The 207,082-nt window shown below is 34.7% G+C and overlaps 8 protein-coding genes and 1 pseudogene across 17 annotated transcripts; 4 read left to right on the top strand and 5 right to left on the bottom strand.

Annotated features, from left to right (window-relative positions):
* Window positions 1-4,674: 4,674 nt before the first annotated feature.
* Window positions 4,675-7,270, bottom strand: LOC147382325 (uncharacterized). The gene is made up of 2 exons (XM_086429416.1): window positions 4,939-7,270; window positions 4,675-4,851 (listed from the first exon to the last, which is right to left on the bottom strand). The coding sequence occupies exon 1, from the start codon at window positions 7,144-7,146 to the stop codon at window positions 4,951-4,953; it is 2,196 nt and encodes a 731-aa protein (XP_086285542.1). The 5' UTR covers window positions 7,147-7,270; the 3' UTR covers window positions 4,675-4,851; window positions 4,939-4,950.
* A 30,383-nt stretch (window positions 7,271-37,653) lies between these two features.
* On the bottom strand, window positions 37,654-40,202 carry LOC147382324 (uncharacterized). Its single transcript, XM_086428635.1, has 2 exons — window positions 37,874-40,202; window positions 37,654-37,785 (listed from the first exon to the last, which is right to left on the bottom strand). Exon 1 carries the CDS (start codon window positions 40,073-40,075, stop codon window positions 37,886-37,888), a length of 2,190 nt encoding a protein of 729 aa, XP_086284761.1. The 5' UTR covers window positions 40,076-40,202; the 3' UTR covers window positions 37,654-37,785; window positions 37,874-37,885.
* Window positions 40,203-44,042: 3,840 nt separating this feature from the next.
* LOC147382323 (uncharacterized) lies at window positions 44,043-47,012 on the bottom strand. Of its 2 annotated transcripts, XM_086429418.1 has the most exons (3): window positions 46,483-47,012; window positions 44,366-44,838; window positions 44,043-44,282 (listed from the first exon to the last, which is right to left on the bottom strand). In XM_086429418.1, exons 1-2 carry the CDS (start codon window positions 46,568-46,570, stop codon window positions 44,414-44,416), a joined length of 513 nt encoding a protein of 170 aa, XP_086285544.1. In that variant the 5' UTR covers window positions 46,571-47,012; the 3' UTR covers window positions 44,043-44,282; window positions 44,366-44,413. The 2 variants fall into 2 exon arrangements, with proteins under 2 accessions (XP_086285544.1, XP_086285543.1); XM_086429417.1 differs by lacking the exon at window positions 46,483-47,012 and having other exon boundaries at window positions 44,366-46,473.
* A 4,031-nt stretch (window positions 47,013-51,043) lies between these two features.
* On the bottom strand, window positions 51,044-51,639 carry LOC147382322 (L10-interacting MYB domain-containing protein-like). Its single transcript, XM_086428502.1, has 2 exons — window positions 51,289-51,639; window positions 51,044-51,211 (listed from the first exon to the last, which is right to left on the bottom strand). Exons 1-2 carry the CDS (start codon window positions 51,637-51,639, stop codon window positions 51,044-51,046), a joined length of 519 nt encoding a protein of 172 aa, XP_086284628.1.
* Window positions 51,640-58,008: 6,369 nt separating this feature from the next.
* On the bottom strand, window positions 58,009-60,543 carry LOC147382321 (uncharacterized). The gene is made up of 2 exons (XM_086428744.1): window positions 58,223-60,543; window positions 58,009-58,136 (listed from the first exon to the last, which is right to left on the bottom strand). Exon 1 carries the CDS (start codon window positions 60,430-60,432, stop codon window positions 59,086-59,088), a length of 1,347 nt encoding a protein of 448 aa, XP_086284870.1. The 5' UTR covers window positions 60,433-60,543; the 3' UTR covers window positions 58,009-58,136; window positions 58,223-59,085.
* Window positions 60,544-64,340: 3,797 nt separating this feature from the next.
* LOC147382320 (V-type proton ATPase subunit c''2 pseudogene) lies at window positions 64,341-65,553 on the top strand (annotated as a pseudogene).
* A 15,806-nt stretch (window positions 65,554-81,359) lies between these two features.
* Window positions 81,360-154,673, top strand: GCN2 (protein kinase family protein). Of its 6 annotated transcripts, none has more exons than XM_086429312.1 (31): window positions 81,361-81,743; window positions 81,875-82,032; window positions 83,045-83,113; window positions 83,206-83,265; window positions 83,360-83,465; window positions 86,336-86,440; window positions 88,218-88,652; window positions 105,465-105,590; window positions 105,673-105,759; window positions 105,854-105,940; window positions 106,053-106,164; window positions 107,354-107,471; window positions 117,894-117,948; window positions 121,041-121,210; window positions 122,592-122,779; window positions 126,476-126,624; window positions 128,483-128,732; window positions 132,096-132,372; window positions 132,481-132,574; window positions 139,593-139,673; window positions 139,791-139,847; window positions 141,079-141,210; window positions 141,300-141,383; window positions 147,941-148,049; window positions 148,138-148,274; window positions 148,951-149,028; window positions 149,570-149,655; window positions 150,138-150,240; window positions 150,967-151,086; window positions 152,579-152,722; window positions 154,332-154,673. In XM_086429312.1, exons 2-30 carry the CDS (start codon window positions 81,893-81,895, stop codon window positions 152,687-152,689), a joined length of 3,726 nt encoding a protein of 1,241 aa, XP_086285438.1. In that variant the 5' UTR covers window positions 81,361-81,743; window positions 81,875-81,892; the 3' UTR covers window positions 152,690-152,722; window positions 154,332-154,673. The 6 variants fall into 6 exon arrangements, with proteins under 6 accessions (XP_086285441.1, XP_086285438.1, XP_086285436.1 ...); XM_086429310.1 differs by having other exon boundaries at window positions 81,833-82,032; XM_086429314.1 differs by having other exon boundaries at window positions 81,361-82,032; window positions 88,221-88,652.
* A 5,301-nt stretch (window positions 154,674-159,974) lies between these two features.
* On the top strand, window positions 159,975-168,272 carry LOC147382318 (protein FAR1-RELATED SEQUENCE 12-like). The gene is made up of 3 exons (XM_086428043.1): window positions 159,975-160,125; window positions 162,206-162,642; window positions 167,881-168,272. Exons 1-3 carry the CDS (start codon window positions 160,110-160,112, stop codon window positions 168,055-168,057), a joined length of 630 nt encoding a protein of 209 aa, XP_086284169.1. The 5' UTR covers window positions 159,975-160,109; the 3' UTR covers window positions 168,058-168,272.
* Window positions 168,273-182,950: 14,678 nt separating this feature from the next.
* Window positions 182,951-193,540, top strand: LOC147382317 (uncharacterized). Of its 4 annotated transcripts, none has more exons than XM_086428182.1 (9): window positions 182,951-183,154; window positions 184,438-184,632; window positions 189,398-189,524; window positions 189,633-189,697; window positions 189,851-190,828; window positions 191,412-191,449; window positions 191,543-191,696; window positions 192,809-192,907; window positions 193,007-193,540. In XM_086428182.1, the coding sequence occupies exons 2-9, from the start codon at window positions 184,501-184,503 to the stop codon at window positions 193,007-193,009; spliced, it is 1,596 nt and encodes a 531-aa protein (XP_086284308.1). In that variant the 5' UTR covers window positions 182,951-183,154; window positions 184,438-184,500; the 3' UTR covers window positions 193,010-193,540. The 4 variants fall into 4 exon arrangements, 3 of the variants coding, with proteins under 3 accessions (XP_086284308.1, XP_086284307.1, XP_086284310.1); XM_086428181.1 differs by having other exon boundaries at window positions 189,395-189,524; XR_015173543.1 differs by lacking the exons at window positions 192,809-192,907; window positions 193,007-193,540 and adding an exon at window positions 191,117-191,195 and having other exon boundaries at window positions 189,395-189,524; window positions 191,543-191,643.
* Window positions 193,541-207,082: the final 13,542 nt, after the last annotated feature.

Here is a 207,082-nt window from a genome sequence, read left to right as displayed (position 1 = left end):
TATTCCTTCTTGTGTACGATCAACTTCTAAACCAAGAAAGTGCTTGAGTTGTCCAAGTTCTTTCATCTGGAAACGAACAAATAGATTCTCCTTTGTTCGAAGGATTTCTGCCTCATCATCACCTGTTATGATTAAATCATCCACGTACACAAGCACGATAGCTAACTTTCCTCCATTAGCTTTAACAAACAAACTCGAATCTGCAGGTGTTACTGAATAGCCACCTTGAGTAAGAAATTCAGAAATCTTACCATACCACGCCCTTGGTGCTTGTTTTAATCCGTAGAGTGCCTTTCACAGCTTACACACATATTCAGGATGATCTTGGTTCTGAAAACCTGTTGGCTGGATCATATAGATCTCTCGATCTAACTCCCCGTGTAGAAAGGCATTCTTCACATCCATCTGCCACAGGTTCCAATCTTTGGTGGCTGCAAGTGCTAGTAGGACTCGTACAGTTGTAAGTTTCGCCACCGGACTAAACGTTTCATCATAGTCTAGCCCATATTGTTGAGAAAACCCTCGAGCCACCAGTCTAGCCTTATACCTCTCAATTGATCCATTTGGACGGCGCTTTATCTTGTAAACCCATTTGCAGGATATGGGTTTCACATCTTTTGGCTTTGGCACCAGATCCCAGGTCTGATTTTGATTTAACGCTGTGACTTCTTCTTCCATAGCTTTGATCCACTCAGAGTTTTGTGATGCTTCTTCAAATGTCTCGGGTTCTTTAGCAGTTGCTTCTTCAGCTATGGCTGCATTGGCATATTTGGGATTTGGTTTGCGAATTCTGTTTGACCTTCTCAGTTGTGATTGTGGAGTTGATACTTCCGTTTCTTCAGGATGATCTTCTTGTTGATATATACCAGTTTCCCAAGGATTCTGGGCCATCTCTTGATCACCATCACTGTCATGTAGATCTCCAGCCTCATCTGAACTTGGTTGAATGTTGACAGTGTGCTCCTCCATCTTTTATTGTAGTTTGTCTTCGAATTCTCTTGAGTCTGGCAACACCTCTTTTCCTGAGGACCACCAAGAAGATGCTTCGTCGAATACCACATCTTGCGATGTATAACACCTTCCAGTTGTAGGATCACAACATCTCCACCCCTTTCTCTGATTATCGTATCCAACAAAGATACATCTGACTGCTTTCTTATCGAACTTGCTACGTAAATGATCAGGAACAAATACATAGCATACACATCCGAATACTCGAAAGTAGCTAACTGTAGGCTTTATGTCCCACAGTTTCTCAAAGGGTGAAACAAACTCTAACCTTGGTTGAGGAAGTTTGTTGATCACATGGGCTGCTGTTCTCATAGCTTCGGCCCAAAATCTTCCTGGTACATTCTTTGCATGTAGCATACTCCGACAAGTTTCTGCAAGATGCCGATTCTTTCTTTCTGCTACACCATTCTGTTGTGGTGTATTGGCACATGTATATTGACGACGTATTTTGCATTCTCGTAGGTATAGAGAGAACTCGTCCGAGCTATATTCTCCTCCGTTATCTGTGCGCAAGCAACAGATCTTCTTTCCTACTTCTCCTTCAACTATCTCTTTGAACTCTTTAAACTTTGAAAAAGTTTCAGATTTTTCTTTCATAAAGAAAACCCACACATACCTAGAGAAGTCATCAATGAAGGTCACCATGTACCGCATTCCGCCGACTGATGGTTGCTTGACTGGCCCGAACACATCAGAGTGAACTAACTCTAATGGTTCTTTTGCTTTAAACTTCGATTTCTCGTATGGCAATTGATGTGCTTTACCATACTGACATCCCGCACAGACCGTGTCTGTTCTCACGACAAGATGAGGAAGTCCCTTAAGCATCGACTTCTTTACCATTACACTTAGCTTGGAATAGCTAACATGACTCAACCGCATGTGCCACAAATCTGCTGTCTCGTTCCTTCTTGTCTTGTCTACATATGCAGACTCTGCTGACATTACGTAAACTGACTCCAATCGTCGTCCCTCCATCGTTGGCTTTTCTGAGATTTTGATGTCACGATATACCTTCACATCTTGGGGACCGAACAAGACATAGTAGCCTGATGATGTTAATTGAGCTACGGATAACAAATTTTTCTTCATTCCTGGAACATGGTAGACATCTTGAAGTGGCACCTGGTTAGAATTATAACGAGGTGTGACTATCGTCTTACCGATGTGAGCTATCGGTAACCTTGAGTTGTCAGCCGTCACCACCACACGACTTCCCTTGTACTCAGACAAGTTTTGCAACTTCTGTCTATCACCTGTCATGTGATTTGAGCACCCCGAGTCTACGATCCAGTCATTCTCGTAGTCAATCCATTCAGATGTAGTTGTAAGAGCTACTTCTTCTTCTTCCTTTACAAACGATGCTTCAGCATCCCATTCATCTTCAATTTTCTCTTTAGAACTGGAAGTAGCAGCATTACTTTCAGCATACTTTTTCTTAGACCAGCAGTCTTTCGCCATGTGGCCCTTCTTCCCGCAATTGTAGCAATCGCCTTCGAACCTTCTACTATTACCGTGATTCTTTGAAGCTTCCCCTGGACGAGAGCCTCCCTCTCTTTGATGACCTCTTATCTTGTCACCATTCATTTTAGATCCACCTCTGACGTACTGCTTGAAGTTACCTTTACTTTTGCTTGTGTAAAGTGCTTCTTCCTTATCCTTCAACGAGACTCCTCTCATTTGCGCTGCCAAAGCTTCTTGACCAATAAGCAAATTTTCGAACTCAACAAGTGATGGTTGTGTCGGCCATCCTTGTACTGCAGCAATAAAGCCTCGGTATTCAGGTCGCAAACCATGGATAATTATTCTTTTTATCCTGATTTCTTCAATAGCAGCATTCGGATCTAACTCTGAAATTTCACGGCATATTGACTTTCACCTTATGAAAGTATTGGGCGATCGTCATATCACGTTGCGCCATTGATAGCAGCTCATTCTCGAGAAGTTGTAACTTTATATCGTTCTTCTTTGAAAAGAGTGTAGCGAAGGTATCCCATGCTTATTTCGGTGTTTTGGCATCTCGAATGTGCTCTAATATTTCTTCTTCAATTGTAGTCTTTAAAGCAAACATCACTTTGTCTGCTTTAATCTTCCATTTTCTCAAGATGCCATTGGCATCTTCTGTTGTCGGTTGTGTAACTTCACTACCACCGACAATCTCCCAAAGGTCTTGACCTTGTAGGTAAGACTCCATGCATGTTGCCCACGTGTTGTAGTTTTGGTTGTTGAGCTTCTTGATTCCTCCAACTACTTGAAGGTCACCCATCGTGCTGACAAAGCTTCGACTAAACGGAACAAACTTGACTAACGATCTTGTAGAGTAGTAAACTCCTCACGACTCAAGATAGCTCCACCAAAATCGATCCTTGGCAACCTCGTTCTGATACCAATTGTTGAGGAAAAATCTAGAGTACTCGACTCTAAATACTCAAATGTTGGATATAAACAAGTAAACGATTTACTTGTACTATACCCTCAATAAAGATATCACTCACAACTTGAAGAAGAAAATAACACTCTATTAAGAAAAACATACTTTTACAAACACTCACACTTTTTACAACCTCTCAAGACTTCTTACTCACAACTTATTTCTCACAACTTGTTTCTTACTACTTGATTACAAAATGAGAGGACTCACCCCTATTTATACTAGTGGCACCTCCTTAACTAATGGTTAGGATTGTGCCAACACATTCTTAATCTAGTGGTTACAATTTTGTCATCTAGAACTTTCTAAAAATATCTATTAGTCTAGAGTTTTCTACCAAAATATCTATAATTCTAGAATTTTCTATTTTTCTCTTATCTAAAGACATCTAGAGATTTCTCTAGGAAGATTCTAGAAATTGGGCTATAAATAACTATTGGGCTTGGACAATAAATGTGGGCTTTTCCCAATTTGGGCTGGTGTTGAATTTTAACAGGCCAGATATAAGCAAATGACATCTTTTCGGGTTTTCCCGTTTCCTTTCAAGCCTTTGTTGAATCCTGTACTTACCAAGAAAAAATCTCGAAAATCGAATAGAAAGATAAACATGGTGTAAGTAAGGAATCTGCACTTACGTTATCAGTTTTGATTGGCGCAAGTAATCAAAATAGTTGAGAATGTCTTGTTTTTCTAATATAATTCTTTTCTTCCCTTTCTTGGCTTAATTCATTAGTTTTTTGGTAAGGCACAATAGGAGAAGATGATTTAGATGTATGAAAGGTGATAATTTAAACAATAGGATTTATAAGTTGTTCACTTGATATTATAAATTGGATGATCCTTCTGAAATTCTCTGGTTATTCTGCAAATTAAAGGAGATTTATATGTTCTTAACTGCAAATAATGCATATTTAAGATGAGTTGAACTATGATTTAATGTAATACCTTCATAAGAAATCTCTCGATTTATGAGGTTTGCATATTTTTTCAGTGACTGTTTGTTCTAGGCTCTTTACTAACATCAAAAGCAACAAGAAGATACAACATTAGAAAGATCCTCTGAACATCCAATCAAAAGAGAGGGATCTCCATACCACCACCAACCCTTTTTATACATTTGAGTGTTTTATATAAAAAACAAATTATCATCTGAGCTAAGATTAATTTAGTAAACTTAGGATCGGTGCTGTTCATCCATAGGAAGAGGTAATACTTAAAAATTCACAAAACGTATTTCAAGAGAGAATAATTTTACACAAGATTAGAAGAAACAAAAAGATTAACTTTTTAAATTCTTTAAACTTCGAAGGCGATGAGGTATTCGGTAATATTTTCTTGAAACTGCCCTTGACTTCATGCTTATTGGACGGTCCAGATCAGACCAAGACCTTCCCCTTCTTCTTATTCTCCTGATTAGAAAAGAATTTGTTCAAAACACTAATGGTAAAAAATCATCTAAAAAAATACGTAAATAAAATAAAATAAAAAGTACTTACATTCCATGCTATTCAAACAAGCTCTTGAATTTCGTCATCATTAATCACTCGACGAGTTACACCTGCATCTGCATAGTCTTCCACTGGTTCGATATGCTGAGTAGGCATAGTTGGAACTTGTGTGGTTATAAAGCTAGTGACACTAGTTCCATCAGCTATTGAATGATGGGCTTGAGTCTGTGTAGAAGGAACTTGAGGTGTGATCAAGGCAGTGATACCAGTTCCATCAGGAAATGACCAATCAACTTTATACTCCAATGGTTCAAGTTTGCAAAGGAGTTTGAGCACAAATCTTGCTCTTTCTTCATGTTCAACAATGGGACTCTCAACAAGATGCTTGAATATAGCAAGTGGGAATTGAGAGAGGAAAAAATGCAACATGTCCACAAATAGTTGCTCCATCCAGACATATAGTTCATCGATTGATGACTTGTCTTGCCGTGATCCTTGTCTGAAGATAATTTTTCCGACGTCTTCTATTTCATCATTTATATAATATCCCTGGCGTCTTTGTTTAAATTCTTCACAAACCCCAAATGAACAATATGAGTCCAATTGAGGTAGACATTGAGGCTGGAAGCCCCATTTATCTAAATAGTCTAAAAGATATTTCCTAGTAACCGATGACTCCATTAATACAGTATGGAACCAATGGCTGGTGTTGTACCTATTCATCCACAATTCTTTTGCCATTGCACGTTTATTTTTATCTCCGTCTGAGGTATTCATTTTCTTGTCAATGAAATAAATGATTCCAAAGGCTTCATCTAATGTACGAACTAGAGAAGCACTATTTGCATATGGTAATGCAAATATGGCTATTCTTATAAAGATTACCACTGAAAGACAAGATAATGTATACTGAATTTGATTGGTAAACGGATTTTCAGATTTAGGAGTTTTGGAAAGAAGTTGGATGAGATGATCGGTTGGGGAATTACTTCTATATTTCTCCATCCATTTATTCATGTCCTCTTCACAGTTTCTCTGTATCCAGTGGTCCATATTCATGAAGTCCCTGTTTTCCCCATTTCTTTGTTCACCAAAACAGATTTTTCTGATTTTCTTGGCGCACATAAAAGGTATCTTGAGCATTATTAGATATAAGAGAACAGACATAAACCACATACTCACTTGCACCCCAAAAAATACCATAAGCACATTCCTCGAAATGGTATGAAAGGTGATTATGAAAATCCTTCTTGAGATTTGGAAGAATGAAATGATCCGGAGCTTTGACAAAGTTGATAAAACCTGGGTAGGAAAAATGTGGAGCTTTGACAAAGTTGATAAAACTTTGTAAACATTCATTTCGCTATTATGTTCACTGCCTATTAACAACAATCTAAATATGGTTGTTATACTCCCTACTAGGATAGTTACAATCTGAGTCACAACCACTATCCACATTGACCATTTATAATCAGAAACTCCACATCGAAACTCTACATTCTTAAGAACAAGGGATCGAAGTGCAGCCTGTGATAGAACTAGTGCAGAAAGTGTTGAAATCATGCACACAGTTACACACAGAGGGGAATTAAAGAGGTCCAATTCTGGGTTTTGTAGACAGCTTGATATGAAAAATGACTTCAATTTTTGTATCATACTCTTAGTCTCTGAATTTTGAGGGTCCCTTTCTATGAGTTCACCAACAAGGTTAGAAGAATGGATTGGTCTGCTGAACGGCAGAACAGCATCAAAAGTAGACCACAATGCTGTGAGCAATAATAGCATGCATGCCATGATTATGATATGTTCTACTATGAACAAGTAGATAACACCAGTGACCAACTGCATACAAATATTTACAACAACAGTTATTACGAAGATTGTCAAGGAGAGCATGTTTGAAAGGCGTTCAGAGTCACGCTGAGTTCCTAGTGAAAGAAAGAAGAAACTCATAGAGATGCATATTAAGGTAGTGCCACAAAGCTTGGACAGTTGGTCATGGACAGAAGGCATGGTAGTGGTGAGATCTACTGGGAGTTTCGAAACAATTGCAAGAAAAGTGAGTGTAAGGGAGTTGAGAGAGAAAAATCTACATGGTATCCATGGTTTCCTATTATAGAATCCATGAAATAAATCACAAATCATAAATAGTAGGCATGCTGAAGTACCTGCTGCTATGTATAGGCCAATTGTTGGCATTGGGGAAGAATAGTTGTCATCATTCCATGTTCCATTCAGACAGATTTGTTTCTCCATTTTTCCTTCTTGGGATTCACCAAATTTAGTTGTGCTATTCTTGATTCAGGGTTGGAAGTGAAGAGTATGGATTAGGGTAAAGAATCGATACTTACCTTGTTTGGGAAGTAAAGTAGCTTGCTTTCCTTCTTTCTTCCTTTTCTTTTCAAGACCAAGGACCAAAGTGGATTCTAGAGAAATATTTTTAAGTGTTCCTACGGTGTAATACGAATGGTCTTGAGTGATTTTTTACTCCCGCATATCCTCTGCCCATGAATTTTAATTTTAAGATTTCAAATTTTGGAAAGGATTGTCGGGCTTACATTGAAATCGAACACCATAGCCTTTTAGATTTCATTAAAAAAAATTCATGGCCAAAAACATAAATTTTTTTGAGCTTGTCCGTGTTGAAAATGGACGGCTACCGAGCACCCAAATTTAAAATTAAAATTTAATAGTGAAAAATAATTATTTTTGTAAAACAAATTTTATGTATTGTGTCCTCTACAACATTGTGGTATCGGATAATGTTTTTGAATGCCACAAGCTAATCTAATCAAGAAATTTCAATTTTTTCACCTTGGGTAGGAGAGAAACTTTCTCTCTATTTGCTTTCATCCTCTGTACCATATGTAAAATGGATGTTGTGCCATGAGCCAATTTACTCACACTAGTGTGAGCAAAAAATCACTCCATGGTCTTAAAGCTCGTCCAAGTCCGACTTAATTTTTCCAGTCATATTAGTCTCGGAGGCTATGTTTAAATTGCCTATCACATTGACTTGTCAGAGATCCAAGATGACTCTGCTTGAATTTATGAAAATTTAACCGAGTCAACTGGTTTGATGTTTTCATATATAAATCCATCTCCAAATAGAAAAATATAATTACTTAACTACAAATATAAAAATTCAAATCTGAAAGATCCAAGATAAGGATGTGTCAACTCAATCTCGACAAGGGCCATCTGAGTCATATAGTATCGGACGACTCAAGCCGTTAAGCTGGTTTAATTTTATATAAAATTAATTTAATTATCTAGCCCATTTTCCGAGACTGTGGCAATATATTAGGTTGGTGTCCTCATCAAAGAATTTGCATCATGTATATTGGAATATCTTTATTTGTTGTGCATGAGATGTCTTGTATTTTGTTGCGCTATGCAGAGTTGCAAGGGTGAAGCCCGCCGCCCCAAAATTTTTAGTGTTACGAAAAGATCAATTGTGTAGTATTTTCTTTAGGGTTTTCCATTTTGGGAGATTTTTTATCTTCAATAACTCCCAGTTTTATAAATAGAGATCTCTAGGGCTATAAAAGACATAAGAAAATAATAATTGCTCTTGTTTTGATCCGTAGACGTAGGTACATTGCCGAACCACATAAATCCTTGTGTGCAATTTTTGTCTTTTTGCTATTTCTTTTTTTCACATTATCTTGGTATAGATACTCCAAGGATCTGCTTACCAAGGGAGTTGGTATACAAATTCCTAGTGATCCATTTTTCTTGAGATACTCTATGAGTATCCTCTTATCTCAGCCATCTATTTGATAGGAAGGCTAGTATTTGATAGTACTCACGTTATCAAGTATCTTGTGTTTGAAACAGAAAAGTGGTACAAGATTTAGATGGATATTTCGATTTTCAACTACATAAATATGGGAACACCAATCTAAGATTGTGTTCGGTTGTAGAGAAATGGGTATCCTTATTGAGGGTAAGGTGAAGGACATGAAAATAAAGTGTTTATCTCGTAGAGGAACAAAGGGTCGGGATGTGCAAATCACGTGCAATTATCCTTTCAGCCAAAGTTGAAGTGGACATCAAACTTACATCTGCTCCTTAGACGAGGATAACAATTTCCTATATATGCATAACACATCTTTTACGGAGCCAAAGTGCTCGTTCCGTAAATCCTTGTAACATTTCTTTTATAGAGACTCTGTAATCTATTGAAGAGAAACAGGGAAACAACATGAAAGTGAAAATTATAGGCCTTTAAAGCTCAGTTGATAGCTAGATATGCAGAACAAGCACACAATAAGTCTTGCCTCTCTGATTGATTGACATATATATATATAGGTCAAGATTTGTGTCCAAAAATGAGACAAGCTCATAGGGCCCAAAATGGAGATTGAGTCAAGGACTGATTTTTAGTGAGAATGAAATGGTTCCGTTCCAATTTTTCTATGCTTAACAAAAGTGGATTATTAGGTGAACGTTTATGGACCGTCCATTTCACTGTTAATTTGATGATCATGTTTGGTAGGGTTAGAAGTTTCAAAAGGGCCTTCTTTAGAGTGGGGATCACATGGTGAGGGGATCATCCTCACCAAAGATTCTCCATTGATTCATCTTCATGTGGGACATATGAGCATTTGTCATTATACAAATAATTAAAGGTGCAAAGAACTTAGACATTACCTTTGGAATACGTAAGGGTTTTTTTGAAGCATATTCACAGAGCTTGCCAAAACCCGAAGGCAAGCAAAGAAAACAAAAACCCTCTATGAGATTTTGAATAAAAGCATACTACTAGGAAACCACCTTAGGCCCTCAATGATGTTAGTGTCAAGGAATGGAAGTTCTTAAAAACCATGTTACAATCTCTTTTAGAGTTATAGTGTTTTCGCATTCCTAAACCTTAGAAACAAAAACAAATCTTTCTCCCTCTCCACGGTCTAAAATAAATTGGTAAATAAAAGAATCAGTTCAACATCCTATGTTTTATAATCCAATGTTTTTAAAAGGCACAGGAGACTTATGCTTCAAGGGTAGACTCCTTGGGTTAGGCTTATTAAAACCACCTTGAGGCACAATGAAGAAAAACAAAAAATGGCCAAGGCTATGTCGCTGACCAAGAGACACCCAAAAGTTCGCCTTGGTGTGAGGGGTGACTGAAGCATACACTTTTTGGCCGGGGCATATGCCTTACATGGATTTTTCAATTTTTAAATTAAATATTAATCATATTTTCCATAGTCCACCTCTTCTTCTACATTTTATTTTTGCAGGCATGCAACATAATTGGAGTATTTACAAAGAAATTTGAATAGAAGATAAAAAAATACATGTAAAAAAGTTGTTGAATTGATTTAATTCATAAATTAATTTTTGTCGTATTTAGTGGTATGCAAAGAAATTGAAAAATTGTTTAATTATCCAAGTATAAAATATTTCTTTCTTGTTGAAATATTAAATAATAATATTTTATATTACTATTAATCTAGTTGATTAAATATTGGAATTTTTATATGTGGAAAATATGAGGTGATTACCTTAATTATATATATAGGGTGAAGTTCGGAAGCCAACGTTAGGGAGCTAATATTGGGAGTCAAAATTTGTCCTATATGGGTTAAAATTTTTGAATTGAGCTAATTTTTGTGAGGAGATCACAAAAAATCAACTCAATCTAAAACTTCTAACCCTATCAAAAGTGATTTGCAAATTAACGGAAAAAAATGGGCAGTCCACAATTCTAAATCACTCTTAATTGGCTTAGAAGTTTTAGATTGAGCTAATTTTTTTGTGACGATGATCTCCTCATCATATAAATCATCCTTGCAAAAAATCAGCCCAATCCGAAACTTCCAACTCATATAGGACAAACGTTGGCTAACGAACGGGATCCATATATATATATATATATATATATATATAAATTTAAAATTTTCATGCATGTAAGACTTAAGCTTCAAGGCATTAGTCTACCGAGCACCTCGCCTGACCCCTCAACATAAAAAAGGGGCTTATATTATTATATAAAACTAATGCAAAAAAGGACACTTCAATTTTAGAGGAAAAAAAAAAAAACGACATTTTTTCTTAATGCTCTCAAGGATTTTGTTTTCAGCAGTTTTTTAATCTAAATATATTCATACATTAAAATTACCATAGATGGGCACTACCTGCCCCGACATCACCCCCGTTTCGACACAAATTCGAACTCCTCAACTAAGACAAAGCTCAAATCAAAATTTAAAATGGAATCACAAGAAAAAGGAGATTTTTTGGTGTTTATAGAAACACCAAAAGAGCCATAATTCTCTCTATTAATAGGTAAAAAATAGACAAAAACATGACTAATTTTGCAAGATTGGACCTAAATTCTCAGATCAAAGAACGGCCCAACAACCCAAAATAGAGTAAATTTTTTTTTGGATCAAACCCAAGTCTTAATTTCTCTATCTGGAACAGCTTGCAGACCAAAAAGGACATAGGGTGAGAAACAGAGGGAGACAAAGCGGCTCGAGAAATAACGCAAGATGCGAATCTTAAGAGAACAAAAAAGTTAACTTCAATGATGGGCTTTACAGATACTGTAAATCTGTATCGAAATCTCGATCATTAACGTGAACTTTTTCAATTGAACTTGAAATTTTTGAAGAAATTTGCCTCAATTTGTAGAGCCAGAGAGGGAGAAGAGGCTAGAAATCTCCCCCCAGGCGTTTCTTTTTCTTTCCTTATTTTTGTGGTCTTTCTCTAACAGTCATTAATACAAGAAAAAAAAAAAAAAGGAGTAAATTTAAAATTTTTAAAGTATTTAAAAAATAAATAAAATATTAATAAATGAAAATAAATTCCCCTAGGCTTGTGGGAAGTGGGAAGGGGGAAACTCAATTAATGCTAAAGATGCTCTCATCCCCGGGATTTAAGCGAGTTGTTTTTAAGATTTAGCAAAATTTACTTTATGGACCCTAAGCGACTTTTTTCTAAAGATAAAATTACTTAAAAGACCCTAGCAAAAGGATTTATTTCTAAATAGTAAGTTTTGTTCAATAGCTTTGTAAGACATTAATAAGTAAACTTTTTATTTTTTAATGGTCCCTCTTTATTGGCGAACTCACCCCTTTTATATTTACTGTCGAGTTCACCACTGTCAATATGGAACCTCATATCGCACTTCTTGACATTTAGTAAACTTTTTATTTCTTAATGATGCCTCGTTATTGGTGAACTCACCCCTTTTATATTTACTGTCGAGTTCACCACTGTCGATACGGAACCTCATATCGCACTTCAAGAAGTAAGATATGAGGTTCCAACCTGAGATCACTTCAACATTATTATTTTATGGGTCGTGCTTGGGTGATACAAATGGAGACGCAAAGGTGACAAAATGATGTGGTGTCACGCACATTACCATAGATGTTTTTCTGTATCTATGATTACGTGCGTGCACCCACATCATTTTTGTCACCTTTGTGTCTTCGTTTGTGTCATTCCAACATTTTCCTTATTTTATTTATTGTTGAACTCGATGTTTTTTTATTTAATGTCGAGTTCACAATTTTTGCTATTGAATTCACCACTATTTATTGTCAAGTTCAACACTTTTTATTTATTGTCGAACTAGACACTTGTAAAACCGACTCATTTTCAATTTTTCGACTAAAATACATGGAAAGATCAACTAAAAATTCGAGATAATGACTTGTTTAGATGATTTCAACCCAAATGAACCATTCTTGATCGATTTTCATCCAAAATTAAGAAAAAAAATAAAAACCCTAGGGAGTGTTTGAAAACTGAAGGTTCGTATGAGAGTCTGCAACTAACGCTAGTTGTTGAAATTTCGATGTTTGAAAAACATAACTCACGCGAGTTTGGAACTCTCCAACTTGTATTTTTTAAAGGATTTCAACATTCATCGAAAAGCATAAAAAATGGCAACTCTTGAGCACTCAGCCCAGGTACTCCCTCCATTTCTCTCCTTGAGCCCATGCTCCGTCCACCTCCACCTCCACCTCCTCTTCATCCTCTCTCTCTCTCTCTCTCTCTCTCTGTCTGCCACCCCCTCTTCTTCTTCTCTTTATCTTTTATTTATTTATCTTAGTAACCTTAAACAGGGCTGCTTCCCTCTTATCTCTTCTTGAAAATAAGAGTTTTTTTGGTTTTTGAAATCATAGCCTTGATCGTCTGCCTAATCTAGCAAATAAACAAATTAAAGTCTTTTAATTCCTAAAACTAGGTTTTAGATGCTTGAACTGAATCAAGCAATTGGTCAAGAACCCTAACCCTATATCTTTTTTTTTTCTCTCATTGATGAGTTGACGCTCTTTGCAACTCCAATTTTCTTATGAAAAAAATCCAGTTTGAATCATTGGAAACCAAACATTGAAGTTAAAATCAACATTCACATTCAACTATTAGGTGTTGAACTTTCGAGAGTTGCATAGCTGAAAGTTCAACTCTCATACCCAACTATATGTTTTCAAATGCACCCCTAGTTTTTTACATACATCTTTAAAATGTTTGAAAACTCCCTTAAAAATAGCTTATTCTTCCTTTTTAAATCATTTCCGACAGAATGGAGTCTCCGAAACTCAATTAAAATGCTAAAAATCCAATCTTTTTGAATGAAAAAGATGAGTTTAAATGATTAGGATATTCAATTGTGAGAAATGTTGGATATGATGTCTATGAATTGTTCATAAAAGAAAAGTTTACTAAATGGACTATTAAGAGACCGTCCAAAGCTTAGGGACTATTTAGAAAATAGTACCTTTGCCAGGATCCTTTAAGTAATTTTCCCTTTTCTAAATCACTCTTAATTTTTGGAGGTTGTAAGTTAGTGAACTTTTTCATTCTTAATGACACTAATCCGTTCAACTGGTGAGATTCGTGGTTCAGATAGTAGAGATCAACAATTCAAGTCATTGATATTTGAATCGTTGACATAAATCATCAAGAATAACTATTCAAATTGATTCGGTATTGAATCAATATCAAATTGTTACCAATCCAAAATCTTTGCCATATAATCCAATTGATCCAATTGAATCAATAAATTTTTTAACTGACTTTGATCCTATTAATATTTCACTCAATCTAAATTCAATCCCATCTTATCTAATTCCTACAACTTTTTTTTGTGTGAAGAAATTAGGTAAGAAATACATAGGTTTTGGGAGGGAAGGTATGAGAGAGGGAGGCATAAATAACCCTAGGAAGAGTGTTGCCAAGTTCTTTAGGTGAATGGTATAATTTATTCCTACAACCACGATCATAATTCCCATGTTCATAAGTTTCTTATATGTTTTTCTTTTGGGTAACCGGGTATCCTAGTAGACAATGGATCGGGCCTGTATTTCAACTTTGCCTAGATAATAGACCATGGTTTTGTCCAAGGACTAGTCCCGGGGCACGTGCAACGTTCACACATCACAAGCACCAGGTAAGTGAGGGTGCGCCCTCGGGGTTAGCTTCTAATATGTTGAAGATGTAAGAGTGAGTAGGCATCAAAATTTAAATGGGCACCTACAGCTTTCTAAATTAATCAAAAAGCCCACCAAATCAACATTGGGCCTACAAATCTAAATCGGGTGTCTGTTAATCAGGACAGGCCTCATATGGTTTGGATTTGAGTTTAGTAGATAAAACCCATGATCTAGCAAATCCAAGTGATCCATATTAAATATTGGGCCGTATAACTAAATAAATGAGTTTAGCCCAATAATAATCCATAAAATCTTTAAATGGGATTTGGACAAATTTAGCCTCTTAAACAAATCAATTAAACTTCTTTAAGTTGGGATTTAATTGGAAAGTTAAATTATTTTAAGTCTATAAATACAAGAGCCTCTTTCATTAAGAAGGGATTTGAATCACTTTCTCTCAGAAGACAGAAGCTCTCCCTCTAGAGAAGAAGAAGCTCTCAAGCCATCCTCTGGAGACAAAGTAAGGTTTTTCAGAAATCCGGACTCCGACTAAAGAGAAAATTAAGCATAAAACCCTTCTCTAGAAGTCAAGAAAACATTCTCAATCGATAAAGCGCGAAGCTTGGAGAGAAGAAAATCTACAGAAGATCAAGCACAAAACAAAGCCAACGTCAAAACATCATTCTCAGCCGATAAAGCGCAAAGTCCGAAGAGAAGAAAAGCTACATACATCGTCACTATTTTTGTACTTGATTGTCAATTAGAGGAAACACTGAGATCTGTATCTCATTTTCATCAAAAATCAATAAAATCATTTACGATCATATTTCACAAATCTCGAGGTAGATTTGTTGAAATTTATTGTCGACAAATTTCGCTTTTACAAATGCTTATTAGTTCGAATACAACAATATCTGAATTTGATCTGAAATTTTTATTTGATATCCGAATTCGAATTCAAATCCTACGGATGTTCTAAAACTCTATCCAAATTCAAATTCGATTATCTTATCGGATATCGAATAATATCCAATTAGAATTCAAATAATTTGTATATTAAAAACAAAGCATAATTTTTCCTTATCGAACTAATTTTTCATTATTAAAAAAAACTTATTATATATTATATTATTTATATAATAAATAAATAAAATAAAATAAAATGAAATATATTATATTATTTATATAAAAATTCAATAAAATAATAATAATAATAATAATAATATTATATATTATTTCGAATCGGATATTATCGGATTCGAAATGTTAATATCCGAATTAGTATCCGATAAGGATTCGAATACATAAAACTATCCAAATTTGAATATGATATTTGAAATTTTCGGATAATATATGATTTTTCAAATTTGAATTCGAATTGGATTCGAATTTTCGACTATCCATTGACATCTCTAAGAGTGAGCACCTGGAGAGAGAGGTGGAGCTGTAGAGGAGGTTGAAGACGATGATTTTGGGGGATAAACACCTAGGATTTGGAAAGAGATTCTTAGGTTGAGGATGATAGGTTTAGGTTTTTGTTTTTTTAACAAAGAGAGAGACGATTAGATTTTCTTCTTATCAGGTTGAGTTAATTCGAAATCGATCAAGAACGTTATTATATTTTTTAAATTTCAATATGAATTTAATCTAAAAATCTAAATTTCATATCCAAATGCTATTTTTTCAGATCAAATGGGATACCAAATAGAATCTAACCCATTGTCAACCCCTAATATGGTCAATCTACAATTTAAATGGTTTGATTCAAAGATTTGAATGTAAATCTCAACAATTTGAATGCACCGTCTCATCCGGTGAGGCAGGGGCATCAACAATGAAAGATTTTACTACGTAGCCCCAAATTCAGGGTGCATTTAGAAAGACCTCTCTTCCATAGGGGTCATTGGGTAATTTTTCCAAATATATAATACGACAAAAGTACTCTGTTTTTTTCTTTTGACTAATTAGCGATGCATTTTGAAAGAATAAAAAGTCCTTACACGGTAAATTTCTGCTGACGTGGCATAAACATATAATCATAGATTCTTTTCCTCGGGATACATTACGTATACTTTATTTCCCGAGGAAAGAATCTATAACTCCGTATCCGTATCATGTCAGTCGAGTATTGATGAATTTACCTTTGTACCCTTTCAGATAAAAGTATTTTTGCATGAAAGATAGATTAATAAGGGTCTGTTCTTTATAGAAGCCAGCTTCAGCTCCAGAAGCTGGCTTCTGGAAGAAGTAGAAGCCCAGAGCCTGAAAAGCCATATTCGACAGAAGCTTGTTCGTTACAAAAGCACAGAAGCCAGAAAAGCTTGTTCGTTTTATAGCTTTTTATTGCTGGATTCTGATAAAATGACCAGAAAACCCTTAATATTGATAATGCACAAAAAATAATCAGAATACAATAAATATATAATTATACTAATATATATAATCAATTTATATTAAAAAATGATTAAAATAATTATTTTTAATTTAAATAAATGTATAAATTTTATGATTTTATCGAAATTTCGACAGCACCTTCTCTTAAAAATGGACATATGAAATTTTCCTGATAAAGAAAATACCTGCATAATACACAATTTAATATCCACATAACATCCCATATATAATCTGACATTCACATAATATTCCATACACAATCCGACATCCACATACACATTAACATTCAAACAAATACATATTATACGAAAATCAAAAGTTTTGCAATGTCATACAAAAAGAGAATTATAATTTTCATTAATAACAAATCTAAAATAGATCAAAGTTCTTAAGCTCTATCATAAGCAGCATATAATGTATTAGTTATTCCACTCCTTGTCCTTTCCATGGTAACACGAGATCGACGATCTACAGGCTCATTATTATTATCATGTTTAGATGCACCACCTTCATCTTCCACAATTTGTTCTTCCTCGAAACGTAAAAATTCTTCATTTGCAATTGCATGCTTCCTTATGAAGTTATGGAGTGCCATACAAGTCAATGTAATATCTCGTTGTGTTTTAAATTTGTAACGTGACATTTGCTTCAAAATTGTCCATTTGACTTTTAAAACTTCAAAACATCGCTCAATGACATTCCTAAGTGAAGAATGCATATAGTTAAATAATTCTTTATCTGTTCTTGGTCTTGACTCTCTTATAAAATCTTGTAAATGATAAGTTGTACCCCGGTAAGGTGCGAGGTAGCCTTCCATCAACGGATATCCAGAGTCGACTAAATAATATTTACCTTGAAAAAAAAAAGACAACCTATTAATAATGACATTTTCAATATTGTATTTTATCTTTATTTAAAAAAAAAACTAACTTGGAGGAGGATGTGAAAATTGTAATGATGGCTTCGTAATAGTATCGAAGAACTCGTGAGAATCATTAGCTGATCCTTCCCATCCAGTTACGACATGTGTAAATGTCATATCAAAAGTACAAGTGATCATAACATTTTGTGTTATGCTTTTGTGTCCTCGAAATCTATTTTGATGCATGAACGGGATATGTGCACTGATGTGAGTCCCATCGATCGCCCCAACACAGTCCTTATATTTACATAATTCAAATATAAATAATTATATTTGACGTTATTATAAATAATGATAAATGAAAGAAATCATTGAGAAAATACCTTGAAATATGGCCAATATCTTTCATTAGTTCGTATATGCATAGGGACTTCGTTGAGATTAGGAGGAACGATAAAAAATTTTAAAATTTCAATTAAGGCTCTAAGAACTACATGAAAATATTTGTTAATAGTATCCAATGAATGCTTAAAAGTAGCCCTTAGTACTTTATGCCTTTCATTGTGACCCACGGTATTGACAAACATTACAACTTGTTCTTGGATCGAGATCATCTTTTGTCTTTTATCAGACCCCTCCCTTCTAATATGTCACACAAATTTAGGAAAACATGCCATTCCATCATAAATAAATCATTGCATGTGTTACCAAGTCCATCAATGGTGTCACGCACATAATTTACTCCAGTATAACAAGAATTCCTATGTGGTTCTCTATAAATAAAGGTGTCAACATATTGATGTATCGCAACAATGGCACCTGTTACCAAAATATCTAACGACAAATCATCATCTACGACATTCACGTCATTAACTTCATCATTATTGGACATATCATCATCGGTTGATGTACCATCATGGGTGAAAATATCATCATTGGAATCCATAAGTCTGTATAGTACATAAGCACAAATTATTCATTTAAAACTATAACATTCAAATAATATAGATAATAAAATAAACATATTTAACATTTACTACATAATAGACATTGTCAATAGCATTCACCACCTAATGAACATATTACACAATCCAAGAAAAACATTAAAAAAATAGACAAGCATTGTCATACCACCATAGGGGTGGCATATAGTCATAACCATCAATGAAAGATGGCAATACAAAAAACATATTAAAACCACACAAAAACACATTAAAATCACACACTATCTAGAATGATGAACTCGAGCATCCTCTATTTCGCCATCCAACCACCCAACACGGAGTTCATTTGTTTTCAGCGTGCATCAAATTTGCCTGTACTCCTTCATACTGAATAATTTTAGTGCAAACCGATAACGATCACTATTAGGGATGATTTCTGTTGTTGCATCCAACAAATCAATGCACTCCTTAATGCTACCCGATTGTGTAGGTGGTGGGGGTGTTGCACTACTCGCACTTGTCCTCGATGAAACTGCTTCAACCAAACGCTCAATTTGTCGTCCTAACATAACTGCATTCGTTATTTTCTATTGTTTGGAATGTTGAAAATCTATGTTACTTTTAGATTTCATACGCGATGGTGCAATAAATGGAGGGATACCATCACTATCAACATCAAGACTAATATCGACAGGTGGTTATGACTCTAGTGGTTGCGTTTCTTGAACAAACGCATCATCATCATCATCATCATCCTGAAGCTCGTGCTCAACTGCTCTAGATGACTCAGTAGATGGACATACACCAGGATTACAAGAGCTCGCAACATACTCTCCTGTAGCATAAGTCCCTCCAAATAGTATATCCAACTCTTCAACATGTTCTAGTCCGTCATAACGCCATTGTGCATCAGTTTTATTTTTCTACAAAATAAATAAACTTGTTTTATAAATTTGAATTGGTAAATGTGATATTCCTATTTGGTAATCTAATCGAAAATTACCTCCAACCAAGAGTTCCACCATTCATCGCTCGTCAATACCTTATTGTTAACAGTATCGTAACCCACTCCAGTATATGCTTTTAATTTAATCCATCTAGCCCAAGTACCTTTTGTTTTATCCCAATGATTCTTATGTTGCTTCTTAGTGTAACTAAGCCCCGTCGTTGTTTGAAATTATTTCATTAGAGATGAATACCCTGATACATTCAATGAAGTACTGGGTCTTTTTTCCTTCTTAACTAATTCCACACAGATATCAACCCAAATCTTATGAAGATAGGGTGTCCATCTTGCGGAATCAATTTTTGACTCTGTTTCTTTTTGTTCTGTTACTTTTTGTCTCGGCATCTGACAATTTGATTATTCATTTAAAAAAAATGAAAAATAATGGATAAGAATAAAGAATGAAAAACGTAATAAAATATGAGTAACAACAATAAGAATCATAAGTAAATAAATAATTATCGTAAACAAATATCACTGTAAGTAAATGTTAAAAATATCAAAATAACATACTAAGCACATCGTTCCCCAAAATATATAAAACACTTTCTTGTAATTAAGGGAAGACTATTATATCTGAAATTTTTCCAGAAACTCTACTAAGTACTTGATACTTTATAATCCAATCCTTCTAAGACTGTGATGAGCATTCCGTGGATGCGCCTAAGCCTAAACCATCTCAATCAACTTTATCCTAATTGATCATCTATTAGAATTACAGTACTGTATTATTTTGAATACATTCATTTTCAAATCTTTTCACTTATTCATCTCGATATCTTTAATCTCTGCTTACGCCCAATTTATTAACATGCTACTTCTTGACAATTTCCTAGTGAGAAACCTAAAATCTTGTTTTGGCACCACAGAAGATAGATTGGACTGTACCAGATGCGAGTTTTAGGATTATGATCTGCGACAAATGGTCCGAGTTGATGCATAGCTGCCCAACATGGTGCTAATCAGACTGTCTGTTAGGGGAGATAATGCCATGTTCCCAATATTGAGCTATCAATGCATATGGAAAATCCCGTTAAGATTTAAGCAGACCTTCGGTTTTGGCTGCAGTAGATGTAAATGAAACTGGGTTTGTTGGGTGATCCCTCACAGTAGGCTCAGCACATCAGGTCTTGAATAGTTATTGAATTAAAATTAGTATTCCAGTTTATAAATTTATCATGAAATTTTCTTTAAACAAGCCATGAGATGTATTGACATTGAATTTGTTGTTTGTTTTTCATTGTTAATTAAATAGAGAAAATATCCTTTTTGGTAAGTTTAAATAAAGATTCATTCTTGATTGATGTAGGGAGTGTAGAATATAAAATAACAAAGAACAAAATGGTTCAATGAACACAAGACAATGATAATGGATTTCGAGCACTGATATTTGCAAAAGAGATGCTAATCACATTATAAGACTTACTTAAGCATTGAATTATTTCGGAATTGGTAACAATCCGAAATAAAAAGAACTCATCAAGTCGATTTACAGAAAAATCAGTAATAAAATAAAAAAATTAAACAAATTATCAAAAAAATAAAATAAACAAATTAAAAATCAATACCTTTCTTGGTCGTTAATGGCGGAAAGAAAATGATGAGATCTGCCATTACAGAAGAGGTCGTCTGTAATAAGACGAGATTTGCCGTCAACCGTTAGGGCTTTTGTTCGGTTAGTTGTGAGGAAAAGATGAGAGAGAGAAGGAAGGGATCTCTACGACAAGTAAGGATGAGTGAGTCGATCGTCGACAGTCGAACATTCGATCGAACTTGCTGGAGAAGATGAGAAACGTAAAATGTTTCTCGATTCTTGTAACGTGAGGGACAGATGAGATAAGGGTGAAGAGTTGACAGTCGATCGGGTTGAAAGAGACAACTGAGAGAAGCGAGAAGGGTAACAGTTGATCGATCGGGTTGAAGGAGACGAGCTGAGAGAGAAAATCGAAAGAATTTAGGTTATAACTTGGTTTGTAAATTTAATTAAAGGTGAGGGGTATTTCAGTAATTTCACTTCAACCATTTTTCGGTAATAAGCTTCGCGCAAGAGCCAAATGAAGAAGCCAGCATGGAGAGACTCTTCAAAAGAGCCATTTTTTGACTTTTTAAAAAATTTATTGAAGTTAAAAAAGCTGAATCGAACATGCATCAATTGGCTTTTTAGGCTTAAAAGCCAAAAAAATTCAAAAAGCCGGCTTCGAAAGCCCAAACAAACAGGCCCTAAGTATCCAAGGGTGATGACACGATATACGATTATTTCGATAGACTACTATTGGCACCCAATTTTCACTTGTTATACCTCAATAAAGAATGAAAAAAAATAAATGAATGCTTGAGAATAAGTAAAACTAGGGTGGCAATAGAAATTATTATTATTTTTTATTTCTTTTTTTTTTGTGTTGAATTTTTATTTTTTAGGTTTGAGATTTTATACGAGCCTAATCATAATTGTAAACAACCATTGAAATTGTTTGAAATTATAATATGAGCCAAACTTTGTAACGTTGGATGGGTTGGTTTTATTATGATTTCTTTAACTGATGTGTGAGTTTAATTTTAAAAGAATTATAAAAGAGAAAACATTTTCCTAATTAACTTAGTAAAGATTTGAGGAGGGATTGTTTGCTCACAATGCTATGACCAAATTAAATCACAAACCATCACCATTTTGGCATGTGGCGCTGATGACGTAAGTAATAAGTTTTTCTCTCTCTCTCTACCCACACATCTACTGTCCAGAAATTTTTATTTTTAGATTTCAAATCTTAAATAGTATTGTGGGATCCACATGAATTATCATATTGATAATCGAACACCACAACCTTTTAGATTATATGAAAAACTTCATGATTAAAAAAAAAGAAAATAAAATTTCGAGCTTGATCTATGGTGTTGAAAATAAACGGCTACCGAGCACTCAAATTTAAAAATAAAATATAACGGTGAAAAATAACATTTTTGTATTGGATCATAGTTTTGAATGTGACCATATGATCTTATTAGGAAATTTCTCAATTTTTTACCATGGGCAAAAGAGAAAAAGTCTCTTATAATGCTGATGTCATCAGTGCTATATGCCAAAACGGGGGGTTGGTTTGTGAGCAAACAATCACTCAAGATTTGAGCCTTGCCTCTAAGTTGCTTCCAAAAACTTAGATTAAAAGAAAAAGAAAAAAAAAAAAAAAACAACAACAACAACCGAAAAATAATGTTTTTTTAACTTAAATCCAAGGTTTTGAAAACGGACAGCTACTGAACCTCCACATAACTCCCAAACTAAAAATTGAAATTCAACGATAAAAAATAATTATTTTTTGAATTTTTTTTCAAAGTTCGTAAAATTTTATCCTTTACAACCACCCTTAAGCATTGGATCATGTTTTTGAATACCACAAGTTGAGTCCAAGGACCCTTAGTGAGAGTGAAATCCTTACTAATTAAGTATAGCTAGTCGACTCATTATAATATGGATGTATAATCATTTTTGTAAATATAAAAACTATGGCTGATTCAGTGTTTTTTTAGCAAAATACTTGATCGACATCATAAAACACATTTAAGAAAATAAAAAATAAAAAATATTTTTTTGTTGGCTGATATAATTGATTGATAAATTCACAACTTTTATAATTTAATTTTAATTTTCTAAATCAAAAACAGTTTTTTTTAATTATGATACATCAGTCGAGCAATTGAGAGCGAATTGGAAGATCATTTAATTAAAAAATATATAACTTTAGATAGAATTAAAGGGAGGAATTCAGTTCATTCAACTAATTCATATATTTTAGCTTTTGATGATGTTAAGAGGATATAAAAAAAAAAAAAAAAGCAGACTATCAATTGCAGGATATTTTGTTAGGGCCAAAAAGATGTATCTAATGAATCGATGCTTAAAACCATCCATCCAATTTTTTATTTTTTTTGGTTGTGTCCGATACAATTTTCTTGTGTAAGTATTAGAACATATTCTCTTTTCCAAGTCGAAAAATTGTAAGCTTTTGGTTTGATCTTGATTCACTCTGTGCTATATACTTTGAACGAGAATCAACATATTTATTTTTAGTCGTGATAATCTGACGCCCCCCCCCCCCCCCCCCCCCCCCCCCCCCGACATACGCCCCATCACAGAAGATGCATAAGAAAAAGATATATGATTTTGCATATCCCAAGGCAAATGATATATGATACTGTGATGGGTTGTATGTCAGAGAGCTGCCATTACCACACCAACTTTGCTTATAACATGCGACTCCACAGGTAAACAATTACTTAATTTCAAGAATAATTTACCAAAACGGTAGAGTTTTCGAAATTAATTCTGAAAACGGTACACTGTAGCAATTAATTCTGAAAATGGTAAATATACCATTTTCGGAATTAATATTTTTTACCAAAACGGTAAAAACAGTAAAATATTTTTTTTATACCGAAAATACCCTTTTTTTGTTTTACATATATATTTACAATTTTTACCTTAAAAAAATAAAAATCCAACTAAAAAGATTCACTCTCTTTCGGTAATCAAACAATCATATGCATTTATAATTTTTTTTTACCGAAATCAATTTTATTTTTGTAATTTCAGTCAAAAAATAAAAAAGGGCATTTTCGGTATAAAAAAATAAATTTTACTGTTTTTACCGTTTTGGTAAAAAAAATTAATTCCGAAAACGGTAAATTTACCGTTTTCAGAATTAATTGCTACAGTGTACCATTTTGGTAAATAAACGAAAAGTTGTGCATGTTTTGGTAAATCTGCCTAATTTCAAAGGGGTTGGTGTGTGGTACGTAAAAGTTGGAGTGGCAATAGAATTTCTCTTTTTTTATTAAAAAATAATCATAAAATGACTCTTTAACTTGGAATTTATAGAATCTTTAATAGAGAGCATGGATGGGAAAATTACTTAAATAGGTATGTATTTTGTCGAAATTACTGAGTCAGCCAGGATATAGTTATTGAACTAACAAATTTGGCATTTTGATAAATATTTTAAAGAATAATTTACCAAAACGGTAGAGTTTTCGCAATTAATTCCGAAAACGGTAAATTTACCATTTTTGGAATTAATTTTTTTTACCAAAACGGTAAAAACAGTAAAATATTTTTTTTTTATACCGAAAATACCCTTTTTTTGTTTTACATATATATTTACAATTTTAACCTTAAAAAAATAAAAATCCAACTAAAAAGATTCACTCTCTTTCGGTAATCCAACAATCATATGTATTTATAATTTTTTTTACCGAAATCAATTTTATTTTTGTAATTTCAGTAAAAAATAAAAAAGGGCATTTTCGGTATAAAAAAATAAGTTTTATTGTTTTTACCGTTTTGGTAAAAAAAATTAATTCCGAAAACGGTAAATTTACCGTTTTCGGAATTAATTGCTACAGTGTACCGTTTTGGTAAATAAACGAAAAGTTGTGCATGTTTTGGTAAATCTGCCTATTTTAAAAGTATGACTGACTGTTTTGGTAAATCAACCAAATCGATTTTAGCCCATCCCAAGCTCTTAATTGGATACCTTTCTGGACATGTATCTCAAATAAAGAAAGATTATTAACATTTAAAGCAACATTTGAGTGTGTTATAATAAGAAAAAACTAATTCTCATGTGAGCTAAGATTAGTTTAGTAAACTTAGGATAAGGGCTGTTCAGCCATAGGAAGTCGTAACACTTAAAAGTTTACGAAACAAATAAAGAAAAAGTTCCCTAATTATTTATTATGGACCAAACCTCCTTGACCTGCTCCTGGTTGAACACACTTTATGATATCAAGTGGGCCAATGTGTTTTTTTATGAAGTAATGAGTCATGGCCCATTGTAGACACCCTATTATTGCATCTGCCTAATTCGACAATTCGTCACCCGATTTTGGGTGGATTCCTAATGATGAATATAAAAGAATTCGAAGGCTTGTGAGTACTGCTTGATTCCTTCTGTTTCTAGTTTCTTTGCATTCTCCCTACTCGTCACGACTTGACCTAGAAATTTACGCACGCTTAGGATCGCTACATCTTACACCCGACTTAGCAAGCACGTACGCATAGGTTCGCTACACAGTTCGATAATTTAGAGACCTCGCTACGCTAGGAAAATATGGATTTGATATTTAGAAATAAACACACAGGGATTAAAAGAAATCTCACGCTGAAATTCCTAAAAATCTGTAAAAATCACAAAAATGACGAAAATACCCTTCATAAATCTCTGATGTCTGAAAAATCTCAAAAGTACCCCCGTTGCATTCAGAACGTGATTTCGAGTCTGACGGGACCTAAATCGATGAAAACAGAGAAATTGGTAGAAATTTGTAAAAAATTATCAAAATGACGAAAATACCCCTCATAAATTTTGGATGTCCGAAAAGTCTCGAAAGTACCTCCATTGCACTCAGAACGTGACTTCGAGTCTAACGGGACCCAAATCGATGAAAATAGAGAAATTCAAGAAAAATCGTAAAAATGACCAAAACGCCCCTTAACATCTAACTCTAACATAGAGACCTTGATCCCTAGGAAAATAAAATTCAAATAAAAAAATTAAACCAAAATAAAATTCAAATTGAAAATTAAACTAAAATCCAAAATTTAAAATTAATTTAAAATCGTAAAATCAAATTAAATTTCAATACAAAATAAAAATTACATTTTCAAGAAATCGATTAAAATACAAAATCAAAATCAAAATCAAAATCAAATTGAAAATCAAGTTAAAAATCACTCAACCAATTAAAATGCAAAATTGAATTAAAATTTTAAATCAATCAACCAAATCGACCAACCAAAAATGTAATTAACAAATTAAAATCCATTCGATCACATTTAAATCGAAATCCAATCAACCGACCAATTAAAAATTGAAATCAATTTAAATTTCAAATTAAAACGCAAATTAATCAACCCGTTCAAAATGTAAGTTAAAAATTAAATTCAAATTAAACAATTAAAACTCAAATTAAAAACGAATCACCCAACCAATTAAAATGTAAAAATAAAATCGAACGATCAATCAATCAAAAATCGAAATCAAATCAACCAACAACCAAATTTAATATCAAAATTCAAATTAAATTCTAATCGAAATTCAAAATTTCAAATCAATACAAATTCAAATGTAATATAAAATATCAAATTAAATTTCAAATCAAAACATCGATTAAAATAAAAAAAAATTCGAAATCAACTAATTGGAAACAAAATCAATTCATTAACTTAACCAATCACGACTCATTGGCGGAGAGTTACTGTAGTATGAGTAGCGTAGGATCCCTCTCTCTCATTCTTTTAAAAAATAAAAAAAATAAAAAATTTCAAAAGTCCCCACGTATTCCACTCCTTCTTCTCCAACTTCTCTCTTCACCCACACAACACTCACGTCCTCACCCCTCTCTCCCTCTCTCCCTCTCCCACCTTTTGATGAGGAATATCATTATAAAAGAGAGGGGAGCAACGAATTAATGAGGGACATTTTTTGAGCTTGGCTGCCATTGAAGAAAAAGAAAAACCTGCAACTTTTTTTTTCTCTCCATTTTAAAAATCTGTTGTGGTCTCCCTCATCTCCACGTTTTCTTCTCTAACATTCCTTCCTCTCTCTACCTTGCACCTTTACCCTTCCCTATCTTCTTCCTCTCCATAAATTTTAAAAAAAAAAAAAAACGTTTTTTGGGCTGCCTCCATTAAAAAACAGCACCCATTCACGTCCAAGAAAAAAAAACAGCAAATTTTCTCCTCCATTAGCAGCCCCATTTTCAGCATCATCAACATCACCATTAGCAGCTCCATTTACCATCACTAACACCTCCATTAGCAGCCCTATTTTCAGCATCATCAACATCACTATTAGCAGCCCCATCTACCATCACCAACATTACCATTAGCAGCCCCATTTTCAGCATCATCAACATCACCATTTCCAACCACATTTTTCAGCTTTCTTACCCTTCACAACATCACGATACATCTATGTGCTGCCTAGCCACCATCCTCGTCATTTCATCACATTAACACCCTCATCACATCAGCCACATCTTCCTCATTTCATTGGAGTAGTCATCATCTCCATCACCTCATCACATTAAAAATCTTATCGTAGCAACTATATCATCTTCTCTATCACGTGTTCCCACAAATTACCATCGAATTCACTGTGAAGAATCTATACTACGACATTCAATCCATTATATCCATCAGCCGTAGTAGTTGACACAACAAGTACTCACATTATTTCGAATTCTTTGTTGAAGGAATCCACGCATCAAAAATCATCTGGCAAAGGTAATTATTTTTTATGTTCATTTTATTTTATTTATTCATTTATTTATTTTTATTATTTTTCTTCATTTTATTTTTTATTATTTCTTGATTTCGTATGCATCCGAATAGATACACCGATTTTTGGGGTAGGCGTGGCGCCATGGCAATTTTTACGATTTCGAATTATTAGTGGATCGATTCGCAAATTTTGTTGATAAATTGATTGGTTAACTTGTTAACATCAAGATAGTGAACCGGCTCATTGTTGATATTTATCCGGTCGATTTGTCGATTTATGATGTTATTGGGCCAACCCGCTAACATTGATATTAATCAACTCACTAATATGTGGATTAATTCATGAATTTTGGTACACGTGGAGGGTAAAGAAATTGATTTTTTTTATCAAGATTGGTGAGTTGACTCGCTGATTTTGGGGCCATTGAGAATGCGAAACGAATTTTTTAAAAATTAGACACGTGGGTTAAATCACCGATTTAATACACGTGACGCTTCCAAAAAAAATTAGGATTCTTATGATAAAAATTGCGAGTCGACTCGCTGATTTTGGGGCCATTGAGAATGCGAATCGAATTTTTTTAAAAATTAGGCACGTGGATTAAATCACCAATTTAATACACGTGACAATTCCAAAAAAAATTAGGATTCTTATGATATAAAAATTGCGAGTCGACTAGCTGATTTTGGGGCCATTGAGAATGCGAATCGAATTTTTTTAAAAATTAGGCACGTGGATTAAATCACCAATTTAATACACATGACGATTCCAAAAAAAATTAGGATTCTTATGATATAAAAATTGCGAGTCGACTCGCTGATTTTGGGGCCATTGAGAATGCGAATCGAATTTTTAAAAAAATTAGGCACGTGGATTAAATCACCAATTTAATACACGTGCCGATTCAAAAAAAATTAGGATTCTTTTGATTAACAAATTGCGAGTCGACTCGCTGATTTTGGGGACATTGAAAATTTGAATCGATTTTATTTTAAAATTAGGCACGTGGTTAACTCACCGATTTAATACACGTGGCAAATCAAAATTTGTGAGTTAACCAACTGAATTTAATGCACGTAATGGTTCAAAAATCGAATTTCTTTGATAAAATATTGTCAATGAGCCAATTCACTAATCTTATATACGCGGCATTGAAAATCGATTTCGTATTGTTCAAAATATGATCGAATTGATCCATTAATTTTTGGTGTCATGTATGCCTCATTAAATCATGTAATTATTTTAATCGTAGGATTTGTTTAGTAAATCCGATGCAATTTGATGATGATTGGACCCTAGTTTGACTTTTAGTCTTTGAATGTTGACCGTAGGATATTTTTGGATCGCAGTAGAGACTGATCATCTTGATCAGGCGGGTTCAGTGCCTAACACCTTCCGAAATCCGTAACCTGACCCCTTACCCATCTCTCTGATCCACGGACCGACCCATATCCATTTGGAGTTAATTTTGGTTCCTAGACCTAAACTAGGTGGCGACTCCCTATTCTCTTAAAAATCCTCAAGATGCGTAGATCAGACCCCTAATCCGCTATTCTGCGGACGGCCGCGGGGGTCGAGGCGATTTCACCCATGATCATTATGTTTAAAAGATTTGTATTAATTGTAATAAGAGGAAAAAAAATTTGGGCGTTTCTTATCATAAGTATTCTTTTTAGCAGAAATATTTATTGATTCTCTAAGGAAATATATTGGTCTAAAAGTAATAATTAAGGGGTTTCACCTAATAATTTTTAAAGAATATGACAATCTTCTGGAGTAGCAATTTGAAGAAATGAGCTTAAATCTTTGAGTATTTACTCCTAATCGAATTGTTTATTTTCTTATAATGGTCAAATTGATGTATTAGAATTATAAAAAGAGACCTCACACACAAACATGCAATTTTGGTCGTAAAAACGTGATATCCAACTATCGATCGAAATTGTAGACACTTCAAAAGTGTGCAACTCATTTTCAAGACACTTGACGTGACGTCAATCTAGAAAGATTGGAAGCATGGTAGCCCATGTTAAGACCAAAACCCTAAACTTCATCCGAAACCCAAACCTTATAATGATCGTAGCCCCAAACCCATAACTCATAACCCAAATCAAGTCCACATCCCGTCTAAATCTGGACCTGTAACTCTACCCAAAAACTTAGGAAACTTAAGTTTGAATCCAAAGACACAAAACTTAGTAGAAGTCCTAAACCTGAACATAATCAATAAAACTCGTCTTACTTACATGCACTTCAATCTTGAACATAATCAATACTAGGACTTAAAATGAGATGGATTTTATCTGAAATTCAAGTGATGCAATCCAAATTTAACGGGTTGGTTTCTTCAAGTTGAAGCGCCCTCGATCCACGTGTACGGATCCACTTTTAATTTTTAGTAGTTGCCACCTAGTTTTACGGTTTAGGAATCGAAACTTAACTCTAAAAGATAAGCGATAATGAATCACGAATCCCGCCGGACGAACGCCAATCTCTACTTTTACTAAAAAATTTACATTGCAAAAAAATGGCCTAAAAAATAAAATAAAAAATTACCTTCTTTTACCTAAGTGATTGTGACGGTTGATTCCATCAAAATTTGATGAAGAGCGTTCCTCTGGTGAATCTTCTCGCTTTTGTCTCTATCGTTAGATCTTCTTTCGATCTCCGAGATGAGGTTTTTTTCTCCTATATCTGAATATTTTTTTTGACTTTTTCTAGGTGTTTAAAGTGTTCTAGGTGTTTTTAGGTCGAAAATTGAGGTTTAGAGGTTAGGTATGAACTTGGGATTTCAAATTTAGGATTTTGGGATGTCTTGGGAGAGTTTTTAGCTTATTTTTTCTAGACCTGCAAATTTAGGTAGTGGAGGGTCCTTTTTAAAGAGCTTTGTGATAATATAGGGATTTTGATTAGGTTTTTTAGAGATAAGATCTATCTCTAACTAATCTGTTAAGTTGTTTTGATTAGGATAATATTTTAGATAAGTTTTGTTTGAATTTTGAATTTTAATTTTTTTTGACTTACGTAGAATAAGAATTTTTTAATTTTTGGAGAACCACCCAATGAAAGGTTCTTTATTAAATTATATTTTTAATTCTATAAGACCCTTGGTGAAGAGTTCTTTATTAAATATCATGTGAGCCCCACTTAAGTAAATGGGCCACCATTAAAAATTTGGCCCGTGGGCTTAATTAATTGATTTTATTTGTTCAAAAATTTTAATTTGATTTATTATGATTTCACTTTATGTTAATTAATATTTTAATTATTAGTTTTCAATTTTTTATTTTTAGAATTTGAAAAATTATCGTTTTTCCCTCAAAAAGGGTTTTTGCGTTGAAATGTTGATTTTTGACATTTTAGAATATTTTGAAATCAATTTTTTATAAGGAATTTAATGAGAGTATTGGTTTGTGTCACTTATGGGATTTTTGCGTAAAATGGCCATGGACACTATGAGGGGCATTTTGGTAATTTTTCAAATTTTGTGGAAATTGATGAAATAATTTATTTGGTTTTAGTTTGTTATTTTATGTGTTCGAAAAGATTTTTTTAAGGGTAATGTAGGGTCTAGGGATGTTTTGATGTTAGGGACATTTTGGTAATTCAATCAATTTTTAGTGATTTTTCTCGTAAAGCTTCTTTTGTCTGAAAATGATGATTTCTATGTTTTTGGGTCATATTTTCCTAGCGTAGCGTAATTTCTAAAATAGAAATTTCTAAAATTTCTATGTTTTTGGGTTATAATATTCATCTATCATTGGGAATTGTCGCAATTGGATTGACGAGTTGATTAATCTGGCAAGTGCAAAAATGAGCTATCTACACAAGTATATATAAATTAAAATATGGATTGGATATGAGTTGATATCCCTTGACCCAAACCAGATCCGGGTCAGATACAGATCCATCATTGTATCTGCCAAGATTCGAATGATATATTACTTTGCAAATTGTATTTTTTAATTTTTCAAGCTATACTACATCAATCAACAATGCTTGGGTATATTGGTCAAGACCTCCCTTAAAAAAGGCGAGGTCTTGAGTTCAAAGTCACCATTTTGTTATACGATTTGATATTATCCGACCCGAATTAATTAATTCGATTAGATCAGATCTGGGTATGGATTTAATGAAAGCAAAATAGTTTGGATAGGAAACTAACTTGTTTTAAACCCTAATCAATAAAAGGTAGCAAGTATGGGATCAGTTTACATTTAGTGTACATGTCAAGGTTTAGATAATCATACACATCCTTGCATGCATAACTTTATCGTACATAGCTCTTCAATTTCATTTCTATTGGTACGTTGTTTTATCATAGATGAGTATATTTCTTTTAAGAGTCATGATAATTTGACTCCCCCGCGTGGCAAACTCAAAATACTCTCTTGATGTGGCATGTGCTAGAATCATAGATTTTGTGTCGCGGGACATACATATGCACATCCCCATAAATATATGTAGTTTGGTATCCCGAGGAGTAAAGATCTATGGTTCTAACACATGCCATGGTGTCATTTTTCATTAGTCTATTAAAAAACTTATAGACTAATCCTATTTTTGGATAAATGTTAGACAAACAGAATGGAAGTTAAATTTGGCTAAGGGTTTCCACCATAAGATCAAGGAAAATCTAATTCAAGATATGTAAAACAATTTTTATTGCAGTCAAACAGGTCCTCTGGATTTGTTTGGTCGCAACAAAAATTATTTTACATATCTTGAATAGGATTGTCCTTGATCCTATGATGGAAACCCTTAGTAAGATTAGCTTGTATGGCATTTGTGTAACATTGATCTTGATTTGAGTTTAGTCTGCATATTGTTTGTTTAACTAAGATGCAAGTCTATCCTGATGTAAATATTTCAAATTCAATTTTAATAATAAATTGTAATCCAAAAATAATCATCACAAAATAAAATCGTAAAATAAGAACTTACATTCTAATTAAAAATAAGAAATATTTCATCGTCATAATTTTTGAAAATGACTCTACTTTTTTCAATTTTTTTTTTAAATAAGTAACTAATAATATAAAAAAAAAATGAATCACTTGCAATTACATAGCAACAAATATTTCCAATAACAAAGGATCTATAAATGAAGAAACACATGATCAATTAAAGTAATAATATAATCAAATCCTAAAAGAAAAAGTAGTAAAAAAAAAAAAACTTCTAATCAAAGCTAGAGGTTGGAATTGAATAGAGTATGACTAACTTTACTAGTTTAGTAAGTTTTTAAATCTCACTAAGGGTCATTGAACTCACCTTTTGGCATCCAAAACAAGATCTGGTGATGCCACATGAATTTAATTAGAGGATAAAATTCTATCAAATTTATAAATAAAAAAAATACTTTACATTTTTTTTTCCAGGTATTTTAATTATAAATTTGGTAGCCATCCATTTTAAAACCTAGGATGAAACCCAAAAAGAAAATGTTTTTTGATTTTTTTTTTCTTTTATTGAGTTATTCTATCAAATGTTGAGGACTGTGGTGTTGGTTTGCCAATGTTGGTAATCCATTTGAGTTCAACAACCCTTAGTAAGATTTGGGTCTTTCTAGGTTTGTAAAGTAAGTGTTTTTTTTTTTTTCTAAATAGGACGTCAATTAATTAAAATGGAATACAAATCTTACTAAGGATTGTTGGGCCACATGAATCACCACATTATCAATCCAACACTATAATTTTCTAGATTTCATAGAAACACTCAAGTTCAAAAAAACAAAATCAAAAGAAATATCGCCTTTCAACATTATTCAAGGTGTTGAAAATGGACAGCTAATGAACTCACAAATTTAAAAGTAAATACCATGATGAAAAAGAACTATTCTTGAAAAAAACAGTTTCAAAGTTCTTAAAATTGTCTCCTCTACGTCTGTGACCAGATCATCTTTTTTGATATACCACAATATGTGCTCACGACTCATAGTAGGACTTAAAATCTTACTAAGTTAGAGAGGTTAGTTTGATTCATGTTTAGTCTGACTGATGATCTGTACTCATATTCTGTAAATCATACGTGTTATATAGAAATGTACGGAGGTTGGAAAAATATGTTGGCTGAATGTTTAAGAAAATTAAATTTCTCAATAAATAAAAATCATTGATAATGTGAGCCTTTGAATGATTATTTCAAAATTGAGAATTCCATAAAATCAATTATGCCTCGGAAGAAAGGGGAGAGAGGGAGATGAGTTCGGTTAAGAGAGTTTGAATAAATATGAAAAATTAAAACTAAAATATATTTTTGTTAAAAAAAAAAAAAAAGTTTGCTAAATTTGGGAAAGAGGAATCCCCGTGTTTTAGTCCGCCAATCTACCAATGGATTACGCTAATCACTTTCTATTTTCTATATGTGTGAAAGTTGTTTACTCACGCTCGCTCTCGCTCACACACACACGCTGAGACACAGAGGTCTCTCTCTCTCTCTCGCTCACACACATGCTGAGGCACACATGTTTAAGAGATTAATGATTTTGGAGTTTTGTATACTTGTATTGGTGTAGGTAGATATAATTGCAATAGATTTCTCCGAAAAGTTACCTTTTCGATTGAAACTTACGATGGTCAAAGCTACGATTTGAGGTTTCTTCTTGAATTCGCCTGATTATGATAGTTTATTGGATAATGTCTTATAGATATGAAATTAGGATCAATTATTTGAAGTGATGTTCTTGCTCTGGTGTCTATATGCAGTGCGGAGTATATTTTGAGATCATTTATTCTCATCTTATTCCTGATGTTCAAGCAAGGAGGCAAATGGTTACAAATGCCAATATGAGAATTTATTTGCTGTAAAATTGAAAAAATTGATAACTTAATCTCAAAATACAGAGAAAATTGGGGGAATCTTTAAAGAATTGATGGCCTCGATGATTTATTTAGAGGGTGGTGCTCTCCATGTTGAATTGAAAACCATCAGTCATAGTTTACAAACAATGAATCTCTTTGTGTCTCCTTTGTGCTACTGAATTTTCTTGAAAGCCAAATTGTCCACTTTAGCATTGATGTGGTGCTTTTGAACCTTTTGAATCTCAATATCAGGAGCCAAGCGAGATTGCTTTGGCTTGATTTTCTAATTGAAGCTCATTATTTCATCTTTAGTCACCCATGATGAACTATTCTGAACCATTGATCCTTTTCTCATCGTATTTCATGTTCTTTTAACGATTAGGAAAAGCAATAACCATGTTTTTCATTCTCTTACGTAACAAATTTGATTCAGTAATTCTTCATTATCGAATTCTTATTTTCTCCTATAATCATCTATTCGGATGTGGCGATTTTATTTTATTTTTTCATGTCTTAGTTATCATCAATCAGACATCTATAACAATAATTTTCATCAAGATCATCCCTAATTGCCTTGGTTAACCTTTTTCTTCTAAAATATGCTCTTTGAGCCTTACAAGTGAAGTGGGTGAAGCTATTTCCATCATCTATGCCAGAATATTGCCATTATGCTACAAAACTATGAGTAGTTGATCAAGATCTGACTAGAATCTAGAGCAATATAAAGTAGTGGAATGCTCTATGAAAATTAAATACTTTTGGGAATTAAAGTACTCCAAGAGCTCACTTGTTTGATAATTGAACAAAACAAATTTTGGATTTTTTCTTAATTTTTAAAGAATTGTGGCTGAAGATCATAACTGAATGTGGATGGTTCTAGTTTTTTTTAGGTTACTATTATCAGAGGTTTTCCCAAGCCAAGTGGAATTGAGTTAAAATTTAGTTATTCATTTTTTATGTTCCTGAAACACAGTAGAAGTAGTAATATTTGTGCATATTAAGTATTTATAGCCATTTCAACCAAGCATCAAGTTTGTAATCTAAGCGTATTGCTTGAATTTGTAGTTGCTAGTGGATAGGACACAAGGGAAAAATCTCATTTTCTCAAGTGCTGCCGCTTCGGTAAATGAAGTAAGAGGGCCATATGACGTTGCCAATTTGTCATCTTTGCTTGGACTCTCTATGGAACGCGTTAAAGTTGTTATTTCCAAGAACTGTAGGTCAGTCAACCTTTATATTTATGAGAGCTGGGAATGGCTCTCCCAACTTTTACTTATTTCACCCCAATTAAAAATAAAATAATAAGTGAATGATTGAGAATAAATAAAAATTGGGGTGCCAATAGAAGTTCTCATTTTTTTTTTCTCGATTTCTATTTTTGGGTTTAGAATTTTATGAGCCTAACCATAATTGTAAACAACTACTGAAATTGTTTAAATTTGAGTGTCGTAATGTTGATATTATAATTTGAGCCAAAGCTTCATAATGTTTAAAACGTGTGTTTTAATCTTTAATTGGGGCATAAGAAGTAAAAGTTGGGGTGCCAATAGCAACTCTCTATAGTACTGGCTACTTCTATTTTAAGATATTGAGGTTGACGGTGTATTCGGTAATATGTGATTCTTACCAGTCCATTTTGATGTGTTGAACGTCTCTAATGACTAGCGAAGGTCTATAATACTGGTTACTTCTATTTTAAGATATTGAGATAGTGTGTTTTAATCTTGGTGGGATAAAATTTCCTGTGGTGAATGAGATTTGGTGTTCGATGATATTGCGAAGTTTTTCTCAGCCTCCAATAAATTACCAAAAACTTCAAAAGCAATTGATTTTGCATCAGTTGTAGAAGAGTCAAATAGTTTGCGATTGAAGGATTGGTTGCGACCAACAGATGATATGTCATCTTTTTTTATCTATGACCAAGATTGTGTATCCACTTGTGTATGGAATCTTGTTTTACCGAATGATAAGGTGTCACTTCTCACCCCTGTGAAGGACATCAAAATTTTCTTTGCATGCATTGCAGACAGGTCAGGTGAGCTCCATGTACATTTGTTTCCAAAGAATAATGTGCCACCCAATGAAGCTTTAATTGAATCAGACAAGAAAAAAAAGCAAGAAGGTTTAATTGAAACCAATAGTCCAAGACTGGACGAATGTATATCAGGTATGCTACCAAATTGACATGTAGAGTTTGATCCTATGTACCGATGGCAATTACTAATCCTTCTAGCCATCACATTTATAAAATTGGTCCTGTTTGATCATTAATCCTCCTGGTTCTATTTTTTCAGGGAAGGCTAGATATAAGCAAATGACATCTTTTCGGGCTTTCCTGTTTCCTGTCAAGCCTTTGTTGAAGCTTGTACTTACCATGAAAAAATTTCGATAATCAAATAGAAAGATAAACATGGTGTAAGTAAGGACTCTGCACTTACGTTATCAGTTTTGATTGGCGCAAGTAATGAAAATAGTTGAGAATGTCTTGTTTTTCTAATATAATTCTTGTCTTTCCTTTCTTGACTTAATTCATTAGATTTTTGGTAAGGCACAATAGGAGAAGATGATTTAGATGTATGAAGGGTGATAATTTAAACAATAAGATTTATAAGTTGTTCACTTGATATTATAAATTGGTTGATTTTTCCGAAGTCCTCTGTTTATTCTGCAAATTAAAGGAGATTTATATGTTCTGAACTGCAAATAATGCATATTTAAGATGAGTTGAACTTTGATTTAATAATGTAATACCCTCAGTAAGAAATCTCTCGATTTATGAGGTTTGCATATTTTTTCAGTGACTGTTTGTTCTAGGCTCTTTACTAACATCAAAAGCAACAAGAAGATACAACATTAGAAAGATCCTCTGAACATCCAATCAAAAGAGGGGGATCTCCATACCACCACCAACCCTTTTTGTACATTTGAGTGTTTTATATAAAAAACAAATTATCATGTGAGCTAAGATTAATTCAGTAAACTTAGGATCGGTGCTGTTCATCCATAGGAAGAGGTAATACTTAAAAATTCACAAAACGTATTTCAAGCGAGAATAATTTTACACAAGATTAGAAGAAACAAAAAGATTAACTTTTTAAATTCTTTAAACTTCAAGGCGATGAGGTATTCCGTAATGTTTTCTTGAAACTGCCCTTGACTTCATGCTTATTGGAGGGTCCAGATCAGACCAAGACCTTCCCCTTCTTATTCTCCTGATTAGAAAAGAATTTGTTCAAAACACTAATGGTAAAAAATCATCTAAAAAAAATACGTAAATAAAATAAAATAAAAAGTACTTACATTCCATGCTATTCAAACAAGCTCTTGAATTTCGTCATCATTAATCACTCGACGAGTTACACCTGCATCTGCATTGCCTTCCACTGGTTTGATATGCTGAGTAGGCATAGTTGGAACTTGTGTGGTTATAAAGCTAGTGACACTAGTTCCATCAGCTAATGAATGATGGGCTTGAGTCTGTGTAGAAGGAACTTGAGGTGTGATCAAGGCAGTGATACCAGTTCCATCAGGAAATGACCAATCAACTTTATACTCCAACGGTTCAAGTTTGCAAAGGAGTTTGAGCACAAATCTTGCTCTTTCTTCATGTTCAACAATGGGACTCTCAACAAGATGCTTGAATATAGCAAGTGGGAATTGAGAGAGGAAAAAATGCAACATGTCCACAAATAGTTGCTCCATCCAGACATATAGTTCATCAATTGATGACTCGTCTTGCCATGATCCTTGTCTGAAGATAATTTTACCGACGTCTTCTACTTCATCATTTATATAATATCCCTGGCGTCTTTGTTTAAATTCTTCACAAACCCCAAATGAACAATATGAGTCCCATTGAGGTAGACATTGAGTCTGGAAGCTCGATTTATCTAAATAGTCTGAAAGATATTTCGTAACCGATGACTCAATTAATACAGTATGGAACCAATGACAGGTGTTGTACCTATTCATCCACAATTCTTTTGCCATTGCACGTTTATTTTTATCTCCGTCTGAGGTATTCATTTTCTTGTCAATGAAATAAATGATTCCAAAGGCTTCGTCTAATGTATGAACTAGAGAAGCACTATGGGCATTTGATATTGCAAATGTGGCTATTCTTATAAAGATTACCACTGAAAGACAAGATAATGTATACTGAATTTGATTGGTAAAAGGATTTTCAGATTTAGGAGTTCTGGAAAGAAGTTGGATGAGATGATCGGTTGGGGAATTACTTCTATATTTCTCCATCCATTTATTCATGTCCTCTTCACAGTTTCTCTGTATCCACTGGTCCATATCCATGAAGTCCCTGTTTTCCCCATTTCTTTGTTCACCAAAACAGATTTTTTTTATTTTCTTGGCGCACATAAAAGGTATCTTGAGCATTAATAAATATAAGAGACCAGACGCTAACATCATACTCAGTTGCATCCAAAAAAATACCATAAGCACATTCCTTGAAATAGTATGAAAGGTGATTATGAAAATCCTTCTTGAGATTTGGAAGAACGAAATGATCTGGAACTTTGACAAGGTTGATAAAACCCGGGTAGGAAAAATGTGGAGCTTTGACAAAGTTGATAAAACTTCGTAAACATTCATTTCTTTATCAACTTCATTGAATGTTAACAACCATCTAAATATGGTTGCTATACTCCCTACTAGGATAGTTACAATCTGAGTCACAACCACTATCCACATCGACCATTTATAATCAGAAACTCCGCATCGAAACTCCACCTTCTTAAGAACAAGGGATCGAAGTGCAGCCTGTGATAGAACTAGTGCAGAAAGTGTCGAAATCGTACACACAGTTAAACACACAATGGAATTAAAGAGGTCCAATTCAGGGTTTTGTAGACAGCTAGATACGAAAAATGACTTCAATTTTTGTATCATACTCTTAGTCTCTGAATTTTGAGGGTACCTTTTTACAAGTTCACCAACAAGGTCAGAAGGGTAGTTTATTTTAAAAGGGAGAACAGCATCAAAAGTAGACCACAATGCTGTGAGCAATAATAGCATGCATGCCATGATTATGATATGTTCTACTATGAACAAGTAGATAACACCAGTGACCAACTGCATACAAATATTTACAACAACAGTTATTATGAAGATTGTCAAGGAGAGCATGTTTGAAAGGCGTTCAGAGTCACTCTGAGTTCCTAGTGAAAGAAAGAAGAAACTCATAGAGATGCATATTAAGGTAGTGCCACAAAGCTTGGACAGTTGGTCATGGACAGAAGGCATGGTAGTGGTGAGATCTACTGGGAGTTTCGAAACAATTGCAAGAAGAGTGAGTGTAAGGGAGTTGAGTGAGAAAAATCTACATGGTATCCATGGTTTCCTATCATATAATCCATGAAATAAATCACAAATCATAAATAGTAGGCATGCCGAAGTACCTGCTGCTATGTATAGGCCAATTGTTGGCATTGGGGAAGAATAGTTGTCATCATTCCATATTCCATTCAAACAGATTTGTTTCTCCATTTTTCCTTCTTTGGATTCACCAAATTTAGTTGTGCTATTCTTGATTCAGGGTTGGAAGTGAAGAGTATGGATTAGGGTAAAGAATCGATACTTACCTTGTTTGGGAAGTAAAGTAGATTGGTTTCCTTCTTTCTTCCTTTTCTTTTCAAGACCAAGGACCAAAGTGGATTCTAGAGAAATATTTTTAATTGTTCCTACGGTGTAAACGAATGGTCTTGAGTGATTATTTGCTCCCGCATATCCTCTGCCCATGAATTTTAATTTTAAGATTTCAAATTTTGGAAATGATTGTCGGGCTCACATTGAAATTGAACATCATAACCTTTTAGATTTCATTAAAAAAAACTCATGGCCAAAAACATAAATTTTTTTGAGCTTGTCTGTGTTGAAAATGGACGGCTACCGAGCACCCAAATTTAATAGTGAAAAATAATTATTTTTGTAAAACAAATTTTATGTATTGTGTCCTCTACAACATTGTGGTATCGGATAATGTTTTTGATTGCCACATGTTGATCTAATCAAGAAATTTCAATTTTTTCACCTTGGGTAGGAGAGAAACTTTCTCTCTATTTGCTTTCATCATCTGTGCCATATGTAAAATGGGTGTTGTGCCGTGAGCAATTTACTCACACTAGTGTGAGCAAAAAATCACTCCATGGTCTTAAAGCTTGTCCAAGTCTGACTTAATTTTGCCAGTCATATTAGTCTCGGAGGCTATGTTTAAATTGCCTATCACATTGACTTGTCAGAGATCCAAGATGACTCTGCTTGAATTTATGAAAATTCAACCAAGTCAACTGGTTTGATGTTTTCATATATAAATCCATCTCCAAATAGAAAAATATAATTACTTAACTACAAATATAAAAATTCAAATCTGAAAGATCCAAGATAAGAATGTGTCAACCTAATCTCGACAAGTGCCATCTGAGTCATATAGTATCAGACGACTCAATCCGTTAAGCTGGTTTAATTTTATATAAAATTAATTTAATTATCCAGCCCATTTTCCGAGACTGGCAATATATTAGGTTGGTGTCCTCATCAAAGAATCTGCATCATGTATATTGGAATATCTTTATTTGTTGTGCATGAGATGTCTTGTATTTTGTTGCGCTATGCAGAGTTGCAAGGGCGAAGCCCGCCGCCCCAAAATTTTTAGTGTTACGAAAAGAGCAATTGTGTAGTATTTTCTTTAGGGTTTTCCATTTTGGGAGATTTCTTATCTTCAATAACTCCTGGTTTTATAAATAGAGATCTCTAGGGCTATAAAAGACATGAGAATATAATAATTGCTCTTGTTTTGATCCGTAGACATTGGCACATTGCCGAACCACATAAATCCTTGTGTGCAATTTTTGTCTTTTTGCTATTTCTTTTTTTCACATTATCTTGGTACAGATACTCCAAGGATCTGCTTACCAAGGGAGTTGGTATACAAATTCCTAGTGATCCATTTTTCTTGAGATACTCTACGAGTATCCTCTTATCTCAGCCATCTATTTGATAGGAAGGCTAGTATTTGATAGTACTCACTTTATTAAGTATCTTGTGTTTGAAACAGAAAAGTGAAACAAGATTTAGATGGATATTTCGATTTTCAACTACATAAATATGGGAACATCAATATAAGATTGTGTTTGGTTGTAGAGAAATGGGTATCCTTATTGAGGGTAAGGTGAAGGACATGAAAATAAAGTGTTTATCTCGTAGAGGAACAAAGGGTCGGGATGTGCAAATCACGGGCAATTATCCTTGCTGCCAAAGTTAAAGTGGACATCAAACTTACATTTGCTCCTTAGACGAGGATAGCAATTTCCTATATATGCATAACACAACTTTTACGGAGCCAAAGTGCTCGTTCCGTAAATCCTTGTAACATTTCTGTTATAGAGACTCTGTAATCTGTAGAAGAGAAACAGGGAAACAACATGAAAGTGAAAATTATAGGCATTTAAAGCTCAGTTGATAGCTAGATATGCAGAACAAGCATACGATAAGTCTTGCCTCTCTGATTGATTGACATATATATATAGGTCAAGATTTGTGTCCAAAAATGAGACAAGCTCATAGGGCCCAAAATGGAGATTGAGTTAAGGACTGATTTTTAGTGAGAATGAAATGGTTCCGTTCCAATTTTTCTATCCTTAACAAAAGTGGATTATTAGGTGAACGATTATGGACCGTCCGTTTCACTGTTAATTTGATGATCATGTTCGATAGTGTCAGAAGTTTCAAAAGGGCCTAAAGATTCTCCATGCTACTAACTCATGTACCAAACACAAACCAACGACATTTTTTCTTATGCTCTCAAAGATTTTGTTTTCAGCAGTTTCTTATATATTTGTTTGTATGATTTAATACATATTAGCTTATCTAAATACATCCATACATTAAATTCTTAAAATGGGCTAATGTGTATATATGATAAGTTTCCAAGTGGTCGACCTTAGCACCATGATGGCCTCTGCCTAGCAATATGGTGTTATAGGAATCTGGTGAATTATTCCATCAATATGGGGTATATATGCAGTTTGAGAGCATTATATATAGCTTGAAAATCCATTTAATATATTATTTAGATCATTGTGTCCTCCTATAATTTCTAAAGGAGAAGGGAGTTCTTTTTGCTATTTAAGAGTGTGAGAGCTGCCATTGTTCTTGATTTGTAGCCAAAATCTGGTTGTAATTCCTTTATTACAAGGTTTCTATTTCACAGTCCAAGCTCAACCTTAAAGGAAGTCAAATGCTGGCTTTTTGTTGTCTAGTGGACTCATGTACTTGCACTTTATACAGGTTTAGAGTGTTTATGTTCTCTTAGAAATTTGCCTGATTTTGATTGTATGTTTGGATCGATCAACTTTATTGACAATTTAGAGATAAACTATCTAGTAAGAAACTTTATTACATAAGTTGTCCATAGAATGAACAATCACTGGTGCAACATCTACCATAATCAACAAAATTATTCTAGAAAGCAAACTAATTCTTTTATGTTGTGATGATTTGTTGCTATTGTCTTTATTACAATCTTTTCCCCTTCATTATTCAAAAAGGGGAGCCAAGCTTGTATAAAGGAGTTTAATGAATTGGCTCGAAGGGGCTTGGAGATATAGTCCTTAAAATTGATTTAAAAAAAAAAAAACAAAACAAAACAAACAAACAATTAAAATTCATTGTCAAATTTTGTTTTTCGATGGGTTGAAACTGTCAAATTAATGAAGGATGGGAGAAATTCGACAGTTCTAAGCTGTCAAATTTGGGAATATCTAGAATTTCGAAGGTCCTAAACCATCAAAATTCAGTATTTAAACTTCATGGGTTTTAGCCTGTCAATTTTTTCTGTCAAATTTTCTATTTTTCATGTAATGATAGATGGAGAAAATGTGAATGAAATCTTGGATGTGATTTTTTTCTTTGACTTGTTCTTTCTTTTTTGTCTTCTTCTCTTGGTAAATTGAGAATTGTTTGTACCGGAATTTATTGCATGCATAATTATATTATTCATAGAACTTCAATTTCATTTTCTTGATGGTTTTTCATTTTGTACACCATATTATTTTTCAATTTCATTTTCTTGTCTATCTCACTTGTTCGGGACAGACCTATTTGAACTTGTGAATCCTTTTAATTTTTATGGATCACCAAGTCCTTAGATATGTTGGTCTCTCTTTGGTTTTGGAGTAAGAGAGGAATCAGATGCTTTATGTTTTTGAGTCTCCACCTGTTTCTTAATTGGAATGCTAGGTAGGCAAGTGTTTGGAGAGACAATCGCTTTATTTGATTCCTACAAAATTCCCTACTCAGTGATATATAGCTAATCAAGTTTGTACACATTTGAGGCCCTCAAGTGGATTTTTCTTATACATTCTATAACCATGTGTTCTAATTTTTTTTGTTTTTTTTTTTTAAATAAGATTCTTAAGAGTGAATTTTTCTTTTATTAGATTTTTGTGGTTTCGGCTCCTTTTCTTTTATGAAGTGCTCCATAATTTATTTATTTTACAACTATTGACCAAAAAGTTGCTCAACAAGACCTACCTAAGTACATATGAAGAGATCCGTAACAGATTACAGAAGAGTAATTTTACACAAGACTACAATAAACAAACAGAATAACTTTTTAAATTCTTCAAACTTCAAGGCCTTCATGCTTATTGGAGGGTCCAGATCAGACCAAGACCTTCCCCTTATTCTTATTCTCCTGATTAGAAAAGAAATTGTTCAAAATACTAATGGTAAAAACTCATCTAAAAAATTACGTAAAAAAAAAAAAAAAGTACTTACATTACATGCTATTCAAACAAGCTCTTGAATTTCATCATCATTAATCACTCAACGAGCAACATCTGCATCTGCATAGCCTTCCACTGGTTCGATATGGTGAGTCGGACTAATGGTAAAGCTAGTGACACTGGTTCCATCGGTTAATGAATGAGGGACTTGAGTGTGTGTAGAAGGAACTTGAGGTGTGATCAACGTAGTGATACCAGTTCCATCAGGAAATGACCAATTAACTTTATTCTCCAATGGTCCAAGTTTGTAAAGGAATTTCAGCACAAGTCTTGCTCTTACTTCACGTTCAGGAATGGGGCTCTCAACAAGATGCTTGAATATGGCAAGTGGGAGTTGAGAGAGGAAAAAGTGCAACATGTCCACAAATAGTTGCTCCATGTGACCATATAGTTCGTCGATTGATGAGTAGGTTTGTCTTGGCTGTTGTCCAATGATCAATTCACAGACGTTTTGAATTTCAATTCCTGCATCAGTAAAACGATTGTACCATCCATCGGAACTTCTTAATTCTTCAGTAAGCCAAAGTGCGAAATATAAGTCCAGTGGAGGTTGAAATGGAGACTGAGAATACAATTTCATTACCAATGGTTTAATGAATGTATTATGGAACCAATGATAGGGGTTGTTCCTATTCAACCACAATTCTTTTGCCGTTACAAGTTTTTTTTTATCATCATCTGTGGCATTCATTTTCTTGTCAATGAAATAAATGATTCCAAAGGTTTCATCCAATGTGTGAATTAGAGAAGCACTAAGGGCATTTGGTAATGCAACTGTGGCTATTCTTATAAAGATTACCACTGAAAGACAAGATACTTTAAATGGAGAGGGAATTTGATTGGTAAATGGGTTTTCGGATTTAGGAGTTGTGGAAAGAAGTTGGATGAGATGATTGATTGGGGAATGACTTCTATGTTTCTCCATCCATTTATTCATGTCCTCTTCACAGTTTCTCTGTATCCACTGGTCCATATCCATGAAGTCCCTGTTTTCCCCATTTCTTTGTTCACCAAAACAGATTTTTCTGATTTTCTTGGCGCACATAAAAGGTATCTTGAGCATTATTACATATAAGAGAACAGACATAAACCATATACTCACTTGCACCCCAAAAAATACCATAAGCACATTCCTCGAAATGGTATGAAAGGTGATTATGAAAATCCTTCTTGAGATTTGGAAGAATGAAATGATCCGGAGCTTTGACAAAGTTGATAAAACCTGGGTAGGAAAAATGTGGAGCTTTGACAAAGTTGATAAAACTTTGTAAACATTCATTTCTCTATCAACTTCACTGAATATTAACAACAATCTAAATATGGTTGTTATAGTCCCTACTAGGATAGTTACAATCTGAGTCACAACCACTATCCACATTGACCATTTATAATCAGAAACTCCGCATCGAAACTCCACCTTCTTAAGAACAAGGGATCGAACTGCAGCCTGTGATAGAACTAGTGCAGAAAGTGTAGAAATCGTGCACACAGCTAAATACACAAGGGAATTAAAGAGGTCCAATTCTGGGTTTTGTAGATGGCTAGATATGAAAAATGACTTCAATTTTTGTATCACACTCTTAGTCTCTGAATTTTGAGGGTCCCTTTTTACAAGTTCATCAACAGGGGAAAGAGGGATATATCTTAAAGGGAGAACAGGTATAGAAGAAGGGATTAAACTCAAGGTATCAAAAGTAGACCACAATGATGTGAGCAATAATAGCATGCATGCCATGATTACGATATGTTCTACTATGAACAAGTAGATAACACCAGTGACCAACTGCATACAAATATTTACAACAACAGTTATTACAAAGATTGTCAAGGAGAGTATGTTTGTAAGGCGTTCAGAGTGACTCTGATTTCTTAGTGAAAGAAAGAAGAAACTTATAGAGATGCATATTAAGGTAGTGCCACTAAGCTTGGACAGTTGGTCCTGGACAGAAGGCATTGTAGTGGTGAGATCTACTGGGAGTTTCGAAGCAATTGCAAGAAGAGTGAGTGTAAGGGAATTGAGTGAGAAAAGTCTACATGGTATCCATGGCTTTTTATTATATAATCCATGAAAGATATCACATATCATAAATAGAAGGCATGCCGAAGTACCTGCTGCTATGTATATGCCAATTGTTGGCATTGGGGAAGAATACTCGTCTACATTCCATGTTCCATTCAAACAGATTTGTTTCTCCATTTTTCCTTCTTTGGATTCACCAAATTTAGTTGTGCTATTCTTGATCTTCTTTGCCTCAAATATAATTCAAGGTTGGAAGTGATGAGTATGGATTAGGGTAAAGAATCCATACTTACCTTGTTTGGGAAGGAAAGTAGTTTGCTTTCCTTCTTTCTTCCTTTTCTTTTCAAGACCAAGGACCAAAGTGGATTATAGAGAAATATTTTTTAAGTGTTCCTACGTTGTAATACGCATGGTCTCACAGCCCAACAGCCGATTAACATATGGTGCAAATGATGTAAGCAATAGAGAGAAAATGAAAATTTTCTGAAAACAAAAGTAGAATAATTCAAGAACTAACACATTCAAATGCAATGCAATGCAACAAAATTTTAAAATCACTCAAATAAATAGTGAAACATTATATCAATTGAAAATTCCAAATAAAATAGTGCAGATATCAGCGAGAAGCTTTTTATACCGTTTCATGGGCTGTCTCGACCTCGCCCGCATAAGAGGACGTAAGAAACAGAGGTTACCGCAGACGGGCACTACCCGCCTCAACATTACCCCTGTTTCGACACAAATTCGAACCCCTCAAATAAAACAAAACTCAAATCGAAATTTAAAATGGAATCACAAGAAAAAGGAGATTTTTTTATGTTTATAGAAACACCAAAAGAGCCATAATTCTCTCTATTAATAGCTAAAAAATAGACAAAAACATGACTAATTTTGCAAAATTGGACCTAAATTCTCAGAATCAAAGAACGACCCAATAACCCAAAATAAAGTAAATTTTTTTTGGATCAAACCCAAGTCTTAATTTCTCTATCTGGAACAGCTTGCAAACCAAAAAGGACAAAGAGTGAGAAACAGAAGGAGACAAAGCGGCTCGAGAAATAACGCAAGATACCAATCTTAAAATAAACAAAAAAGTTAAATTCAATGATGGGCTTTGCAAATATTGTAAATCTGTATCGAAATCTCGATCATTAACATGAATTTTTTCAATAAAACTTGAAATTTTTTAAGAAATTTGCCTCAATTTATAGAGCCAAAGAGGAGTAGAATCTAGAAATCTCCACCCAGGTGTTTTTTTTTTTTTTTTTGTGGTCTTTCTCTTACGGTCATTAATAAAAGAAAGAAAGGAGTAAATTTAAATTTTCTTTTAAGTATTTAAAAAATAAATAAAATATTAATAAATGAAAATAAAATCCCCTTGGGGTGGGGAAGGGGAAACTCCTGTGTGGATACCATAAGCAGAAGTACTCTTCCAAAGAGCAGGAGCTGGAGTACTTTGTGAAGGAGCTGGAAAAGTACTTTTGTGTTGAAAGGGTCTTTGGGAATCAATTCTGTGAAATACTGGCAGAAGTACTTTTGTGCTGGAAGTGTGTTTGGGAACCATACTGACTTCTCATGATTTCTGAAAAAAGACCAGAATACCCTTATATTCTAACTATTACTGTTTTTTGTCCTTTAGTGTCATAATATATCTTTAAACTGCACTGTTTTTTATATTTTAACTATAAATATTAATATAATGTATAATTAAACTAAATTATACTCAAAATTTAAAAAAAAATTGACAACACCTCTCTTAAAAGTGGGATGTGTTCACTTATCACCTGTTGAATATCATATATATAAAATAGTGTTATCTCAAATATACCAAGTTTTGAAATATATTTATACTTAAACAAATCTCATACATGCAATCTAAATATATTTATCTAAGAAATGACATCATAACTAAAATAACTATTAAAATTAAAATTGTTATGAACTGTAATATATTACATCCTATTGATGCATAAAAAAACAAATCATTGGTGTTCTTTTGTTTTCCGTGTTTTTTTCAATGCTTATTAATCACATCAACTTCGTTAATAGCTTTAACTTCATTAACCCATAAAAATCCCCCAATATGATTCTGGAATTTAAAAAAAAAATGAACTTTATCAGACTATAATATAAATAGATATATTGTAAAGGAAATATGAGAAATTTATGTTTGTCTTAAAATCAATCATTACCTTCCAAGACGGACACCTATAAAATTTTCTACATTTATTTTCTTTGGTTTTAGCAGTGATAACAACTAATTCCCGATCATACGAACAATAAAGTGCTATCAAAACTACATTCAATGATTTACAATCAAACATATGTTCTTAAATTCAAATGTATGAAAAATCAAAATAGATAAATCTAAAACATCTTAAAAGAATAGCAAGTCAAATTTTTACAATATTCAAATTAAAGTATTGAATTTAATTCAAGTCACCCTCATACATTAATATCATGCCGATCATAAGCCTCTTTTATAGCTTGTGCTATGACTTCTTTCTTCTGTTCCATAACCCTATTTGCTTGACGATGTGAATGCACAGATGGATTGTTATGATCTAAAGATGTGGAATCTTCTTCTACAAAATCATCTTGATCATATCGAGCAAATTCCACATCTACTAAGCCCTCTTTCCGAATAAAGTTGTGTAATCCCATGCAAGTAATCATAATATCCCGTTGTGTATCAAATGAATATGAATGTATGTCACGTAAGATCGCCCATCGTGCCTTTAAAACACCGAAACACCTTTCAATCACATTACGTAGGGAAGAATGAAGATGATTGAATACTTCTTTCTTCCCCTTTTGCCAAGTACCCCTTCGAAAATCTTGTAGGTGGTAACAAACACCTCTATATGGTGTCAAATAGCCATCCATCAATGGGTACCCAGAATCAACTAGGTAGTACTTACCTATTAATAAAAATAAACAATTACGATCATTATAAAATATTCAAGTAAATAAAGTATTACCTTAATTAATACTTTAAATACCAACCTTCTGGTGGGTGTGGAAATCCTGAATTAGGATTAGTGATGGTGTTCAACAATACATTAGAGTCATTTGCTTGTCCCTCCCAACCAGCCATAACATATGTAAAAAACATGTCAAAAGAGCATACAGCCAACACATTCTGTGTTATGCCCTTCCGACCTAAGAAGCGAAGTTGATCTGCTGCAGGAACACGTGCTCCTATATGCGTACCATCTATAACTCCCACACAATCCTTCATATTGAAATAATAATAAGACAATGCATGCATTATAAAATAAATATTTATGTTAATAATCATTTTTTTTAATAATATACCTTAAAGAAAGGCCAGTATCTTCGATTGGTTCGAATTTCAGGAGGGGTCTCATTCATGTATCGAGGTACGATAAGAGACTTACATAAACGTAGAACCGCATTCAAAACTCTATGAAAATGTCTGCTTACAGTCTCTTCAGAGTGTTGAAATCGATTGGCAATCAATCTCATACTCCCATTTTGTCCTAATATCATTAGGAACATAGCCAAAGAAACTTCTAAAGAAACGTGTCTCGTACATTTCAGGTTTGCTTCATCTCGAAGAGATGACAATAGTCGATGGAAAACATGTTTTTCCATCCTTACTTGTTCATGACATATAGAATTGTTTCCTGACAAAACATATTTCATATAATCTTCTCCAGTAAATTCACAGTTTGTCTTGGGTTGTTTATTTAAATTAAATCTGCGTTGAGATAATATTTGATTTGCTGGAATACCAATTGCTAACATTTCAAGACCATCATCTGACGATGAATCTGTCAAGTCTTCATCCGACGACGAAGACATCAAGTATGCAGCCGACGATGAATCCATCAAATCTGTTTATTTTCAAATATGTAATAAAATATCAAAATTCAAATTTATGACTAACCATAATACTATGATCTAAGGACAATAAATAATATTTAGTCAAGTTTAAACATAAAATAAACATCAACATTGAAAGATTAAGCATCCAACATGGATAATCACAAAAACATCTAACAAAGATGCAACACTAACAAAAGCATCCACCAAAAAATTTCAACAAAGATTTAGACAAAAAGTTCCCTAACATAAAAAAGAATCACAACATACCCTATATATTACTAAGACCACTAGAATTACCACCACTTGACAGTTGCCTCCTATTCATCAGACAAAAAGTTTTCTAACATCAAAAAGGAATCACCACATAACTTACACATCACTATGACCACTAGAACTACCATTTCCTGACAGTTGCTTCCTATTCATCAACCACTGTAGGCGCATTTCCTTTGTCTCAAAACAGCAGAACATATCTCTGAATCCTAACTTTGTTTCAAAGTTATAACATGCCCAAACATATAATTCACTCATGAATGGGATATCATCCGATAGTTCATTCAATAACGCAACACACTCTGCGATATTAGTCCTCTTGACACCCATTTGCTTAATAGCTTCAACAAGATTTCCAAATTGGTCTTGAGATATATTATTTTTGGTCCCCTTCTTACGTTGTGACTGATGTTCCTCTCCAGATGACATCCTTCTTAAAGGTACACGAACTGGGATCTCACCATTAAGATCATCTACAGTTTGAGACATATTTGGTTGATGTTGATTCTCGGACTGTATTTCTGGCTAATTCTCATGGACCAAATTATCATCTGGATATTCTTCAACAGACTCGTAATTCATTGCAGGAGATCGAGCATGAGAACCATTGGATGTGGTCCCACCAAATATAAGGTCTAACTCACGAACAAATTCATGTCCTTTATTCCGAAATTTATTTTCAGTCGGATGAGTCTATAAAAAAAATATATATATATTAATATAAAATACTTGATTAAACAAATGCAATTAGATAAGCTAGGTTAGACTACCTTCAACCTATCAGCCCACCAAGCATCATCCATAACAATTACATTCCTCACTCTGTCATATCCAATCCCACTCATATTCATTAAACCATTCCAACTCTTCCAATCACCCTTGACTTTATCCCAGTGGTTCTTAAGTTGTCTATGTTCTACGTGTACCTTTGTTCTCTTTATAAGTTCTAATCGAAGGTCTTTCCAGCTTGGCTTATCCAATGTAAGGCCATTTCTACGACCTTGTTGGACCAATTCAAGACATATATCTAGAAATGCTTTGTGAATTTCTCTTGTCCATACAAATTTTGATTTTTCTGATTGAGAAGTCATCTCTTTTCCCTTAGATTGGGTTTCAGACATATTCTGCTACCAATAAAAAAACAAGCTACTTGTTAAGCAATGAATTGAAATTTATTGTACAAAACATACATAACAAAACATGAATGTATTAAGTTGTGAAATAATTTCTAAGATAGTTGTATTATCTTAAATAACCCTGTGCTACCAAGTAAATCAAAATTGATCATCTTCTTAGACGAAAAAAAAATAACAAATCTTGTAACAAAAAGTGGTTACTAGTGAAGGACTAATTAAATCAAAATCAATTATCCTCCACAAAATCACAATGGTCTACAAATCTTCAACAAAGGATATTGAGGTTATTATATAATCAATTTCAGACAGAAGATTCCCCTATGTAGATAGATAGAAGATTCTCCTATTTGTGTTTTGTTGTTGATTTTGATTTAAATAGGATTTCAGATTTCTTGATTTTAAGTCTAAAATCCGGTTTAAGAATAATTTTTTAGGTCTTTTAGAGTTGCTATTAGCACCCAAACAATTACTTATACACCCCTATTAAAATAAAGAAAACGATTTTTTTCCCAAAACGTGTGCAATTTATGTCTAAATTTCGGTTTTGGTGTTCATTTCAATTCTCAAAACATTCATTTCATGTGAATTCGTCACTTTTATATTCAATGAATTCACAAGTTACAATAATGATTAGGCTCATATGAAATCTTTATATATATATATATATGGGGGCGGTTCAAGGGACATATGTAAAAACAATGAGTTTTCAAAATATGGGTTAGAAGTTTCGGATTGGGTTGATTTTTTGTGAGGATGATCTCTATGATGGGAAGATCATCTGAAAAAAAAAATCAGTCCAATTTAAAACTTCTAACCTCATTAAAAGTGATTTAGAATGTGGACCGCCGATTTTTTACCAATTTTTTTCAATAATTTGTAAATCACTTTTGATGGATTTAAAAGTTTCAGATCGAGCTGATTTTTGGTGAGGATGATCTTCTCATCATAGTGACCATCCTCGCAAAAAATCAGCTCAATTCAAAACCTCTAACCCATATTTTGAAAACTCATTGTTTTTACATATGTCCCTTGAACCGCCCCCATATATATATATAGATTTCTATTTTTTTTTTTTTTTGTTTAAGATTTCATATGAGCCTAATCATAATTGTAACCTACTACTGAAATTGTTTGAAAGAGTGTTATAATTGATAATATTTTGTAATTTTGAGATAATAATTTGAACCAAACCTTTTTAATGTTTGAATGGTGCGTTTTAATCTTTAACTAGGATGTGATAAGTAATTTAAGAAATTGGGATGTAATAATAAATGTTTGGGTGCTAATAACAACTCCCTTAAAGAATCATATTTTAGTTTCTCTTTTACTAAATAATATCAGAATGAGATTTTTGCACTTTTAATATCATATTTAAGTATAATTAGGCACTGTTAGTGTTAGGTTGATAATTTGACTTAAAGAATCAGTTTTTAGTGTAATTACTTGTAAATTATATTCATAAATCATGATTAGAGTAATGAAGTTTCATTTTTATTTCAATTTTTTTTTTGAGAATGGATTATTGTACCTTACATACATGTTAAATATTCAAATATAATAATTAATCATTTTGAAAATAGTACAGTAGAATAAAGGTTATTTTTGCAATCCTCATTCTTTAAAAGAAAAACCTTTTCCTTTTTAAATTAATAAAAAAAACATTTTCCACTACAAAATGTCAAGAAAGAAGAGGTTCAATGACAGCCACTGTTTTAAGTTCATCTCTACTAAAACAGTCAACTTTTTACTTGAGAGAAAGAGAGAGAATCAATCAAACTCCACAAACCCCAAAATTCAATAAATTAGTTCATCATCAAAGATCTAGATGATGAGTTCATCGTCATAAACCCTGTTCTAGCAAATATCAACATTAACTCTGTTGAACCTCTTCACATCTCTGAGATCATTGAAGTTCTCAATCTCAGTTCCAACTATTGATCTATATGGGAAATGTAAAGCTAAGGTAAGAACCTAGATCATAGCTTCTCTTATATGGGGAATCTTCAATCCAAAATTTTGGAACAACTCAAACAGGGCTAGAGATATGGAGTGAGGGTTTTGATGGAGAGAAGATTGATTTGCAGAGTGACAGAGAAGAGTTGAGTTAAAAGAGAACCAGAAAAGAGAGACTCACCGTGAGATTGATGGCAGATTTTGAGGACTCGATCACAAGAGGACAGCAGCAACGACTCCTCTTTGTTAACCAAGTATGAGAAGATAAAGGGTTAGAGCACTGTTTTGAGGACAAATGGCGTGGGATTTGTTTAATTCTTGTGGGTTAAAATTGTCTTTTCACTATATTTTTTCCGTTAAAAATTGCTCCCCGCTGGAGAGAATTGGCGGAGCACTTTTTTTTAGCTTTTCATGAAGGAGCAATTTTTGCTCTTGCGTGAAGCAGAAGTCGAGAATTGAAATCAATCCAAACGACCGCCTTGCTCACTTTTGTCTCCGCGGAAGAGCAAAAGCTGAGAAAAGCCGTATCCAAACACATACTCGATTAACGTTAAAAATGCTCTTCATGTTTTTAAGATTTAAGAAAAATTACTTAATGGACCTAGAGCAACTTTTTTCTAAAGAGAAAATTACTTAAAGGACCCTAACAAAGGGATTTATTTCTAAATAGTAAACTTTTTATTTCTTAATGATCCCTCGTTATTGGCGAACTCACCCCTTTTTTATTTATTGTCGAATTCACCATTTTTTATGTAGAGTCGTGCTAGAGTGACCTAAAATCACTTCAGCATTATTATTATTTTTATTGTTGAAATCAACACTTTTTTATTTAATGTCGAGTTCACAATTTTTACTTTTGAATTCACCACTTGTTGTCAAGTGCACCTCTTTTTATTTATTGTCAAACTAGACACTTGTAAAACCGACCCATTTTCGACTAAAATACATGGAAAGATCGACTAAAAACTTGAAATAACAATTTGTTTAGATGATTTCAACCCAAATAAATCATTCTTGATCAAATTTTATCCAAAAACTACGAAAAAAGTAAAAAATCCTAGGGAGTGTTTGAAAATCGAAGGTCCGTGTGAGAGTTTGCAACTCACACTAGTTGCTGAAATTTCGATGTTGGAAAAACATAACTCCCGAGTTTGGAACTCTCCAATTTGTATTTTTTTAAAGGATTTCAACATTCATAGAAAAGCATGAAAGTTGACAACTCTTGAGCTCCCAAGTGCTCCCTCTCTCTCTTCTCTACCCCCCCCCCCCCCTTCCCTCCCTCCCTCCCTCCCTCTTTTCTTCTTCTCTTTGTCTTTTATTTATTTATTTTGTAAACCTAAAATAGTATTGCTCCCCTCTTATCTCTTCTTCTCGAAAATAAGAGTTTTTTTTGGAAATCCTAGCCTTGATCGTCTGCCTAATTTAGCAAATAATCAAATACAAGTCTTTTAATTCCTAACATAAGGTTTTAGATGCTTGAACTTAATCAAGCAATTGGTCAAGAACCCTAATCTTATACCTTTTCTTTTCTCTTTTTTTCTCTCACTGATGAGTTGATGCTCTTTGCAACTACAATTTTCTTATGGAAAAAAAATCCAATTTGAATCATCGGAAACCCAACATTGAAGTTAAAATCAACATTCACATTCAACTATTAGGTGTTGAACTTTCGAGAGTTGATTAGCTGAAAGTTCAACTCTCATACTCAATTATATGTTTTCAAACGCACCCCTAATTTTTTACATACATCTTCAAAATGTTTGAAAACTCTATTGAAAATAGCTTCTTCTTCCTTCTTAAATCATTTCCAACGGAATGGAGTCTTCGAAACTTGATTGAGATGTCAAAAATCCAATATTTTTTAATGAAAACGATGAGTTTAAACGGTTAGGACATTCAATCATGAGAAATGTGGGATATGAGGTGTGGGAATTGTTCATAAAAGAAAAGTTTACTAAATGGACTATTAAGAGACCATAAAAAACTTAGAAAAAAGTCCATTTGTCAGGATTCTTTAAGTAATTTTTTCTTCTCTATATCACTTTTATTTTGGACGTCATAAGTTAGTGAACTTTTTCATTCTTAATGACACTGACCCATTCAACTGGTGAGATCCATGGTTCAGATTGTAGAGATCAACAATTCAAGTCGTTGAGATTTGAATTACTGACATGAATCATCAAGATTAACTATTCAAAATTGATTTGGTATTGAATCAATATCAAATTGTTACCATTCCAAAATCTTTGCCATATAATCCAAATCCGATCCAATTGAATCAATAAATTTTTTAACTGAGTTTGATCCTATTAATATTTCACTCAATCTAAAATTGATCCGATCTTATCGAATTCCAAGAATTTTTTTATTACTATTATTATTTTTGTTAAAGAAATTGGGTAAGAAATACATAGGTTTTGGGAGGGAAGGTGGGAGAGAGGAGGCATAAATAATCTTAGGAACAGTGTTGCCAAGTTCTTTAGGTGAATGGCATAATTTCTCCACACAACCACGATCATAGTTCCTATGCTCACAAGCTTCTTATATGTTTTTTTTAAAAATGATTTTATCAATCAAAAATAAGATTTTGTCACTATCGCTGAAATTATCGTGGCAAAAAGCAACATTTTTAGCGGCAGAAAAGATATTCATTACACCTTAAGGTTTTTTTAAACATGAAAGGAAAGAGAGATTGAGAGGGTAGAATGATAGGGGGATGCAAATGCTTGAAATAAACTATCCTAGAACCCACCTTGTCCTTAATCTTCTCCCTTGTAAGTCTTCAATGGGGATTAAATGGGCAAGGGGAGGAAGAAAAAGAAGAGAAGGAGAGAGTTGAGGATGAACTTGGGAAAATGTAAGTTTGGGGATAGCTTTGAGGCACAGAGCAGGTGTCCCAACCTAAGGGAGAGGCCCGCTTTTATAAAGGGTAGGGAGCACTTTTTGGGTAGAATGGTCTAACCCATGAAACAAAGAAAAAAAATTTGAAATTTGCATAAAATTATTTTGGGTTTTCTAGATTTTGAAGAGTAAAGAGTGAAATTTGAGGAGAGACAGGTGTAAAGATGGCCATTGATTTTTATATATGTAAATACATTAAAAGGCATGAGCAAATGAGGAGATGTAAATATTTGGTGAAGATTGATTTTGGTGGCATGAATGAGAGAGAACATGTGGTGGAGTGTATGTGAAAAATGATTTTAAAGGATAAATGAGGGAAAGATATGTGCAAAGGTTGAGTAGTTTATACACAATGCGAAAAAAAGCTCGAATTTTACAGCCTAGGGCCATCAAATTTCATAAATTTCGATAGACAATGTGGTTGAATTGGCATCGAATTTTTCAATCAAATTTTATTTTTCAACAGGTCGAAACTGTCAAATTAATGAAAGGTAGGAGAAATTCGACAGCTCTAAGCGGTTAAATTTAGGAATATCTAGAATTTCGATGGTCCTAGACCATTAAAATACAGTTTCTAAAATTCATGGGTTTTAGCCCGTCAATTTTTTCTGTCAAATTTTCTAGTTTTCACGTAGTGATAGATGGAGAAAATGTGAATGACATCTTGGATGGGATTTTTTTTCTTTGGCTTGTTCTTTCTTTTTTGTCTTTTATCTTGGTAAATTGAGAATAGTTTGTGCCGGGAATTTATTGCATGCATAATTATATTATTCATAGAACTTCAATTTCATTTTCTTGATGGATTTTCATTTTGTACACCATATTATTTTTCAATTTCATTTTCTTGTCTATCTCACTTGTTTAGGACAGATCTATTTGAACTTGTGAATCCTTTTAATTTTTATGGATCACCAAATCCTTAGATATGTTGGTCTCTCTTTGGTTTTGGAGTAAGAGAGGACATGAAATTAGGAAGCTTCCTCTATCCTACAAAGTAGTTGTGGGTTGGAGCCAGAAGAATCAGATCCTTTATGTTTTTGAGTCTCCACCTGTTTCTTAATTGGAGAGACCATCTCTTTATTTGATTCCTACAAAATTCCCTACTCGGTGGTATATAGCTAAGCAAGTTTGTACACATTTGAGGCCCTCAAGTGGATTTTTCTTACACATTCTATAACCATTGTGTTCTAATTTTTTTTTATTGTTGTTTTTAAATAAGACTCTTAAGTGTGGATTTTTCTTTTATTAGATTTTTGTGGTTTCAGCTCCTTTGACTTTTATGAAGTGCTCCATAATTTATTTATTTTACAACTATTGACCAAAAAGTAGTTCAAAAAGACCTACCCAAGTACAATGAAGACTTCCCTAATTAGATAGTTCAGATTAAGGATATCTTCAAGGACTTGGTCTCAATGAAGTACTGATTTGTTGTTGATTGAGTGTGCAGACTTTTTCTTACTTTACCCATAACAGATATAATTTATAATACAAAATTGTAAAGCTATATATAAGCGGCATACCCATAAGAGATTACAGGAGACAATAATTTTAGACAAGACCAGAAGAAACAAACAGAATAACTTTTTAAATTCTTCAAACTCCAAGACCTTCCCCTTCTTCTTATTCTCCTGATTAGAAAAGAAATTGTTCAAAACACTAATGGTAAAAAATCGTCTAAAAAAAATACGTAAAAAATAAAATAAAAAGTACTTACATTCCATGCTATTCAAACAAGCTCTTGAGTTTCATCATCATTAATCACTCGAAGAGGAACATCTGCATCTGCATAGCCTTCCACTGGTTCGATATGCTGAGTAGGCATAGTTGGAACTTGAGTGGTTATAAAGCTAGTGACACTAGTTCCATCAGCTAATGAATGATGGACTTGAGTCTCTGTAGAAGGAACTTGAGGTGTGATCAAGGTAGTGATACCAGTTCCATCAGGAAATGACCAATCAACTTTATACTCCAACGCTTGAAGTTTGCAAAGGAATTTCAGCACAAATCTTGCTCTTTCTTCATGTTCAACAAAGGGACTTTCAACAAGATGCTTGAATATAGCAAGTGGGAATTGAGAGAGGAAAAAATGCAACATGTCCACAAATAGTTGCTCCATCCAGGCATGTAATTCATCAATTGATGACTCTTCTCGCCATGACCCTTGTCTGAAGATAATTTCACTGATGCTTAGTTGTTCACTAACTGTATAATATCCCTGGTGTCCCTTTTTAAATTCTTCACAAATCCGAAATGAACAATATGAGTCCAATTGAGGTAGACATTGAGGCTGGAAGCTCGATTTACCTAAATAGTCTGAAAGGTATTCCATTACCGACGACTCAATTAATACAGTATGGAACCAATGACAGGTGTTGTTCCTATTCATCCACAATTCTTTTGCCATTGCACGTCTTTTTTTATCTTTGTCTGTGGTATTCATTTTCTTGTCAATGAAATAAATGATTCCAAAGGCTTCGTCTAATGTACGAACTAGAAAAGCACCATGGGCATTTGGTAAGGCAAATGTGGCTATTCTTATAAAGATTACCACCAATAGACAAGATAATTTATACTCATTTAATGTAGAGGGAATTTGATTGGTAAATGGGTTTCAGATTTAGGAGTTCTGGAAAGAAGTTGGATGAGATGATCGGTTGGGGAATTACTTCTATATTTCTCCATCCATTTATTCATGTCCTCTTCACAGTTTCTTTGTATCCACTGGTGCATATTCATGTAGTCCCTGTTTTCCCCATTTCTTTGTTCACCAAAACAGATTTTTCTGATTTTCTTGGCGCACATAAAAGGTATCTTGAGCATTAGTACATATAAGAGAGTAGACACTAAGAACATACTCACTTGCACACAAAAAAATACCATAAGCACATTCCTCGAAATAGTATGAAAGGTGATTATGAAAATCCTTCTTGAGATTTGGAAGAACGAAATGATCCGGAGCTTTGATAAAACCCGGGTAGGAAAAATGTGGAGCTTTGACAAAGTTGATAAAACTTTGTAAACATTCATTTCTCTATCAACTTCATTGAACATTAACAACCATCTAAATATGGTTGCTATACTCCCTACTAGGATAGTTACAATCTGAGTCACAACCACAATCCACATTGACCATTTATAATCAGAAACTCCGCATCGAAACTCCACCTTCTTAAGAACAAGGGATCGAAGTGCAGCCTGTGATAGAACTAGTGCAGAAAGTGTAGAAATCGTGCACACAGTTACACACAGAGGGGAATAAAAGAGGTCCAATTCAGGGTTTTGTAAACAGCTAGATATGAAAAATGACTTCAATTTTTGTATCATACTCTTAGTCTCTGAATTTTGAGGTTCCCTTTTTATGAGTTCACCAACAAGGTTAGAAGAATGGATTGGTCTGCTGAACGGCAGAACAGCATCAAAAGTAGACCACAATGCTGTGAGCAATAATAGCATGCATGCCATGATTATGATATGTTCTACTATGAACAAGTAGATAACACCAGTGACCAACTGCATACAAATATTTACAACAACAATTATTACGAAGATTGTCAAGGAGAGCATGTTTGAAAGGCGTTCAGAGTCACTTTGAATTCCTAGTGAAAGAAAGAAGAAACTCATAGAGATGCATATTAAGGTAGTGCCACTAAGCTTGGACAGTTGGTCGTGGACAGAAGGCATTGTAGTGGTGAGATCTACTGGGAGTTTCGAAGCAATTCCAAGAAGAGTGAGTGTAAGGGAGTTGAGTGAGAAAAATCTACATGGTATCCATGGCTTCCTATTATATAATCCATGAAATAAATCACAAATCATAAATAGTAGGCATGCAGAAGTACCTGCTGCTATGTATAGGCCAATTGTTGGCATTGGGGAAGAATACTTGTCATCATTCCATGTTCCATTCAAACAGATTTGTTTCTCCATTTTTCCTTCTTTGGATTCACCAAATTTAGTTGTGCTATTCTTGATCTTCTTTGCCTCAAATATAATTCAGGGTTGGAATTGAAGAGTATGGATTAGGGTAAAGAATCGATACTTACCTTGTTTGGGAAGGAAAGTAATTTGCTTTCCTTCTTTCTTCTTTTTCTTTTAAAGGCCAAGGACCAAAGTGGATTCTAGAGAAATATTTTTAAGTGTTCCTATGGTGTAATAGAAAATTTCTTGAGTGATCTTTGCTCATGGAATTGTGTACTCTACAACACTGTGGTATCGGATAATGTTTTTCATTGTCATAAGGTGATCTAATCAAGAAATTTCATTTTTTTTTCACCATGCGCAGGAGAGAAACTTTCTCTCTAATCACTCCATGGTCTTGAAGCTCGTCCAAGTCCGCCTCAATTTAGCCAGTCATATCAGTCTCGGAGGCTACGTGTAAATCGCCTTTCACATTGACTTGTCAGAGATCCAAGTACATAAGTTAGTCATGCTAGCCTGATTTACAAAGTAAGGTTTTCTCTCAAAAAATATGGACTCTTTAGTATTCACTTTATCAAATATTTCATGTTTGAAACAGAAAAGCGAAACAAGATTTAGATGGATATTTTGATTTTGAACCACATAAATATGGGAACATCAATCTAAGATTGTGTTTGGTTGTAGAGAAATGGGTATCCTTATTGAGGGTAAGGTGAAGGATATGAAAATAAAGTGTTTATCTCGTAGAGGAACAAAGGATCGGGATGTGCAACTCACGTGCGATTATCCTTGCAGCCAAACATGTCTTAATAGAATGGACAAACAACTTATTAAAATAAAATTAAACCTATCATAGAAATTCAAGTCAAAGTAAAAGTGGACATCAAACGTACATCTGCTCCTTAGACGAGGATAACAATTTCCTATATATATATATATATATATATATAGGGAAATGTTCAGCACCCTAAGTTTTGCCACACACTTTAACAAACGTTTTTTGTCCTACATGGGTTAGAAGTTTTGGAATGGGCTGATTTTTGGTGAGGATGATCTCTATGCTTAGAAGATCATCCTCCCCAAAAATCAGCCCATTCCGAAATGTTTAGCCCCATGTTTACACGTTGAAAAATCGTGGACCGTCCATTTTTTGTAAACCATTTTTGATGGGCTGATTTTTGGGGAGGATGATCTTCTAATCATAGAGATCATCCTCACCAAAAATCAGCCCATTCCAAAACTTCTAACCCATGTAGGACAAAAAACGTTTGTTAAAGTGTGTGGTAAAACTTAGGGTGCTGAACATTTCCCTATATATATGCATAACACAGCTTTTACGGAGCCAAAGTGCTCGTTCCATATATATATATATGCATAACACAGCTTTTACGGAGCCAAAGTGCTCGTTCCATAAATCCTTGTAACATTTCTGCTCTAGAGACTCGGTAATCTGTAGAAGAGAAACAGGGGAAAACAACATGAAAGTGAAAATTATAGGCATTTTAAGCTCAGTTGATGGCTAGATACGCAGAACAAGCACACGATAAGTCTGGGCTCTCTGATTGACTGACATATGTATATATATATATATATATAGGTCAAGATTTGAGTCCCAAAATGAGACAAACTCATAGGGCCCAAAATGGAGATTGAGTCGAGGACTGATTTTTAGTGAGAATGAAATGGTTCCGTTCCAATTTTTCTATGCTTAACAAAAGTGGATTATTAGGTGAACGTTTATGGACCGTCCATTTCACTGTTAATTTGATGATCATGTTTGATAGGGTTAGAAGTTTCAAAAGGGCCTTCTTTAGAGTGGGGATCACATGGTGAGGGGATCATCCTCACCAAACATTCTCCATTGATTCATCTTCATGTGGGACATAGGAGCATTTGTCATTACACAAATAATTAAAGGTGCATAAGTAATACGGTGCAAAGAACTTAGACATTACCTTTGGAATACCTAAGGGGTTTTTTGAAGCATATTCACAGAGCTTGCCAAAACCCGAAGGCAAGCAAAGAAAACAAAAACCCTCTATGAGATTTTGAATAAAAGCATACTACTAGAAAACCACCCTAGGCCCTCAATGATGTTAGTGTCAAGGAATGGAAGTTCTGAAAAACCATATTACAATCTCTTTTAAGAGTTATAGTATTTTCGCGTTCCTAAAACTTAGAAACAAAAACAAATCATTCTCCCTCTCCACGGTCTAAAATAAATTGGTAAATAAAAGAATCAGTTCAACATCCTATGTTTTATAATCCAATGCTTTTAAAAGGAATGTGAGACTTATGCTTCGAGGGTCGCCTCCCTGGGTGAGGCTTATTAAAACCTCCTTGAGGCACAATGAAGAAGAGCAAAAAACAGCCAAGGCTATGTCGCTGACCAAGAGACACCCAAAAGTCCGCCTTAGTGTGAGGCGTGACTGACACATACACGTTTTGGCCAGGGCATATGCCTTACATGGATTTTTCAATTTTTAAATTAAATATTAACCATATTTTCCATAGTCCTCTTCTTCTACATTTTATTGTTGCAGGCATGCAACATAATTGGAGTATTTAGAAAGAAATTTGAATAGAAGATAAAAAATACATGTAAAAAAGTTGTTGAATTGATTTAATTGATAAATTAATTTTTTTCGTATTTAGTGGTATGGAAAGAAAGTGAAAAAACGTTTAATTATCCAAGTATAAAATATTTCTTTCTTGTTGAAATATTAAATAATAATATTTTATATTATTATTAATCTAGTTGATCAAATATTGGAATTCTATTATGTGGATATGAAAATATGTGGTGATTACCTTAGTTATATATATAGGGTAGCGTTCGGAATTCAATGTTAGGGGGCCATCATTGGGAGCCAAAATTTGTCCTATATGAGTTAAAATTTTTGAATTGGGCTAATTTTTGTGAGGAGATCATCCTCACAAAAAATCAGCCTAATCTGAAAGTTCTAACCCCATCAAAAGTGATTTGCAAATTAATGGTAAAAAATCGGCAGTCCACAATTCTAAATCACTTTTGATGGGCTTAGAAATTTCAAATTGAGTTGATTTTTTCGTGAAGATGATCTCCTCACCATATAGATCATACTCACAAAATATCAGCCCAATCCAAAACTTCCAACCCATATATGACAAACGTGTTGGCTCCCTAACATTAGCTGTCGAACAGGACCCATATATATATAATTTAAAATTTTCATGCATGTAAGGCTTACGCTTCAAGGCATTAGTCAACCGAGCACCTCGCCTGACCCCTCAAGATGAAAAAGGGGCTTATATTATAATCTAAAACCAATGCAAACCAATGACATTTTTTCTTGATGGTCTCAAGGATTTTATTTTCAGCAGTTTCTTATATATTTGTTTGTATGATTTAATACATATTAGCTAATCTAAATACATCCATACATTAAATTCTTAAAATGAGCTAATGTGTATATATGATAAGTTTCCAAGTGGTCGACCTTAGCGCCATGATGGCCTCTGCCTAGCAATATGGTGTAATAGGAATCTAGTGAATTATTCCATCAATATGGGATAGACATGCAGTTTGAGTGCATTATATATTACTTGAAAATCCATTTAATATATAATTTAAATCATGGGGTCCTCCTGTAATTTCTAAAGGAGAAGGGAGTTCCTTTTTGTAACTATGAAATGGACACTTGCAGGACACCGTGTTTCACACTGTTCTGATATGGAGGTGCACACAGAGTTGTAGATGCTTTCCCTCATATCTCGAGGAAAAGCATCTACCATTCTATGCACACCTTCACATCAGCACAGTGTCCTTCACAGTCACTCTAGCATTTTCCAAAGTTTACAGATTGAGGCACCTACTAGGTACCTAAGAGATGCACAATACATAGGTAGTTATGAACATGTCTGCATGAAAATCAACAATGCAGACATTTATCTGCAAGTATGCAATGGGGAAACATGCTTTCGCACATAGCGACTGCCTACCGAAAAAAGAGAGAGAATCAGACATGTATATAAGGTTGTAGAAGTCATTCACAAGGCCCTCTCAAAATCATTGTTTGACTTATTAAAGTTTTCTTCTTATTGTCTTCAGTGTAATTTTCTGTGTAGCTGTTGCTATATATGGTGTTATTGTTGCAATTATCCTACAAACAAAGCTAGAAAGTGTGCCATCAACCAATATATGTGCACCTGAGTCTCTTAGAGCCGGATATGCAATCCTTGCCTCAGGCATCATCGTGAGCTTCGGAAACCTTGTCTGTGGGTATGTTACTTGTCTTACCTCCATAGTATTAGCAACAAACCACAACTCAGTCAATGGAGCAATAAGGAAACACAACTCAATCAACCACAACTCAGTCAATGGAGCAATAAGGAAGCACAAGATTCTTGGAGGAAAAAGGGGGAAGACTCTCACAATATTACCGAAAAGGAAGCACAAGATTCGTGGAGAAAAAAGAGGGAAGACTCTCACAATATTGCCAAAATCGATGGAGAGATGTTGAGGGGTATTGGAGCTCTAATGGCAATAAGTTTAAACCAAAATGATGATCCAGCAAGTCCTAAAAATCAGGAAAAATCATATCAATATGAAGATTTATCAGTTTCAGCTAATATGGAAAATCCTATCCAAAGACCAAATCAAAATAGCAGAATTTTTGGTGAATAATGCCAATTACAAATCTGAGGATCTTTTGTAGCAGATTTTATGGGATTACTTCATTGTATTACTTGTTTAAATACTCCTCCTGTAATGCCTAATGTGATATGGCAAATTAATTGAATAAGAGACTTATCAATTTAAGCTTTCTTCTTCCTCCTCTGGTTTTTATCTTTTTTTCTCTCATAGGGCTCTCTAACACGAGTTTTGTAATTTACATATGATTTGGGTTGGCATTAGCAAAAGTTGATGTCGCAATAGAATTTCTCTTTATTTATTAATTATTCATTTTGAAAACATTTTGTCGGGGAATAATTGGAAGCAGTTGTGCTTTGTCTGATGCCCAGAACTTTTATACACTTTTTGTGGAGATTTTAGTGATAGAGATATTTGGTAGTGCACTTGGGCTGTTTGGAGTAATAGTGGGAATAATCATGTCGGCCCAAGCTTCATGGCCTTCAAAAGATGTGTGAGTGCCATTTTTTTTGTAATTCTTAACAGGAATGCTATTTTTTTTTTTTATCTCTATTGAACTCGCCTCACTCGATCACTGCTGCAGTAATAAGCTTGTGTAAAGATCTGGAAGGTTTGTTTATTATTTGTATCACATTTCAGCTCCACCACCCTGTACTGTGTAGGCATTTGTATTTCGCAGTTAAGCTATATTAGTTAGAAAAAGAGTTACCTGTTCAAGACATTGTTGTTTCAATTTTGGCTTTCTTGTTTTTTTATAAATAGTTTTCAAAGGATTTCTTTGAAGATTTCCTTGTAAGATGGGATAAAGTTTGTAATTTGGTTGATTTGTGGTTGGTCTTGGTCAGATATATTTTGTGCCTCTTTTTTTTTTTTTTTGGATTTGAGTTTTGGATTCGACTTTAATTGTCTTGCCAGTTTTGGATTCGACTTTCATTGTGTTGTCATGTATGATCGCATTCTAATCAGAAATATAATATTTTGAAGAATCATGATAATTTGATGCTCATTTTTGTACGCTACCATCACAAAACCATAGATCCATTGCTTCGGGAGACACAAGGACAAATATTTATGATTTTGTACAGTTTTGTGAAGGGAATGTACAAAAAAAAGAGCTTCAGATTATCACAACTCTATTTTGAAGAAATGTGCAGAGGTAGAGTGGTAGGTAAAAAATGATTTTTGCTTCTCGTGTAAATATCTCCAAAAGCATGGGCAATAGGATATTTTAAAAATGAACTCTCTTAAAGATCGACATGTTTCAAAAAGGACCAAGTACATTAACTTCGGTGCCTCTGTCCTTTTGTGAGTAAAATAGTCCATTTCCATGATTTTTGTCATATTTACAAGAGTCCCAGCCATTTGACTTGTTGACTTTATTTGCAATAGAGGTTATTGTAAGGACTTCTTACCAAAGAGGTGATCTACCAATGGACTTCAAGCAGTGGCCTCCCACTGATGTTTTTCCTTGGATGATAAGACCCATGTGACATTAACAAGTGGCAAGCCGGCCCATGGGAAAGTGAATGAAAGGATGCTGTGTCTCTTTGAGAAATGAAAATTGGCCCAAGGGCGAAATGATTTAATTGGGTTAAGTTATAATGATTTTGTAAATAATGACTTTTTCGCCTATTTTTCAAATTTTTGTTAGAATCTGGACTTGGGTTGTTGGTAGATATTTGTTTTCTCTCATGGGTTTTGCTAGAAACTTGTTTATTTTATGTTTTAGTTACCACATACTTGAATAAGGAACATTGTTTAGTTTATTTATTATTATTTTTTGCCAATTTGGCATTTGGTTGGTAGGTTTACTATTTTACTTGAATAAGGAACATTGGATCATTTATTTTTGTACAATTTTACTTTTAATTGGTAGGATTTACATTTGGTTGGTAGGTTTCATTTTATTGACATGGTCTACCAAATGTTTTTTTTGTGTCTTCCTTGAGTAAGAATTATGTGATTAGATCCATAGCCTAAGTTGATTCACATCCTATAATGCACCTTTGAAGTCATGGGCTCAAATCTAGATTATTTATTCAAAAAAAAAATCTATCAACTCGAATTACAAATTGGTTGTCCAAATGCCGACGTTGGAATTGTGTACAATTCCTTAACTGGATTCCCATGGACAACCAAACGTGGAAATTTATTTTAGGAATTGCCACAAAATCAAAATCCAACTCCAACTTCCAAACACACCCTAAGTGAAACAAGAAAAGCACCAGTGAGGATGAGGAAGATGGAAATCCTCTGAAGATTACCTATCAAATCTCTATTTGACAGCAACAGGTATGTATGCCCTTCCTAGCGTAATTTAATTAAACTATCTTGTTTTGCTTACACGTACTTCGCTCAAGCTTCTCAAAACCAAATCCCTGGTTTGATCATTCATAGCAGAGTAATCTCCAGACAAAAAATATACATTAGACTAGACTTCGAGCTCGAGGCTTGTGATTTTGTACCCATTTAACTCAGTAATTTACCATCTCTTGAACATCTTAACCCCCCTGAAGTGGATTTAATAGGATCTTGTAATGGGTTACTGTGCTTAGTACATGATTTTCATAATTGTTATGGAAGCTTAATTATTTGTAATCCTCTTAACATTATATAATGGAGAATACTTGAAATTACCCAAAAACAAAACCCTTTTTCTAAGGATCACATCTTCATATTTTCTCCGGGTTTGGTTTTGGCTTCGATCCCAAATATAATCAATACAAGGTGGTATGAATGGTATTAGTTAATGGTGGAAAGTTGGAGGTTCAGATACATACCCTTGGCACTGACTCTTCTTGGAGAAGAATTGATAATCATTGTCTATCAAAGATGTCCAGTCCCTTTTCGTCGATGGAAACTTTTAGTCACGAGGTATTAATCCTTCATTCAAACTTAAGTTCATAATTTCTCTCAATGTGAGAAATGAAAAACTTCGGTTGATTCGGCATCCTCTGTCTATTGTAGGCAAATATCATAATTGTATTCGTTTGGTATCGTTGGGTGGGTGCCTTTCTTTGTTTTATGATAGTGTTCCACCACATTTTGAGGTATGGGTGATGAAGGGCAGGGGCGGAGCCAGGACTTTACCCATGTGGGGGCAATGTAAAAGTAGAAAAAAATTTTGGAGGGCAACAAAAATTGTAATTGTTTTGTGTGGGGGCAACATAACAATGGAAATTTGTTTGTAAGGGCAACTAAGAGTTTAAAACAAATTATGAGGGCACACTCTATAGAAGGTTTGAAAATTCTTATGGGGGCAAGTGCCCCCATTGCCCCCACACTAAATCCGCCCCTGATGAAGGGTTACAGCGGCAAGGGAACTTGGATTAAAGTGTTCGACATTAAAGGGCTTGTCCTGAAAAGGCATTTTTTGAGATCATTACAAATCATGGGTGCACAAAAGGATGGCAAAACTATTGTGCAGTTTAATGGTAGTAGAATGTTCTCTTATGACCCTCAACACTAGGCTTAATGATCTCAAAATTCATGGGTTTCCACACATTTTCTCATATAGCATGCGTTGTTTCGGTTAAAGATGCTTTTATATCCAAGAAGCAGTTATAGAAGATAAAATTGGAAAGGTAAATAACCAGTTACTTGCAAAAATAGATTCGTCATATTTTTTTTTTTCATATATCTTTTAAATACATTGGAGTGTTAAATCTTTATTTAATAATTCTATTTATACATCAAGGACCTTCAACATGGCTGTTTGCATGCATAATTCATCTGCATTATATCTTTACGATTCAAACTAGTCTATTGTACATAGACCAAACGAGTTTTAAACAGTGGTCAAGTTTATAGATGGAGAAAAATGTGAATGAAATCTTGGATGGGATTTTTTGTTCTTTGACTTGTTCTTTCTTTTTTGTCTTCTTCTTCCCTTGGTAAATTGAGAATTGTTTGTACCGGAATTTATTGCATGCATAATTATATTATTCATAAAACTTCAATTTCATTTGCTCGATGGTTTTTCATTTTGTACGCCATATTATTATATATAAGCTTGATTCTTGTCAATTTCACTTGTTCGGGACAGACCTATTTGAATTTGTGAATCCTTTTAATTTTTATGGATCACCAAGTCCTTAGATATGTTGGTCTCTCTTTGGTTTTGGAGTAAGAGAGGAATCAGATGCTTTATGTTTTTGAGGCCTCCACCTGTTTTTCTTAATTGCAATGCTAGGCAAGTGTTTGGAGAGACCATCGCTTTATTTGATTCCTGCAAAATTCCCTACTCAGTAATATATAGCTAATTAAGTTTGTACACATTTGAGGCCCTCAAGTGGACTTTTCTTAAATTGAGACTCTTAAGTGTGGGTTTTTCTTTAATTAGATTATTGTGGGTTCAGCTCCTTTGACTTTTATGAAGTGCTCCATAGTATTTATTTTACAACTATTGACCAAAAAGTTGTTCAAGAAGACCTACCTAAGTACATATGAGCATCCTTTTTCTTACTTTATTTTTTAAAATTTTGTTGTTAAGCAAGCAAATAGATATAATTTATAATACAAAATTGTAAAGCTATATATATATATATATATATATAAGGGGCATACCCATAACAGATTACAGGAGAATAATTTTACACAAGACTAGAAGAAACAAATTCTTCAAACTTCAAGGCGATTAGGTATTCTGTAATATTTTCTTGAAACTGCCCTGGACTTCATGCTTATTGGAGGGTCCAGATCAGACCAAGACCTTCCCTTTCTTCTTATTCTCCTAATTAGAAAAGAAGTTGTTCAAAACACTAACGGTAAAAAAATCATCTAAAAAAATATGTAAAAAATAAATAAAAAGTACATACATTCCATGCTATTCAAACACGCTCTTGAATTTCATCTGGATCTGCATAGCCTTCCACTGGTTCGATATGCTGAGTAGACATAGTTGGAACTTGAGTGGTTATAAAGCTAGTGACACTACTTCCATCAGCTAATGAATGATGGACTTGAGTCTGTGTAGAAGGAACTTGAGGTGTGATCAACGTAGTGATACCAGTTCCATCAGGAAATGACCAATTAACTTTATTCTCCAATGATCCAAGTTTGTAAAGGAATTTCAGCACAAGTCTTGCTCTTTCTTCACGTTCTTGAATGGGGCTCTTAACAAGATGTTCGAATATGGCAAGTGGGAGTTGAGAGAGGAAAAAGTGCAACATGTCCACAAATAGTTGCTCCATGTGAACATATAGTTCGTTGATTGATGAGTAGGTTTGTCCGATGATCAATTCACAGACGTAATGAATTTCAATTGCGGCAAACTCAGCTCTGCTGGTGGTTTGGTAACCACTAATTGCAAAATGCCTTGCATAACGCTTATTGCGTGTTTTTAATTTTTCAGTATGCCAAAGTGCGAAATATAAGTCCAATGGAGGTTGAAATGGAGACTGAGAATACACTTCCATTACCAACGGTTTAATGAATGCATTATGGAACCAATGATGGGGGTTGTTCCTATGCAACCACAATTCTTTTGCCATTACAAGTTTATTTTTATCATCGCCTGTGGTATTCATTTTCTTGTCAATGAAATAAATGATTTCAAAGGTTTCATCCAATGTGTGAATTAGAGAAGCACTAAGGGCATTTGGTAATGCAAATGTGGCTATTCTTATAAAGATTACCACTGAAAGACAAGATACTCTAAATGGAGAGGGAATTTGATTTGTAAATGGGTTTTCAGATTTAGGAGTTCTGGAAAGAAGTTGGATGAGATGATCGATTGGGGAATTACTTCTATATTGCACCACCCATTTATTCTTGTCCTCTTCACAGTTTCTCTGTATCCACTGGTCCGTACTCATGTGGTCCCTGTATTCCCCATTTCTTTGTTCACCAAAACAAATTTTTCTGATTTTCTCAGCGCACATAAAAGGTATCGTGAGCATTAACATATATAAGAGACCAGACACTAACATCATACTCAGTTTCACCAAAAAAAATACCATAAGCACATTCTTCGAAATAGTATGAAAGGTGATTATGAAAATCCTTCTTGAGATTTGGAATAAGGAAATGATCCGGAGCTTTGACAAAGTTGATAAAACCCGGGTAGGAAAAATGTGGAGCTTTGACAAAGTTGATAAAACTTTGTAAAGATTCATTTCTTCACCTCCTTCATTGAATATTAACAACCATCTAAATATGGTTGCTATACTCCCTACTAGGATAGTTACAATCTGAGTCACAACCACTATCCACATTGACCATTTATAATCAGAAACTCCACATCGAAACTCTACATTCTTAAGAACAAGGGATCGAAGTGCAGCCTGTGATAGAACTAGTGCAGAAAGTGTTGAAATCATGCACACAGTTAAACACGCAAAGGACAGAAAGAAGTCCACTTCAGGGTTATGTATACAGCTAGATTTGAAAAATGATTCCAATTTTTGTTTCATAGTCTTAGTCTCTGAACTTTGAGGGTCCCTTCTTATGAGTTCACCAATAGGGTTAGAAGAACCGGATATTACTAAAGGACCAACATCATCAAAAGTAGACCACAATGCTGTGAGCAATAATAGCATGCATGCCATGATTATGATATGTTCTACTATGAACAAGTAGATAACACCAGTGACCAACTGCATACAAATATTTACTACAACAGTTATTATGAAGATTGTCAAGGAGAGCATGTTTGAAAGGCGTTCAGAGTCACTCTGAGTTCCTAGTGAAAGAAAGAAGAAACTCATAGAGATGCATATTAAGGTAGTGCCACTAAGCTTGGACAGTTGGTCCTGGACAGAAGGCATGGTCGTGGTGAGATCTACTGGGAGTTTCGAAGCAATTGCAAGAAGAGTGAGCGTAAGGGAGTTGAGTTTTAAAAATCTACATGGTATCCATGGTTTCCTATTATATAATCCATGAAATAAATCACAAATCATAAATAGTAGGCATGCCGAAGTACCTGCTGCTATGTATAGGCCAATTGTTGGCATTGGGGAAGAATAGTTGTCATCATTCCATGTTCCATTCAAACAGATTTGTTTCTCCATTTTTCCTTATTTGGATTCACCAAATTTAGTTGTGCTATTCTTGATTTTCTTTGCCTCAAATATAATTCAGGGTTGGAAGTGAAGAGTATGGATTAGGTAAAGAATCGATACTTACCTTGTTTGGGAAGGAAAGTAGTTTGCTTTCCTTCTTTCTTCTTTTTTTCTTTTCAAGACCAAGGACCAAAGTGGATTCTAGAGAAATATTTTTTAGTGTTCCTATGGTGTAATACGCATGGTCTTGAGTGATGTTTTTGCTCACAACCCAACAGCCGATTCACATATGGTGCAGATGATGTAAGCAATAGAAATACTCCGCCCATGAATTTTAATTTTAAGATTTCAAATTTTGAAAAAAAGTCATGGGGCCCACATGGATTATCATATTAGAAATGGAGCACCACAGCCCGTTTAGATTTTATTAAAAGAACTCATGGTCAAAAACACAAATTTTTTCGAGCTTGTCTGTATTGAATATGGACGACTATCGAGCACCCAAATTTAAAATTAAATTCAATAGTGAAAAATAACTATTTTTATAAAACAAATTCATGGAATTGTGTACTCTACAACACTGGTATTGGATAATGTTTTTGACTGCCGCAAGGTGATTAATCAAGAAATTTCATTTTTTTCACCTTGGGTAGGAGAGAAACTCTCTCTAATTGCTTTCATCATCTGTGCTATTTGTAAAACAGGTGTTGGGCAGTGAGCAAAAAATGACTCCATGGTCTTAAAGCTTGTCCAAGTTCGCCTCAATTTTTCCAGTCATATCAGTCTCGGAGGCTACGCATAAATCACCTATCACATTGACTTGTCAGAGATCCAAGATGACTCTAATCGAATTTATGAAAATTCAACCAAGTCAACTGGTTTGATGTTTTCATATATAAATCCATCTCCAAAAAGAAAAATATTATTACTTAACTTCAAATATAAAAATCAATCTTAAATTTGAAAGGTCTGAGATAAGGATGTGTTAACTAATCTCAACAAGGGCCAAAACATGTTGGCTCGTCTAAGTCATATAGTATTGGAGGACTCAAGCTGTGAAGTTGGTTTAATTTTATATAAAATAAATTTAATTATCCAGCCCATTTTTCGAGATTGTGGCAGTATATTAAGTTGGTGGCCTTATCAAAGAATCCTCATCATGTATATTGGAATATCTTTATCTATTGTGCATGAGATGTCTTGTATTTTGTCCCACTATGCAGAGTTGCAAAGGCGAAGCCCCTGCCAAAAATTCTAGGGTCAGGAAAAGCAATTGTGTAATATATTTTCTTTTGAGGTTTTCCATTTTGGGAGGTTTCTTATTTGGGGAGATGTACATGTTTCAATAACTCCTAGTTTTATAAATAGAGACCTCTAAGGTTATAAAACACATGAGAAAACAATGATTGTTCTTGTTTTGATTCGTAGACGTAGGCACATTGCCGAACCATGTAAATCCTTGTGTGCAATTTTTGTCTTTTTTTGGTATTTCGTTTTTTCACATTATCTTGGCACAGATACTCCAAGGATTTGCTTACGAAGGGGGTTGGTATACAAATTCCTAGTGATCCATTTTTCTTGAGATACACTATAAGTATCCTCTTATCCCAACCATCTATTTGATAGGAAGGCTAGTATTTTTTTCGATCACAAAATGTTGTGTTATATGTAATATTTTTCAATCAACACTCCTCAAGTCTTTACCAACTTTTCTAATTGGTACCTATAAATTAGGATGATTAGTCATTTATATTTCTTTGAATTCAACAAAGATGTTTTTTTTCTTCTTCTCTTCTATTTTCCCTGTATTAGGGGTGTCTAATAGTTGGTCTCGGTTCGATTCCTAAAGGAACTAGAGCCAAATCAAACATTAAATTTTATTGATTTCAATTACAATTTCTTGTTTTCAAAATAATTGAACCACAATGGGGCCCTTCTCATCAATTTTTTTTTTTTTAATTTTTAAACCATCCCGATTCATGGTTATAGTGGTGTCAATGGGTCGGTTCCGGTTCGGTTCCTAAGGAACTTAGAACCATAACTATTATATTAATTCGGTTCCGGATCCGGTTCCAAAGTGCCATGGATGATAGACGATCTACTTTTGGTTACTTTACTTTTGTATGTAGTAATCTTGTAACATGGAGAAGTAAGAAACAAAATGTGGTTGCTCGCTTAAGTGTAAAAGTTGAATTTAGAAGTATGGAACTAGGACTCTGTGAGGCATTATGACTAAGTCTCCTCTTACAGGATTTGGGTCATCTATCTAGGCAACCAATCCGATTGTTTTGTGACAATAAAGCAGCATGTGACATTGCTCATAATCCAATATAACATGATCGTACAAAGCACGTTGAGGTGAATAGATTTTTCATCAAGGAGAAGTTAGATGAAAAGATTGTATAGTTGCCAAAGATAAAATCAGAAGATCAATTGACTGACATCCTTACCAAAGCAGTTTTCTATCAAGTATTCTAAAAATATTTAGGCAAGTTGGACATATGTGATATCTATGCACCAACTTGAGGGGGAGTGTTAAGATTTTAGGAGATTTGTGGTATAGAATCAACTGTGATTCTTTCCTTTCTTAGTTTGATTGAGATTAGCTGTGAGCTCATTCTTAATTGGGTATGAAATTCTCTTTTATATATTGATTGTACAGTAGTAACAAGTGAATAAATCAATAAAAAAATACGATTCATCTTCTTGAAGACTACCCCCTCTATTACCCGCCCACCTTCTCATTCCCCTTCACCCAAAACAACTAGCAACTATCCTCATAAAGATAGCCTTCCTATTCACCATATGGTCACTCGGTCCAAGCTTGAGATCTTTAAAAAGAAAGAGTTGGTGGCCACTAAACACCCTCATTTACTAAAGAATGATGAGGAACCTACGTGCTTCTCTCAAGCCAATACAGATCATCGTTGGCGAGAAGCTATTGGTAGTGAGATTAACGTCCTTATATCCAATGGCACTTGAGTTAGTCCCACCCCATGTTCACATGAACATTGTAGGTTGCAAGTGGGCCTTCAAAATAAAATGGAAGGCTGATGGATCCATTAACCGATACAAAGCCCACTTAGTGGCTAAAGGTTTCAATTAACAAAAAGGAATTGACTTTGATGAAACCTTTAGTCCGGTCATCAAACCATGTACGATTTGGACACAGACAATTTTGAGCATTGCCATGTCTTATGGTTGACCATTCCATCAACTTAATGTTCAAAATGCTTTTTTACATAGGATCCTTAATGAGGAGGTCTACATGCAACAACCCCCTGATTTCATTGATTCGCAGTTTCCTAACCATGTGTGCCGCATTCACAAGTCTGTTTATGGACTCAAACAAGCCCTTAGAGCTTGGTATCACCGGCTTAGTTCTTATTTGTACTGCATTGGTTTTATTGGTTCAAAAACTGATATGATATAATCATCACAGGATCTCATATGACTTGCATCTATGACATCATCACTCAACTACAAAAAGCTTTTGTAATCAAGGACCTCGGGCCACTAAATTATTTTCTTTGGATTGAAGCTCATCGACACTCCAATGGTCTTTTCCTCTCCCAACGAAAATATACTATAGATCTCCTCCGAAAGACTCAAATGTTAGATTCCAAACCAACAAACACTCCTACGTATAGCTCCTCATGCTTGTCCAAACTCAATGGATCCTCTTTAAAAGATCATTCTCCCTATAGGAGTGTTGTTGGGGTCCAAATTTGATACTCACACGCCTGATATTGCTTTTGCTGTAAATAAGGTGTGTCAGTTCAGGCAAAATCCTACAGATGATCATTGGATTGCTGCCAAGAGGATATTACAGTATCTTAAGCATACCATTAACTATGTTCTTCACCATCACCATTCATCGTCTCTTACCCTCAGTGCTTTTTCTGATGATGATAGGGTTGGGTGTCCCGATAATCATCAATCAACCACAATGTGAAAAAAGCTCAAATTTGACGGACCAAGAGGTCGAATTGGCGTTGAATTTTTTATTGTCAAATTTTTTTTTTTCGACGGGCCGAAACTGTCAAATTAATAAAGGATGAGAGAAATTTGACAGCTCTAACCCGTGAAATTTGGGAACATTAAGAATTTCGACGGTCCTAGACCGTCAAAATTCAGTTTCTAAAATTCGTGGATCTTGGCCCATCAATTTTTTCTGTCAAATTTTCCAGTTTTCACGTAGTGAACCAGTGGATACAGTATTTTTATGGTCCTAACCTTGTCTCATGGAGTGCTCGCAAACAACGCACCGTCTTTTGATCCATCACTAAGGCCGAATATCGTGGATTAGCTATTGCCTCAGCCAAAATTCGTTGGATTCAATCTCTTCTCTCTGAGCTTGACATTATTTCTTCTTCACCACCCCTACTATGGTGTGACAACCTTGGTACAACATATCTTACAGCTAATCCCGTATTTCACTCGGACCAAACACATTGAGATTGATTATTACTTCGTTCGTGAAAGGGTTTCCAACAAATCTCTTCATGTTCAATTCATTTCCTCCAAGGATCAACTCACTGACATCTTCACCAAGGCACTCAGTTCATCACGGTTTCATGTACTTCGAGACAAGCTGACCGTCCAAGACAGATAGAAGCACAGGATCAGTACTCCAAAATAGATTCTCCAACAAATCAGCAAAATCTCATGACCAAGGATCCCATTTCAAAGAATCCATAACAGAAACTCTATCTATAAGATGACATTAACGAATTGGTTGGATTCTATCCAATTGTATCCCTAGGAAGACAGAATTGTAAATATTATATATATTCAATGAATGAGAAAACAGATTATCCGATTGAGGAAAAAAGTCTCTGCTTCTACAATATAATCATAGATAAGTATTTTTCGGGACAAGTCCGTGAAGTGAAATTCAGATTAAAAACTAAAGTTTTGTTAGCCATGTTGAAAAACCTTATTATGGATCATATGTTTTTCTCCTCTTTTCCCAAATGTGTTGCCTTATATAAAACCCTTTCCTCTCCCATCATCTTATCTAAATGAAATTTTTTTTCTCGATTGTTTCCCTCTCCATCCACCATTTCCAAGGTATGGTTGGAGTTTTTCGTGTTTGTGTAATATTCAGTGTTTCAAGTGGTATACACATTATAATTTGGAAGATGTCGAAGTAGGATGAAAAAATTATCAAAGATGTGATATTATGATGTTAAGTGGTTACTGACCAGGTTAAAATACACCGGTGTCCATTGCACTACTATTATAAAAAATAAAAATAAAAAAAGGGCATTTTTGGTATTTTGAGAAGATCTATCCAACGTCAAGTTAGAAAATTTGAAATAAAATAAAATTAAAATCATCAAGTTTGAAATTATCCAAATTAAAGTTTGAAAAATAAAAAGATCAAAATCATCGAGATCTACGTTTGAATAATCGGCATGGAAGATTTTGATTTTTCATTTTTTCAAGCTCAAAAGTAGATAGATCTTTCCTAGGTATCAAAATGTATATATAATAATAGTGAAATGGACACTCGATTTTGATTTTACATTGATTAAGATTATCCAACTCTAACCTTAAGCTAGTTGTAATGTTTGATCCAAGTGTCAATTTCACCGCCGAAACACATGCATTTTGAGTATTTCGTGAAGATCTATACAGTATTGTTTTTAAAAAACCAATTTTTTTTTTTTTTTTTAATTGTGGGCCTTAACAATTTGAAAAAAAAAATTGAGCTTGACGTTGGATAGATCTTTTCAAAAATAATAAAAACAAACATTACATTTTAATTGAGATTATCCAATTCCAATCTTAATTATATGTAACATTTGATCTGAGTGCTTGTTTTACCACTATTAATTATATGTAACATTATTTCGAAATAGTTAATATCTACAATTCAATCATTGAGGTTGATGATTACAAATTTTCATCTTTTTGAGATAGACACTGGATAAATCTTCCAAAAATACTCAAAATACATAAATAATAGTTGTGAAATGAGTACTTGGGACTCATGTAATGACAAATTTTCAATACTATTTGTTCTCTGTTCATTATTCACTCTCACAAGTTGTTAAAAATATTAATAATTACATCTAAATCTTTGGAATTATGGGTATATCTAGGGGTGACAATCTCAACACAACTTGAAAATGACACGAAGTTAGTGGGTTTGGGTTATAATAATGTTAATCCGTCTAACACAATTATTAAATGGGTTGGGTTTGGGTTCTAGGCGTCAACCCGCCTTACTCGTTTAGATACATTTAGTTATTTTGTCATTAACGTGTAATTTTAAATATATCAACAATTATTTAAGAATTTTTTAAATTACTCATTTTTTCTAAAATTTTCAAGAACTTTCTCATAGTACATTTTTTTATTATCAAATTTTATAAAATATAAAGGGTGTTTTAAGATATTTTTAAATCAATAAATGGTGAAACTTTAGTTTAGGAAAGAAAAAAAAACACTTTTTTTAATAAGTTATTTATTTATATTTATATTTTTTACTCCCTTTTTTCATTAAAATCTAGCGCTATGTAGTGTTTGATTTCTAAAATGGGCAAAACAACCCTTAATAAGATTTAAGATCCTACCAAGTAAGGTTATTATATCTCATGTGATAATGAAAAACACTTTCCTTACTAAGTTAGTGAAGAAAGTTTTCTGACCACATCACCTTATGACATTCAAAAACATGATCTGATGTAAATGGTTTTAAAGGAAAAAATTTAACGAACTTTGAATTTTTTTTCAAAAGAAAGTTACTTTCACCATTGAACTTAGTTTGCAATTGTGTGACTTTATTTTTAGTAATGATATTTTATTTTTGATGATAAAAATAAAACTTATATTTTCCAAAAAAGATTAGAATTTTATTAATAGGTTATATATGGGTTGCATAGGTATACCTATTTATTTATAAATGGGTTGGGTTTGGGTTTAACTTTTTAGTATGATTATTAAATGTGTTGGATTTGGGTTTGGTAAATTTTCATAATACTCTTACCTCAACCGACATGAACATGATCCAACCTGACCCATTGCCACCCCTATGTATATCATTCTTCATTCATAGAAAGAGGTGAGAAAGATGTATTTTTGTTACTTAGAAACTTTTGTTAAGCTGAATGGCCTTCGGAAGGAAAAAAAAGTTGACTATCAAATTAGTCCCCAAACTTTATGGATATTTAAAAGAAGTCCCTCTTGTAGGGTTCACTAATTATTTTTACATAAGTTTAGAGAGCTTCATACACCAAATTTTACTCATGACATACCAATCCTTAAAAACATTCATACTGTGTTATACATAAAATTTGGTGTGTCAATAGAACCTCTTTAATTTTGTGGAGGTTTTAATTCAAGGAGAAGGTATGACTCAAATGGGTCATCTCGATCTACAAATCGGATTTTGAAAATCACATGTGCATGATCTTAGTGATCAAAGTCAATGCAGGAGAACCAAGTTCAAAAATATCTTAGGGTACAAAGTGCCTCTAGAGTGTTATATAAAAAATATACTCAAATATAAATATTATTTTTTGTATGCTTGAGTTGCTTAGTTATTCCATCACCACATACTCTATGTTGCAAAAAATACTTATTTTACAATTTAGAATTGATAAATTTTAAGACAATAAACATATTTTTTTCAATAAATTTTGTATTGAAAATACAATAATGTGTTCGCTATTATCCTTGACTGTTACATTTTCACTAGTCCTATATCCATGGATAAAATATATTATTTTGTACTATTTAAATAACTTGACTAGTATCACGGTGTTGCCATGTTATACCCAACCTAGTTAGTTACAACAAGTACCAACACAAAATTAATTAATAACATTATTTAATGGGTCCTGTTCAGCACCCTACGCTTTACCATTCTACATGGGTTAGAAGTTTTGGAATGAGCTGATTTTTGGTGAGGATGATCACTATGGTGAGGAGATCATTCTTACTAAAAATCAGCCAATTCCAAAATTTCTAACCTCATAAAAAATGGTTTAAAAAAAATGGACGGTCCACGATTTTTCAATTTGTAAACATGTGGCTAGAAATTTCGGAATGGGCTGATTTTTGGTGAGGAGGATCTTTTAACCGTAGAGATCATCCTCACCAAAAATCAGCCTATTCTAAAACTTCTAACCCATGTAGGATAAAACACGTAGGGTAAAGTGTAGGTGTCGAACATTTCCCTTATTTAATCGGAGTTTCATAATCAATATAAGTTTTAATTATTTAAATTTCTTCTACTTCAAAGGTTTTAGATTAGTTCTATATTTTAATGTTTGTTTTTGACATCATATATGATCAATAATTACGTAAATAGAATGGATAGAATATAAATATTCATGAAAAATGAGATTCAAACGTTTTGGGATTGAGTATTGGAGGAGTCTTACTCCCAAAGCACCAGAGCGGGCATTGAGAACAAGAGCAAGTGCATTGTGCATTGTGATGATTTCAAATCTTGGTTTGATGTTGTGTCTATTTTTGGATGAGATTGAGTTGATTTATACAATTCAATTCATTTAAAATTAGGTAAAGTATTTGACTTGTTTTACAATTATTTATTTCAGGTATATTTATGTATAACTAATTATAATTTTTTTAAACAAGAATTTTAGTAATAAACTCATACTTAATTTAGATAATTAGTATTAATTTTATTTTAAAAATTAATTATTTTAAATAAAATATAAAACATTTCGATTGACTCAACTGACTTGATTGAGATTTTCAAAATATCGTCCAAGTACTATTGTTTATATCGTGAGATGTGTGAATTATAAGATACCAACTCATTGGTGAAAGATACTGAGTTGAATTGAATGAATTTTAAAATCATTCATGCCTTTGCATGGTTTTAAATCTCGTTCGAGATCGAGATGACTTGTCCAAATCATCTCAACATTGTCCATGAATAACATAGATCACCACTTATGCAAAATCTTGCGAGACAAACTAGATGACTCCGATGATATTTTGAAAATCTCACTTGAGTTAGAAAAACTTGTGTAAGTCATCTGAGATTTTGCAAAATATGAATTAAAATAATTATTTATGTTAAATTTAAATATTTAAATTATCTAAATAAAATATGATTTTATGATTATATCTTCTAATCTACTTTATTTAATAAAAAAAATATAATTATTTTTTAATAAATAAATAATTGTAAACCGAGTTAAATGAATTATCTCGTCTTAGACGAGTTGACTCATCCGAGACAACACGGTGACGAGACGTCAATCCGAGTTTTGAAACCTCGCGCCTCCGGTGTCCGGTGTTGCGTTTCTTAATTTAGCTTCATTGGTTCAGCAGAAGAGCACACTGTTTTCTTTTTGGTTCTTTGAATTTCTTTTTTAACAACTCGAAGGCTCTCTTCTCTCTGCCATCTTCTTCTCCTCTCAAGAGATCAAGGATCAAAGATCGAACTGTACTTTTGATCTCTTCAATTCATTTCCTCTTTGATAATTTTGATTTGGTTTTCTCAAGATTCATTTTTCGTTTATCGATTTTATTTTTTGATCCCAAAGTATTGATCGTCACACGTTTTAATCGTTCTAGGGTTTCTTAAACTCTATTGATTGAAGTGGTTTTGTTGATTGTGAGTGGGGCTTCAGATGAATTTAAAGAACGAAAACTATGGTTTCTTCTTGGGGTGATTATGGTTTCGGAAGCGATTTCAGGTCAGTTGAGTTGAGATTAATGCCAATGCATTGTTAAAATTTGAGGGAAAAAAATGATAATTTAAAATGACTTTAATGGTATTGAGTAGATAGTCTGCATTGCTAGTTGTGAATTTGAAAGTGTTGAGTAGGCGAGATTAGTTAGTTCAATGGGAAGTAATTCTAAGAAGAAAAAACGAGGAGGCCGTGGTGTGAGTGGACGGAAGAGTAAGGGCAGGACACCTTCGAAGGACTCTGTGTCGCATGATGGCGGTGATGGCGATATTCTCTCCGAAGAGCTTACTGCATTGTAAGTGTTTCTCACCTAGTCTAGATTTTATGACCCCAAGAAGTAAGGAATTAAGGATATTATCTTTCTGCATCATTATCGCCTAGGTGCTTTTGGTGTGTATTAGAGCGAAAGCTGCCACAGAGTGGGCCACCACCGATGTTGTCTAGGAGTGTGGTCGTGTGTTATGACCCCTAGAGTAAGGGTTTACTTTCCACACTATTATTGCCTAGGTTCTTGGTGTATTGATTAGGTTCACAATGTTGTGCAGAAGCACCCAAATAACTTACAATCCAAACGATTGACACAACAAAAATATCTAAAAGAGAAATAAAGAAGAACAGATCACACAAGAGGCAAGATTTACGTGGTTCGGCAAAATTGCCTATGTACATGGGCGGCGATGAAAATTTCTTATTGATGAAGTCATGAAAAATACAATACAATTCCAGAGAATATATATATATATATTCTAGGACTTCCAATGTATATTCTAATACCAATAATACCCCCTGAAGTTGTATAGATGCCAAAAATGGCGCAAGGTGACGGGGGCCTGCTGGCCTTTGGACCCCCGACACTCTGCGATGAACCCAAATCCTGCATACCTCCACAAAATTAACCTGAGATTAGGACCAAAAGCTGCACACATCAGTAGATTTGTCTTTATAGGTCATTATTAAACCTAATGTACCCATTGAGTAAATCATAAAGTGTGCTAGTTCATGCAATATTGTTTTGAGGACATCTAATGAGGTGCATCGGTGAAAGAGGTATGAGGATCGACTTTAGTTGCTGCAATAGAAACCATGCTAGCTATGAAAACTATGAGTTGGAGTATTTGTATTTTTTGGGTTGTCATATGTGTGCTGTTGAAGGCACTTTCACCCAGTTTGCTAATGCATTGATATTGTTCGACATCTGTACAATGATGCTTAAATGAATCATCTTTGAATACTGTAGTTTTCAATTGAAAGAATTCAATTTCTGTTCTATAAGTAATTGTTAGTTTTTTTGATTGGTTGATCTTTAGGCGTGCTATATTTCAAGAAGACTTCAAAAATATTTCGGAGTCACCGCCTCATTGCATTATAAATCTCAGGTATTTATATATATTTTAATTCAAGTTCACTTAATGTCCATTGTATTTTTTGTTTTTGAGTTTTGCTTTGGTTACACATGAAATGTGAATAGGCCTTACTCAAAGGATATGGGTTCTGAGGATCTAGATGTTTCGGCTACTCTTTCAGTAAGGTGTGTTATGGTTGTAGCTAGGCTTGTTTAATTTCATGCCAACTTATATTCCTCATTTTACCTTCTTTTTTCCTACCCTTGCTGCAATTTTCAGATGCTTACCAGGGTACCCTTACAAGTGCCCGAAGTTACAAATAACATCAGAGACAGGTTTATCAAAAGAAGATGTAGAGAAACTTTTGTCACTGCTTCATGATCAGGTCAGGGGTGACTCTTGTTTCATTTAATTCTTGTTTCTTCATTTGGTTGCAATACAAGTAGAAAATAACTAATTCATTATGCTGCAAATGTTGGAATAAGTTGTTACTAACTCTCTAGACTGGTCACCATTTAATATGAAGGTTAAGCACACAAAAAATGGTTCAAAAAATAATTCTTTGACAGTTATAGGTCAATGAAATGATTTTAAGTTTTAAGGTAATGGTATATCATAGGCAAGAAAATTACAATTCGTCTCATTATGGCACCAGTGAGAGTCAAATCTACCTTCTACATAACAGATGTGCATTGTTTTCAAATTTTCCTTTAGTGAGATGGGATGTGGTTGTAGAATAGAAAATAAAGGTATGGTGCGGCTATTAGAGTTCGTGCCCTTTTTCCTTTTTCCTTTGTTTTACTTTGAAAGGTGTACAAGAAAGACTTGGTAAACTCGGTCATGCTATTTTGTGGACTACTGAAAATATGAGGAGTGGGGTTGCAAAGAGAGGTTGTTTGTAATATGATGATCGTTGGTCACGTATAGGGAGGAGTGTATGTTTTGGGTGGATGCATTGCGATGCTAATCTATTCGATAAAATAAAAGACAATGGCTCTCTTGCCAATGTTTATCACCCACACAAGTAGGGCTTGGGGTTTAATCTCCCCCCTAATCTCAATGTTAACTTTTGTCTTTTCTCTTCTCCCTTTCCAGGGACACCCTCTGACTTTATTACTTTTCTTCTTCCACCCCTTTCCGAAAAACACCTTCCAACTTTATTATCTTTCCTCTTCTCCCATTTTCCTATAATACCCTCCAACTTTATTGTCTTTACCCGTCTACCCCCTTTTCAATAATACCCCTACAACTTTATTGCCTTTCCTCCTTTACCCCCTTAATTGCAAAAAAGAGGACTGTGTTGTAGGCATGGGGAAACTCTAGTCTTATTTAAGCTGGGATTTTGGGTATCTTTCACATATTGCCTAGGTACATCATCTTCTTGTACTTTGTTTTTTCATTTTTGTTTGATAAAATCCTTTGCCCATAAAAATTATATTAGTCAAACTTAAGGAGATTTATAATTCATGACTTTTTGCTTGTATTGGTATTCCTATGAGCAGTAGTAGTAGGTCTAATGAGCTGTGTAACTTACTCCTACCCTTCTAAGAGCTCTCATCTTCATTTCATTGCAATATTGGGTACAATTTTTGCAACCAATCATCTCAAATAGAACATTTTTATAATTGTTAAGAAAATGAATTAGTATTTTGCACTTCCAATATATTGCCCTTTTGTGCATTGCATTATTAAACAAAACTTTTCATGTTAGATTTTATGAACTTACAAATCACACTAGCAAGCTTTTCAACTTGAGATGAAGTTATGAGATGCAACAAACTTGTAATCAATAATTTGTAATTTTGTTTTTTCTTGTGTTCCAAAAGCTTCAATCCTAGAGTTTTTGGACAAGGCTTTTTTTAATGATGATGGCATGTTCCACGTGCTTAAGTTGTACTACTCCCATTATAACTAAGTTTCTTTCCTTCGCATGAAAAAAGAATGGTTCTACGTAGTGCTGCAACTTGGGAGGGCCAAACCCGAACCCATTGGGTTGAACTTGACCTTGGGTCAGGTCTGGGCATAGTTAGCTCGGGATCGGCCTCGGGTTTGGGCAACAAAAAAATATGCCCGACTCAAAGTCGGGTTGGGTTCGTGTATAGGTCTCGGCTAACCCTATTTTCCCAAACCTGAATTTAATATGGTTATAATTTAAAAGTATTTCAATATGTATGCTTTTGTTTATCTATACGTCAATAATAATGTGTGATTATTTTCATTAAATAAATAATGCTTTGTCATTAATGTTTTTGTTTAAATGTAATTCCATATTGTCATACTATGATTATATTAAAATTTTAAATATTTTTCTTTTGTTGAAAATTGCTATTATCGATAAAAATTATTATTTTAGTTAATCTTCTTCTTCTTCTACTCTCTTCTTTATTTTTATAATTTTATGTATCATTTTTAGGACAAATAATAGTAAATTTTAAATTCTTTTACATGCCACTTATCTTTATATAAACCCTTTCAGTACTAGATTACCTAGTATTAATGAGGAATGAATTAACCCGAACAACCGGACTAACCCGACTTGGGTTGGGTTCGGGTTGAGCATTTCATGCTCGAGGTTGGGTTGGGCATGGGCGCAGGTTGATCCCCAACCTGCCCAAGGTGCAGCCCTGGTTCTACATATTTAGGCCCACACTTCTCATTTGCTTTTGAACATCATGGTACATTGCGTGTGTATGAATTATTTAGGAAATGCATAATTTAGGCCATTCCCATACGAAAGTATGGGTAAATATGCATATTTTCACATGGACTGAATAATACATGTAATACGTGGGAATCCTTCTCATATGGACCAAACAAATTGTTTCTATATAGGCTGTAACAATGAAAAGCAAGGGAATTAAGGGTACAAATGAAATTAAAAATAACAAAATCAAAACAGTCCTAGGTAGAAATTTAGGAGTTTAATGTGTTAATAGATGAGGAACCTTAAAAAGACAACTGAAGCTTACCCAATTCTCTCCTAGACCTCCATGGTCATCTTAATCTAAACTCAATATGATCCTAGGTTTTGTTGTAAGGTGTTCAATAAATCAAACTCAATTGGAATCCTTTGAAGAGTCTACAGGTAAGTTTAAACTAATGATGCGACACCAATTCATTCTGTCATATCCAAGGTTGATCATTCAAACCCTGTCCCCACTTTGATTGTGCTTGCATAAATTGATGAGTTAATGCTTATTTTTTCATTTGTTTCACTTGGTTTGGTATTAAATTTTCAATCAACTTCTCTGCCAGGCAAATTTTAATGCTCGAGAAGGACGTGTTATGATTTTCAATCTGGTGGAGGCTGCTCAAGAGTTTCTGTCTGAAATTGTTCCAGTAGGCAAATCAAATGAATCTGTATGCTTCATCTCTTAATCATGAAAATCTTACTAGTTGATTTTTCCAAGTTGTAGTTTACATTCCTTGCATAACTTGTACTTCACATGGGTAAATAAACTTCAAAATTAATAATATGGTATAACACAACATTGTAGCTATTCACATTATTACTAATGCTTGCATTTTTATTTGAGAGATTCACTAGTGTCATTATGATGTCTATTTATTAATTGTTTTATAGATGTGATTTCATTTGGTTAAAAAGAAAAGTAGTAGCTAAAATGTGGCCTTTTTTTTGTTGGAAAAATGAAGTCATCTTTTAAGTATGACAAACTTCCTCTTTGCTAATTTTCTTGGTAAAGTACATCATGTTATCATATTTTGTACTATCTATTCTTCTTGTTTTCTCTTTTTTGATAAGTAGTGATCAAGAAGCGAGAGCAAATAATGGAGTTGGGTGTTGTCTTCTAGAAAATGTTGGATACTGAAACAATCATTTTTAGAGATCAGCACCTGTAATTGCAAATAAATCGCCTTGGTCATCCCAAAGGTGGAGTGGATCCCATTGCATGATCTATGTTGTACAAGCATAATGGTGGGAACCCCTGCAACTCTATCATGTCAACTAGATAGAAAAGAAACTAGGTTTAGTTAAAGAAGTACACAGATTGGGGGGGGGGTGTAATTGAGTTCCCTATTAGATTGATTGGTGTGTGCAGAAAGGTGCGGACATACATGGTAATCTAGGCGAACTCTCTTTCTGGATTGTTAGAAGTTTGGGGGACAAAGTGAAGAGGGCATCCCTAAAAATTATATATCAGATCTAGGAATCCTCATCCTATTGTCTTGCAGGAAAACAAGATAGTTATGATTTTCGATGGTTTGATTTCTACTATTTGATGTGGTGCTGGTATTGATAATGATTGGTGCTTTTTCCAGGCATTGATTCAGTCGGAGGAGGTGAGTGGGACAAGGTAGTCACTAATGTTTTCGACTCTTTATGTGTTTTTTTTTCATATCGGTTAGATATAATTGTCTCGGGTAGGATTCTCTGAGTGGGTTTCCGTAGGGGTCTATGGTCCTTCGATTAGAGGTGAAAGATCCCAGTTTTGGAAAGAATTGAATATGTGGTGGGTTTGTGGGACCTGCCATGGTGTTTAGGGGGAAACTTTAATGTGGTTAGATTCTCTTTTGAGAGGAAAGTAGGTATTAGGATGTCAATAAGCCTCAGAGAATTTGTTGAGTTTGTGGATGGCCACTTAAATAATATTTTAAATTACAAAAGAAGGCTTTTATGATATAGTATAAGGTGCTAGTTTGTGCCTGTATTGGAACTGTTTGAACCTTCATTTTAGATATTTGTTGTACTTGTAGAAAGGCTGTGTGGCAAGTGTTAATGGAGTGATTTAGGTGTCAGGTGGTGTCCAATATGTTTGGACCCCTTAGTACACTTGGTGGCTCATTTTGCACCACTTACTATTTTCTCTTCTGATCTGTGATCGAATTGGCAACCAAATTGAAAGCTAATACCTTTAACTTCCATCATGTTTTTTTCTCACCTACATTTACTAGAGAAAGATGTTATATTTTTCGTCATGCTTTCTCCTGCATTCTTCTTCAGCTCTCTGTTAGGTGTTAAGCATGTGTTTTTTTGGTTTCATGAAACCATAATCTGAGTTGGCTCACATAGGAAACATTCATGACCAAAGTAATTTGATTCTTCTTCTTAGGCAAGAGAAGCATTACTATTTTCCTTTCATTTAGGGTACTGAATTCTTATTTGATTGTTTCTCAGCAGGTTTCATGCCTGAGTGTGGACAAAAGTGACAATTGGCATCATGGGGATGTGGCGATTGCTTGTGGGAAGACTCTGTCTTCTGGGGGACCGTACATTTATGGTTTGGTTGATCTTTTTAGTGGTTATGAAGAGTCATGGGATTGGGGCTCTGGAGCTGACAAAAGCAGAGACAGAAATTCTTTCACGCATGCCCATAGATTGAATGTTTCCAACGTTGGTCATAGGGTTCCAAAAGAACAATTTTTTCAGAATGAGAAACCATTAGCATTACAAGATACACAGCAAGGTCCAGTTCCACAGCCTAGTGCCAAATTAGACACTCTTGAAGAAGAGAGTGACAGTGACAGCAAAAGCATATTTTCAAACGATTCTAGTGAATCACTTCAGGAATCATTGGGAAATGATTCGATGCACGGAGATCAAGAGTTAAAGGTATCATCAAACATATTTTATTTTGTTTTGTTTTATTTTTGCTTGGTCATGGTGTTTTGCATGCTCAGAATATAATTGAAAGTTCAACTCTGAAATTCCATTTGAAGTATCAAGTACAGCTTTCTATATGGGTTTGCTTTTAGTCCTTGTTACTCTATGATCTTGTTGCATCTTATGCAGTCTGACAAAGTGATAAACTTCTTCACTATTTCATATAACTGTTATTTGAGAGATGTTTTTTAGTTTACTGACTTTGATCAATCATTTTTTTCTTTTAAATGTAAAAAATACTTTTTTTTTTTTTTTTTTAAATTTTAAAAATTGATAAGATAGATAAAAAATGATACAAAGAGAGGGGGAGAGTCGAGATGACCCTCCCAAAAGAGTAGCGAACAAAAGAAAACAAAAAGAACAAAAAGCTGCTAGGGCGCTTCAATATTACAAACGAAATCCCATCGAGGTAGAAAGTCCTCGAAAAATACCCCTCTGAACTCCCTAAAGATTTTGCACCAAAAGAATAGAAGTCCAAGAATTGATCTAATTATCTTTTTCTATTGACTTCATCTTTCCTTGAAAAGTTCTAGCATTTCATTCTAAGCCATATTCCCCAAAGGATCGCGAATGGTGTTAAGTTCCAAATTAACTTCTTTGCGCGACGAAATCCTAATCCCATTTGAAGTCATTCCTCAAAGATACCTCTAATGGTGGCTGGAACACTACATTCCACCCCGAACAAAGAGAATACATGTTCCTAGACCTTAATTGAGTAGATTTGAGAGTTTTAGGGTTAAGGTTTTTGTGGAGAAGAAGAGAGAGTTGTTTTATTCTCTCTCTCACTCATATATATATTAACATCATAAGAGTGTTACTAATTGTAGGAAACTGAATTTATTGATAATTCTTGAATTGCTATTACAAATGCCCTAATAGGGTATTTATAGACTAACTATCCTATTATAAGAATATTCTAGAAAACTATCTTATTGTAGAAGATTACAAGAATATTCTAAAAACTATCCTATTGTAGAAGATTATAAGAATATACAAGAACATTCTAGAAAACTATCCTATTGTAGAAGATTACAAGAATATTCTAGAAAGTTAAGAAAAATAAAAAATAATCAAGAATGTCCTATTTTCCTAAAATAAGCCTTGGAGATTTTTCAGCACTCCCCCTCAAGCTGGTGAATATATGTTTTTCATTCCCAGCTTGCTAATGACCTTTTGAAATGTGGTTCCAGGTAATCCTTTCGTTAGAACATCTGCAAGTTGTCCTTCTGTTGAAACGTATGGGGTGCAAATTAAACCATTGTTTAGTTTTTCCTTTATGAAATGTCGATCCACTTCCACATGTTTTGTACGATCATGTTGCACTGGATTATGAGCAATATTGATGGCTGACTTGTTATCACAATACAACCTCATTGGACTGTCCCAGGTGATTCTAAGATCTTCCAGAATTATTTTGATCCACAGAAGTTCACAAATTCCTTGTGCCATTGCCCGAAACTCTGCCTCTGCACTTGATCTTGCTATAACCGGTTGCTTTTTACTTCTCCATGTAACTAGATTTCCTCCTAAAAATGTACAATAACCAGACGTCGATCTTCTATCCACCACAGACCCTGCATAATCTGAGTCTGTGTATGCTTCCAAACGCAAGTTTGCTCCCTTTTTAAATAAAATTCCCTTACCTGGACTACCTTTTAAGTATTGGAGGATGCGGTATACGGCTTGCAGGTGTATTCTCTTAGGATTGTGCATGAATTGGCTAACCACACTAACAGAATATGCTATGTCAGGCCTAGTATGAGAGAGATAAATCAGTCTTCCAACCAATCGTTGATACATCCCTTTGTCTACAGTCTCATCTTCTGGAGCTTCACTTAGCCTATGATTTGCTTCTATCGGTGTCTCCATGGGCCTGCAACCTATTTTTCCAGTTTCCTTGAGAAGATCTAGCACATACTTCTGTTGTGAGACAAATATTCCTTCCTTTGAACGAGCAACCTCTATACCTAGGAAATACTTCAACTTGCCTAGGTCTTTTATTTCAAACTCTTCTGCAAGACGTTTCTTGAGTGCTCCTTTTTCCTTCGCATCATTACCAGTGACAATAATATCGTCTACATATACCAGTAGTGCAGTTACTCCCCCAAAGGCCGAGTGTTTTACGAATAGAGTGTGATCACCTTGACTTTGTTTGTAGCCCATTCTTAACATTGTCTTTGTAAACCTTCCAAACCATGCTCGTGGAGATTGTTTCAACCCATACAATGCTTTCTTCAACCTGCATACCTTCTTATCTCCTGAATTGTCATCAAATCCTGGAGGCCTCACCATATAAATTTCTTCCTCTAGGTCTCCGTGAAGAAAGGCGTTTTTCACGTCGAATTGGTGTAAACTCCAATCTAAGTTGGCTGCTAATGACAACAAAATCCTTACTGAGTTCATCTTAGCCACCGGTGCAAATGTTTCTTCATAGTCCACTTCATAGGTCTGTGTATAACCCTTTGCAACTAACCTGGCCTTGTATCGTTCAAGTGATCCATCAGCTTTATACTTTAGAGAAAACACCCATTTGCATCCAACAGGTTTCTTTCCTTTGGGTAGCTCTACCAACTCCCAGGTTTTGTTCTTCGCGAGTGCATCCATTTCCACTTTCATAGAATGTCTCCATTCTTCTTTGCTTAGGGCCTCGGATAGTGTTTGTGGTATGGTTGTGGAGTTTAGATGGGTGAGAAAGCTTTTGTGTGATGGTGACACTTTTTCGAATGACACAAAATGAGACAATGGATATTTTGTACAATTTCGGGTACCTTTTTTGACTGCAATGGGTAAGTCAAGATCATTTTTTTCAAAAACTTCAGAAGACAAGTTGATGACAGGGATATCAATATTTACCTCATTTCCGAGAGTTGGTTCAGACGCTTGAGTTAGCTTCGGCTTAGCAGTGGAACCTCTCTTCCTTGAGTAAACTTGCAATGGTTTCGTGATAACTGATTCAATACAAGTATGTCCTGGGGTTATAGGTTCAAGCTGTCCAACTTCGGGTTGTTTTGAAGGCTCAACTTGTTCTTGATCAAGTTGTTTTGGTGGTTCAATTTCAGACAAGGGAAATGGTGGAGTGTTTTGGGTTGGTGATTGGCTAGTTTGAGCAAGAAAGTCCATTAGAAAGCCATGATCCCCTTGATCCTTATCTTCACTAGTAAGTGCCTCCCCCTGAAGAGAAGGTTGGAAAAAACTTTCACCTTCAACAAAAGTTACATCGGCGGACACAAAGATTTTGCGAGATGGTGGATGATAACATTTATAACCCTTTTGAGTTGGGGAATACCCTACAAAGACACACCTAAGAGCTCGAGGATCAAGTTTACTACGACCATGAGAATGAATATGAACAAACGAGACACATCCAAAAACTCGAGGTGACAATCGATTGTGAGATGCAAAATCAGGAAAAAATTTGGAAAAGACCTCCCAAGGACTTTTAAAATCAAGAACTCGAGATGGAGTACGGTTTATTAAGTGGGCTGATGTGAGAACTGCTTCACCCCATAAGTATTTGGGGACATTCCGTTGGAATAACAGTGCACGAGTTGTTGACAAGAGATGGCCATTCTTCCTTTCTGCCACTCCATTCTGTTGGGGTGTATCTATGCAAGAGGATTCATGTATTATCCCCTCTTTTTGAAAATATGGAGATAATACTTGATTAAAATATTCTCTTGCATTGTCAGATCTTATTTTTTTTATTTTAACCCCAAATTGATTTTTGACCATGTCATGAAAGATAGGGAGAACCGTACAAACATCAGATTTTTGTTTTAGCAAAAAAACCCACGTGACACGAGTACAGTCGTCAATAAACGTGACAAACCATTTAGCCCCTGAAATATTTGAAATTCTTGACGGTCCCCAAATGTCACTATGGATTAATTGAAAAGGAAATGAGGATTTTTTATTACTCAAAGGAAAAGAAACTCGTTTGTGTTTGGCAAACTCACAAATGTCACAATGAAATTCACGAATATCAATATTCTTAAATAAGGAAGGAAACATGACACTCAAAGTCCTAAAGGAAGGATGTCCAAACTGAAGGTGATAGAGCCAAATCTGGTCTTTTATTGGAGATCTTGTATCTGAAAACAAGGAAGATGGATATCTTGTATCTGAAAACAAGGAAGATGGATTGTCAATCCTACAACTTTTATTTTTATTCTGCACATCAAGGTAATAGAGGCCACTGCTTTCCTTACTATGCCCAATCGTCATCCCCGTAACTTGGTCTTGAAAAATACAAGAGGTGGATGAAAAGGTCAAGCTACAATTCAAATCCTTTGTAAGATTTTGGACAGAGACTAGATTTATTGTAAGTTTTGGAACGTGCAAAACATTTTTTAGAATTAATAAAGGATTTATGTGAATATCTCCTTGACCTGCTACAGTAGCAAGTGACCCATCGGCCAATGTAATTTTTCTGTTACTAGAACATGGACTATATGTGGAGAATATAAAGGAGCAATGAGTCATATGGTCGGTTGCTCCTGAATCAATGATCCAAGAGTTGAAATAGTTACTATCCGAGACACTAAAGGCATGAGAAGAAGAAACCATACCTGAATGTGCAAATGAACACATACCCGATGGTTTCTCCAAGGAGTTGAGAAGTAATCTTAGCCATTCAATGTCTTCTTTGTTGATCTCCTTGCTATTAGAATTCTTTTGAGCACCCGAGCCATCATTGCCAGTTCGTGCCAGATTAGCATATAACTTTTGTTGCCAATTCTGTTGCCAGTTTCTTGATCCTCCCCCATTTCTACCAGAAAAGTTTTGTGGTCTCCCATGAAGTGTAACCATCACAGATTGATTGGTGGCTCCTGACTCTTCTGACATCGTGAATTTAACAAAGATCACAAGGGAAAAATAAAGGGAGGGTAAAAACAGATGAACAACGAACAAGATGGCAAAAAAGAAAAAAAAATCGATTCCCAGGATATGAACCTAAGGCTCTGATACCATGTAGGAAACTGAATTTATTGATAATTCTTGAATTGCTATTACAAATGCCCTAATAGGGTATTTATAGACTAACTATCCTATTATAAGAATATTCTAGAAAACTATCTTATTGTAGAAGATTACAAGAATATTCTATAAACTATCCTATTGTAGAAGATTATAAGAATATACAAGAACATTCTAGAAAACTATCCTATTGTAGAAGATTACAAGAATATTCTAGAAAGTTAAGAAAAATAAAAAATAATCAAGAATGTCCTATTTTCCTAAAATAAGCCTTGGAGATTTTTCAGCACTAATAATAAAAGAACCCTTGGAAGATTAGAAATAACCAAGAAACCCTTATAAGAATTTTTACACTCCCCCTCAAGTTGGTGCATATATATTTTTCATACCCAACTTGTTAACAATGCTATGAAAATGTAAACTACCCAGCCCCTTTGTAAGGATGTCAGCCAACTGATCTTCAGTTTGTACGAATAGAGTACAAATGTGTCCAGACTGCAATTTTTCTTTGATGAAGTGCCTATCTACATCAATGTGTTTAGTTATATCGTGTTGAATTGGATTATGAGCAAATACTAATGGCTGTCTTATTGTCACAATACAAACTCGTTAGCCCATGAATAGGAAGGTTCAATTTGGTTAAGAGGATTTTAAGCCATAGAAGCTCGCACACCCCATGAGCCATAGACCTAAACTTAGCTTCTGCACTGGATCTTGCAACCACTGTCTGTTTCTTACTTCTCCAAGAAACAAGATTACCCCCAACAAATGCGCAATATCCAGAGGTGGAACGACGATCTGACACTGATCCTGCTCAATCTGCATCTACGTAGGCTTCAACACGCAAACTACCATGGCAAGCAAATAATAAACCTTGTCTAGGAGTAGATTTTAAGTACCTTAAGATTTTATAAGCAGCATCTAAATGAGTTGCAGTTGGTGCATGCATAAACTGGCTTACCACACTAACTGCATAAGCAATATCTGGGAGGGTTAAGGTGAGGTAGATAAGCCGGCCCACAAGTCTTTGATATCTCTCAACACCAATGTAGGGCTCACCATTGGACTCACGAAGTCTATGGTTTGACTCAATGGGAATATCACAAGGCTTGCAACCCATCATACCTGTCTCATAAAGAAGATCCATAACATACTTCCGTTGCGAGATGAAAATACCCTTCTTTGATCTAGCAACATCAATCCCAAGAAAGTATTTCAATTGACCCAAGTCCTTAATCTCAAACTCCTTTGCTAACTGGTATTTTAATTTTTTTTCATTTCATCATAGTTATTACCAGTCACTACAATGTAGTCAAGATAGACTATGAGAGCAGTAATTTTCTCATTGGAATGTTTAATGAATAATGTGTGATCAGCTTGACTCTGCTTGTTACCATACTCCAGTATGACACAGTGAAAATTTTCTAACCATGCTCTAGGAGACTATTTCAAGCCATATAACACCTTTTTTAGTCTACACACTTTCCCTTCAACATCTGGACATTTAAAACTAGGAGGAGGTATCATATACACTTCTTCTTCCAAGTCACCATGCAAAAAAGCATTCTTCACATCAAATTGTAGTAATGGCCAATCTTGATTGGCTGTAAGGGATAACAACACTCTAATGGAGTTCATTTTTGCTATCGGAGCAAATGTTTCATACTAGTCATTACCATAAGTTTGAGTGTAACCCCTAGTAACTAGTCTGGCTTTATACCTGTTCACTGATCCATTTGGGTGATGCTTCACAGTAAAGATCCGTTTACATCCCACTAGTTTCTTTCCTCTAGGAAGAACAACCATATCCCAAGTATTATTCTTCTCAAGGGCCTGCATTTCCTCCTCCATTGCCTTTTTCCAACTTGGTTGAGACAGGGCATCAACAACACTACGAGGAGCAGATATTGGGGGACAAAGCAATAGCAAAAACGCGATAAGAGAAAGACAAAGCATCATATGAAACAAAATTGGAGATAGGATGTCAAGTACATGATCGATCACCTTTTCTAATTGCAATGGGAAGATTAGAATTATCAACTTCAGGAGCAGGGATATTACCTTTGACGAATGGATTTGGGGAGGATTCTTGGTTGGGCTCATGAGGACTCTCTTTAGTGCCTTTGTCACGTTGAGGATACATAAGTAATTCTTTATCTTCTTATATAATAGGAATCTCCCCCTAGCCATTATTATTGCCAACTTGTAATTCTTTCTCTTGTATAATAGGAACCTTCCCCTGGCCATCATCACCACTATTATGATTACTATCAACATTGTCAGAGGGAAGAGGAAGAGGACAAGACAACAACTCTTGGGGAAAAAACATCTCTCTACTTTCATTTGTCTCCCCCTGAAGAGATGTGTTCCAAAAGGAATAAAAGGAGGTAGACTAAAAAAACGTTACATCCATAGATACAAAATATTTACGAGAAGGGGGATGATAACATTTATACCTCTTTTAATTAGAAGGATACCCAAGAAAGACACATTTGATGGCTTTAGGGTCAAGTTTGGTGTGGTCGGCTCGAGAGACATGAACAAAATACACACACCCAAAGACTTTGGGGGGAATGAGAAGCACCTTATTAGGAGAAGACAAAACCTCAATGGGAATTTTAAATCCCAAGACACGCGAAGGCATGCGATTAATAAGAGAGCATCCGACCAAAACACTTTCGGTACATTCATAGTAAATAAGAGAACTCTAGTAACTTCCAATAAGTAACGATTTTTTCTTTTAGCCACGCCATTTTGTTGAGGAGTACTTACACAAGTGGTTTGGTGAATGATGTTATGCTCACTAAAAAATGAAGCAAGACCATCAGACATGTATTCTCCACAATTATCAAATCTAAGGACTTTAATTTTTACACAAAATTGTGCTTCAATCATTTTGTGAAAGAGTTTAAATACAGAATACACATCACTTTTAGCTTTTAGTAAGTAAACCCAAGTAACACAAGAAAAATCATCCACAAACGTAACGAAATAATGAAAATCACGTAATGAGGTAACTGGGGAAGGTCCCTACACATCAGAATGAACAAGAGAAAAATGTGAACTGCTTTTGTTACCACTGGTAGGATAAGAGGTTCGACAATGTTTAGCAAATTCACACATCTCACACTGAAGATCTAACACAAAAATAGAGCAAAATAACTTGAGGAAACAAGCGTTTAAGCAACAAAAAGGAAGGATGACCAATGTGCCTATGCCACTGTAATAACTCCTCAAAACGATGGCCACTCCGAACAGTAGATGGAAACTTCTAGACTGAGGTAGCAATCCGTGATAGGGGATCAAAAAAATAAAGTTCTCCTTCCTCATGCCTTGTACCAATCATCCTCTTCATATCCAAGTCCTGGAAAACATAATGAGAAGGAAAAAAAATGACATTACAATTTAATGATTTCGTGATATGACTCACAGAAAGGAGGTTTAAAACAAAATTAGGACATGAAGAACAAATGATAAGGTCATAGATGGATGAGCAGTAATACTACCCTTGCTAGCTATAGAAGAATAAGAACCATCGACAAATTTTACTTTGTCCCTACTAGAATAAGATGAAAAAAATGAAGACATACTAGTGATATGATCCGATGCCCTTGAATCAATAACCCAAGAGCTGTTAGGAGTGGAAACAGATGCACTGAAGGTCGAGGCCGAAGTACCCGAGTAAGCGACTGTAGATGTAGAAGCCGTATTAGGAGGGTCCAATTGAGGCATAAAATGCCAAAAAGCCTCAATCTCACCTTGAGAGAGGTTAGTACTATCAGATGCCAGTGTTAGAGTTGAAGTAGGCTCTAATGTCTCCATGGAAGCAATAGAAAGAGCGCTTGAACCCCTTCTACTATTGTAATGACTACCTCCTCGGCCAACGGCGAATGAACCTCTATGTGATGGACGGCCATGAAGATCCCAACAAGTATCCTTAGTATGGCGAGTATGGCCACAATTTTCACATTTCAACTTATTTTTATCATCAATAGTTGTCCTTGAACGACTACCGTCTCGATCACGACTACCATTGCAACCTTCTCTTTAGGACATCAAGGCTAAGGTTGATCTCTCATGAATAGTAGGTTGGAGCATAGCATTACGACGCCACTCCTCATGATGCTAGTAGAAATATACTGTAGTTAATGATGGAAAAGACTCATTTCCTAGAATTTAAACCCTGACTTGTTCGTACTCGGAGTTTAAACTGGCAAGTAACTCAAATACACGATTTTCTTCAACCAGCTTCTTATACTTAATAGCATCGATAGAACAATGGGCTCGAAATGTTTGATAATGATCCAACTCTTCCCATAGACGTCGGAGAATGGAGTAATATGTAGACAAGGGCTTATCAACTTGCCTCATCTGCCAAATACTATGGCGCTAACTCATACACACAAGTTGTGTTGCTTACTTCTGAATATGTCTCTGTAACTGCATCCCATATCTCCTTGGTGGTTTGCAAAAATCTACTGATGTCGAGTTGCATAGAATGGAGAAGCCAAGACATAACAATAGCATTCTCTGCATCCCATCTGTCAAAGGTTGGATCTTCTGAATCAGGAATTGGTAAACTACTGGTCAAATATCTCATTTTGCCTTTTCATTTAATGTATAGTATGGCCGATTTAGACCAAGCAAGGAAATTATGGCCATCTAGCTTCACTGTAGTGATCTAAAGATTAAGAGCAATACTTTGAGGATTACTCATACTCCCTTCGCCATTCAAAGGCACATTCGAAGACTGACTAACCTTAGACATTGTAAAAAAACCTTTCGAAAAAAACAACAAATACTTTGTGAGCACGAAATATGCTCCACTAGATACCCGAAATTGATGTACATTTTACCCGATGGAGAAACACACTTATTATCCTCTTAACAACACGTGGCAAGCATTAGAATATGGAGAACAAGTCAATCCATATTAGAAAATAGCACAAGAGATCAGATTTGCATAAAAAACACCATTTTTAGCAAAAAAAATCAGAAAAGGGGTCCAAAGAAAGGATCACCGAAGCTTCAATATCTGACCAATCAATCAACGGCCACCATCATTAGATTCCTCATAAAAAAAACGACCAAACTACTCAAGTCCAAACTCAGAAGCAAGTAATCGAAATGAACAGACGGAGAGAAAATGACAGATCTTGAATTTTCGTCATTTTTGTTGATTTTTCACTAACAACATCATAACTTGCTCAAAACAACTCCAAATCGCATGAAACTTGTTTAAAAAATTCTCTAAAATCACGCTCTCTTAGAAACAATCAGAAAAGATCAAAATATCCGACTAAAACAGCATCAGATGACGTCAGCACGCCGGCTACTGACTTTATTAAACGCAACAAGTAAGAAAGGCTTCTAGTCTCTCTCCTTTTTTTTTTTTTTTTTTTTTAATTTGTCTCTAAAATCCTTTTTGATTTTGAGCTCTGATACCAAGTAGATTTGAGAGTTTTGGGGTTAGGGTTTTTGTGGAGAAGAAGAAAAGAGATGAAGAGAGAGTTGTTTTATGCTCTCTCTCACTCATATATATATATATATATATATATATTAATATCATAAGAGTGTTATTAATAACAAAAGAACCCTTAGAAGATTAGAAATAACCAAGAAATTCTTATAAGAATTTCTACAAATTGCAACCTCACAATGAACTAATAGGTGATTAGCAGATTCCACGTTAGATAAACACATGCAACATCTGTTCGGACCGCAAAAACCCCTTCTTCTAAGAAGGTCTTGTGCTTGAATTCTTTCTCAAACCACTATCCAAACAAAGAAAATTACTTTGGAAGGTACCCTTGGACCCCAAACCACAACATGAGGGAAAGACAATTCTCCTCTTCTAGTAAGATCTTTGTAGAAGTACTTGACCGAGAATAAGCCTTTTTTGTTGGGAGCCCATGATTTTGCGTCGTCCGCTTGAACATCTTCTGAAATGCTCTCTAGTAAACCTATCAACTCAGAGACCTCCATCATCTCCCAATCATCCAACAACCTTCTAAGGCTCAAATCCCATCCTATAGAACCACTATCCAATACTCTAAAGCTTGCAACCAGATGATTCTTTTCCATGGAGAGCGCATAAATCACCGGATATCTTTCCTTTAAAGAATTTCTCCCACACCAAGTATCTTCCCAAAATCTAACTTTGTCTCCCCTTCCCACCTTGTAAGTAACCATTTTCTTGAATTGAGGTAACCCTTCCACACCCACATCCGTAAGGACTTTTAGCTACACCACTTTCCCACCCCGACTGATCTTCCCCAAATTTTACCGTTATTACCTTCCGCCATAAACCTTCCCATTTCACCCCCAATCTGTATAACCACTTTCCAAGCAAAGCCCCATTAAGGCTTTCGATCTTCCTGAATCCGAGACCTCCCCCTTTCTTAACCGAGCATATATTTCTCCAACTAATCAAATGAAGCTTGCTTTCCACAACTCTATCGTGCCATAAAAAATCTCTAAACAACTTGTCCAGCCTTAGCTCCACAGTTCTAGGAATTATGAACAAGGATAGATAGTATACTGGGATGCTGGATAACACACTTTTGATCAGAGTTAATTTGCCACCTTTGGATAGATAGCTCGTTTGCCACGAACATCACCTCGACTTTTTTTTATCACTGGCTCCCAAAGGCTCTTTTTCTTCTAAGGAGCTCCCAATGGTAAGCCTAGGTAAGAGAAAGGAAGAACACCCACATAACACCCCAAAGTCGCAACCAAAAGATCCACTTCTAGTACATAGCCCACGGAGTACACCTTGCTTTTTCTAAGGTTTACACGCAAACCTGTGACCACCTCAAAGCAACAAAGAACACCTTCTAGAAACCCCACCTGCTCGATGTTAGCATCCGAGAAGATCAACATGTCATCCGCAAACTACAATTGGGTAATAGTTAAGTCCTCTTTACTCGGTTGAAAACCCTTTAGATGGCCATTCTCCACGACTTTCCCCACCATTCTGCCCAAAGCCTCTACCACCACTAGGAACAAATAGGGGATAGAGGATCTCCTTGCCAGAGACCCCTAGAACTTCTGAAGAAGCCTTCCGAGGATCCATTTACCAAGACCCAAAAAGAAGGGGAGGAAACACACCTCATCACCCAGTGAATCCACTTGTAAGCAAACCCCATTCAACCCAATAAATATCTGAGGCAACTCCAACTGACGTGGTCGTAAGCTTTCTCCAAATCTATCTTGCAAACTAACCCCGGGATTCTCAATTTTAGCCTTGAATCTAGGCACTCATTCTCTATAAGCACTCTATCCAAGATTTTTCTCCCACTCACAAAGGCTCCTTGACTGATATCAATGATCCTAGATAACACCTCTTTCATTCTCAATGCGAGCGAGCAATTTAGAAATGATTTTAAACGTGCTACCACCAAATTAATTGGTCTCAAATCCTCAATGTCTTCTACCCCCCCCCCCCCCCCCCCCCCCCCCCCCCCCGCGCTTTCTTAGGAATTAGAGTCACAAACGTACAATTCAATCCTATATCTAACACCCCGTTCTCGAAAAGATCAATTAGAATAGCCAACAAGTCCACCTTGATTGTAACCCAACTCTTCTTGAAGAAACCCAAAGTGAACCCGTCTGGCCCAGGAACTTTATCTGAGCAAAGGCTAGAAATAGAATCCCAAACTTCCTCTTCCTTGAAGAGTCTCTCTAACCACAACCTTTGTGCTTTAGATATTCTATCGACGTGCAATCCATCCAATTTTGGTATGACATTGTGTGTTTCAGAGTATAAATTGGCATAAAAATCGGCCACCCCTTTCCTTAACTCCGCCTCGCCTTTTACCCAACATCCCCCAATTCTAATTTTAGAAATGTTGTTAAACCTCCTATGAGCCTTAGCCATGTGATGGAAGAACTTGGTATTGCCAACCCCTTCCTTAAGCCATCGAATCCTCGATTTTTGTCTCCAACACACGTCTTCCATATTCACCTTCTTGTTGTACTCTTCTTGAATAACACCCCTCCTCGCTCTAGGCCCCGTGGAAAGCGGCCCCAATTCCTCTCTAATATCTAGCTCCTCCAACTACATCAAGAGTTCCTTCTTTATGTCTACTCTCCCAAACACCTCTCTATTCCACTCTTTGAGTTTGTCTTTGATGAATTTAAGCTTCAACCAGAACACCACCCATGACCTTCCTAAGAAGTTCGAACACGACCACCAATTCTCGATTAGATCCTCAAAATTTTCTTGCAAAAGCCACATGTTTTCAAATCTAAATGGAGACGGTCGCCTAACAATTAGGCCCATCTGAAGGAGAATTGGGCAATGATTTGAGGCCGGATTAGGAATTGATTCTTAAGAAAAATCTAGAAGTGATCATCCCAACTTGATGACACTAAAAACCTGTCAAGTTTATTCAAGACTGGTACCCCTTGGTTGTTAGACCATGTAAATTGTCTACCATTTAAAGGTAAATCCACCAACTCATTACTCTGGACAAACTCATCAAACTTCTTCATCTTCAATGTCATCCTTGAACCCCCTAACTTTTCAAAAGAAAAACGGATAACATTGAAATCACCTCCAATGCACCATGACAAAACCCAATAAACATTGACATCATTCAATTCTTCCTAGAACTAAACAAAGTCCTTATCCTTCGATAGCTCATAAACTCCTGTAAACACCTACTTAAAATCGTTATCAATTAACCTGCACAAAATTGTAAGCAGAAAAGACACCTAACAATGAATCCTCCATCAGCACCCTCTTATTATCCCATAACAAAATAATACCCCCAGCTGTCCCGATAGCTGGAACAAAACACCAACCCACATACTTGCTACCCCATAAATCCGAAATCACCCTCTGATTTACAACCTCCAATTTCGATTCCTAAAGAGCAATGATCTAAGGTTTCAAGCTCTACTAATAATGGATTTAATCACTACTCTTTTCTTTAAGACATTCAAACCCCTGACATTCCACGATAATATTTTAAACAACATTAAAAACTGATGGTCTGCGCCCTTTTCCCTTGCTTGAGATTTGATTGCCAATTACTTGTCCATTCTTCCTCCCCAGAACCTCCAATTCCTCGACAATAAACAATTTCTTATTTCTATTAGCTTTTGAATTTAACCCCAACTTCTCTATCCCGTCTTACTTCTCTACCGACCAAGAATAACTAAGGGATGAAAAACATTCAACCCAATTCTCTGAAAAATCCAATTCAATTGGAGCTTCTGTCCTTGTAAGATTTAACTTTCTAATCCTTTCTTCAATCACTGAATCTCTGAAGGATTTTGCTGCTAGCAAAATTCCTTTTTCCTAAATCGAGGTATCCAAATAGACCCCCAATGAAACACCCAGATCCAAGATCCTTTCCGAAATCCAACTATAGCCTGTTTAAACTGTTGTGCTCGCCTCCGTTTCCCCAAGACTAATCATATTACCTTCCTTAATTGCTCTCAGGGTTTTGTCCAAGAAAGATTTGAAAATACTGAGATCAGACCCTATCTCACGCATAACCAGCCCTAGTTTCAACGAGAAGTGACTTACCAAAGATCCTGTCGACCAAACTAGATCAAGGAGGGGTTCGCCTATGTGAGAAGAGAGTTGGAAATCGAACACTGAACCCAACCTCGAACAACTTCCTGCACCAACTATTACGTCTTTTGTCCTCGTTACAAAAAGTTCCCCCAACAAAACCAAATCCTTAATGAAAAAGTTTAGCCCATCTCCTGTTATTACTGTACCCCTTGCATGTGGTCCAATGGATACCTTGCTGCAACTTACCTCTCTAACATTTTGCTTGAGATCCGTAGCTACCTGGACCTCTAAAATAGGGGATGACTCCATTGGCCCAAAGGCCTCAAAATACATCTCCACAGGCTTGCCCTCAACAGAAACTATTGGGTCTAGTTCCGCATACGATTGAGCCTTGTAAAAACTTACTAGATTCACAACAGGGATCCCACCAACACGATCTGAATTCACAACTAGAAGCCCACCTACACTATTTTTTGACTCCGGCCCATGGGCCTCGAGACTACAGTCCCCAACCTCACCTCGATTTGAGTCACTGCCTATTGAGCACCTAAAGAGAAGTTGGCAGACCTATCATTGCAACAACATTGCAACTTTTAACCTCTACATGTCCTATCATTGAGTGAAACTAACCTCTACTGCTATGGATTTGCTTTCGGCGATGATAATCATCTTCTTCTTACCCCAAGCATGCACTTCCAGTTTCATTTTCCATTTACTCTTCTCCTTCTTGAGTCTGGATCTAACCTCCTCTTTCAGAAGATTCCAGTACACTAAGTTGGATTTTGCTCTTCAGACCACGAAACAATTTTCCTTCGAATTAGAACCTGTAAATCTCCCCTGATCAGCCTGAACCTCTTGGATCTTCGGTTGAGCAAAAGATTGGACCTTATGACATACTTATGTTGTGATTATTTATTTATTTTTGCTTGTGCATTTTGGAATAAAAGTTCTTGCTCAAATGAATGAAACTTCCATAGGTCGATTAAAATAAATAAGAATGAAAGGAATAGCCAGTGCTTCAGTTTCCCAAGGTGGGTGAGTGTGGGTGGGTGGGTGGGGGGGGATGGAGGGTGGTACTTCGAGTTTAGAAGAAATATAAATGACTGGGAGTTGGAAGGCGTGGCGGATTTGTTGGGATGTTTACAAGAGGTAGTGTTAAGGGAGGATGTGAGGGATTCTTGGATCTGGAAGGAGACTCGATCGGGGCTTTTTTCGGTTCGATATTTCTATGATTGCTTGGTTTAACCTTTGCCTATGCGTTATCTGGTTAAAGCAGTCTGGGGTTGAAGAGTTACTTCAAAGGTGGCATTTTTTATTTGGTGTGCCTCCTTGAAGAGAATCTTGACTTTGGGTCAGATTTTGCGCAGAGGGTTTTGTTGACCGAACATGTGCTTGATGTGTTTAAGAGGTGAGGAAAACACAGATCATTTGCTTATTCATTATGACTTTGCTCGGCAAGTCTGGGGGTCCTTCCCAAGGTTGTTTGGTGTCTCGGGTTGCTTCCCAAGGTCTGTGCAGTTGCTCTTTGAATCTTGGGATGTTTGGGGGGATTCCTTTTTTTATGCAAAAAGAGTGATTTGGAGACTAGTCCCTTTTGCTATTTGTTGGGGTATCTGGAAGAAGCGGAATGGAAGGTGCTTTGAAGACTGAGAGGAGAATGTAGATTCAATTTTCCACTCAGTCTTTGCTTGCCTGTTCTTTCAGTGTCAGGTGTACAACGACTTTAGGGATGTTTTGTTTGACGATTTTGTGGGAAGGTGGGAATGGGTTTGTAGTTTAGTTGTGCACACTTAGTTGGCTTTTCTCTTCCTTTTCTTTCCCTTTCTGTTTGTACTTGTTTCTGCTGGTTATCTCAACCACATGTTCAATAAAGTTCTTTACTTTAAAAAAAAAATAAAAATGTCCTGAAGAAAAAAAACGAAAAACACGATGAAAATGACATGATTTGTCAGTGTCTTCTTGGATACCATTGTTTGAACCCTCAACCGGTTGGTTGAGTTTCAACATGTTTACCAATGATTACCACGGATACATGGTGGATATTATTTCTTAAGCTTATGCTGATCTTATTGTGGAAAAGTTTTTCCTTGGCATTTTGTCTTGTAATGTGTCTGTGTAGTTGTCTTGTTCTTTCAACTGATCGAGGCATACCTTGATATCGATACTTCAAAGTTTAAACCATTATAATTATTGATATTATTATCACTGGTGTCAGTATAACAATTGTTATTATTTATTGTTGTTGTTGTTCACAGGGAACTATCTTCAAGGAGCAGATAGCAAAATTTGATGATAGTGATGATGAGCCTTCAGATTCGCTGTCTTCTGCATCTGTGTTATATGATCAAGAATCTCACACTATGGAAAAGAATTTAGTTCTGGTATTTGCTTCTCTCTTTTTGATGTATAATTTGTATTTCATAATCCTAATCAAGGGTTGAGTTCTACTTCTCCTTTTGTTAGGTTCATTTGCTACGTCTTGCTTGCGCTTCTAAGGGGCCATTGGCTGATGCTTTGCCAGAAATAACATCAGAACTGTACAATCTTGGGGTAGATATTTCATGTAGTTATGTTTCATTTTGATGATTCATTTGCTTGCCATCTAGATGACACTTGCTATACTTTTCATGGTGAATTGGATTAGATTTTCTCCGACCGGGTGCGGGACTTGGCCACTATGCCGCCATTGCTCTTTAATGAAGCCTTTGATAATGTTTTTTGGAAGACTATGGTTGGTTACTCCTTCCGTTACTTTTTAATTGCCAGAATCACTTGAATTTTTTATGGAAATTCTATCAAACATTGCTATTTATTTTCTCACTGAATTGGATACCGTTGAATAGATTTCTTCCCCAAACTCTCAATTCTGGAAAGGTACTTCTGATTTTGGAGCACAGACTGCATCTCTTCCAAGTTCTCGATATCTAAGTGACTTTGAGGAGCTATGTTCACTAGGTAAAGAATCATCTTTTATTTTTTCACTTATATAGATATTTTCAATAGAAAATTTTCATTTTCCCCTGAATTATACCTGTATTTACAATTTATTTCCTCCAGCATGTTAGAGTTCACGAGATTTAGGGTAAGTAGAACGAAAACTGATTATGTGGAGTGTAAATTTGCCATTGACACCCAAGGAGAGGAATGCCTAGTTAAAATTGATGAGCTACAAATACCTCCCCTATTTTTCTAATAAAATTCTTCTTTACTTATTAAAAAAAATCCTCGAAACGACCAATTTTCTCTCAGGTCATTATACTTAAGGATGGAGAGCTTGAGGAAGATGTTGCTTATAGAATTAGAGTTTGATGGTTAAAGTGGAGGCGTGCTTTTGGAGTATTATGTGATAGACACAAATTAAAAGGAAAATTTTATAAGATGGTAGTAAGACCAGGTATGCTTTATAAAGCTGAGTGTTGGTCAATCAAGAAGCATCATGTTAGTAGATGAGAATGTTGAGATGGATGAGTGGAAAGACTAGTAAAGATAAAATTCAAAATGAATGCTTTTGGGAAAGTGTTCTAGCTTAGCTTCAATAGGCGATAATAGACTAAGACAAAAAGTTGACTGAGATTGTTTGTGCATATTCAACAAAGGTTGATAACATCCCCACTTAGAAGAAATATTCAAGTTAAAGGTCCTAAAAGAGTGAAATGAAGACCCAGAGGAACTTGTATGAGACTCTTAAAGCAAATATGAACTCACTCTCAATAACAGAAGATTTGGCTTTGGAGTTTGAACAACTGAAATGGAAGAACAATATTTATTTAGCCAACTCCAAATCTTTGGGATAAGGTTTTGTTGTTGTATTCCCTCCAACTTATTAGTTAGTATTCCAGACTCCCTTAAAAAAATCTTGATACATTTTATCCTTTCTAGCTTTGGAGGGCAACATGTCAATGAGATCGCTAATTTTATTGGTGAAGTGCCTTCTATGTTTTGATTATGAATCTGCTTAAAAAATTAAATCGGTCATAACCTTGGCTTATGTGTAGATTAAGTAGGGTCCGAGAACCAAGGTATCAACTAGTATATCATCTTCACCAAAAACCTTTTTTTTTTTTCTTTTTTTTTTTTCATGGCTAAAGAAACCTTGGCAATTTAATTTTATGTTCTACTAATAGCCTTCCTTTTATATTGGCAGGTCATGGTGGTTTTGGTCATGTTGCACTGTGCAAAAATAAACTAGATGAAAGACAATATGCTGTGAAGAAGATTCGCCTTAAGGACAAAAGTCCGTCTGTTAATGACAGAATTTTGAGGTAAATCTGTTTATTGCAATCTTAAAAAGGACTATTAGTAACCATTCACCTCCACAAGCATTTTCATAATAATGCATTTTCATGTGGTTATTTATATGCCTTATGTTTTACGTTAGGCTACTTAACTGCTATTGGAGCATTTGATGGTAAGTGTGTTTCTTTGTACATGGTTTTGAGATTGATCACTCACAATGAATGCTTATGATGAACTTGCCCATAGTTCCTTCTTGTTGGTTTCACAGTAATTGTAATCTTTTGGCACAGATGGGGTATATTTACAGTGAAAAGTAAACACTAGCACAACATCAAAATTGAAAATGGTTTGTGCCTTATGGAATGAACTAAATGGCACAAAGCAAATTTATATTTAGGATTGAACTGCTCATATCCAATCCCACTCAAAGGGTGACTACGATCTTGTTTGTTATTGGACTAGGTGAAACTCCCCCTTTCCAAGGGAATGCCAACCAAGAATTTCTGATTCACAATATCAACAAAAGATTTCATACCCCTCGTCAGCCTGGATCCACTTTTTTTTTTTCCCCTCAAAAGATAACCCAATTACATTTAAATTGCTACCCAAACACTAGGGTTTCTGCCAAAATGAAACTACATCATCAAGTTCTTCCCAAAATTGAACCCGCCCCCTCCAAGTCCAGTCTTTAAATCCCACATCGCAATGACCCCTCTCGATGATCCATTTGTTGGGAGAGCATACCAGCCCTTGTCTTTTGGGCTCCCCAACTCGGCTATAATCCTATTGTCGACTAAGCTTAGTTTGGATTTGGAGAACCACTATATGTGGTTTATAAGATGTAATTATTGATTTGACAGTTCCCTTTTTTGTCTTCCCCTGCCCTTTCACATTCCATAAAAAAAAATTAGCTATCATTTGAACGATAGATGCCCTCCCCCTTCCTTCTCATCAAAGAATGTATTGGGTCAATTGACAGAGCCACTAGCTTATCAATTTTCGAGGGAAAGATAATATCAATTAAAAGTACTCTTCTAGCTTACTGACTTACTATATGCCCCTATTCATGGCATAGGTTTCAGTATCCAAGCATGTGGAAAATATCCAAAGGATTTAGTATGAAATGGGTGAGGAACAAAGCATAAATATTACTTGGTTCATTGGAAGTTGGATTCCCAAGCCAATAATTTTGGAGGTAGGTTGAGAAGTATGAACATAGCTTAATTGGGAAAATAGCATTGGAGATTTGAAGTCTTAGTGTGCAATCTTTCTATTAGGGGTGGGAGTGTAAGAAGGAATAATGAAAGATCAAAGCAACTGCTTAACTTCCTCAAAAGGTGGGATCCAAAGATCATATTTGATTTTGGGGAGATGATTGCTGTGGGCAGGATTGGAGCCAGAATTTTCTTGTAGTGGGGGCAAACTCTAGTTAATGGTACAATTGAAGAGCTTGAAGATGAAGAGAAATTCAGAGATTTTTGGTTAGAAGTTAAAGAAAATGTTATTTAGGTCTTTTCTACAAGGAATGATGAAATAGTGTGGTGTTTACTCTCCCTAATTAATAATCAAGCTCATTTGGGCACCAACTCTTCAAGATGCATCCCTTATAACTCTTCGATGATCTACGACCAACTAAATAAATACCTTGATGGATAGGATAATATAGCATGAATATCTTGCCTCACCTTGATCGTAAACATACACGTTCCTTTCCTTTCTAATATCCCAAAAAATTGTCAAACGAAAGGAATTTCAATATTAGATGCCTTTGGTAAGACAAGGCTGATGTATGCAAGTTATGGATGGCCTAAAAAATTGATCTCGACATATCAAAGGAGATTCCAAGTTCTTGGAAGTAATGACATCAACTATGATGTGCTAGATTACAAGGCAACACGAGATGGTATTAGGTTCACCAGTAACTTGGCACAATAGTAGGACTAAATGATTATCCAATACTTTTTATCAAGCTATCCATGGTTCAAAATCCTATCCAAACAAGTGGTTCAAACAAAAAAGGCAATAAAGGAAATGTTGAAACCATATAAGGGAGACATGAAAATCACATATAGAACATAAATGAAGGGATGCATAATAGGAACTCATTGAGAAAGTGCCTTTTTGCCAAACATACCACATCTTCATCCAAAGAGACTAAGAGATGGTTTTCAAGTCGAAGGAGAAGACTAGGAACTAAATTTATCTCCCAATTATTTGAATTCATCTTAAAATCAAAATTTGAGGATAAAATTTCCCTATTCAATTCATGAACTCATTGATAATAGCCCTTTCTTGGACGTGAGTGTGAAAAACACAAGGTACTCTTTTTCAAGAGATTGCACCCAGACCATCTAATCTTTCCATGACCTAATCCTATCTCCTTTGTCGACACTAAAGCAGATACCTTTGGAGAGTTCTGTGTGCACACTTTTGGTACCTTTGGTTGTAAGGGAACTGAGAATCACCATGGTCTCATGGGTCCTGGACCTTTATTGGATACACTTGTAGCCGAGAGGTATATCAATGCTCTGGTTGACAGCTAGAAACATGCCTAACAGTAGGTCTCTCCATCGAAAAGAGGGGGTGCGATTCTGTTATGCTGTTGAAGGTGGCATTAAGGGTTAGTGAGGAAGCTAATTGTTATTTCAGAAGGTGGCCCTATGATGTAGCGGAAATGTGTGGATCAATAGATTCGATAGGTTGTGTTCAATGAAACACTCAAAATCAATTTGAATCAATAGATTCAATTGATAAACAAGCAATATCTTGAAAGAAAATAAAGCATAAAACTAAAAAGTAATTAAAAAAGAAAATATAATTTGATTCTTGTTAATTTTCGAACTTGGAGCTCCTTAAATAGATAACTCCATCATATAACAACTTAGAATCCTACTAAAATATCAAAAATTAACATTCCCAACCTAACTATAACATAATAGTAACTTTCTAATCCTATTAGAACTTAAATCGGACACTTATAAATACTTCTAATTATAGCCTAAATAATAAAAACGAATTTAAAACAAATTAGAAACTGCCAAGTAATTGTACTCCTGACATGACTATGGAATAAAAATCCTATTAGAGTTAGAAATATAAATTCTATTAAAACTCTAATTAGGATTATAGATGTCCTACATCACCTTATCACGTTGCCAAGGCATTGTAAAGTGTTCCCTTCCTTGAGAATCCCTAGACCCCGTCTAGAATCAATTGTAATACTGATTAAGAAGCCAAGGCTATCCAAAGAACTCGAGGATTTGAAGAAATCCATGGTCGAGTTCCCATTGAAAGGATCGACAGAGAGGAGAGGTGGGAGAAGATCAAATGGTTCTCAATGTTAGTCAATTTTTTTCTTCGAATGTTCATAGACTTAATAACAGATCCAAGAGAGTGGTAATTAAAGATATACTTCGATAGTATAACTGCATCTGGTTGCCTTGCAAGAATCTAAATTGGAGCATGCGGATAACAAGATAATTGATGAGATCTGGAGCTCGTGAGATATTGGTTGGTCCTTCATTCCTTCTATAAGAGCGTCGGGTGGCATTGTTCTTATGTGTAACAAGCGTTCATAGAGGTGAAAGAAGATCTGATTGGTGCTTTCTCACTATTTGTCCTTTGTAAGATGGTTGGTGCTTTTTCACTATTTGTCATTTGTAAGAGTGTTCAATTTTGGGAGGAACTCAATGACATCAATGCTCATTGGGGGAAACCTTGGTGCCTAGGGGGTGATTTCAATGTTATAAGGTTTTCTTTTGAAAAAACTTGGAAGGCCTAGGATGACCTCAAAGATGAGAAGTTTTGCGGCATTCGTTAATAGACATGACTTGGTCGACCTTCCTTTGCCGGGAGGAACTTTCACATGGTCCAACCATCAATTTGGTTTTAATTAGGCTGGATCGATTTTTGTTTTATACAGATTGGGAAAATCATTTGGTGGAATCATTCAATCGACTATTCTTAACCCAGTCTTAGACCATTGTCCTATCTTTATGACGCTGGACGAGTGTAGACAATAGACTATCCCTTTCAAATTTGAGAGCATTTGGCTTCTTCACCCGAATTTTAAGGACTTTATACATGAGTGGTGGAATGATATCAGTTTGATTGATAGACCGAGTATTGTTTTCAGAAAAAAATTGAAATTCATTAAAGATTGAAAATTTGGAACTAGGAAGTTTTGGTAGAGTGAACATCAAGAAGAAAGCACTTCTGTAAGAGATCAAATCCTTGGATAGAGAAGAGGAAAATGGACCTCTGATTCAGGACGACAGAACAAAGAAGGTGAATCTCATTTCATATTTCCAAAGGTTAGTGGTATTGGAGGAGATAAGCTGGAGACAAAAATCACGAGTCACATAGTTAAAGGAAGGTGACAACAACACGAGTTTCTTTTACCGTATGGCCTCTTGTCAAAAGAAAACTAACGCTATTTCCAAATTGAAAATCAATGGAGTGTGGAGGAATGAGGAAGAAGAAATTGCTCAAGGAGTTGTGGAATTCCATGAGAGTCTTTATTTCGAGGAGTCACAAAATCGACCAACTTTGGACAATCTACACTTCGATGCGATTTCGTGTGATGGTAGAATATGTTTGGAAAGATCTTTTGAGGAAGATGAAGTTTTTCAGGCTATTTTGAGATTGGATAGTAACAAGGCATCGGGTCCAGATGGTTTTACTATGGCCTTCTTTAAGACATGTTGGGAGACAATAAAAATTGATCTTTTGGCAGTCTTTGAGGACTTATTTTAGGAAGACTTCTTAGATGTCGGGTCCAATAATACCTTTGTGGCTCTTACCCCTAAGGTTGGGGGGGGGGGGATGATGTAGGACAGCTACAGTTCTAAATTGTTTTCTAATTTTGTTAGATTTCTATTTCTATTTCTGTTTTGTTTCTAGTAGGATTTCTATTTTTACTTCTAGTAGGATTTCTATTTCATAGTCATGTTAGGAGTACAATTCTTTGTTAGTTTCTAATTTATTTTAAATTCGTTTTTATTATTTAGACTACAATTAGAAGTCTCCAATTTGAGTTCTAATAGGATTAGAAAGTTAGTATTATGTTATAGATATGTTAGGAATATTAATTTTTAGTATTTTAGTAGGATTACAAGTTGTTATGATGGAGTTATTTATATAAGGAGCTCCAAATCCGAAAATTAAAATTAATCAATAATCAATTCAATTATCTTTTCTTTTCTAATTATTTTTTAGCTTTATGCTTCTTTTTCTTTCAAGCTATTGTTTGTTTATCAATTGAATCTATTGATTCAAATTGATTTTGAGTGTTCCATTGAACACAACCTATTGAATCTATTGATTCACACGCTTCCGCTACGTCAAGTGGTATCAAAGCTCTTGCTACGATCCACATTCATGGTTGGTGAAGGAGAATTCATCACTGAAACTGAATTGGAAGCCCAATTCGAGAAGTTTGAAGAAGGTAAACATCTCAGTTGTATTATCTGCAATTTATTGTCAGTACAACATGTTGATCCTTCAACTCGACATAGTTTTTTCCGAACTACATGGAAAGTGCAAGGCAAGTTGTGCAAATTAATTATAGATAGTGGAAGTTCGGAAAATATAATTTCAAGTTACATGGTCGATGTACTCAAGCTACCTACTACGCAACACCCTACACCTTATTCTATAGGTTGGGTGGACAATGAAGGCAAGAAGAATGTGACAAGCCAATGCTCTTTTGTGACATCATCCCCATGAGAGCATGCCACATCCTCTTAGGAAGGCATTGGCTTCATGATAATGATGTCTCTCATCGAGGCAAAGCCAACACCTATTCTTTCATGCACAATGGTGTCAAAGTGATCTTACACCCTTCCCATTCAAAATCCAAGGCTACCCAACCAGCCAAGGAGAATGAAACATACTTTATTTCTACCAACATCAACGAGGACTTAAAGGAAGCAAGCCTAGTGTTCCCGATGGTAGTGCAACTTTCCAACCGAGACCCTCTTACTGAAGTTTCTAATCAAATGCAACCCTTAGAGGAATTTTCTCATGTTCTTCCTTCAGAATTGTCGGATTCATTGCCTCCAATGGAAAATATCCAACATCACATCGATTTGGTATCCGGTGCAAGTTTTCCAAAATTGCACCATTATATGATGAGTCTGAAAGAGCATGACACATTGAAGAAATAAGTAAAAAGGAACCTTGAAACCTCTACTAACAAGTACAAAATCGGTGTCGATAGAAGATTCAAGAAGTATGAAAAAGGAGACTTAGTCATGGTTTATCTTAGTAAATATCATTTTCCCGCCAGAACTTACAACAAGACTGAGTTGAAGAAAAGTGAACCTCTTCATCTCTTGACGAAGATAAACAATAATGTTTATGTGAAGATTTTGCCTAATCATAAGCAATGGTCAATTATATTCTCTAATCCAAGTCTGAAGAACGGATATCACTGGAAGTGGATTAGAATGAATGATAAATGGAAAAGCAAAAAAAAAAAAAAAGGCCTTTAAGATCAATTCGAGGACAAGTTTTTTCAAAGGAAGGGGGCCTAATGTAGGACATCTATAGTTCTAAGTAGTTTTCTAATTTTATTAGATTTTTATTTCTATTTCTGTTTCTGTTTCTAGTAGGATTTCTATTTCATAGTTATGTTAGGAGTACAATTCCTTGTTAGTTTCGAATTTGTTTTAAATTTGTTGTTATTATTTAGACTACAATTAGAAGTGCTTAGAAGTCTCCAATTTGAGTTCTAATTGGATTAGAAAGTTAGTATTATGTTATAGATATATTAGGAATATTAATTTTTAGTATTTTAGTAGGATTATAAGTTGTTATGATGGAGTTATTTATATAAGGAGCTCCAAATCCGAAAATTAAAAATCAATTCAATTATCTTTTCTCTTCTAATTATTTTTTAGCTTTATGTATTTTTTCTTTCAAGCCATTGCTTGTTTATCAATTGAATCTATTGATTCAAATTGATTTTGAGTGTTCCATTGAACACAACCTATCAAATGTATTGATTTACACACTTCCGCTATGTCAGGGGGTGGGTGGAAGATATTTCTGACCTTAGACCCATCAGTCTGGTTGGTTAGATCTATAAGATTATTTCCAAGCTCTTGTTTACTCGTATGAAGTTGGTGATGCATAAAATTATTGGTCCAGCTTAGGGCGCGTTTGTCAAAGGGAGACAAATTTGGACGGGATTCTCATTGCCAACAAATGTATTGACTCTAGAATGTCCGGGGGTGGTGTGCAAGATAAACCTCCAGAAAGCCTATGATCATGTAAGTTGGAACTTTTTGAAGTATCTTCTCGCATGCATGGGGTTTGGTAACAAGTGGATTCGTTGGGTGATGAAATGTGTATCCTCCGTAACTTTTTCGATTTTGTTGAATGGGTCACCAGAAGGTTTTTTCAAGAGCTCTTGGGTCTTAGACAAGGTGATCTGATCTCCCCTTCTCTGTTCATTGTGGTGGTGGAAGCTTTGGGCCTTAAGTTCTCTAGAGCCGTAGATATTGGAGAGATGGGTGGTTTTGAGGTTGGGAACAATGGACAAAGATATCTCACTTGCAATTTGCAGCTAATATGCTTGTGTTCCTAGACAACTCAACTTCTCAATTGAGTTTCTTGAGTGGCATATATTATGTTGTTGTGAAGCCATGTTGGGTATCCCAATGAATTTTCAAAAAATCAAGGTATTCCCAGTTGGAGAAGTCCCTCTGGTAGAGTTATCGACGGCTACTTGTGGCTTTCAAGTTGGGTCTTTACCTACGTCATATTTGGGACTTCCCTTGGGTTCTCCTTATAAGAAGAAAGCTAATCCGGACCTGGTAGTTGAGAGAGTCGGTAGGAAGCTTTCTTTTTGGAAATTGATATTCTTATCCAAGGGAGGGAAATTAACTTTGAGTAAGAGTTCGTTGGCATCAATTCCAAGCTATTACCTTTCTTTATTCTTATTACCCCATTGTATGAGCAAGTATTTGGACAAGATTTGCAGAAACCTTTTTGGGAATGTCAAAGATGGCTCAAAGAAACTCCTAATGATTGGTTGGAAAAATATTTGTAAGCCTAAAAAGCAAGGTTGTCTTGGGTTGCAAGGTTTCGGTGCGATGAATTCTACCCTTCTTGGCAAATGGCGTGGAGGTTTGGGGAGGAGAACAATGAATTGTGGAGAAAAGTTATTTGTAGCAAATATGGTGAGGAGCATGGGTAGGTAAGCAAAGACGTGACAGAAGCCTATGGGTGTGGGGTTTGGAAAGGTATTCTGAAAGGTTTGACAACATTTACAAAGTTTGTGGTTTCAAGATGAGAAGAGGTAACCGAGTTCGTTTTTGGGAAGACCGTTAGTGTAGTGAAGATAAGCTTATGGAGAGATTCCCTTCACTTTACACAATTTCTACAAAGAAAGGGAAACAATTTCATGCTTTAGATCGGGAGAGGGAGTTATGACTGGGTGGGATTTCGGTTTTAGTGGACAATTTAACGATTGGGAAATAGGGGAGTTGGGAGGTTTATTGGGCTGTTTAGAGGGGCTTCATCATAGACCTCATGATGAGGACAAGAGGTTTTTGCCGGCATTGAAAAATGGGGCATTTTCAGTCCGCACTTTTTATTCGTCAAGGTTTCAAGTTGTGCAGACTTTTTCTCCAGCCAAAGCTATTTGGGGCACACAAATTCCTAAAAAGATCTCAATTTTTATTTGGCAAGCTACCTCGGGCCGTCTCCCTACTCTAGATCAATTCATCAAGAAAGGTATGATCATGCCAAATTGTTGTGCCTTGTGCAAAGCGGATGAGGAGTCCTCTAGTCACATCTTCCTTCATTACAATTTTACTCTCGGGTTTGAGAGCATTTCTTCTCATTGTTTGGCACTTACAGCTGCCTCCCTAACTCAATTAGTATTTTGTTCGAGACTTGGGGGCAATGGGGTTTCCCTTTTCGAAAGTCTAAGAGGATTTTGTGGAGTATGACACACTTTACAATTTCTTGCGAGGAGATGGACAATGAGGTAACTACTGTGCTGCTCTTGGTGTTAGCTCTTTTATTCTATTGGGGGAAACTCTTTAAGGTGTTTAGAGGTGTGTTTTTTGAAGATTTTCTAGTTAGATGGGATATAATTTGTAACTTGGAAGATTAGTCCATTAGATTAGGTTCTTTGTATCTTCTCTTTCTATTGGGCTGGATTTCTTGTCCCCCCCCCCCCCCCTCTTTTTTTTTTTGTTCTTTTTTCTTCTCTATGAATATATGATCTTTTACCTATCAAAAAAAAATATATATAGAAGAAGAGAAGTAGGATGGAAAATAAGCTCATTACATACCAATGAGGGAGCCTTTCCAACCATAACCATTTGGGGACCAAAAATTCCGACCAAGATCTCTATTTTCATTTGGTTTGCATCATTGGAGCCTATTTTGACTTTGGACCTTCCAATCAGGAGAGAGTGGTGATGCTAAACTTTTGTAGTCTTTGCAAAGCGAATGGGGTTGCCCTCGAGTCATCTTCTCTTACCTTGTTCTTATGCCAAGCCAATTTTGGATCATTTCCTTTCCTTATTCGGGGTGTTTGGATGCTTCCCTTGCTCGGTCCAACCCTTAGTCGAAGTCTAGCCCCAATGGGGTTCTTCCTTTATTAAGGCAAAGAGGATTTTGTGGAGCATCACCTCATTTTCCGTTTGTTGGTCTATTTGGAAGGATCACAACAACTGGATCTTCGATGGGAAAGAGAATGACGTCAAGGACACAATGCTTTTAGTTCTAGCTCTTTTATTCTATGGGGGCAAGGTGTTTAAAAGGGTGTTTTTTTTTAGGATGTTCTTGTTAGATGGGATAGGGTTTGTAATTTGGAGGAGGAGGAGTTTTCTTTTGTTTTTGTGTTTTGTTGTTTTGGTGGTTTTTTCTTCTTTTGGGTTGGATATCTCGTCCTCCCTTCTGTACATTCTTTTTCTCTTTAATAAATTGTCTGTTTACCTATCAAAAACAAAACAAAAAAAGTAGGATGGAAAAGGAGAAGTTAGGTGAAGAGAGAAGTTGACTTGAGCAGGTAACTCGTATAAGAAATGGAGAGTTGCTTCTTTCTCTCTAATGTTACCAACTCAAAGAGGTATGCATGTGGTGTTTTTTCTCTAGTCACCATTGTAGGATTTTTTTTAACTTCTCCTTCTAGGTTACCTATTCTATATGCATTCCCAAGGTGAACCCCTTCTCAGTTTGGCCATCTCTATTTTTTTTCCATTGTTTGATTGGTTCATTCAAATAAAAAATCATTTTGATGGAATTGGTTTATTGTATGTTTATTGAAAAAGGCATTAATTTCCTTAGAAATTGAAACTTCACATTAATTAATTTGTGTTCCAATGTATTTTTTTTTTTTTCGATATAACATATGTTGTATAAACCATTTTCTTTTTGAAAATCATTGTAAAATTTGTTGATATGTGTCACCATGACGAGGTATTCAGGGAAGTAGCCACACTTTCACGTTTGCAGCATCAACATGTTGTTCGTTACTATCAGGTCAGAGATGTTTATATATCTTGAGTTTTGTTGCTTTCCTTCATTCATATCATCCAGCTTTTGCATTTGTAATCAGATGCCATGTTTTTCTCATCTTGTGCATATCTTTGCATATGATACCTTGATGCTGCAACATGCTCAACGTACTCTTACCCATTGTCTTCAGGATACAATAAAAATACTGCAAACAAAACATTTTAGAGATTGTCCTATTGTTGCTTTTTCTACTTCTCATAGTTTTGTTATCCATTTTATTAACTTATGTTTACGAATTGTATAGGTTGACAAATGTTCAAGTAAAAGAATACTTTGTAATATTAGTGCTTTAAATTTGAACATATTTCCAAGAAATATCAAAATATTTCCATTTCCACAAGGTTTGATATGAAATCTAGTAGAAAGTTTATTGTTATATGTATTTTGGTGGAAATCACTATTCATTTTACGAAATACTGGTTACTTGGTATCAAATATGTGATGGGATTCCCATTTCCATTTTTGTGTCCTGGATTTTCCATAAATGAAGATTTGTACTTCTGTTACTCTAATGATACCTATATATGGCAAGGATACACAATTAATATGATGTGAATGTGGAATTTATACATTCATAATATCCATTCTGAAGTATTCTTATATGGGCCATATCAGTGTCCTATCTGTATCTAGGCATCATAACATCATCAGAATAAGACTGTTACCATTTTTTTATTATTGAATTAATCAAGTATTCTGTCAAGATACTAAAAATTAGCTTTCTCCTAACGTGTCTACTAATTATTGATTCCCTGCGTGTTCTATACATTTAACACTTCAGTTGGAAGTGTCAAATGCTTTCCCAAATGTTGAAATTGCACATATATTGTATTCTCTGCATATTTCAATTGATTTTTATTTCAGTGCAACTCATCTGGTATTAGAGAAAATATCAATTTTATTATAAATTGTTTATTGCTTGCATAGAAAATGTTAAGTGATCAGTTTTTTTTGTTGACAATTTGGAAAACCATACTTCTTATATTGACGTGAGGCAGTTTTTTCGGTCAATTACTTGATATAGTTTTACATGCTATTATGAAATCCTTGGTCATTTACTATTGTATTATTTCTTGTATGGACTTGTTCACCTCATACCACAACATCATCACCACCATCATTATAACAATGCTATCAAAATATTTGGTGTCAACTTAATGGAACTTTTTTCGTCATCTGTACAATTTAAGGTCATATCACTCTTAATTTTTTTTAAAGATCTTATCACCACCTTGTTGAACATTCTTTTGGGCCTTAGCTTTGCCATGTTAGATAGAGCGTCAGTGTTCATTGGGATGTTGTTTAAGCTTCTTTTCCATGAATGTCTTTGCATGCGACCAGATTATCTCAATCAACTCTAATTTATTTTGTCACCTATAAGGTCATTCTTAGGTTTTCTCAATTTTGATTTCTTGTTTTTCCCCGCCACTCATCCATCTCAAAACTATCAGTTGGATTACAGTAGTTCAATTTATAAGTTTTTCCCCCACTGGTGGTAAAGTTGGGCTGAAGTGAAACCAATGTCGGTCATTTGAGCTAATGTCCTCCCATGGATACATTTATTTCTTTATAATATGGAATTATACTCCATACAACTACAACCTACAACACCTTGAGGCATTTTGAATTAAAGAAATGGGAGGGGTATTAGAACGACATGAACTTTGACTTCAAGGCACCGTTATTTTCATCAAAAGCCTCATTTTTAAATGGGTTCAATTCAATTCACCATGATTTTAGAAGATTTTTTTATGAGTACTTGGTAAGTGGGAGCTACGGATATATGGGGAGGGGTAGGAAGAGGATCCTTTGTACCATTTTTTTCCCCATATAAGCTCCATTGGTAGATCATCTCAACCTTCCAAGTATATCACTTTTCAATTCTTTCCGTAATTTTGTACACATTTTCTATTTTTTTTCCTTTCAGTTCAATTGGTATGTTTTGGTCATGTTAACATTCTGGAAGCACTCACTCACTTTTCGCTTTATTTGCCTGACTTATATTTTTTCTTGTTAAAAAAACATCAATAAATATTGTAACAAAAGTAGTTGAGATGTATTATTCGATGATTCAAAGCTGTGTTAGGGTCTTAAGATCAACTCTGCAAAGACACCAGTCTTAGTAGTTGGAGATGTGGGGATTGTCGATATAGCCGGATACTTGGGTAGGTTGGTTTTTTTCTTCTTACCATATTTATATAGCATTGTAGATAATTGAGATGCGATGTTGCAAAGATTTGAAAGGAAATCAATTATGTGAAAAAGAGGGTATATTTTCTACAATAGGCGAGCTTTCTCTATTAATAAACATTTTGTCCAATATCCTTACTCTCGTCCTCCCTCTTTCTTCCATCCGAACGCCGATATATACGTATAGAGAAATTGGAAAGAGCATCACATCATGATCATAAGCTATTGCAGCCCATCCCTTCATGGAAAGGACAAAGCTTCACTCATTTATCTTTTGCATTATTCTTTTAATACAACATTTTGAACATGATCAATCAGCTGCACCAGTCCGTTTGATTTTAAGAAAGTTGTTTAATTGTCTTAGATGAAACAAGGTTTGGTCAAAAAAGCTACACAACGCACTATGGGTCCGTGGGAATAAGCCTATACTCTTTTGTATACATATGTAAGTGGTATTGCTGGTTGAGGTGAAAATACCTTTTTGGATCCTACTAGAAGGCTTTGCACCTGAGGAAGAGTGGTTAAAGCAAAGGTTGATAAGTTGAATTTCATTGATGAGAAAATCTTGTCATATAAACTTCACCACTTCGCAATATATTTTCTTTAAGTACTACATATTTTATAAATTACATTTGTGATGATATTTTGTCTATGTGCACATTATTTGTTTATTTGCAACAAAAATTTACCTGCATTTGGTTGACGTTGTGTATTAATGATGCTTGAATGGAGATTTATTTATATCACTTCTTTCATCTAGTGTTTGATCCAATTAGTTGGTGAGCATGAAGTAATCAATACAATCTTATTTGTTTAAAAGTGTTTGGATTGGTATGATATCTTTTGTATTGTTGTAAATAATCTAGGCTTGGTTTGAAACACAAGTTGGTGGTGGTTATGGTGATCCCACCTGGGGTTCAAGGACAGATGGGAGCTCTAGTTACAGTTATAAGGGGCCAAGTTCAACAAATGTTAGTGGACCAGAGAATAAGTTAGAATCAACATTTCTATACATACAAATGGAGTATTGCCCTCGGTATGCTCATCTTTTTTTACGTTATCATAATTCAGGACATTTCAGATTTTTTTGTATTTATTGAGTTCTTTATAGAAATGTTTGAAGAATAAACATGAATTTGCTAGTTGGTCCACTATTGAGCTTTCTTCTTTATTAACTAGACTCTATTGAATAATAAATTCATTAATAATGGCCAAAATCTTCCAAGTGGGGATGGATGTTTCAAGGAATGGAGTGTTCTTGCTGAATAATAAAGTTTATGTCTTGACCATTTTATGATGCATAATATAATTATGTATGTACAAAGAAGATTTATAGGTACTACCAAATTCTCTATCAGCGATTTCGCTTTGTTTGTTTGCTTATCCGATTTCAATCTATGACCATTCCCTCTTGGACAAGAATCTAACCTTTCCACAATTTCCCCACCTCAGATATCAACTCACTACACTTCTCTAAAAAATATATTTGCTAAAGGCTTTAGTGTGGAGGTAGCTAGATTATGCCCCAGTTGAAGATTTTCTGAGATGGCTTCCTTTCTTCCCAACCTTGGGTGTATCTTCAAACCCAACAACTCAGTTAAACAAAGAACCTGGCTAACTAGATCAAAATATAAGAACTCCCATACACTTCTAGGGATTTTGATTTTTCAGAGTGAATCTTAACTTTGATCACTAAACAAGTTAGGCTTGCTAACATTTTGATTTTGACACTTTTTTTCTGACAATCTGGCAGAGAAATATATTGGCTATTAGAGGCTAGAGCGTGGAAATTGAATTATTTTGCACCTCAAAGTATCTTCTACTTATAAATAGAGAAAATGCAAGACGAGATACTTGGTAACCAAATAATGAAATGGAAAACACCTCAGAAAAATTCCTTGTTTTTTTTATAACACAATATAGAAATTTTAGATACTTCCTCGCTTATGTTCGAAAGATGGGATTGTGGGAATCAATGGTAGGGTAACTTGAAAAGCTCGGAGGATCCTTAGTGGACTGTTATATTCCTTGAGTAATATGAAGTCAAACACATTAGTCCCCTCACCAACCCAATTCATCAACGTCTTTGTACAATTTATTGCATTTGTTGAGATACATTCTTATGATACTTCCATTCATGGAAAGTATCAATATAAGAAGAGTGTACTTAGATGAGCTAATAGGCATTAAAATCATTTTAACCATGTTTCTGAAGATGTTTCTTGATGGATATTTTCTAATTGTTTTTTCTGAGCCATTATGTTAACTATTTTCCTTGATGTTTACGGAAGTGTTTTTATCATCCAAAATAACATTTAATCCCTTCGATCGATTTCGATAAAGCTTTAGAATTTAAATTTGTTCATTTCCTCTATTTATTGATTTATTGCTCTCTTTATCTTTTTGGTGGTTCGAAGGACTCTACGCCAAGTTTTTGAATCATATAGTAGTCTTTTTGGAAAGGAGTTTGCTTGGCATTTGTTTCGCCAGATTGTTGAAGGTCTAGCACACATACATGCACAAGGAATTATCCATCGGGACTTGACTCCAAGTAATATCTTCTTTGATGCACGTAATGATATTAAAATTGGGGATTTTGGTCTTGGTAAGGTCCACATTTTTCTTTTATATTTGATATCTTTTTTTCCTCATTAGAAGAACTACCTTTTTCATTAAGTTGGTTGGAAGAACTATATGTTCATGTTTTTTGTGTCTCACTGTCATGTACTTATTACAAAATTTAAAATGTTGATTACTGTTCTTTCAAGGATCCTACATATATTGATAAGTAATTAGTATATGTTACATTAGTATGATACGAATATACAAAAGAAGAACCTTTCTTTAAATCAAAGAGAATATATTCATTTAATAATCAATGGAACAACATCCTATATGTTACTAACCATAAACGATTGACTTCCAATTACTTAACAGTTCCTCCATTGCTCCACCTTTATATTGTGGAACTCTTTTTGTATTTTTGGTAAACTTTTAGAGTCACCAATTAAACTTGCAAATGGATGAGCATCCTTTATTCTATTTTGGTTTTGGTGAGGTCCATCATTTTGTATGTATGTTTGTTTTTTTTCTTTGTACCATATGTTCGTGTTAGTTGTTCGTTTTTTATAGCTGTGAAATTTATTCAAATATTGCAAAAGAGTTCACATAGAAAAATTACAGAGATTTAAGGAGGTCGAGTAACCTATTGAGGTCCACCCACTACCTCGACCTGGTGACTATGTCTGTAACAACACCATTGACAACATATTTTTAAATGATCTTTCTGGAATCATAAAAACTTACTTTAAACTATAAGAATAATTCATAAAATCTCAAATTGGTGTTAGTCATAAATCCAACAAAAGTAACATATCCACTGGAAAAGTTCAAAATATAAAAATATTAGAATCATGTATCCACGTTAGGATTCATCAACTGATCCAAATCATCAAATTCAATGTCATTCTTCCTTGCATCCTCAATCTCTGATGCTTCATTGGTAAAATTATCACTATCATCTTCATCAAGATTGTCTTCTCTTACTACTGCATCATTTGGGATCTCTGGGATGGTTGAAATTTATCCTAGATGATGATAGGTTTTGAATTATTTTGTTCTTTATCTTCACATTGTCTTCATAAAATGCATGTTTATTCAAACACCAAATCATGCAACTTCTTTGGTTCCAATCTATTTATCTTCTTGGTATGTGTAGCCTTAAAAACGCTCCAATTTCTTTTACATCTAGAAGCAATACATGGTAAGCTATGCAATTTGATTGCCAACTTTTGAAGATTTGGAATCTCACACTCTCACATGTCCCACCAAATTCCTAATAATGAAAGAAATACGTAATTATTATTTCTTGATTATGAAAATCAATAATATAATTAAAATAATGAAACTATAATACATAAAGTGAACTTTCTTGGAGTGTTGTTCTGTGTCCTAGGTACAAATCCCCTTGAACCCAACTTCATTTGCTAACCACTGAAACTATACCTATATAAAAAAAGAACACTTTCCGTTTTACAAAAGATTTTTATATCCTTTTTATGATCAAATGTGAGCTCTCTACCAATTTCCTTCTTCACAGCAGAGTCAACCATCTTGGCCAAAACCTTCTAAAGTTTCAATTTCACATCTTTATACAACTTGAAAAGCTTGTCATAAAATTGGGAAACCAAGTAAATTGCCTCTGCATGTAGAGGACTATGGAGGATACGGTTCTGTATCCTACCTTTAATGTTTGATCTTTCATTACACTTCATACTTCTTAGTGTTACCTTGTAGAAGCCTTGAATGGATTTTTTTTTGCGCTGTCCATGGTTTCATATCAATAACCCATAGTTAGAGCCATCTACATTCACCATCCTCAACACTCTAATAAGAGATTCAACAATACATAACATCTCTTTTGCACTTTCCCAAAATGTGTTGTCTTGAATAATGTTCATCACTTCTATTCCTTCTCTTGTTTTTTCACTTTTGTTCTTTTGTTTAATGTATGATCTTCCTTTACACTTAATATTTTTAAGTGTTATCTTGTAGAAATTTTTAATGGCTTCTTTTGCTTTGTCCATGCTTTCATATAAATATCCCGTAGTAGAGTCATTTACATCTGTCATCCTCAACACTCTAATAAGAGACTCAGCAATACATAAGATTTCTTTTGCAGTTTCCCAAAATGTGTTGTCCTTGAATAATGTTCATCACTTTTATTCCTTAACGTATTTTTCTTTTTAGCCAAAGTTTTCAATTTAGCTCAAATGACCATAAATCGTCGTGCTTATTCTTCTCTAGTAATAGATTGCATACAAAGAAATTATGATGCAAATCTAATTGTTCATGGCCTTTTTAATTATTTTCCATGGGCACGTGACTGCATGAAATAAAACACATGCTGAAACTTGTACAAGAACTTTACTATTCTCCTTGTACTATTTAAAATAGTCTTTATTTGAAAGTTCATCTATACTTTCTAAAATGAGATCCAAAAGATGTGTTGCACAAGACATGTAAAGATGTTGAGAATTTTTTCCTACAATAATCTTCGTTGCATTATAATTTGAAGCATTGTTGGATATAAATTGGATAACATTTTCTGGTTGAATCTGTTGACAACCGTTTACCCAAAAAAACCGATTTATTGGGGAAGGCACAACTATGAATATCAAAGGGTCACGGGTTGATCTAGAGCATGATACATGAGCATATGACACCCGAGAGTTGAGGTGGATAACACAACACTCAACACTCTCCCTAACTCATAAGAGTGGAAAATTCCTTCATGGAGACTCAAACCCATGACCTAGACGAACCTAGCACCCTGATACCATATTGACAACCATTTACCTCAAAAGACTGATCTAATGGGGAAGGCGCAACTATTAATATAAGAGGCTTCACAAGTCGAATTGGGGCACAATACGTGAGCACGCAACACTCGGGAGCGGAGGCCGCTAACACAACACTCAATACTCCCCTTCACCTATAAGAGTGGAAAATTCCTTTGAGGAAACTCGAACCCATGACCTATATGAACCTAGTGCTTTGATACCCTGTTGACAACCATTTACTCCAATAGACCGATCTAATGGGGAAGGCACAACTATGAAAATAAGAGGGTCATAGGTCGAACTGGGGCACGATACGTGAGCATGTGACACCCGGGAGTGGAGGAGGATAACACAACACTCAATAAAATCTATTCAATTTCAGAACAAAATTTGCAATATATTTAACATCTTTTTTCTTTCCAATAATGCACTCAAATTTTGAAAAATTATCCATTTAGAACAAGAGGCCAACGTATTAATACGTGTCATTTTTTTCCCATCGGTTCACCAATTTGACATAACTGTGCATTCAGTAACAACCCATGATTTCTTAATTTCCTAAATATAATTCTCAACTTTTCTTTTAGACTTTCTAAAATCTTTGTTCTTGCTGTTTCATTTCCAAGAGGGACATGTCTTGGACCATGATTTGGAATAATAGTTACCAACTAGAAAGGGGCATTTACGAAGTTTGTCTTTAATCTCTGCTTTTGTAACTCTCTTTCAAGTACTGAAATGTTTTGTCTATCCTAATTGTTTTTTATATGTGAATACAATTAACCTCGTATTATGGATGTTGTCTTTCTACAAATTGTGTACGGATTTTCTAGTTAGACCTTTTCATCACATGAATCCAAAGGATTGTTATACATTTGTTTTAGTATTGATCTGATCCTACCCTTTTTATTTATTGGGTTTGGAATCTTGTTTAATAATGCCTTTTCTTTTGTCTCTCATAGCTAAATTCTTGAAGCTTGAGCAATTGGATCATGACCCACTTTTTCCTACTATTGCACCTGGAGTTTCAATGGATGGAACTGGTCAAGTCGGTACCCATTTTTACACTGCACCTGAAATTGAGCAAGGGTGGCCAAAGATTGATGAGAAGGTTAATCTTTACACAATTGGTGTGGCTCAAGTCTACTTCAATACTTTTGTAATTTTCTCTTAGAAATATTGTTTTGGGAAGGTACTATAATAATATATTATTTACACTTTTGGATGTAAGCTTGTGTTAGGCACCAGATTTTGCTAATAAAATAAAATTTTACAATAGAGTATATTTACAACTTGTAGAGCCTTCTAAAACAATATTGGAAAGATCGCCACAGAACACAAAAAGTGAAAGATTAGTCACCTCTTTATTTGTACTTGAACCTGCCACAAATCTGTTGAATTGTTTATCTCTCTACAGTTTAACCCACTTTTAAAATGCTTGATCACCCAAAGACTAGAAGGAGACTGCCATGGTCACTCCACTTAAAAATTTAGCTGATTGGATTTGCTTTTAGGATATTTCTTACAATCATTGTTTTACTAAACTGTGTGTATTTGATGCAAGACTGGAAGCAAACCTATATGATAAATCAAAGATAAAAGGTAAATTAATATGGGGAATTCAAATTCTAAAATAAGGCTCAATCAGCCACAAACCAAATAAAATGTCTAAGAGGTGATTAAAAGTGGTTTTATGCCTAGCCTAATCACAATCCTACAATATTAGACCCTTTAGATAATGAACGATGAATTTAGTGGAAGTTAGGACTTCCACTAGTCTAGGGTTCGGCCAACACACAATTAGGACTGCCTTGATCCTTTAAAGGATTTCAAAATAATTAATCTAGGCCCAACCTGTTAATCAACATGGTGTATGGGTGTAATGTGAATTAGGTCAAGATCCCAATGATCAAATAAATTTCAGCAACACTGCTTCGATCAATGAGATGGAAGAAAGTTGGAAACTGAATATATTTAGAAATTTGGGGTTAGGATATGGACTATTTAGGTAATAGAGTTGGAATTAGGGATAGAGCTGGGGAAGGTTTCGACTAGAGGATAAAAGTTTAGGTAGCTCGATTGGGTTTTTAAAGTTAGCTTGGTGGGTTCGGCTGGTGTTGTATAGGGTTGGGGAGGATTAAAAAGGATTAGGAAGGGTTTATAGCATGTCTGGCTATGTTTGGGACTGAATTTTAGGTTCAGTTGGGTGGTAAGGGGTGTAGAATAAGTTACAACAATGGGTTAGGGTTTAGATAAGGGTATGAAGGTTTGGGTGAGGTCTTTCCAGGGTTAGTTTAAGTTTCAGCAGGGTTTTTGCTAGTTTGGATGGATTGGCTAGACCTAGGGAAATCACGAGTTTTAAGAGGAAAAGAGATGAAGAAGAATAGAGAGAAGCTTCGTACCTAGAAATTGAGAAGAAAACTTGGAGAATTACCTTGGATTCACTCCAATTTTGGCTTCACTCCATCCATTCCCTGGATAATTCAAAAATCTGTAAATTTCATTAATTAATTAAATAATAGAATCTCTACAACTAGAATATATAAGTTTTCTAAACACTAGAACTAATCTCAACCACAAAACTGACCTAAGGTCAAGATTTCAAGATTAAACATAATTTGACCAACTAACAAGTATTTAATAAAAACACCCTAACTGTCTCATAATACTAATTAAACCCATGGCTGGAAAATAAATCACTAAAAGGTCTTTAGAAGGAAATAATGAAATAAACAAAAATCTAATCCTAAAAATGTGTCTCAAATGGGATCATCTACTTTTAATACTTCACCAAATCTCAAACTTAGCCCTGATAAAGATTATCCATCCACAATAATTGTAGTGGAGGTCTCTTTTGATATACCTACACGGTGGTGTCATGATGTCCTCATCAGAATTAATCCATTTGTTATTAGTTTGTTTTCATGGATTCATATAAATATGCTATCCTTGACTTACTTTGATTACAGGTTGACATGTACAGCTTAGGAGTTGTATTTTTTGAGCTTTGGCACCCTTTTGGGACAGCAATGGAAAGAAATGTTATCCTTTCAGATCTAACACAAAAAGGAACACTTCCTTCTTCTTGGGTTGCTGAATTTCCGGAACAGGCAGCCTTATTGTTGCGCTTAATGTCTCCTAGTCCATCGGATCGTCCATCTGCTACAGAACTTCTACAAAATGTATTGCCTCCACGAATGGAAGATGAGTGGTTGGATGGTAAGGCTTTAGATTTTTTTTGGTGTGCGTGTTTTGTTCTTCTTTTGTACAATTTAGCACTAGTATCTTTTTTATTGCTTTTGATATGATCTGGTAAAAACAATGTAGTGAATATACAAGTCTACTTATCCCAAAATGGAGGAAAAGTAGGGCCCATGCAATGTTTGGACATTGCTTTTAGTGCAATGGTATAATACTCTAAATCTATTGTTTACATCATAGATTTTATACATACCAACTTCTGATGCTTAAATACTTCTAATGCTTAGCTCCAGGTTTTAAATCTCAGTATTGATCTGAGTTTCGGTCCTTCTAGAATTGGAAATATGTAGTCTAGGATTCACAAACAAACTGAAAATTTTAAAAAACTATGGAAACGTTATGTGCATTGGTCTTTTAATAAAAAAAGGATATCAAACACACTCCAGACTCATTATACTACCATTAGCAAGCATTTGGAATAAGAAAAGCAAAATGCATGATTGGCAACTTGATCACATAGAGAATTAGTGTTATGTGATATCTGTCAAGGCATATACTGGACTACGAGAGTGAAACCTAAATAATAAAGGTTAAATAGTAGTGTAATTTAAGTGAATAATTGTCTTCACTTTGTTTTATCTGTTTTTTGTTGATCGAACACAATAACCTGCTGCCATTAAAATCTGTACAGCACACATTGTGTTGGCCAAAATGGCTGAACACTACAGAAACCCTCCATACTACTTGGTTGAACCCCAAATAATGCCCAAATTGTTGCTGCACCATTGCAACAGCCCCAAAGTCTGATTTCTCTTCGTATATACTAGAGTCCCCAAAATCTGATTTCTCGTCATATATACAGCCCCAAAATCTTTGTTGATCGAACACAATAACCTGCTGCCATTAAAATCTGTACAGCACACATTGTGTTGGCCAAAATGGCTAAACACCATAGAAACCCTCCATATTACTTGGTTGAACCCCAAATAATACCCAAATTGTTGCTGCACCATTGCAACAGCCTCATTCTCTTTGGGGTTAAAGGGGTAAAAGAGGAAAGATAGTAAAGTTAGAGAGGTATTATTGAAAAAGGAGGTAAAAGAGGAAAGATTGTAAAATTGAAGGAATATTATTGAAAAGAGGACGGAAGGGAGGGGGGGGGGGGGGCGGAGGTAAGACAATAAAGTTGAAGAGTGAAGAAGAATGCCAATAAAGTGAGGTAGTGTGGATCTCATTCCACTGTAGCTGGAGCCTAGAGTGAGACGTTTATACCTACAGCTGTAGCTGGAGTGGGATGTTTATGTATTGTAATTAAACTGTAGTTTCAAAATCCCTTGATCAAACCCCTACCTTGCTGCCATTCAAACCTAGGCAGCACACTTTGTGATGGCCAAAAGCAACTCCATACCCATAAACCCAAGCCAAAATTTGCTCAATCTTTCTACAACCAGTCTAACCATAATTCCAATCAATTGAACCCTGCTGAGATTGATTTCAGCACATCCCTACTCTACTAAAATCCTAACCAGACCCTCCTAATCAGAATCAAACCCTCCCACACCTCTTCTAAGCCTTGTTGAATGTATTTCAGCAATCCTATACCCTGTTGAAACCTGAATCCAGCCCCTCTAAACACATCTAGATCCCTTTCTAACCTTACCACTGTCTTCCCTACCCTACCCAAGCCAACCTATACCTTTGTCATAGCCTGCCGAACCCAATTTTGATTCCCAAACCTAAACCTAAATTCAATCGTAGCCCATTAACCCTTGCATATAATTGAAATTATTGTAACTGGAGATTTATTGATGAATGCTTAATTTAAACCCTGTTCCAAAAAATTGTGTTTTACATACCCAATTTGTCTCGTTGAAATCTTTCATAATGGCTAATAAAACTTTTGTGCCTAAAACCGTTACTTGAAACCGTTGATTGGACTTGGTGAATCTTAAATCCCTAAGCTACTGGATGGCCATTCTTCCATTACCATTCCTTCCTTACAAACACTTGAAGGGCTTGTGCTGTGGGATTGTGATTGCCTTAGGACCTGGTTAACTGCTTACTTGATTTTCTCATTAATTTATATGTGCATGCACATTTATTTTATATTTGCATTGTTTTAGTGATTTGCTCAATCTCAAATCTATCTTTCTAGGTTAGACATCATCATCCCGCATCAACCCACTTTCACCTACTAGTTATTGACCACTAATGTCATTTTCCCCACAAAAACAAAAATAAAAAATAGACATTGGAAGCTTCATATTCAACTTTCCTCAATAGAACTGATGTGGTTGGGTCCTCTCATCATTCACAGTGAAGGTGTTTTGGGAAGTATGGTCCCATCCAAGGATTAAAATTGCATTTTGACTCAATGTTTTGTTCAGGAGAAAAGTAGTAACGGTCTCAACCGAAACATTTTGAGACATTCTGAAACATTCCAGGACAAATTGAAGGTTGTAACATTCTGAGACATTCTTAAAACATTCCAAGACAATCCAAAACATTCAATGTTTTGGGGCCAATGTTTCGTTCCGATCTCGGCCAAAATTGAAAAGTTCTGCTGGAACATTCCAAAACGGCAGGAAACTTGGAATGAACCATGGTCCCATCCAAAGTGACCTTGTTCCTATGGAAAGTATCATAATATACTATCTCATTCATAAATATAGAATTAGCCTATATGTATATGCTTACTTTGTAAATCAGGTGGAGTTTCAAGTGATCACCTACTAATACATTGTTCCTTTTCAAGGAAGCTTTGGAATGATTTCTTTGTGCTTTTGGAGTCCTATAGTTAGCACCAAAAAATCTTATTGGTCTTCTAGGTCTCATGTTGTGCTAACCAATGAATTACTGCAAAAGACCGATCTGTAGGAGAGTGGGAAAACTATGAATATAAGAGAGTCACGGACTTAACTGGGGTATGACACATCCGAGAGTGGCGGAAAATATACACTCAACACTCCCACTCACCCATAAGGGTGGAAAGAATCAAACCCGTGACCTATACGAACTTACCGCTCTAATACCATGTTAACCAACCAACTACTCCAAAAGATCGATATGTTGGAGAAGGGAAGAACTACGAATATAAGATGGTCATGAGCCTTAGTTGGAGTATGACTCACCCGAGAGTGGAGGAAACTACACTCAACATGTTGTAGTATGCTTTGATATTGCAATTTTCTCTACAAGTTATTATGTTATTTAACTTCTTTTTTTTGGATTGGTAAGCATGTTTTTAACGGTATCAGTAACTCAGTGATGGCGGGGGTTGAACCTGGGTCTATGGTATCATTACACATGGACTTTACCAACCAAGCTAGCCAGCACCTTCATTCTGTTATCTTAATTGATTAAGTCTTTTATTTGGTGCAGATATTCTACGTGCAATACATTCCCCAGAGGATAAACGTGTTTATGAAAAAGTTGTGCAAAAAATTTTCGATGAGGAAAGGATCATGAAACCCCACCATCAGCATGAAGTTGGTGGGAAGCTAGCCAAAGAGGAATCTTCCTTTATCCAATACACAGAGTTAGAGACAGAACGTCGCGATCACATTATTGAGGTCACAAGGGAAGTGTTTAGGCAGCATTGCGCAAAGAGGATGGAGATAACAATGATGCGTTTATTGGATGACTATCAGTTTAATAGGTTCTTTATCTCAAATTTTTTACCATTTTATTAGTGATTTTTATGTGTCATAGTCAATTTCTTGGGTCTTGATGGAGTTAGCTAATTATGTTGGTTTACTTTGACTAGGAATACTGTCAAACTTTTGACCCATGAAGGAGATATGCTTGAGCTTTGTCATGAGCTACGCTTGCCCTTTGTTAAGTGGGTTGTCACGTATCAGGTATTTATTTACAATATTGTTCAAATCGATGTAAGAACCTGAATTTATTTATTGTTGTGTGATGCGTAGTTGACCACATTGAATGGCATGTTTTAATGTTTCCCACATGGTGGCTGGATGCTCATGTTTTAGCTGCTGCACATAATGTTGTATTCTAATTTCAATTTGTTTGTAATGGTGGTTGAATGCTCATATTTTGGTATCTTCCCGTGTACGATGGTACAAGAGTTAGGTGAGGCATTTCCATAGTCACCAAGTCGGAGTTTGAGAATAGGTTGGAAAGTGGAAAAAATCGAAAAAAATCGGTAACATGGAGAAAAATAAATTTTGTTTGGGAAAAATCAAGTTAGGGTTAGGACTTTGTAATTGTTCCTACTAAGTTGTATTCTCATGTTCTATCATTAAATACCATATTGAACTATAATAATCAATTACCAAACCCCAAATTGATTTCATCCATGCATGCACAGCAAGTAACCACATGTCCACAATATAGTCAAGATTTATATTGTTCGAAATATATATATAAAAAAAATATAACAATCATAAGTCCAAGTTAGGATTTATCAACTAGTCAAAAACATCAAATTCAATGTCATCCTCATTTACCTCATTATTTTCTTATGTTTTATTGGTAAAATGGGCATCATCATCTTCATCAAGGTCACATTTTCTTACTAGTGCATCAATGTCATATTTCATTTTTCCTGATTTTTAATTGTAAAATTTGTTATTTAATTGTGAAGTTTGTAAAAGTTGTGTCTTATTAAAAAGTCGCAATTAAACCAGTGAAGAAAAAATCACGATTTATTTGCGACCTTTTCAATAAGTCAAAGATTTTGGTAACTATGGCTCATTTTGATGCATCCCATTTTGCCTTTTTAGATGCATTATATGTTGCTTAGTGGATTACTCTTGTATTTTCTTGTGCTTGGATTTTCTACCAGAATTAGTTGTGTTTGTATTGACAAACTATCATTGAATGATGACATATTTCAAAATATTTCCTTTGCTATTTCATATTTATTTTTTCATGTAGACTTTTGGAGTGGGAATTGAAGGGAGCGTATGTAACTATTAGGTCAAAACGCCCTTAAACGTTTCTATTTTCGAATTTGCATAAAAGATCAATAATCATCTTCATCATTGATTATTGTTAAATAAGTCTAGGGTTATTTTAGTCTTTTCCTTCTTTATTTTCTCTTATGTAACTTTTATATAGCCTAATTAGGGCTAATTAATATTACTTAATCTTCTCTTAATTTCGAACTTGGTATCAGAGCAAGTTCGACCTCCAACTCCTTCTTCTTCCTCGGTGAAAAACTCAATCGACCTATCCTTCGTTAAAACAACACCCTACACTTCTCTTCTTCAACTCGTATCACCCCTACGGGGGTTCTTCTTCACACAAACCCTAATCGCAGCATGCGATAGGAAATATATAGCTATACAGAGCCTGCGATCAGGCTGTAGTTACAGCAGTGATGCTGTTTGCGACCAGCGACATCAAAAATGGCTCTGTCTGAGGCTTACGACACCCACAGTGTCTGTGTTTGAGTACTACGACTCCCAACGTAGGCTATTTCAACCTCTACGATCACAGTAACTGACTTCTTTGGAGCCGGCGACGCCAGTGGTGGCTGTTCTACCCTGTACGACTCAAGTAGGTTGGTGTTCTACCCTGTACGACTCAAGTAGGTTGGTGTTTGAACCTGTACGACACTTGTGAGTGGCTATTTGAGTCTGAATGATCACAGCAGATGATGTTCTGCTCTATACGACACTAGTGGGAGTACTTTCTTCCTCTGTTTTTTCGATTTTTTATCACAACAAGTGATTGGCTTCAGTAGGCAACACAGCAGGGTGCTGTTATAAGTTGTGAGATCATAGATTGTGACTATTTGGTGTTGTTTGCGGCTGTTATAAGTCGTGAGATCATAGATTGTGGCTCTTTGGTGCTGTTTGGGGTTGTTCTAAGTCGTGAGATCATAGATTGTGGCCATTTGGTGCTGTTTGAGGCTGTTCTACCGACAGTGTTATTACTTAAGTCTTTACGCTTGCGAAAAATGATTATTGGGTCTCCCACAACAGTGTTTAATCAACCTTTATAGCTCTTTTGATCGTGTATTGTCACCTTTAGGGTGCTGCGATCACTTTATTTTAGAGAATCGTGCCCACATCTTTGTGAACTCTCTTCAAACCAAAGTACTCGGATTATTTGATGGCTTCTGAATCATCCTCTTCCTCAATCACTGGTATTAGTAATGGATCGAGTGGTCTTCCTTCTCATTCAACTGACTTTCCAGGCATTCAAATTACTACCGTGAAATTAGATGGGCCTAACTATCTCCTTTGGGCACGATCGGTTGAAATGTTCATTGGTGGAAAAGGGAAAATCGGTTACCTCACAGGGGCTGACAAACAACCTGCACAGACCGACAGTTCTTACTCACATTGGTTTGCTAATGATTCTATGGTCCGTTCCTGGTTGGTTACATCCATGCAATCACACATTGCAGCTGGTTTTATGTTCTCCTCAACAGCAAAACAGATATGGGATTCTGCAAAGAGCATTTACTCGCAACGTCAAAACAATGTCAGGATTTTTAACCTAGAACGTGAGATTTCTAGACTCTCGCAGGGTGACTCTTCTGTTACTACCTATATATCACAACTACGTGCTCGGTGGGAAGAATTGACATTTTATTCTTCGTACTACTCCTGGAAGGACCCTCTTGATGAGACATTATATGCGTCAATTCTGGATAAGAATCGAGTTTTTCAGTTTCTGGCTGGTCTCCGAGATGAGTTTGAATATGCAAGGGTTCATTTATTGGGAATGGATCCTTTTCCTTCCCTACAGACTGCGTATTCCTATGTATTGGCTGATGAGAGTCGTCGCGCTGCTGTCATACCCTTTTCTTCGGGAGATCATTCCGCTATGCTTGCTCGTTTGCCTTCTTCACAGTCCCCCAGTGGGCCTTTGCCTACCCGTCAGCGACATAAGTGTGATCATTGTGGAAAGTTGGGTCATGTGAAAGCTCGCTGTTATGCACTTCATGGTCGTCCTAACCAGCATCGTCAACAGTCTCAACGGTCTTCAGCTCATGTAGTTTCTCAGCAAATGAATGATTTAGCAACTCCTTCAGCTACTACCTCCTCATCGGATTCGGTGTCTCTATCCCAAGCAGAGCTTGACAAGTTCAGAAAATTCTTCAATCAGATAGAGACCTCATCTCAGCCAGTTTCTACTTTCGCTCACTCAGGTACCTTAGCATCTGCACACAGTGTTTCTACCACTTCCTCACCATGGATCATTGATTCTGGTGCCTCGGATAACATGACCGGTACGTCTTCCCTATTTAAAACCTATAGTGTTTGTTCTGGTCATCGCAAGGTCCGACTGGTTGATGGTTCTTTGTCTTCCATAGCTGGTCAAGGTCATTTACCCGTTACATCTTCTTTATCCTTAACTAACACACTTCATGTTCCTCAACTCACTACTAACCTTGTATCTGTTAGTAGTCTTACAAAAAATTTGAACTGCAGTGTAACCTTTTATCCCTCTCATTGTGTCTTTCAGGATCTGGAGTCGAAGAGGACGATTGGCACTGGACATGAAGTAAATGGATTGTATCTCTTGGACGTTCCCGGTTCACCTAGCACTCATTCTGCTCTTCAGCTTAGTAGTAGTTGTAGTCAGTCTAATAAGGCTCTTGTAATGCGTTGGCATTTACGTTTAGGCCATATTTCCTTTGGATATTTGAAACACATGTTCCCTACTTTATTTCATAATAACAATTTGTTTGATTTGTCTTGTGAAACTTGTCAATTAGCTAAACATGTGCGTTCTTCTTATCCTATTAGTATGAATACTACTACACCTGCTATGTTTGACTTAATTCATTCTGATGTGTGGGGTCCTTCCCCTGTCACATCCACTCTTGGTTTTCGCTATTTTGTTTTGTTCATCGATGACCACAGTCGTACCACTTGGGTTTATCTTATGAAACACAAGAGTGAGGTTTATGGGATCTTCAAGCAATTTCTTGCTATGGTTCATACCCAATTTGGTTGTACCATTAAGACTTTCCGTACTGATCATGGTACTGAGTACACTTATAGTGAGGTCTTGAAACTTTGTTTAAAGTCTGGCATTGAGCATCAAATGTCCAATGTTAAGACCCCTCAGCAGAATGGTCGCTCAGAACGAAAAAATCGCCATATTCTAGAGTTAGCTCGTGCCATTTCTATTGGCATGAATGTGCCTCAATCCTATTGGGCCGATGCAGTTCTTACTGCTGTTTACCTTATTAATCGGACCCCCTCCAGTGTTCTTCAGTTTGCGACACCCCTTTCTACTCTCTCTCCAGATCGTCCTGTGTTTCCACTTCCTCCGCGCGTGTTTGGGTGTGTCTGCTTTGTTCAAATTCTTGCCCCAACTCGTACTAAACTTGACCCTAATGCCGTAAAATGTATCTTTCTGGGTTATTCCTCTACCCAGAAAGGATACCGTTGTTACCATCCTCCTTCTCGACGGCGTTTCATTTCTAGAGATGTTTCTTTTTTTGAGCATACTCCTTACTATAGTGGGTCCGTTGGTATTCAATCTGAGTGGTTTCCTCTAGACTCACCTGATGATTCTTTTCCTTCTTTATTTCCCCTTCCCATGCCTGTTTCTCCCTCTCCACCCCCCGTCAGTTTGTCCTCTCCTCCATTGCAGGTTTACTCTCGTCGTCCCCGGGATACTACCGTCACTTCTATGTCCGACGAGCTCGCCTCCAGCTCCACCTCCGTCTGTTCCCTGTGATGATCGTCCTATTGCCACTCGTAAGGGTAAGCGCACTTGTACTTATCCCATTTCAAATTATATATCTGCTTCTGCACTATCACCCTCCTATCGGAGTTTTCTTGCTTCTGTTTCCGCTGTTTCTCTTCCTACTACTGTTGCAGATGCTATTGCTCATCCTGAGTGGCGCGCAGCTATGATTGATGAGTTGACTGCTCTTGAAAAGACTCAAACTTGGGAAATTGTTCCTCTTCCGCCTGGAAGGAAAGCTGTGGGTTGTCGCTGGGTCTTCACGCTTAAGCATAATCCAGACGGTTCCATTGCTCGTTATAAGGCCCGTCTGGTGGCCAAGGGTTATGCTCAGACTTATGGGATTGATTATCAAGAAACTTTTGCTCCGGTTGCCAAGATGACCACCATTCGTGTTCTCCTTTCTGTTGCTGCTATCCGAGGATGGCCTCTTTTTCAGTTAGATGTCAAGAATGCTTTTCTCAATGGTGATCTTCAGGAAGAAGTCTATATGGTCCAACCTCCTGGCTTTCTTCCTTCTGCTTCTCCTGCACATGTTTGTCGTCTGCGCCGGTCCCTTTATGGTTTGAAGCAGTCTCCTCGTGCTTGGTCTGAGCGCTTCACTAGGGCCATGCACCAGTTTGGTTTCCATCAGAGTTCTGCTGATCATACCTTGTTCTTGCGTCACTCCCAAGGCAAAATTGTTGCTCTAATTGTGTATGTGGATGATATTGTTCTTACTGGAGATGATGCCGATGGTCTTACCGAGGTCAAAACTTATTTAGGACATCAATTTGAGATTAAGGACCTTGGCCATCTTCGCTATTTTCTGGGTATTGAGGTTGCCCGGTCCAAGTCTGGTATATTTATTTCTCAACGTAAGTATGTTCTTGACTTACTCAGTGCCTCTGGTCAGCTTGGATCTCGTCCAGCTGATACTCCTATTGAGCAGAATCACAGGTTGGCTGATTCTGAGGGGGAGTGTGTTTCAGATATTGGCCAATATCAGCGTCTTGTGGGAAAGTTGATTTACTTGTCTATGACTCGCCCTGACATTGCCTATGTTGTTAGTGTTGTAAGTCAGTTTATGCACTCGCCTCGAACATCTCATCTTGTTGCTGTTTATCGTATTCTTAGATACCTTAAGGGATGTCCTGGTCGAGGTATTTTATTCAACAATCATGGTCATCTTCGCATTGAGGCATGGACAGATGCAGATTATGCTGGTTCGGTGACTGATAGAAGGTCTACTTCTGGGTATTGTACTAAAGTTGGTGGTAACTTGGTAACTTGGCGTAGTAAGAAGCAGGATGTGGTTTCTCGGTCGAGTGCTGAGTCAAAATACAGAGCTATGGCACTTGGAGTATGCGAATTGTTGTGGCTCAAAATCTTACTAGCTGATTTATGTCTTCCTGTGCCGGTTCCCTTCTTACTATATTGCGATAATAAATCAGCTATTAACATAGCTGCAAATCCGGTTCAGCATGACAGAACGAAACACATAGAAGTTGATCGTCATTTCATTAGAGAAAAGATAGTTTCTGGACAGATTTGTACTCCCTTTGTTCCTACCTCTCAACAACTTGCTGATATTCTTACTAAAGGAGTTAGTAAAAATTCCTTTGAAGATGTTTTGTCCAAGTTGGGCATAGTTGATATCCACGCACCAACTTGAGGGGGAGTGTTAAATAAGTCTAGGGTTATTTTAGTCTTTTCCTTCTTTATTTTCTCTTATGTAACTTTTATATAGCCTAATTAGGGCTAATTAATATTACTTAATCTTCTCTTAATTTCGAACTATTATGCCAGTGTTTTAAAGTTCCTAAGGCGTACTTAAGTTGTCCTCTTTGTTCCTTGTAGATGTATTTGGCCAAACTCAAGATAATTTTTTTTATTTTGATTTACCGAATTGAAATGCTGTTGTAACTAAAAAAGAGTATGGAAGTTCGCTTGAATTCGACTATATTATATCCATACATTGAAGTGATCTTTTTTAATACAAACTATATAAAATTTGATTAGTTTTTAAAAGAATATTGTATGCTAGTGGGTGGGTGGGTGGGTGGGTGCAGTACCTTTTATTATATAATAGTTCTAGTTTTTTCCATACTTACCTGTATTTACATCTTATTGATGACCTCAGAAACTTTTGGCTAGGAGATTGAAACAAACATTTTTTAAGGTCTCAGTTTCTAAGTTATATTCTTTTTTATGCTACAGAAATCATCTTTCAAAAGGTATGAAATATCATGGGTATATAGGAAAGCAATTGGTCACTCAACCCCAAATCGTTATCTTCAGGTGCACATTCTACTTCAATTTTACTTTACATGTATATGTGTAGAACTATTTTCTTACTTGTCACCTGAATAAGTATTTATTGGGTTTCCTCTTTATAATTATGTAATTTGTAAACAGGGAGACTTTGACATAATTGGAGGGGCATTAGCACTAACAGAGGCAGAGGTTATCAAGGTATTGTGCTTGATTTGATACTCTCTCGTCAGTTTATTCCTTTTTTTATAAAAAAAAATTTAATTCTAATCATAAATGAGGAAAAAAAGAACTTTTTCATATCATACGTCATAATCTGAACTAGTTCAAGTTCCCATCAATCTTAAAATGCATCCTCTTTGAAAAGGAAACTTAAAGCTAATAAATAAAAATGTGGTCCTACTATTTCTCATTATGTGAACTTCTACGTCTTGAAAAAAAGAAGAAGAGATAAGTAGTAGTTCTCTTTAAAGTTCTCTTTAAGATTGTTATGAAATGATCATGATGTTTGGATTCTTGACATCTATGCTTGAACTTCAATTTTTTTAATAACTTTCAGCTGTAGTCTATGACTTAATCAGCTACAACGTACTTGACTTTTCTGGACTATTTGCTGATGTCTTGCATAGAAACGTCTTTAGAACAGAAAACATTTTTGCAATATATGTTTCTTGAACATTGCCAAATGGTTAAAAGTGGAAAAAAAAATTGCTGAAAAGAATAAAGGTGACAAGATCATAAAAAAGATAAATGGGGAACTGGAATTTAAATCTTTGAAGGTAAATTTCTGCATATAAATATTGAATTCCCATAAAAATATGAGAAATAGAGATGAAGCTTTCTTAGGTGTGATGAGAAGAGCTTGAAACAACATATGTGAAACTTTAATTGAGTTTCAGGTTTCATGACTAGAGTTTGAGAAATTATAATGCTTGCCCGTTGGAAAAGTTTTCGGTAAGGACGTAGATGGCTTTCCATATGACCTTATTACATACTAAACCATAATGACAGTCATCTTATTACATATTAAACCATTAGTTCTGATGAATCTTATGGGTTTTTTGTTTTTTATCGACCCAACACCATTGACTGATAAACATAGTCTGATTCAACGAAATTACATCAATATGTGATGTTGATAATACGAATGAAGAAAGAGAGAACATGAGAGAAACATGGAGAAGATTTTGGAAAATCGTAAATGAGAGCATACATGGGAATGATAGGGTTTCTCATTATCTTATATTAAAAAAATTTCAGATGCAAGGGGATTTTGTTATATTAAGACATAAGGCCATTTTAATTAAAATAAGTTTATGTTAAACTGAAGGTAGAGTGAAGTTCAAATTCAAAATATGGGTATTGAAGATCTTTTGGTTCAGTTATGTTAGTGCTTATTAATGTGCTCTAAGTTGTTAAAGATAATTTGCAGGTGGTGATGGATATCATAACTAGATTTTTTCACTTGGATTCATGTCATATTCGTCTTAATCATGCTGACCTATTGGACGCTATTTGGTCTTGGGTGGGAATTGAAGCTGAGCTAAGAGAAAGTGTTGCAAAGGTATGTTTTCAAGGAGTCCATTTTCTGTGATATGTATGACTAAGTATTCAAAGTAGAAATTGACATTTTTCTCCCTTTCCAACATGAAGCGTCTCTCCGTGCTGGGTTCTTTGCGTCCTCAGTCCTCAGAACGCAAATCAAGCTGGGTTTTCATACGGAAACAACTTTTTCAGGTTCGAGATAATTAGAATCATGATTCCTTCGACATAGTGTGTTATTTCATTATACCTTTGACCATACTTCAGCATGTGCACTTTAGCTTCTTTTTTTTTGTTTTTTTTTGTATGGATTTTCTTAATTTTGTTCTTGGTATTTTCACTGTGCTCTGTATTTTATGATCAGATAGCAGTGTTTAGATTGACAACTTCGATAAACCATGGATCATTACTCATGAGAAAATTGTTGCTACTGTTTAAAATTTATTAGAGAAATATCCAACTGATGTCAAACAATGAAGGAAAATTTATAAAAATTTGTTCACTTCTAGAACTTATAAAAATAAATTGTGCTTCTCCTTGTTATCCTTGAAATTTGGAGATCAATCTTCCACCTAAAGAAATAAAAATAACAATTGGGTAATTAACCTTACACTTAATTTTTCATATCACTGAGTGCTGAAAGTAATATTATTGATTTGAGGTCGATGTTTTGTGTTACTCTTTATCTGATTTAATTTTTTCAATATCTATTGGGTGAAGTTTCAAATGTTCTGGTATTCAGTCTTGAATTTGATTTTTCAATGTTTGTTTTGGTACATGGTTTTGAATTTTTTTTTCCTTTTAAAAAAAAATAGATGAATTCCCAATTGTAACAATTCTATTAAAACTGTGTTTTCTTTATATATATATGAGTGGTAGTTGTAAGAATAAGCAACCCTAGTAATGGATTGATGAGAGAAGAAGAGAAAGAAGAAAGAAAGAAGTTAGGGAGAAATTGTGTACTAACCCTTCTCACTTTTTTATAAAAGAAATATTCAGTAATTACATTTAACCCCCCACACTTCCTTACTATTTATATAATCCCCTTACATTAAGAATATAACTAATTACTCCAACACTCCCCCTCAAGTGGGGCATAGATACTAATCATGCCCAACTTGCATAAAGCATCATCTAACTTCTTCTTGGTGACTCCTTTAGTTAAGATATCCCCCAATTGGTTCTCAGATTTCTAAACGGCAAACATAGGGCTTGAGATTCTACATTCTCTCTGATGAAAGGTCTGTCTATCTCAATATGCTTTGTTTTGTCATGTTGAACAGGATTGAGAGCTATATTGATGATAGCCTTATTGTCACAGTAAAGTCTCATAGGTCCCTTTATTATAATATGATGCTCTCCCAATAATATCTGAAGCCAAAGAATCTTTGTAGCACTATGAGCCATTGGTCTATATTTTGCTTCTATACTTGATAACGCAACCACAGTTTGTTTCTTACTTCTCCATGTAATTAGGTTACCTCTAACAAATGTGCAATACCTTGTTGTAGATCTGCGGTCATTTTTGGCACCAGCCCAATCCGTATCAGTAAAGGCTTTTATCTTGAGGTGCCCATGATTAGCAAAGAGAATTCCCTTTCCAAGGGTTGCCTTCAAATAATGGAGAACTCTATCTGCAACTTCACAATGAGGGACCCTTGGAGCATGCATATACTAACTAATAACACTCACCGCATAAGTAATGTCAGGATTGTCAATGACAAGTATAAAAGGTGACCAACCTCTGGAACCCACCAACATCTAACAACAAGTCTCTTCACTACCATCAAGCTTATGGCTTGGATCAATTGGAGTATCACCCGGCTTGGCTCTAAGTTTCCCTGTATCTTGTAACAAATCGCGTTGGGAAACAAATATTCCCTTCCTAAATCGAGCAACCTCAATCCCTAGGAAGTATTTGAGATTTCCTAAATCCCTAATCTCAAACTCAGATGCTTTCCTAGATCGAGCAACCTCAATCCCTAGGAAGTATTTGAGATTTCCTAAATCCTTAATCTCAAACTTAGATGCTAGAACTTTTTTTAGCTTATGTATTTCAACTGTGTTGTTACCTGTCATCACAATGTTATCAACATAAACAATGAGTGCAGTTATAAAATTGTTTTCCCTCTTCACAAAGAGAGTATGATCAGTATGACTTTGAGAATATCCCACTTGTTTGACTGTCGTGTTGAACCTGCTAAACCAAGACCTAGGAGACTATTTCAACCCATAAATAGATTTTGTCAATCTACAGACTTTTCCTTCATTTTGTGGATCACCATGCCCTGGTGGATGATGCATGTACATCCAGGAAGGTAGTTTTTACATCCAATTGATGTAAAGGCCAAGATAAATTAGCAGCTAGAGATAATAGGACCCAAATAATGTTCATCTTTACAACCGGGGTAAACATCTCAATATAATCTATACCTTGGATCTATGTATATTCCGTGACCACAAGTCTTGCTTTGTATCGTTCAACTGTGTCATCAGCTTTGTGTTTCACAATGAAGACCCTCTTACATCCTACTGGTTATTTCCCTTTCGATAAGTCTACCATCTCCCAAGTATTGTTTTTTAAAAGAGCATCCATTTCTTCTTGAATTGTAGTTTTCCATTCAAGTATCCTTTTAGCCTCTGCAACACTGAGAGGAATATGAATAGGAGAAATGGAATAAACAAAAGCACGATGTTGGATGACAATAAAGAGTATGATATATGATTAGAAATCAGATGTATGGTACAAGAATGTGTTCATTTGCGTAAGGCAATAGGAAGATTAAGATAAGAAGAGCTAACATTAGGAATAAAATGCTAGTACCTGACTTCGTGGATTCTAACTGGTTGGTGTGATCAGCAGGAGTCTCTTGTGGACCATCTTTTGTAGTCGGGTATAAATTTGAAGTTATTTCCCTTTATCTACTACCTCACATGAGGAAGAAGAAGTCGAAACATCTAGAATTGGAATTGGAATAGGTAATGACGAAGACGAATACTCCCTCTCTTCTACATGAGTCTCCCCTTGAAGGGAGGAAGTCAGATGAAAGAAATGTGTAGACTCGAAAAACGTAACATCCATTGTGACATATCGTTTGCCAGTAGAAGGGTCAAGGCAAGGATATACGTTTTGTGTCAAAGAGTAGCCCAAGAAAACACCTTGAATGGCTTTAGCATCAAGTTTGGTACGATATGGGTCAAGAATGTGTACAAAACGGAGACATCCAAAAACTCGAAGGGGTAACTAGAAAGGAGACCGACTAGGAACCAACAATTGAAGTGGTGACTAAAATTGGAGAACCCAAGATGGCATTTGATTGATAAGATATGTAGCTGTGAGCAGACCATCAGCCCAAAAATTCTTGGGGACATTCATTCATAGATAACCTTAACCCTCGAACAACTTCTAGAAGATGACGATTTTTCCTCTTGGCTACTCCATTTTGTTGAGAGGTATAGGAACATGAACTTTGATGAACTATCTAATTCTCTACTAGAGACAGTTCCAAATCACCTTCAAAGTATTCTTGGGCATTGTTAGACTGGAATATTTTTATGTTCTTATCAAATTGGATCTGAATCATTTTATGGAACATCTTTATTCGCATAAGCAATTCATCTCTAGTAGGAATCGATTACGTCCAAGTGTTTCTACTATAATCATTCACAAAAGATAAAACATCGAAATCCTCCATCAGCTACCATAGGAGATGACCCCCACACATCGGTATGCACAATATTGAAAGAGGAAATAGATTTTTTATTACTTGGATAACAAGAAGCTCTACAATGTTTAGCTAACTGACAAACTTCCTATTGAAGACTCGGCAAAGAAATAGACTTGAACAAATTAGGAAATAGAATTTTCAATGACTGAAAAGACTAATGACCCAAATGAACATGCCATAACTGAATCGACATAGGGGACTAACTATGACTGACTAATTGGAGAGTAGTGGACTGTATTGAAGGAGGATCCGAGACATAGAGGCCATCCAATTCTCGACCACTACCAATCGTCCTCCCCGAGACCAAATCCTAAAAGACACAATGATCATGTAAGAATGTGATAAAACAATTTAATGATTTGGTAAGACTACTAACCGAAATGATAGACATGTTAGGAACATGGAGGATAGATGATAGAAGCATATAATCATCAATTTTTACATCTTGTTTTCCAAAGACAATAGATAAAGAACCATCTACAATCTTAACTTTATCCCTCCCCGATGACAACTGATAAGAAGAAAAAAGTGAAGATGTACCTTTCATATGATCGGATGCATCAGAATCAATGATCCAAGAAGGTCGAGAAGGTATAAAATTTACAGAGTGTGTAGAGGCATGTATACTTGACTGGGCAAAAGAGGAAGAACCGGTAGCTCCCTCAAGTTTGGTAAGTAGTTTGCTCAGGCATTCTATCTCCTCTCAAGCAGTGGATAGCTCAGATGAAGTTGTGGACCCAATGGATGAAGTGGCTCCCTATGGGATGGATACTAGCTAAGGATCATGACTTGCTACATTAGCATTTGGCTTGTGTTGTTATTGTTTCCCCTTGTTGAACTTTGTTGGCATTCCAATTAGATCCCAACAGTGTTCTCGAGTATGTCAAGTTTTTCCACAATGATCACAACGAAGATTATCTTTATCATCTCCCCCTGTCCCATTTTTTTTTTTCTCTATTTTCTCAAATAGATGTGGAAGATACAAATGCTGGGGGAGGGGAATCACTAATCGGTTGCATTAACATTCCACCTACTTTCCTCACTTTGTATAAGAGAGTGCACGTCCCCAATAGGTGGGATGGCATCTCTCCCGAGGATCTGCACCCGAACAAACTCATAGGTAGGACTCAACCCGGCAAGACACTGAAACACACGATTCTGATTTGTTAGTTTCCGAAATTCTTCAGCACATCTCCATGCTTCCACTTTATGACTTGATAGTGATCTAATTCTTCCCAAAAAACTTGGAGGGTTGAATTATACGTGGCAAGACTTTTCTCCCCCTGACGAAGGTTGGCAACTTCCTGATGAAATTGGTAAACTCGGGCTACATTCCTTTTTTGAGAAAATGTCCTTGTTACTTTCTCCCAAATTTGTTGAGCACTTTCAAGAACTAAGTAATTTCGACACAACTGTGGCTGCATTGAGTTCAATTACCAGGACATCACAGTTAAATTCCCTTGCTCCCATCTATCATTCCCCGAATCAGTCTCAGGATTTTTAATACAGCCTGTCAGGTATCCTAATTTCCCCCATCCTCCGATGTACATCTTGATGGATTGAGACTACTCCAAGAAATTGGTACCATCGAGTTTGACAATCGTAATCTGAGCACTTGGATTATCACCATAACCTCCAAGAGTTGGAACATTCAATGGAACCCCTGAGCTTGAGGCATGTAATGTAGAGCAACTGCCACTCAACATTCTTGGCTCAACAAATCAGATTCAAATCCAAAGGAATGAGAGAGGCTGCTGAAACAAACCCAGAAAAAACAGAAATATAGGGGGGCAGTAATACAATGAGGTGAAAAACTTCACCGAGCCTTCCATACTTGTCGGAATTGGACGAGACCACTTCTATTAGATCCAGAAATTTGATTTCCTCTGGAGCCATGCGAAAAATCGAACCAAAAAACCCCCAGGTAATCAGACAATACGATTCTCCAAAACTGATTTTTTCAGAAAAATGCATAAAAACCGATCAAATCTTCATCAAAAATTACTGAAAAAAGTGCCAAAATTCCTGATAAACACCCACGATTCAAACCATGTCCATCATCAGCCTCAGTTGGCTGACCGTCCAGCCACCGATGTCAGCCTTACAGTCGCTGATGTCGCCTTTTTCACACAAAAGCTGGAAAAGGAGTCCTTGATCGGAGCTCTGATACCAAGTTGTAAGAATAAGCAACCCTAATAATGGATTGATGGGAGAAGAAGAGAAAGAAGAAAGGAAGAAGTTAGGGAGAAATTGTGATTAGAGTTAGTACTAACCCATCTCACTTTCTTATAAAAGAAATATTCAGTAGTTACATTTAACCCCCCACACGTCCTTACTATTTATATAACCCCCTTACATTAAGAATATAACTAATTACTCCAACAGTGGTTATAAAAGGTAAACTTATTCATGCTGACATGCCATTGATGTATGTGCCTGAATATTTGAACTGTTTGTTTTTAAACATGTTTCATTGTACTTCAACTATTCTCATATCGTATTTTTTTCGTTCTCCTATTTTTTAATTGAATTCTTAAATGTTAAATCTGAATTGAAGCCACACCATTGTCGTGCCAAAATTTTGCCATACTCTGAAATGGTAATTATAGCCTGGCCTGCGCACGGCATGCACATACAGATATTTACCGAAACATGGTGGTAAATACATGTGTACCAGAACAAACTTGATTGTTTCTTTCTGATATACGTTGGCTAAAACATTCTGAAATGGAGCGAAATTCTAAACCATTGATAGATATACTACCACAGGGAATTATCTTCCTAGTTTTGTGGTTGATAATTTTCCTTACACATGACACATCACTGCTTGCATCTTTTGTATGCAGTTTCATTGATTTTTGTGGGTTATTAGTAATGCAACAATTTGGGTGAATTATCCGTGTTATTTTGTACCAAATCTCTTTTCTGTACAATTTTGGGAAAATTCATCACTCTTTAAATGATTTCAATGAAATGTGAGTTAATTTATTGATTTGTGCTCTTGTGCTCCCCATTCTTCTCCAGGATCTTAATCTACCAGAGGTTGTTGTCAACAGATTACAAACAGTAGATGTAAGGTTTTGTGGAATTGCAGATCAAGCCCTTCCTAGATTGATGGGAGCTCTTCCTCCTGGTACTATTCTATTTGATGGCTTTGTTGATCATTCTTATATACCAGTTGAAGGATATATTGCTTACCATGAACTACAATACTGCTGCAGATAAACATACACGCAAGGCACTTGAGGACTTGTCAGCCCTCTTCGGCTACTTGAGAGTTTGGAGGATTGAGAAAAATGTTTTCATAGATGCCCTTATGCCACCTAAGGAGAGCTATCACCGAGAACTATTTTTTCAGGTAGCAGAACTTATATACTGTCACCAACGGCAAAGGAAGTTAATATAGGTATTAACCATACATGTAAATTAATGACAACTACCTCAGTGGAAGATGTAAAATTTAACCCTCCCAAAAAACTCCAGAACTATCCTCTGGAAGGTTGGGTAGTCCTTTTTTGTGATTACACTTGACTTGAAGATTCATTTGTGGCCGATTTACTTTAGCTGTCTTAGCAAGCTTAATATATAGAAGGTACGAGCCGTGACTGTTAGGGGTTTGCTTCTTTTGGTATTGACATCGTTTCCATTTGTATCGATTCAACTTGTCGAGGTACATAGAAACCAAGACATTTAAGGCATGTGTGTGTGTGTGTGTCATGCTTGTGCTTTCTTATTTGGGGACCATATGTATAACATTTTGGACGATCCAACTGTACTTTGAATTTCCAATACCTTGGAGACCATTCTCACCAAACCATACTTATTGTTACATAGGGGCCTTTACATGTTTATCAGAGGGCTTTATTTGTTAGGACTGGATCTTAATCACAGTTCATGTGATTGTTACTTTGTGTTTATGATCTCATTTTTAGTGATCTATTTCATTTCCCTCATCTTTAGATGTGTAAAAAGTTTAGTTATCAAAAGGAAAGTTTATTTCATCATTTTATCTAAGTTTAATTTTCTTTCCTCAGATATTTACAGAGAGAACTTTGCTGGCTGTTGGTGGTCGCTATGACCATCTACTTCATCAAATGTGGGATCCTGAATATGTAGGTTATGCATGTGAAACATTATTTGTGAGACCCATATGAACATAATGTTAGACAATCCAGCTACACATTGAATTGTCCATACCTTGGGAGGCCTATGTCACAAAATTTCAATCCATTCTAGCATTCTTAACTTTATTAAAAGTTGACTTGAATTTGAAAATCTGGACTGTTCATTTAAACTGCTACATTTAGGTCAACTATTTTATGTAGTTAACTAGTTCTTAATGTTTTAGAGAGATTCTATTGCCACATCAACTTTTGCTAACAGCCTCCCAATTCATATGTAATAATGTAAATCACCAATGAATTAACACACATCTTGGGGTGCTGTTAGTAAAAGTTGGTGCGGCAATAAAAGCTCTCCTGTTTTAATGGACTAGTTTTTTGTGGCAATGATCATCACTATGACTCAATGTGTAGTTGGATAAAATGTCATCCGATGGCAGACTTGACTACTTTTCACAACATTTCAATGGATGCTGTAGTATCTTTATTTGTTTAGTAATTTTTTTTATTTTTTTTTTTCGTCCTTGGCCAGAAATCAAACCCTCCGGGTGCTGTTGGCGCCAGCCTTGCATTGGAGACGATTCTCCACCGTTCTTCAGTGGAAATCAAACCTTCCAGGTGCATCTTTTTGCATCTCCCATTCAGTTTCGACCACAGTGACAAAAACCTGGGATTTTTTGAAAAAAATCGCGATTAAATCACTATTTAATAGTTTTCGATTAAAATGTGATTTTTTTCAAAAAAAATGCCTAGTTTTTTGAACAATCTCTGATTTTTTTAAAAAAAAATCGTGATTAATCTTGATTTAATCGATGACTTTTTTGAAATTGATCACATATTATTATTTTTTTAGTATTTCTTAAGTCTTATTTCATCATAGTTATATGTAGAAGACATATTTCTTTATGCAAAAATTTATTTTAATTTTTCCGATGTCTTCTTGACTTTATCGATTTTTGCCAACTTTTTCCGAAGCTTTTTCTTACCGAATTATTCCCAAACCCCAACTTTGTCACTATGGTTTTGACCAACCTTCTAAAGCTTAGCTGATTCTATAACTTTATGAAGAATTTCTCACACTCATATCCATGCTGATATAGAAATGAAGCTAGCATTCATGTTCTAGTATGTTCAAGAGGTGGGGGTGGTTTGCTAGAAGAGCGGATGGAACTATCTGCCAAGCTGTGGCAGGCAAACATCAAGGTACACGTCATAGCATATATTGATAGCTTCTCCCATCTTCCATCTTTTCCAACTAACTGAGAAATCAATTCTTGTAGGAAAACAAGCTGGGATGTTGAAATGCACTAGATTTATTGTTGAGAGCTGCTATTGGCACCCCAACTTTTATCCCAATTAAAAATAAATAACATAAGTGAATGGTTAGTATAAGTAAAAGTTGGGGTGCCAATAGCTCTCTCTCTCTCTCTCTGGCTATATTTCTGTTTTTTGGTTTTAGGATTTTATTTGAACATCAATCAAAAAAAAATTATATGAACCTAATCATAATTGTAAACAACTACCGAAATTGTTTCAATGAGTGTGGTAATGTTGAGATTATAATTTAAGCCAACCTTCGTATGTTTGAAGAGTGTGATTTAATCTTTAATTGAGGTGTGATAAATAATTTAAGAAATTGGGGTGTAATAAGTAAAACTTGGGGTGCCAATTGCAGCTCTCTTATAGTTTACTAATAACAGTAAAAATGATATATTAATATTAATAGAATCCTATGATTGTTGTTGGTCTTTTTATACAAAAAAACATTTAAAAAAATTTCGTGTTATTTTCCTACTGAACTCTATAATTATCAGTAAATTGTAAAAGATAAAACTTTCTAAAAGCTACTTTTGGTAGCTTAGTTTGTTTTGCTATCTCTTTTTATCTCCTTTGAACCTTTTACGTTATGGAAATTAATGTTTCCATCAGGCTGCATTTGTCCCCATGTTAGACCCAAGCCTCACCGAGCAGTACGAATATGCAAATGAGCACGATATTAAATGCCTCATCATCATTACTGAAACTGGTCTCTCTACGGAGTCTATGAAGGTAATATTATATTTTATTTGCATACTGCCTATTGAAATTGTTTTTCCATATAATACTGAAGGACTTGATCTTCAAGTTCTACTTTTTTAACTCTTTAATTCTTTTGATTCACTTAACATTGCCTATATAAAAATTTATTTATTGAATTTTCTAATGCCGTCCGATTCATACTCATGCTAAGATGCAGAAAATAGTCATTTTCCACTGTTTGATTTACCATAATTCAAAAGACGAAACAATCCAAAGTAGCGCGGATGTGCTTAAACATCTCCATTACCAAGTATCTATGACCAAAGGTGAAATCTTGAGGGATTCAAACTCTATGTCCAACAAAGTTTTATTTAGACACCAAGAACCACCATAAACTCTTAACTAGGCGGCCCTCCTCTTGCCAAAATATAAGAATAATTAGTTGTATTAACTGACGTAATCAAAATCCCAAATAACCAGTGAATCGTGAGGACAAAATTCAACCTTTTAAAAGAAACAAAAATCTTCATAATTTTTTGTTTTCGCAAGTAGTACAATTTCCAATCCTCAGAATACTAACTTCATTTACAACCAATGTTTTACCAAATTTACTTAATCTTCTCCTTGAATTAAGCTGTAAACACCGTAGCTTCCCAAAATCAAATTAAAATTCTTACATCATTCTCTTATCATGCAACTATAATGTAGTTTAGTATTTCCCTAGTGAGAGAGTTTACATCTTTTTGCTCAGGTTATTTGTCATCCTTCATATGATACGAATAACATATGATGACAATTTGAGATAAATTGCTAGCTTCGCTTCCTTTAAATTACCAAAGCTCCTTAGTTTGTCAATTCTTCCAACTTTTTTCTCCTCAATGAAGATGTTGTGTGAAGGATACAGATAGACTATCTGATCATTTGCATGGAAGCCCAAGTTTTTTATTTTTATTTTTTTCACAAACTGGAGTTTATGGTCAATTTTTCCTGAATTATGAAATTTCAGTAGTGTGGTCAATTCATCAAATTAAATTTCAGTTTTTTTCTGGTTCTTTATTCAACTACGGAAGATAGAGTTTGTTTACTCTTTAATTTGTGACAACAGCCACTGACTAGTAGGGGTAGTTCTGTCTTTATTTCATTTATTGCAAATAGAATAAGAGACAGGGAACCGGTTGGAAAACATTATTGTGGAACTTTTTTTTTCTAATTTAAAGATGAGTTTTGTTAACATGTGCCCTAAGGGCACACGTTAAGATGCATTAAATACACATCCAAACGTGATTTTCTACCAAAAAATGCCTGCACAATTTTCTTTTTCTACCAAAACTACCTCAAATGCTTGTTTCCAAGGTGTATTTAATGCATCTTAACATGTGCTCTTAGGGCACATTAACAAAACCCTTTAAAGATAGTTCCCATTTGTGCTCTTTTTCAATATCTACTTTCCTCCCCCCATGTCATGGGACAATTAATATGAATACATATTAATTACAACCTTTGGTTTTGATCCCACATGCAGGTCCGTCATCTTGAGCTTAAGAAGGAGAAGGAAGTTAGGAGAGAAGAACTTATATCCTTTTTGATGGATGTAACAATGACGCAGTTCAGGAACCTCTCCATTTGGAATTGAGCATGCCTTCATCATATGGCTTCAGTTTCCCAGGTTTATTATTCTTGAGCTTCTATAATAATTAGTACATGGGTGGTGATTGATGCAGACTATTTGGCTCTTTTAAAAATTTTGTTACATTTTATGTATGGTGTTGAATATTGTCTTTTAATATACCTAAATTGCACACATCAAAGGACGTTGACATAGAGGGAAGGAACAATGATACAACCACTAGGATTAGAGGAAGCTTTGCAAGAGAAAATTAAAAAAAAAAAATTGACAAAACTTGATGCTAAGTAACACTTATTAAACTAAAGCTATGTCACCTACATGCAAATATAGGCCTCAAGTATTACCTATGCTTATGAAAATGATCGAGGTGACCAACAGAAGAGATACAACAAAAGAAAAAACTACCCAAAGAGGATAATCTACAAACCCACTCCACATCTACCCTTGAAATCCTCGAAGAAGACACCTTTGAATTCTTCAAGACCTATGCTTATGAATCTAGGTGTCACTATCTCACCCACTTAGCTATTAGTTGGATCCTTGGACCAGCTTTGAAATGACATATAAGCAATAGACGATAAGTTTAGAGAAATATCATCTATGCCTTGTCTCAAGTATTAGGGCCGTCAGTATGAATCTCATTTCACCATGAACTCTATCTAGAGCTATATATTTTGTCAATGTGTGTATCTTCTAATCTTCCATTATTGCCTCAATTCACGTCATTTCGACCTTCATTTCACCTTTTTAGAATCTTCAACTTGCTCCAAATTTCAAGTTTAAGGTTTTAAAAGAGTAGAGGAAGACCCAAAAGAGAGTAGATTGAGGTAGTGAAAGTGGGACATCTACACTAGAATTAACAAAAGGTTTGGCCTTGGACAGGACTGAATGGCAAACAAATTAGCACCCTAGATTTTTGTTGGTCATGATGAACATTCATCAAAGCACTCCTTACGGGTGTTGTTATTAACATTTGTCATTCAATCCAAACCATCTCGAACAACTATATTCTCTCTTATTGGCATCACTCCCTAGATTCCTTTGAATTTACTCATTTATTATTTAGTCTTCCTTAGTTGTATCACTTATACATCTCAACATCATTTTTCCCTATAAGCTCACTATAATAATATGTTGTTAATCTTATGTCTTTCTTGTAAAATTTTCCCTTTAGTGATCAACACATGTTGGTGACAACATAGTCCAAAAAGGCATCCCCACTATAGCTAACCCAACACTATGGCCAGATCTTCACTGGCCTCTCCATATTTATAAATTGTTGAATCTGAATGGTGGAATTGGTTACTTTGCGGTAATTTTTCCCCTCAATCTTGATTAGCATCTCATCCCTACGAGTGTTCTTACTAAAATTAAATTGCGTATATTCAATCTCAGCCCTTATTTTAAAGAGGGGTTGGGATTTAATATGTTGTGAATCTCGAGGATAATTTACAACCATTGGATCTTATGTTTACACGATCAAGATCTTGTCTCAATGGAACCCAACCAGTTTCCTGTTCTAGTCCTCTGAAATTCCTCACTAATTTACTTCATAAATTAATCCATAGTTTACTTGTTTTTTTTATCCATTAAATTTTCAGAAATTTATTTTAATATTGTTGACACCAAAATTTTCATCTTGGAACAGTGATCCATGGACTATGGCCTTCCTCACTGATAAACTGTAGAGATCAACCCAAAGAGAATCTTACAACCAGCTGAATCTGACAATGAGATAGATATCAGAGTGTACAGAAAATGAGATAAATTTTCACCAATAGTTTTCTTGTTTTGAAGATTAATCAAGTTTAGTTTCACAATATATATGTATGTCATTTAATAAGGCTGTATATTAATGTAAATGTGAATCGCCATGATCAGGAAATCAAGGAGTTGTTACACTGAGGAGTTTCATTTGTCTCTGCGGAATTCTTCTATGAGGAGTGAATATTTCGTAAATTATATTTTGATTATTACCCCCAACATGAAATATTACTGACTTAATGTCTATATTTTTATAGGAAATCTAGAATATGGTGTTTAATTGTTTAGAACTTCTGTTTTTTTTTTCTCGATGAACAATGTACCACAAGTATTTTGTTGTAGGCTGCCACTGGATTGGGTTAGGGTCAAAATCTGATCTGGTAACTTTGGATCTGGATTGTGGATTTGGGTTTTGATAAGGATCCAATTTGATTACATAACAGATTAGTTATGGATTAGCCGATCTGAAAGGGCTCTGATCATATAAAATTTGAGAAGGTATTTAGATTGTATTATATATTTTGTTTACATATTTTAAGTTTATTATATTTTATACGCTGACACAGATTTTATCAAATTCTGACTCGATCCAATTGTTTATCAGATGGGATTTGATCTTTGACAAGAATCAAATCCGATTCTTATTGGATCAGATTTGGGTCTGATCCGATATTGGTCCCAGATTGATCCAGACCCAATCCATTGACAGCTCTAGTTTGTTAGCGAAGGGCAGCAATGACTCTTTTAAATTTTTGAGAAATTATTTGGATTGTTGGTCATATTCCAGCCTGAACCCGACCCAATTTAAGCCTAATATATATATATATATATAGGGTCCCTATCCGTGGCCAACAGTTTGGCAAACATTTTGGCAAACACTTTTTCAAAACATGGGTTAGAGGTCTTGGAATGGGCTGATTTTTGGTGAGGATGATCTCTACGGTGAGGAGATCATCCTCACCAAAAATCAGCTCATTCCAAAATTTCTAGCCCCATTTTACAAGTTGAAAAATCGTGAACCGTCCATTTTTAGTAAACCATTTTTGATGAGGTTAGAAGTTTTGGAATGAGCTGATTTTTGGTGAGGATGATCTCCTCACCGTAGAGATCATCCTCACCAAAAATCAGCCCATTCCAAGACCTCTAACCCATGTTTTGAAAAATGTGTTTGCCAAAATGTTTGCCAAACTGTTGGCCATGGATCGCTACCCATATATATATATATATATATATATATATGGTCCTGTTCGCTGGCTAACTTTTTGGCAAACGGATTGGCAAACTTTTAGGGACTGTACGATATAGCGTAATCTGACGGACGAGATTACATCTCACACGTTATAAAATTATATGTATATTTGCCGCGTCGTCCCTCAATTATTTCTTATTTTGTGCTTTCTCCCTCTCCTCTTTAAACCTGAGAGAACAGAACTCTATGTTCTATTCGAACTCTCTCTTCTCACTCGCTCATTCTCTCTCTTTCGCTCGCTCTCTCTCTCTTCTTACTCGTTCTCGCTCTCATCATTTTCTCTCGCTCGCTCTCTCTCTCTCTCTCACTCTCTAACTCACTCACGCTAAAACCCTCGAACTGAAACCCTCCTTCTCTCTCTTTCATTCTCTCTCGCTCTATTCCTAGCTGCGACTTACCTCTCTCTCTCTCTCTCCCTTGTTGCAGTTTCACAAGGAAAGTGGGTTGGCTGAGGATGACCATTCCCTTGGTCTTCGACAATCTAGAATCTTGCATCTTGCTGACAAACAAGTTCCATTAGGTGCAATAAGGGATGGGAAAGGTTCAAAGGCAACCTCCTCGAGAAAATTTCATAGTCAGGAGCAGCGTGGCTTGGATTGGAAGAGAGATCATGTGACACATCCTGCACATATCCCATCACCTCCTAATGCTGAAATTGCAAAGATCTTTGATTCAACTGTCAGTAGGGACCGAATGGCTTCTTGGAAGAAATTGCCATCTTCAGCAGTAAAACTTGAGAGAATGAAAGAGCGAGAGAGAGGGTTTCAGTGCGAGGGTTTCAACGTGAGTGAGTGAGAGAGAGAGAGAATGATGAGAGCAAGAGCGAGTGAGAAGAGAGAGAGAGCGAGTGAGAAGAGAGAGTTCGAACAAAACAGAGAGTTATGTTCTCTCGGGTTTAAAGAGGAGAGGGAGGAAGCACAAAATAAGAGATAATTGAGGGACGGCGCGGCAAATATACATATAATTTTATAACGTGTGAGATATAATCTCATCCATCAAATTACGTTATATCATACGGTCCCTAAAAGTTAGCCAACAAACGGGACCCATATATATATATATATATAGGGAAATGTTCAACACCCTAAGCTTTACCCTACACCTTAACAAACGTGTTTTGTCCTACTTGAGTTAGAAGTTTTGGAATGGGCTGATTTTTGGTGAGGATGATCTCCTCACCAAAAATCAGCCCATTCCAAAACTTCTAACCCATGTAGGACAAAACACGTTTGTTAAGGTGTAGGGTAAAGCTTAGGGTGGTGAACAGGACCCCCATATTATATATGGGGGGCGTTCAATGGTAAACTTTTTGGCAAACCATTTTTCAAAACATGAGTTAGAGGTTTTGGAATGGGCTGATTTTTGGTGATGATGATCTCTCTACGGTGAGGAGATCATTATCACCAAAAATCAGTCCATTCCAAAACTTCTAACCCCATCAAAAACAGTTTACAAAAAATGGACGGTCCACGATTTTTCAGCTTGTAAACATGGGTTAGAAGTTTTGGAATGGGCTGATTTTTGGTGAGGATGATCTCCTCACCGTAAAGATCATCCTCACCAAAAATCAGCCCATTCCAAGACCTCTAACTCATGTTTTGAAAAATGTTTTGCCAAAAAGTTGGCCATTGAACGCTACCCCATATATATATATATATATATATATATATATATATGGGTCCCGTTATTTGGCCAACATTTTGGCAAACACTTTTTCAAAACATGGGTTAGAGGTCTTGGAATGGGCTGATTTTTGGTGAGGATGATCTCTACGGTGAGGAGATCATCCTCACCAAAAATCAGCTCATTCCAAAACTTCTAGCCCCAGTTTACAAGTTGAAAAATCGTGAATCGTCCATTTTTTGTAAACCATTTTTGATGGGGTTAGAAGTTTTGGAATGGGCTGATTTTTGGTGATGATGGTCTCTTTACCGTAGAGATCCTCACCAAAAATCAGCCCATTCCAAGACCTCTAACCCATGTTTTGAAAAATGTGTTTGTCAAAATGTAGGCCAAATAACGCTACCCTATATATATATATATATATATATATATATATGGGGCGGTTCAAGAGCCATATGAAAAAACAATGGTTTTTCAAAATATGGGTTAGAGGTTTTGGATTGAGCTGATTTTTTTCAATGATGGCCACTATGATGAGAAGATCATCCTCACAAAAAATCACTCAACCAGAAACTTCTAAATCTATCAAAAGTGATTTACAAATTATTGACAAAAATTGGTAAAATATCGACCGTCCACATTCTAAATCACTTTTAATGGGGTTAGAAGTTTCAGATTGGACTGATTTTTTTTTTTTCAGATGATCTTCCCATCATAGAGATCATCCTTACAAAAAATCAGCTCAATCCAAAATTTTTAACCCATATTTTAAAATTTTATTAATGTTACTTATACTTTCTCATATGTCCTTTCAACCTGATCCTATATATATATATATCGGGTTCCATAGACACATAAAGTTACTTATAAAGCTACAATGTTTTTGTCTTATATGATTAAAAAGATTCGAAATAAGCTGATTTTTTGTGAGGATGATCTCTTTGGTGAGGGGGATCATCCTTGCAAAAAATCATCACATTCCAAAACTTCTAACTCCATCAAAACTGAGTTACAAAAATTGGACGGTCTAAAATTTTTCAACTTGTAAACATGGGACTAGAAGTTTTATAATAGGCTGATTTTTGGCAAGGATGATCTCCTCATCATAGAGATCATCCTCATAAAAAATCAGTCTATTCCAAATATTTTTGCCCATATAAGACAAAACACATTGTAGTTTTATAAGTAGTTTTATGTATATACGGATCCTAATTTGCCCATATAAGACAAAACACGTTGTAGCTTTATGAGTAGCTTTATGTGTATACGGATCCTAATCCATATATATATATATATATATATATATATATATTTTAAATGGAAAATGCTGAGGTCACTTTGAAATTGACATCGTTTGTGACATTGGTGGTGTGGATGGGTCTATAAAATCATAAATGCTTTTCATCCAAACACGAGTGAAAAATATCTATGGTTGTGTGAACACCAATATCCCAAATGATGTCAATTTCAATGTCACTCCAGCACGACGCTTTTATTAAAATTACCATATCCTATGCTTTTAAAATGGTTAAAATTACTTTAAAACCCTCCAATATTTATACACATGTTTCATATGCGAAATTCCAGTCATTATTGTCTTTAAAATCCAATGGTTTAATGCTTAGTAATTAGGATAAAGATTAATAATTTATTATGTGAAATATTACTTCACTGATTATTTATTTATCAAAATAAATGTTGTTTGGACGTGGGTTTATAGGATATTTACAATTCAAGAACCCATCCGAACAGAACCTGCTTTTAGTTCAGTTTGGTTTGGTTCATTTTTATGGTCAATTTAGTCTGGTTCTAGTTCTTGTCTAGGGGAACTGACCTAGGTTAGTTCAATTTTGATTCCAACCAAGTTACACCTCTAATATTACCTACTCAACCTTCAAACCTGCAAGTCTATAAAAAAAAAAAAAAACTAGAAGATGATGAAATTTTCAATAAAAAAATAAAAATACTCTAAAAGAGATTAAAATGAGATTAGATTGAAGATCAACTTAATAGATTAGAAGTAATTTACCACGGGGCTAGAAGATGTCTGATTTTGGGAAAATAAAAAATATGAAGGTTTTTGTTTGAGTCGTGATATATGTACTCGTTGTTAAAACGTACACGGTCTGTATGTGGTTGACGTGGCAAAGTCTAGAACCATAGATCTTTTTTTGAGATACACAAGAAAAAAGATCTACGATTATGTTCTCTTGCCACATCATCGGTGTACAGGCCACGTATACGTCAGGGTGTCGTTTTATCACTGATCTTTTTGTTTTCAAGGTGAAGACAAGGGCATTAAAGTCAATTTGCATTAGTCTATAGAAGGAGGTCAAGGGTGGCATAACATCAGTTTCAAAGTAAGAGGGGTATCTAAAATATCCACCAAAACTTGCAGGGGTATGTCTAAACCATATTTAACGTTCTCTTGTCGGGTCGGGTCGGGTCGAATCGATACTGGTATCACGTGCCATTCTTTATGATGATCTGTGATTTCCTTACTAAGATAGTGAGGAAAAGCCTCATCCATCGTCAAAATACCTCGATATGCGTAACGACCTCGAGATTTATATGAATCTAGAGGAATTTCTTTATGAATCTCGAAATCCTTTTGACGGTGGATGAGGCTTAGTAAAGCCTGTTTTTTATCCTCGCTATATTAGTAAAGCAAGTCGTTTGATCGTAATTATTAAAATAAAAAAAATCATCTTTTTCTGCGAAACGAAAGATCTCTTTCTCCCTCTCACCGAAAGATCAAAAAAAAAAAAAAGAAGAAACCCTGAGAGGAGGATGGAACTCGAATCACGTAAGTTTCAATTTGTCTTTATTTTTGTTTAGATTATGTCAAGGTCTGAAAATCTCTGTTTGAATGAACTAATTTACAGTAAAAACCCTAAGATTTCATCATTTCTTATCGAAAATCTTCACTAAAACTGAACTTCAAATCAATGGTTTTATACAATCGAACCAGGAAATCAGATTTTTAATTTTTTTTTAAAGATTAGAAATGATATGTTTTACATGAATAAATATTGAAGAATTTATAGAATTAGAAAAAAAAAAAAAAAACAAACAAACAAACAAACCGAGATTTTGACAAAAGCCCCATTTTTTGTAAAAGTAATTTTCTGGTCAGAACTAGGAAATTCTTTATACGACCAATTTTCAGGAAAAATAGCTGGGAACTAGAAATCAATTTGTGGTAGGGTTAAAAGTGAGAATTGGTTGATTTGGTGATCAAAGTTGTTGAGAATCAGCTCTCAATTCATCTTCCTTGTGAATGTGAGACCCCAATCCCGTGTAGAAATCTGTGTATTTACCTATAGATTACACGTGTAGAATACACAAACACACAGCAAAAGAAAAACTCAATTGAATTTATTTATTTATTTTTATCAATGACTCTATTGAACACAAAGTTGTTTTTTTCCCCGATTATAAGAAACTTAAAGACACAAACAAACTTCTCTTTAAATTTATTCAATTGTATATATTACTATTAATATTGACCAGAACACAAATGGGGGTGGTGGCGGAACAACGACTGGTATCAGAATAGTAGAAACTCAAACAGAATGATGAAACATCGATGCACTTAGATAGAGGGTATCATTAAAAACATAGAAAAGAAAAGAAGGGGAAATAGAGGAAATCACCGAACAAAGCATGGTGTTACTCCGAGACTAAGTGAAGATCAGGAGATGCATGATCTCCTAAGAAGATGTTAGGCAGAGACCATTATCCACTTTGGTAGTGAGACATATAGAGTCAATTAACAATTATACAACATGGTTTTGACGAATGGAACTAATTCAATTTTCTCATGAAATATATATATATATATATATATATATATATATATATATATATATATATATATATATATATATATATATATATATATATATATATATATATATATATATATATATGTATGTATGTATGTATGTATATCCAAAGGTAATACACTCCCTAAGATATTTTTGAACCTGACTCTCTCGTGTTCTTGCTCCTGCTCTCACATCCTTACATGCTTTACACTCTCGTTAGTAGATACTATGATCATGGAGTGGTATGTATTAGTCCTTTGTGTCAAGGTTGAATTCAAATTCACATCCTATAGATTTTTGGTTTCCATACTGATTCAGATCGTCATTTGGCCGATACATCGCGGTTTCTGGTGGCTTTGCATATTGTTTCATGCAAAGCCCACACATCAAACCCCAACTCTTTGATATTTATCTAAATTGGTTTCTAAAATTACTGTGCATCCCCCTCTTTATTCTCAACCTCTTTTGTTTTCTTATAATATATCACATGTCTATTAAAAAAATACATCTAATCCTTGCCCGAGATCTAAAATATTGGATGGTTTTAAAAGTATCATGAAGGGGAAAAAATAAAGTTATTGAAAGCACTGGTTGGTTGGGATCACTTAAAGATGAGTTGAGGACCAATTTTTAGGTGCTTACATATCTTTAATTTCATCCTCATTCCTCACTGAAAATCAACTCATTTTGAAACTTCAAAGCCTTTGAAAATGGATGGCTCAGAATGTGTTTAGTAATTTTGCAACCTTATTTTAATCACCAAATCATGCCCACATGGATCTGTCTGACATAGAGGGCTAGTAGAATATGTTTTTTGTCTCTATTTATTTGATTGAGTGGGACCAGTCTCCGTTTGGAACATATCGGTGCTACACAATGGGCACCAACAAAATTTGATAAAATAGTTAGTAGATAAGTTTACAATGTTTTATTTAATACAATTTGATATTCAGGTTGTGACAATAATAGCTTTGATCTTTGCATTATTTGCAACGACTTTGCATGTTTGATTCCTTTGGGCTAATAAAGAAATGTTGCTCCAATTCCTTTGTGCAGTGGATTTGGAGATTCGTGCTGGTGAGGGCGTTGGAACAATAGAAAGTTCTGTGGGAATGGAGCTCACTGTGTATGAAGGTGATGCAAATCAAGAACCCTACGTGGGTATGATATTCAAATCTGAAGACGCCGCTAAAGCATACTATGATGAATATGCCAAACGGATTGGATTCATAGGTCGTATTGTAGGATCTCATCGTTCAGAGCGTGATGGATCCTTTATTTCTCGTAAGCTTGCATGTAATAAGGAGGGTTTCAATGTTAGTAGGACGAAACTTGATAAAAATAGGAAGCGGAGAGTGAGCCAACGTGAGGGTTGCATGGCAATGATGCTGGTAAAGAAACAGAAGCCCGGGAAATGGACAGTTACAAAATTTGTGAAGGAACATAACCATATGTTAGGACTTGAAACAACCACCAAGGAAGTTCCTACTCCGGTTAGTTTTTTTTCCCCAAATATTATAATTTTCACAATAAGTTTTCCATCTTTTAATGAGTTTCATTTGATTTGTAATTCTCATTCACTAATTTTATTTTTCATGGTTTGAGAAAATGAGTTTTACACATTGTTTGAATTTTTTTATGATAATATGATGCACTCTGAACAATAGAATAGGAAGAAGATTTGTGAACTAAACTTAGACAATTAAAACAAGGAACAAGTCTCAATTCGAAACTGCAATGTTAGGTCCAAAAAGTGAAGCCTACAAGATCATGAGGAAGTCCCATAAGGCTTGGCGCATAAGCCATGATGTGGACTCTTTAACTTGGGTTGGAGTTATCTTTTCTTGTTTTTTGTAATATACCCTTTAATGGACGATGCTCCCTTTTCTCGGCGCATTTTTCAGCTAAAGATGCGTACTGGATGAATAAGGTCTACTCTTCCACTATAAGGAATTGGAATGGGAGTAGTGGTGGTATGGGGGAAGATTTATTAGACTGGATTGCTTTGAGATGGGAAAGGCTGGAGAGTATTTTTTTTCATGTAGTTGATAGGCTTGGCATATCTTCTCCTTTTGTCTTTAGGTTGATATATTAGACTTTAGTTATTATATTAGGAGGCTTTTTTTTTTTATAATATTGACAATTGAGTTGAAAAAGAGAGAAGATTATTTTTCTCTTGTGTGATACTTGATATGGATGGAGTGATACAATGCTTATGCAAGGTGAGATTTTAATCAACCCTTTTTTGCTAGATCTCTCTGTTTGATCAACTTTTTAATAAAGTTTTGCATATTAATTTTCCATTCCATTTTTTGGTATATGAGGAAATTAATTTGATTTTTATGTTTTCCTTTTAAATAATTGAATTCAATTTGAGGCCTTTTTGGTACACGCTACAAATCATCTCCAACGCAAAAAAAATCCTGAAATACACTTTAAGGGTGCTTGGTGATGCTTGAGAAAGTTTTTGCATTGTAAAAAACTTGTATGGACCACCTAAATTCTTAATAAATTCCAACAAGTGGTTTTTTATTTTTTTATTTTTTTAAATAAGTAAAGATATTAGAAGCCATAAAAAAATGCGAAGTGTCAAGGTAACCAGCCCAAATACAAAGACAACTAGGAAAACAGAGCAAGACTGCCCAATGACCAACACCCAAAAATAAAACACTGATCGCATAGATAGATTACAAACCCTTTCCCGTCTAACAAGGAAGTCCTCAAATAAAACGTGTTTACTCCAAGAGAAAAGCAACCCCATGATGGTTGAGATTTACCCTCAAATTCCTTAAAGATGATAGTTTTGAGTTTAGTGGATCCTCAAATTCCTTTACTGAAAACTGCCTTGTCAACTCATGGTCATCAATCCAAAACCTATCGTGACCCCGGATGTGAAACTATATTCCTTGTGCTTTTTTACTATGTTCGTTATATGGCTGAGTTTATCGCTGCTGTTGCCATCCTTAAAGCTAAGAAATCCTTGATTTTTTTTTTTTTGGTTTCCAAATCTTCTCCACATCCCTTGCTAAGAAACTATATTATTGTTGTACATTCTTCATACAATGGATGAGCCCAACCCTTATTTCCAGACAATTGTCCATGTGCTAAATTTACGCATTTTTCATATCCATATGATATCTATATTGTATATTAAGCAAACTCACTAAGTTGGCCCTCTTTCCAAGAATGTCATTTTTTTATCAACTCAATATTATGGTAGTATTTAGTTCAGTTTTATAATTTATGGAGGACACCTCTATATATATGAGTCCCGTTCGGCAGTCCGTTAGGGAGCCAACACATTTGTCTTATATGGGTTGGAAGTTTTGGATTGGGCTGATTTTTTGTGGGGATGATCTCTATGGTGAAGAGATCATCCTCACAAAAAATCAGCCCAATCGGAAACTTCTAACCCCATCAAAAGTGATTTAGAATTGTGGACCGTCGTTTTTTTACCGTTAATTTGCAAACCACTTTTGATGGGGTTAGAAGTTTCAGATTGGGCTGATTTTTTGTGAGGATGATCTCCTCGCCATAGATATCATCCTCTTAAAAAAATCAGCCCAATCTGAAACTTTTAAGCCATATAAGACAAATTTTGGCCCCAACGTTGGTTGCCGAACGCTACCTTGACGGTTCAAGGGACAACAATTGTGACTGATTTTTGTCTGAAATGGGTTAGAAGTTTCAGAATGGGCTGATTTTTTGTGAGATTGTGAGGATGATCTCCTCACCAAAAATCAGCCCATTCTGAAACTTCTAATCCCACAATAGTGGTTTACCAAAAAATTGATGGTCCATGATTCTTCAACTTGTAGAGATCATCCTCACCAAAAATTAGCCTATTCCGAAACTTCTAACCCCGTCAAAAGTGGCTTATAAAAAACCGTTGTCACAATTGCTGTCCCTTGAACTGTCCCGATATACATATACCCTCGTCTCTCATTTTTCTGTTGTAAAAGTAGTTGTGTTTGAATTTTCAAAATTCCATAACTTCTGATCCGTAAGTTGGTTTGCGATAAAAATAGTACAGTTAGAAAGCTCAAGTCAGGATCTTTATGGTGATAATATTTAATATTTTATTTAAATATAATTTTTTTATTTACAGTAGTATGAAATTTCCTATAATATGTCCTTTGAAACTTGATTGGTTGTATTCATATATAATAGAGAAATACTTACCTGAGGATGGAGCTGTCATAGAGTCTATGCCTGCATGATACTTGTCGAGAAGATTGGGACACACCACTTGCTAGGTCCACACCAATGATCTCTCTTGGACCTAATGACTTGATGCAATGATGCCCATTGAATCAATTCACATTCCTTTAGAAGGTTGACTGTGAAAAGTTATTATAAAAAAGATCAAATGGTTACATTTATCCTACTGGGTCTTTATTTGTTCTTGTATATCTCCTTGGTTTAACTTTTGGAATGGTGCACTCTTAAGACCCTGGATGTGTGCCACCTTCTGGCAAGGAGCACCCATCTCATCCTAAAGTTGTTATTCCTCGTAATTTGATGTTGTTTATTCTTTCAACTGATCTGGTTGCTAAACCTTGGGCTGCCAATGGATTGAGTCCGGATCGGATCATGTTTGATTTGGTACCGATTCAATAAGGATTGGATAGGATCCATGACTGATCCCGTCATGTAACGGATCGGGTTTTATCAGATCCCAATTTTAAGATCTGATCTGACCCATTAAAAATCGGATCTGGCCAAACCAGATTTTATAAACAAAATCTAAATAAACTTTATATATCTCTAACTCTCAAGAAATATATAATATAATTATAATTCATATACTTTCTAACATGTTATCCGATCCCGACATTGTTGATCCTTATCCAATCCAATGAGATATCAGATCCAAACCTTATCGGATTGAATCCTTATTGGAATCCAAAAATCAATCCTGACCCGAAGTTATCGGATCGGATTTTGGGTCTGATGCTACCTATTGACAGCCCTAGCTAAACCACTACGTCTAGGTTCTTGCATGTATTGAGGATTTAAAACACCTTGATTTGCCCAAGGGGTTCTAATTAAGCAATAATCGGTTGATGTTTACTAGAGCTGTGGCAAGGGCTTGGGCAACCTCTTATCCTCCCCCTCTTAAAAGTCTGAAACTAGTTTTGCTGGTTTCGGGATGCCTATTTCCATTTTGCATTTGGTTTATCAAAGTCTAGATCATTTTTTCCTGGCCCTTGGTACTAACTTGTCAAAATCTCAACGACCAAACCGACATTAGAGTTCTGAGCCTATTATCTAACACAATATCAAGTTTTGTTCTTTTGACCTTACCTAAATTTAATGGACAAAACTCCTCTAGCAACATATCTTAAATCCTTAGATCTCTTCCCTTCTCTACTATCTGCTTGAAACAGATTGCTTTGTCCCATCCTAACTACTTTAATTTCTTTGTATGTTCCTGCGATGATTCTGTGGAAGGGAAAAAAGCCAATGGACTGAGAATTGGAAGACCAAATAAGTTGTTGAATGAGCAACTTGGTTGCCCTGGAGCAACGATTGTTTGCAGTCTTGTTAGGGTTGGTACCTGTTATTGGGCCGTTGTTTTTATACTTCCTCGTTTTATCTCTTGCATGTTCGCTGTGCTTGTCTTTTTAATTTTCAGTCTTGCTGGGGTTTGTAAATTTCTTACCTCACTTGAGAACTGCTATTGGCTCCCCTACTTTTACCTATTACTGCCCAATTAAAAATAAAGAAAATAAGTGAATGGTTGAGAATAAGAAAAAGTTGGGGTGCCAATAAAAGCTCTGTTGCTTTCTTTTGCTAGATTTCTATTTTTAGGGTTTAGGATTTTATATGAGCCTACTTATAATTGTAAACTACTGAAATTGTTTGAATTAGTGTTACAGTGTTTTGTAATGTTGAGAAAGTAATTCAAGCCAAATCTCTGTAATGCTTGATGGTGCGTTATAATCTTCAACTGGGGTGTAATAAATAATTTCAGAAATTGGAGTGTAAGAAGTAAAAGTTGGGGTGCCAATAGAAGCACTCCATTTTTATTCATATTTCAGATCTGCAATCTCCTCTTTTCTATTTTTCCAACACACGTAACTGGGTCATTGCAGATTCCTTGAAAGCTTTTCTAGCTGTATTTTGCTTGTGGGTTGGGTTTGGGTACATCAGTTTTGTGGTCATCCAAATCCATTCTTAACCCTACCAGTTGCCGTCACTATTTAGTGGAAAAATTATGTGGAATTTCTCTTAAAAATAGAGTGCTGCTATTGGCACCCCAAGTTTTACTTATTACACCCAATTAAAAATAAAGAAAATACGTAAATGGATGAGAATAAGTAAAAGTTAGGGTGCCCATAGAAGCTTGCTCTCGTTTTTTACTAGATATCTATTTTTTTGATTTTAAGATTTAATATGAGCTTTAATTATAATTGTAGACAACTACTGAAACTATTTGAATGAGTATTATAATGTTTTATAGTGTTGAGATAATAATTTGATCCAAACCTTTGTAATGTTTGAATGGTGTGTTTTATTCTTTAATTTGGATGTGATAAATAATTTAAGAAATTGGGGTGTAATACGTAAAAGTTGGGGTGCTAATAGCAGCTCTCTAAAAAAAATACAGGTTCTATGATGATGTGGGTTCTCAGTAATTGATACATATTTTCACTGATGTCAGCTCACAGTAAATTCTTTATATCTGCTTGATTTTTCAGTAATTAATATGCATTTATTTATTGTAGGATGAGAAGGATAAGAAAATTCATGAACTTTCCTCTGAACTGAATCGTACAAAGCGGCAGTTGACAGCATGTCGGGAACAGCTATCTGTATTCATGAAACTCATCGAAGAGCACGCTCAACACCTATCAGGTACAGTCGGAGAAATAGTTGATGACATGAAAAAAATTGAATCCTAAGAGCCGGAGCTTTTAATTACACATGATAGTTAGATAGCTCTGCATTTTGGGGTTTGTTCTTTCTGTATAATTTCTTGTTTCTTAATAGAGATTAGTTGCATACTCTCTTTCCTAACTGGCTTCACTAATTTGTATTGGATTTTACCTTAAATCACTTTCTCTGTATTGTGAGGCTTATACTCTTCTGAAGCACACCCATACCGGTCTAATTCTTACTATCTGTTTGAACCATTTTGTAATCTAACGTGAAAGGGAAGAATAACACAAGAAAGAGCCCATTATCGGTTATTTAGGATCTCTAACCATCGAGAGCGACTATTGGCACCCCAAATTTTACTTATTACTCATCCCAATTTAAAAAAATGTGAATGGTTGAGGATAAGTAAAAGTTGGGGTGCCAATAGAAGCCCTCTCATTTTGTTTTTACTAGATTTCTATTTTTTGGGTTTTGGATTTTCATGAGCCTATTCATAATTGTAACCAAATATTGAAATTGTTTGAGAGAGTGTTATAATGTTGAAATTATAATTCGAGCCAGACCTCTGTTATGTTTAATGGAAGTATGATAAATAATTTACGAAGTTGGGGTGTAATAACTAAAAGTTGGGGTGCCAATGGCATCTCTCTAACCATCCAAGGAGCCCTAAATACTTGTCTCATTAAACTTGAATATTACTTTTTGCAGAACCTGCATAGCATCTAATAGCCCAAATCTCATTATAATTTTTTATTTTTGGCTTAGTCGAAAATATCAACTAGTGCTTTACTTTGTTGTTAGGGCATTGCAATCATTTTCTCAGAATCCTATAATTGGGAGCTGTTCTTACCAAACAATAGGCCCAACTTCTACACAGCACAAGTGCACAACACTTCATGGTTCCCAAATCCACACTTAATCACTCTTCGGCTTAGATATTTTAATGTGTTGGAGCTTTTAAAATAATCGTATTCGAATATTGATTAGAGTATTCATCGATCCGATTAATATTTGTTGAGAGTACCAAGGAGTTGGAGTCGGGTGGATTTATAGTGGGGGCATTTGCCCCCACAAGAATTTTCAAAGTACGGATTAGTGAGCTATTGTCACAGATTTTAGCCACAGATAAAAAAATCTACCACTACTGCCCCCACCAAAAAAAATCACTCTTAGATGTCCCCACATATTTTTTTTTTTTATTCTTTGTTTGTCCTCGCATGGGCAAAATCCTGGCTTCGCCTCCTGGTTGGTGTAGGGCGTTAGCTTAGTGGAGGTTTACGACTCGTAGTATAAGGGTAAGCAATTCTCTTGAATTTCTTGAAAGAATAATAAAGTGATTGGCTTGAGCTAATAAATAAGGAAAATGTTATCCTCGGTTGAGGCTCTCCAACAACATGACCGTTGGGATGTTGGGGATTCTCAAGAAAGAATGTATCCCTAGGAAAAGTATTCTATTTCCCTCAAAATCAGGTACTAATCTCTAGGAAATTTGTGTTATAACTCACATCGTAACTGTTTGTTTGATGGAGACGGTTGAGGCTAGAAAACGGTTGTCAATGGGTCAATTTTCGATTCGGCTCCTAAGGTATTTAGAATTTGAATCATTATATTTTTTTTGTTGTGATTTTTGTCGATTCTAGTTTCGATTCTAAAATATGTGGAATCATAAATGAAACCTCCGAGAAACACGGGTGCAAATCGATTGAGGGAAAAAAAAAATTATAATGATTGTAACCTTCTTTTTTCCTTTCAAAACTTAAGATATTATCTACAAAAATATCAGAAGTACAACATGTTCTACTAAAGAAATAAGTCAATTGTTTCTTAGAATTAAAATAATGCTCTTTGGAAGTAGTAAACTTTTAGAAGAGATGGAAAATTGAAGAAATTAATGTAATTTTTAATAATTTTAAAACTTAAAAAATTCTTGTGCTATCTATAGGATAAAAATAAATGACAAAATAAACTTGTTCCAGGTACCCACGAAAAGAACCTAACGATTCCAATTCCTATCGATTTAATTTCATTTTAGATCTACATCTAATAGGTTCTAATTAAAAGAGAACCTAAACTGAGATTTTTAGTTTTGATTAAATGGGGACCCATTGATAGCCCTAAAATAATCTAGTGATTGGCTTGAGCTAATAAATATAAATATAGAATAAATGAAAAATGTTACGAAATTAAGGGCATGTTTCAATACCATAAACAGAGAAGTACTTTACCAAAGAGCTAGAGTTGGAGTACTCTGTGAAGGAGTTGGAGAAGTACTTTTGTACTGGAAGAGCGTTTGGGAATCAACTCTGTGAAGTACTAGTAAAAGTACTTTTGTGTTGAAAGTACATTTGGGAGCCATATTGACTTCTCCTAGCTTATAAAAAAAAAAGACAAAATACCCTTATATTCTACTTGATATTATTTTTTGTCTTTTAATGTCATAATATGTTTTCAAACTGTATTATTTTTGACATTTTAACTATAAATATTAATATAATGTGTATTTAAACTCAAGTATACTCAAAATTTCCACACACACAAAAATTGACAGCACCTTCCCTAAAAATTGGATGTTTTCACCTATCACTTGTTGAATTATCAAATATATAAAAAAAATATGTCTCGTACATACCAAGTCCTAATATATATATATATATATATATAGGGAAATGTTCAACACCCTACACTTTACCCTACGTTTTACCAAACGTGTTATATATATAGGGAAATGTTCAACAGCCTACACTTTACCCTACGTTTTACCAAACGTGTTTTGTCCTACATGGGTTAGAAATTTTGGAATGGGCTGATTTTTGGTGAGGATGATCTCTACGGTTAGAAGATCCTCCTCACCAAAAATCAGCCCATTCCAAAATTTCTAGCCCCGTGTTTATAAGTTGAAAAATCGTAGACCGTCTATTTTTTGTAAACCATTTTTTATTGGGTTAGAAGTTTTGGAATGGGTTGATTTTTAGTGAGGATGATCTCCTCACCAAAAATCAGCCTATTCCAAAACTTCTAATCCATGTAGAACAAAACACGTAGGGGTAAAATGTAGGGTAAAGTGTAGGGTGTTGAACGGGACCCATATATATATATATATAGGAAAGTGTTCAGAGGCTTTAAAAAAGGCCAAACATTGTACCAAACATTTTTCAAAATAAGGGTTAGAAGTTTTGGAATGGGCGGATTTTTTGTGAGTATGATCTCTATATGAAGATATCATCCTCACCAAAAATTAGCTCATTCCAAAACTTCTAACCCTAATTTACAAGTTGAAGAATTGTGGACTGTCCGATTTTTGTAAACTACTAATTGGCTAATTTTTGTGAGGATGATCTCCTCATCATAGAGATCATCCTCACAAAAACTCAACCCATTCCGAAATTTCTAACCCATATATTGAAAAATTGTTTGGCACAATGTTTGACTTTCTTTAGGGTCTCTAAACGCCATCCATATATATATCCATACTTAAACAAATCTCATATATACAATATACATATATTCATCTAAGAAATAATATCATAACTAACACATATATTAAAATTATTATGAACTGCAATATATTGCATCCTATTGATGCATAAAAAAACAAATCATTGGTGTTCTTTTATTATCTATTTTTCTTCACATGCTTATCAGTCACATCAACTTCGTTATTAGTTTCAATTTCATTAACCCATAAAAATCCCTCAATATAATTCTAGAATTAAGGAAAAAATAAACTTCATCATGATTATAGTAAAAATAGATATATCATATAAAAAAATGATAAGTTTTTGTTTTTCTTAATATCAATTATTACCTTCTAAGATGGACGCCTATAAAAAATTGTGTCTTTGTTTTCTTTGGTTCTAGTAATGATAATAATTAGCCTTTGTTGAAAATATTTAGGATTTATCCCAATGTTTGAATGGAAGTATAAGTGAAAATGTAAGTGATTTACTTTTTAATTTGTGATGTAAATACTTTAATCCCACATTTGATATGAGCAACTAAAGAGTGGAACTCTTATATAAAACCTCTCACATAATGTAGTAAGTGTGAAAGAGATATGGATAAAGTCCACAAGCACATAAGGGCACATGAGTTTTAAAAAGGATTTTGAGTCATTGGTCCAAAAAATCTTAATGCATGTATATGCATGAGATGTGCGAGCAAGGAGGTGCAAATTTTCAAATTTAAACCTCACGTGAATCCACATGAAAGACCCACTTTTGCTATAAAAAAAAATTTATTGGGCATTTTACTTCATTAATTTATCTATTGAGTTGAACTCAATGAGTTATTACTTGTGATTATTCTAAGAGACACAAGTGGTGTCACAACCCAAAAACAGACATGTGTGCATCTTCAAATAGTTACAAACCAAGCATACTTTTCACCAATCTTCATGACTGTCCAAGGAATCACTTCTAATCCTATAAATTATCATTCGTTCTCTCTTTTTTATAACTCAATTTTTCAAATTTTTATTTGCGTAATGCCTTCTATTTTCAAGATATTATTCGTATGTCATTGAGAGTTCAGATCACAGTACAAGTTCAGTTGTACATGTACACTAGGAGTGATGCCTTGTATACATTTGTAGCAATATATCTTGAAGACAGACATCTAGAGATTGTAAGCACATCACAAGGGCAAGATATGTCTTAAGGTGGTTGTATCTTATATAAACCTCATTCTGTTCAAATCAGTATTTGAGTCCAATCGATATTTCTAACTTATTTAGTTCTTTATTATTTTATTTCAATTTCTTTTCTTTAATCTTTTGTAAACTAACTACATAAAAATAACACCCCTGATCACACGAACAACAAAGTGTCATCAACATTACATTCAAAGATTTACAACCAAACCTATGTATTTAAATTCAAATGATTGAAAAAACCAAAATAAATGAATCTAAAACATCTAAGAAGAATAGCAAGTCAAATGTTTACAATGTTTAAATTAAAGTATCGAATTTGATTCAAGTCACCCTTATACATTAATATCATGCCGATCATAAGCCTCTTTTTATAACTTGTGTTATAACTTCTTTCTTCTGTTCCATTGTCATATTTGTTTGGAGATGTGAATGAACATGTGGGTTTCTATGATCTAAAGATGTAGAATCTTTTTTTACAAAATCATCTTGATCATATTGGGCAAATTCAAGATCACCCATTGTGCTTTCAAAACATCGAAACACTATGTAATCACATTATTTATGGAAGAATGAAAATGATTGAACACTTCTTTCTTCTCCTTTTTTTATGCATCCCTTTGAAAATCTTGTAAATGGTAACAAATACATTTATATGGTGTCAAATAACCATCCATCAATAGGTACCCACAGTCAACTAGGTAGTACTTACCTAACAATCAAAATGAACAATTACGATCATTATAAAATATTCAAGTAAATAAAGTATTGTCTCAATTAATACTTTAAATATCAATCTTTCGACGGATGTGAAAATCTTGAATTGGGGTTAGTGATGGTGTTCAAAAATACATTTGAGTCACTTACTTGCCCTTCCCAACCAACTATGACATATGTAAAATCATGTCGAAAAAATATGCAGTCAACACATTCTGTGTTATGCCCTTCTGACTTAAGAAGTGAAGTTGGTCCATTGTGGGAACACGTGTTCCTATATGCGTATCATCTATCACTCTCATACAATTCTTCATATTTAAATAATAATAAGACTATATATATATATATATATATATATATATTAATAATTATTTTTTTCATAAGATACCTTTAAAAAACCAATATCTTTGATTGGTTCGAATTTCAATAATGATCTTATTCGAGTATCAGGGCACAATAAGAGACTTACATAAATGTAGAATCACCTTCCAAATCTCTATGAAATGTTTACTTACAGTCTTCAAAATGTCGAAATCGATTAACAATCAATTTCATTCCCTCATTTTGTCTTAATATCATTAAGAACATAGCCAAAGAGACTTCTAAAGAAACATGTCTCATATACTTTAGGTTTACTTCATCACGATCGCGAAGAGATGATAATAGTCAATGAAAAATGTGTGTTTTCATCTTTAATTGTTTGAGACATATAAAATTGTTTTCTGACAAAATATATTTCATATAATCTTCTCTAGTAAAATCACAGTTTATCTTGAGTTATTTATTTAAATTAAGTTTGCATTAAGATAACATTTAATTTGTCATAATACCAATTACTAACAATTCAAAATCATCTGACAATGAATCTATCAAATCTTTATCTGACGATGAATCCATCAAGTCTGTTTGTTTTTAAATATGTAATAAAATATCAAAATTCAAACTTATAATTAAGGGTCGGGTTCCTGCAACACACATTGCGACACACATATAGACAACGTGTTTGTCTTATATGAGAAAAAATGTTTGGAATGGGATGATTTTTTGTGATGATGATCTCTGTGATGAGGGGATCATCCTGGCAAAAAATCATCCCATTCCAAAACTTGTAACCCCATCAAAATTGATTTGCAAAAATTCGACGGTCTATAATTTTTCAACAAAAATTGGACGGTCTAGAAGTTTCATAATGAGCTGATTTTTGGCAAGGATGATCTCCTTACCACAGAGATCATCCTCACAAAAAATCAGCCCATTCCAAACATTTTTTCCCATATAAGACAAAACACGTTGTCTATATGTGTGTTGAAATGGTTGTCGTTTGAACCTGACCCTATAATTAATCACAATACCATCGTCTAACGACGATAAATAACATTTAATCAAACTTAAACATAAAATAAACATCATCATTACAAAATTAAGCATCCAACATAGATAAACACAAAAACATCTAACAAATATGCAACACTAACAAAAATATCTAACAAAGATTCAAACAAAAAGTTCTTTAACATAAAAAACGAATCATGGCACACCCTACACATCACTGGGACCATTAGAATTACCACTACCTGACATTTACCTCCTACTCAACAACCACTATAAACCCATCTCCTTTGTCCTAAAATAATAAAACATATCCTTAAATCCTAACTTTATTTCAAAATTATAACATGTCCAAACATATAATTCACTCATGAATGAGATATTATCTCATAGTTCATCTAATAACGCAACACACTTTGTGATATTAGTTTTTTTGACACCTATTTTTTAATAACTTCAACAAGATTATCAAACTGATCTTGAGATATATTATTTTTTGTTCATTTCTTGCGTTGTGATTGAGACTCATCTCCAAATTACATATTTCTTGAAAGTACTCGAACTAGGATCTCACCCTCAAGATTATCTACATATTTGATTGAGATTGGGTCTTGGATTACATTTCCGGATGAGTCTCAATGACCAAATTAGAACTATCATTATCTATATATTTTTTAACATACTCAAAATTAATTGTAGGAAATCGAGCATGAGAACCAGTGGATATGGTCTTACCGAATGTAAGGTCAAATTCACACAAGAACCCGCCTTGGTTTCACCCGCGGATCCATAGGGATGTCTAGGACAGACACGCACGAGCCCTCAAATCCTTTGTCCAAAATTTATTTTCATTCAAATGATTTATAAAAATGAAAATAGAAAAAAAAAATTAATATAAAATATAAAATGCAATTGGATAAAATAGGTTAGACTAGTACCTTCAATCTTTATGTATCAGTTCATCAAACATTGTTCATACTAATTATATTTTTCACTCTGTCATATCCAATCTCATTCATATACATCAAATCATTCCAACTCTTCTATTCACCCTTAACTTCATAAACTCCAATTGAAGGTCTTTCCAACTTGGTTTATTCAAAGTACGGTCATTTCTACGATTTTGTTGGATCAATTCAAGACATATATCTATAAATGACTTGTGAATTTCTTATATCCATACAAATTTTATTTATTTATATTAAGAATAGGGAATATCCCTTAAATTGGGCTCTAAACATTTTCTGTTACCAATAAAAAAAACACAAGTTATCTACTAAGCAATTCCTATAAAAAATAGGAAATGTGACTCTAAGATCAACTTACAAAATAAATCAATATGACCAAATATGAAGATTAGAAATTACAAGACAGTTTCTATTATTCTGAAAATTCCACAATAATACAAATATCATTTAAGAATTTGTTTCTAAGAAAATTTCAAACACCCAATCCAATGTACTCGATTGAAAATAATAAAAAATATCATTGCCAAATTCCAAATGATATTTGGGGCAAATTAATAGTTATTGCTACAAAATATTACGAAATAAATTAGTATTCATGCTTCTATTTATAGCATAATTATCGATTCCTTAGTTGGAAAAGAATTTTCTCAATAACTCTTTTAGCAATTTTACAAAAGATAATTATAAAAGCACCCCACAAATTAATAAGGACAACCCACACCATAGTTGAATTGTTTTGTCTTATATGATTTAAACTTATCAGAATGAGCTGATTTTGGATGAGGATCATCTCTATGATGAGAAGATCATCCTCACCAAAAATCAACCCATTCTGAAACTTAAAATTCCATCAAAACTTGTTTAAAAAAAAAATGGGCAATTTACGATTCTTGAACATTTTTTTATGTAATTAAAATTTTTGGAATGACTTACTTTTGGTGAGGATGTCTTCTCATCATAGGTATCATCCACACCAAAAATCAACTCATTTCAAAACTTTTAACCCATATAAGACAAAACAATTCAGTTATGGTGTGGGTTGTTCTTATTAATTCATGGGGTGCTTTTATAATTACTATTTTTTACAATCGGACTAAATACTAGTGACCATATATGATTCATAGTTCTCACTATATAAATCTATGCAGAATAAGCAACTCTCATCATACAAACTGCACAAATGAATAAACAAGAAATGAATTTACAACTAATTCTTCCTAACTATTTTTTAAATACCAATCATATTGTCTTTTAAGGTTTTGAGATCATGTTTTAATCTAAAATTTACTTATAAATAGGAGAAAGGGAGTCACAATCTACTATGACTCTTTATTGTCCTATTTACAATTACCATTACACAAAACATAAATGAAATAATAGAAAGAACCCATGCAAATGCATAAAGTTCTATTTTTCAACTTGAAACATAGAAGGTTTGACCAAAGAAAAAAAATCAATTTCACGACCAAAAATCAAGTTTTAGAGATAATTTCCTATGTTGTAAGCGAGACATCTAAAGGTGGAATCACCGAAAATAAATTTATGTCACCGTTAGGATACACATCAACGATGGCACCGCCACTTTCCATCAGACAAAAACCTACGGTCACCCACCATCTGGGTATTCAAAACTACTTTAGATAATGTTATATGTTTCCAACTTATTTTCATTAAAAATATTAAAGTGTAATATATTTAATGAAAATAAACAAATATCTCTCTTTTTTATTTAATAAAAATAGTTTCAAATTTAAAGACTAAAAGAATCAAAATCTAATTTTTGGATTTACGAATAAATTTTGATTTTTAATGTGCGAAAAAATTGACTTTTGAATTGAATGAATTTTCCTTTGAAATAAAATCTCATAAATTTAACTATATCTTATTATTATTATTACAACATTAGTTTCCATGATTTTTTTTCCAATTTGAAAATTTTTGAAAAAGGCCAATTTTGGAATTGAGCCAAATTTCTATAGCTCACTACATATTCTATTATGCATTTTCATTGAGTATGGATTGCATATCTATAACATTATATAAAAGAGAACAACTGTGGACAAAGTTATTCTCAAATGTTTAATTAATTATATTTGTATCTTAGATAACTTTAAAAACAAATCATTTTCAACACTAGGATTACAACCTAGGTGGACTAGCCCGAATTAAACCCGGGCTCAACCCGATTGCTGGATGAACCTGGGTTGAGTCATGTAGAATATGAGTTGAGCTTAGGTTAAAATATCACAACTTGACCTGAATTCGGGTTGAGGGTTCAGGCAACCAATTCAACCCAAACTCGATGTTATATATTAATATATACTGCTTTTATATTAGTTATAGAATTTTTATTTAGCTCTTTTATTCCATCTTATTATTATTGCTTGTAAACAATTGGATATCATTAATGTGGGATTTAGTTTTTGAAGGATTTGTCTAAGAATCTCCTCAATGATGGATTTGAAGGTTATATGCGATTTATTAACTAGTGTTTTTTTTATGTTGTATTTTTTTTCAAATACAAAATTTATTTGCTAATCAAAATGAAATTTGGGTTATTCAACGAACTCAACCCAATGAAACCACCCAAAATTACTTAACTCGGGCAAACTTGAGCTCAAACCATTTTTTTAAGATTGAGCTCAGGTTGACCTAGGGTTAGTGAGCTTAGGTCTAATGGTTGGGTTGAGTTGAGCTTGAATTGAGGGTTTGGCTACTCAAGTTTAGCTTGGGTTTACACTCCAACCCACTCAGGTTATAACCCTACTCAACGTTATATGTGGCTATCTACTTTTTTTAGCACAGACCCCTCCTGCTTTTTGATGAATATTTGAGACACATCTTAATTACAAAAATAAGCGTGTTGGAGTAACCTCAACATTATATGTGGCTCTCTACTTTTTTTAGCACATACCCCTCCTGCATTTTGATGAATATTTGAAACACATCTTAATTACAAAAAGAGACGTGTTGGAGTAACGTCACCAGGGGATACCTTGATGTGGTGGCGCGTGCATGTTCGTAGATGCATTTTACTCGTATCTCGAAGAAACGTATCTACGGGCATTCGCGCACCACCGCGCAAAGATGTCCCCCCGTGTGTCCCCCACTAAGGTTACTCCCATTAATATTTATTATTATTTTAATAAAATAAATATTTATTAGATTCAATAAAAATAATAATAATACGCTTATTCTTCTTTTTAAGTTTTTTGGGTTAAATTGGATTTTTTGTAAGTTGAAGGGTATTTCTATATTTTGTATTTTTAGAGAAAATATGGAACTTAGGATTTTATCTCTTAAAATAGAATAGCCCCACATCAAAAAAATAGAATACTCTCATTGAGGTTATATGAGATCTCTCAAATAACTAATTTAGTTATGTGTTTTAGATGTTTTACTTCGTTGCTAAGCGACGACTTGCCACCTCATGAGCACGTGCTTGCACGTACGCATCGTTGCGAGGAGCTCGGTGAGCATTTTTTATTTGCTAAATCAAACATCAAGTTTTGATTTCGATTGTTGGATGATCATAGTGGATGTAGGACTTTGTTTGGTGGATCGGATGGGCTAAACCAACATCATGGAAGTTGGTCAAAGAGGTTTGACCATGAAAATGTCTATTAGACCATTGGTCAATGGAGTTTGACCGTGGGTCAAACAATTTGACAGTTAATCATTGGGATTTGACCATGCTCCAATGGGTGTTTTCTTGGTTCATGAAGAGTACCACTCTTCAAAAACCCAAAAAAGGATGTGTCTTTTCACCCTATGACCATTAGATCGGATCTAAAGAGACCCAAGCCATCCAATCATGACTATTGATACAAAAAGTCCTGATGACTATTTGAAGAGTCACTTTATTTCTATAAAAGGAGATCTATAGACACAGACCCAGATACACAATTTCCTAGCCTTTCTTCAGAATACAAAATTCTTAATTTCTTCTTACTTTAGTTTTTTGGTATTTATTCGATTGAGTTATCAAGGCAATTCTCCATCTTTGCAAGACGACGGATTGCAATCAAAAGATTGGGCTCGTCATATCATAAAAATGTCTCGTTGGAAACCCTTTTGTAAATTGAAGTTTTACTTGAATTGAGAGCGAATAACGTTTTAAAGAAAACGATCTCGTGCTTCAAGTCCAACATCTTTTGTTTTGTTATATTTTACTATTATTGTCATATTCTAAAACTTTCGTTTAAGTTAATTATTCCAATAACTCTAAATTAATCTTAAAAAAAAATGATTTTTATCCAAAAAAAAACTTGATTTTTTTATATATATAAATTTTTCTCCAAACTAATCTTCAATAGTTTGAAAATGACTTAATTTGGGAGAAAAATCAAAAGTTTTTCATCTTAGCTCTCTAAAAAAACATTATTTTTTTTCCATCCAACAAAGGTTGACATAGGTAGAAATTTAAGGTTGGAGATGGTTTTGATAATGAAGAATCAAGGGTTGAAGATGATTACTTTTGAGAAAGAAAAAAAAAAGAATTTGTTACTACACGTCATTGTTTTAAAATTGGGTATTCCATTGATATCAATTGACTCGTCCACATGATCTAATATTTTGAATAAGATAAAAAAAAAATTTATTCAATTTAAATTATTATTTATTATTTATTTATGTAGAGCATAATATGGATTGAAATAATTAATCACAATAACATAACTTTAGATGATAAAATTTTAAATTATAAAAAACCGAGGTATTTTTATGGAAAAAAAAAACTGATTGAATTGAATAAGTGTTATTAAATTAGTCAATATTTTCAAATTATCTTATGATTCATCTCGAATCTTGGACAAGTCAATCTCTACGACGATTCACATTGCATATCACAATAGTACTTGGATCGTTGTTTTGACTTTTTTACATCCCACTCTTGACAAAGATATGATGAGAATTAAATCTTTTATATAAAGATGAACTTCGTCCGTCAATGCAAATCATATAGTCATATGAAGATAGGCCTAAATTGTTTTAAATGACATAAAAATAAAAATAAGGGTGATTTAGACATGCCTCCCCCATTTTTCATCAATATTAGAGATATCCCTTGTATTTTGAAATTGAAGACATGCCCCCTTCTTCCTAGGTCTCCTTTGAGAGATTAACATAAAGGACCAAGTTAGTTTTCTCCCAATCATCTTCAATCTAGATTTTTTTCTCCAAAAAGAGTCATCTTCAACCTTAGATAAGTTTAGTCACAATAACATAATTTTAGATAATAAAATTTTAAATTATATAGAAAAAAAAAATTAAGTATTTTTACGAGGAAAAAACTTGATTGAATTAACTCAGTGTTGTTGAATTAGTCGATATTTTCAAATTATCATAAGATTCATTTTAGATCTCGGACAAGTCAATCTTTGATATGATTTAGATTGAAAATCTCAGTAGTACTTGGCTCTTTTTTGTGTGTGTGTGTGTGTGGCTATTTTGCATCTCTAATCGTTTTTCATAGAAATGAACTTGATTAGATTATGTGATCCATATAAAAATGGATCTAGAATTTTTAAAATGACATGAAAATAAAAATAAGGGTGATTTATGCCTCCCCCACTTTTTTCATCAATATTAAAGATACTCCTTGTGTTTTGAAATTGAAGACATGCCCCCTTTTACCTAGGTCTTTTTCGAGAGATTATAGTAAATGACCTATAGACCATTATCTTCAACCTCTAGTTGGTTTTCTTCCTGTTGTCTTCAATCTAGATTTTTTTTCCCCAAAATTATTAATCTTCAAACTTAGACAATTTTACTTACAATAACATAATTTTAAATAATAATAATTTTAAAGTATAAAAAACTTAGAGGTATTTTTTAAGGGGGAAAAAAAGAAAACTTTATTGACTTGACTAAGTATCATTGAATTACTCGATATTTTCAAATTATCATACAATTCATCTCGGATTTTGGACAAGTCAATCTCTACGACGATTCAAATTACAAATCACAAATCACAAATCACAATAGTACTTGGCTCGCCTTAACTCTAATAAGGGAGGTAAGTCCCAGTTGGCATAATATTCTATTTATAATGCATGTTTATGTGATTATAAATATGATTAATGATGAATGCTCGTGGTTGGTACAAGCATGACGTGGTAAGATCATAGAATCGTAGATCTTTTTCCTATGCATCCCGAAGAAAAAGATCTAGGGTTCTGTGCCCTTGCCACATCATCTTTTTCCTATACGATTCATCTTGGATTTCGGACAAGTCAATCTCTACGACGTTTCAAATTACAAATCACAGTAGTTCTTGGCTCGTCTTAACTCTAATAAGGGAGGTAAGTCCATTTGGTGTAATCTTCTATTTATAATGCATATTTATCTGATTATAAATATGAATAATGATGAATGCTTGTGATTGGTACGTGCATGATGTGGCAAGGGCACAAAATCGCAAATCTTTTTCCTGTGAATCCTAAAGAAAAATATTTAGGGTTTTGTACCCTTGCCACGTCAGCTGTGTATTAACCACGTGCATTCGTTACGACTCTATAAATATTTTAAACTCATTGAATTAACGAACATCTGAGTCAAAGTTGAATTTAGTTTGAGATTCCCTAATGATTGGAATTGGAGTTGATTTGGTTCCAATCCGATAAGGATCAAATCCGAAACTGATAATCAGACTCTTTAGGAATCGGGTTTTAATGTGGATCTCAATATGAAGATCCAAACCCGATTTGATGTACACAATTTAAATAAATTTTATTTATTTAAACAAATATATGATATAATTTCTAACATTTTATCGGATTGGGACATGGTCAATCCAGATCTGATACAATAAGATATTAGATTGGAACCTAATCGAAATCTAAATCTTCGATCCAAACCCGAAGTTATCGGATCTGATCCAATCCATCAACAGCCACCACGCCCACGGATTGCTGGGGTAGTGTTGTAGGAAGTCAATTTAGCGTTTTTCTTTAGATAATTTGGAGAAAAGGGTGAATAAGTATCCTGTGCACCGGATGTTGATTATTGTAGCCAACTCTATATTAATTTTGCCACGTGGCACACTTATCTTCATCATGGCGTATTTCCATGCATATTTTTATAAAACATATAAATGTTCAAACCTAAACAATTAATTAAGCTGATATTTGATTGGTGTGCCTACCAAAAATTTACACGTGGCAAAATGAAAAGTAGAGTTGAGTAACCTTACCCAAGTTCTGAAGTACGGGATATTTACTCTTCATTATAACTAGAAGAAAAATGTAGAAATTTTTGGTCCATTTTCACACCCTCTCTCTCTCTGAACGTTTTGTGTCTGAAGGTCAAGGATTCTTTCTCTTTCTTTCCTTCCTTCTTTATTTCTTTCACAGCTCTTCCATTGTTTATAGAAAGGGTTTCTCTCTTGTTCTTTGTTTTTTCATTTTCAGCTCATCAATCTTAAAATTGTTGAAGAAGAAAACCCAGAAATTTTTTAAGGTACTTGATTGAACCCAGATGTTTGTTTTGTTTATTATTCGATCTTTTTTGTGAATATTGTTGTTCTTGTTTTTTAATCGGTTATTTTGAAATGGATTGTAACAGATAATTTTAAGTAAAAAATCTGTACAAATAATCTGTCAAACTTATCCAGAACCTACCTTTGTTTCTTGCCCAGTCTGTGACTTGGTCTTTTTTTTTTTTTTTTTCCTTTGGATTTTTTTTTTAATGTTTATTTGGGTTTGGGTTTGATCTGAGCTGAAAAAGGAGAAAGGCACTTGAAAGATGTTTTTGAATTTCTTGAGGATTTTAAATAAGGAATCTGTGTTAAAATCTCTCAACATTTAAGATCACTATGTATGGGAAATTGTTTCCACATCAATAAAACAAGGTAAGGAGATTAAGGAAACTGTAATTAATTTTTTTTTTTTTTTTTTTTGGGTCTGTTGTGATTTAACTATAAGACTTTGGAATTAGATTTATCCCTATTGGGATTGGAATGTATTCTTTCAAATTATACAAAAGGGAGCTCTTGAGTGGTGGATTTTGGATAATTCAACATGTGTTAGTAAAGAAATTGATGGGTCTTCCAAGACCAACACAATATGTTGGAGGCTGTTTTGAAGGTTTTAGAGTCAAAATCTATAAGGGGAAGCTTTGAGGGCATTACATGATTGGAATGCAAGATTTTATGAATTGTTAGAAGCCTATGTGGAAAGTATCCCCCAAAAGAAGGTGTGTGTTCTTCTTTGAAAGAAGGCCCTGTGGTCGGCTTAAATTAAAGTGATGGGTGCTCCCATGGACACTCTAGTCTGGTGGTGAAATCCTGAGATATTGGAAAAGTGAGTGGACTCGTTTTGAAGTACATTGTCAGACCAGTTGGTGGTGGACTTCTCAAACATTGTAGAGGCCATGACCAGGGAATCAAATTGGCCAGATTTTATCCGAAATCCGAATTTAGCAGGTTTGGGTCCTTGGAATAGATCTGAGTAAAAAATGGGTCGAATATGGTCCGCTGTCCCATGATCTGAGGGATCTGGGTAGGTTGTGACTTTTCGAGACTAATTGTGGCCATCAATGTGAAATTTCTTGTACTTGACATTTCTAGTTTGACGTTAAACTTTACAACACCTGTAATTTTAAATTGAGCAATCTGATATGACCATGTAAATAATAAATTGTTATGTTTGTGTTTATTGTGTGAAACTCACTTCACTTCATGAATGAACTTAAATGGGTGAACGTTGTGAATCGTGATCAGGTTTACTTTTCCATTGTTGCAGATATAAATTTACAGAAGGTGGAACTATTGTGAGATGAAATTTTAAATATTTGATATCAATTCGATGAGTCAGGAAGACGATAACTTCTATCACAACCTCTCACGCAAAGAGCTTCAAACTTTGTGCAAGGAACATGGTCTTCCCGCAAATAAGTCACATTCCCATTTAGCCAAGTTGCTGGCCTCTTATTATCAGGTAATTTTGGTTTCTAGTAAGTTATTTATTTTTAATGTTGTAAAAGACATTATTATTATTATTATTATTATTTTCTTATGTACATTTCTCAATCTATGTTTTTTTTTGTACTTGAACCAATACTCATGGTTTGACATAGAGAGCTTTGATTGCCACACCAACTTTTGCTAATGCCACACCAAGATGTGTGCTAATTCTTTGGTGATTTACATATGAATTGGGGTGGCATTTTCAAACGTTGGTGTGGCAATATAATCTCTTTTAAAATATAGTAATGGTCTAATGTATCCTCCATCATTCACAGCCTTACTTGAGCTATTTGGGGTCAGCAATGGGAACCCTATTTCTCCATTCAATTCATCTAGAGCTATGTACATGTCTTCATGTTGCCACCCCAAAAAATTGGGGGTTATGGAATTGTGGGGATGGGGATGTGCTCTTAAGTATTGTGGATCATAATTGCCATGTGTACATGAACACCATGCTTATGTACATGTTGTGAGTCCACCATTCGATAGATAATTCCTAGGATATAATTTGGTGATGGTTCAATATGTCAAATAATTCTTACCATTCTGTGAGACCTTATTTTGGCCCCTCTAGATACAATTTGGACAATGATTCAGTAGTCTTTAGCTCAATGGGTCGCAATAATTTGATTGGTTTATAATATCTCTTTAATATGACCTGTAGAATGGCGGATTCCAGTCCACAGCATGTGTAACACTTGTCCTGATATTCCATTTATAGAATAATTGCTCTCCATTTATGTTACAAGGACACTCCAAATTTTACAATGTTGACATGCAAGCAAGGGTGGAGCCAAGATTTTGTCTATGTGGGGGCAACTAAAGACTTATTAATAATTTTAAATTTTATTTTATAAAATCTACCAAAATCAACTTCTACTATATGTGTCTGCAATAACTTAAATTGACAAAAAGTTTAACACATAGCATTTATACAAAATGTTAACATTGTTTCCACAAAAAATCAATCACTAATCTATATGCATAAGTTTTCACAATTGTTTCTGATGAGTTCTCATATTTTGATCACAAGTCAGTGGTAACCAAACCTTGGAGTGGGGATCCATGTCATAAATTTCAAAATGATGTAATTAGTTTATTAATTAGCATAGTGTGGAGTGGATCCTAACCGCATCAATTTATGGCATCCAAAAACATGATTTGGTGCCACAGGGTTATAAAGGAAAAAATTCTAAAAACTTTGAAAAAATGTTAATTTTTACCGTTGAATTTTAGTTTTAAATTTGGGAGTTCGGTAACCATCTATTTTTAACACATTTGATTAGGCTCAAAACATAAATTTTTTTTTTTTTTTTTGAATTGATGTTTTCCATGAAATCTAGAAGATTGTGGTGTTGGATTGCAAATTTGATAATCCATATAGGCCCAACGACTCTTAGTAAGATTTGAAATCGTACTAAATTAGTCATCCTAGTCTAATTCATCAAGGATGGTTTGTTCACTAACAATCTTGATAAAGTAAGGGAGTTTTTGCAATAAAATTGCAATGGATAGGTCTGCCCAATAAAGTTCTCTTCAAAAAATTTTAAAGTATTCAAAGGTCCTTCTAAATTTTAGAAATTTTTGTGTGGGCAAAACTCTTAAGAAAATATTTTAAATTATTAATAACCTATTAAGGTTTTTAAAATTCTTGTGAGGGGCAATAAGAGATTTTAGAAACTTTTGTGGGGGCAAACTCTTAAAAAATCAAATTTTCATTATAAATTACTAATTACTCCTTAAGATTTTATGAAGTCTTGTGGGGGCAACTGCCCCCATTGCCCCCACTGTAAATCCGCCCCTGCATGCAAGGCCTATTAAATGTGAATGTTGGAGACATTGACACTCTTATAAGGAAAATTATAAAATTTTCTTGTTTTTGTTATTTTTAGCTAATATTCGTATAGCATTTATTTTCTTTGTGTATGCATATTTACTTTTAACTTTGAAGTGCCACCTCTGTGAGGTGTTAAATTGTGAGTGGTAATACTACAGAACTGGTATCGGAACCTGCATTCACTTGCTGACCTATCAAATAGGGGAAATAATCAAGGGATGGAATAAAACCTTCATGTTTAAAGACTTAAAAAAATGAGAGTAACCACAACTTTTTCCCTATGGTTAAAATAATTTGTTACTAGATACTAATGATTTAGCTTTAGAAGAAGGGTGGGAAAGGAAATGATTTACCCTAATCAAATAGGGGAAATAATCAAGGGATGGAAAAACCTTGAGAGTAATCACTTCTTGTTGTAACGTTTTCCTTTGATGATGAGGATGATGATTTGGGAGATCAAATTGGCTTTTGACAGGAGTGGAATTGAGTAGCAGAGACACTCAATACCAAATGTGGATATTACTCTTTGGAATAAACCTTTAGTCCATAATGGTGAGCATTGAATTTTTGGTGGAGGATCCATAATATAAAAAAATGTCAATTCCAAAAGAAATGAAACAAAAGATACAGTTGAATTAGGAAAATTTCTTTACACAGGTTAAGAGTGGTGTTGGTATAATAACGTGACAAGGAGAGTGAATTCAAATTGTAGAACATACTTATTACACCCAAAACTTAAAATTTGGGTTTTATGGATTGCAAATCTTGTGAGAAAAAATAGTACTCTTTTTTATTTTTTTTCTAATTAGTTTTGATATTTTTAAGGGTATGAACAATGGAGATAGCTTGACTACTAGGCTTGAAATTTTTTGTTATGGAGTTGGAACCAATTAAGGAGACTTGGGTTTGGTTTATGCGAATTAAAATTAGTTTGACTATCTAAGATTAGGGTTTTCAGGCTGGGAAAGATTGTCAACTACAAATGAATTTCATGGCTGGTTTCATATGCTAAGAAAAAGGAGGAAATCATGGTGTCGACTTTTTTTTTTTGATTGATAAAGATAATTTTATTAAGAAAGAGAAAGTGAGGGAGGTCAAGAGGACCAACCTAAAACAAAGCAGAAACAAAAAAGAAAGGCAGACAACAACAAAACAAAACAAAACAAAGGACTCTCACGACAACGAGCAAACCCTATTCCATCTGACAACAAAATCTTCAAAGAAAATCCCCTTAAATTCCTTATAAAGTTTACTCCAAGAGAAAAGCAACTCTAAAATCGAAAGAACTACTACTTCCATCGATGTCTGTTTCCCCTCGAAAATAGATCAATTGCGATGTTTCCAAATACCCCAACAAACTGCGAAAGGGAGCAAGAACCACAAGATCCATTTAAACAACGAGAAAAAACCACCCCACGACTGCCAAGATTCCAAAGCCAATTTAACTGATCTGGGGAAACAACCCACGATACCAAACAAAGATAAGAAGTGCGACCAAATATAATGTGTTGTCTAACAGGGAATAAGTAAGTGATAAGGTGTCGACTTTAGAAAAGAAAAAAAAAATAGCAGCTCCAGGAATATATTTAGAAAATATTATTTCTTTCTATCTATAGATAAAATCTTCTACCAATCATACTTTTTTCTCCAAGAATATATTTAGAATCTCTATTCTTGTTCCAACATATCGGGTTATTAAAGCAGAGTCCACCAATGTGATTATGAGGCAAAAAAAACCCAATTGAGGACTCTTCCTTTTTCTTGCTCTATTTTCTTGGTCTTGGTCCCATTTAATATATTCATTCTCATTTACTTCCTTTTCACATCGAAAGAGGGGCAAGCGATTGACAGCCTGGTTGCATCTCTCTGCTAAAACTCCAAAATGAAGGGTGTCGCCTAATGGCCTAAGAAATGTGTTTCTAGTGGCCTTTATATCCATGTACTGCTGGTTTATCTTCTTTATGACAATATTTTTCATAAAATTGGTCATAATCATGGATTGAATGGGTATGAACTAAACTGACACAGCCCTATTATATGCCTATGGTGTGGCTTAAATAAAATAAAACTAAATAAAAGGAGAAGAAGATTGATGTCTTTTGAGAGATAGAGAACTCCAAGACCACTTTGAGGGTGATCAATCACCTAGGTTAAATTCAAACTTTTCATTCGTTTGTTTTAGTTGTGCATTACAATGTAAATATAAAGACTCTTATTAAATACCCCAACTGTAATCTATTTCTTACAGCCGCCTTATTGATCCACTCACAAACAACTAAGAAAGGATCCCCAGAAGGACCCAAACGGCAAACCTAAGCCTAATAAGCTTCTTATGTAATAACTACCATAACAAAGAAACACAACTTTAATGGAAAGCAACTTTTTAGCAACTATTAAGTCTCCGACCAAAATATTTATGTATGCCTATGAAATGAATAGTGACAACTAGAACTGCTATCACATGCATAGAGAAGGTACCCTATGCTTACACATATGTGAACTTTCATCTGACCATTTTATAAGACCTTACTTACCAAAATATTTATGATCTTTTCCTCCTAATCTTCTTAATTTTTGTGTTATTTATTTGATCTTTTGTTATGTTAAGTGTGTTTTTTTTTTTGACAAATCTCACTCATGCATGAAAACACGATTGTTACACTGTTTTACTGAAATCAGTGCGGATGAACTTTCATCTGAACATCTTATTAGTCCTTGCCAAAATAGAAAAGTGTTATGATCTTTTCTCATTAATCTTCTTAAATTTTATCTTTTTTATGTGTAAGTGAGTATTGTTTGGGTTTTTTTTTTTTAGGAGTTTCATTCTCATGTATAGAAACACTATTTGTACACTGTTGGCACCTATCTAAGTTGCATTCCTCTAACGATTGTGCAGCAGAAGAATGTAAATTCAATACCCTCAGAGCAGAGGTCAAGTGGGCCCACAGACGTTTTTCCTTTTACATCACCTGTATCAGATTTGAAATCCCAATCGCAGTTGGATCCTATTGGGGGAACCAACAATGGTATGTGCCATTACCTATTTTATTATTTTTCAATTTTGAATAAATATTAAAAATGAACTTTTGACGCATCTCTCTATCTCTTTGAAATCTAACTTTGAGACATTACAGGAGTGATTGAAACAAGTGCGAAAGCTCCTAATGTGGATAACTGTGGACCCTCTTGTTTTAAAGAGGTGGGTTACGTCAAAAAGCATCCGAAAAATGTTTTGGGATAGTTTAATTTCATTAATAATTTTGATTTTCCTTTATTCGCATTGAACTTCTTTTCATGTTTTTATTATTATTTCATGTTTTGGTAATTTAATCCATTTATTGGGTTGTGGCAGGTACCAGGTTCAATTGCGAAAGTAGCTCTTAGACATACTTCTAATAGTGGAACTGCAGAAGGTTTTGGGTGCTCAAATTACGATATTCAAGGGAATACAAGTCGCTCGCTATTCGGTTCTCAATGTGAGGACAATGGTTTGAAACTTAAAAGGAAAGAGCCTTCAAAATCTATGGAATTGCCTCCCACTTCATTTCAGTTCTATGTCAGGTCCGAAGAGGGGATTAAACTTTGCGTCGATTTGAATTCAAGCCCATCAGATTGGATTGAGAGCTTGAAGAATGAAGTTTGTATTTCTCCGAAAATTGTGAATAGCAAGTCATGGGCTCTTCATCGTGAGCTTAAAAGTTTAGGAGATGATGATGGACAAATGAAAGCTCCATTGTTGGGTAATAATAAAGAGGCAGGGTTTCAAACTGAAGGCAACCCGGTCTGTATCAAATCTTCTCTCGGTGCAATAATACAAACCAGCACTCCTGTAGAAACATTGGGCCACGAAGAGGAGCACAATCAAATGCAGAACCCAACAGTACCACTTGGTTTAGAGGTTCCCAATCCTTCCAAAATTAAATTAATTGGTAATTCTGTTTTGGGTTCAAAATCTGATGGACCAAAATGCATCAATTCATCGGAGAACCAATCGAAGAGCTGTATACTTTTTCTTGAAAATACTGAAACGGGTTCTGTGGGGGCTTCGAGTCTATCTCATGAAAGGGGGCTTTCATTGTCGAGTGAAATTCGTAAGGAAGCAATCCCACCTAGTACCGGCAGTCATGAGAACGGTGGTGGGTTATGTTTTAGTGGTTCTATGGAAATGCAACTGTCGGAAGTTGGTAGTCACTGTGAAAACGCATCAAATTTTCTTCGCCAGAATGGTGAACCGATGCATGATTTACAAACTGAGATTGGTGGATCAGAAAATTGTGGGCTTGATCAGAACACATGCAAGGAATCTCTATCTACATGTCCCGAAGAACGGGTATGGTCCATCTTATTGAATTTTCTTATCGGCTGACTTGGATAAACTAAGAAATATCTAAAACCTATGCCATATGAACATGCTTCTAAATATACCATTTAATATAACACATGGAACAATGTAGCATCTGTTGTATTACATAATACGCTGATTGTTTACTAATTCACGTTGCTTTCTATTTAATATTAACTTCCGTTTTACCCCTGATTGTTGTGTTATGTATATGACGTAATATGATGTAATAATTCGTATAATATGTTGTAATACATAATATGCTGATCTTTACAGAGTGGAATGAAGGAATATGATTCGTTTTGCGACCCCAAATCCTTGGGATAAGGAATTGATGTTGATATATGACATGATGGCAAGTCAAGTTCAGATTGACTTTTATTTATTTATACTTCCGTTGGGTCACCATCTTGTTGAGCCAACCTCATCTATTGGACTATACTCACGTGTTCTGAACGAATATGGAAATATTTTTCATATTTCCATCATAATGACTTTTTATCCCCTCTTTATTTTCATTTTCTTTAACTTCAGTAAGTCTAGAAACTGAAAGTATTTTTCATCTCTGCAGGGAGGGAGCAACGTCATGAATGAGACCGAGAGCTCAGAGTAATATCTGTTCCCAAACAAAATATATCAGATGGCATTTATTTTTTGGTGTTGGTGAGCCGAGAGTAATTTATGTCTGCTTTGATCTTTCAGATGTTCGCAAATTGACAACTTGTTGGAGAGGTCTTGTAAAAGGTCACGGAGTTCAGAAAATGAAGGGCTTCAAAGTAAAAGGCAGAGTTTAAGAAGTGCAAAACCTTTGGCAAGTGAAGTCCTTCCTAGAAGATCCAAGCGGCTTGTCTCTAAGGTTTAAATTACTGTCCCTTGAGATTTCCCATGGTCATGCAATTAATATGTTTAGTGTTTTAAAATAACTATGTCTTGAAAATCATTTTGTTGTCAACTAATATCAATTGGAATGAATTAGAATCTCGTAAGTAATTGATACAATAAACACTGACATTGTGCAATTGCCATCATTATCTATGCCTTATCACAAATATTGGCTTGGCAACGTGAATCTTGTTCAACACAAAATAAGGGCATGTGTTTTCATATCTTTTTACCCATCTTTTTCAGCTCTTCGTTTTTTATGGGCCTTTCAGTCTGCGCCAAGTGATCCTTCTCACTGCTGCCGTTACTGGTCTTTGTTGTGCTTTCCTAAACCATCTTAATAAATTTCCTTTTAACTTCTCTACAATTGGGTTTTTCATATATTCCCTTGACAGACTAATTTCTGATTTTATCTTCACACCAATAATAAGAGAGCTTCTATTTCCACACCAACTTTTGCTAATGCCACCCCAAAGATGTGTGCTAATTCTTCGGTGATTTACATATGAATTGGGGTGGCATCAGCAAAAGTTGGTGCGGAAATAGAATCTCTCTCTAAAAAAAATACAATGAACAAAAACTTTTGTTAACCATAATATTTGCATCCTTTGGCCCTTGTTATGAGGGTGGTGCTGCCTATAAGAAAGGAAACAATAGTGGAAGAAAAGAAGTGAGAGAACTTAATCAATTGAAATTTGTCTGCAAGGTGAGACAAACCGAAACATATTGAAACCAACATGATACAAACCCCCCAATATCTCATTCCAGGACTTTGAACCTTGGTTTCTTCAAGAAACACCTTATCCTAAACAATGTGTTGGGTTCTGTCTATAGTAAATCAAATGCTAGACATGTACTCTACTGCATCGCTCATCGTCTGCAACCACCACTATCACCATCACCTCTTTAGAATCTTGTTTTAGGGAAACATAAGTACCCATCTGTTTACAAAGGTAAAATAGGATTGAAGGTTGGGGCTTTATGCATGTGTTAGCATGTGTATGTACATGCATCCATATCCATGTATTTTGGCAAATACGAGTGACTTCTCTTGATTTCTTAATGGTGTTCTCTCTCTCTTGGCAGTTTTTGTGTTTTCTCTGTATATTCTTTCTCATCATTTGTGATATAGTAGAAGGAAGTGAACTTTATTCGTTTCTAGTGAATCAAAACGTAGCTTTCAAGGTAACATAAATTAAATCATAGTCTAGGCCTTCAATTAGCTTATTATGGTTGTCCGATTTATTCTTCATCTAATAAGATCACTTAATCTTTCTTCTCCAGTGAGTTCGTCAATGGTGGAACAATGCAAAGATGAGTTCGATTCAAATCGATTCTTTCTGTCCCTCAAATTGGGATCAAGAGTTTGTGTAGAAGCTATTGCAGAGTATGTTTACCAGTGAGTTGTAGTTCCTTTAGCTTATGGCATTAAACTTCAAATATCTTTTTTTTTTATTAGTCATTAAACTTCATCTTCATTTCCTTGGTGGTCCTTGAAGTTGGGTACTTGTCGGTTTCAAATTAAACTCCGCTTTTTTAAACGTATACTCAGTCCATAGATTAGACCTCCCATTAAACCAATTTTTGGTGTATTGGGTTGTGCTAAAATGACCCTTTCTGTGTTTCTGCTAAACCCACCTGCTTCTTGTATCTAGGATAATGGGAAACAAATGTACCCCAAGGCTTTGATCCTTTTCTCATCTTTTTTTTTTTTTTTGAACTCTGCAAAATGTGAACAAATAGGATCCAATTCATGAGTACTGTAAGATTATTATAAAGGTTGCACTAAATTCAGTTTAATGGTGCTTTTTGTTTCAATCAGAAGCTCATAATCAAGGTTTAAAATCTCATCTCGTGGTCATGTTTTTTGGTTTGGAGAAAAATTGAGACTGTCTCATTCAAAACATTATGTGTATATTGATAAGCTGGGGTTAAAAAGGGGCTCAACCAAACCCCAACAACCGAAAATAAGGCAAGTTACATGTGAATATAGTTTACAGCTTCGATCATCTAAAAGAATATTCGGATATATCTCTCATCAACAATGATGGAAAAAGGTTCTTGAGGAAGAGCCATGTCTCACCAAAAGATCAGCCAACAGCCTTGTTTGCGTCCCTCAAGAAAAAATCAAAAGAAATAACAAGTAAAAAGGGAGGGAGGTTGAAAATACCTCCATGAAGCAAAGAACAAGACCCTATATCCCCGGCAATGTTCGTGTCCCTAAGTTCCTAATGCCAAGACCAACCCCCTTTTAAAGGTTTACAAACATTATTCTGATTTATATATCTTAAGTTCAAGCCCTCTCGGTGTCTACTCATAGGGATTTTTCCCTATTTGGTATGTGTGATTTGTGGGGTTATTACACATAATCTGAAAGATTTGGATGAGATATGGTGCTCTAAGAGGTCAGTTGACTTGCCTCTGCTAGTCGGTCTATGGGTCCAAAAATTCTGTCAATAAAAAAAATAAATTAAAAAGGTTTTATATATCTTAAGAATACGTATCCCAAGGATAAATCTTATTATTAGGGTTTAATATGGGTTGTGTTCAGGTCATATCTGAACATATCCAGATCCGAATTTGACTTGGATTAAAATCATATCCGGATTCAACCCGGTCAAATTATGTGAACCGGATCAAATAATTTCATATCACTTAACATTTTTATTTTTTGTTGATATATTTATTTTCTAGTGATTATATTACTCTATTGTATTATTATGATTCTTTTATTTTATAAGAATTCATGTTATATTAAAATAATTAAAGAAATATATCTTGAAAAACATAATTCGATATATTACAAATGACTTATCCCGTTAAATTCAGATCAATCCGACCCATTTTATGCCCTACTCATTATCACCGTAAAGATTGTGCTTTCAACGGGTAGGTTACCCTAGCTTGACCCTAATATCTGCTAGGTCAAAAGTCAAATCAATTAGGTAATTATAACCAAAAGATCTACAGCCCTTGTTAATTTTTTAATCACTTTTAATACCTAATTTTTATTTTTATTATTAGCATTGACAAGTAAATATCCTTTCACCCCATTGACCATCATCTGCCACGTGTAAGCCCATGCTAGGTCTACAGGTTTTTTTTAACATGAATCCCTCTTGACATATACAGCCAAATAATATTTTATTACCCTTTGACCTCCACCATGCCACCTGCTTCTATCTTCCTTTCTACATATTTTACTTTTCCCAACAATCCCCTTATCTTATTATATTTGAAATAGTCCCTTCTCCCTCTCTCTCTCTCTCTAATTCCCCCACTTATTAATAGTCATATTAGATATTCATCCCTAGATTCAAAGAAAAAGAGTTGCCCCATTTGATTTTTTACACAATGATAAAAATTTGGTCAATAAGAGCAACTCCAACGCAATACCCTTCCCTCTATCAATTTGCTTCCAAATGTTGTTACGGGTAATGGAGTTCGAAGATCATATCTCTAATGCAGAACGCATTTCTCAAAAAAATTTGGGTTTGGATAATTTCGATACCAAAAATCGATACTCCTCTCAACTTATCTAATTTTTGGAGGGAAAAGAATTCTTACCATTGCCTAGGGTAAGTTGTCAAACTTGGTATAGGAAAAGTATGTTTCCAACCGTTAGCGTTCATTTCTCTTTGAATTAAAACCCTAGAAACATAAATCTTCATTTTGATCAAACCTCCATTGAGCTCCAATGCATTCAAAGAAGGTTGATGAAGTTAGGGAGTCATGTCTAATATAATACACTAATGAGGGAGGTGAATAAAAAAAATACTAAAATTTAAACTAAAGGTCCTTTTGGAAGGCAATAGTCAATACTTGATTTTGTTATAATAATAAAAAAAAAAAGGATCTCCAATTTTGTTTTTTATGCTAATTAATAAATTTCCTAAAGATTTTTTTCTCATTAAAGTAATAATTTAAAAGATATGATAAAAATTTAAGTTCAAGCCTCCTCAGTGTCCACTCATAGGGGTTTTTCCCTACTTACTTGGTATGTGTGGTTTGTGGGGGTATTATATGTAGTCTGAAAGATTTGAATGAGATATGGCGTTCTAAGAGGCCAGTTGTCTTGTCTATGTTAGTCGGGCCTACGAGTTTGAAAATCATGTTAATAAAATAAAATAAAAAAATTAAAAAGACTTTATATATCTTAAGAATATGTATCCGAAAGATAAATCTTGTTATTAGGGCTTACAATGGGTTGGGTTCAAGTCATATCTGAACATATCCATATCCGAATTTGACTTGGGTTCTATTAGTTAAAATTACATCCGAATCATTTTGCTTTCAGTAAAATCATATTTGGATTCAACCTGGTCGAATTATTTGAACATGATCAAATAATTTCATATCATTCAACAATTTTTTTTTTTTTTTTTTTGCTATATATGTTTTCTAGTGATTATCTTATTCTATTTTATTATTATGATTCTTTTATTTTATAAGAATTCATGTTATGTTAAAGTAGTGGAAGAAATATATTTTAAAAAACATAAAAATTTAATTTTCAAAGCAATATATTATTTGAATATAAAGCGGATATAAAGATGGATTCGTATCCGATACAGATCTGACTGGGGTCAAGGGGCATTAACCCATAACCGACTTATCTCGATATATTCTAAAGAACTTATCTCGTTAAATTTGGATCACTCAGATTTCAATTATAATCCAACCCATTTTATGCCCTATTCATTATCACCCTAGAGATTGTGCTTTCACGAGTAGGTTACCCTAGCTTGACCCTAATATCTGCTATGTAAAAAGTCAAATCAATTAGATAATTATATCCAAAAGATCAACAGCCCTTCTTAATTTTTTAATCACTTTTAATACCTAATTTTTATTTTTATTATTAGCATTGACAAGTAAATATCCTTTCACCCCATTGACCATCATCTGCCACGTGTAAACTCATGCTGGGTCTACAGGTTTTTTTTAACAAGAATCCCTCTTGTCGTATACAGCCAAATAATATTTGATTACCCATTGACCACCACCTGCTTCAATCTTCCTTTCTACATATTTTACTTTTCCCAACAAAAACCCCTTATCTTATTATATTTGAAATAGTCCCTTCTCTCTCTCTCTCTCTCTCTCTCTCTCTCTCTCTCTCTCTCTCTCTCTAATTGCCCCACTTATTAATGGTCATATTAGACATTCATCCCTAGATTCAAAGAAAAAGAGTTACCCCCATTTGATTTTTTACATAATGATAAAAATTGGCTTAATAAGAGCAATTCCAACGCAATACCCTTCCCTCTACCAATTTGCTTCCAAATGTTGATACGGGTAATGGAGTTCGAAAATTATATCTCCAATGTAGAACTCATTTCTCAAAAAAATTTGGATTTGGATAGTTTCGATACCAAAAATCAGTACTCCTCTCAACTTATCTAATTTTTGGAGGGAAAAGAATTCTTACCATTGCTTAGGGTAGGTTGTTAAATTTGGTGTAGGAATAGTATGTTTTCGATTGTTAACGTTCATTTCTCTTTGAATTAAAACCCTAGAAACATAAATCTTCGTTTTGATCGAACCTCCATTGAGCTCCAATGCATAATCGATTGGATTTCAAAGAAGGTTGGTGAAGTTAGGGACTCATGTCTAATATAACACTAATGAGGGAGGCAAATAATTAAATAATAAAATTTAAACTAAAGGTCCTTTTGGAAGGCAATAGTCAATACTTGATTTTGCTATAAAAAAAAATGAAAATATGATCTCCAATTTTGTTTTTTTATGCTAATTAATAAATTTCCTAAAGATTTTTTTCTCATTAAAGTAATAATTTAAAAGATATGATAAAAATTTAAAATTATTTGTCATAAGAAAATATATTGTGATATTTAAGCCTTTGAAGCTTTGTGGGTGATCGAACTCATTAATCGATCAAGACCTCATCTTGTGAACCATTACTTGATAGAATTGAGTAGTTTGATTGTTTTACAATTAATGTTGAGTTTAGTCTCACATTGAACACAAATTGCCTTGTCTCTCTCCTTATAAACTTCTGGGCCTCTCCACTCATTGCTCATTGGTTTTGAATTGGACCTTCAAATTCATCATGGTATTAGAGTAGGTTTTTCGTTCTTCTATGTTATCTAGTTCATATCTCCACATGATTTGGCTCAGTCTGACTCACACGAGTGGGAGAGTGTTGAGTTTAATCCCGCATCAGACACAAATTGCCTTGTCTCTCTTCTTATAAGCTCTTGGCCTCTCCACTTGTTATCCAATTGGCTCACACACGTGTGAGGGCATGTTGAGTTTAGTCCCACATCGGACACAAAATGCCTTGTCTCTCTTTTTATAAGTTCTTGTCTCTCCACTCGTTATCCAATTGATTTTGAGTTGGACCACCAAATTTATCAATTAAGGGGCTAAACTAAGGCGATTCAACCATCTAATGGTTGGGAATTATCAAATAATACATTATCGGCTATCATGACCTTGGAATCATTGAATACTCAATGGCCTGGTGTTCTGAAAATGATAAGTGGCAAAAATCAGCACCCCACCAGACACCTAAATCATCTTGATTAAGCATTGATTGGTCAGTAATCAGTATCATATCATATAGTATTAAAAGTCGTCCAGCTTGACTCAAAACTCAATTGGGTCAACTTGACTTCATCCCAAAATTTGATGGAATCAACTCTCCAAGTCAACTTGTAAATTCCACGAATTAGCTAGAAAATGCTCTGAATTGGGTCAAAATATTTTTGTACATTTGCATATATTTTAAAATATTAAAACATATTTTCAAAGTATTTATAAATTTACTATATTCGTATTCGATTCATGAGTTGAGTTGTTGACCTAGCTTGACTCGTTGGACAATCTAGCTGAGTGAGTCCTCCAATTTTAAAACTATGGCCAGTAATCATTTTTTTTTTCTTTTTTTTGGGTTGTTAGCTAAACCCTTAATCTTCAAACTTAGAAACAACAAAAAGTACTCACATGTAAAACTGTGAGGTGTTTTTCGTAGGAAAATGTGTTGGTTTTTTTGTCTCAAAAAGATGAAGCATTCACCTAACCTATATCTTAATTACTATATTTTATTAAATAATCGAACCATTATAAAAGCATTGGAACTTACACTAATCTAGAAGAACAATATATAATAATATGATTTAGATATACACCTCTATGTTCTGATCAATATTTGAGATGACCCCCTTTGTTTCGAAATCGATGATAATGAAAAATCAAGGATTTTTAACTATAGGTTGGAGAGGTCATTTAAGTAATTTTATACTAGTCTATTAGAGTGGACCGATGTCAAGGGGGTATGCCATCAATTTCAAAACATAAGAATACCTCAAGAAATATAATTCCTTATTATCGTTGACATTAAAATCTTACCCTAAAAATTTGTGGTTGGTTGAGGATCTTATTGTAAACTAGAGTTTGCACAGGCATCCTCTTTTGGGTTGAAGCCGTAAAAAAGAAAATATAGTAAATTTATAGGGATATTATTCAAAAGAGTGGTGAGGGAGAGGAAAAACAAAAAAGTGGGATTATGCCAAAATAAGTTTCACCCTTTGTCTCAATGTTTATACCTTCCATTGTAGTTGGAGTGAGCCATTTATACCCCTACAAAACTATAGCTGGAGTGGGATTCACCATTGTGTTTTATTATATAGACGTATATTACTTATGTAAGTTGGTTCTAATAAATTTAGTGTCTAATCAACTAAAAATTTAATTGAGTCAGCTTAACTCAATGAATTTTTATAACATAGTTTGTCAATAATAGCAATATGTGTATAAAAAAAAAAAACAATCTATACATCAAAACTAGGATATTCACAATAACATTGTTTTATATATAAGTAAACAAGTAAACGCTCGAAGGGATCTTTTGTCACACTTTTTTCTTATAACACAACTATAGCATTTTTAAATGATTGAGATAACGTCACGTTTACAAAAATGCAAAATGGCTTCCTTTAGATTTGAGAGTTTTGTGGTTGGCCGATTTCGAAGCCTTTGATGAGGTCTTTTTATTTTTATTTTTATAAGTCATGATTTTCGGACCCCTTGTTAAGATCCAAACTAGTGCTCCAACAATACCTCAATGGAGTGGAAAGTATAAGTCTTGACCTAATCGTAACATACCCCCACGCTTCAAGGTCAACACCCTCATTAGACCACTTTATGGCTAAGCCCCCAGCCCCTTGGCCTTCTTTTCAAGTACTAGATTCACTTTTTTACCATAATTCTCCCCTTCCTAGACTAATCACAATGGCCTACTATAGCGAGTCGCCTTCCATATCTCATTCTATAGAAGAGCCCATTTTTCCTCTTTTTTAAGAATCCCTTCCATATCCTATACTGCAAAGAGCCTTTTCTTTTCTTTTATTTTATTTCTCCATAATTGCCTCCCAATGACTTGAACACTAGATGTGGGCTGGCTCTGATAGATTTGTCACACCCCCAAATTTGAATACTCCATATCATCTAGATTTGGACACAAATTTTGAGGGGTGACATTGAGAACATATCTCAAGTAAAGAATATCACAATAACAACAAAATTTATGCAATTGAAATAAGAGAAATTAGCTAAATATTTTTCAATAATAAGAAATAGCCCAAAATCTAATCACTGTAATGAATCAAAGAAAATTTGTCTGATATCCTCACTACATGTCTCTCTCAAGCAAAACAAATAAATAGAACTACTAAAATGAACAAATCTACTAAGCTATTTCGCCACTTCTGTTATCTCCACGTACTAACACTTGCAAATATGTAGAAAACAAGGGCGAGTCAACAGCTCGGAAGCTACTAACTACTCAACCTGCACCAATGTTGTAAAGCATGACAGTATAAAGTCACTGTACAAACTATCAATAAATGAATAATTTATGTGGGGTACATTGGTTAAGTTTAATTTATCATCATTGATCTAAAACATCCTATGTGTAACTCAATTACACAAGATCATAGACCCATAGAAGATATATACATGATCTTCTATAACAACTAAATGACTAACGTTGTCTATTTAGAACCAATAGTCATCAATCCATAGAAAGACACATCTTCCACTTGGTTATTTGTTCAATGGACATACTAAACTACACAAATATTATGCTGACAATAGAACAAAATTCCTTCAGTTCTATTGGACGATCAAATCAGCTGATCGGTTCTAAGAATTACACCTAGATTTAGACTGTGACATATTGGAATACAACCAATTAGGAAGTTGTTTTGCCTATTACACTCCAATCGATTAGGAGGTTGTTTGCCTATTAGATTCTAATCGATTAGGGTATGTTTTACACATTAGATCTCAATTATATAAGGGTTATTTTGTATGTTAAGTTCCAATCGATTAAGGGTCTATTTTGCATGTATAACTACCAACAAATCAAGGGATTGTTTTGCATGTACATAAATCCTTATTTTATTTTACTAATTTATGTTGTAGAACTTTAAATAATGATTTTATGACATTGTTGCTATTTATTCTAATTATTATGAATCATGATAAAAATATGATTTCAAGTATTATTTCATGTTAATCTTAATGTGTAACTCTTTCAAGTAAAATACATAAAACGCAAGGAATTTAATGGTTCATGAAACCCGAACAATGGAATGATTAGATTAAGGGTTCAGATTGAGTTAACTTGGAGATCAAGTAGGTATAGGGTTAACTGTGTTAATGATTAACTTAGTACACCAAGTCTTAACTATAAATCAAGGGACTATTTTGCATGTACATAAATCCTTATTTTATTTTACTAATTAGGATTATGTTTATGTTGTAGAACTTTAAATAATGATTTTATGACATTGTTCCTATTTATTTAATTATTCTGAATCATGATAAAAGTATGATTTCAAGTATTATTTCATGTTAATCTTAATGTGTAACTCATTCAAGTAAAATACATAAAACACAAGAAATTTAATGGTTCATGAAACCAGAACAATGGAATGATTAGATTAAGGGATCGGATTGAGTTGACTCGGTAGATCAAGTAGGTATAGGGTTAATTGTGTTAATGATTAACTTAGTACGCCAAGTCTTAACTATAATTGTGGGTCATTGGGTACCTTTCTAGAGGGATTGGATTAGTCAAACCAGATTGATCTAGTGGTAATGTGTTGTCATTAGAGGAGACCTTAGAGTTAGTATATACTTAATTGGATGGATAAGGTCAGTTCGAATTATATTTCATACGGTGTTCAAATTGATGAGGTTACATTTCGTACTGTGCCACTAGTATGAATGAGTTCATACTTGTTTGTTATAGTTGGATCCAAATAATCACTATTTGAATCTAGTTTTGGAATTGATCACTAGATTCAATCATCCAATTGAACCAAAGGAATCTTGTTTTGTTGTCGATGCAATATTTGTGTAGTTTGGGTCCGTCCATAAAAAAAATAACCAAGTAGAAGATGTGCCTTCCTATGAATTGATGGCTATTGGTGTATAGACAATGTTAGTCATCTAGTTGTTATAAAAGATCATGCATCTTCTACGGGTCTATGATCTTATGTATCCAGTCGTGTAGTCGAATTACAAATAAGATATTTTAAATTAATGGTGATAAATTAAACTTAACTAATATACCCACATAAGTTATTCATTTATTGATAATTTGTACAGTGACTTTGTACTGCTATGCTTTGCATCATTGGTGCATGCAGAATAGTTAGTAGCTTGCGAGCTGTTGATTTCCCCTTTTTTTTTATATACATATTTTCAGGTGTAGTACGTGGAGATGACGGAGGTGGAGAAATAACTTAGTAGATTTGTTTATTTTAGTAGTTCTATATGTTTGTTTTGCTTCAGAGAGACATGTAGTGAGGATATCAAACAAATTCTCTTTGATTCGTTGTAGAGTTATTTTTTATATTTGGGAAATATTTAGCTAGTTGCTCTTTTGTTTCAATTGCATAAAGTTTGTAGTTATTGTGATATTCTAGGCTTGAGATATGTTCTTAGTGTCATCCCTCAAATCTGTGTCCAAATCTAGATGATATTGAGCATTCAGGTTTGGAAACGTGACAGTCCCCCCCCCCCCCCCTTTGACATATTCCCTTATACTTTCTTGATGTTGCATGTACTAGAACCATTTTTTTTTCCTGAGGATACACCACTACACATCCTCATAAATATGTGTGGTTGTGTATCTCGAGGAAATCTATGGTTCTAGCACTTGCTAGTCATGAGAGTATGGGGGAGTATGTCAGAGGGGGGAGTTAGAAAATCATTATTCTTTTTTTTTCTATTTTTTTTTTTATAATTAATGTCGGCCATGAACAGTAAGGGGCTCAAGTGTCATAGTTTACAACATGACGCTTTTTCAAACGTTCAAGAAATTTTATAGAAAAAAAAAGGTTCTAAACCTAGAAACATGGTATTACCATTCAAAGACTTCACCACCTCATTGAGGTGGCACCTTTAAAACTTGTAAGGTTGCTAGGGGTGGAGCTAGTAAGGAGATAGTGGAGGCAATTGTCCCCATAGAACTTTGAGACACCCTTGTAATTCAACTAATTACATATCCCATTTGCCTCCACTCCCTCACCTCGCTCGCCTCTTGACTGAGCCTTCTCTCATAGACTAATTGGAAATGACCTAAATATCCTTTTTTCAACTTCTAACCAAAAATCTCTAAATTTCTTTCCAAAATCATTCATCTTCAAGCTCTTCACTGGTACAATTAACTATAATTTGCCCTCACTACAAGAAAATCCTGGCTCCAACCCTGAGTGTCACAACCGATAAGTCTATTTTAATGGGGACAGTAATTCAGTTTAGGGCGAATTTTGAATCTCAAGTCTTTGTTATTGACACCTACCAACTTCACCAACCAAGTTAGTTGGGTATCTTCAAGTCAGTCTTTAACATTCATGGCATTCACCAACTAAACTAGCTGCACCTTGAAAATTTTGGGTGATTTTGACATACCCCTCCATATGTTTGCTGAATATTTGAAATAAACTTGTGTTTACAAATTGATGACATGCATTCCTTGACCTTAGTCTTTATTGGAAAACTAACATAGAATTACCTAAATGGTATTGTCTTCAACCTCTAGCTACATACCCTTTGATTTTTATCCCAAAGATCTATTATATAATAAAGCTCTTAAATCTCTATTAAAAGAAAATTTTAACCTAATCTTCAACCTCTTGTAAAAAATCTTTAATTTTTCGACCAAAACACCATCATATATTACTTCCTGAAAATTGTATTATTACGTTATTAAGGTTTAAAGGTTAAAAGAGAATGAATCTTAAGGAATTATCCTCAAGGTTGAAGATGACTTGATTTGAGGAGAAAATCAAGGTTTGGATTAGATGTTGAAGATTAGTGTATTTAAGTTAAGGCAATGTGATATAGTTATCTTGGCCCATTGACTACATTAATGTTTGGCCCACCCTTTAATGAACAGTGACCCCAAAAATATGTTTGATTGATGATTTCTAATTAATTATTTGATTTCACTATCCAAATGGGTAAAATTCATATAATAATATAAAAAATTTGCTTGAATCAAATGGTTATAAATCACCAACCATGCTAGTCTTTCCCCTCATCAATCTCAACATTGTGATCTCTACCACACTTAATTCATGAACATGATATTTCTTGACTGCCAACATTTAACTACGTAAAAGCTTAGTCCGTCATACCATTAATCTATAAAATTGTCCTTTAAATTTGATTGGTATGTGTCCGTCGTCACATAATTTTCAAAACCACACCTACTTTAACCATCTAGTTCTTATGGGCAACATGCTCCTTAATTTCTCCATCCTTATGTATAATAGACCCAAGATAATAAAATTGGTAGCTTGGAAAGGTATCTAGAAATCAACACATAATCTAATTAGGATCGAATCTATAATTTGCATATCTCATATTATTGTTAAGCTCACTTATGAAAGTAGTAGATAATATCGACTACGCACATGTTCTTATCTGTCGATAATTATGGTTTAAAGTCAAAGCATATTCCATTTAGTGAAAATACTCTGATGTGGAGGTGAACACATAACCGTAGATGCTTTTACTTGTATCTCGAGGAAATGCATTCATGGTTATGTGTGCACCCCATGTCAGGAATGTGAGAATCACAATAAATCACAATGTCAACACGACTCATTTAAATATTGAGGGAAGTTATCACTTATTTTAAGCAAGAAGAATCTTCTCTAATTTTATGATGTGTGGCACAATTATTGGTGATTGACTGCTATATAAAAGTGATGGTTAATTAGTATCAAAGGACAAAGATGCCTTTTTCAAACCAATTCTTTTCCCTCTTATAACTTCTCTTCTCAATGATTATTTTTAAGTTCTCCAAGAGTTATATTAGTTTTGGACATTGTATAAAATAAAAGTAAAAAAAACCAATCATTTATTTAATATGTATGAATGACGAGGATTGAATAAATAATTGATATGTGTAGCATTTTTTTTCTTGTTAACCGAGTATCTCTTCAGACAACGGATCGGGCCGTATTTAGGCTTTGGTCATGTCCATGGTCTTATCCAAGGATTAGTCTTGGGGTACAAGCAACAAATGCACATCACACACACCAAACAAGTGAAGGTGCACCCTTGCGGGTGACTCTTGAGGAATTAGTGCTCCGATTGAGTATATGTGTAGCATTATTGTTTAACTTATTTTGAAATTAATAGGTAATATGATCATTTGGATCTCAAGTTACTCACATTCTCTGACTAGTCAATAATTGTGATTTGGAGTTAAAATGATCTCTCATTTAGAGAAAATGTCTAGAATATTCCTAATATGTGGTGAACCATATGATTAGATCCAAATTATCTTAATCTATATAATAAAACACAATGGTTGTCTTCCATCAATGTTTATTCCTTATAAACAACGGTTCAGATTCAATCTCGCACGAATCTCAAAGAATAATTTTTACTTTATTCCCTTTTCTCTCCTTTGCTTTCTAAGAATACCCCTTAAACTTTATTACCTTTTTTATTCTATCATTTTTCAATAATACCCCCAACTTAATTATCTTTATTCTTATGCCATTTTTCTAATGATACGGCCTTGAACTTTATTGTCTTTACTCTTCTGCCCCTTTTCCAATAATGTCTCTATAATTTTATTCGATTTTCTCTTTTTCCCTCTTAATTCCAACAAGGATGATCATGCCATAGGCACGAACAAACTCTAGTTATTTTATATTCAAAGATTAATGGAAATTATAACTTGTTTTGACCAAGAAGATTCATTTTTTAGGACGTTTTGCATAATAGTGGTGATTGGATACGAAATAGATGGGGATAACTAACCATTAATAAAGGAGAAAGACACTTCTTTCGACCAAATCTTTTGCCTATTATCTCTTTACTTTTTTCTCGTGATAGCTTCCAGGACTCACTTTAGAGAATCTAAAACTTGTTTTGACCACCTATTATAGAAATTTGATTATTTATTTCATATGGACAAATAAAGAGGATTGAGACCATGATTGACATGTATCATATTATTGTTTAACATTTATGGAACTAGTAGGTAACATGAATCTTGACTACTCATGCTTTGTCGTGGTCCAATAACCATAGTATAAAGTCTTTAGGTATCCCATTTAGCAAAAATACCATGAATATTCCTTAGACGTGGTTAGGATAGCTCCAAATTGCGTAGTTGTAACTTGTTTTAATCATGAAATTTCTACCTTTTATGACTCACCTTATAATTATTGGTGATTGGATGCTAACAAAAAATTGGTGGATAACTATTATTAAGAGATTAAGACATCTATTCCGACCAAATATTTTACTTGTCATTACATAGGAAAATGCTGGGATGACACAGACGAAAACACAAGGGTGACACAAACAACGTGATGGCACACACATAATTGTAGATGCTTTTTTACTCTTATCTAGCGGAAAAGCATCTATGGTAATGTGCATGCCACCATGTCATTGTGTCACCCTTGTGTCTCCCTTTGTGTCACCCCAGCACGACTCTATCACATATCTTCTCGAGATAATTTTTCAACTTTCGAGAAGTTATAACTTGTTTTCACCATCTATAAAAGAAATTCAATCATGTATTTATCGTGTACAAATAACAAGGAAGAGTTAGTAATTGGTATGTATCGCATTATTGTTTAACTCATTTATGAAAGTGGTACATTATATGGTCACATTAATATCAAGCAACTCATGTTTTCTCATTAGTCAATTATTCCATTTAGAAAAAATATTGAGATTATTCATAATTAGTGGCAAAACCATTATCCTAATAGTTTTAAATTTAAATATTAAAGAAGTCGTAGCTTGTTTTGACTACAAATATTTTTTATGCAGTATTGCATAATTATT

This window comes from Akebia trifoliata, chromosome 16 (genome assembly GCF_017979445.1).
Source record: "Akebia trifoliata isolate Shusen 1 chromosome 16, ASM1797944v1, whole genome shotgun sequence".
NCBI lineage: Eukaryota > Viridiplantae > Streptophyta > Magnoliopsida > Ranunculales > Lardizabalaceae > Akebia > Akebia trifoliata.
The sequence above is the reverse complement of the archived record's forward strand: the minus strand, read 5'-3'. Positions and strand labels throughout refer to the sequence as shown.

Bases quoted from the DNA above. Each gene is read 5' to 3' on its own strand.
- LOC147382325 (XM_086429416.1), bottom strand. From the start codon at position 7,146: ATGGAGAAACAAATCTGTCTGAATGGAACATGGAATGATGACAACTAT.
- LOC147382324 (XM_086428635.1), bottom strand. From the start codon at position 40,075: ATGGAGAAACAAATCTGTTTGAATGGAATATGGAATGATGACAACTAT.
- LOC147382323 (XM_086429417.1), bottom strand. From the start codon at position 46,459: ATGATATGTGATATCTTTCATGGATTATATAATAAAAAGCCATGGATA.
- LOC147382322 (XM_086428502.1), bottom strand. From the start codon at position 51,639: ATGTCTGAAACCCAATCTAAGGGAAAAGAGATGACTTCTCAATCAGAA. The intron at 51,212-51,288 runs GTAGTCTAACCT...TTTTTTTTATAG, and splicing joins GGTGGGCTGATAGGTTGAAG to ACTCATCCGACTGAAAATAA.
- LOC147382321 (XM_086428744.1), bottom strand. From the start codon at position 60,432: ATGGAGAAACAAATCTGTTTGAATGGAACATGGAATGATGACAAGTAT.
- GCN2 (XM_086429312.1), top strand. From the start codon at position 81,893: ATGGGAAGTAATTCTAAGAAGAAAAAACGAGGAGGCCGTGGTGTGAGT. The intron at 83,266-83,359 runs GTGTGTTATGGT...TGCAATTTTCAG, and splicing joins TCGGCTACTCTTTCAGTAAG to ATGCTTACCAGGGTACCCTT. The intron at 149,029-149,569 runs GTAGGTTATGCA...GTCCTTGGCCAG, and splicing joins AAATGTGGGATCCTGAATAT to AAATCAAACCCTCCGGGTGC.
- LOC147382318 (XM_086428043.1), top strand. The intron at 162,643-167,880 runs GTTAGTTTTTTT...TATTTATTGTAG, and splicing joins CCAAGGAAGTTCCTACTCCG to GATGAGAAGGATAAGAAAAT.
- LOC147382317 (XM_086428181.1), top strand. From the start codon at position 184,501: ATGAGTCAGGAAGACGATAACTTCTATCACAACCTCTCACGCAAAGAG. The intron at 189,525-189,632 runs GTATGTGCCATT...GAGACATTACAG, and splicing joins TATTGGGGGAACCAACAATG to GAGTGATTGAAACAAGTGCG. The intron at 191,450-191,542 runs GTAATATCTGTT...TTGATCTTTCAG, and splicing joins AATGAGACCGAGAGCTCAGA to ATGTTCGCAAATTGACAACT.